The sequence below is a fragment of the Cajanus cajan genome, chromosome 10 (assembly GCF_000230855.2).
Source record: "Cajanus cajan strain Asha chromosome 10, NIPB_CcT2T_4, whole genome shotgun sequence".
In the NCBI taxonomy this organism is placed as follows: Eukaryota; Viridiplantae; Streptophyta; class Magnoliopsida; order Fabales; family Fabaceae; genus Cajanus; species Cajanus cajan.
This window is the reverse complement of record NC_138526.1, coordinates 49521035-49763600: the sequence shown is the minus strand read 5'-3', so window position 1 is coordinate 49763600 and position 242566 is coordinate 49521035. Positions and strand designations below refer to the sequence as shown.

General features: G+C 32.7%; 31 protein-coding genes and 1 long non-coding RNA gene across 61 annotated transcripts in view; 16 read left to right on the top strand and 16 right to left on the bottom strand.

The window, feature by feature from the left end:
* Window positions 1-6164: 6164 nt before the first annotated feature.
* Window positions 6165-6551, top strand: LOC145952532 (uncharacterized). Its single transcript, XM_083064914.1, has one exon. The coding sequence runs from the start codon at window positions 6165-6167 to the stop codon at window positions 6549-6551; it is 387 nt and encodes a 128-aa protein (XP_082921040.1).
* A 9213-nt stretch (window positions 6552-15764) lies between these two features.
* On the top strand, window positions 15765-22577 carry LOC109805651 (putative phospholipid-transporting ATPase 4). The gene is made up of 11 exons (XM_020367821.3): window positions 15765-16043; window positions 16269-18211; window positions 18369-18479; window positions 18766-19042; window positions 19127-19215; window positions 19339-19423; window positions 19512-19721; window positions 20011-20136; window positions 21003-21101; window positions 21289-21480; window positions 21564-22577. The coding sequence occupies exons 2-11, from the start codon at window positions 16395-16397 to the stop codon at window positions 22221-22223; spliced, it is 3666 nt and encodes a 1221-aa protein (XP_020223410.2). The 5' UTR covers window positions 15765-16043; window positions 16269-16394; the 3' UTR covers window positions 22224-22577.
* A 3505-nt stretch (window positions 22578-26082) lies between these two features.
* Window positions 26083-30910, top strand: LOC109805654 (casein kinase 1-like protein 2). Its single transcript, XM_083065941.1, has 15 exons — window positions 26083-26100; window positions 26226-26344; window positions 26430-26470; window positions 26960-27029; window positions 27138-27286; window positions 27371-27466; window positions 27560-27630; window positions 28393-28454; window positions 28550-28613; window positions 28698-28782; window positions 28875-29001; window positions 29127-29209; window positions 29295-29358; window positions 29568-29710; window positions 30358-30910. The coding sequence occupies exons 2-15, from the start codon at window positions 26269-26271 to the stop codon at window positions 30649-30651; spliced, it is 1425 nt and encodes a 474-aa protein (XP_082922067.1). The 5' UTR covers window positions 26083-26100; window positions 26226-26268; the 3' UTR covers window positions 30652-30910.
* Window positions 30911-33888: 2978 nt separating this feature from the next.
* Window positions 33889-34197, bottom strand: LOC109805656 (uncharacterized). Its single transcript, XM_020367827.3, has one exon. It carries the CDS (start codon window positions 34195-34197, stop codon window positions 33889-33891), a length of 309 nt encoding a protein of 102 aa, XP_020223416.2.
* Window positions 34198-38178: 3981 nt separating this feature from the next.
* On the bottom strand, window positions 38179-41170 carry LOC109805655 (eukaryotic initiation factor 4A-10). The gene is made up of 5 exons (XM_020367826.3): window positions 40996-41170; window positions 40434-40503; window positions 40229-40335; window positions 39112-39542; window positions 38179-38971 (listed from the first exon to the last, which is right to left on the bottom strand). Exons 2-5 carry the CDS (start codon window positions 40499-40501, stop codon window positions 38336-38338), a joined length of 1242 nt encoding a protein of 413 aa, XP_020223415.1. The 5' UTR covers window positions 40502-40503; window positions 40996-41170; the 3' UTR covers window positions 38179-38335.
* Window positions 41171-45563: 4393 nt separating this feature from the next.
* Window positions 45564-49670, top strand: LOC109805652 (seed linoleate 9S-lipoxygenase-3). Its single transcript, XM_020367823.3, has 9 exons — window positions 45564-45919; window positions 45996-46282; window positions 46350-46590; window positions 46666-46986; window positions 47087-47172; window positions 47264-47371; window positions 47460-47764; window positions 47842-48105; window positions 48676-49670. The coding sequence occupies exons 1-9, from the start codon at window positions 45703-45705 to the stop codon at window positions 49427-49429; spliced, it is 2583 nt and encodes an 860-aa protein (XP_020223412.1). The 5' UTR covers window positions 45564-45702; the 3' UTR covers window positions 49430-49670.
* A 3650-nt stretch (window positions 49671-53320) lies between these two features.
* On the top strand, window positions 53321-57275 carry LOC109805653 (linoleate 9S-lipoxygenase-like). The gene is made up of 9 exons (XM_020367824.3): window positions 53321-53584; window positions 53840-54123; window positions 54207-54444; window positions 54586-54906; window positions 54983-55068; window positions 55190-55297; window positions 55428-55732; window positions 55825-56088; window positions 56373-57275. The coding sequence occupies exons 1-9, from the start codon at window positions 53383-53385 to the stop codon at window positions 57127-57129; spliced, it is 2565 nt and encodes an 854-aa protein (XP_020223413.1). The 5' UTR covers window positions 53321-53382; the 3' UTR covers window positions 57130-57275.
* A 15036-nt stretch (window positions 57276-72311) lies between these two features.
* LOC109806596 (linoleate 9S-lipoxygenase) lies at window positions 72312-76382 on the top strand. Its single transcript, XM_020369050.3, has 9 exons — window positions 72312-72636; window positions 72892-73175; window positions 73259-73496; window positions 73638-73958; window positions 74035-74120; window positions 74242-74349; window positions 74480-74784; window positions 74877-75140; window positions 75425-76382. The coding sequence occupies exons 1-9, from the start codon at window positions 72327-72329 to the stop codon at window positions 76179-76181; spliced, it is 2673 nt and encodes an 890-aa protein (XP_020224639.2). The 5' UTR covers window positions 72312-72326; the 3' UTR covers window positions 76182-76382.
* A 420-nt stretch (window positions 76383-76802) lies between these two features.
* LOC109806359 (seed linoleate 9S-lipoxygenase-2) lies at window positions 76803-80696 on the bottom strand. 2 transcript variants are annotated; one of them, XM_020368730.3, is made up of 9 exons: window positions 80345-80696; window positions 79961-80247; window positions 79642-79882; window positions 79241-79558; window positions 79032-79117; window positions 78844-78945; window positions 78455-78759; window positions 78101-78364; window positions 76803-77746 (listed from the first exon to the last, which is right to left on the bottom strand). In XM_020368730.3, exons 1-9 carry the CDS (start codon window positions 80574-80576, stop codon window positions 76993-76995), a joined length of 2589 nt encoding a protein of 862 aa, XP_020224319.1. In that variant the 5' UTR covers window positions 80577-80696; the 3' UTR covers window positions 76803-76992. The 2 variants fall into 2 exon arrangements, with proteins under 2 accessions (XP_020224319.1, XP_020224320.1); XM_020368731.3 differs by lacking the exon at window positions 79241-79558.
* Window positions 80697-80769: 73 nt separating this feature from the next.
* LOC145952531 (uncharacterized) lies at window positions 80770-87823 on the top strand. Its single transcript, XM_083064913.1, has one exon. It carries the CDS (start codon window positions 82493-82495, stop codon window positions 87821-87823), a length of 5331 nt encoding a protein of 1776 aa, XP_082921039.1. The 5' UTR covers window positions 80770-82492.
* An 8742-nt stretch (window positions 87824-96565) lies between these two features.
* On the bottom strand, window positions 96566-97698 carry LOC109806393 (mitochondrial import inner membrane translocase subunit TIM23-2). Its single transcript, XM_083065609.1, has one exon. It carries the CDS (start codon window positions 97551-97553, stop codon window positions 96987-96989), a length of 567 nt encoding a protein of 188 aa, XP_082921735.1. The 5' UTR covers window positions 97554-97698; the 3' UTR covers window positions 96566-96986.
* A 2685-nt stretch (window positions 97699-100383) lies between these two features.
* LOC109805647 (U-box domain-containing protein 34) lies at window positions 100384-105780 on the bottom strand. Its single transcript, XM_083065933.1, has 4 exons — window positions 102936-105780; window positions 102467-102847; window positions 101640-102359; window positions 100384-101355 (listed from the first exon to the last, which is right to left on the bottom strand). The coding sequence occupies exons 1-4, from the start codon at window positions 103023-103025 to the stop codon at window positions 101341-101343; spliced, it is 1206 nt and encodes a 401-aa protein (XP_082922059.1). The 5' UTR covers window positions 103026-105780; the 3' UTR covers window positions 100384-101340.
* Window positions 103124-105422, bottom strand: LOC145949227 (U-box domain-containing protein 51-like). Its single transcript, XM_083064912.1, has 6 exons — window positions 105266-105422; window positions 104930-105027; window positions 104612-104733; window positions 103973-104161; window positions 103266-103563; window positions 103124-103168 (listed from the first exon to the last, which is right to left on the bottom strand). Exons 1-6 carry the CDS (start codon window positions 105420-105422, stop codon window positions 103124-103126), a joined length of 909 nt encoding a protein of 302 aa, XP_082921038.1.
* Window positions 105781-109239: 3459 nt separating the features above from the next.
* On the top strand, window positions 109240-110946 carry LOC109806555 (uncharacterized). The gene has a single exon (XM_020368997.3). The coding sequence runs from the start codon at window positions 109421-109423 to the stop codon at window positions 110735-110737; it is 1317 nt and encodes a 438-aa protein (XP_020224586.1). The 5' UTR covers window positions 109240-109420; the 3' UTR covers window positions 110738-110946.
* Window positions 110947-112569: 1623 nt separating this feature from the next.
* LOC109806656 (threonine synthase, chloroplastic) lies at window positions 112570-114473 on the bottom strand. The gene has a single exon (XM_020369129.3). It carries the CDS (start codon window positions 114374-114376, stop codon window positions 112826-112828), a length of 1551 nt encoding a protein of 516 aa, XP_020224718.1. The 5' UTR covers window positions 114377-114473; the 3' UTR covers window positions 112570-112825.
* A 1720-nt stretch (window positions 114474-116193) lies between these two features.
* Window positions 116194-117720, top strand: LOC109806113 (uncharacterized). The gene has a single exon (XM_020368479.3). It carries the CDS (start codon window positions 116471-116473, stop codon window positions 117479-117481), a length of 1011 nt encoding a protein of 336 aa, XP_020224068.1. The 5' UTR covers window positions 116194-116470; the 3' UTR covers window positions 117482-117720.
* A 2452-nt stretch (window positions 117721-120172) lies between these two features.
* On the bottom strand, window positions 120173-124103 carry LOC109806701 (PHD finger protein ALFIN-LIKE 5). The gene is made up of 5 exons (XM_020369175.3): window positions 123892-124103; window positions 123399-123431; window positions 122479-122707; window positions 121918-122053; window positions 120173-120640 (listed from the first exon to the last, which is right to left on the bottom strand). Exons 1-5 carry the CDS (start codon window positions 123974-123976, stop codon window positions 120377-120379), a joined length of 747 nt encoding a protein of 248 aa, XP_020224764.1. The 5' UTR covers window positions 123977-124103; the 3' UTR covers window positions 120173-120376.
* Window positions 124104-125298: 1195 nt separating this feature from the next.
* On the bottom strand, window positions 125299-128184 carry LOC109806500 (nuclear transcription factor Y subunit A-3). Its single transcript, XM_020368921.3, has 6 exons — window positions 127955-128184; window positions 127456-127774; window positions 126889-127031; window positions 126742-126816; window positions 126060-126212; window positions 125299-125816 (listed from the first exon to the last, which is right to left on the bottom strand). Exons 2-6 carry the CDS (start codon window positions 127721-127723, stop codon window positions 125538-125540), a joined length of 918 nt encoding a protein of 305 aa, XP_020224510.1. The 5' UTR covers window positions 127724-127774; window positions 127955-128184; the 3' UTR covers window positions 125299-125537.
* Window positions 128185-130770: 2586 nt separating this feature from the next.
* Window positions 130771-141862, bottom strand: LOC109806366 (polyadenylate-binding protein-interacting protein 3). Of its 3 annotated transcripts, none has more exons than XM_020368739.3 (15): window positions 141582-141862; window positions 139661-139824; window positions 139422-139592; window positions 137214-137350; window positions 136817-137007; window positions 135833-136010; window positions 135482-135715; window positions 133536-133663; window positions 133328-133394; window positions 133179-133212; window positions 132630-132931; window positions 132367-132507; window positions 131800-131895; window positions 131651-131707; window positions 130771-131109 (listed from the first exon to the last, which is right to left on the bottom strand). In XM_020368739.3, exons 2-15 carry the CDS (start codon window positions 139794-139796, stop codon window positions 131080-131082), a joined length of 1902 nt encoding a protein of 633 aa, XP_020224328.1. In that variant the 5' UTR covers window positions 139797-139824; window positions 141582-141862; the 3' UTR covers window positions 130771-131079. The 3 variants fall into 3 exon arrangements, with proteins under 3 accessions (XP_020224328.1, XP_020224330.1, XP_020224329.1); XM_020368741.3 differs by having other exon boundaries at window positions 139422-139583; XM_020368740.3 differs by having other exon boundaries at window positions 139661-139819.
* A 4055-nt stretch (window positions 141863-145917) lies between these two features.
* EP3 (homolog of carrot EP3-3 chitinase) lies at window positions 145918-147343 on the top strand. Its single transcript, XM_020368743.3, has 2 exons — window positions 145918-146586; window positions 146777-147343. The coding sequence occupies exons 1-2, from the start codon at window positions 146175-146177 to the stop codon at window positions 147181-147183; spliced, it is 819 nt and encodes a 272-aa protein (XP_020224332.1). The 5' UTR covers window positions 145918-146174; the 3' UTR covers window positions 147184-147343.
* Window positions 147344-147510: 167 nt separating this feature from the next.
* Window positions 147511-149102, top strand: LOC109806368 (protein THYLAKOID ASSEMBLY 8-like, chloroplastic). Of its 2 annotated transcripts, XM_083065389.1 has the most exons (3): window positions 147511-147994; window positions 148142-148777; window positions 148861-149102. In XM_083065389.1, exons 1-3 carry the CDS (start codon window positions 147935-147937, stop codon window positions 148888-148890), a joined length of 726 nt encoding a protein of 241 aa, XP_082921515.1. In that variant the 5' UTR covers window positions 147511-147934; the 3' UTR covers window positions 148891-149102. The 2 variants fall into 2 exon arrangements, with proteins under 2 accessions (XP_082921515.1, XP_020224334.2); XM_020368745.3 differs by having other exon boundaries at window positions 147512-148777.
* A 772-nt stretch (window positions 149103-149874) lies between these two features.
* On the bottom strand, window positions 149875-153164 carry LOC109805940 (pentatricopeptide repeat-containing protein At2g13600). Of its 2 annotated transcripts, XM_020368240.3 has the most exons (4): window positions 152910-153164; window positions 151684-152656; window positions 150677-151581; window positions 149875-150314 (listed from the first exon to the last, which is right to left on the bottom strand). In XM_020368240.3, the coding sequence occupies exons 1-3, from the start codon at window positions 152922-152924 to the stop codon at window positions 151181-151183; spliced, it is 1389 nt and encodes a 462-aa protein (XP_020223829.1). In that variant the 5' UTR covers window positions 152925-153164; the 3' UTR covers window positions 149875-150314; window positions 150677-151180. The 2 variants fall into 2 exon arrangements, with proteins under 2 accessions (XP_020223829.1, XP_020223828.1); XM_020368239.3 differs by having other exon boundaries at window positions 150677-152656; window positions 152910-153160.
* A 786-nt stretch (window positions 153165-153950) lies between these two features.
* Window positions 153951-160416, bottom strand: LOC109806606 (uncharacterized). The gene is made up of 10 exons (XM_020369064.3): window positions 160005-160416; window positions 159450-159600; window positions 159045-159228; window positions 157982-158052; window positions 157406-157543; window positions 157227-157318; window positions 155967-156238; window positions 155526-155611; window positions 155237-155338; window positions 153951-154371 (listed from the first exon to the last, which is right to left on the bottom strand). The coding sequence occupies exons 1-10, from the start codon at window positions 160097-160099 to the stop codon at window positions 154210-154212; spliced, it is 1353 nt and encodes a 450-aa protein (XP_020224653.1). The 5' UTR covers window positions 160100-160416; the 3' UTR covers window positions 153951-154209.
* A 1696-nt stretch (window positions 160417-162112) lies between these two features.
* PEX13 (peroxin 13) lies at window positions 162113-165492 on the bottom strand. Its single transcript, XM_020368363.2, has 5 exons — window positions 165333-165492; window positions 164556-164792; window positions 164124-164425; window positions 163386-163478; window positions 162113-162743 (listed from the first exon to the last, which is right to left on the bottom strand). Exons 1-5 carry the CDS (start codon window positions 165355-165357, stop codon window positions 162522-162524), a joined length of 879 nt encoding a protein of 292 aa, XP_020223952.1. The 5' UTR covers window positions 165358-165492; the 3' UTR covers window positions 162113-162521.
* Window positions 165493-168512: 3020 nt separating this feature from the next.
* On the bottom strand, window positions 168513-174886 carry LOC109805564 (protein NLP8). 4 transcript variants are annotated; one of them, XM_020367697.3, is made up of 7 exons: window positions 174782-174886; window positions 174627-174692; window positions 172555-173648; window positions 172284-172328; window positions 171367-172110; window positions 170526-170649; window positions 168513-169968 (listed from the first exon to the last, which is right to left on the bottom strand). In XM_020367697.3, exons 3-7 carry the CDS (start codon window positions 173512-173514, stop codon window positions 168917-168919), a joined length of 2925 nt encoding a protein of 974 aa, XP_020223286.1. In that variant the 5' UTR covers window positions 173515-173648; window positions 174627-174692; window positions 174782-174886; the 3' UTR covers window positions 168513-168916. The 4 variants fall into 4 exon arrangements, with proteins under 4 accessions (XP_020223286.1, XP_082921185.1, XP_082921186.1 ...); XM_083065059.1 differs by having other exon boundaries at window positions 174627-174869; XM_083065060.1 differs by lacking the exons at window positions 174627-174692; window positions 174782-174886 and adding an exon at window positions 174357-174573.
* Window positions 174887-192653: 17767 nt separating this feature from the next.
* On the top strand, window positions 192654-202978 carry LOC109805749 (rab GTPase-activating protein 22). 10 transcript variants are annotated; one of them, XM_029272870.2, is made up of 13 exons: window positions 192654-192800; window positions 193049-193198; window positions 193745-193843; window positions 195577-195680; window positions 196026-196810; window positions 196941-197063; window positions 197187-197275; window positions 197354-197554; window positions 198590-199027; window positions 199901-199984; window positions 200747-200962; window positions 201803-201836; window positions 201918-202978. In XM_029272870.2, exons 2-11 carry the CDS (start codon window positions 193064-193066, stop codon window positions 200795-200797), a joined length of 2109 nt encoding a protein of 702 aa, XP_029128703.1. In that variant the 5' UTR covers window positions 192654-192800; window positions 193049-193063; the 3' UTR covers window positions 200798-200962; window positions 201803-201836; window positions 201918-202978. The 10 variants fall into 10 exon arrangements, with proteins under 10 accessions (XP_029128703.1, XP_082921269.1, XP_020223525.1 ...); XM_083065143.1 differs by having other exon boundaries at window positions 201914-202978; XM_020367936.3 differs by lacking the exon at window positions 201803-201836 and having other exon boundaries at window positions 193049-193186; window positions 201914-202978.
* LOC109805750 (putative peroxidase 61) lies at window positions 201912-204430 on the bottom strand. The gene is made up of 4 exons (XM_020367938.3): window positions 204160-204430; window positions 203873-204055; window positions 203626-203785; window positions 201912-202835 (listed from the first exon to the last, which is right to left on the bottom strand). Exons 1-4 carry the CDS (start codon window positions 204397-204399, stop codon window positions 202402-202404), a joined length of 1017 nt encoding a protein of 338 aa, XP_020223527.1. The 5' UTR covers window positions 204400-204430; the 3' UTR covers window positions 201912-202401.
* A 7125-nt stretch (window positions 204431-211555) lies between these two features.
* Window positions 211556-217286, top strand: LOC109806635 (uncharacterized). Its single transcript, XM_020369099.3, has 7 exons — window positions 211556-212077; window positions 213135-213234; window positions 213627-213692; window positions 214971-215085; window positions 215269-215351; window positions 216297-216358; window positions 216640-217286. Exons 1-7 carry the CDS (start codon window positions 211923-211925, stop codon window positions 216746-216748), a joined length of 690 nt encoding a protein of 229 aa, XP_020224688.1. The 5' UTR covers window positions 211556-211922; the 3' UTR covers window positions 216749-217286.
* Window positions 217287-222175: 4889 nt separating this feature from the next.
* On the top strand, window positions 222176-227094 carry LOC109805523 (uncharacterized). Of its 3 annotated transcripts, XM_020367618.3 has the most exons (11): window positions 222176-222588; window positions 222895-223010; window positions 223731-223843; window positions 223925-224130; window positions 224596-224877; window positions 224965-225023; window positions 225165-225201; window positions 225324-225395; window positions 225518-225668; window positions 225905-226048; window positions 226382-227094. In XM_020367618.3, the coding sequence occupies exons 2-11, from the start codon at window positions 222902-222904 to the stop codon at window positions 226775-226777; spliced, it is 1569 nt and encodes a 522-aa protein (XP_020223207.1). In that variant the 5' UTR covers window positions 222176-222588; window positions 222895-222901; the 3' UTR covers window positions 226778-227094. The 3 variants fall into 3 exon arrangements, with proteins under 3 accessions (XP_020223207.1, XP_082921835.1, XP_082921836.1); XM_083065709.1 differs by lacking the exons at window positions 222176-222588; window positions 222895-223010 and adding an exon at window positions 223497-223631; XM_083065710.1 differs by lacking the exons at window positions 222176-222588; window positions 222895-223010 and adding an exon at window positions 223556-223650.
* A 2655-nt stretch (window positions 227095-229749) lies between these two features.
* On the top strand, window positions 229750-233922 carry LOC109806638 (RNA-binding ASCH domain protein). 11 transcript variants are annotated; one of them, XM_029272996.2, is made up of 12 exons: window positions 229750-229995; window positions 230161-230351; window positions 230459-230519; window positions 230760-230808; window positions 231502-231556; window positions 231634-231721; window positions 231986-232104; window positions 232488-232613; window positions 232748-232835; window positions 233123-233277; window positions 233364-233481; window positions 233573-233922. In XM_029272996.2, the coding sequence occupies exons 1-12, from the start codon at window positions 229800-229802 to the stop codon at window positions 233668-233670; spliced, it is 1344 nt and encodes a 447-aa protein (XP_029128829.1). In that variant the 5' UTR covers window positions 229750-229799; the 3' UTR covers window positions 233671-233922. The 11 variants fall into 11 exon arrangements, 10 of the variants coding, with proteins under 10 accessions (XP_029128829.1, XP_082921689.1, XP_082921690.1 ...); XM_083065563.1 differs by having other exon boundaries at window positions 230739-230808; XM_083065564.1 differs by having other exon boundaries at window positions 230161-230357; window positions 230739-230808; window positions 233388-233481.
* Window positions 233923-241829: 7907 nt separating this feature from the next.
* LOC145952810 (uncharacterized) overlaps window positions 241830-242566 on the bottom strand; it is a 1150-nt gene continuing 413 nt past the window's right edge. Inside the window, exon 2 of the long non-coding RNA XR_014430302.1 lies at window positions 241830-242553. This is a non-coding gene — a long non-coding RNA (uncharacterized LOC145952810). The remainder of the gene's footprint in view (window positions 242554-242566) is intronic.
* Window positions 242000-242566, top strand: part of LOC109806674 (protein SHORT-ROOT) — a 1939-nt gene continuing 1372 nt past the window's right edge. Inside the window, exon 1 of the mRNA XM_020369147.3 lies at window positions 242000-242566. This exon is cut by the window's right edge and continues 93 nt beyond it. Coding sequence (XP_020224736.1) covers window positions 242000-242566 — 567 coding nt within the window.

Genomic DNA, 242566 nt, shown 5'->3' with positions numbered 1-242566 from the left:
TTTTTTTTTTTTTGAAAGAATGTGACAAATAAAATAAGTGAAATCATCAATAGAAACACCGATGGAACGTTGTTACCTCAGAAAATAAAACTTGGTCGACTATAAAAGGTGTTTTCACCTTTGGAGATTAAAAGAGTTGAAATTTAAATAGAAATCCCGCTCAATGATGTAAAGAACGAAGAAATTGGGTAAATAATATTATACTACTTGTTTTCTTACTTTAAAATGTAAGATAAATAAATTAATGAAAAATTGTTTATTAAAAAATGTTACAACTAATTAAATTAAAAATTTATTCTTAAATCTTGTTTATTCAAAGAAACATAAGTCATAATTAACTAAAACACGTTATTAAATTAATCATTTAATATACTCATTCTTAAATATATAATATCTTAGTTAATTATTAAACTTTTAAACAACAACAAATTTATAACATCGAAGTTATATATAACACAGTAATATATTACATATAATAAATAGATGTAGATTAATTATGAACAAGTAGTACATGAACAATTAATTGCATATATTATTATTATTATTATTATTATATATTACCTCCAATAATCATTTGTATAAATAAGAAATAAAAGTGTAAAATACATTATTATTTATTTTTTATAAAGAAAGATCGGAAGGAATGATGTTCCACTCATCCAAAGTTGATACTTGTATATATCACAAAACAAATAATATTAGAATTTAATAGTCATGAATATAAAATAATTTTATATTATTATTATACAAGCTAACAATTTATCATAAATAATAATTTATGATTTGTACAGGTAGGGGCATTCGGCCACCTCTCTATCGGCCAACGAATGGCAGAGTCAGGTGGCCGATCGCCAATCGGTCACCTGAATAAGTCCATCACTCGATAGTTAATCTATGCTTAAGGGATAATTACTTAATTAAGGTGTATTACCTAATATGGTAAATACATCATACGGCCCATAAGGTCCAAGGCCCATAAATGTCAGTATAAATAGCTCAGGTCAAAAGGTAACGTCACTGTTCATTAATTACTCTCGATATTGGTGCTTGTCCTGACTTGAGCGTTGGAGTGCCTTTTGCAGGTACCAACCCCTCACTCGCGTTGGATCGGAGTACTCGTTCGACCTTCAGAATACGAGAAGACTTGGTGTACCCTCAAGACAGGTACATTTTGGCGCCCACCGTGGGGCCGAACGAAAGTGGTTGAAAGTTTGCTGAGAAAAACAATGCCGATAACTAGGAGAACGAACACGCAAGATCGTCCTACTGAAGAACATGTGGAGGTTGTGGATGAAACAGATCTCACTGAAACAGTACGACTACTCAAACAAGAAATGGAGCTGATGAAACAACAAAGAGAAAAAGATGCGAGGGAGCTTTCGGCCTTGAGGGCTGAGAATGAAGCGCTGAAGAGTCAGGACACTTCCTGGAAGCCTACTCATATCACCAACACACAAACTCAAGGGTCATATCAATCTCACGCGATCCATACATCAGTCCCTCATGCTTCAGCAGTAGCCCCTGAGAGATTCCCTTCGGCCTTACCTACTGTGGGTTGCCCTGCAGATGTAACCACTGTCGGATCACACCGACATCCGTTTACCCCCTCCATTATGCAACTCCCCTTAATGGATAATTGGAAGGCTTTGCCTATCGACAAGTATGATGGTACCACTGATCCTGATGAACATTTAGATGTTTTTCTGACACAGGTAACTCTGAGCACGACCGATGACGCTGCGTTGTGTCGGATTTTTCCTACGTCCCTCAAAGGCAGAGCTCTCAGCTGGTTCACTCGTCTTCCACCCAATTCAATCGATTCCTTTAACACATTATCATCACAGTTCACTATCCAATTTGCGACGAGTCGCCCTCATAGTCTAACATCTTTATCCTTGGTTAGTCTTAGACAGGACAAAAAAGAGTCTCTTCGGGCGTTTATGGATCGGTTCAACAAGGCTACTTTGGAAATCAGATATCTCAACCCAGCCGTGGCGCTACATCATCTTACAACAGCTTTAAAACCAGGCCCATTCGTCAACAGCATCTGTAAAAAACCTCCTTCGGATATGAACGACTTACGTAAGAGGGCGGATAAGTACATGCAGATGGAGGAGTTGGCAGAATTTAGAAATCAGGCCCGAGCCGAGCAGTCCACTAAATCCGAGAAACCGGTTGAACCATCATACAGGGGGCGAGGCAAAGAGATATCCCTACGAGAGCGGCCTATTCGTGGTCCGAAGTATACTCAGTATACTCCCCTTAATGCTAATCGCGCGGCAGTCCTTGAACAGGCTTTGGCATCTGAAGTATTGACAATCCCGAAGAGGGCTTCCACTCCGCCACGGGCAGATACTAGCAAATCTTATCGGTATCATCGAAATCGTGGACACTCAACAAATGAATGTGCAGCCCTTAAAGGCAAGATTGAAGACTTGATTAAGCAAGGAAAACTGCATAACTTTGTGGATCGGACCGGTTCGTCTCAGAATCGTTCATATCAACCCAGGTATCAGGATCGGCACAGGCAAGACCGTTCTGATAAAACCTCTGATAGAGGTCGGCGTGAGAGAAGCAGGTCACGTGAAAGAAAAGATGATTCGGCACCTTCGCATAGGAGGGTTATCAATACTATTGCTGGTGGCTTTGCAGGTGGGGGCACAACTTCTTCGGCCCAAAAGAGACATCTCTGAGCTATCCGATCGGTCAACGTTGTTCATAGACAGTCGTCTCGGCGATTGCCAGCAATAACCTTCACAGATGCGGACTTCAAAGGTATTGACCCAGAGCAAGACGATCCGATGGTCATCAGTGTAGAAATTCAAAACTGCATTGTCAAGAAAACACTGATTGATCAAGGCAGCTCGGCAGACATCATATATTGGAACACATTCAAACAGTTAGGCATTTCTGAAAAAGAATTGCTTCCCTATGACGATCCGTTGGTTGGTTTTGCAGGAGAGAGGGTCAATACCAAGAGTTACATTAAACTCTTCACACGCTTTTGTTTCGACGAAAAGGAGAGCAGGGAAATCCAGGTAAAATACATTGTGGTGGATGCAAGTACCTCATATAACATCCTCCTCGGTAGACCGTCTTTGAACACATTGGGAGATATCGTTTCAACACCACATTTGGCGATGAAGTTTCCATCCGACCAAGGAAAAGTAATCACAATTCATGCTGATCAGAAGGCGGCGAGAGAATGTTATTATGCTAGTTTGCGAGTTGTGCCATTGGAAGAAAGAAAAACCAAGTCGAACAGAATCCATGCTGTGAATGCTTCGGCAACTGTAAAGGAGGCCGTATGGGATCTGGATCCTAGAATGAGTAATGAAGAAAGGGTGGAGCCGATTGAGTCAAAAGTGCAGTTCCAGATAGGTTCATACCCTGAACAGGTTACGTACATCGGCGCAAAAATTTCCGAAGATGATCGCTCGTCCCTATGTCAGGTTATAAAGGAGAATAAAGATCTATTTGCATGGACACCTTCTGACATGCCGGGTGTAGATCCAAAGATCATGTGTCACAAGTTATCGGTCTGCACCGAAGCAAAACCAATCGCACAGCGTAAAAGGAAAATGGGGACTGAAAGAAAACTCGCAGTTGAAACGGAGGTTGCCAAGTTGCTTGAAGCTGGATTCGTCCGGGAGGTCCATTACACCACTTGGCTGGCAAATGTGGTGATGGTGAAGAAGTCGAATGGAAAGTGGAGAATGTGCACTGATTACACAAGTCTCAACAAGGCATGCCCCAAGGATGCCTATCCACTTCCAAACATAGATCGATTAGTTGATGGAGCCTCAGGACATGAGATGTTGACTTTTCTTGATGCTTACTCGGGATACAACCAAATTCCCATGCATACCCGCGACGAGGAAAAGACAGCCTTTATAACCGATTCGGCCAATTACTGCTATCGGGTAATGCCATTTGGATTGAAGAATGCAGGGGCAACATACCAAAGGTTGATGAACAAAATGTTTCAACATCAAATAGGCAAGAACATGGAGGTATATGTGGACGACATGGTTGTAAAATCCAGAAACGTTGATCGGCATGTAATGGATCTTTCGGAAATTTTCCAACAGTTGCGCAAGTACGACATGAGGCTCAATCCGGAGAAATGCGTGTTTGGGGTGTCTGGAGGAAAATTCCTTGGCTTCATGCTCTCGGCCAGGGGGATTGAAGCAAATCCTGACAAATGTATGGCAATCGTCAACATGATAAGTCCTCAGAACCTTAAACAAGTTCAACAGCTAGCAGGACGGCTTACAGCGTTGTCCCGGTTTCTTCCATGTTTGGCCGAAACAACGAAACCTATGGTAAAGTTGCTGAGAAAAGCAAACAAGTTTGAATGGTCCGTTGAATGTGAGAAGGCTTTTCAGACTTTGAAAGAACGTCTCGGTTCCCCACCTGTCCTTTCTAAACCCGATCCAGCAGAACCAATTGTGGTCTACTTGTGTGTTTCAAATGATACAATAAGCACAGTTTTAATTCAAGAAAAGGAGGGACAACAGCCTATTTACTTCATCAGTCGCATGTTACAAGAAGCCGAAACAAGGTACCAGCTCTTGGAAAAAGCAGCATTAGGACTTGTTCACACCGCTCGGCGCCTCCGACAATATTTTCAGAGTCACCAAATTATTGTTCGGACTGATTGCCCGATATCCAAAGTGTTACGCAAACCCGAGTTGGCAGGAAGGATGATGGCTTGGTCGATTGAGCTATCGGAGTTTGATATTTGTTTCCAACCTAGGGGACCAATCCGGTCCCAATGCTTGGTGGACCTTGTTAATGAATTGCAGCCGAGAGGTCGTTTTGTTAACAATGTATGGACGATACATGTGGATGGTTCCTCAAACAATCAAGGAAGTGGGGCAGGTATAATTCTGGAGGGACTAACAGGATTAATCCTAGAACAATCCTTACGGTTTGCGTTCAAAGCTTCAAATAATCAGGCCGAGTATGAAGCGTTATTGGCTGGCTTAAGGCTTGCACAAGAAATTGGTGTCAACCGACTGGAGTGCTGGACCGATTCAAAAGTTGTAGCCGAACAGGTGAATGATAATTTTCAGGTAAAAGATGCAAACTTGTTGAAATATTATCATTTATTCCAAAAAATGCGCGATACGTTTGAAGAGGTTCAGGTAAAATACACGCCAAGAGGACACAATGCGAGGGCGGACCAGTTGGCTCGGTTGGCAAGCAGCACCAGAAAGCCTGGACAGCTACGAACCACACTTCACTTGGATCTTGAATCGCCAAGTGTGGTAGCCACCGAATGTTTTGCAGCAGAGGGGTCCGTTCGTACATGGATCACTGAGATAATGGATTATCTCGAACATGGCACCCTACCATCTGACCCAACGGCAGCTAAAAAACTCCGAACGCAGGCCGCTAGACATGTCGTGGTTGGAGGAGACTTGTATAGAAGAGGATTCTCGGCTCCGTTGCTGAAATGCGTTGACAAAGAGCAAGCCAATTATATATTGAAAGAGATGCATGAAGGGATATGTGGCTTCCATTCGGGAGGACGGACTTTAGCAACTAAAGTGCTTCGGGCCGGATACTATTGGCCTACTCTCAAGGAAGATTGTGTAAAGTTTGTACAGCATTGTGTATCGTGTCAGCGACATGGTAACCTCATCCACGCTTCGGCCGAAGAACTTCATGGCATCAGTTCACCTTGGCCATTCGCCATGTGGGGTATGGATATTCTTGGACCCTTCCCAATCGTCAAGGGACAGTGTAAATTTTTGCTGGTTGCTGTAGATTATTTCACGAAATGGGTCGAGGCCGGGCCACTTGCCAGTATCACAGCAACCAATGTTCAAAAGTTTTTGTGGAAAAACATCATCACTCGCTTTGGCATTCCATATGCACTTGTTACCGACAATGGTTTACAGTTCACCGATCAAAAACTTAATCGGTTCATTCAGGATCTCGGTATCAAGCACAGGTTTACCTCGGTCGAACACCCGCAAGCCAATGGACAAGCCGAAGCTGCAAACAAAGTCATCCTTGGAGAATTAAAGAAAAGGTTGGGAGATGCTAAAGGAGCTTGGGCATAAGAGTTATTAGAAGTCTTATGGGCTTACCGGTGTACACCTCAGTCCACGACTAAAGAAACACCCTTTCGGCTAACGTATGGCACGGATGCCATGATACCGGTTGAGGTAGGCGAACCATCTTTTCGGAGGCAACATTTTCAGGAAAACACCAATGATATTGCTCTTCGAGCTGAAGTTGATATGGTTGATGAAGTACGTGTCCGCGCCGCAATCATAGCAGAGGCTTGCAAACAGAGGATGGCTCGTAGGTTCAATTCCAACCTAATCAAGAGAAGTTTCAAAGAGGGCGACTTGGTGTGGAGAGTACAAGGACCGGCAAGACGCAATTCCAAGGAAGGCAAGTTGGCTGCCAATTGGGATGGCCCCTTTCGGATCCGACATAATTTGGAAAACGGGGCATACAAACTAGAAGAACTCTCAGGCAAGGTCATTCCCCGAACGTGGAACGCTTCTCATTTGAAGACATACTATAGCTAGTATACATTGTAAAAGACTTGTATGAGCAAAAGGTGTACTCTTTTCCTTGATCGGTCTTTTCTCCCCTTATAAAAAAGTGAAAAGGGGTTTTGGCCGACAAGGTTTTTAACGAGGCACCCAATAATGAAATTACTTCAGTTCTTACAATCTATTGTGTCAATTTATCAATTCTTCACAACTACGACCTCGCAACAGGCTTCCCTCCCGAGTTGTTCAACTCGGCCAAGGATGTGCCTTAAAAAATCTCGCAACAGGCTTCCCTCCCGAGTTGTTCAACTCGGCTAAGGATGTGCCTTAAAAAATCTCGCAACAGGCTTCCCTCCCGAGTTGTTCAACTCGGCCAAGGATGTGCCTTAAAAAATCTCGCAACAGGCTTCCCTCCCGAATTGTTCAACTCGGCTAAGGATGTGCCTTAAAAAATCTCGCAACAGGCTTCCCTCCCGAGTTGTTCAACTCGGCTAAGGATGTGCCTTAAAAAATCTCGGTTCCGTTGTTAAAATATGTTGACAAAGAGCAAACAATTCCGAACGAACCCATCCGGTTTTGCTCAAAAAGCAAGCAATTCCGAACGAACCCGTCCGGTTTTGCTCAAAAAGCAAGCAATTCCGAACGAACCCGTTCGGCATTGCTCGAAAAGCAAGCAAATTCCGAACGAACCCGTTCGGCATTGCTCAAAAAGCAAGCAATTCCGAACGAACCCGTTCGGTTTTGCTCAAAAAGCAAGCAATTCCGAACGAACCCGTTCGGCATTGCTCAAAAAGCAAGCAATTCCGAACGAACCCGTTCGGCATTGCTCAAAAAGCAAGCAATTCCGAACGAACCCGTTCGGCATTGCTCAAAAAGCAAGCAATTCCGAACGACCCCGTTCGGTATTGCTCAAAAAGCAAGCAATTCCAAATGAATCCGTTCGGCATTGCTCAAAAAGCAAGCAATTCTGAATGAATCCGTTCGGCATTGCTCAAAAAGCAAGCAATTCCGAACGAACCCGTTCGGCATTGCTCAAAAAGCAAGCAATTCCGATGGAATCCACCCGCTCTTTAAAGATAAGCAAATAAGTTCACAAGTGTTATCGTAATTTGCGCAAGTTAAGTTTTACTAATGGTACAGCCTATCGGTATCCTAAAAATATCTATCGGCTCGGTAAGATTAAACATCCAGGCAGTTCATTCCAAGATGACACATTTTCAAATCTGAAAATAAACCTTCATTTAAAAAGAAACATAAGTGGAGGCTCTATCGGCCCCCTTGCTACAAAGTTATAGTCCTAATACTACTCATCGGGGTTGCTCATTGGATCATCCTGCGCCGGGGCCTCCGTTTCCCCCTCGGGACGGGGATTGGCAACCTCTTCATCCTCCTCATCAGATGAAGTATGAACATCTGTGGCTTGGGGGGCATCCAACGGCTCCTCGTCATCCGGATTCACCCCTTCGGGCATATCAGCAAACGACATGAGAGACCCTTGATAAAAATCTTGAGTCATGTCGAACTCAAAATCCTCCGGAAATTAGCCGAAGTGTTTGGTCTGCCGAATGGCGTGCTTAAACCCAGCCTCATGTTGAGCAACAATCTTCTCTTTTGCTTGCTCTTTAAGATTGTCATAGGCAGCTTGAGCTTCCTCCATTCGGCGACGCTCCTCGTTAGCTGCTTTCTGGAGGTCCAGACGCAGAGTATCGATCTCTCGCCGAGAAGCATCCAGTTCAGCTGCCAGTTCCCGGTTTTTAGCTAATACTTGTTCATTAGCCGCCAACGCCTCGGCCGCGATCTTCTCGGCCTCCCCCACACTTCGCTTCAAATGCTCCACCTCGCCGACAGGCTCCATGGCAAGATGGTGCGCTAAAGCCAACGAGCGAGATTGTACCTCGCAGAAAAGCCTCCACTTGGTCTTCGTGTCCAGAGTGGCCAAAAACTCCTGCCCGAATGGAGACACCATATCAGGCCGAATCACCATCTCGGCCGGAGTGTCATCACTCAGAAAGGCCCGAGACATCAAAGGTGGCGGCACCACAATCACGGTTTGGTTCGGCGAAGCTATAGGCGTAGATTTGGCCTTTTTAGCCTGCTCTTGACGTTCCTCGACGTTCTTCCTCTTTGTATTCTCCCGAGCCGAATCTTTCCCTTTTTTTTTTTTTTTTTTTTGCGTTCAGGGGGAGGAGGCAATCGGTCATCATTGGCCGGTCGAGGGGAGCCTGCGACGGTAGAAGTCCCCACCCCTCCGGATTGCCGAACTTGCTTCACCCGAGCGGCAAGCAAACTACGAATATCCAGCTCGTTAGCACCACTAGTAACCATGATTCCTGCAAAAAGGATTATGTAAAATATCAATAGGAATTAAGTTTACAGGTTAATTCGGACAAATAACATACCTATCAAGTCATTCCACCAACGAGGGGATTCAACCACGTTGATCAAAGACCTAGTCGGCAAACGCCGGGGTAGACGAAGCAATAACTTAAGATCTGTTCGCTCTTCGTTTGTCAGCATTTTCTTCGGAACGACGTCATAAGGCCGAGGGGTACGCGTCCAGTACAATGGAAATAAAGGCTTTTCGTCCTTATCAAAGAAAAACCGTCTCCCATTCGGCCTGATGGTTACTCGGAAAAATCCGGCCTTGAAATTTTTGTATGAAGAAGTGAAGCTATCCAATAATAAGCGATCACTCACTCGGCTCAGAGAGTGCCACTTCGCTAATATGGTAGGCCAAGACGAATAGAAATACAGAAAAAGAATTGGAGAAAGCTTAATACCGACACATTTACACAAGTGTTTGAAACCTTGTAACTGTGCCCAACTGTTCGGATGCAACTGCGTCGGTGCAACATTCAATATCCTTAATACTCCCATGGTAAACTCATCAAACGGCAGTTTCACTTTAAGATCCCGAAGAAGGCAGTCATACATGTAAAATGACTCCATTCTAGCACCGCTTTGATCAAGGCAAACCAGGTCGGGATTCGGGGACGCATTGTTCCGACATGATCGAACGCCAATTGGGTATGGGTTCTCAGTAGCATCAAAGTTCAGACAGTTGGTGTAGTCCAATAGTCTCGTAATCATATCTGTATCTCGGTATCGGGAGTAGTAGGAAGTAACCTCCCCGTTTACCCATTCGTATCCAGGTATTTCGGAGGGACCGTATCGCTGGCGATTCGATACTCGCTTTGGCTTTTTCTCAATCTCTTCACTCCCACTGGTAGATGCCTCTCCCGAAGCAGAACCACTCCGATTTGGCCTTTCGGCATTCACAGGAGACGACGATGCTTTAGAACTCGAATCACTGGACGAGGACCCCCCGGATGACGACGACCGAGAGCTGCTTGCCGAAGAGGATAAAGAAGTAGTAACCATGGCTACAAAAAACTTACCAATTTGCTCGGAATAACACAATCGTTTGTTGGATCGGCTTAGGAAGTCTTTAGCTATCACAATTCGGCAGAGAGCAACGCGTGTGACTGGCCCTACTACACCACCCATTTATAAGCTCAAAAAGGCGGGAAAATTCGAAGTTTTAAATTATATGTAACCGTTAGATCCTTCAGATCCAACGGTTACAGTGGTGCACCCGTTCACATTCCTCCAACACTTGTCTTTTGTTACCCTCAAAGGAAGCCTCACCTTCCATTAAGGCTGGGGGGCAGTGTACAGGTAGGGGCATTCGGCCACCTCTCTATCGGCCAACGAATGGTAGAGTCAGGTGGCCGATCGCCAATCGGTCACCTGAATAAGTCCATCACTCGATAGTTAATCTATGCTTAAGGGATAATTACTTAATTAAGGTGTATTACCTAATATGGTAAATACATCATACGGCCCATAAGGTCCAAGGCCCATAAATGTCAGTATAAATAGCTCAGGTCAAAAGGTAACGTCACTGTTCATTAATTACTCTCGATATTGGTGCTTGTCCTGACTTGAGCGTTGGAGTGCCTTTTGCAGGTACCAACCCCTCACTCGCGTTGGATCGGAGTACTCGTTCGGCCTTCAGAATACGAGAAAACTTGGTGTACCCTCAAGACAGGTACATGATTGATAATATAAAACTATTTCATACTATTAATGTATCACTTGTTTTCTTATCTAATAGTTTCAAACTTTTTTTAGTATAAGATATAATTAATTACGGAATGAAGTTATGTAAACATGACTTCAGAGACGTATAAAGTGGTATATTTTCTTTTAGAATATATATATATATATATATATATATATATATTTATATATCATAAAGAAATACAAAATTATTTGTATATTCATTTTTAATAATTATATAGATATACATATATATTTTTATTTTAATTAAATAACTATATAGACAGGTGTGAGTATGAGATAGGGAGAGTACAATAGTACTTGCATTTGTCCATAAATTCGATCATTTTTATTGGGAAAATATTTATCTTACTCATCACTTTGTTTTTTGTTTTTTTTGTATTTACATGCAAAATGCGAGTACAGTTATCACCCCTAGCTATGTGTAAAAGTAAAACTGTGTTATTGATGTAGTAATTTATGTTAATGTATTTGACAAAATAAAGATTATAGGGGGTCTTTGTGATGGAATTTGGACTCAAGGAGATCAGAACAAAGAGAATATTTGGTGACAGAAGTATATTGTTGTGCATGTTAATGGTCCAGCAAGCCCACTTGGCCATGCTAAATATTAGCTACAACAATATGATTATGACAACCTTATCCACTACCTATTGCTACATTAGCTACCTATAAACAACAACAAACCATGGAACAGAAAATAAAGTCGATGACATGAAAAACAGCAACTAGTAAATAGGAAAACTAAACTATTTAGTCTATAGGATAAAAGAAAATGTTGCACCATTGTATTCTCATTGGGATAAAAAAAAAAAAGTGCATATTTAAATTAAATTAATATAAAAAACAAAACCTTAACTAATTTAAAATTTTGAAAGGCTAAAATTATCCGCATCGCAATTAAAATGACTAAAATACAATAAATAAGCTGAAATAAAAATTCAGTGAATAGACGATGGATTGCGTCTTTTTCTGAATAAAGGTCAAAAGTTGGTGTCGGAATGTTCAAAGCCACTTCACATGGCAATGTCATGTCATGGAGATAGTGAAGTTCTTGGACCATTTTTTTTCCTTGGAAATTTCGTTGATGAATAAAATTAACGCGCAGCAGAAATATCCAAGAAATAAAGAGGAAAATGTGAAAATACAAATACATGATACATGATTGATGATTCATCGTTCTTCAATCATATATATAATTAGATGAAAATATTTAATGCAGTTGTTGTTCCATGGTGTACTGGCACAGCAAAGATTTTCAATTTGCTAGTAAATTTGGAACAACACTTTGCACAGTACTATATTACTGATTATTTCATTAATAGCATGAGTTACTTTTTAACTTTAGTTATGGTTTAAAAAAAAAAACACTTTAAAGGATAAATTATAGAAGGGTTGACCCAATATGAGGCAGTCTATGTTTAGTTTGTTTGACCTAATATTTAGGTGAGTGATCCTAATGTCTAAGACTGTTTGTAGGCATATTATAGAGTTTTGGTATTTTAGTTTAGTTTATATATGTATGTATAAATATTTGTGATAGTTTATGATTTTTTTTATCCTATGATACTAACTTTATTTTATTTTTAATAAACGATCATTCAAACTTCAAAATCATCTTTCTCTGGTCTTTGACGAGGAGATAGTATTTTTAGGGTTTAACCATATATTTTTTTTCCTAAAATTATAACAGTTTTATTTTAATTTTTATTCAATCTTATTTTTATGTCTATTAAAAATGTATTGTTTTAATTTCTACGAAATTCACGGCTTTTGTAAAATTTAAGGATTGAAAATGAATAAAATTTAAATAAAAGTTAATTTAAAATTTAAAAAATATTAAAAAAATTTGATCATAGGGATAACACAAGTTATTTTCAAGATTCTCCCTAATGTCTTTTTATTCATAGTAATTATTAGAAAGACCAAAAATAAGTTTGAATTTAAAATTTTGTCCACACTACTTTAACTTCTAAATCTCTAATTCTCCATCATTACTTTAAAAAGAAAAAACGTGGTTAAATTAAGATAAACTTAAATTACTTTTACACAATAACTATTAAGATTGATTTAGTAATAAGATATTGGATATATGCACTGTAATCTTTTCAACTGATAAAAAAAATACATTAATGTTTAATTACACCTTTTTTTCTTCTATAATCATATAAATTGAGTAATAAATAAAATAAATTATGAACAACAACAATTGAATAATTTTTATAAAAAAAATATTGCAAAAGGTATAATTTATTTAAATTAAATATATATTTTACACAATTAAAGTATAAAAAATATTCACCAAACCATTCCATGAATTATTATAAAGATCAAATAAACACTTTCAATATAATGACGATTTAAGTTTTAGAATTCTTATCGATTCTAATAATTTTTTTAGGCTGAAATATATTTTTATTCCTCAAATTTAAGGTAAAATTATTTGTTAGTCCATCAAAATTAAAATGATTTTTTTATTTCTATAATTTTAAAAGATTTATTTTAATCTTTATATTAGAATTCCATTAAGAAATTTATCAAATAATGTCACATAAAGTCTGGTTATTGATATTATTGTTAATGAAAATATCACATTAAATTTAAGATAATGCATAATTGTTTCAATTTGTTACTTTCAGATATATTATCAATGACTTAAATAACTAAAATAACAAATTTAAGTTTAAGAAAAAAATAAATTTATTATAAATCTAAGAGGTTAAAAATATATTTAACTTTTTTTATATATAGAAATTATCAATTATGAGATTGTTCCATGATCCGGTAGATGAAAAGTAAATGTCCCTTTTATTTCAAAATTTTGGATCTTATAACTTTTTCGTTCACATATTAAGAAATATTTAATTTATATATATTTAAACTAAATTATTCTTATTTGTTATCTCTCAATTCTAAAGTAATGTTGTATGTAAACTAATCTTAATTGCATATTGCATATAAGGATACAATTGGGAAAACTTACATGAAAACATATTAGAATTCTAAAAAAAAAATTGAAATTAAACTAAAAATTTTAAATGGAAAATATATCGAATGTGTGATTTTTTTAAATAAAAATAGTAGATATGGATTGATGTCTTTATAACTATTAAACAAAAAGTCAATAACATGTTTAAGATACAAAAATTTTATAAAGTAAAGTGTAAAAAAAAAAAACTTTCTTTTTCGATTTTTTCTCCATCAGTTAAGACACTTACCACTCATTTTTATTATTTCTTAATTTTTTTTTCACTCTTAACTTCATTTTTTAAAATCCTAATTCTTCATCTCATCTTCAATGTTGCATATATTAGATACAAAAATGTGAGTATTTTTTAAGGCATCGTTTTGAAAAATATGAACTATTGATCATATGATGAATAATCGATTATAAACAATATTTTTTTTATTATAATTAGAAAGTAATTTTATGAATTATGATTTATAGTTCCTAAAATATACTTATAGAAATTACTTTTTACAACAATATATTTACTCTTTCGAAAAGTATGTTAAAAAAATTTGAGGGAGGTATATTATTACCAAAGAGGGTGTATTTAAAAAAATCAAAAATTAATTCTTTAGTAGAAAATCCTATATAAGAATAAAACTAATTTGAATGGACATTCAATTATTTTCAATAATTATAAATGATGGTAGATATTATTCATAGATATTTATCGTGATTTTTTAAATTAAAATTATGTATTTTTTTATTATCTTTAATATATTAAAAATATATTTTTCTAATTAGAACTTTTATTTCTATTTTTTTCATAAAAATTTTAAAGATATTAATTAATAAGATCTTAAATTAATTTCTTCCTGACTTTTAATTAATAAAAGTTTGTAAATATAAAGTATTTATCAATTTTGATAATGAATGATATTTATTAAAGATTCAATATATTCATTTTTAGTTAGATTTTTTTCTCGATTTCACGTATTTTTCATTCATAAGACTTGAATATATTACTTTAATTAAAAGTTTTGAACTTAATTTTACTCACACAAATAACTTATTAATAAGAAGTGATCACAATATTGATGGAGATATTAATCTCTAATTCAATGGACTGAAAATACCTGTAACAAGAAAAAAAATAATTTTTACTCTACAAATCACGAACACATCAATGTAACAGTTGTTCTATTCACATGGTTCATATAATATTTCAAAATTGACAAAAAAAAATCAATATATGTTCATAAAACATGAATTATACAGAAAAAAGAAAATAAAAAATTTATCCTAATAATTTGTATGATTATTAAAAAATATATATGGTTATTAAAAATAAAATAAAAAAGAGAAAAATGCACATCAAATGGATTTTTTTTATTATTAGTATAGAAGTATATATAATTCACTTCTTCTTTATTTTCCTTTTATGTTATTTTTTCTACTTTTTGCTTTTTTCTTTTAGTAACATTATTTTTGTTCTTTATACCTGTATCCAGCCCAATTTTAAAGTGTATGTATATTCAACATTGTCCATATGGCAATGTGGTCTGACCCACTGGTAGTAGTCTATCACAAGACTATTTCTAAAATAAACATGATCGAGTCTAGTCTTGAAGGGCATGAATGTAGCAAGCAATGTGTAGTAGATGTAGATCCGTACCTACCTTTTATAAAGCCAAACGCTTTTGTCCACGTGGCATGCAGTGGCCCCACTCATACAAACCTAAAAATCCTAGTCTTTGTTTCTGACAACCCCATTATTAGGTGCCTCTGTATCAGGACCCGCCACGTCGGAAAACGGGGTCCACGCTGCATTCTCCTAACTCTTAATCAATGGAAATTTAATTTTAGTATTTGATTTCGCCATTTACCATTTGGGTCCAAAAATGAAAACCATGTTCCAAGTCAAGAAAGAAACCGTGTTTATATTATTATTTTAATCCTAAAAAGGTTACAAAAAAAAAAAAAAAAATCAGAGGGCCCGGATTTTCGTGGGAATTGGTTCGAACTTGAGAGGAGAAAAAGGGAGAGAGTGACACGCACTCTCTAAACTTTGTCTTGTCTTAGTAGTAATGTATTTTATTTTATTATTTACTATTTATTAATGCAATGAGGGTAGTGTGGTAAAATAAAAAGAAAAGAAAAAAAAAAAGAAAAAAATGCAATTACTGTTGTGAGAAGTGAGAACCTTAATGCAAATAATGTTTGTATCTGTTTGTTGGTGTCGTTGTTACAGCCTCTGCCGTCCTCCTGTAGATGGAGGGTGCGTTTTGTTTGTTTTTGTGAGCAATGCAGTTTCTTGGAAATCTTCGTCTCTATCTCCGTTAACGTCAATTCTTTTCCAATTTCCACTTCTCTCTTCCTATCTCCGTTTTAGCTCATCTTCACAAACAAACCTATAATAATCCCTTCCTTCATTCCTTTTAAGCTGTTTCCAATTCTTCTAATCTGCGCCTTTGCATTTGCTTCTCAGACCGGTGACAAGATCTCTCTTCCTCTCTCAACTTTTACATTTTTTTCTTTCAAATTTATCATGTCTGGATAGGCCAATGGTTGCTCTTTGTTTCGATTTCCCGTAATTACGTTTTCACGCATGAATTTAGGTTTCTTGGGGGTATTTTGTTGTTGAATTGGAGATTTCATGATATGCATCCAATGATCATCACGTTTTTTGTGCTTAGTGAACAGTTTTGTTTTGTCAGGTTTTAGAGAAAGAAATTGGGGATAGAGGGGAAGGGTTAATTGTACCCTAGAGGAAGAATTTGCTGTTGTTGAGGGTGGTGGTTATGTGTCAATTATAATCTAGCTTGAGCTGATATCCGGGTAGAATGGCACGGGGGAGGATCAGGGCAAAGCTCCGCAGGAGCCATCTTTACACATTTGGTTGCCTTAAGCCAACCACCACTGAGGAGGTGCCTCATCCACTTCAAGGTCCAGGCTACTCGCGAACAGTTTACTGTAACCAGCCTCTACTCCATGACAAAAAATCTCTGTTTTACTGCAAGAATGATATATCAACCACCAAATACAATGTCATCACGTTTTTGCCTAAGGCATTGTTTGAACAATTTCGGAGGGTTGCTAATATATACTTCCTTTTGGCTGCTTGCCTCTCCGCCTCTCCAATTTCACCTTTCAGCTCTCTCAGCATGATTGCCCCTTTGGCGTTTGTTGTGGGGCTTAGTATGGCAAAGGAGGCATTGGAGGATTCGCGCCGGTTCCTTCAGGATGTTAAGGTTAATCGCAGGAAAGTTAGTTTCCACAAAGGTGATGGCGAATTTGGTCTCAGGTCGTGGCAGAATATTATGGTTGGGGATGTGGTAAAAGTAGAAAAGGACCAGTTTTTTCCCGCTGACTTGCTTCTGTTGGCGTCAAGTTATGAGGATGGGATATGCTATGTGGAGACAATGAATTTAGATGGGGAGACCAACTTGAAGGTGAAGAGATCATTGGAGGCTACCTTGTCTCTGGATAATGATGGAGCTTTTAAGGATTTCTCTGGAACAATATATTGTGAAGATCCAAATCCCAGTCTTTACACTTTTATTGGGAACTTTGAGTACGAACAACAGGTTTATCCTCTTGATCCTAGTCAAATACTCCTCCGAGATTCAAAGCTCAGGAACACGGATCATGTCTATGGAGTGGTCATTTTCACTGGACATGACAGCAAAGTTATGCAGAATTCTACAAAATCCCCTTCAAAAAGAAGCACAATTGAGAAAAAGATGGATTATATCATATACACTCTTTTCACTGTTCTTATATTGATATCTTTTATTAGTTCAATAGGATTTGTTACAAAGACCAAATACGAAACCCCAAAGTGGTGGTATTTACGGCCTGACAATATTGAATACCAGTATGATCCTGGTAAAATTGGATTGGCTGGGATGAGCCATCTGATTACTGCACTCATTCTTTACGGATATTTGATACCCATTTCGCTTTATGTTTCAATTGAGGTTGTGAAGGTATTACAGGCAACCTTCATTAACCAAGACATTCAAATGTATGATGATGAAACTGGGACTCCAGCTGATGCACGAACATCAAATTTGAATGAAGAGTTGGGCCAGGTAGACACTATCCTCTCTGATAAAACTGGCACTTTAACTTGCAACCAGATGGACTTTTTGAAGTGCTCCATTGCTGGTACTGCATATGGTGTTCGCTCCAGTGAAGTTGAAGTTGCTGCAGCGAAGCAGATGGCTTCTGATCTTGAGGAGCAGGACGAGGAGTTCTCTAGTTTCCCCATGTGTAAGGAGAGAAAAGTGTCATGGGAAAACACCACAGTAGATGAAGAAATTGAACTGGGGACTGTTGTTCCTTCCAAAAATGATGAAGATCAAAGGCCTGCCATAAAGGGATTTGGGTTTGAAGATGATCGCCTTATGAATGGTAACTGGTTGAAAGAACCCGACACCAATGTCCTTTTGTTGTTTTTCCGGATATTAGCAGTTTGCCATACTGCCATTCCTGAACTGAATGAGGAGACCGACAGTTGTACATATGAAGCCGAATCACCCGATGAAGGGGCTTTTCTAGTAGCAGCTAGAGAATTTGGTTTTGAATTTTATAGGAGAACTCAATCAAGTGTCATCATTCGTGAAAGATTTTCTGCTTCAGGACAAGTGGTTCAAAGGTGAGGTGCTCTTATCTCTTTCCTATTTTTTTTTCTTTTTTCCGTAAGGGAGGGGGGCCTCTGACATTTTCTTTTGAATTCTTTCAATTGTAATATCATATTTCTTGCCTTTTATTTGTATATTTATATGTTTTTGTGTTTTGGTTGAGCTATACAGAGAATATAAAATTTTGAATCTGCTGGATTTTACTAGCAAAAGAAAGCGCATGTCAGTGATTGTGCGTGACGAGGATGGAAGCATTATTCTTTTCTGCAAAGGAGCCGACAGGTTAGCATATTAACGTGACTTCTATCTAAAATATTGTCAGCTTGGCTGAATTGACGGTGTTAATGATCAAGTAGGACCTTCTATCGATTTCTACAATGGAATAATTAAAATCTTCTTTGTGTTCGTGGAGTTTATACTCTAGTTACTACTAGCATACTATAAAATCACAGCAACTCCCTGCATCATGAGAATGCTTATGAAAATACACATGCATGTTGTTAAAAAAAGGCTTTCAATGTCCCTCTCTAAACTTTGAAGTCCATTATTTTCTTGCTTGGTTTTGCAGTATCATATTTGATCGACTGTCTAAGAATGGAAAAATGTATTTAGAGGCTACAACTAGACATTTGAATGAATATGGAGAAGCAGGTTTGAGAACACTTGCCCTGGCTTACAGAAAGCTTGATGAACAAGAGTACTTTGATTGGAATAACAAGTTTCAGAAGGCCAAGACAGCTGTTGGGCCTGACAGAGATGCAATGCTTGAGCATGTTTCAGATATTATGGAAAGAGAGTTGATTCTTGTTGGAGCTACCGCTGTTGAAGATAAACTACAGAAAGGGGTAGGTTGAATCGTTATTTATGTAGTCACAATATGTTGTTGCTTCTCTCTCTGTCTCCACCACTTAACTTTTTATTCTCCTCAGGTGCCTCAATGCATTGATAAACTTGCTCAAGCTGGTCTAAAGCTCTGGGTATTGACTGGTGATAAGATGGAAACTGCAATCAACATTGGGTCTGGCTATTGCAAATTATTTAACTACATAACACTTTCATTTCTGTTCTAAATTGAAGTTTTAAGTTATTCGAATGTACCTCTGTTATTGAGTTTGCTGAAACTTATGTTTATGTGGTGCAGTTTCGCTTGTAGTTTGCTTCGACAGGGCATGAAGCAAATCTGTATCACAACGAATTCAGATCCAGCAATTAATGATGGGAAAGAGGTATTTTTTTCATTGAGATAGAGTAGATTAATTTACTAATAGACATGACTTTCATCTGATATTAGGCCTAGCTCTTGTAACCCCTCAGGTCATTAAAGGCAGCATCTTGAATCAAATCACCAATGCCACACAAATGATAAAGCTGGAAAAAGATCCACATGCAGCGTTTGCACTAATTATTGATGGGAAAACTCTAACATATGCCTTAGAAGATGATGTCAAGCACCAATTTTTGGGATTAGCTGTTGATTGTGCATCTGTTATTTGCTGTCGTGTGTCTCCAAAGCAAAAAGCATTGGTAGGACATTTTCCCTCTATACTGCATTTCAATAACTGATCACTAATTCACTATAAATGATGCTACTCACAATTATTGGAGTGAAAAACGTAGACAATTACACTCATAGCTCTATGTTAATGTTATATGGGAAAGATTAAGTATGGATCCAAGAGTTCTGTTGTGCATTGTAATTATTTAAAGGCTTCTATCGGTAGAATTTCCTAATTTAATCTCTGTCTCTATATCAATTGTCAAGTGTATGAGCATATATAAAATGTGTACTGCTTTGTTGCTTTATTGGAATCAGGTAACAAGGTTAGTGAAGGAAGGAACTGGGAAGACCACTTTAGCCATAGGTGATGGTGCAAATGATGTTGGCATGATTCAAGAAGCTGACATTGGTGTTGGAATCAGTGGGGTTGAAGGTATGCAGGTCAGTGTATAGCTCTTTTCTGCATAATGATGTAATACATAATTATATCTGCATATGATGTATTCTATAAAATATATTTTTGCTAGTTGCAACACTATATGCTTTATTTTTAAAATACAAATAAATTTTTTGTATACCTTTAAGAAATGACTGGGGCTAGGGATAAGGGGGAACCTGTCATGTTTGTTTGTGTTTAGACATTGTTCTTTCAAGTTGAACTCTGGAGCAGATTTCTTGTCAAGCCATTTTGGTAACTTCATAGTTGTCAGAGCTGACCAAGGGCGAAGCTTCTTGCTTTGCATGGAACTTATCTAGCTTCCTTGTATTTTCTTAAATTCTTTTATTGATAATAGACAGGACCAGATGAGGAACACAGTCTGAATTTACTTGTTTCTGATGATATTGAAAAGCTAAAATTTCTGTGTCCACAACACTGTTTTTCAAACTATCTGCTGTTCGTTCCCTGAGTGTTAAGAATTCATGCTAGTTAATGTTATTAATTTTTTTACGGTGATTATTATTGGTCAAATAAAATGTCTACTAGCTTCTTTGGAGTTTGGAATGAATTTATGGTTTTCTACTATGAATATGGGCTAATGGGCTATATCGAAAATGTCAGCTGATCAATATTTTGATCAACAAATTTGTATGCTTCCCATTCATGTGAAATGTAAAATGACAAACTTGCTGATTCCAGTTCATGTTTACATTATCAATTGTGAAGAATAATTTAGTTAAAATCTACAATTGGCCTAGAACAGTCGTTACTATAATTGTTAAGATCAGGAAAAAAAAAACATGTGTTTTTTTTTTCTGTTTGGAAGCCTGTAACATTTGTGGAACTCAAGCTTGCAAGTTCTTTTCAGGCAGTAATGGCTAGTGACTTTGCTATTGCCCAATTCCGGTTTTTGGAGCGGCTTCTGGTAGTCCATGGACACTGGTGTTACAAGAGAATTGCACAAATGGTAATTCAGTAATTGATATATTCATCTTGAATCTTGATCATTATTCTCATATCTTGAATGCCTTTGATGTCTTGTTCATTGTTTTCCTGTGCATGAATGGAAATGAATGTAATATTTTTTGCATTCTGTTTTTGTTATAAATGGATTCATATATTTTCCTTCTAAAGTGATCTGTTATGCATGCCAGATATGTTATTTCTTCTACAAAAATATAGCGTTTGGCCTCACCATATTCTATTTCGAGGCCTTTGCGGGCTTCTCTGGACAATCGGTTTATGATGACTGGTACATGATATTATTCAATGTTGTTCTTACATCATTGCCTGTCATTTCTCTTGGGGTTTTTGAACAAGATGTTCCGTCAGAAGTTTGCTTACAGGTTTCTTCTCTTGAAATGCCTTCAATAATATTTTCATCCGTGTTTGGATAATCTAACCTTTGATGTGCCCTTGCTCGTTGCAGTTTCCTGCATTGTATCAGCAGGGACCCAAAAATTTGTTTTTTGACTGGTATAGAATCTTGGGATGGATGGGGAATGGTCTTTATTCCTCCCTCATCATCTTCTTCCTCGTCGTCATCATCTTCTATGACCAAGCCTTCCGTGCGAATGGCCAGATTGCAGACATGGCTGCTGTCGGTACCACGATGTTCACTTGCATCGTCTGGGCAGTCAATTGCCAAATTGCACTGACAATGAGCCACTTCACATGGATTCAGCACCTCTTTGTGTGGGGCAGCATAACCGCTTGGTATCTCTTTCTCATGTTATACGGCGTTCTTCCACCACGATATTCCAAGACTGCGTACCAAATATTGGTTGAGGTTCTTGCTCCTGCTCCTATTTATTGGACAACAACCCTATTAATAACAATCACATGTGTTCTTCCTTATCTTGCCCATATATCCTTCCAAAGATGTTTTAATCCCATGGATCATCACATTATCCAAGAAATCAAGTACTACAAGAAGGACATTGAAGATCAACACATGTGGACGAGGGAGCGTTCTAAAGCAAGGCAGGAAACGAAGATTGGATTCACGGCAAGAGTAGAAGCAAAGATCAGGCACTTTAAAGGTAAGCTGCAGAAGAAGCAGTCTCTGGGGGTTTTGTCCCCATCATGACCATTACCATATAATTTATATTAGTTTTCAACCCTTTTAGGTTTTGCATTTTTTCAAAATTTTTTTGGCTCTAGCCTCGTTTAAATTCTTTTCATGCTTATGTTGCTTGCTTGTGGGATGAATTAAAGCCCCTTTCGTTGAGAAAAAAAAAAAGAAAAAAGCATGGGAGCCGTATGTAACATATTTAAGTAGAAGAGCTCACCAAGTAGAAAATTCTGAATGATCAAAGTGTAATTCTTACGTAATAGATGGTATAATTCAAGTGATGTTTAAGAAATGAAAGCAGCCTAGTGGTGTGAACAGTGTTACCTTTTTTTGTCTATGCATATGTGGTTTGCAAGGTGTTCTTGATTAGTTTTTTCTTCTTCTTTTTTTAGTTTTTATTTGTTTTGAAGTAAAATAAATTAATTATTGTATATTTCTTAATGAAAAACATATGTTTCATGGCAATCACTTTCAATTCAATGATTCAAAATTAATTTTATCCTACTCTATGCATGAGAGGTGAAAAGGGATGGAAAAAAGTTACTCAACTCAAACCCTTTTTGAAGTTGAGTTAAAAGAAAAGAACCACGGGAAAGAGTATTTTCTCAGATAGAGCTCTTGGCATTTTAAGGGTTTATTTTATATTCTGAATTTATTTTTCTTATGATAACATATTTTAATGTAAAATCTATAACTAAGATTGATTTTGGAAAATACTTAAATTATGTTTAATGGTCCAAAATCATTGAACATCTTAGAACTATTATTAATCTATTTGAAAGTATGATTCATTTTTATCAATGTGTGAAAAAAATATATTTTAAAGATATGAAAAGTGATTTTAGGGTATGTTTAGGAGTAATATTTTGGAAGAAAAAGAGGAGGGGACAATTTTTTATTTTTAAATTAAAAAAATGTAATGTTTATAAAAGTAAACATAAGATTAGGATATTGAGTTTATGTTAAAATATTATTCCATTTCGTTTATTTAAAAATAAAAAAAATAGTAGAAATGTAAAAAATATCCTTTTTTATTTCTCTTTCCAAACTTAACTCTTAAATACGCCTTTAAAATAACATATACACACAACACACCTTTAAAACTAATAATTTTATAGAAATAGGAGATATATTTCTATAAAAAAATTAATAACTTTAAAATAACTAGTATGAGTAAAGACATTCTATATCTTTATTAAAATAAAAGATAAAAGTGATAATTAATTTTGATAGAATAAGTAGATACTTAAAAGGAGAAAAAATATATAATATCTTTGAATATCTATTATACATATCATAAAAGGAAATATTATAAAAAGAATATCAAAATTTATAATCGTATTTTATCTTTATTTTTTTAGTAAATCATTATATATTTCAGATATTAAAAAAATTATCAATAGAAGAAAATGAAAGTGAAAGTGAAAGACCTGATCCCCAGCGTGGACGTGGACATGGAAACATGGGAGGAAACAAGAAAAGACAACGAAATGCTTATAAAATTCTTTGCCACTTTGTTTCCAATGGCAAAACAAAATTCTCGGAGATTTTTCTTTTTAGTATCTGTCATCTGTCAGAACTATTTTGGATATATATAGCATCAAGCTACAGATTAAACATCTTCCACTTACACACAAAAAGGAAATGAAAAAATATCTCCCACTAAAAACATCCCTATCTCCCTCTCCTTTTGCTTCATACAAAATTTTCAACTTGTCTTCTATGATTTCCTAGTATGCATTGCGATAAATTTAAAATGATATCAATTAACATTAATAAACTATTTAAAACATTTTCATTTATGAATTCAGATAGCGTATATTATAATAAAATTATTTATAGTATTATTTATCTTGAAATATTATAATAAATCATGTTCTCATTTATTTTTTGACTAATAGTTTGCTTTTTTTTTACACAAATTATTTCATTCCTTAAAATATTAAATTAATTCCACCAAATAAAAATAAAAAAATTATATAAAAATAAATATATATTTTCAAAGTTTTAATCATATTTAAAAAATATTCAATCATTATAAATTTTACCCTAAATTAGAAAGGTTACTTTCTATATAATTTCAATTTTTTAATATTTTATTTACCATTAAATTAATATAAATCATATTCTCATTTTTTTTATATCAATTTCATATTCTCTTTGACCATTGACTAATTAAAACATTAGATACCAAAATAAATGTTATCTCATATTTATTTTGAAAAATCTTTTTCTTTCTCTTTTGTGTTTTGAGAAATCTTTTTACACTATTATTTATAGTTATTCAAACACTTATTTAGTCAAAAGAAGAATAAATATAAAAAAAAAACAAAACAATACAAAAATAATTTCTCATGTGTTGAAGGAAAAGTTATATCATATAGTCAACTTGGTTTCAAATATATATACTTAGACTATTATTATCTCTTTCGAATATTGACATTTCATTTAAATTTCAACAAAAATTATTTTTTAAAGGTCAATCTTTAAAGTATATTGGTGTGTGCTTTCAAAAATCAATTTTTTTGTCATGATCAACTACATGTTACAATTTCAAAAGTTACATATAATAATGAATTGCCAATTTTAGAAACTAATGATAAAAATGAAGATTCAAATATGTGTTTTAGTGTTGTGTACAAATAGGTTTTCAATAATTTGTAACATTAATTAGTATATATATAATACTATTTTTTAACTTATTTTTAATATTATTATACTTTATATCTAATTTTTCAAATAATTTTTAATTATGTAATCAGCCAAATATTAAATCACTCAAGTTACCAAAATAAAATAGTGGTTCTTATAAATAAGTTTCTTATTTTGCTTTAAGTGGAATTTACTATGTCATATCATTCTTAAGCTTTTACAAGTTTAGCTCAAATAATGAGATCTTATAAGCAATTCACATTTTTTATAATTTTTTTTATTTACAATTCACTCTTTAATAACTTAAAAAATTAACATAATTATCATAATTAAATATTAATTTAATTAAACATAATAATATATTTTTATTTGAGAAAACAATTTGTGTTTTGAGAAATGTTATTTATTTAAAAATTGTATGTTTTGCAATTTTTTGTGTCGCCACACTCTAATGAAAGTTGTTAATAAATATTATTGTTTATTAGCAAGATACACCATAAATATTTTGCATTAGAAATATTTTAACATTATTTTAATTTTAATTACATGTATGCAATTTAATAGTTATCATCTAAACCAATAAAATGTAACATAGTAGATAATTTTACCACTTAATCACGTGGTTAGGAGTTTAATCTTGAATCAATGTATGTGAAAAAAAAATTTATTATAAAAGTTTTTACCCTTTAAACAATCTTAATACTTCAGAAGATTAGTCTTTAAAAGATTATCTTAAATAAAATAAGACAAAGATATATTACTTTATTATTAAATTTTACCAAGTCGCATATATTCAATACACAGATAATATCAATGTAATTAAAGTTTAAAATCACGTTTCCTTGTATACTTAATCCCTATTAATATATTAATCATATGTGTTTACCTCAAGGTGGACGGATAATCTAGGATGACTTTTTTATAATTATTTATGATATATCATGTTAATGTGAAAAATTTATAATTTTTATTAATAATTAAAATAAATTATATTTATATCCTTTAAAATGATTATTACTAATACAAAAAAATAACTTCATATTAGAAAAATTTTGAACAAAATTTATATGTTTTATAAAGACCTAAATTAATAATTCCAAATTTTGAAAGAAACAAAAACTAATTTTTTATTTAAATTTATCCGTATTATATATATAGCAACGTGGTTGAATGTAGTTAGTTGCTGCTTACTGCGGGGTCCTGAAAAGTGAAAGAAAATCCGTTTGGATGAAAGCGCGAGGTGAGGAAAGGCGTCTCTCCTATTTTCCAATTTTGCCCCTACCTTTTCCTCATTTCTCATTTATGTCCCGCTCCTTTCCCCCTTCCATTTCTCTGCTACTGCCAACTCCAATTTTCACTTTCTAGGGTTTAATTCCCAACCCTAGGGTTTTCCTCTCTTCCCATTCCCATGGAACCTCGGGTTGGGAACAAGTTCCGTCTCGGCCGCAAGATTGGTGGCGGATCCTTCGGCGAGATCTATCTCGGTTCCCTCTGCCTCTCTTTCTTCCTCACTTTTTCACATACTTATTTACTTTCAATTTCTGTTTTCCTAATTCAATTATTCTTCAGGCACCAATGTCCAGACCAATGAAGAGGTTGCAATCAAGCTTGTGAGTACTACCACTTGCTCTAATTTGAAAATTGTTGATTTTATAAACGCTGTTCTAGTTCTTTAAGGTTTGATTTGTTGTTTATCGTCTCTCGTTGTGAAATTATAAATGATTGGGTATGTACTGCGAAGTCTCGTGTAGTCGTGTTGTTCAATTTTAACGACTGTGCAAAATTGAAGTGGTGAAGGCGTGCTTAGTGGAATATGTGATAGACAGTGTAGTAGTGCAGCACATTTATTTTGTTTTAATTTTTGTAGAGGAATTAATGTGGCCAGATGTGCCAAAAGGTGTGCCTAAGGCTGTTTCGTGACTTGTGCCTCACTTCCTCAACTCCGGGGGGTGTTTGGCCATGTATCTACTACAGCTTATCCTCTGTCATTAATGGCATTGATGATAGTTGACTTTTTGAAGAACTATGTTGACTATTGAGGATTAGGGATATGTTTAATGAAATGTTTGTTTACTGTTTCCTTTTGCATTTTGATTCAGGAAAGTGTCAAAACCAAGCATCCTCAGTTGTTGTATGAATCAAAGTTGTATAAAATACTGCAAGGAGGAAGTAATGTTCTTTCTTACTGAATTTTTATCTTTCCGATCTCTTTGCTTACTGTATAGAATCTGTATTACTCAGGCTAAATGTTTTTGGTTGGCTATTTTTATCTGGCAGCTGGAATTCCAAATGTGAGATGGTTTGGTGTTGAAGGAGATTACAATGTCCTTGTAATGGATTTACTGGGCCCTAGTCTTGAGGATTTATTCAATTTCTGTACTCGGAAATTGTCCCTCAAAACTGTTCTCATGCTTGCTGATCAGATGGTGGGATGTCCTGTTATGTAGATACTCTTCTAATTTACATTTTTTGATTTTGTTTTAAATGGGGTAATCTTGAAATGTTTGCAGATAAGTCGAGTTGAATCTATTCATTCCAAATCGTTTTTACATAGGGACATCAAGCCAGATAACTTCCTAATGGGTTTGGGGAGGCGTGCAAATCAAGTATTAGTTCAAATTTTTTTTTTTTTTTTTTTTTTTTCTACTCCTTTCTTTCATCTCTTGGATGCATCCTTTTAAAAATGACCTATTTCATAGGTTTATGCCATTGACTTTGGTCTTGCTAAGAAATACCGAGACACCTCTACCCATCGGCATATTCCTTACAGGTATTTTGTTTCTTTTTTCTGATTTTATATACAATGGTTGAAGAGTCGAAACAAGTTTTAACTGTTAAGAATCAGGATAGTAATCAACTGAATATGGAGATCCAATATCCAAAAATGTTATACTAGTGGGAGTTTCCTAATAAAGGAGTTGTATCTTTTTATCGGGAAACACAAGAAGTGCGTGGTGGGGGAAGTACATGGTGTGGACGTGTGGTGCCTCTAGTTTGGTACTTTATGCAACATTGAAGTTCTTATTCTAATTGCTGCAAGATATGAAACCAATTTATCTTTACCGGACCAGACCTTTGAGTTGTAGAATATTAATAATTATTAATAAATATATTAACTACCAAGTTTGGATGTGTGATATGAAATTGTTGGAAAATTATAATGTACCTGCTGTTAAAATTTCTATATGATTAACTGAACAAGAAAAGGTACTATAGTGCAAGTTATATTAAAATTAATAGGTTCAAGTGAAGTGCTGGTGGTGTAGAGTTTACACAGACAATCAATCCAGTTTAAATTCTTTCATTTCCAATTGTTGGTTCTATTTTCTATTATTTTTTTTATTTGTGCGAATATGTTTCAACAACTGTTGTTACTTATAAATTATCCTTTTGTAGTTTCTCTGATGATTTTGTATTTTTTATATTATTATTTATACAAATGACTTTACAATATTTCCAAGTTATTATTTTAAAATAATATCTTTAAATTGTGGGGTTTCTCTGAATTTCACTTGCTTGTAATCCGTTTCAGAGAGAATAAGAATTTGACTGGAACCGCTAGATATGCTAGTATGAATACTCATCTTGGAATTGGTATGCGCTCAATGTGTCTCTTCATGAAATTCCTTGCCATTGTATTTATTGTTAATAGATTCTAAGTTCGGGATTAACCTTTTATTCTTTGTTAGAGCAAAGCAGAAGGGACGACTTAGAATCACTTGGATATGTTCTTATGTATTTTTTGAGAGGAAGGTAGTTATCCTTGCTCCTGTGTTGTGTTTCTTTTTCTTGATCACCTACTTTTTTATTTTAATTTTTTACTTAGTATTTCTACAGTCTCCCATGGCAGGGATTGAAAGCAGGTACTAAGAAGCAGAAGTATGAGAAAATCAGTGAGAAGAAAGTTTCTACTTCTATTGAGGTGAGTAAAACTGTGTTTAAAGTAGTATCTTGGTACATATTATCTATTTTCTCCCCTTGATTATGATAAAATGTGGTTTGCTTCTTTGTTAGTCTCTTTGTCGTGGCTATCCCTCAGAGTTTGCTTCATTCTTCCATTACTGTCGGTCACTGAGGTTTGATGATAAACCAGATTATGCTTATTTGAAAAGGCTTTTCCGTGACCTCTTTATTCGTGAAGGTTTGGGCCTTTTTTTTGCTGGTGATTATTTCACTTTAGAATACTCTGTAGCCTTTGATAACTAGATGGTAATGTTTTAATCTGTCAATTATGTGTGTTTGGCTGGTGTTCTCTTCTTGTTCCAGGATTCCAGTTTGATTATGTCTTTGATTGGACCATTTTGAAATATCAGCAGTCTCAAATTTCCACACCTCCTGCTCGTGCTATCGTAAGTTATGGTGTGCCATACAGTGGTATTAGCTTAATGTTTGTTTGTTGATATTAGATTATCTTACTTAAAGTGACATTTTCAGGGTCCTGCTGCTGGACCAAGTTCTGGAGTGCCACCAGCTGTTGTAAATGCTGATAGACAGATAGGTATAATTTTCTTTCCTTTTTTACTTTTAAGTCCCTAATCTATTATTTTATTAGTAATATGTGGTTTCTTACTTTCTTAGCTCAAAAGTCTTGGTTATTCTATGTAGGTACTTCTATTTTTCCTTTTATTTTGCATACCTCGGCTTTTCTACAATTTTATGGTATGGTACTTTTGCGTTTTCTGCTTTTAATGTGGGAAATTTGTGTAGGTGGGGAAAGTAGTAGGCATACTGGTTGGTCTTCATCTGATCCTGCTCGAAGGAGAAACTCTGGACCTATTACAAATGATGGATCCTTGTCAAGACAAAAAGCCCCAGTTCCAAGTGACTCAAATGGATCTAAAGATGTTATGGTGAGTACATTTATTTATGGGATGGCTTATGACTGTGAGCGGATCATATTTCTTCCTCATTATTTTCTGTTTAAAAATAATAAAATTTTTAGTAGGCATCGCATAAGTATGCTTTGTGTTTAGACAAGTTATGTATATTTTTTTGAACTCCTCTTCTTCAGACCTGCTGCATTTAAGAGTTTTTGTTCTGTGAATATACTCTTGTGGTTGTGGTTCTTGTTTTCTGGCAAAAAAATAAATAAATATAGAGTTTGTTTGGATATTTTATTTTTATTTTTATAACAAACACTCATAAAAGAAGAAAATAAGAAGGTAAAATAAATTAAACATCTCTAGTAAGTTAAAATTAACTTTTATGCACTTCAATTTTTTTATAAAATTTCTTTCGTCTAACTTCTCCTAAAGTTGAAGTGTATGAGTTGATTTTAATTTATGAGAGAAGTTTATTTTATTTTATAAGTGCTTATAAAAAGAATTATCCAAATAGGATCGTAGTCCATGCATTGTGGGTTTCTGATATTCTAAAAGTGATTACATACATTATCAGGTTTGTTAGTTCGTGATTTTTGTCACGTTTGAAATTGGTTGCTGGTTACAGTTACACCGATCATGACGTTATGTTTGTATTGCGTATGATATGTATGCAGTTGTCTAGTTCTAATTTCTTCCGGTCAAGTGGATCTACTAGGCGTGGTGCTGTATCGAGCAGTCGTGATGCAGTTGTTGGCAATGAGACTGAGCCCTCTCATTCTCTCACTATGGATGCTAGTCCCGGAGCACTGCGTAAAACTGCTGCTCAAAGAACTTCACCCATCATGTCATTTGAGCACAACCATAACCGAACATCCTCTGGCAGAAATACATCAAACATGAAGAATTTTGAGTCAACTATCCGAGGTATTGAGAGCCTGAATTTCAATGACGAGAGGTTACAGTATTAGCTGCTGCCTTTCCCGACCAACTATTTTAGTAAATTTTTAAATTGTTTTTATAAACTACCGAGTGGAGTGTTGGATGAAAGCTGCAACAAATTGGGAATTGTCACTAAAGTATACAAGAATGATATGTTCAAGTGGTTTCCTCACAAAATCTGGCATTGAAAAGCCTTTGTTAATACAGTTGACCGTGTACTCACGTTGATTCTATCTTTTTCTCATTTTATATCATCTAGTAAAATATCATGCTTTCCTGGCTCTTTCATTTTTTTTTTTTTTTGGATAAATCATGTTTGTTGACATTTAAGTGAGAAATTCCATTAGCTTCCAACTGGTAAAACGACCAGTGCTACAATACTAGAAATTTCAGGGGGTGTTTCTTTAATCCACGTATTGCTGGAGTTTTTCACGTGTAACATAGGAGCTACTGACTCGGAAAGAATGGCTAAGGGTGATGCAATCTCTAACAATTTACTAGGGGAATTCGAAAGCAAGATGTGATCCGTCGTTCAACATCTATACTATTAATAAAAACGATATATATATATATATATATTTTGAATGTGATTTTGATGAAACTTTTATTTTTCCAACTTTTTAAACAAATGGGTCTACTTTCGTTGAGAAAATGTCGTTTATTACTAATTCTAGTTGTATAAAAACTTTAAATGTTTTATTTATTACGTATTCCAATTATATAAATAATTTGAATGTTTTTAAAAGTTAGAGATATTAAAAACATATTATATATTTAATGACTTTTACTTTTAAACTGTGTTCTATACTAACTATTACTTTAAAAGAAATCGCTCAAGAATTCAAGAAATATTCAAAGGAATGATAAAAAGTTTTCGCTCATAACGACTTTGAAGAGGAGGGGCAAGGCCCCAATTACACCAATCCACTCAGAGCTATTAAACAAACTAATTAGAAATTACAAAGCATTCATGAACTGGTCGATCTTTTATAACAACTGAATGTAACATACTTTTTAGTTTTGGTTGTAGAAGAGTTACCATGAAACAAAATAAACTTATAGATAAATTCTGATAAAAATGAACCAATTGGAGTTGATTCTTTACTTAATTGTATATTGTCTTCATTAGCGCCTCTCTCTCTCTCTCTCTTTTTTCTTTTTTTTAATCTCTTCTTGATAAATTTGCTGCTCCAACTGTATTTAAATATGACATTTAAATCAATTTTAGGGAGAGTAGTCATGTCAGAGTACCTCATTTTCTTTTCACATAAGATTTTAGTTTATCGGATAAGATTGTTATAAACGGCACTGAAGTATATGTAAGAGATTAGGAGGTGACATGTTAGGTTGTTCTCTTATGTCTATCATGTGCTTAGTCAAGAATAACATATTGAGGATCGATAATAAGTGAATGATTCACACTATGTTAAGTTTCATAATACATAATAAGGTTGGAAGAAAGGCCAACTTCAATAAAAATCATCATCATACATAAACTTTTTTTTTTATTTTTTTTATTTCTCTCTTTTCCATCACATCATCTATCACTTTTATTATTTTCACTAGTTTTTTTGTTTTTCTATCTCCTATTTCCACCATAAATTATCTCAAAATAAAATGTGTGAATATGACTATTCCACTTAAATAGTTTTATAGATCGTGACATATAGTTACATGTTAAAATAGTTTTACATTGATTTTAGAATCTCTTTAGATAAATTTCTACATAAACATTTTGAAAATAAAATAAAATAATTTTTTATAAACTAAAATTAGCTTACACATAAGTTAAAAATATATTTTTTTTAAAATTAATATAAAAGAATTTTTACAAATTAACTTACTTATAAATTAATTTTAACTTATTTAAAATATTTTATTTGTTTCTCCTATAAATTCTTCCACAGAAACTGTTGATAGGATGATATACACGATCAAACGCGGATTATGTCCGGATCACAAACAACATTCTAAACTCTTAACATATGTTTCAAATCTCTTGTATCTTATGCATATTTTTTTTAAGTCTCTAAAGCATCTTTCAAGTCTTTTAACAAATATTTTATATACATCAATATAATAAAGAATCTCTCAATAATTTTAAATGAAATGTGGGTCAAATCGGACAGCGGGAATCCATAACAAGAGTAAAGGAGGCATAAAATATTTGTGATAAAACATCTGTAATTATTTTTAAATTAATCTGTCTTAACACACATATATATAGCCTTAAATTTGAATATATTAATATTATAATAATTATAAATTAAATATACCCTAAAAAGATGTTAGCTTTGAAAAGCGTTTTTGTTGCCGAATTTCACGGAACTATGAACAATGTCTTTACATTCTCTCTCTAATAATACAAACGAAAGCAGGGTAGAGTAGAGGGTGTACAACTGTGACCAAACACAATTTCTGGGACATCACACTCTTATCTTTCATTTTTTACTATTATTATTTTTTGCCTCATTATTTTTTTTGTAATTCATTGGAAACATTACATTATCTTTTAAGGTGTAGCACCTTATGATCAACCATAAGCTATTTTATATGTATCTTGCGCTTTCAATGCGCGAAATTCACTTACTATTCAGAATATATATAAAGCTGATTTAATTTGGTTAAAAAACATAATAGGTTTCTCCATCAAGAAATAAGATGTGAAAACGTGATGTTTATTGAGAGACTTGACACTTGATGACTCCAAGTTTCATTTATGATATTTTGGTAACACAAAGCCATTGAGGTTTGCAGCATTTCGCAATGCACTTTATCTGAACAATCAATCATTCTATTTCTGCGACAAAGGAGAAACTTCCTCTTTCGCCATCATTTCTTTCTTACCCTCTTTCGGTTTGTTTCAATCTAGCAATGATATATATAGATATAATAAGATTATTTTTTATTTATATATAATTTCATTTCTAGATGATATGAGGTCTTCATAATATATATATATTAAAAGATGCTGAATTCTTCCAAAAGTAATCCAATTCATAATCAATATAACTAGCTGAAATATATTCTTCAAGCCGTATATAATTAAAAAAAAAATCAAATTCTAGTTCAAACCCAATAAATAATATTCATCTTAAATTTGAACTAATAATTAAGAAATATTGAGCAGTAGTAACCAAACTGGAGATGGAGTTTCATACAGCAAGGATAGGGGATTTAATTTAAAGATTTACTCAGAAACCTTAGTAAATCACATTTCATTACAGATAATAAAAAAGAGAGAGAGAGAAAAGATGATTCACCAGTCACCACCATCCATAGACAGCTTGAGTGCAAGTGTTCTTGATCCAGCTGAAACTCTTCCTAAGAGAGCCTTTCATTTTGCCCTCAGCAGCATATATTTTGTAGCCAGCAACTCTCTTTTTTCTCTGCAACTCAGGGTCACTGAAACTCCAACTCTTTGTTGTGTTTTTCCCTTTCTTCACTTTGACATGGTTGTGATGTGCATAAGCATAAGCATAAGAAGCATTATTAACACTGTAAGACCTGAGATCTTGCATGGTTGTTGGGGCCACGTTGCCTTCATCTCTGCATGACTTGGATCTCAACTCCATCATGCCAACCAAGAAAAAGAGTATGTGTCTTGAGGCTACCAAGATGGGAATAACTTCAAAGGAAAAGCTTCATGCCTTTGCTTTTTCTACTTCTATCTTAAGAATTATTTATTTATTTCTCGGTAAACCAGGTATCTCAGCCAAAAATTAATGACATTTTCTTTAAAAAATTAACCTCTTTATTTAATGTTTTTTCCATTTATGTAGATTCAAAAGTGAAAATTTTAATTATATATTTAATACTTCTTTCATCTCCAAATAATTGTAATTTTAAATTCTTAGACACAAATAATTAATAATAAATATATTATTTTTTTATATAACTTTACTAAAATAATATTCTTACTTTCTAAATAAATATACCAGTTTTAATTATAGTAGTTTAATAATTTATGAAAGGATAAATTTAGAATAAAAAAATTATTATTATTTCTTTTTAAGAAATGACAACATTAAAACACTTTTTTAAATGCTAAAATGGAAGTTAATTTAAGAAAATGTGTAAATAAAACATATTTTATATGAAAATCATGTTACCCTTTTTTTATTGATTGTTATTGCTTCTCTTTACTAACTTTAATTTAGACTAAATTATAATGTTGGTCTTTTAAATTACAGGTCACGTTGATTTAATTTAAAAAATAGTGATATCAAATTATTTTTTTATATAAAAAAATTATTTTGATGCTGAAATAATTCTTCAATTAATTTAGATAATAAGATCTTCTGAGTTGGAAGTAGGTGAAGATGATGATATGTTGTTTTCTTTAATGAAAGTCAGTAGGGTAGCGACTGATCCAACTTTTTTGGCAAAGCAGAATTGCACGAGACTTTTGGGTTGACTAGTTTTCACTCGTGCAAGTGTTAAAATTTATTGTAAATTGAAACAAGGGTAACATTAAAACCATTTAAGATAATTAGATTCTGTGTAAATAAATCTGTCATAATTTTTTTTTAAATTATATACTTATCAATTAAAGACTAATGGTGTGTTTAGAAACCAGTTAAATTCAATTCAACTGGAGTTTAAAAAAAAAAAAAAAATAGTTACACTTACAAATATTTATTTTTTCTACATTAAAATATGTATTTTTTTCATTGTGATTTATCCAAACACACACAACAATCTCTTTAATACGTTATTAAAAGAAAACTCTATAAAATATTCCGACATTACATGGAGATGGTTCTATATTTGTGCATTTGTTATTTAAATAATAGAAAAGTTTATAAATATATTGTAATTGTAATTCTTACTAATAAAAAATATTAAAAATAAAACGACAAAAAAGTACTAAACGAAGGCAAAGAGCTTTTTTCACCCTACCTTAGGACTCGATATATAAAAAGAAATAAGGTTGGAGGAATGATCTTATGTCAAAAATTTCACAAAATTCTACGACCAACAATCTTTGTTCATAAAAAGACAAAACACTCTGATTTTCAATTGACCATTGTGGTCCACCTTTTCAATTATACCTACATTGGTTTTTGCAAGTCAGAAGGTAAAAACCTTCACTTTTTCCCCCTCAAAATACTCACACAAAAAAATGGCTAAAACATTTTCGGTGGGAAATTATAGTTGAATTTAAGCATAGAAAAATGACTCGGAATGAAATTATTATATAAACCAAAGGAAATTATTATAGAGGTCGCACAATGTTGTCCTCTTTTATTCATAGAAGCAAGCATCTGGAAAGTTGCGCTCATAATTTTCTACAAACTTTGCTTTCAAGTTTTGGCCGAAAGTGCATGCTTTAATTCATTGTTATTAGCATGATAAATAAGTGTTAGTAGCATTAAAATAGTAATTTAATTTTATGCAATATTAGTATAATTTTTTATTAACTAATTAAAAATCATAGTAATAAGTTTGATATAGTTGACAAATAATCTTATCTTTTAAATATGTAATTTCTATATATATATAAAAAAATACGATTTGATATCTATGAAAAAATATTTGTCGCAAAAAGTCAACAAAACTCAAAACCTTAAAAGAAAATCTTTTAACTTTTGTAAGAAATACCTTAATTTATTTAAAAAAAACAATAAAAAGAAGAAACTTATTATATATAACGATTTGTAACTTGATAAAAAAGAAATAAATGGCCGATAAATACATTATTTACTTTAAAAATAATCTTCTTCAATTTAATTGAAACCGTCCCACTAAGAGAAAAGAAGTACTTGATTAGGAAGTTAGAATGTGTCTTTCTCAACCATACTTTAATGATGGAGCATTGAAAACGATTTTTACACTCTAGTAATAGTCTTCAAATAATGCATCCAAATGTAGGAAGAGCTTAATTTTAAGGGTGGGAACTCCAACTTAATTACGTTCATAACACTAGGAATGTGCTTCTCTCTTTCCACCCAAAATTTTGTTGTACCAGCAACATATGATGATACGTACGGGTAACATATTTTACAAGAGATTTGGGCACAGAGAATCTTAAACAAGCAAGTGAGCATAACTCTTGTGTTTAAAATATTTCGAAAAAATAAATTTACAAAAAAATTATTGGTCCAAGAAGCAATGAATCCCTCAAACAAACTTTCGGATTTAAATCTTATATATGAAAAAATATAGTTGGAGAGATATCATTAAAGGTGTAATAGTGAATTTTCGTCTCTCTTAGATCTGTTGAGAATTACTTTTTAAAACCTAAGACTTGTTTGATTTTCTTCTCATTTTTTTTTAATTATTTTCTAAGACAATTTGATACCATTCAATAATCAATTTCGTATATAAAATACATTAATTTTGAAATTTATTTTCATAACAAGTGCCTAGAAATAAAAAATAATTGAATATCGTTTTCCCATTTTTTTTTTGTTTTCAAGTGTTTTGTTCAAATAATAATTGATTAGTGAAAATTATGATTCACAAAAGTACATATTAATCTTTGATTATCAATTTTAGGATACAGTCCATAATTGTTAGCTTTTTCAAATATTTTATCCTAATAATACTTGATTAATGAAAATTATACTCCTCAAGTGCCTAGAAATAAAAAATAGTTGAAAAACGTTTTCTTGTCCTTTTTTGTTTTCAAGTGTTTTGTTCAAATAATACTTGATTAGTGAAAATTATGTTTCACAAGTACATATTAATCTTTGATTATCAATTTTAAGATACGGTCTTAATTGTTAACTTTTTCAAATGTTTTATCCAAATAATACTTGATTAATGAAAATTATACTCCTCAAATACATATTACTTTTTGATTATCAACTTTAAGACATAATCCTTAATTGTTAATTTTAAAATCGGGATATATCCATGGAAAAAAAATGTTTTTTTCAAATGTCCAAAAGATAAATCCTTAAAAAACAGAAATATACTCGGGATGAAATCCCAGTCTTCAATTATTGAAATCTTTAGCTTGTCCGCTGAAAATGCTCTTGGTTCCCTCTAAATTGTGGCCCATTAGAGCGGAATGTGTTATTATCTGTCTTGTGTAACTTCAAGATAAGGGAAAGATGAAATTAAAAGTGATTAATTTGACAATTTTTTATTGTTGTTGAACTGGATATATAAATGCAATACAAGCTGCATCGTCCATCAAGGCCTTAGCAATTAAGTCAGGAGCCACGGAGTACGTAATGAAATTAAAAGTGATTAAGTCTACAACCACACGATTTTAGTTTTTTTTATTATACCACATTCATCTATATCAGAAAAAGACACTCGATCGTTTAACCGTAAGATTTTGGATGAAAATGATATAAAAAAAAATAAAAAAAATAAGGCCCCTAGCGTTATAAAGAGGACAAAAGTTTCTTCGGGAAAAACCGATTTGGAGCCTTTATAAAATCTTAAACAAATGAAATAATTGGATTAAATATAATATATTACCATTAATAGAATTTCTTGATTCATCTGACAGGTAGATCAAACACATGTGGTTAAGGCTAGTTGAAATATGGCATACGATACGACACAATTAAAAAAGAAAAGGCTTGAGCAACCTACTATTTAAGCAAATAAACAAATATTATAGAATCAACCATTATAAATAAAGTCTTTGAACTCTAATGAGTAAAAATTGTAAAAGCAAAAAAGGAGAGCAGAAAATAATAATTGTCAAAAAAGTAATGGCCCTGATGACGTAATAGAGTAAAAATTAACCCATCAGAGCAGATCAGCAACATTTGATGGCAACTCCTCTACTGTCACATTGTAGAACTTCTGAATATCAGACAGCATTCTTGAGTCGTCCAATGTCACAAAGTTTATGGCAACACCCTTTCTACCAAAACGCCCACTTCGGCCTATGCGGTGAAGATAATTCTCAGGTTGGGTAGGAAGATCATAGTTTATAACCAAAGACACTTGCTGCACATCTATACCACGTGCCAAGAGATCAGTGGTAATCAGAACTCGAGAAGAGCCAGAGCGAAATTCACGCATGATGATGTCACGAGTGTTTTGATCCATGTCTCCATGAGTGGCTGAGACAGTGTGGTCATTGCTTCGCATCTTGTCAGTGAGCCAGTCCACCTTGCGCCTTGTGTTCACAAAGATGACACTCTGGGTGATAGCCAGAGTCTCATAAAGGTCACACAGTGTCTCTAGTTTCCAATCTTCCTTATCAACATTCACGTAAAACTGCTTGATACCCTCAAGGGTCAACTCATCACGCTTCACCAAGATTCTCACTGGCTTATTCATAAACTTCCTTGTAATCTCCAAGGCTTCAGGTGGCATTGTAGCAGAGAACACTCCAACCTGAATTTTACCTGGCAGTAGCTGGAAGATGTCATAGATCTGCATTTCAAGCACAAAAACTGTAAACCATTAGCTCACATCTAATCACACAAGATGGCTAGTGAAAGAACAAGTAGATGATGGTCTAGAAAAAAAAAACAATTAAAAAATTTAAACAAACATTTAGGAAGACAACGAACCTGATCCTTGAAGCCACGTGAAAGCATTTCATCAGCCTCATCCAAAACAAACATCCTTATGTGATCTGGGCGAAGAGACTGTCTACGTAGCATATCAAACACACGCCCAGGAGTGCCAACAACAGTATGTACACCAGCTTGGAGAATGCGCTGATCCTCACGAACACTGGTCCCACCAACACAAGCATGAACCTTGACACCAAGGTAATCACCTAGAGCTCGCATGACCTTCTCAATCTGCTGTGCAAGCTCCCTTGTTGGTGCCAAAACCAAAGCCTGACACTGAACCAAATCATAATCAAGCTGCTGCAAAATTCCAGAACAGAAAGTTGCTGTCTTCCCAGTTCCTGACTGAGCCTGCTGAATCACGTCCAGACCTTTGCAGAAAGGAACAATTCCCCTCTGCTGTATTGCAGAAGGCCTCTCAAAACCTTTAGAACAAGAATAAAACATCACACATCATCTTACGGCACAATTAACTTCATATAGCATTTGTTTTATTCTTCTAAAAAGACAATGCTGGTGCTTCTCATCAAAGATGTTCAGTTTCAAACACAATAAAAAAGTTAGAAACCATATTGGCTGATAACCCACAGATCCACTTTGTAATGTTCTAGAAAATTTTTTTAAATGGAAATCAATGTAAATTATTTATTAAAAAAAATCTGTTCATTCAGTTATCCCAGATTAAATTATATATATATATATTTTGCTGGAACTATCATTAAAATTGTATGAATGTCCTGATATGCTGATTGCACTAAAACATAACAAAATAATATAACTCCAACAGGGTAAATGTTGCAGAAAATAATGTCTAAATGCATTAATCAAGGCAGTGACTCCACATCTTTAAAAGTTTCTTAGTGAGTAATTGATACTGCTAACATGAGTATTAACAAGAATGCTAATAACACATTCTTTTAAACATACACCTTACTGTTGGGTTATTCTCTAGAAGATCAATTTAGTTTCCTTGAAAGCAAATGACTTTCAAGAGTGTTGATTCTTCAGATAATGAATCCATAATGAATTGTGTCTAAAAGAGTATTTTGCTAGCATTCCTCAAGTATCAAATAAGCAATACAAGAAACAAAGGAAAAATCATTTGCCATACCATAAGCGTATATGCCTCTCAGAAGATTTTCTTGTAAACCCATTGCATCAAAACTATCATAGACTTCATCATATGAAGTAAAAAATTCTTGTCCATCAGCAGAAAGCCTGATATCAATTTCCAAGACATTAAAATTACAGAAAACTAAAAGAATAAAGAATTCAAACATCGCAAGCAATGAAAAATATAAGGTCCAAGAGGTTACAATTCATTCATCTTAGAATCATATTGCCGAGCATCAAACTGTGATCCTTCTGGAGCTAAACCCGCCATAACTGCAGAGCAAAAACTTCATTAGACAGAGACACACACTTCAAAAACCCTACCAACCTAAAACACTGGTAACCAAGGAAATCCCCAAACATCATCGTGACAATCGGGCTCTTCTAAGTATGATGAGTTGTTTTCCTTTCCCCTTGATGTAAGATAAGAACAGCAAGCTTAAGAACAATCCATAAGCACCAATAACTCCCAAAAAAAAACATTAAGCCGAACAAATTTGGAACAATACGCTAATCCGCGACAAATGAAAAAATAAAAAGGAACACGAGACATATGAAACAACAGAGCGACAATTCATTAGAACTGAGTCGAGAAACTGCAAAATCGAAGAGTAACGAAACAAGTAGAGATGGTTGAAAGTAAAACATGGAATAAAAAACTATGCGAAGAAAGTAATAAGATCGATCTGAGATTGGAATGCATAAGAATGTTGATTTGAAAAGAAAGAATAAATAAACAAGAGAAAAAGAAAAAAAAAGCGATACCTGATGATGTTAGTAATAGTGAAAGAGAGAGAGAGAGAGAGAGCAAAATAGAGAAGCAAAAGAGGAATTAGGGTTTCCGAAACTGCTAGGATCTGCGGCGTGGAGTTGAGGGAGGCGAAAGAGAATAGTATGATGTATGAGTGTGTTTAGGTTATGTTAATGTTATCGTACCATAGACATAGTATAGTATTGTAGGATTCTCCTACTGGGCCCCAAAACAACCTAATATGCAATGTATTACATTACATTAAATAAAATATATTATTTTCATAATCTCTCCTATAATCCTAACTTTTTTCTTTATCATTTAGGTTATGTTCTTTCCTAAGATCTAAGATATATATCTATATAGGATTTTATCCTCTGCAGTCTGCAGTTTATTGGTATAACTGTCCCACTCTTGTCCGTTAATATTTTTTTTTATTACAACATAAATTATAATTTATAATTTAATTTATTAAATTTAATGGTGATATTCTAAACTGCTGCGTGTGGAGTTTTTCTTCAAACCGTAGAGAGTCTGGTTGCATCACATATTTCTATTTATATTATATATGAAGGCTATTCATTTTTTTTTTTACAGTTATATTTTTTTATTATATATTATTTTTTTTATTGTCATTTCTCTTACAAATAAAATAAAATATATATAAAAAAAATTAATTATCAATTATATTAATAATAATTATTTACTTATTTTATAATTACTTTTATTCTTTATTTATTTAATATTATTTTACTCTTTTCTAATTATATATTATCTCATTTCATTTGATTTATATATTGTCACTTCTATTATTTTTGTTTTTTGTTATTTTTAAGTAAATTTAATAAAAGTATGAAATAACTCTTTTTAATTGTTTTTTTAGTTATATAATTTCAAAAAATCTTATTTTAATTTTTATATTCAAATTTTGTTTAGAAATTTGTTAAACACATTTAAATAAAACCTACCTATTAATGTCCTTGTTAATAAAATATATATTAAACTTGATTAATGGTACATAAATATCTCATTCTATCACTTTTAAATATAGTATCAATGACTTGATATAAGATTTTTTAAAATTATATGGACTAAAAATAGTAATTTTAAATTTGAGACACTAAAAAAATTATCTTAAATTTTAGGGATTAAAAACATATTTAAGCCTTGTTTTTATTTTACACATAAAAAAATGATAGATAAGAAATGACAAAGATGACAATGAAGTGAAATAAGTACAAGTTTCAATATCACCATCCATGTCTCCTATGCTCATCCTCGTTCTCGTCCTCCTATTGGATAGGTATAAAATTTGTGTTTCATACTCCTTCTTGTTGGATATCGAGTATATTCATACATGATTGATGTCTAATCATGCTTTAATTAATTAAGTTTAGTAGAAATTTGAACATAAAATATAAATTAAAAAATTAAATTAATTAAGTTTAATTTGACATAAATATAAAATAAATTAAGAATTGCATAAATCTCAACTAAAATTTTTAAAAAAGTAAATTAATTTTCTAAAAATTTAAAATGCATATGGGTACGGGTACGGATATGGAGCAAGTATATACTCATCCTATCGTGCTTTAATAAATTAAGCATTACTTGTATCTATTTTCATGTTCAATCAAATCAAATATTTTTCATTAAAGTTAAGACGAGTTCAAGCATATTATTCGCACTTATCATTCATAGATGACACTCCCAAAATTACTAAGCAAAAAGCTAATGAAATGCTCGAGATTTTCAAACCAAGCACCACGTCAAATCTTAGTAGTGTTTAATTTGACTCATGATCTTACTTGTCGGGTAGAAGATCACCAGAGACTCATAAGAGGAATTTTACCTTTTAACACAAAATATCTCCTTAAGTAAGGCTATCTACCAAAATATATGATTTTAATGATTATAGGAGATGTGAAACCTATATGATCAGAAACATAAGCTCAAACCAAAGTTTAGATTAATAATTATAAATAATGCTCATTTTGTGATTTTATTTAATTTTTTTTTGTAAAAGTTGTCTTAGTGAGCCACATTGTAACCAAAAAAAAATTTCTATCTTGACACAAATTCTCTGAATATTGGCCTTTGGAAGTTAGTCGTTCCTAATAGAAGCATTGTAAAATTTCAACCAGGTTAGTATTAGTTAAATATTTTGGCGTCTAACAAGAATTTTTTTTTTAAATAACTCACGTCCAAAAAATACTAAATATAAAAAATAATAAAATTTAAAATAGAAAAAGAGAACATTAAAAAAAATCAACACAGATAAATCAATTATATACAAATATCACAAAAGAAAAAAAAGTTAATCATATCTTCTTCTTCTACTTCAGATCCCTCTCGCCATACTTTTGTCATACTCTTCTTCTCAATAATTGTTGAGAAGCTAACAAACCTATATTCACTGCTGTTATGATCTCTAAACCTAAGGATTTTGGCAAGAAAAAAAAATGAGATCAATGAGTTCAAATTTATATGTATATAAATTATCATAACACTAATTGAATACAAGGGGAGGAAAAAAAATTCCAAGAAAAAAAATAGAAGCATAGAGAGATGAGTTGAGTTATTGAGAACGAGAATAGAACAGTGAAGAAATTGAAGGAGAGAGAAAACGATAAAAAAGTGTTGGAGAAATAGCATTTGGCGCCGTCGGAAATCTCATTATAAGCCTCTTTCTTTTTCTCAACTGAAAGCCACGTTAAGACTTATTACCACTCTTTAATCTTTATTTCCTTTTTATTAATCCTACTTTTTTATTTAGCTATTGGTTACTTTTTTTTTTTTCCCTTCTCTTTTTATGCAAGCCAAGCCCATTTAAACGACTATAACAAAAATCACTTTGCTTTAGATGATAAAAACAAAAACTCTTTTATTTTTCAAATGAATTAGATCCTTTAGACATACGCATATTAATCTTTAACGCAACTAATATACGTAAGAACTAATTATAAAAATAATCAATACCACTATAGTAAAATAAAATAGTTATATTATTTTATAATTAAATATTCATGTCTTAATCCGTGTTACAAAAATTTAAAATTGTGCAATAAAATAAAAAATTACGTGAATGTGGTATTATCTTAATTCTTCGAGTAAAAATTATTTTAGATTTACTTTTTGTTTGATTATTATGAAAATCTTATTAAATATTAAACTTTAAATGAGAGTGATAATCATTTTGGATCTCTTTCCTATTTGATTGTTACAAAAATTTTAATTAAATATTAAACAATTTCTTAAATGATAGTTTAAATATGATAATTATTTTGGATCTTATAATTAAAATTAAATAGCATTAAATAAATAAGAATTATAATATCTTATAATTTCTTTAAACCATTAATTTTTTTTATCTATTTTTGGCTGGAGCGCATCCTAATTCCGAACGTACATCGAACTATCTTCCTTTTTCTATGCACATAAAAGCCTAAGTTAAACAAAATATATATATAAAAAAAAAAGTTTCAATGCATTAAAATAAGTAACTACTATATTGTTACGATAACAAAAAAAATTAAAGAATAGTAAAACGTTGAATAAAGAGCCCAATTGTCTCTGGAAGCTACTGATGCGATTCAACAGGCTCGTGAGGTGTTGGAGACATTTAGCTCCGAAAATAAGGTGTTGAAAATATTCAAGTAAAAAACCATGTTATAATAAAGGTTTGTGTAACTACATTTTCATCTTGTTTAATTTTTTTTTATTTTATTATTTTTATTTTATTTTTTATAGTTTAACTGTATAATATTGAAAATAATTAACCTTATTGTTTCTAGATGAAATGTGATTGATTTCATCAATTTATAAATTGATTAGATCATGCAACGGTAAGCATATTAATTGTATATTGTGAAAGTCTGAAAGCATTCACTTTTAGTCATAAATAAAAGAAAGCCTGGAATTCAGTTATTTTGTGATAAAAGAATCGGTATATGTTGTCAGCATGCATGCAGTGTGTTGCATGGAGTCCATTAGACACCTCACACTCACTTTATTTATTTTATTCAGGATAATATAATCATATGTTCCCCACGCACCACGCAGATGAATATTTATATACACTGCAACAATGTAGTACGAGAAAATTAATGTCATCTATGATGCATAACATAATGTTTTTGAAGCGTGACCAGTACTCCACCGCCTTACTTTCAGGAATCTTAGACGAAAATGCCAGAAATTTTGTCTGTATAATCACAAATTATCTCTTCATTTTTAATTTAATTTGTTGTATACATGTGCTTGAGATAGGATAAGGCTTTTTTATATGAGATGGTCATTATCTATACTTCTGAATTTAAGAGAAGTATATAAGAATTTGCTACGTCGCCGCATAATAATGCATAATCTATATATCGTGTGTTCGTGTTGACATCTGTTCAGTGCTTTGGCCAAATGCCTCTAAATCAAAGCATATACGTGTCATCACAAAACATGTCTACCATGTTGAAAGTGGTAGATATATACTTTTTACGTATAAGGTAAACAAAATAATCACATATAACATTTGTCTCATTGGTTGTATAAAGTGAAATGCACATTGTTATTGATTTTTTAACTGTTTGCATGCAAGTATAACATTTTGCACATTAGTATCTTCTTTCTTCTTGGGTTGAGTTTTGGCCCTTATAAATACGGGCACCTTGTGGTAGGGATCCTCACAAGTCACAAGAGTCCGAAAAAGAAAAAGATCAGTAGGAAAGATGTTTGGGAGCGTGACGGGTTTGATCCGTAGGGGGCACAAGATAAAAGGGACAGTGGTGTTGATGCGTAAGAATGTGTTGGATGTGAACAGCGTAACAAGTGTTGGTGGAATCATTAGTCAAGGTCTCGGCTTCGCTGGTTCAACGCTCGATAATCTCACTGCCTTCTTGGGCCGTTCTGTCTCACTCCAGCTCATAAGTGCTACCAAATCAGATGGTAATTCATTTATAATTTTGTTTATGTGAAAGTTGAAATCTCATAATTGTTTTTCACTTTTCTTTTCTTCGAGTAGCAAACGGAAAAGGGAAACTCGGAAAGGCTACCTTTCTGGAAGGTATCATTACTTCATTGCCAACTTTGGGAGCAGGCCAATCTGCATTCAACATTCATTTTGAATGGGGTGATGAAGATGGAATTCCTGGCGCATTTTTTATCAAGAATTTCATGCAAACTGAGTTCTTCCTTGTCAGTTTGACTCTTGAAGACATTCCAAACCATGGAACCATCCACTTTGTTTGCAACTCCTGGATTTACAATGCTCAACACTTCAAAAATGACCGCATTTTCTTTGCCAACAAGGTTCACTAGACTTAAATATTACTTTTAAATCTTCAATGCCGTCAATAACAAGTTAAATATATTGCAGACATTTCTTCCAAGTGATACACCAGCTCCATTAGTCAAGTATAGGGAAGAAGAGCTGCAAAATTTAAGAGGAGATGGAAACGGGGAACGCAGAAAGTGGGAAAGGATCTATGATTATGATGTATACAATGATTTGGGCAATCCAGATAAAGGTGAAAAACATGCACGTCCTATTCTTGGAGGGAATGACACCTTTCCTTATCCTCGTAGGGGGAGAACCGGTAGAAGACCAACAAGGAAAGGTTAGCAAGGCTTCTGTTTCTATTTCTATTGCTAGTTTTTCAATTGTGAGTTTGAAAATTTTTGCTTTTAAACAGATCCCAACAGTGAGAGTAGAAGCGATGATGTTTATATTCCAAGGGATGAGGCTTTTGGACACTTGAAGTCTTCAGACTTTCTTACTTACGGACTCAAATACGTATCTCAAAATGTTCTTCCAGCTTTGCAATCTGTTTTTGATTTGAATTTCACACCGGGTGAGTTTGACAGCTTTGATGAAGTTCATGGACTCTATTCGGGGGGAATCAAGCTGCCAACAGATGTACTTAGCCAGATTAGTCCACTACCCGTGCTCAAGGAAATCTTCCGAACTGATGGTGAACAAGCTCTCAAGTTTCCTCCTCCTAAAGTAATTCAAGGTATCTCATATTAAGGAACTGCCCCACAACAATATTGGACTGCTAATGGATCTATGAATTAATCACATTTGACAATGGCTATTTCTTATTACTTTGCCAGTGAGTAGGTCTGCATGGATGACTGATGAAGAATTTGCAAGAGAAATGCTTGCTGGTGTAAATCCAAACTTGATTCGCTGTCTCCAGGTAAGTCTAATTAATGTTTTATAGTTATAAAAAATACAACAATCTAAAATGTTGGATTTTCTTTGCATGTTAAATAAATTTGTTATTGCAGGAGTTCCCTCCACGAAGCAAGCTAGATAGCAATGTCTACGGTGATCATACTAGTCAAATAACCAAAGAACACCTTGAGCCTAACTTAGAAGGGCTCACTGTAGATGAGGTATATAATATGATCAAACCGTGCTTCGTTTTATTTTAGATTTTGTTTCAATGAATTATTAACAAGCAAATTATATTTGGTTGGAAAGGCAATTCAAAACAAGAGATTGTTCATACTAGATCATCATGACTCAATCATGCCATATTTAAGGCGATTAAATGCAACCGACGCAAAGGGTTATGCTACCAGAACCATCCTGTTCTTGAAAAACGACCGATCTTTAAGGCCACTTGCCATAGAATTGAGTTTGCCACATCCTCAGGGAGATCAATCTGGTCCTATTAGTGAAGTTTTTCTGCCTGCAGATGAAGGTGTTGAAAGTTCTATTTGGCTACTAGCAAAGGCTTATGTGGTTGTGAATGACTCGTGCTACCATCAACTTGTCAGCCATTGGTATAAATCTTCTCAATGAAACAATATAAAAACAAATCAATTTAAAGTGACCACTAACATCGTTTCATGGATAACAGGTTAAATACTCATGCAGTTGTGGAGCCATTCATCATAGCAACAAACAGGCATCTCAGTGTTGTTCACCCTATTTATAAACTCCTGCACCCTCACTATCGTGACACCATGAACATAAATTCCCTTGCTCGGGAAATTCTAGTCAACGAAGGTGGCATTATAGAGCAAACATTTTTGTGGGGAAGGTACTCTATGGAAATGTCTTCTGTCATTTACAAGAATTGGGTTTTCCCAGATCAAGCATTGCCTGCTGACCTTATAAAAAGGTAAATTCATACAATCATTGTTATCTAAGTTTAATTTATAGATAAGAAAAGGAATTCAATGATCATGCATGTAAAGTACTTTTACATGGTTAGACATCAAAGTTATAAGTATCACCTTTTACTCATTTATATAACGGTTGTCAGACAATATGATCTTTTACTTATTTATATAATGGTTGTCAGACAACATGAATTTTTTATTTATTTTTATAATGGTTGTCAGACTGCAGCATGACTTTTTAGAGCATTTGCAATGAGCTTACTTATAAACAACTCCATGTGTCACATCACTGCCAAATCAGTTCTGACCCACTTTATAGGTTGCTTAAATTTTAGCAGAGTTACTTCTACAAGCAACTTTGCTAAAATTTAAGCAACCCATAAAGTGGGTCAGAACTGATTTGGCAGTGATGTGATATAGGAGATTGCGTATAAGCAACCCTCATTGGAGATGTTCTTAGTTATTTATATAATGGTATTTGTAATTGGATTGGTGTATCACCTATTTTCTGTAACAAAAATTGAAGGCACTATTGATGTTATACATTTAATTTGTTGAATGTGATATAGAGGAATGGCAACTGAGGATCCAGCATGTCCTCATGGCATTCGCCTAGTGATAGAGGACTACCCATATGCTGTTGATGGACTTGAGATATGGGATGCTATCAAGACATGGGTCCATGACTATGTTTTCTTGTACTATAAATCTGATGACACACTAAGGGAAGATTCTGAACTCCAAGCCTGGTGGAAAGAACTAGTAGAGGTAGGTCATGGTGACAAGAAAAATGAGCCATGGTGGCCTAAGATGCAAACTCGTGAGGAGCTAGTTGAAACATGCACTACTGTGATATGGACTGCTTCGGCACTTCATGCAGCTGTTAATTTTGGACAGTATCCTTATGGAGGCTTAATCTTGAACCGTCCAACTCTTAGTAGGCGATTCATGCCTGAGAAAGGTTCTCCTGAGTATGAGGAGCTAAGGAAGAGTCCACAGAAGGCTTACTTGAAGACTATTACACCAAAGTTTCAGACCCTTACTGACATTTCTGTTATAGAAATCTTGTCAAGGCATGCTTCTGATGAGGTCTACCTTGGCCAGAGGGACCATCCAAATTGGACATCTGATACAAGGGCATTACAGGCTTTTCAGAAGTTTGGAAACAAGCTCGCTGAGATTGAGAAAAAACTCTCACAGAGAAACAATGATGAGAAACTGAGGAACCGTCAAGGACCGGTTCAGATGCCTTATACCCTTCTTTTCCCTTCTAGTGAGGAAGGTTTAACTTTCAGGGGAATTCCCAACAGCATCTCTATCTGAAGAGGTTGTGGTTTCTTAAGTATATAGTATAGTGGCTTTGAATAAAAAATACAAGGGAAGGAATCTGGATTCCTTCATCTACTTGCATGTGGTAATCTAGTGTGTTTGAATGCTTTCATGTTTGGCTTTCAATAAAATTAAGCAGTTGTTTTGAAACAATTAGAGCAGTTACTGCTTTTTGCTGTAAAGTTAGTCATGTAATTTGGAATTGAAATAAATAATGGGTTTGCAGTTAAAATAATTTGTTTAAGAATGTTTTCTTGGAATAGTGAATTTCTGAAATATACATCATTGAAAATAACGTATACAAAGTTAATATTGTTCTCCTAACATAATTGACTATATATTATAGACAATTTAATTAAGAGAAAGTAATCATGAAAATCTAGTATCTCTATTGTTTTGTCATATGGAGCGACTGAACTAATTGTGTCTCACATTAATACGTCTCCTAGCGAAATGATGATTTTATTTGTAAAAAAAAATTACTTATTTATTTTCATTTTTTTAATAATAAATATGTCGCTTTATTTTCAAAATATTTTTTATTTTTAAATATTTGTGTAGGAAAAGGAAAAAAAATCATTATTTCGGCATAAATATTTGAAAAAGAGAATAAAGTGTTAGTTTTTTTTTTGGTAAATAATAAAGTGTTAGTTTTGTAATAAGAAAGTGAAAATAGAATATCAAAACAAAAGTAAAGGGATATAACCGTAGGATATGTAGCACCCAGCAATTATTTTCCCATGGCAGGCTTTATAGTTGCAACTTGCAATAAAGGAAAATGAATCTAAAGTATTTTCCTTCGTCCTTCGGGTGTGTTTGGGATAGTTGAATAAATTAAAATATTTTAATAATTAATTATATGCAAATTGATTATCAATTTAGATTATTTTGCAAGCAACATTTGATCATCATGAGTACATTTTAATATTATGCAATTTGGTGTTAAGGGACGAAATTTATAGCACAACTAAAAGAGCAACCATTAACATCACCAAGGACGGATTTGCATTAAAGAATGTGGAGGCAGTTGTCGCTCTAACTTTTCACTTCCCTTTATAATATATATATATATATAAATAATATAAGTCTACTTATAGATATTTTATTCAATAATTTATGTTTTTTTATACATAAAATAAGTTTATAAATTTTTAAAAATTTAAAAATTATTTAATATTTTATTTTATTAATTCACATCAATATATAAAATATTTTTATAATTATACGTCCATTTCCAACCATCCACCTTTTAATATTTTTTTAACTGCAATTTTCTAGATTTTAATTTAAGACAATAATTTTTGTTCTATATCAAATTTAATTATTTAACTGATGAAATTAAAGTTTTTAATGCATATATCAAGTCTATAAACTTAAAAAAAATGAAAATCATTTGATACTTCTTTTCATTAATTTAAATTGATAGATAATCATAAAATTATTTTATACGTTGATTTGAATTAATGAAATGAAATATGAAATAATTTTTATTATTATTTTTAAACTTTGTATTCTTGATCGATTTTTAATTTATTGGTTGAATTGTAAAGTTTGATATAAAAATGTATTACTGATTCGAACAAATTTAAGTCGACTTACTTTAAAATAAATGAATTTTTTTACATATATAATATGCAATTATTATAAAGAAGATATCTTCTCTTAATTATTTTTTTGATTTTCACTTTTATTGAAGATAACGATACTCTTCAATATATACTTTTCTATAACTGCATTTTTTATTTTTTCTTTTATTTTACTTTATTTTATTTTTACTCTCTCTAAAGCATATCATATTTGTCCTATTGATTTTTTCAAAAGTATAGGAAATGGAAGAAATGGACACAAAAGGAAATGGAGATGATCCAAATCCCAGTTATACCCTCGAATAACTATAAAAAATAATATGTAACTCCCTTAAAATAAAAATATAATCACCTATTAATTTTATTTGTCATACCCATTATCAGGGGCCGTCTTCAATCCGTTTTGAATTATCGCTTCTTTTTCTTTTTTCATTCGTTATTTTTTTTTAATTAACAATTTCGAATTCGTTTTTTTGTTTTTTGTTTTTTAACTTTAGAAAAGTAAATCTAGAGCAACATAGTTGAAACTTTTCTTCTTAAGCATGGTATCGTATGTATTCGTTCAAGTCAATATACAAAAGAACATGAGTCCGAAGAAGAAGTAAACCTCGTATTATTTTTAGACCAATAATCGAACCGCAACGTGCCATTTAATACATTGTCTTCTCCACCACACGACCAGGGGTCCACAATTAATGCCCCACTAACTTTTCAACTTCTTTTCCTCTTGTATGCATATATCATTTCTATTGTCTTTGTCCTTAAAAAAAATATTACCTTTATTTATTTATTTATTTAAATAAAAAACTTCTATTATTATAAAAAACATTATCCTGTAACTCTTGTTCAAGAATATTATATAGTCTAAGAATATTGTATTTTATGATAATTATATTAATTATAATTATATTGGTTTAAATGTTTGTTTAATAACTTATATATAAAGAAATAATTTTAATAGTATTGAAAATGAAGATTTAGTCAATAATAAACTAACCGAAAGTTTATAATTTATAAATCAAAAGTTGAAAATTTTAAAATTCATAAGTTAGTTGATTGAATTAATTATTTTTGGTAAAATTTCTTAGCTAATAAATATAATATGATATAAAATAATTTTTACAATAAGAGTGAGATAATGATTAAAAAGGTAAAATAATTTATAAATTAAAAAATAAAAAGAAAATTTAATTAAATTAATGTGAATAAAAATGAGAAAGAGAATAAGCTAAGAGTTTATAAGGTATAAGCTACTTCAATTAACTTATAAAAATAAACTATAAATTTTTAAAATACTTTTTCAAACACACTTTACAATATTATCTAATATTTTTAAAATATGAAAACTTATATAAAACAATTATGATGTATATTTTATACTTATAAAAAATATTATAAGGAGAATGTACGTCAAAAGAGTAATTTCCTAACGACAAACTTAAAACGTGTGTTATTATTATATTATTAAACTCCGAAAAGCGTGCTCCTCGTCCCCCCATTTTTCTATTATTTTATACCTACATCACTTTCCATCAATAATAACATCATGTTATTATATAAGTATTAATCTAAATATAAACTTTAATTAAAGATTGAAGTTTGATTTTTCATTTATACCACTTTATTTTTATAAGTATTTACGAAGTATAAATGAGGTATACTTTTTTATTAAATAAAATATGAGAAAAATATTGTTTTTTAATTTTCGAAAAAATAAAATAAATCGATTCGAATGCACAATTACTTTACCTATGCCTTTACCAGAATGTCAGTTTTTTTTTTAAATTTATTAGTCATTAATTTTTTTTAATTATGGACAGTTTATTTTTATGATAGTTAATTAAATGATAAAATTTTTAAAAAGTGAATACCAAAAAATGATATTCCTTTTATTATTAGTATACTTAAATAACAAGTAATATTTATTAATATTAACAAATGAATGCATTAAATAACTTTTTAAGCAACCATAATGAATGAGACAAAAAAAAATCTATCAATTCATTTAAATCTATTAAAAATTTAATTCAATTAAAAAAAATCCATTCACTATTTTTTTTATAAATAAATATCTAATTTACCAGCAAAATATTAAATAATAACTGCTAATTACAAAATATAATAAAAAAATGTGTTACTTCGATGTTTGTTCAAAACTTGAAATGTGTAAGAAAACTGAGCACGACTTTCCTGACGCATAAAGGCAAATATTAACCATTATTTGTTGAGTTGAGATAAACAAATCTACAAATACATGTGTTGTTGTGTAGCTATAAATAGGGAGCATCAGCATCCCTTGCTTGTGTTCCTCACAACATCGCAAAATCTAAGTTTGAGAAAAGAAAAGAAGAAGAAGGAAAGATGTTCGGTCTGGGGCGCAGGAGTCAGAAGATAAAGGGAAATTTGGTGATTATGCGAAAGAATGTGTTGGATATAAACAGCATCACCAATGCCAAAAAAATCATCGGCATTGGTATCAACATCATTGGTTCTGCAGTTGACACCCTTACTTTTCTAGGCTCCAAAATCTCCATCCAGCTCATTAGTGCTACTCGGTCTGATGGTTTGTTTCTTCACTTCACTTTTATTCCAATCAAATTAACCATAAATAACTTGATATCCATAATCACATATTTTTAGTTCATTGTTCTAGTAAAAAATGTAATAAGAGTAATAAGAATTGAACTTAAGATCATGTATTTATTACTAACACTTATAGTAAGCGAAGTTGTAAGTTTAGTATGAATACATCATAAATTATAATCATATTGATGATTATACTAAACAAGTAAATTAAATATTGTATGGAGTTTGGTAGGCACCGGGAAAGGAAAAATTGGAAAGGCTGCGAATCTAAGAGGACAGCTATCATTACCAACGTTGGGAGCTTGCGAAGAAGCATACGATGTTAATTTTGAATGGGACAGTGAGTTCGGAATTCCCGGTGCTTTTTATATTAAGAACTACATGCAAGTCGAGTTCTACCTCAAGTCTCTTACTCTCGAAGACATTCCAAACCACGGAACCATTCACTTCATATGCAACTCCTGGGTTTACAATTCTAAATGCTACGACACTGATCGCATCTTCTTTGCCAACAATGTAAGCTATTATTATTGTTGAACTTCATTTTTACTACATGATGACATGGATGAACATATGATCAAGTATATAATGCCATGCAGACATATGTTCCAATTGAGACACCACGTCCACTTGTGAAGTACAGAGAACAAGAATTGAAGTATCTAAGAGGGAATGGAAGTGGAGAGAGGAAGGAATGGGATAGGATCTATGACTATGATGTCTACAATGACTTAGGAAATCCAGATAAAGGTGAAAAATATGCTCGCCCCGTTCTTGGAGGTTCCACCTTACCTTACCCTCGTAGAGGAAGAACCGGAAGAGGAAAAACTAAGAAAGGTACTATCAACTTCACTAACATTCTAAACTTGTTTTCGTGTTAGTAATTCTCATGTGATATGGTCAAAATGAGGTATACAAGTCTTTATTTTATAAACAGATTCTGTAAGGTTTATATGCTAATATATATTTTCTTAACAGATCCTAACAGTGAGAAAACAAGCAGTTTTGTTTACATTCCAAGAGATGAAGCATTTGGCCACTTGAAATCATCAGATTTTCTCATTTACGGAATAAAATCTCTGGCCCAAGATGTCTTGCCCGTTTTGACTGACGCATTCGATGGAAACATTTTGAGCCTTGAGTTTGATAACTTTGCTGAAGTGCGAAAACTTTATGAAGGTGGAGTTACCCTACCAACAAACTTCCTTAGCAAGATCGCTCCTATACCAGTGATCAAGGAAATTTTTCGCACTGATGGCGAACAGTTCCTCAAGTATCCACCACCTAAAGTGATGCAAGGTATGCTTCATTTCATATCTTCAATATGTAGGAAAGTCACGTGGATGGATTTATGAACTGTTCTTATTTGGTACAGTGGATAAATCTGCATGGATGACTGATGAAGAATTTGCAAGAGAAACGATTGCTGGTGTAAATCCTAATGTCATTAAGATTCTTGAGGTTAGCTTAATTTAGAAGTCGATTTGATTGGGAAGAAAGTTACATGCAACGAAAAGCTTGGATGCACTTTGCTTGTCAAATTTGAGATTGCTAACCTCATTTTGTGGTAAATTTATTCCAGGAGTTCCCACTACGAAGCAAGCTAGATGCTCAAGCCTATGGTGATCATACCTGTATAATAACAAAAGAACATTTGGAGCCTAACTTGGGTGGGCTCACTGTTGAACAGGTGATGATATGAGTATTTAATTTCTCGTTAAGATTATTGCACTAGAGTGTTTGACTATTTTGTTTTTTTTTATCTTTAATTTGATTCCAATGAATAACAATCAATTAATTAATTAGACTTGGTTGAACAGGCTATCCAGAACAAGAAATTGTTCATATTGGATCACCATGACTACCTCATTCCATATTTGAGGAGAATAAATGCAACTGCCACAAAGGCTTATGCTACTAGAACCATATTTTTCTTGAAAAGTGATGGAACTTTGACCCCGTTGGCCATTGAGTTGAGCAAGCCACATCTTCAAGGTGAACAATATGGTCCTGATAGCACTGTCTATGTACCTTCCAGCGAAGGGGTCGAAGCTTATATCTGGTTACTGGCAAAGGCTTATGTTGTTGTGAATGACACCTGCTACCATCAACTCGTTAGCCATTGGTATGATATTGTAAATTGACAATGATATCCATGCAACTAAATTGATTAATATATTTATGAATAAATGTTTAACATATTAACCTGGATGGCAGGCTAAACACTCATGCGGTTGTTGAGCCATTCATCATAGCAACAAATAGGCATCTGAGCGTGGTTCACCCTATTTATAAGCTTCTGTTTCCTCACTATCGTGACACCATGAATATTAATTCACTTGCCCGCAAAGCCCTAATCAATGCAGATGGTATTATAGAGAGTACATTCTTGTGGGGTAGGTATGCTTTTGAATTGTCCGCTGTGATTTACAAGGACTGGGTTTTCACTGATCAAGCACTACCTGCTGATCTTGTCAAGAGGTAGATAATGTTTTAAAGTTTATTAACAAATTAGTAATATATGCTGCTCTTAAAATAAATAATTTAAACTTATTTATAGCATGATTGGATACAGTCTAGAAGGAGTTATGAGAACTTATCATATCAAAATAAAGAACTTTTTTTTCTTTTCTTTTTTCAGTAGAGCAATTCTTAAAAGTCCTTCTAAGTTTGTTTCCAAACATGCTCTTAGTCATCAACAACTATGTGGAAGGCTTGATATAACTCTGATGCTAATCAATGTTATTTGGCATTTTGTGATTCAGAGGAGTTGCTGTTAAGGATTCATCTGCCCCCCATGGTGTCAAGCTTTTGATTGAGGACTATCCTTATGCTTCTGATGGGCTAGAGATATGGGCTGCCATCAAGTCTTGGGTGGAAGAATATGTCTCATTCTACTACAAGTCAGATGAGGCACTTCAACAAGACCCTGAACTCCAAGCTTGGTGGAAAGAACTTGTAGAGGTTGGTCATGGTGATTTGAAAGACAAGCCATGGTGGCAAAAGATGCAAACTCGTGAAGAGTTGGTTGAAGCTTCTACTACCCTCATATGGATTGCTTCAGCCCTTCATGCAGCTGTTAACTTTGGACAGTATCCATATGGAGGTTACATCCTCAACAGGCCAACTCTTAGCAGGAGATTCATGCCTGAGAAAGGGTCTGCTGAGTATCAAGCCTTGGCTAAGAACCCTGAGAAGGAGTTTTTGATGACTATCACTGGCAAGAAAGAGACCCTTATTGACCTCACAGTTATAGAAATCTTGTCAAGGCATACATCTGATGAGTTCTACCTTGGGGACAGAGAGGGTGGTGACTACTGGACTTCTGACGCTGGGCCTTTGGAGGCCTTCAAGAGGTTTGGAAAGAAGCTCGCAGAGATTGAACAAAAGCTTGCACAGAAGAACAGTGATGTGACACTGAGAAACCGCACTGGGCCAGCTAAAATGCCTTACACTTTGCTATTTCCTTCTAGTGAGGAGGGATTGACTTTCAGAGGAATTCCCAACAGTATCTCTATTTAGAGAGACTATGGTTGCTCAACTAGTGTCCCTATTTTTAAATAAATGTGAAATGGAGGGAATCTCATTCCTTCTTCCACTTATGTATGGTTTAAGTTATGTATTTGAATGGGTTGAATGTTTTCGTGCTTGGTATTAATATAAAGAAAGTTGCGTTTGTATAATGGAAAAGAAAATACTAAAGGCAATCATGCATGTTTGAACAATGCTGGCATTGTGAAGTGCAAACTAGAAGAAATTACCATCTTATTTAAAGCACACATACGTGAGAGCTTTCAACTAATAATGATGTCTTTCCAATTCTTTTACATCCAAATGACTATAAGGTTTGCTTTTATATATATATGCTTTGCTCATTATTCAAGATTTCAGTCTGATCCACAACTTATGGGAGTCTATCATTAGAAAAGGAAAGTTTATCAGTAAAGTCCTTGACTCCTTGATGCCATACTAGGGGAAGATCAAGTTTCGTCATCCTTGCACTTGCTTTTATGCCTGGAAACAAAATGTTAAACGAGTTTTGGTATTTGATGGCAATGGCATATTGTAGTGCAAACGAAGCATCGCATTTATTCTAATACTACTGTATTTCTAAACATGATAAGAGCTAAACGCAAACTAACAAAGCTTAGTATCAACGAGTGCTCTTATTATTCATTTATTTCATAACAAATTTTGTTTATATGTGATAAAATTAAAAAATTAAAAACAAAAAATTATAATAATATTATAAAAACATTAAAATAAAAAAAATAAATAGTACAACTGAAAAACTAATTTATACTATAAATTCAAAAAAAATTATCAAAGAAAAACTAAAACATATTAACAAAATATTAATATTAAACTTTTTAATTATAATAAATGTTACATTAAGGTATAAATTAAAAAACATAAAAGTAATATAGAGATATAATTTTTTTTTATACAGATAAATTATTAAAAATATTAAATAAAAATAAAAATAAAATAAGTAAGTACAATAAAAAAAAATGACTGTTCCGGTACCCCTACAATTATAGTGGGTACTGTAGAATTTCTCTCATTTCTATTGTCTTTCTTTGTCTTTAAAAAAAATATTACTTTCATTTATTTATTCTTTTTAAAAAAACTTCTAATATTATAAAAAAAATTATCATGCAACTCTTGTTCAAGAATATTATAGTCTAAGAATATTGTATTTTATGAAAATTATATTAATTATAATTATATTAGTTAAATGTTTGTTTAATAACTTATATATATAGAGAAAGAATTTTAATAATATTGAAAATGAATAGTTAGTCAATAATAAACTAACCGAAAGTTTATAAGTTATAAATCTGTTCCGGCCAAGGGGTGCGCTAGGGTTTCGTCCTATGGCGAACCTCAAAGCCAGAGCATTCAAAAGTGTAATCTGTCTCTTCGACTCTAGGGTTTTGGGTTTTATGATATCGTTCATGGGCCTCTTGGGCCCCCAGAATGAAGGGATTTCTCTAACCGTTTCTTATCATGATGGCGCGGGGTAAAAGGGAAACGAATCTGGTCGGATTCCGACCGACTGGGTCCATACCGAGGACCCAGTCGGGTTAATGCCGAGTAGAAGGCCAAGTCGGATTTTGACTTGGACGGTACACTTGCCTTCCAGCCTTGAGCCTATAAGGCGAAAAGGCTTGTAGCCTGGTAACCTAGTCAGGTATTAGCCGAGCAGAAGGTCAGGTCGGATTTTTACCTGGACGGTACACTTGCCCTCCAGCCTTGAGCGTGTAAGGCGAGAAGGCTTATGGTAGAAAGAGAGTCAGCTAAGCCATTACCGACCTATCCCTCGTCAACTATTTGATATGACTTCCAGTTGTTTCTATTTTGCTGCGAGTTGAATGGTTGTGTGCTGAAAAACAGATTATGACGATGGTGCAAACGTCAAGTGAAAATTTCTCTAAGCTAAAAATTGGAGTTGCAAAAGAATCGGCCAAATTCCGATTACTATAAAAAGTGAATATTTTCTCTATGTTGAAAATGGTTTTGCAAATGAGTCGGCCAAATTCCAATTACTGAAAAAGTTTACATTTTCTAAGTTAAAATTGATTTCGCGAGACCAACAGCCAAACACGACTACAGAATAGGTAAAATCAATTTTTGCACGAGGCGGTCGCCTACCCGAAGGTTTCATACGCGGTTCTTAAAAAATTAGTGAAAAAACTCTTTTAGTCACGAACTCGTGATATTGTAAGTAAGGAGTCAGGCAAACGCCGACTCACTCCCCATGTATCCACACAATTCCGAATTAGCATGACAACGAAAGATTCACTCCGTTGGCAATTATTTATAATATAAAAGTTGTCGGCCAGATACCAAAGAGATAACCACGGTTCGCCAAAATAAATAAATAATTTCAGTGGGACGAAATTGTAAGTCGGATGTTATTCTGGGAACAAAATGCTCGGCTAAAATCCGAATAAGGAAAATGGGATAGATAATTCTAAATTGAAAAGCTTACTTGAGCCAAATAATCTGTCCAATTCCAGTTTAATGAGAAGGAACAAACAAATCTAAGTCGGACACCACCCTTGAATGACGTTATTGTCAAGATTTCGATCATTACTTCAACGTGGAATATTGAGCAATAAAATAATGATCTTTAACCGTGTAATCGGAAAATTGCCGACTCAACATATTGAAGAAATTTTCTAGAGTTTGGAAAGATTTATCCTTATAATCGGCCAATTGCCGATTATAAGTATTGAGAGGAAAAAATTCTACGTTATTAATGAAAGTCAACAAAGGGTTCTCCCCAAATGTCAGTCCGGATATTGGACAATCTTTCTAAGTTTGGATGAAATTTATTCATATGATCGCCCCAATGACGACTAGCAATAACGTGGCAAATATCATTTGTTTGGAAAAACTTAACCATAAGATCGGCAAAGTGCCGACTTGCAATAATATGGGGAGTATGTGATTCAATAGAAACTCTACCCTATGGTCGGCTAGATGCCGACACGAATGTAGATTTGAAGAGTGAACCCTGTTCTAAGCTATCGTCCAAATCCTGAATTAAATAATGATCTTAGGCTTCTAACAGAAGAGTCATCCTTAACCCGACATGTAGGTCTTGGATCACCAAAATTCTTGCGAGAAAGATGAATAACATTTTGTCAGGTCAAATTGAGCCGTATTTATATGAATGGATCGGCCTGATTTCCGATTTGTTTGTCTAAAATCGTCAAAATTCCGATTATGAATGATGGGTAACGTGTATCAAGTTAAGAATCAACTTGAATCATAAACTTTGGTCTTATTCTCGCCCGGCTGGAGTTTTGCCGACAATCACGAGTTTAGTTCTTCGAGATATTTATACTCGCCCAGCCGGACTATTGCCGACAATCACGAGTTCTTCGAGTTATTTATACTCGCCTAGCCAGACTTTTGCCGACAATCACGAGTTTGGTCTTCGAGTTATTTATACTCGCCCAGCCGGACTATTGCCGACAATCACGAGTTCTTCGAGTTATTTATACTCGCCCAGCCAGACTTTTGCCGACAATCACGAGTTTGGTCTTCGAGTTATTTATACTCGCCCAGCCGGACTATTGCCGACAATCACGAATTCTTCGAGTTATTTATACTCGCCCAGCCGGACTTTTGCCGACAATCACGAGTTTCATCAATCGAGTTATTTATACTCGCCCAGCCGGACTATTGCCGACAATCACGAGTTTTATCAATCGAGTTATTTATACTCGCCCAGCCGGACTATTGCCGACAATCACGAGTTCTTCGAGTTATTTATACTCGCCCAACCGGACTTTTGCCGACAATCACGAGTTTCATCAATCGAGTTATTTATACTCGCCCAGCCGGACTATTGCCGACAATCACGAGTTCTTCGAGTTATTTATACTCGCCCAGCCAGACTATTGCTGACAATCACGAGTTCTTCGAGTTATTTATACTCGCCCAATCAGAATTTAACCGACTAATCACGAGTTTGCCTACAAGTCAGAATCAATTTGAAAATAATGATTTTTATTATTTGATGGTACCTCATTAAAAACCTTTTTAGCATAAAACCCTCGCAGCAGACTCCCATGCTTCCTCCACGAATTAACATCTCGGCACGAAAGTCCATTAGATGCTGACTAATATCCTGTTTCCCGTCAAACGGTTCCACCTGCTGATACGAAGCTGTTCTTTGACAAACCAGATCTCAGATTGACGATCCGAACGGTCGGAATGAAGAACCTCACTTCCTGAACCTATAGTCCAAAAATCAGCCCGATCCAACGGTGAACGACTTCACACCGATTAAAACACAGTACCAGTCCTGTTTTGCGCTGGAAAACTTTCACCTACTGATATGAAGCTGTTTTCTCCCAAACCAGGCCGCCGGTTAATAATTCGAACGGTCAGAATGAAGAACCACACTTTTGGAACCTACAGTCCAAAAATCAGCTCGATCCAACGGTGCAAGACCTCACACCGACGAAAACACAGAGCCCACTCTGTTTTTGTGCGGGAAACTTTCCTTCTCTCTCTTTGGGTCACGCTCCTCTCTCAAGCCATTGATCGACGTCATCATCTCCTCCATGGTAGGGTGTTGTGGGTCGTGGTTGGATGTGCCGCCTCTCGTCATAGTAGAGTGTAGGTTTTTTCTTGTGACTTGGGGCGTAGGAAGAGTTTTACCGTAGCCCCACGGTGGGCGCCAAAATGTTCCGGCCAAGGAGTTGTTAAGTCTCAATTTTACCTCTTTTTGGATGAGACTTATTGAACAAATTCCACTCATCCTTTGAACCATTGCAATGTAATTGTTCTCTTTTTGGTTCATTTTGTGTGCAGATATAACTAACCCAAATTTAGCTAACAATACCTTAATACACCTCATTTTTTGTGCAGGTATTGAGCTAAGGACTTGAGGATTGAAGATCCATGGAATTGGAAACTAAAAGGAGCTAAGGAGCAGAGAAGAGGTTATGCGCCGGGCTCAAGGTGATCCGCGCCGGGCGATAAAAACAGAGCATCTCACCTCTGGAAGCTATTGAGCCGGGCGCAATATGAATTGCGCCGGGCGTGTCCTGAAGATAGAGGGCATTTGGAAGGCCATGCGCTGGGCCCGAAGACTTATGCGCCGGGCGCATGAACCCTAATCTGTCTCCCCAAGCTCGTATTTGAAGCCATTTTCGGGGGAGAAACCTCCATTCTCACATTGGGCGCCTCCAGGAGCTGCGGAAGGGATTCCCAGGACTTGGGATCGTCCGTGTGCGGATCTTTCCTACGGTTCTTCATCCTCCTTTCATCTCTATTTTGTATTTGCCCTCTTTGTTGAGTGGTTTCACCCATTTTGTGGGGTTAGATGTAACCAACGTACTCTATTATAATCTTTACGATTTTAATGATATATATACATGTTGTTTTATTCTTCGTTGTGTTTGTTTCTATTCTTAATGCTTGCTTTGGATTGATCACCCTTTGCATGATTTAAGGTTCCATGGGTATTGGAAAATAACCTTTGAAACTAGTTCTGAAACATATGCCTAGTGGTGATTGTATCTAGGGATAGAGCTTGACCCATTAGTAGTCTTAAACCCTAGCCCGTAATGCAGGTGTAGATATTGGGTACTCAAGGGATTGATATTCAATATCCGCACCTAGACTCTTTCTCTAAGGGATTAGGTTTGAGTAAACTCATGGGTTGACTAAGCAATGAATTCAACAAGAGATTAAGGATACATTAGTGTTACGTTTGGTGAAATCTGACCCCCACAACCTCACAATACCACAATACCATTCCTTACCTTTTCCACTCACAAAACAATATTTATTTACAGCTTTCATTCCAATAGTCACAACTTTGCATTCACTGCACAAACTATGAAATTGGAATTATTCTTTAGTCACGAATAATCAATAAATGCTTATATTACCTTCTAATCCATGTGGATACGATATTTTTACTACTTGAACGGCCGGTATACTTGCCGTGTTTGAGACCGTTGATAGAATTAAACGAATTTATAAATATTAACAAAAGTGTTTCAACGGAAATCTCAACAGGGGTGCGCTAGGGTTTCGTCCTATGGCGAACCTCAAAGCCAGAGCATTCAAAAGTGTAATCTGTCTCTTCGACTCTAGGGTTTTGGGTTTTATGATATCGGTCATGGGCCTCTTGGGCCCCCAGAATGAAGGGATTTCTCTAACCGTTTCTTATCATGATGGCGCGGGGTAAAAGGGAAACGAATCTGGTCGGATTCCCACCGACTGGGTCCATACCAAGGACCCAGTCGGGTTAATGCCGAGTAGAAGGCCAAGTCGGATTTTGACCTGGACGGTACAAAATCAAAAATTAAAAAATTAAGAATTCATAAGTTAGTAGATTGAATTAATTTTTTTTCGTAAAATTTGTTAATTAATAAATGTAATATGATATTGTTCCGGCCAAGGGGTGCGCTAGGGTTTCGTCCTATGGCGAACCTCAAAGCCAGAGCATTCAAAAGTGTAATCTGTCTCTTCGACTCTAGGGTTTTGGGTTTTATGATATCGTTCATGGGCCTCTTGGGCCCCCAGAATGAAGGGATTTCTCTAACCGTTTCTTATCATGATGGCGCAGGGTAAAAGGGAAACGAATCTGGTCGGATTCCGACCGACTGGGTCCATATCGAGGACCCAGTCGGGTTAATGCCGAGTAGAAGGCCAAGTCAGATTTTGACCTGGACGGTACACTTGCCTTCCAGCCTTGAGCCTATAAGGCGAAAAGGCTTGTAGCCTGGTAACCTAGTCAGGTATTAGCCGAGCAGAAGGTCAAGTCGGATTTTTACCTGGACGGTACACTTGCCCTCCAGCCTTGAGCGTGTAAGGCGAGAAGGCTTATGGTAGAAAGGGAGTCAGCTAAGCCATTACCGACCTATCCCTTGTCAACTATTTGATATGACTTCTAATTGTTGCTATTTTGCTGCGAGTTGAATGATTGTGTGCTGAAAAATAGATTATGACGATGGTGCAAACGTCAAGTGAAAATTTCTCTAAGCTAAAAATTGGAGTTGCAAAAGAATCGGCCAAATTCCGATTACTATAAAAAGTGAATATTTTCTCTATGTTGAAAATGGTTTTGCAAATGAGTCGGCCAAATTCCGATTACTGAAAAAGTTTACATTTTCTAAGTTAAAATTGATTTCGCGAGACCAACGGCCAAACACGACTACAGAATAGGTAAAATCGATTTTTGCACGAGGCGGTCGCCTACCCGAAGGTTTCATACGCGGTTCTTAAAAAATTAGTGAAAAAACTCTTTTAGTCACAAACTCATGATATTGTAAGTAAGGAGTCAGGCAAACGCCGACTCACTCCCCATGTATCCACACAATTCCGAATTAGCATGACAACGAAAGATTCACTCCGTTGGCAATTATTTATAGTATAAAAGTTGTCGGCCAGATACCAAAGAGATAACCACGGTTCGCCAAAATAAATAAATAATTTCAGTGGGACGAAATTGTAAGTTGGATGTTATTCTGGGAACAAAATGCTCGGCTAAAATCCGAATAAGGAAAATGAGATAGATAATTCTAAATTGAAAAGCTTACTTGAGCCAAATAATCTGTCCAATTCCAGTTTAATGAGAAGGAACAAACAAATCTAAGTCGGACACCACCCTTGAATGACGTTATTGTCAAGATTTCGATCATTACTTCAACGTGGAATATTGAGCAATAAAATAATGATCTTTAACCGTGTAATCGGAAAATTGCCGACTCAACATATTGAAGAAATTTTCTAGAGTTTGGAAAGATTTATCCTTATAATCGGCCAATTGCCGATTATAAGTATTGAGAGGAAAAAATTCTACGTTATTAATGAAAGTCAACAAAGGGTTCTCCCCAAATGCCAGTCCGGATATTGGACAATCTTTCTAAGTTTGGATGAAATTTATTCATATGATCGCCCCAATGACGACTAGCAATAACGTGGCAAATATCATTTGTTTGGAAAAACTTAACCATAAGATCGGCAAAGTGCCGACTTGCAATAATATGGGGAGTATGTGATTCAATAGAAACTCAACCCTATGGTCGGCTAGATGCCGACACGAATGTAGATTTGAAGAGTGAACCCTGTTCTAAGCTATCGTCCAAATCCTGAATTAAATAATGATCTTAGGCTTCTAACAGAAGAGTCATCCTTAACCCGACATGTAGGTCTTGGATCACCAAAATTCTTGCGAGAAAGATGAATAACATTTTGTCAGGTCAAATTGAGCCGTATTTATATGAATGGATCGGCCTGATTTCCGATTTGTTTGTCTAAAATCGTCAAAATTCCGATTATGAATGATGGGTAACGTGTATCAAGTTAAGAATCAACTTGAATCATAAAACTTTGGTCTTATTCTCGCCCGGCCGGAGTTTTGCCGACAATCACAAGTTTAGTTCTTCGAGTTATTTATACTCGCCCAGCCGGACTTTTGCCGACAATCACGAGTTCTTCGAGTTATTTATACTCGCCTAGCCAGACTTTTGCCGACAATCACGAGTTTGGTCTTCGAGTTATTTATACTCGCCCAGCCGGACTATTGCCGACAATCACGAGTTTTATCAATCGAGTTATTTATACTCGCCCAGCCGGACTATTGCCGACAATCACGAGTTCTTCGAGTTATTTATACTCGCCCAACCGGACTTTTGCCGACAATCACGAGTTTCATCAATCGAGTTATTTATACTCGCCCAGCCGGACTATTGCCGACAATCACGAGTTTTATCAATCGAGTTATTTATACTCGCCCAGCCGGACTATTGCCGACAATCACGAGTTCTTCGAGTCATTTATACTCGCCCAGCCGGACTTTTGCCGACAATCACGAGTTTCATCAATCGAGTTATTTATACTCGCCCAGCCGGACTATTGCCGACAATCACGAGTTCTTCGAGTTATTTATACTCGCCCAATCAGAATTTAACCGACTAATCACGAGTTTGCCTACAAGTCAGAATCAATTTGAAAATAATGATTTTTATTATTTGATGGTACCTCATTAAAAACCTTTTTAGCATAAAACCCTCGCAGCAGACTCCCATGCTTCCTCCAAGAATTAACATCTGGGCACGAAAGTCCATTAGATGCTGACTAATATCCTGTTTCCCGTCAAACGGTTCCACCTGCTGATATGAAGCTGTTCTTTGACAAACCAGATCTCAGATTGACGATCCGAACGGTCGGAATGAAGAACCTCACTTCCTGAACCTATAGTCCAAAAATCAGCCCGATCCAACGGTGAACGACTTCACATCGATTAAAACACAGTACCAGTCCTGTTTTGCGCTGGAAAACTTTCACCTACTGATATGAAGCTGTTTTCTCCCAAACCAGGCCTCCGGTTAATAATCCGAACGGTCAGAATGAAGAACCTCACTTCCTGAACCTATAATCCAAAAATCAGCCCGATCCAACGGTGAACGACTTCACACCGATTAAAACACAGTACCAGTCCTGTTTTGCGCTGGAAAACTTTCACCTACTGATATGAAGCTGTTTTCTCCCAAACCAGGCCTCCGGTTAATAATTCGAACGGTCAGAATGAAGAACCACACTTTTGGAACCTACAGTCCAAAAATCAGCTCGATCCAACGGTGCAAGACCTCACACCGACGAAAACACAGAGCCCACTCTGTTTTTGTGCGGGAAACTTTCCTTCTCTCTCTTTGGGTCACGCTCCTCTCTCAAGCCATTGATCGACGTCATCATCTCCTCCATGGTAGGGTGTTGTGGGTCGTGGTTGGATGTGCCGCCTCTCGCCATAGTAGAGTGTAGGTTTTTTCTTGTGACTTGGGGCGTAGGAAGAGTTTTACCGTAGCTCCACGGTGGGCGCCAAAATGTTCCGGCCAAGGGGTGCGCTAGGGTTTCGTCCTATGGCGAACCTCAAAGCCAGAGCATTCAAAAGTGTAATCTGTCTCTTCGACTCTAGGGTTTTGGGTTTTATGATATCGGTCATGGGCCTCTTGGGCCCCCAGAATGAAGGGATTTCTCTAACCGTTTCTTATCATGATGGCGCGGGGTAAAAGGGAAACGAATCTGGTCGGATTTCGACCGACTGGGTCCATATCGAGGACCCAGTCGGGTTAATGCCGAGTAGAAGGCCAAGTCGGATTTTGACCTGGACGGTACACTTGCCTTCCAGCCTTGAGCCTATAAGGCGAAAAGGCTTGTAGCCTGGTAACCTAGTCAGGTATTAGCCGAGCAGAAGGTCAAGTCGGATTTTTACCTGGACGGTACAGATATAAAATAGTTTTTATAATGAGAGTGAGACAATATAAATTTAAAATAATTTCTAAATTAAAAAAAATTGAATTAAATTAATGTGAATAAAAAAATGAGAAAGATAATAAGTTAAAAGTTTATAAAATATAAGCTACTTCAATTAACTTATAAAAACAAACTATAAATTTTTAAAAATAAACTTTATGCAAAATTTCATAACAAATAATTACATTTTAATCAAGCTAACTTATAAATCACTAAAAAAAAACTTATAAACTTTTAAAATATTTTTTCGAACGCACTTTAAAATATTAACTAATATTTTTAAAATATGAAAATTTATATAAAACAATTATGATGTATACTTTATACTTATAAAAATATTATATTATATTTTGAATACTTTAAATTTATGATAGTACTGTACCTACAATAGTGGGATCATGAAATAAAAAAGTAAAAAACGCTACTTTCAAAATAGTTTAAACTTTAAAGTTGTGTATTTGTCAATCTATATAAAATCTTACATCCGTTAATTTATAGGGTTATAAATTTAATGAATTAGGATTCATTTGACACGGTTTGTCAAAAATAATAAATTATTTTTAATTTAATCAATCAAATTATTAAATTATGTAATATTATATTTATTATTATATATATTGAATTTCATATAATTTATACTTTTTTAATTATGTTTTTTGGCAAGGATATTTTTGTATATTTTAAAAATCACATTATATTTGAAATAAAGTGATGTATTAAATTATTAAATAATTTAAGAATTTATGAAATTTTACATATTTGATAGTATCAATTACAATAATTAAATTGATTAAATTTATATATATTTTACGAAATGTTATTGTACAAAACATGTTTTAATATTTTATTGAAAAGATACAACTACAAAACTTGTTTTTCCAATTTTTTTTTTAAATCAACTTGAGCTTTTAAAATATATATGAAAGAAAATCTTATAAAAACTCAATGTTTAGGTTGGAATCTAAAATTTGAAAAGTAATAAGTTTATGTTTTATAAAACTTAAATTTTATTTTTACCCACGATCTAGCTTATATCCATGTGATCTACTAAAGTTATTCTAATAATGAAATTGATGATTTAGAGTGTGTTTGATTTACTCAATTCCCGAATTCTAAAGTCATGTTCAATGTAACTTTACTCTCTTGTAGTTTTGACGTTGAACGGAACTAAACGAGAATACAAACATGCTATTAATGGTAGATGTATTAATTATACGATAATTTAAGCCTCAATTTTTTTTATTAAGATTGTTGTGATTTTTGTTGATAAAAAATAGTTTATCACTCCATTAAATTACTCTGTAACCTTTTGTCATCGTGCTGTAATATTGAAATGGACATAATTTTTTTTAATTATAATATTCATATGAAGTATTTATTATGAAAATAATAACTAATTTTTGTTAGAGATTATAAGTGCACACAAAATAAATATTTTCTTTTCAATATAGTTTATTTCATATTCAAAATTAGAATTTGAATCCTAAACATTTTGATTAAACATAAAATGTTACCACTTATACTAATTAATGTTAATTTTGACATGCATAATTATTAATCATTTTAAGTAGTTATAGTTGGAGGAAAATCTTTCATCACCACATGCATATCACTCCAATATTAATTAAACATCATAATTTATATATAAACCAATGAAAACGTTGTGTAACTCATAGTTTGGACATTGCTAATATAACATGACACTAACAAGTAACGACAATTGTACATAAATGCATGCAAGTATGAACCCCATTATCGATTCAGCTTCTTTGGACGTGAGTCCAACTTATGAATGGAATCAAAGCATGGGTATGATCATTGATGAGAATGTGCGTCAAAAGAGTAATTTCCTAACGACAAACTTAAAACGTGTGTGAATTGTGAATGGAAATGAGACCCATTTTCATTTCTCGACTCAAAAGGATAAGGAGTAAGGAGTAAGGAGCATGACGTTGTATAAATTATTATGATATTATTAGAGTCATGGTTCGTGACTTTCGTGTCTATTCTACTACAAACTACAAACCATATTCTTATTATTATATTATTAAACTCCAAAGCGTGCTCCTCGTTCCCCCATTTTTCTATTATTTTATACCTACATCACTTTCCATCAATAATAATATCATCTTATATTATATATATATATATATATATATATATATATATAAATTCTTATAATTCTTGTCCATCCCAGAAATATTACATTCTTATAAAAATTAATCACCTATATATTATCAGTGTAATTTTTTTTATATTGACAACTAATTATATCTTTTAATTGTATCATGTCATTATTAAAAGTAAATGTGTCATCACAATTAAAAAATATAATTAGTTGCCAGTGTAAAAAAACTTTCCACTAACAGTGTATAGATGATTTGCTCTTCTTATAATTCATAATCTATACTTAACTTAGTGTGTGTTTGGATTTGCGTTTGAAAAATTGATTTACCAAAATCAATTTCGTGGGCGCAGAAGTCATTTTTTTCAGCTTCAGCCAAAATCAATTTTCACCCTTAAAATTATGTGATGAAAAAAAACCCAAACATTTATTTAACAGGAAAAATCACATTTTTACACAAAAATATGTGCGTCTAGATCTCCAATCGCGTATCCAAACATGCTATTAAGCATTCAATATCATAATAGTTTCTATGGTTTATAATTTCCGTAACCGGATAAAATAATATTTTTAATAAAACGATGAGATTCAACATTCAAATCCACTACGAATATATTATTAAATATTTAGCATTTTTTCTGTATTTAGGGTTAACTTTTTTTTTTTTTTTTACCGAATTACAATAAGTCAATAATGAATTAAGGCTCCAACTTCTTGCATAGATAAACGTACTTTAGATTTTTGTAAAATTAGTTCTAAAATAATTTATTACAACTGATGTTAAAAAAATAGTTTGTATTTAAAATAATAGTAAACAATAAGCACGTGATATGCATTTTCTTTTTATCTTCTGTTTGTCGAAACCAGCCAATTCACACGCAATTATTAATATGAAAAAGAACAATAATCAACATATGTTTAATATCTTTTTGTTTGTACGCAGAGATAAGTTTGTTTTACTAAAAAAGAAACTTGTTAGTACAATCATATGAGTAATTTGATATTTATATTGCTTAATTAAAAATTGAGGTTTGATGTTTATTTAGATAGAAAGTTATGTATTATACCACTTTATTTTTATAAGTATTGACCCGATATGAATTTTAATTAAATATTGAAGTTTGATTTTTCATTTATACCACTTTATTTCTATAAGTATTGACAGAGTATAAATGAGGTTTATTTTTTATTAAATAAAATATGAGAAAAATATTGCTTTTTAATTTTTGAAAAAATAAAAAAAATCAATTCGAAGGCACAATTACTTTACTCTATGCCTTTACGTGAATGTCAGTTTTTTTAGTTAATTAGTCATCATTATTATTTAATTATGGACAGTTTTTTATATGATAGGTAATTAAATGATAAAATTAAAAATTAAAAGTGAACACAAAAATGATATTTCTTTTATTATTAGTATACTTAAATAACAACAAGCAATATTTATTAATATTAACAAATGAATGGATCAAATAATTTTTAAGCAATAAATAAGATAAAAATAATCTATCAATCTATTTAAATTTTTTAAAAATTTACATAAAAATTTAATTCAATTAAAAAAATCTATTTATTAATTTTTTTTCATAAATGAATATCTAATTTACCTGCAAAAGTAATGATGGAACATAAACATAGCAATATTTTAATTTTATTGGAAATGATGGAATTAATGGAATGAAATCGGTTTCATTTTGTTAATGCATCATATATGTTAGGAAAGCTTGTATTGAAAAATAATAATTTCTCACGTTTAACTGAATTTTCTGGATTTTATTATTTTAAAAGTGTAAGGTATATTTTAGAGAATAAAATATTAAATAAGTAACTTCTAATTAAAAAATTATAATAAAAAGATGTGTTAGCTTCGATATTTGTTTAGTGAATAAAATATTAAATAAAAACTTGTAATTACAAAATATAATAAAAAGTGTTTTACTTCGATGTTTGTTCAAAACTTGAAATGTGTAAGAAAACTGAGCACGACTTTCCTGACGCATAAAGGCAAATATTAACCATTATTTGTTGAGATAAAAAAGTCTACAATATTAAAATAAAAGAAAAAATAAAAATTTATAAAATTCAAATATATTTTATTAGTCAAAAATAAAATCATAAAAACTTAACCCAAAATTGATAATATCTATACCAAAATAAAAAATTGTGTGTGTAAATATATAATAAAAAACACTCTTAATACAAATATATCACGTGAGTCAAATACAATAACATAAGTCGTACATACTAAAGATGTTGGTTAAGAGAACACAATAATAAAAGAAATCATTATTAAAAATATAAATATGATTTGTTAAACTACTAAAATATTCAATAAAATATACTTACACGTATTAAACCGAAACAACTCACACTAACTGATATTATTCTTAATTATTATGTTAAGTCAGAGACTCATCGAAGACGTAAGAGGAATTTGGCGTTGGCGATAATTACATGAAGAATGAAACAAAAAAAGAAATGAATAATGGAAATGCAGGCCGAGTAAAGTGAATACTATATTTGATGTGATATTCACGTTATTTTATGAAATTTGTTTGAGAAAATATTTTACGAGAGTTATTATATAAATATATTTTATAATGATAAAATATTATTTATTTTTATGATTTTATTTTTATTATTTATAAAGTCTCTTTAATATTAAAGTATGTATGTGTTTTATAAATTATTATTATTTTTATTTTATTTTATCGAGTGAGACTTGTTTAATAGATATATTTGGTTTCATGAAAAATAACATATAAAAAAAAGAAGAAAGGATATCCGTTGGATTTTTAAATACATGTGTTGTTGTGGAGCTATAAATAGGGAGCATCCCTTGCTTGTGTTCCTCACAACTCAGAACTCGATCACAAAATCTAAGTTTGAGAAAAGAAAAGAAGTAGGAGAGATGTTCGGTCTGGGGCACAGGAGTCAGAAGATAAAGGGAAATTTGGTGATTATGCGAAAGAATGTGTTGGATATAAACAGCCTCACCAGTGCCACAGGAATCATCGGCACTGGTATCAACATCATTGGTTCTGCAGTTGACACCCTTACTATTGTAGCCTCCAAAATCTCCATCCAGCTCATTAGTGCTACTCAGTCTGATGGTTTGTTTCTTCACTTCACTTTTATTCCAATCAAATTAACCATAAATAACTTGATATCTATAATCACATATTTTTAGTTCATTGTTCTAGTAAAAAATGTAATAAGAGTAATAAGAATTGAACTTAAGATCATGTATTTATTACTAACACTTATAGTAAGCGAAATTGTAAGTTTAGTATGAATACATCATAAATTATAATCATATTGATGATTATACTAAACAAGTAAATTGAATATTGTGTGGAATTTGGTAGGCACCGGGAAAGGAAAAATTGGAAAGGCTGCGAATCTAAGAGGACAGCTATCATTACCAACGTTGGGAGCTGGCGAAGAAGCATACGATGTTAATTTTGAATGGGACAGTGAGTTCGGAATTCCCGGTGCTTTTTATATTAAGAACTACATGCAAGTCGAGTTCTACCTCAAGTCTCTTACTCTCGAAGACATTCCAAACCACGGAACCATTCACTTCATATGCAACTCCTGGGTTTACAATTCTAAATGCTACGACACTGATCGCATCTTCTTTGCCAACAATGTAAGCTATTATTATTGTTGAACTTCATTTTTACGACATGATGACATGGATGAATATATGATCAAGTATATAATGCAATGCAGACATATGTTCCAAGTGAGACACCAGGTCCACTTGTGAAGTACAGAGAAGAAGAATTGAAGTATCTAAGAGGGGATGGAAGTGGAGAGAGGAAGGAATGGGATAGGATCTATGACTATGATGTCTACAATGACTTAGGAAATCCAGATAAAGGAGAAAAATATGCTCGCCCCGTTCTTGGAGGTTCCACCTTACCTTACCCTCGTAGAGGAAGAACCGGAAGAGGAAAAACTAAGAAAGGTACTATCAACTTCACTAACATTCTAAACTTGTTTTCGTGTTAGAAATTCGCATGTGATATGGTTAAAATGAGGTATACAAGTCTTAATTTTATAAACAGATTCTGTAAGGTTTATATGCTAATATATATTTTCTTTACAGATCCTAACAGTGAGAAAACAAGCGATTTTGTTTACATTCCAAGAGATGAAGCATTTGGCCACTTGAAATCATCAGATTTTCTCACTTACGGAATAAAATCTGTGGCCCAAGATGTCTTGCCCGTTTTGACCGACGCATTCGATGGAAACATTTTGAGCCTTGAGTTTGATAACTTTGCTGAAGTGCGAAAACTTTATGAAGGTGGAGTTACCCTACCAACAAACTTCCTTAGCAAGATCGCTCCTATACCAGTGATCAAGGAAATTTTTCGCACGGATGGCGAACAGTTCCTCAAGTATCCACCACCTAAAGTGATGCAAGGTATGCTTCATTTCATATCTTCAATATGTAGGAAAGTCACGTGGATGGATTTATGAACTGTTCTTATTTGGTACAGTGGATAAATCTGCATGGATGACTGATGAAGAATTTGCAAGAGAAACGATTGCTGGTGTAAATCCTAATGTCATTAAGATTCTTGAGGTTAGCTTAATTTAGAAGTCGATTTGATTGGGAAGAAAGTTACATGCAACGAAAAGCTTGGATGCACTTTGCTTGTCAAATTTGAGATTGCTAACCTCATTTTGTGGTAAATTTATTCCAGGAGTTCCCACTACGAAGCAAGCTAGATGCTCAAGCCTATGGTGATCATACCTGTATAATAACAAAAGAACATTTGGAGCCTAACTTGGGTGGGCTCACTGTTGAACAGGTGATGATATGAGTATTTAATTTCTCGTTAAGATTATTGCACTAGAGTGTTTGACTATTTTGTTTTTTTTTATCTTTAATTTGATTCCAATGAATAACAATCAATTAATTAATTAGACTTGGTTGAACAGGCTATCCAGAACAAGAAATTGTTCATATTGGATCACCATGACTACCTCATTCCATATTTGAGGAGAATAAATGCAACCGCCACAAAGGCTTATGCTACTAGAACCATATTTTTCTTGAAAAGTGATGGAACTTTGACCCCATTGGCCATCGAGTTGAGCAAGCCACATCCTCAAGGTGAACAATATGGTCCTGTTAGCACTATCTATGTACCTTCCAGCGAAGGGGTCGAAGCTTATATTTGGTTACTGGCAAAGGCTTATGTTGTTGTGAATGACTCCTGCTACCATCAACTCGTTAGCCATTGGTATGATATTGTAAATTGAAAATGATATCCATGCAACTAAATTGATTAATATATTTATGAATAAATGTTTAACATATTAACCTGGATGGCAGGCTAAACACTCATGCGGTTGTTGAGCCATTCATCATAGCAACAAATAGGCATCTGAGCGTGGTTCACCCTATTTATAAGCTTCTGTTTCCTCACTATCGTGACACCATGAATATTAATTCACTTGCCCGCAAAGCCCTAGTCAATGCAGATGGTATTATAGAGAGCACATTCTTGTGGGGTCGGTATGCTTTGGAAATGTCCGCTGTGATTTACAAGGACTGGGTTTTCACTGATCAAGCACTACCTGCTGATCTTGTCAAGAGGTGGATAATCTTTTAAAGCTTATTAACAAATTAGTAATATATGTTGCTCTTAAAATAAATAATTTAAACTTATTTAGAGCATGATTGGATACAGTCTAGAAGGAGTTATGAGAACTTATCATATCAAAATAAAGAACTTTGTTTTTCTTTTCTTTTTCAGTAGAGCAATTCTTAAAAGTCCTTCTAAGTTTGTTTCCAAACATGCTCTTAGTCATCAACAACTATGTGGAAGGCTTGATATAACTCTGATGCTAATCAATGTTATTTGGCATTTTGTGATTCAGAGGAGTTGCTGTTAAGGATTCATCTGCCCCCCATGGTGTCAAGCTTTTGATTGAGGACTATCCTTATGCTTCTGATGGGCTAGAGATATGGGCTGCCATCAAGTCTTGGGTGGAAGAATATGTCTCATTCTACTACAAGTCAGATGAGGCACTTCAACAAGACCATGAACTCCAAGCTTGGTGGAAAGAACTTGTAGAGGTTGGTCATGGTGATTTGAAAGACAAGCCATGGTGGCAAAAGATGCAAACTCGTGAAGAGTTGGTTGAAGCTTCTACTACCCTCATATGGATTGCTTCAGCCCTTCATGCAGCTGTTAACTTTGGACAGTATCCATATGGAGGTTACATCCTCAACAGGCCAACTCTTAGCAGGAGATTCATGCCTGAGAAAGGGTCTGCTGAGTATCAAGCCTTGGCTAAGAACCCTGAGAAGGAGTTTTTGATGACTATCACTGGCAAGAAAGAGACCCTCATTGACCTCACAGTTATAGAAATCTTGTCAAGGCATACATCTGATGAGTTCTACCTTGGGGACAGAGAGGGTGGTGACTACTGGACTTCTGACGCTGGGCCTTTGGAGGCCTTCAAGAGGTTTGGAAAGAAGCTCGCAGAGATTGAACAAAAGCTTGCACAGAAGAACAGTGATGTAACACTGAGAAACCGCACTGGGCCAGCTAAAATGCCTTACACTCTGCTATTTCCTTCTAGTGAGGAGGGATTGACTTTCAGAGGAATTCCCAACAGTATCTCTATTTAGAGAGACTATGGTTGCTCAACTAGTGTCCCTATTTTTAAATAAATGTGAAATGGAGGGAATCTCATTCCTTCTTCCACTTATGTATGGTTTAAGTTATGTATTTGAATGGGTTGAATGTTTTCGTGCTTGGTATTAATAAAGAAAGTTGCGTTTGTATAATGGAAAAGAAAATACTGAAGGCAATCATGCATGTTTGAACAATGCTGGCATTGTGAAGTGCAAACTAGAAGAAATTACCATCTTATTTAAAGCACACATACGTGAGAGCTTTCAACTAATAATGATGTCTTTCCAATTCTTTTACATCCAAATGACTATAAGGTTTGCTTTTAGATATATGCTTTGCTCATTATTCAATATTTCAGTCTGATCTACAACTTATGGGAGTGTATCATTAGAAAAGGAAAGTTTATCAGTAAAGTCCTTGACTCCTTGATGCCATACTAGGGGAAGATCAAGTTTCGTCATCCTTGCACTTGCTTTTATGCCTGGAAACAAAATGTTAAACGAGTTTTGGTATTTGATGGCAATGGCATATTGTAGTGCAAACGAAGCTTCGCATTTATTCTAATTCTACTGTATTTCTAAACATGATAAGAGCTAAACGCAAACTAACAAAGCTCAGTATCAACGAGTGCTCTTATTATTCATTTATTTGCAAACCACAACCAAGTTGAGGGCTCAATTACAGCATTTAAACACACGATTATTACATCATTCGATAAGATGCAAGATTTGGATCTATGGCCTTGCATATTATTTATTGGAAGGTTCGTATAATGTATTATAGTAAACCATATATAACACTCCCTTAGATAGAGATGCTATTAGGAATTCCCCTAAAAGTCAACCCTTCATTACTGGTAGGATGAAGCAAAGTGTATGGCATTTGAACCGGCCCAACTCGATTGCTCAGACTTGAATCATTGTTCTTGCTTGAAAGTTTTTCCTCAATTTCTTTCAGCTTGTTGCCAAACTTTTGAAAGGCTTGTAATGCTTTTGAATCAGAGGTCCAATGTGGATTTTCCCTTTGGCCAAGGTAGACCTCATCAGAAGCATGCCTTGACAAGATCTCTATGACTGAAAGGTCAATGAGAGTCTGATACTTTGATGTAATTGTTCTCAAATAAGCCTTCTGATGGCTCTTCACCATTTCTTCATATTCTGCAGTGCCTTGCTCAGGAAGCAACCTTCTACTAGTAGTTGGGCGGTTCAGAATGAAACCTCCATAAGGGTATTGACCAAAATTAACAGCTGCATGGAGGGCTGAAGCAGTCCATATGATAATGGTGCAAACTTCAACAAGCTCTTCAAGTTTCTGCAACTTTGGCCACCATGGCTTGTCTTTCAAATCACCATGACCTTTCTCCACAGCTTCTTTCCACCAATGTTGGAGTTCGGAGTCACTTTTGACATCATCATCTTTTGCATAGTACAATGAGACATATTCTTGGACCCATGTCTTAATTGCATCCCATATCTGTAGTCCATCAACAGCATAAGGGTAGTCCTCTATCAGAAGACGAAGTCCATGAGGGGCAGATGGATCCTTAATTGCCATTCCTCTGAATAAAACAAATAAAGGCATGTTAATTGTTTACGTCAACATATATTTTTATTTTTTGGTACCATCTTATAGGTACAAATTTGTTAATTGTTTACGTCAACATATATTTTTATTTTTTGGTACCATCTTATAGGTACAAAGTATTAATTGCTGAAATAATCTCAGAGAACATAACTGATTATCTTTAGTAGAGTATTTCCTTACTTAAGGACAACTTCATTAGAATTGATGACTTGTTGATTAATTACATATAAGTTTACATATATTTTAAGCATTGTTTTCTTTTAATATTGTCCATCTAAGTCACATTTTTTTTTAGCGGTTTTTATTATAAAGATTTACATTTACTTACCTCTTGATAAGATCTTCAGGTAGTGCTTGATCAGTGAAAACCCAGTTATTATAAACCGCTGAAGACATCTCCACAGAATACTTTGAGGGCAAAAAAGATTTCTCTATTATGCCGTCAGCATTAACTAGAAGTTGCCTAGCAAGTGCATTGATGTTCATGGTGTCACGATAGTGAGGAGTTAGAAGCTTATAAATTGGGTGAAGCGCACTAAGGTGTCGGTGTGTTGCTATGATGAATGGCTCCATCACCGCATGAGTATTTAACCTATGAACAAAATTAAAAATAATACACTTCATATATAGATAGATAGAATTTGTTTATGTTGATCATCAATTGCAATGAAAAAAATTATACCAATGGCTCATGAGTTGATGATAGCAAGAGTCATTTACGACCACATAAGCTTTGGCTAGAAGCCAAATTGTACTTTCAACACCTTCTTTTGCAGGTAAGATGACTTGGCTGACTGCACCTGACTTATCCCCATCAGGATGTGGCAAACTTAATTCAATGACCACTGGTTTTAGAGTTCCATTTTCTTTCAAAAAGAGGATAGTCCTTGTGGCATAAGCCTTGGCATAAGTTTGATTTATCTGCCTCACATATGGCATGAAAATATCATGGTAATCTAATACAAATAACCTCTTCCTAGCAAGTGCCTGTTTCACAAATTAAGTTAATCAGAACACAAAAACTTTTACTTTAAGTGGAAAATTATCGAACAAGTCTTAAAATATATTTACCTCATCCACAGTGCATCCATCTAGATCAAGGACATTTGCTGTTATCTTACTGGTTTGATCACCATAGATTTCAGGATCCAGATTGCTTTTTGGAGGAAACTCCTACCATCCATTAAAGAAGAATATCACCAAAGATACGTCACTCTCTTAGTTTTTCAATCTGTTTAGCAATAAATATTTGAACTTACTTGAAGCCCACGAATTACGCCAGGATTTACACCAGCAATCATCTCTCTTGCAAATTCTTCATCAGTCATCCACGCAGACTTACTCACTACCCAAATTCATAATAAAGAAATAATCATTATTAAATGGAACCATTTCATCAAAAACACATGATAAGATATTACACGATTAAAGTTGTATGTCCAAGTGGTTCATTATTCATTTATGAGACCTTGAATGACATGAGGTGTTGGAAACTTGAGGACTTGTTCACCATCTGTACGAAAGAGTTCTTTGATAACTGGTAAGGGGCTAATTGTGCTAATTACATCTGTAGGAAGCTTAATTCCACCTTCACAGAGGTCACGCACATCTTGGAAGCTATCGAACTCATGTGGTGTGAAGTTTAAATCGAACAAAGATTCGAACGCCGGTAACACATATCGGGATAACGATTTTATTCCATATATAAGAAAGTCCGAGGACTTCAAATGACCAAAGTTTTCATCTCTTGGAACATAAACTTCGCCTGGTTTCTCACAATTCGGATCTGTTTAAATTGATCATTAGGAAACAACAAAAACTAAGCTTACATAGTTGGGTTTTTTTCACACCCCTATATAGAAAACAAACCTTTAATTGTTGGATATCGACCAGTTCTTCCCCTACGAGGGTAGGGATGGGTGGTAGAGCCTCCAAGAATGGGGCGAGCAAGGTCTTCATCCCGATCTGGATTCCCCAAATCATTGTAGACATCATAGTCATAGATCCTATCATGTTCCTTGCGTTCTCCTGTTCCATCTCCTCTTAGGTTCTTCAACTCTTCTTCTCTGTACTCGGCAAGTGGTGCTGGTGTCTTACTTGGAAGATAAGTCTACGTTATTACATAACATCAAATGAGTTAGAAATGCTGAATCTTATAAACTAGCATATATACTTGCCAAGTACCTACATGGTTGGCGAAGAAAATGCGCGGGCTTTTGTAAAGTTTAGAGTTATAAACCCAGGAGTTGCAAACAAAACGGATGGTTCCATGGTTTGGAACGTCTTCGAGGGTCAAACTCTTGAGGAAGAACTCAACTTGCATGTAGTTCTTTATGTAAAATGCACCTGGGATTCCCATGCTATCGTCCCATTCAAAATGAATATTGAATGCAGACTCTCCTGCTCCCAAAGTTGGTAACGAGATGATAATCCCTTCCAAGAACGTGTCCTTTCCAACTATTCCTTTTCCATTTGCTACAAACACATGACATATATATATCCAAAGTTAAAAGGGTACGTAAAGTATATGAATATGATGAAGAAAGAATGTTAACGAAGAAAAGATGGAAACCATGAGGCTTGGTAGCACTAATGAGCTGGAGAGAGACACTTCGGCCTAGGAAAGCAGTGAGGTTGTCAAGTGTTGAACCGACAACCTTGAAGCCGGAGCTTTGGATTCCGCCGACATTTGCTTTTGTAAGTTCAGCGGCGGTGTTGAAGTCCAACACATTCTTTCTCATCAACACCACTGTCCCTTTTATCTTATGCCCCTTCTCAAACAGACCCCTCACACTCCCAAACATCTTTCAAATCCCAACACTACTATTTCAGTTCACACAAGAAATATGGAACAACTTCATTGTCACCAAACCAACCTATCTTCGCTATTTATACCTATATTCTTTATCACGTGCTTTTTAACTTTGTTCTTTTGTTTTTATAAAAACTTATCCCTATATTATATATAACTTCACCCATAAAACTCAGCTATATTTATTTAGGATGGTCGGTATTATTATCTCATCAAAGTTAAAACTTTCATAATAAATGATACTTTTATTTGTTTCTTCATATTCAAAGTGAAATCTAATTTGATTTTGATTTTTAGTTGAACAACAAGTAACAAACTTCTTATCTTAACGATCATTTTCATAATTACTTATATAAATTTCTCATGATTTGTAATTAAATAATAATATTAAGGAAACTTAATTATTAATTTAATCCTATACATGCATGTAATTACAAGACTGTTTTGAATTTATATGTACCAAGTTTGTCTTTTATGAAAAAATTTAATGTATCGTCATTACTATGTTATTGTTAAAATCACATAGTTTTTGCGATGCAAAATGGCCACAAATTTTATAGCAATTGTTAGGCTTTCAAATATTTCTTCCATAATAAAAAAAAATTCTGGTAGTTTAATAATTGTTAATTTCTTTATTATGAAAGTTTTGCATCGTTGAAAATATTTTTTTAACTATTTAAACAACTAAAATTGATGGAGTTAAAAGACTGCTAAGGATAAGTACCAAAAATATATTAAATTTGTTCGTTTTCATGTAAAACACTAAAACTTACCTTATATTATGCAATTAAAAGGATGCGTGTTAAGCAATATATAAATTTACACCCTAAAGTATATGTAATACTGGTAATTTATAAGATATTATATCTGAGGTTATGAATATGATGATGAGCACGAGCACCGGGTCCTGAAAATGCAAGGTGTCCATCCAGAAAGGACACGAGGCAAATAATAATGTGATGCAAGTGTCATTAGGATTGCATGCAAATGATGACACATCACATATTAGTGTTTGCTTCGGCACAGAAACATGGAAAAGATCAAATCAAAGAATACAAGAAGGAGGAAAAAATAGAGAGACAAAGAAAATAGAAAGAGATGATCTAGTGTGTTTGAATTTGATGACTTTTAATTTGGATACTTTTTTTTTTTTTAATTCTAGAATTCAATAACTCAACTCAACCCATGAGTAATAAGCTTTTACTTTTGTAACATGGCGAATTTAAAGAATCAACTTGTATATGATATTTTATAATTACTACTTGTTTGTTAATGTATTTTTATTATTTATAATGTTTTTAAAAATTTTAAAGTAATAGTTAATTTTTTTGACCCAATTGACCTATTCTGTTTCATTATTGATTGAGTTGTTATTCATACGATTTAAAAAGAAATAAATATTGTTTTGGTCTCTTATTTTAGTCAATAATTGATTTAATTTGGCCTGTATTATTAAAAAAAACTGTACAGGTAGGGACGTTTGGTCATTCCTACATCGGCCACCAAATGGAAGAATTAGGTAGCCGAACGCCAATCGGCCACCTGAATCAGCCCATCATCACTTAACACTTAATCTAGGCTTAGGGGATAATTACTTGATTAAACCCTAAACCCTAATACGATAAATACGCTATAGGGCCCATAAGGCTCAAGGCCCATAAATGTCAGTATAAATAGCTCAGGTCAAAAGGTAACGTCACTGTTCATTAATTATCCTAGATATCTGTGCTTGTCCTGACTTGAGCGTTGGAGTGCCTTTTGCAGGTACCAACCCCTCTATTCACATCGGATTGGAGCACTCGTTCGGCCTTCAGACTACGAGAAGATCATTGGTGTACCCCCTTTGTAGGTACATTTGGCGCCCACCGTGGGGCCGAACGAAGGCAATTGGAAGTTTAACTAAGTGTAATGGCGATAACTAGGAGAACAAACACTCAAGACCATCAAAATGAGGAACATGTGGAGGTTGTTGATGAAACAGATCTTTCCGAAACGGTTCGATTGTTGAAACAGGAAATGGAGTTGATGAAACAGCAGCGAGAGAGAGATGCAAGAGAGCTTTCGGCCTTAAGAGCCGAACACGAGGTGTTAAAAAGTCAAGACACTTCCTGGAAACCTACTCATGTCACCAACACACAAACTCAGGGATCGTATCAATCCCATGCAGTCCACACCTCAGCTCCACATGCCTCGGCAGTGGCACCTGGAAAACCCCCCTCGGCTTTACCCACCGTCGGTCGCCCTGCAGACTTGACAACTGTTGGATCGCACCGACACCCCTTCACTCCTACCATCATGCAACTTCCGTTGATGGATAACTGGAAATCCTTGTCTATTGATAAATATGATGGTACCACTGATCCTGACGAACATCTTGATGTTTTCTTGACACAGGTGACATTGAGTACAACTGACGACGCTGCCTTATGTCGGATTTTCCCCACGTCACTTAAAGGAAGGGCATTGAGCTGGTTTACTCGGCTCCCTCCCAATTCCATCGATTCCTTCAGCACTTTGTCATCTCAGTTCACCATTCAATTCGCAACGAGTCGCCCTCATAGTCTGACATCCCTATCTCTAGTCGGCCTTCGCCAAGACAAGAAGGAATCTCTTAGGACCTTTATGGATTGGTTCAACAAAGCAACTTTGGAGATTAGAGACCTTAACCCAGCCGTCGCACTGCATCATCTCACAACAGCCTTAAAACCGGGGCCGTTTGTCAATAGTATTTGTAAAAAGCCACCTTCGGACATGAATGATCTAAGAAGACGGGCTGACAAATACATGCAGATGGAAGAGTTGGCAGAGTATCGTAATCAGGCCCGAGCTGAATCGTCGAGCAAGATAGAAAAGCAGGCAGAACAATCATACAGGGGGCGAGGCAAGGAGATATCTCTTCGGGATCGGCCTAATCGGGGTCCGAAGTACACTCAATACACTCCACTCAATACCAGCCGTGCTGCGGTGCTTGAACAAGCTATAGTTTCAGAAGTGTTGACAATTCCAAAAAGAGCATCCACTCCGCCACGAGCGGATACTAGTAAATCTTGTCGGTATCATCGCAATCGTGGACATTCCACTGACGAATGTGCTGCCCTTAAAGACAAAATAGAAGATTTGATTAAGCAAGGCAAATTGCATAACTGTGTGGATCGGTCAGGGTCGTCTCAAACTCGCTCATATCAACCTAGATATCAGGACCGGCGCAGGCAGGACCGTTCTAATAGAGCCTCACGAGAAAGAAGCAGGTCACGTGAAAGAAGCAGGTCGCGTGAAAGAAAAGATACTTCGGCACCATCACATAGGAGGGTGATTAATACCATTGCAGGAGGGTTTGCTGGTGGAGGCTCAACTTCTTCGGCTCAAAAGAGGCATCTTAGAGCAGTTCGGTCGGTCAACACTGTTCATAGACAGTCTTCTCGGAAGTTACCAACAATAACCTTCACTGATGCTGATTTCAAAGGCATTGATCCCGAGCAAGACGACCCGATGGTTATTAGTGTGGAAATTCATAATTGCCTTGTCAAGAAAACATTGATCGATCAAGGCAGTTCGGCTGATATATTATATTGGAATACATTTAAACAGTTGGGTATTTCTGAAAAAGAAATGCTCCCTTATGATGATCCATTGGTCGGTTTTGCAGGAGAAAGAGTAAGTACCAGGGGTTATATTAAACTCTTCACGCGCTTTGGTTTTGATGAGCAGGAAAGCAGAGAAATTCAAGTGAAGTATATTGTGGTTGATGCTAGTACTTCGTACAATATTCTCCTCGACAGGCCATCCTTGAATGCATTAGGAGCTATCGTTTCAACACCACACCTAGCGATGAAGTTTCCATCTGATAAAGGGAAAATCATCACAATTCACGTCGATCAGAAGGCAGCTAGGGAGTGTTACTACGCTAGTTTGCGACTCGCGCCATTGGAAGAAAAAAGGTCGAAGTCAAAAAGGGTTCATGTTGTTAACGCCTCAGCACTAGGGGAGGAGCCGGTTTGGGATCTTGATCCAAGAATGAACAACGAAGAGCGGGTAGAACCGGTTGAATTAAAAGTGCAATTTCAGATCGGTGTGCATCCTGGTCAGGTTACATACATCGGCGCCGACATGTCTGAAGAAGATCGTTCCGCCCTGTGCGAGGTTATATTGAAAAATAAAGATCTTTTTGCGTGGACACCTTCTGACATGCCTGGTGTGGACCCTAAGGTTATGTGTCATAAGTTGTCAGTTTGCACTGAAACAAGGGAAATTGCACAACGTAAAAGAAAAATGGGGATGGAAAGGAAGCTTGCAGTTGAAACGGAGATAGCCAAGTTGCTTGAGGCTAGGTTCATTCGGGAGGTTCATTATACCACTTGGTTAGCCAATATAGTGATGGTGAAAAAACCGAATGGAAAATGGAGAATGTGTACTGATTATACTAACCTCAATAAAGCATGTCCGAAAGATGCATACCCACTCCCGAATATAGATCGGTTAGTTGATGGTGCCTCCGGCCATGGAATTTTAACTTTTCTTGACGCTTATTCGGGATATAACCAAATCCCCATGCATTCTCGAGATGAGGAGAAGACGGCTTTCATAACCGACTCGACCAATTATTGTTATCAGGTAATGCCTTTTGGGTTGAAAAATGCGGGGGCAACGTATCAAAGATTGATGAACAAAGTTTTTCAACACCAAATAGGCAAGAACATGGAAGTGTACGTGGATGACATGGTCGTAAAATCCAGAAGCATCGATCGGCATGTAATGGACCTTTCGGAAGTATTCCAACAGGTGCGCAAGTATGACATGCGGCTTAATCCGAAGAAGTGTGTATTTGGAGTGTCCGGAGGCAAATTCCTAGGCTTCATGCTTTCGGCGAGAGGTATCGAAGCTAATCCTGACAAGTGCATGGCAATCGTCAACATGACAAGCCCTCAGAACCTTAAACAAGTTCAACAACTAGCAGGTCGGCTTACAGCGTTGTCACGATTTCTCCCGTGTCTGGCCGAAATAACGAAACCCATGATGGGATTGTTGAGAAAAGCGAAAAAATTTGAATGGTCTGATGAATGTGAAAAGGCCTTTCGGACCCTAAAGGAACGTCTCAGTTCGCCACCTATACTTTCTAAACCTGATCTAACGCTACCAATTGTGGTCTATTTATGTGTATCAAATGATACAATAAGTACAGCTCTAATTCAAGAACGGGAGGGACAGCAACCTATTTACTTCATCAGTCGAATGCTACAGGAGGCTGAGACAAGATACCAGCTTTTGGAAAAAGTGGCACTGGGGCTAGTCCATACCGCTCGGCGCCTTCGGCAATATTTCCAAAGTCACCAAATCGTCGTTCGAACTGATTGCCCGATAGCTAAAGTGTTGCGTAAACTAGAATTGGCAGGAAGAATGATGGCTTGGTCTATCGAATTATCAGAGTTTGATATTGGTTTTCAGCCTAGAGGGCCGATCAGGTCCCAGTGCTTGGTGGATTTTATCAATGAGTTGCAGCCGAAAGGTTGTTTTGTGAATAGTTTGTGGACGATACACGTGGATGGTTCCTCAAACAGCCAAGGTAGTGGAGCTGGCATAATTTTGGAAGGACCAACAGGATTGATTCTAGAACAATCATTACGGTTTTCGTTTAAAGCTTCAAATAACCAGGCCGAGTATGAAGCGCTGTTGGCAGGATTAAGGCTCGCACGAGAGATCGGAGTCAGCCGATTGGAGTGCTGGACCGATTCAAAAATTGTAGCCGAGCAGGTGAATGATAATTTTCAAGTAAAAGATGCGAACTTGTTAAAATATTATCATTTGTTTCAAAAAATGCGTGATATGTTTGAAGAAGTTCATGTAAAGCACACCCCGAGAGAAAACAATGAGAGGGCAGATCAGTTGGCTCGGTTGGCAAGCAGTACCAGAAAACCCGGACAATTGAGAACCACGCTTCACTTGGAACTTGAAGCGCCGAGTGTGGTAGCTGCCGAATGTTTGACAGTGCAGGAGTCTGCTCGAACATGGATCACTGAGATAGTGGAGCATCTTGAATATGGCAAACTACCATCAGATCCAACGGCTGCTAAAAAGCTCCGAACGCAGGCTGCTAGATATACAATAATTGGAGGAGAGCTGTATAGAAGAGGATTCTCGGTTCCGTTGTTAAAATGTGTTGATAAAGAGCAAGCCAATTATATATTGAGAGAGATTCATGAAGGGATATGCGGTTTTCATTCGGGAGGACGAACTCTGGCCACTAAGGTGCTTCGCGCAGGATACTATTGGCCTACTCTCAGGGACGATTGTGTAACGTTCGTAAAACACTGTATATCATGCCAACGGCATGGTAACCTTATTCATGCTTCAGCTGAAGAACTTCATGGTATTAATTCACCTTGGCCGTTCGCAATGTGGGGTATGGATATTCTTGGACCTTTCCCAATTGCCAAGGGTCAATGCAAATTTTTGCTAGTTGCTGTCGACTATTTCACGAAATGGGTCGAGGCCGAGCCACTTGCTAGCATCACAGCTGCTAATGTTCAAAAGTTTTTGTGGAAAAACATCATTACTCGCTTCGGCATTCCATATGCAATTGTAACCGATAATGGTTTGCAATTCACCGATCAAAAACTTAATCGGTTCATTCAGGATCTCGGCATCAAGCACAGATTCACATCGGTAGAACACCCGCAAGCTAATGGGCAGGCCGAAGCAGCAAATAAAGTAATTCTTGGTGAACTAAAGAAAAGATTGGGAGATGCCAAGGGAGCTTGGGCAGAGGAGCTGTTAGAGGTTTTATGGGCTTATCGGTGCACGCCTCAGTCCACGACTAAAGAAACACCCTTTCGGCTAACATATGGCACTGATGCAATGATACCTGCTGAGGTAGGAGAACCATCTTTTCGGCGACAATATTTTGATGAAAATTCCAATGATGTATCTCTCCGAGCTGAAGTTGACATGGTTGATGAAGTCCATATCAGAACAGAGATTATAGCGGAAGCTTGCAAGCAGAAGATGGCTCGTAGGTTTAATTCCAACCTCATTAAAAGAAGTTTCCAGGAAGGCGACTTGGTGTGGAGAGTGCAAGGATCGGCAAGACGCAATACGAAAGAAGGCAAGTTGGCTGCTAACTGGGATGGTCCATTTCGGGTACGACATAATTTGGAAAACGGCGCATACAAGTTGGAAGAACTCTCGGGCAAGGTCATTCCCAGAACGTGGAACGCTTCTCTTTTGAAGATATATTATAGCTAGTATATGCTGTAAAAAGGACCTTGTGTAAACCGATGGTGTACTCTTTTCCTTGATCGGTCTTTTCTCCCCTTGTAAAAAAGTGAAAAGGGGTTTTGGCCGACAAGGTTTTTAACGAGGCACCCATTAATGAAATTGCTTCAGTTCTTCCATTATATTTGACAATTCTTAACTGTTCAAATCTCGCAACAGGCTTCCCTCCCGAGTTGTTCAACTCGGCTAAGGATGTGCCTTAAAGAAACTCGCAACAGGCTTCCCTCCCGAGTTGTTCAACTCGGCTAAGGATGTGCCTTAAAAAATCTCGCAACAGGCTTCCCTCCCGAGTTGTTCAACTCGGCTAAGGATGTGCCTTAAAGAAACTCGCAACAGGCTTCCCTCCCGAGTTGTTCAACTCGGCTAAGGATGTGCCTTAAAGAAACTCGCAACAGGCTTCCCTCCCGAGTTGTTCAACTCGGCTAAGGATGTGCCTTAAAAAATCTCGCAACAGGCTTCCCTCCCGAGTTGTTCAACTCGGCTAAGGATGTGCCTTAAAAAATTTCGCAACAGGCTTCCCTCCCGAGTTGTTCAACTCGGCTAAGGATGTGCCTTAAAAAATCTCGCAACAGGCTTCCCTCCCGAGTTGTTCAACTCGGCTAAGGATATGCCTTAAAAAATTTCGCAACAGGCTTCCCTCCCGAGTTGTTCAACTCGGCTAAGGATGTACCTTAAAGAAACTCGCAACAGGCTTCCCTCCCGAGTTGTTCAACTCGGCTAAGGATGTGCCTTAAAAAATCTCGTAAGCAAGCAATTCCGAATGAACCCGTTCGGTTTTGCTCAAAAAGCAAGCAATTCCGAATGAACCCGTTCGGTATTGCTCAAAAAGCAAACAATTCCGAATGAACCCGTTCGGTTTTGCTCAAAAAGCAAGCAATCCCGAATGAATCCGTTCGGCATTGCTCAAAAAGCAAGCAATTCCGAATGAACCCGTTCGGTTTTGCTCAAAAAGCAAGCAATTCCGAACGAACTCGTTCGGTTTTGCTCAAAAAGCAAACAATTCCGAATGAACCCGTTCGGTATTGCTCAAAAAGCAAGCAATTCCGAATGAATCCGTTCGGCATTGCTCAAAAAGCAAGCAATTCCGAACGAACTCGTTCGGCATTGCTCAAAAAGCAGGCAATTCCGAATGAACTCGTTCGGTTTTGCTCAAAAAGCAAGCAATTCCGAATGAACCCGTTCGGTATTGCTCAAAAAGCAAGCAATTCCGAATGAACCCGTTAGGCATTGCTCAAAAAGCAAGCAATTCCGAACGAACCCGTTCGGTTTTGCTCAAAAAGCAAGCAATTCCGAATGAACCCGTTCGGAATTGCTCAAAAAGCAAGCAATTCCGAATGAACCCGTTCGGAATTGCTCAAAAAGCAAGCAATTCCGAATGAACCCGTTCGGCATTGCTCAAAAAGCAAGCAATTCCGATGGAATCCACCCGGTCTTTAAAGATAAGCAAATAAATTCACAAGTGTTCTCTTAATTTTACTCAAGTTAAGTTTTACAATTGCTTCGGTTCAATCAGTCGGTAACAAAATATTTATCGGCTCAGAAAATTTAATGTCCATACAGATCAGTAACAATTCAATATGACAAGTTTTAAAAGTAAAAATATTACTTCATTCAAAGAGTGGAGGCTCTATCGGCCCCCTTGCTACAACAATTAAAATCCTAACATTACTCATCAGTGTTGCTTACTGGATCATTCGGGGCAGGGGCCTCCGTTTCCCCCTCGGGGTGAGGATTGGTAATTTCTTCATCTTCATCACCAGATGAAGTGTGAACATCCGTGGCTTGGGGGGCATCATTCGGCTCCTCGTCGTCAGGATTCGCCCCTTCGGGCATATCAGCAAATGACACGAGAGATCCTTGATAAAAATCTTGAGTCATGTCGAACTCAAAATCCTCAGGAAATTGGCCGAAGTGCTTGGCCTGCCGAACGGCGTGTTTGAAACCAGCTTCATGTTGAGCAACAATTTTTTCTTTTGCTTGCTCTTTCAGATTGTTATACGCAGCTTGAGCTTCCTCCACTCGGCGACGCTCTTCGTTAGCTGCTTTTTGGAGGTCTAGACGGAGAGTATCATTGTCTCGTCGAGCAACATCCAGCGCAGCTGCTAGCTCTCGATTTTTAGCTAATATTTGTTCATTAGCTGCCATTGCCTCGGCTGCAATCTTCTCGGCTTCCTCCACACTTTGCTTCAAGTGTGCCACCTCGCCGACAGGCTCCATGGCTAGATGGTGGGCTAGGGCTAATGAACGAGTTTGTACCTCGCAAAAAAGCCTCCATTTGGCCTTTGTGTCCAAAGTAGCAAAAAATTCCTGCCCGAATGGAGACACCATGTCAGGCCGAATCACTGTCTCGGCCGGAGCATCATCACTTAAAAAGGCCCGAGACATCAGCGGTGGCGGCACCACAATCACGGTTCGGTTTGGCGAAGCTATAGCCGTTGATTTGGCCTTTTTAGCTTGGTCTTGACGTTCCTCGGAGTTCTTTCTCTTTGAATGCTCCCGACCGGAATCTTTCCCTTTCTTTTCTTTCTTCTTCTTGCGTTCCGGATGAGGAGGTAGTCGGTCATCATTGGATGGTCGAGGGGAATGTGCAACGGTAGAAGTTCCCACCCCTCCGGATTGCCGAACTTGCTTCACCCGGGCAGCAAGCAGATTACGAATGTTTAGCTCGTCAGCACCACTGGTAACCATGATTCCTGCAAAAAGGATTATGTAAAACATCAATAGGAATTAAGTTTACAGTTGAAATAGGATGGATAACATACCTATCAAGTCATTCCACCAACGAGGGGATTCAACCACGTTGATTAAAGACCTGATCGGCAAACGCCGAGGAAGACGAAGTAGTAACTTGAGGTCTGTTCGCTCTTCGGCAGTCAGCATTTTCTTCGGTACGACGTCATACGGCCGAGGGGTGCGCGTCCAGTACAATGGAAATAAAGGCCTTTCGTCCTTATCAAAAAAGAACCGCCTCCCATTCGGCCGGATAGTTACTCGGAAAAATCCTGCCTTGAAATTTTTATACGAAGAAGTGAAGCTATCGAATAATAGTCGGTCACTCACTCGGCTTAAGGAGTGCCACTTCGCTAATACGGTAGGCCGAGACGAATAGAAATACAGGAAAAGGAGAAGAGAAAGCTTAATATCAAGACACTTACACAAGTGTTTGAAACCTTGCAACTGTGCCCAACTGTTCGGGTGCAATTGTGTGGGTGCAACGTTTAAAATTTTTAGTACTCCCATGGTAAACTCATCAAACGGCAATTTCACTTTAAGATCCCGAAGAAGGCAGTCATATATATAAAATGACTCCATTTTAGCACCACTTTGATCAAGGCAGACCGTGTCGGGATTTGGAGACGCATCGTTTCGGCATGACCGAACCCCAATTGGGTAGGGATTCTCGGTGGCATTGAAGTTCAGACAGTTAGTGTAATCCAATAGTCTTGTGATCATGTCGGTGTCTCGGTACCGAGAATAATAGGAAGTTACTTCCCCGTTTACCCACTCGTATCCAGGTAGTTCGGATGGTCCATATCGTTGACGATTCGATGTCCGCTTTGGTTTTTTCTCAACCTCTTCATTCCCACTGGTAGACGCCTCTCCCGAAGTAGAATCACCCTGATCTGGCCTTTCGGCACTCACAGGAGACGAAGATGCTGTGGGATGACTCGAATCACTGGACGAGGACCCCCCGGATGATGACGACCGAGAGCTGTTGGCCGAAGAGGTTACAGAAATAATAACCATGACAACAAAAAACTTACCAGTTTTCTGAAAGACCACAATCGTTCGTTGGATCGGCTGAGGAGATCTTTAGCTATCACAATTCGGATGAGAGCAATGCGTGTGAATGGCCCTACCACCACCTATTTATACACTAAAAAAGAAGCGGGAAAATTCGAAGTTTCAAATTACATATAACCGTTCGATCCTTCAGATCTAACGGTTACAGTGGTGTACATAACCGTTCGATCCTCCAGATCCAACGGTTACAATGGGGCACCCGTTCACATTCCCCTAACAATCGTCTCTTTGTTACCCTTAAGGGAAGCCTCACCTTCCCCTAAGGCTGGGGGGCAGTGTACAGGTAGGGACGTTTGGTCATTCCTACATCGGCCACCAAATGGAAGAATCAGGTAGCCGAACGCCAATCGGCCACCTGAATCAGCCCATCATCACTTAACACTTAATCTAGGCTTAGGGGATAATTACTTGATTAAACCCTAAACCCTAATACGATAAATACGCTATAGGGCCCATAAGGCTCAAGGCCCATAAATGTCAGTATAAATAGCTCAGGTCAAAAGGTAACGTCACTGTTCATTAATTATCCTAGATATCTGTGCTTGTCCTGACTTGAGCGTTGGAGTGCCTTTTGCAGGTACCAACCCCTCTATTCACATCGGATTGGAGCACTCGTTCGGCCTTCAGACTACGAGAAGATCATTGGTGTACCCCCTTTGTAGGTACAAAAACTAATTTCATCCTGTAAATAAACTTCTATATATTAAATAAGACAGTATTTTTAGATATATTTTTTCTATAGAAGATCTTCAGAAATTTATTTAAATAATTTATTTTAATTTTTATATATCATATTTATTTACAAATTAAATTTTAATATTTTAAAATAAATTATAAATAACTAAAATAATATTATATCATAATATAAATTATTTATCATAAATTTTAAAATATAATCTATATTTAAAAATATTAATTTACACAAATTTTAAATATAATTTATATAATTAATGTCTAAATTTGAGTTATATACAATTGATATTTATTTGTATATATAATTTATTATAAATGATGTAATATTTTATTTTTTATCAAACTGAAACTAGCAACGTTAATTTGTTATGCACGTGACATAATAAAAAATAACAATTTCATGTGTACAATACTTTAAAAACAGTTAGTTTTAATTGAATAAAAATAATAACATTGTATATTTTTAAAAATTAAATTAAATTAGACTTTTTAATAATAAATAGACTAAATTGAAGTAATTAACAAAATAAGGAGATCAAAATAATTTAATTTTAAAAATTGTAAACCCAGCCAACTTAATCCAAATCAAAGTAATTTGATTTGATTGGATAATAGATTTAGCAAAATCTCCGTTAACTCCACCTCCAGTACATTCCTAAAAGTAATATAATACGATTTATTATATTTTATTAGATTAATGTAAAATGTATAATATGTTTATTTAATTATTTAATTTTGAAGAATTTCTCGTAATGACCCAACTTCTTGATTCTTGAAATTGTATGATTAATAAATTAATTTTGATAAAATTAATAAATTGTTAAAATGATTTTATATACATGATCAAATTAATCTCATTTATTAAATTTATATTAAACTAATATTTTAACATATATAATACAAAGGACAAACACTCATTTCATACAAGAAAATTATAATAAATAATTTTTAATATATAAATTATATTATAATTAAAATTTAGAATAAAAACATTTTTAACATGTAAATTATAATAAATAGTTTATGTTGAGATAAAAAAAAATATTTTTATTTAATGAAGAATTTTCTTAAAAAGATATTAAAATTAAATAAAATATTGACCACCTTAAGCTAAATTTCTGACTCCGGCCTTGATCACCATTACAACTGTTTTAACTTTGCATCATCAAAAAAGACAGTATAAAGTATAAACAATCTTTGTTTTGAACCAACTGCTTTTGAAAAGCAATCCCGTCTTTAGATAACGTCCCGAAATTCTAACACTAGCAGATGTCTAAAACGGGCTCAACCTATAGTGTATAATAAGTATAAGTCAAGACAGTTATTGCTTTAATTGGGTTCATCCTTTAGTATATAAATAAGTGTAAAACAAGATTATTGTTGCTTTAATTCTGATTTAAATATTTAAAATGTGAATTTGGCATTAAAAACCCGACTGAACCAAAAAAGGTCAAGAGTTTCTTTCTAAATGCACTTTACAGAAGACAAATATTGCAAGAGCAAATTGAAATTGGTCTTCAACCTGATAGGCCCTTGTGCAAAAAAAGTACAAAATAAAATTAGAGATCTTGCGAACAAAAAAAAAACAGTTGACATTTACATGACCATAATTTCTCTCTATCACCATTCTTCATTTTCTGTTTTCTTCCTTTAAATCAATACAAACAAGTTAATAATTATAGATCGTAAGAAATTCACTTTAGTTCCAATACAAACTCGTTAATAATTATAGATCGTGACAAATTCACTTTAGTTCCATGGGCAAAAAATATCAATTAATCTCGTTTGAAATAAAATTATGTCATCGATATTACATTAGTGGTTAAGTTGCTGTTAATTTTATTCTATTTCTCTGAATTTCATACCGGAGCTAACGAATTTGCTAGTAATTAAGGCATCCTTTTTTATAGTGCAACCTGATTAAAATATTCTGAATGCATCTACAGACTACATGAACAAAACCAGATCCCAATCAAGATAATTTACCAATATCATTCATCAAATTATGAGCACGACAGTAGTATAACACTATTGGCAAAAGGTAAGCTATAATACTAGACCCAAACAATCACCAAAGCCTTTTCCCACTAGGTAGGATTAGCTACAGCTATTAAACTGTAATAATCAACCAAAGAGCTTAATTTATAAACAAAAATGAGCATGACCGTATAAACCCGTCTGAGAAGTACAAAGGGTAGGTATACGGACCGGTCCGGTCCGTTTAAGGCCCAATCCGTAAAGCCCACATTTTATACGGGCCGGATAAGTCCGGTCCGTAAAATAAATGGACTTATTTTTTAAGTCTGTATCCGACCCGCCAAAATCCACATATAACGGACCAGTCTACGAGCCTAAATAATGATTAAAAAAATAAGTTTTTAAAAAATAAAAATACATAAAATTAGAAAAAGAAAATATTTTTTATTTATAAGCTAAATTTTATCATACTAAAATTTATCAATAGTTAAAATAGTTTAAAATACTAAATATTAAAATATTAAAATAAAAATAATTACAAATACTTAAATAATAGTACCAAACTTTCAATAATAAAAACATCAAAATATCATAAAAGTAATTCAAATGATAAATACATACCAACTAAACATAATTTTAATGTCATAATAATTTAAAAAATTACACAACTTAATATTAAAATCATAATATTTAAAAATATTAATTAGTGAAGTCCACCGACTAGCCTGCGAGCCCGCGGATTAAATCCGCGAAGTCCGCGAACTTCACAGGCCAGGCTCAAAAATTAGACAGTCATACGGAATTGAAAAAAATGAGCCCATTATCCGCGAAATCCGCGAACTTACAGACCGGTCCGCGGACCCGGACTAAAAAATTAGACATAGTCATACAAATTTAAAAAAAACGGGCCCGTTATCCGCGAAATCCACGAACTTACAGACCGGTCCGCGGACCCAGGTCCGTCTACCCACCCCCTAAATCCAATCCCATAGGAGACAGACAGGTATCCTCCAAGGTAACAGCAAGTTACTAAATAAAGTAGAAAAATAACTTCAGTATGAAAAGTACAAAGTTAAGAAATCCATGCGACAAACAACAACACAGGCTTTACTATATTTTTGTGAGTTCAAATTTTTATGGTCATGTTAAAAGTTGTGTGTACAATTGTGGCAATAGGGTTCGAATTTCAAAATCTAGCAGGATACACAGGCCAAACTGGAGTTGCATAGAGCCATAGATAAGACAAGAGAACATAAGAGGGAGTAAAAAAAAAAGTCCATCCGTGCTAATAGACAATACATAACAACATATATGCAGATATCCATCCCTTCTATTGAAAACCAACCAAAGCAATCATTTACTCGGAAAATTTTCTTCAGTCAATTCTATCCCTAAATAACACCTAGCAACAACAAGCAAGAAGCCATAACGGGTAATTGTACACAGAAAAGCTGAATGAATACTTCTATAGCTTTGGTTTGAGCAATAGAATATACAAAAATAGCATCAATAAAGAGGTAAAATATTGGGGTAGTTAATAGAGTAGTAGCTTGTTTATGTGCTCATAGTCATTGCATCATAATTCACATGTGTCGGCCACATTACCAATTAGAAGTTTACACATGACAAGATTAGAATCCATGATAGTTATGAAGGAAAGCTAAACTACAAGGATGAAAATAGCATCTGTAAGTGGTGATTAAATTCAAGAAGAACATCGCATCAACTGCCAAAACACTAATTCTGTATGTAAACACTCTTTTCTTGGGAAAACTGTTCCACGATGAAGACAGTTCATTTGATTCACACATTAAAGATCTAACAATCAACAGCCTTATAAGTAACATGTAATCAAACTAGAGCACAACAGCATATGTTTTATCATCTCATAAAGAGAAATGTCTTCTTTCAACTAAATAATAAAATACCCGAACAAATGACACACCAGTCATTAACAATAAACTATTAGCTACCATAAAATCATTTAAATAAAGATTGAACACAAAACTCTCTAGTTTCCCAATATGTACGAAGATATAAGGACACAGAAACATGACTGCACGATGCAAAGCCCACGCATAACAATTAACAAATGCATACCCAAACTAAACTTGCAAAACAAAAAATCTCCAATGATATTCCACCATAAATCACCTAATGATAAATAAACTATTACACTGACCCTTGGCATACCACCGGAATAACCAGTGCATTAGTCTAATATCGGAGAACATAGTATAGTCTACAACGCAAATTCCTTGAATTCATTAATTCTAACTTCCAAGAACACAAATATAAAACTGGAAAGTTGACTAACCACTCCACTTCTATCAAACCATGTACCACAACATCTTCTGTGACCTCTTTTACACAATCTTCCAGTTCTATGCAGTGACAGAGGAACAAAATTTCATATACTAAATACTGTATATCCAGCATTAAAGCCGTCCCAATTATTCATGCAAGATGATTCGACAAATTACATTAGAAAGGTTAGCCATAATCAAGCTGAAAAAATATGCGTAATAATAAAAACCAATTGTTTGCAACAGCATCACTGCCACATACTGGTATAACAATGCTTATACCCCAACAATCGCTCAAAATTGATAGTAACACAAAATAAAAAAAATATTAAGAGCTCACACAAAGTGCGTCCTCATATCGGTACGTAGCGTTTCAGCGCCTGTTTCGCCGTAACAGCAACTCCAACCACGACGCCGCCGACGGCACCCGCCACCGCCGCCGATCGCACCCCTCTCGCGGCGCGGTACAGCGCGCCGGTGCCGAGTCCGGCGGCGACGCTGTTCCAGACGTCGTCGGTGTCCCGCGCCGCCACGATCCCGCTCTCGATGCCGGCGTAGAGAAGGCCGATGACGCCGAGGCGGTTTCCCCAGGCGCGGCCAGCGTGGCCGGAGGAGTTGAGGACGCGGTTGATGCGTAGCTTGGTGGTGTCGCCGGACTCGAAGGATTTGACGCCGTCAACAAGGCCGGAGGCGGCTCCGGCAACGGCGCCGGCGAGGTAGCCGCAGCCGGTGTAGAAGGTGAGGTTCTCGCCCCAGGATCGGCGCTTGCGGCGAGCCTCCTCGACGAAGAGGTATTCGGGGGAGGTTGGGAGGTGGTAGAGGTTGCGAATGGGGACTTCGAGGTCTTTGTAAGGGTTGTAGAGGCGCGTGGGGGTCTTGGGGTCGGATCCTGAATCTTGATCGGGGGTCTGGTACGCCATTGCAGAGGCTTCCAGACGCTTCAGTTAGGGTTAGGGTTTCACAGAATTTTGAACACCACGCTGTGTGCTGTGTGCTGTGTGCTGTGTGCTGTGTGGAGGAGAGTTATGTTCTCGTTTGGACTATGGCGGCACGTTAGGGACCCGGTCTGATTCGGCTATATTTTTTATTTTCGGTCCAACCGGAAACGAGAAACTTCTTGCTCTTTTCTTTTGTCCCATGAAAAATACAAAGAATAAGAAACTTGATATTTAAATTAAGGAGTTGTTTGGATCAACATGTTATTTGATCTAATAAAAATATAATGGATTGATTTGGATTATATTTATTTATTTATTTTTAAATTCAATCAATTTAATTTTATCATAAACAACTTAGATTGAATTACGTCAATTAGATTAATATAATTAAAATTATTTATTTTTTTATTATAAAAATTTAAATATAATATTGTCAATGAATAAAATAATAATATAAATTAAATAAAAATAAATATTATCACACTAATTTATTATATATATATATATATATAATTGGGTTGAGATGGATCACAGGTTAGGGTTGTTGGATCATAGGTTAAAAATACAAAATTCATTACTCATTTCATACAATATCAAATTTTAATAAAATTGGATTAGGTCGAACTCAAAAATTAAGAAAATTCGATTGAGTATATGTTTGTTGAGTTGGATCTTATATGGATAAATCTGTTATTTGATATGATGAAAATATAACGGGTTGGATTTGAATTGAGTTTATGTATTCTTTTTTTTTTTAAATTCAATCAATTCAATTTGATCATGAATAAATCAGAGAGAATTGAGTCAATCAAATTAATATAATTGAATTTATTTATTTTTTATAAAAGTTTAAATATTTCACAATTAATATAAAATATTTGATATTTTATTATAAATACAATATTGTCCATTGATAAAACAATAATACAAATTAGATTTTAAAATAATTTTTTTAATTTACTACATTATTATTGACTTAAACAACTAACATTAAAATAGAATAAAATTAAAAATAAATATATTTTATTGTTATAATGTTATCACACTAACTTATTATTATTATTATCTATAATCAGGTCGGGTTAGATGATAGGTTAAAAATACAAAATTTATTATCCATCCCATACAATACCAAATTTTGATAAGATTGGATTAGGTTGTACCTAAATACTAAAAAAATTTGATTTAAACTTATTGAGTTAGTTTGTAATAGTTTGAGTTTACAGGTTATTCGTACCTACTTACATCTTTATTTGATATGCATGATATTTTTACGAATTTTAAATTGAAAATCTTGATTTTGTATGTTTAGTAGTTATTTAAAAAAATTCTTCAGATATATACTTTTTAATAATCATTTTTATCCCACAAAAATATTTTTATGAGATTGAAAATCTAACTTTTTCGTATTAAATAAAAAAAAATTATGTAAGTTTATGGGTTGAAAATCCACAATATCCTTTTTTTATAATCTAAGTTTTCATTTCATACTTTATAAAAAAAATATATATTTTTGGTCTTCCAAAAACTAGTTTTATTTGGTTTTAGTCGCTCAAAAAAAATCTCTAAATTTATATAATATCTATTTTAATCAATTTTTAAATAATGTTAACTTGTGTTGTTAAAATAGACAATTTCAACATCTAAATTACCATAAGTTTTATTGACATGATTTTTTTTTAATTTAAAATTTTAATTATTTTAGGATTAAGTTAAGTTTTATGATAAAAACTAATTTTGCATTTAAATATTTTTACTATCTACTCAAATGTAAGTATGGAGGTTTCGATAATTTCTTTTTTACTTGAACAAAGAGTCTCCAATCAAATTGTAATAAAATTTTCTCATGAACTCAAAATAAGATTTTTTTTTCCATTGTGTCCATAAACGTTCATTTTCATGCTTTCATCGACAATCCTCCAAATTTCAAATTCCTAATTTTCAATGATATTGTTTCACTTGAATCTCAATGTGCTAATACTCTAAACAATGTTCATTTTTCTCCCTCTATGAACTTTAAAGTAATACCTTTTAGAAACAAGTGGTACTTGACTTTCTCAAGTGAGGATGAAAGCAGAATAAAAAAAATAATAAATAAAATTGAGCACTTCTAGAACTTTCATGTTTTGGTCCGAGAATGAATAATGAAAAGTTTTAATTGTAAAATTAGATTTTATGATAAATCTTAACTTAATCATAAAATAATTAATATTTTAAATTAAAAAAGTTATGTCAATAAATAATGATTTGTGTGTTGAGGTGACTTATTTCAATAATAAAAATTAACAATGTCTATAAAAAATAAAAATAGATATTATATAAATTTAAAGGATTAAATTAAGATTTTTTTTTACGAATTAAAATCAAATAAAGTCAAATTTTAGAAGATAAAAAACATATTTAACCCAAAAATTTATATCACAATGACAAAAAGGAAATCCCTAAATAAGGCGTGTCATTTTTTTCATTTAACATTAAAATTTAATATTTTTAATTAATTAATTTTTCATGAGAAATGATAATGTCTTTTTAAACAAGAAATGATAATATCCTAATTTTAATTATGTGGTAAATTTGATGTAAATTTCATTGTTATATTAATTTCATGCATATTACATTAAAAGCATTCTTTTTACTAGTGTGAGCTTGTTTGCCTTATCAATACTTTTTTAATTAACCATTGGTCATTCTACATGAATTAATTTTTCTTTTTACTCCATGTATTTAACAATTTTACATTTTAATGCCTATCTAAGTAATAACAATTTTACATATTAAAGCGTAAAATACTACTCGTATAGATATTAAAATTAAACATGGAATTTTTAGGTATAAACTCTAATTTTTTTTAACACACGTGTATAAAGACTAAATAATTAAATAAATCCATGATTCTTCCCACAATTTTACACTAATCAATGATAGTTAGTTTTACTAAATATTATAACTTAATTAACTTGTCTGTTAATTTTTTTTGAACACAGCTATTCGAATTAAAAATTTTAAAGTTAGCACTTTTTTTTTTTTAAATAGTTCCTTGAAAAAGCATGTCTAGTGGCTCATTTTATTTATTTATTTTAAATCAAATAAGTCAGTGAACTAACTAATATATTAAAATATTTAAAAAATAATACAAATAGATTTCTTACTACTATAAATACTACCGATACAAAAGTGATTGAGAGGAAAAATTTTATTAAAAATGTATAATCATATTTAAAAAAAATTAGTTATCAACGAAATCGATAATAAATTAATATTAATTCATATTTATAGAAACATATAATGACAGTTTGATAAACTGATAACACTATATATTGAAGTATATGAACAAAGTGAACAAAGTGAACAAAGATAAGAGTGTTTATAGGTGATAACAGAATGGTTCTTTTTGTCTCTTTCTTTGATTAATTAGAATCCCCATATAATTAAAAAAAGATTAACAACATGAAAATGGGTCCTCTTTAGATCATTAGTATAAGAAACAAGACATTAATTAATTAGAGAAACTCATGCCTTATGAGAAAAACGTTTCTTTTAAATGGCAATTAAACTTTGCAGAGACAATAAACTTGAGCCACATACAAATGACCAGCAGCCTTGATAAACATCCTTCACATTCACCTTTCCAACATGTTTCCCAATTGATGGTGAGAGGTCATGTTTCCAGAAAACACGTACGATGTTCCACATGTTGTGTGCAGACTTGGCCAGTTGATACCTTCTTATATGGATCTACTTTGAATTTTCCATATCCATATTAAGATTGTTATTCATTTCCTTCCTGATTATACATGATAGAAAATTACAATTTGAGAGGAACTTCATGGAAAGTTTTTTGGCATAATGCATTAATTAAATGGATAAAACTTAGATACTAGAAGAATTAATTTTGATATTATTTTTTAACTAGAACTAAAATTTTATCTTGATAATTCGTGTTGACATATAATTAATTTATTACGTATATTACCAAAATGAACTGATTCTGATCGGAAAAACACCACTAATGACACTTATGATAGTGAATGAAAGTTATATCATAATTAAATTTACTAAGTTACTAACCTGTTTGGCGGATACAATATCAATGTCAATGGCTACTTCTCCTAGATTTCGGAGTCGAATCAACTCTGGCAAAATGACAGAAGCAAGGTTTGGTCTATCTCGTTTTTTCATCTCACAACACTTCAAAGCCAACCTAGCATATGATAAAGTCTCTTCAAGGGGCCAATCAGTCACATTTGGATCAAGCACCTCTTTGAATTCACCTTTGTTTATGGCATCCTGAACCAGGTGAGCCACACCCATAGGAGGCTTTCCAGTGATAATTTGTAGCAACATTACACCTAATGAATATATGTCTGATTTTACACCCAATAGTCCTGTTTGTTGATATTCTGGGTCAATGTAGCAAAATGTACCAGCTGCAGTTGTCTTGTAGTATTCAGTGGTTTTGTTGGCTACACTTGGAGGAACTAGCCTCGCCAAACCCACATCAGTGATCTTGCTTCCATAGTTTCGGTCCAACAAAATGTTTGCTGGCTTCAGATCACGGTGCACAATCGGCTCAGGCTTTGTTTGGTGAAGGAAAAGAAGGCCAGTGGCAATTTCTGATGCTATTTTGAATCGAACTTTCCATGGAATTGTTGGAGTGTTATCTTTCTGGAAGAGTCGGTCTTCTAAGCTTCCATTTTCCACATATTCATATACAAGGCATCCGAATTCTGGACAAGCACCTAGAAGTTTAACCATATTCGGATGTCTTATTGTGCTCAAAACAGTAACCTGACATGTTGTCAAATAAAGAAATGTCAATTGAAAATTTTGTTAAACTATAATATTCATGCATTTATGATGCTCCATGTTTTCATGCAAAAGAAAAATGTGTTTACCTCTTGATGAAATTGCTTCTCCCCTTGAGTTATGTCTGGTCTGAGGGCCTTAATAGCAACATCAATGTCATCAAGCACTCCTTTAAAAACAGGTCCATATCCCCCTTCACCAATTTGGAGGTCATTGTCAAAGTAATTAGTTGCAACTTCAATTTCTTTAATATTGTATCTTTTAAATAGAGGTTTGTCGGGTGCACTTGCATTTAATGTTATGTTCCTTTCTTCTTCCTCGTGTATGGCTCTTGTTTCGGTTTGCTTTCCTTTCTGGCTCTTGATTTCTGCCATGCGTTTTGACATTTCAGTTGACTCCAAAGTCTCTTCAGCAAGCCTAGCCTTTTCTATGTCCCATTCTTCTTGCCTAAAATTTTCCAGCTTTATTGCCTAAATGATAAAAACCAGTCTTTTAATTTATCATCTTCGGTGTACTATGCTGAAAGCCATTGAGGTAGAATTTATAACACTACATTACCTTCTGTTTTGTTGTTGCAGCTACCTTGCAGGTTGAACTACACTTCTTTATCTCTCCCTTCTGTTCTAGTTTTAGTTTCTTTATTTCCATCTCCAAGCTTTTCTGTAAGATAACCAAGCTTAATCATCCACTTGTGAAAGGAAATATGTAAGAAAATCTCAAAGCCTTTGCAACATTTAAAATTGAAACTAAGGCAAATCCAAATAGCCAAATTCCTTGTCTATGTTTTGATTCTGAAATGCATATGCAAAATTATAGTGTTGCAAGAAGTAAAATTATGAAAAAAGAGTGGTCATGTGATATAAAATTATGTAATGCAGTATTACTTACTGTGGACTTTTTAGAAGAATTGCTCCTACAAATTAAATTGTCCGAGTTTTGGACTACATCTTGGTTTTCATGTAATGTCTCGGTCAATTGATCACCATGTAGCCTTGGAGTGTCACCGGTTAGGGAACTTCGATCGGATGAATTTTGTGAGGAGTAGCTTTCATCTGATAGTTTTGGAGAAGTAGTCTCTCCATTGGTTATATGTGGTGTCACCTGTGTAGGATCCTTGTTTTGACCAAAAAATACCCCATCATTGCTTGAGCCTTGCCAAAATCCATACTTTAATGATTTTGATTTTCTGTATAAATAAAAGTGTAAAAAATACAAGAACATCTAGTAAGCACCAAAACCTGCGCAGCTAAGCAAGAAATTTATAGAAATGGAAAACCTATTATTCTCTCCCCCATCCCTATTCTCTCCTATGTCTCTGATAACATTAATCAATTGACTTGTTAAGAATAGTTTGTCTAAGAGTTTAACTGTCAATAATTAATTAATTTTCAGTAAAAAAATCTGTAAACTTATTTTTAAAATGTGAAGAACTGAAGACACAAAGAGTTGTTAATCATACTTTTACATGTAAATTCATTAATGTGAACATGTATACCACATATTTAGGAAGATTCATAACTATCATGCACAAGTCCATAATAACAATTATGTGGTTCATCAACATCAAGTTATCAGTGTAAAACTTGTGCACACACCTGTTTAAAACTTCGGGCTCATATCTTCCCTTTATGTCTTTCAAAGATTTTGATGGTGCGATACTAATATTTTTAGATTGACATGCTGGTCGAATATTCTGCACTTTTCTTTTTGATATAACATGAATCGCGCAAGTCTCTGGCACGTACTTGATTAAGCTTGTTGGCACATCTACATCTTTAAATTTCCTGTACTCGGCATTAGCAAGACGATTTCATGAAAGAGACATAAAAACTCCTTTCCTCAAAGCTTATAAAAATATATAATAAACCAATTTTTCAGAAGCACTAAAAATGTGTTGAGTTGTTTCTTGCCATTTCCAGATGAATCAATGTCATATAAGCTATTTTTTTTGTTAACTATGGCAAGGGAAAATACCTTGTAATTGTTAATGATAAATGGCTTCAATTTATATAAATTTCCAAAATATGGTAATAACATTTTGTATACAGAGCATACAGTGTCCGGGATATATATTCTAGACGTTTACTAAAGAGAATTCAACTTTTTATTGCTAAATCTTTTGTGTAGCCCCTTATGATTTCTAGTTAAATTTTCGATCACTTTAGCACTGTTGAGAAGAATATATATGTGCTCCAAATTGCATGTGGTAGTATGTGAGAGAGAAAGAGAAGAACCTTATAAAAGCATTCCAACGAGACGCGCCAACAACAATATTGTTGATAGAGTTGTGAATGATGTACTCAGTAAGCACTTTTGCAACATCAACACCATGCAGGACTAACTCCTTAGCTACGATCTGAAATATCCCACGTCTATAATCATAAACTTGTACATATGATATTTACATCCATTTAATTTAATTAAAAGTAAGCATTGGAGAGTTTAAACATGAGAACTTCAGTAGAGAAACTAAATTAATTTTAGCACATAGGTGACTTCAAAATGTGCTTTATTTATAGGTAAAACAATTATAAGCACGAACATGACCATACCCCTTTTCGAGCACAAAATCCTCGAAAGGGAAGAAAAAATTGTTGCAATTCGTCTTCAGTTGGTGGACGACTTTGTTTAGGGAGAGCCTCAAAATTATCTGTATAAACCAAATAAAAAAAAATAAAAAAGTGAGTCATACATCCTGATGAATTCGAGGAGGGCATATATAATAGGATACAATACTTGTACAACATTTTATGCAATTTTTAAAAAAAGTTTAAAATATATTAAATGACGTGATAAAGAGATAATCATAAAAAAATAATACTATATTATATGAATATGATTGTTCTGCACAATATAATAATGGAGGTGAAGAGAAAAAGGGTAGCTACTGGGAAACAAGTTGTTGGTTGTGACGTGAATGAGGGTGCAAGAGGAGTTTTTCTTCAAGAGATGTTCCACAGCCCATTTGACAGCATGTTGGCTGTTCTTGTCGCCATCAATGGCGATGATGGTCAACTCTTCTTCTTCCACCACCTTTGAATCCATAGTTGGGAGATGATGGTGTGTGACAATAACTAATATGGTTTGGTTATTATCTCATTAATTCTCGTCTACGAGGTTTAGAACCTTTTTACTATTTTTGGCGGGAATACACCTGAAGAATGTTGTACATTAACTTGTTCCAAACAAAACAATAGTTGGTTACTTCTCTAAAATATACCTGAGTTGGATGCAACCGTAAACCCAACTTTAGCATATTCAATCTGCAATCATATAACCCATGATTGGAATTGGACCGGTGATGCTTGCTTGAAATTAATGAGAGAACAACACAAGGTTAATTGACAAGACAAACATGATTAAGAGACCTAGTAGAACCTAACTATGCTAATATCAACAAAATAAATAAATAAACAAAATATTTTATAAAAAACATAAGGTTAATCATCTATATATACTGTGAGTGTAAATTTTTTTACACTGGTAACCAATCATATCTTTTAAATTATTTTATTTTATTTTTAGTTCATTAAATAAGCAAATGACATGACACTATTAAAAAATATGATTGATTGTTAATGTAAAAAAACTTTACACTAATAGTGTATATATGATTAATTTTAAACATAAATATGTGTTGAAATAGAAATAAGTCTCACATCAATAAAATAAAGAAAAAATAATAACTTATAAAACATACTCGTACTTTAATGATAGAGAGATCTTTATAGATTTTGACAAAAATAAAACTTTAACTCTCAAAAAAGAATACGTTGGTATAATGACAAAAGACATACTTTTTAAATTCTTTCATATGTTTTATAAATAAATAGATTATAATAGCTATGACGTCATTTTTTTTATTGAATTTCAAAAAATTATGACACGTATACTTCGCATGAAATAGACCAATAGTGTGTAGTATATATATACTAATATTTCTTGTAAAACTGTAATGAAAATTTTTGTCTCAATGATATTATTGTCATTAGCATTTTCGGTATTATATATATCTTATGAAAAGTGTTACTAAGATTAATATTGATTGACATAAGTAGTAATTTATATTTTTTTAATTAAATTATCTAATATTTAAATTACGATTTTAAGTATAAAATAGACTATGTATCTTATGAATATTTCGTAACTAAAAACTCGCCTTTTTTTTTGAAGACTCTAATGGTAATAACATATTCATGAGAAACTACCACGTGATGTTGATGCAAACATCTAAATATACCTCTCTCTTTTTTTCTTCTTCTAAAAACTCTGATGACAATATAGTATTTCTTGGAAAAGCACCATATGATTCTCATTCCGTGTTTAAACTAGGCTAATATAATTGATAATTTTACAAAATACAAATTAATTAAAGATTTAGAGCGTGTGTACATCAGAAGAACAATTTTGTAACCACCATGTGAGTAAACATTAGCGCATCACATGATGAGAATCCAATTCATTATAGTCTCATTCTCATAAATAAAAAAAATCTAGATAATTAACAGTATTTATGAATGAAAACAGAAAATTTGAGTATGATAGGGTAAATATCATATATGATAAATTTTTTGAATTTTATAATAATTATCTTAAAATTTATACTAATTTTAACTTTATTTATATAAAAATATATATTTTATAATTAATGTTGATAATGAAAATAATTAAATAATTATGCAATATTAATATACAAATTTTTACTAATTTGCATATTTTTTTATCCGTAAGAAATTTACATATAGAGATGCTTATACATTTTATTAGAATTTTAATTATTATTTTTTAATCAATGATTTATTAATTTTATCCTCTAAATTATACTGAACAGCGAAATGGCAACTGTTAAATCTATATTCAAAGTCAATTTTTAATTTTGTATTTGAAGGATTCCTTCTTCTAAGAGGTTTCCTTTTTCTTGGAAAAGAAGAATGAAATTTAACCTGTCTAGTTTTCACGCCTCCCGACTCTCGGCTATATATGTAGTCTTCACTTAAATATTTTATTTTATTTTTTAATAAACAAATATAACTTATTTCTACCACATGACTCTTAGATAAAATGATATTTTTATTCACAACCTTATATTCAAATCAAATATTGAATATTAATTTTTCGTTAAAGAGTACGTACAAGTTAGTATTGAACCACTTATGTCAACAATTTTTTATTATTTTTTTAATAACTAATAAGTATATTGTTTTCATCGACTTAATCTATTTTAATGGTAAGATGATATTTTTAATCACGATTTCATCTTTCAGCCAAAAATAGTACATCTTTAATTAAGAAATATAAATTTCCAATTATTTATTTGTACTAACAATTTTACTTAAATAATTTTGAACATTGATGTTCAATACAAGAAAAATAAATTTGGTAATTTTACCTCTCCACGAACTACAACTAATGCCTAAAATTTCATTATTCTATTATTACATTATTTTTTGGATGTTAAAATGAGAGAAATATACTTTCCACTAAACTATTTTCCCTTTATCTCAAACAATATATATATATATATATATATATATATATATATATATATATATAATATTAAAAATGTACAAGAAACATTTTCCTTTGAATAAATTTTCAAGGTGTAATTTTATATACTGATAATATAACATATATTGTCAATCAAATTAAAAAAATTGTTATAAATATATCTTTTACATAATAATCATAAAAATAATAATATGATATATACAATAATTTATATTAAATAACAGCATAAATTTTTTTAGATTGATATATTATAATTAAAATTCATTTTTTTTTTAATAAAAAGAGGAAGATTCGAAAGAATGTTGCTTGTATTTAGGGTCATAGCCCATAGGGAGGGCCAACCGGATAAATTAAAAGAGAAAGTTAAATGATATGTCTAAATACAGAAAACATGCCCTACAGATTGCAATAAAACGTCACAAAGTGAATGCTTGCGGCGAAAGAATTGAAAACAGGCATCAATTTTATTAGACGCTGGTTTCTTTCATCAGCACCAACAACAAAATCACAAGCTGTCCATATGTTGCCATTGCCATAAAACAAAGATTATATATTACACTTGTGTTTTTTTTTTACGTTTTTCCAACGTTATTAACATTTCTCATTAATTAGTCCTATTCAGGTTTTTCGTTAATTGTCATTGTCTTTCCATGTTAAAGCAATTACGTCACTCGAAATTAATTTCCTTAGATCCAACGAGTTGAGACTCTAACGCGGAAAGCACGGCCACCTAGTGTCTGCTACAATCTATACCATACTTTTTAAATGTAACCTCAATTACTCTTGCAAATTACAATTATATATAAATTATTAATTACTTTAGTCACTTAAATTATGAAAAATTAATTTTAGTTTCTATACTTAATAACTCATTCATTTCTGTCGTTAACATTAAGATATGACTGTTAATATTGTTGTGATGCGCATAAGTGAAATTATTTATTTATTTTCGTTAAAAAAACTGTATTTTTTTATATTTAAATTATTCCTTTTTTATTTATACCACGACTAGCTCAACTTATTTTAATATCTTCATGCAAGTCATGTTTACAAGTAAGAGCAGGAAGTGCAATATTAATATCAAAGTCCAGGGCGTGATGCAAAAAAATAAAATTAAAAAAATAAAACATATGCGGAAAATTCGCAATGACATTATCATGAACTTGATGGATAGGTAACGTGAGTACGTGATATGGCATGAATTGAGTTAGTCCAATGATTAGTCCTTTGTAATAGTTTGCAAGTATGAAATGAAAATAATGTTTTTGGTCTTAATTTGACGATTTCAAGTGCACATGCATAGCATAGATTTACAACATTTTTCTATTCGCCTGTCATTCCCGCAACACAGCCAACAACACTGAATTGCCAACAGGTTCTTAGTTATAAACAGAAGAAATTGCATTTTGTATTTTAATTTCTTCATAAAATTATAAAAAGAATGTAAAATTAGTATAAAATAAAATAAAAAATATATATATATTATATGACGTCTATATAAGGAAGCAAGCAAAGAGAAGAGCACAGAAAGGTGAATGAACCAAAGCAATCGTGTTGGAGAATTAAAAACACCGTTTTCGTCCACACCAACTTGGAAAACACGTTACGTCTCAAACCAAATGGAGGAGGAAGAAGATGCGTCGCCACCCTTCTGGACGGAAAACGGGGGCGGGCGCCGCCGCCTCCGCCGTTCCTACTCCCTGTTCCTCAGCTCCGGGGCACTTCTGATATGCATTCTGGTGATCGCACTTGCATTCACGTTGGTCATCATTCCCACGTTGCACTCTTTCGCCACAAACATTTTGAAACCCAATTCGGTGAAGAAGAGTTGGGACTCTCTCAACTTGCTTCTTATCCTCTTCGCCATTCTCTGCGGCTTCCTCGGCAAGAACACCGGCGAAGGCTTCTCCGACACGCCACACGAGTACGACAAACCAAACCCCCCAACACCGCCACAATGGTACGAGGATTCTGATCTCACGCCGTATAAGTCGTATAACAGGCTCAGGAGCTTCAACTCCTACCCGGATCTCCGCCAAGACTCGCCGTGGCTTGCCGCCGATGAACGGTGGCGGTTTTACGACGACACGCACATCAACGGTTATAAGGTCGGAGAAGAAGAGAGTGACACGAACGTACAGGTGGTGAAGAAGGAAGTTCCGCCGCCAACGCCAGCTCCGGCGGAGAGGAGGAGCGAGCAAAAGAAGAATAAGAGAACAAGTGCAACTAAAGAGTTGTTGACATCTTTGAAGGGAAAGAAGAAGAAACAAAGACAAGGAAGCGTTGAAAATGTTAAGAGCATTTCTTCGTTACATCCTCAAACTTCCTCAGTTATTCATAATATGTTTCCTTCAAAGAAAAGCGAGAACAAGAAACTAAACTCTGCTTTGTCGCCGCATGTTTCATTATCCAAAACCGAACCGGTTCATGGGGGTGTGACTACTATCGTTGCATCAAACAAGAGAGAGGATTTCTATGGCATGGAAGAAAATCTGGTCGATACTGGTAACGAGTCGCCTTTGATCCCAATACCTCCGCCACCGCCACCACCGCCGTTCACGATGCCGGCGTGGAAGTTTCGGGTGCAGGGTGACTTTGTTAGAATAGATAGCATTAGTAGTTCGAGTAGTGGTTCGCCGGATGTAGAAGATCAAGTTGTGGAGTCACCAAGAAGTGAAGATGGTGAAGAATCTGGAATCTTGTTGGTTTATCCTAACCCTGATGTTGATACCAATGCTGATACTTTTATTGAAAGGTTCAGATCCGGTTTAAGAATGGAGGAGAAGCAGGGGATTGGTACGTCCAATCTACGCCCTTCTACAAAACCGAAAGCTGGACCAAGTGGAGTTTAAGGTGCGAAGTTGGTGAATGTTTTGTCTTCATTCTTTGATTAGTTTGTTTTTGTTTTCTTTCGAGAGTTGTTCTGAAGTGAATTCTTTTGTTCTCACGTATGCATTCGAGTCCAAATTCATACAGACGAATAGGAGGATTAGTTATTTTATAAAATGATTTTTGTATATTTTTTTAATGTATATACACACTTGAAATGTTCAGTTTTGGATGTTGCGGCTTTATAACTGTTGGATTCTGTATGTTATATGGTTAGCACATTCTGTATATTACAATTCTTCCTTTGAACCTAGAGAAACTCTGCCCAGACCATCCGTGAAACGGTGAAACCATACATAGAGCTAAGCTAGACTTTCCTGTTTAAGGTAGGTCCGTTTGTAGACTCCAGCAAGATCAGTATATTACAAGGGAAGTGTTTTACTCAATCTTATACGAAAAATTCTATGTAATTTCCTCTTGAAAAAAAAATATTATAGAATGCATGGTGGCCTTCTGTATTAGTTACTAGATTGTAATGGATTATATTGTGTTGTAAAATATTGCTGGGAACACACATGAATTTTCTTTCCAAAGGAAACTATATTAACTGCTGTAAAATAAATTTACAACCGTAGGAATATTCTAAAAAAAAAAACTTTCGTTACTATACTGTTTGGTTGCCAGATTAATCTATAATCTTTAGTTTACTTGTGAAACCTTTTGTGTACAAATAACCCCAACAACAGAAAGGGCGAGGACTGGATGAAGTATCTTCCAAGACTAATAGATTACTTGCCCGGAATTTCAAGTATGATTATGGTGCACAGAATTAGAAAGTCTAAATTATATCAATGGGCTAATTAAAAGGAAGCGAGCAATACACTAATTCACCAACTTGTCAAGTTGTACTAAGCTACGTAATTCCAATTCGCTATTACCTTGAATATCTTAAAAAAGATCTTCACCTCAACTTCACGACAAACACTGAATTCAACTAACAATTCAGCAGTCACGGTGCCAATCTTTGATTGCGATGCGATATCAATAGGACGTAAAAACAGTGAACTAGACTCGCACACAAACGAAGGAAGAGGAGATGTATTCAAGTATTCAACACACTATATTTCATTCAACTCAATCAGTCCATCACACGATACAGTGGATGGCCTTTTATAGGCAAATATCCTACAATAAAATAGTATTATACTTGATGTCTTAGAAAAATTCATTTGTGAAGAAAGTAGAAGATGAAGTGTCCAAATTGACTACTACTCAATGTGTGGCTTCAACCAATCAGTACATATTGCTGCAGTGCTGCCTTCACATAATTCAATATAATATGACTACTTTAGCAATGAAGCGAGTACTTAGTCCAACAATGTGGCTCCTTTGCTGTCATTCTCTTTCTCTTGATTTAATTATTTCTCACAGAAAGCAGAGAGTTGCTTGGTAACACCCACACTTATAGGTTAATGCCATCGTCATAACATGAAAGAGATTTGTTTTAATCATATTTGTTCCGGCCAAGGGGTGGACTAGGGTTTTTTCCTAGGTCAAGCCTCAAAGCCAGAGCATTCAAAAGTGTGATCGGTCTCTTCAACTCTAGGGTTTTGGGTTTTATGATATCGTTCATGGGCCTCTTGGGCCCATGAATGAAGGGATTTTTCTAACCGTTTCTTATCATGATGGCGCGGGGTTAAAGGGAAACAAATCTGGTCGGATTCCGACCGACTGGGTCCATACCGAGGACCCAGTCGGGTTAATGCCGAGTAGAAGGCCAAGTCGGATTTTGACCTGGACGGTACAATATTATTTTGGAAATGTTTTCTACTCTTCGGATTGGGGGTGGCTGGAATTCAGTAACAAGCCAACAATATGCATTCCTCATTGTATCCAATTCAATTTTCTATGGGAGCTGACAAATGCTCAACAAAGAAAACCTACAACAAAATCTAAGCATGCCCCAATATAGAGCAGCATACATAATGCAGCAAGCAGATTATTACAACACTCAAACCTAGCTAATAGAAAAGACAAAATACAGTAGCAGCAGCAGCAGTAAATATAATGATGATCAGCTCAGGAGGGGGAACAAAACTTGCAATGCTAACCTAATGAGCCTTACTCTGCAAATACGTCTTCAAAACATCCATAACCGATCCAAAGTCGGCCTTGACCTGCATGGGTGGGTTGGCGTAGCGGCAAGCCATGTCCTTGATATCCCTGGAATGGTAATCAATCTTGGACTGAGTAAACTTCAATCCATGGGCAGTGCTGACGACCACAGTCCTATCCGTAGCCTTGATAACCCCACTGTTCCTAAGCTTAAACAAGGCAGTCAAAGCAACCCCAGTGTGGGGGCAGATAAACATCCCAGTGGAATCCGCCTGAGCCATAGCATCCATCAACTCCTCCTCGGTAGCCTCCTCCACAATCCCATCGCAACTCTTCAAAGCATGAACCGCCCTGTCGATGGAAACGGGGTCCCCAATTTGAATAGCAGAGGCAAAGGTGGTGGTGGGCTTGACGGGCTTAAACTCCTTCCAGCCAGACTTGAAATACAAATACAAAGGATCAGCATTTGCGGCCTGAGCACAGACAAGCCTGGGAATTTTATCGACAAGGCCAAGCTCCTTGCACATTTGAAAGCCTTTGTAGAATGCATAAATGTTGCCGAGGTTGCCACCAGGGACAATGACCCAATCAGGAACCTGCCAATCAAACTGCTGAAGAATCTCAATGGCAGCGGTTTTCTGCCCCTCGAGTCTCAAACTGTTGAGAGAATTGGCCAAGTAGATAGGTAACTCAGCGGTGACCTCTCTGATCAACTGCATACAACCATCGAAGTCGGTGTCAATGCTCAAGACAAAAGCACCATTGGCGATGGGCTGAACGAGTTGAGCCAAGGAGATGCGGTTGGAGGGGAGGAAAACAATGGAAGGGATGCCGGCGGAGGCGCAGTAGGCGGACAAGGCGGCGGAGGTGTCGCCGGTGGAGGCGCAACCGACGCCGACGAGGGGGCGGTTCATTTTGCGGAGGCGGTTGACCTGGCTGACGAGGACGGTCATGCCGAGGTCCTTGAAGCTGCCGGTGTGGCTGATGCCGCAGTGTTTGACCCAGAGGTCGTTCATGGCGAGGAAGTGTTTGCCGAAGCGTTCGGCCCAGAAGAGGTTGGAGTTGCCTTCGAAGGCGGAGATGATGTCGTCGTGGTGGATCTCGGGGAGGACCCACTCCTTCTTGCTCCAGACGCCGGAGCCGTAGGGCCAGGTGGTTTTGCCCACGCGGGAGTCGAAGAGGGAGCGCCAGTACTGACCGTCGAAGCGCTTCAGGGCCTCCATGTCGTGCTGCACGTCCAGGAGCCCGCCCGACTGGGACCGGTACACGATCTCGTCCAGCGAGTAACACTCCGGGGAGGAGGGGTCGCCGTTGAAGGGCACGTACTTGGCCGAGAACAGGCCGTGCTCGTGGGGGGCGTTCACGCGACGGGCCTCGTCGCGGATGTTCTCGTCGGCGGGGCGGCGCTGGGGCTTGGCGGCGGAGGCTGAAGCGGAAGGGGATTGGGCGCGGATGATGAAGCGGCGGTGGGGTTGGGGTTTGGGTTTGTTGGGGTTTGGGGTTTTGAGGCAGAATGGGAGAGGCTGAAACAGAGTTGAGGAAGCCATGGAGTGCTGCTTCAAATTCAATGCCTAAGCGACTCAACCAATGCCAACCCAACTCCTTTTATTACTTGCGAGCCGCCGCGACTCACTTCGGAATTCGGATCTATGTTTTCTGCTAATTCTTATTTATATTTTTTACAGGGATATATAATTTTTTTTTTTAATTATAAAATAAATGACTATAAGATTGCATAATTACACTAAATTTAATACGCATGATCGTTGTGTTTATTTCAAAATATTCAATAATTTAATCAATAAAATTTAATATCTAAAAAGTCATATTGAATAAAGTAATTTTACTAAAAGTTATTTCTAAAAAAATTGATTAAAATATGAAATGTTACTGTAATGTATTATATTAATAGTATATGCATGTATTGTCTATACTAAATTACTAATAAATTAATTTATATATGGGAAAAAATATTAACAGAAATATCTTAACTTTTAACAATTTTTTTTAAAAAATAACAATTTATATATGCATGCATTGTAAACAATTTTTTTTGTCTAATTAATAGTTAGGCAAAGCAAGTTGTGTTATAAAGATTAAACATTTTACTCCACAATCCATCTTGCTTTTTATAGAACAAGACGACAAATAATTTGGGTTGGGCCATATGCACTTTTTACATCTATAACCTTTTCCCGGACGATTTACGATAATTATTGAAAGAGATATTATTAACGATGAATTGAGAAAAAGAAATATTATGAAAATTTTATACAAGTTTTGTTGTACATGTAGCACTGCTCTTAGCATTTTATGCATATCCTCATTTATATATTTTTTTTAAGATGAATTATTATTCACTACTCCTACCTTGTCATTCACCTACTCCCAAGTCTCACCAATATTATTAGATGGTTTTGTTATAAAAGCGTTAATTTTCTTTTTCGTAATTAATATCAGTGATTAACGTGGAAGAACATGATTAGGTTTGTGAATAATTATAGTAGAACGTACGAACAGCAGCAGATTCCAACTGGCACTGCAGGCAGCGATGGATAAGGGTTACCACTTACCACGTCACCTCCCTCTTTTTCTTCCTAACAAATAAAATCACATGTTTAACTAACTGACACGTGTCAGTTCACCAATCCTTCTCAACGTTTGGCTAATTATTTTATTTTTTAGGATTAATATATAAAATTAAAAAAAATTAATTAGAGTATATTGAAATTTTAAATTGTAATTTAATAAAAAATATTGTATATAATTATAATTATATTAAAAATACTATTTCATCAATTAATAATATTTTATACATATAGTAAATAAGATATATATTAACAATGTAAATAATTTTCAGACTATCATCCATATTTTTTTTTTTGGCAGAGACTACCATTCAATTATTGTTTACAGTAAAAATATTAAATTTTATAATAATTATTTTAAAATTTATGATTTCTAATTGATTAATAATGTATTTTTTTATACTAACACATAAAATTAAACGAAACATGAGACAATTTGTTCTTATCATTTCATTTAATTCGATTACTTTTTATTGATTTCACATTTCATAACAATATAAATTAGCCTTTTTTAAAACATAAATTCTTTATTTTACTTATTTTTGTTCTTTATATTTTTAAAAGATAATATGTTCTCAATCTGTTAATAAACACTAAAATTACATATTCTTAAGAAAAACTTGGCATTTTCACTATCTAAAAATTATTCAAACTATAATTTGTTTTAAAACAAAAATTTTGTAAGGAAATGTTATGAATAAGAAAAAACCTAAATACAGCCCAAACAACCTGCGATTCCGGTTCCCCCTCACCTTTATGCCCTTCTCTTTCTATAACAACACCAACCTCTCACAACCAACTTCGTCTTCTTTCTCTTTCGCAATGTTCTTAACTCTCTTTTCCGTCAATGGTGCAAACATAAATTGTACAGTTCCACTCCCTTCCCCTTCTCCTCCCTTTTGTAAATTCATCCCTTAATTCTCCCTTTCTTTCAATTTCTTCATTTCCCACTTCGTATTTGTACAGTTAGGGTTGCAGACAATGAGAAACACAGGAATTTGAGGGGGATAAAAATCAGATTTTGATTAGTGGGGTTCGGAGAAAGTGGCGAAAATGAACATGGGTGCTACCGAGGAAGAAGAATCGGCTGCAGAACTTGTCCCCCCTGCGGAAATCGATTGGCAGAAGCTGGACAAGTCCAAGTTTTTCTGCCTCGGCGCAGCCCTATTCTCTGTGGTTTCCGCAACCCTATACCCCGTTGTTGTGTTGAAAACGCGGCAACAAGTTACGCCTTCTCAGCTTTCTTCCATAAAAAACGCGTTTTGGTTGATCAGAATGGAGGGTTTTAGGGCACTGTATAGAGGGTTTGGCACTTCTCTGATGGGCACAATCCCTGCTAGGGCTTTGTACATGGCTGCCCTTGAGATCACCAAGAGCAATGTAGGCACTGCCACTATTAGGTTAGGGTTTGCTGAACACACTGCTGCCACGATTGCCAATGCTGCTGCAGGGTTGAGTGCAGCCATGGCAGCTCAACTTGTGTGGACCCCAGTTGATGTTGTTAGTCAGAGGTTGATGGTTCAAAGTGGTGTTTCTAGTTCATCAACTCAATATGTTAATGGAATTGATGCCTTTAGGAAAATTGTCAAGAGTGATGGGGCTAGAGGGTTGTACAGGGGATTTGGGTTATCAATTTTGACCTATGCACCTTCAAATGCTGTTTGGTGGGCTTCATATTCTGTGGCACAGAGAATGGTGTGGGGTGGGGTACGGTGGTACTTGTGCAAGAAAAACGGTGGTGGTGAGAGTGAATATTTGAGGCCGAATTCTAAGCTAGTGATGGGGGTTCAGGGAGTGAGTGCAGCAATGGCTGGTGGCATGTCTGCTTTGATAACCATGCCATTTGACACCATTAAGACAAGGCTTCAAGTGTTGGATCATGGACGCCGTGGACCAACGGTGGTGCAGACAGTGAGGAATTTGGTTAGGGAGGGTGGTTGGATGGCATGTTATAGAGGGTTGGGACCTAGATGGGCTTCAATGTCTGTCTCAGCAACCACTATGATCACTACTTATGAGTTCGTTAAACGACTTTCCACCAAAAATCAAGAGGTTTTCACTTAATAACAACAAAGAGAAAATACATAGAAGGAGAAGGGTTTTTCTCCTCTCTTTTTCTTTTGTCAAAGTCCTCTGCTTATTTTCTTTTCAACTTGTCCCTTTTTTTCTTTTCTTTTTCTGCCTTCTTTAGCCAGGTTGACTGCTTGATCAGTGTGAAGTTATTGGAAGTCATTTCTTATGTGTATATTCTGAATAAAAATTATTCTAACATAGTTACATTAACACGAGCTGATGTGGTTTCACATCCTGCAACAATTTCAGACAAGATAAATATGAAACCTTGAGATCCTTTGGATTTCAATACTATTATAAAGATTGTGGTAGGTAGCTATCTAATTAAAGTCTTGTCTACTATACAAACTACGGAGGTGTTTCCAACAAGAGCGCTGTGAATTGGTATTGCAGCCACTGATCACAAATTAGGAATCTTGTATTTTCCAATGAATAGAAAAAGGCTCATATTTTAAACTCAATAGATTAAACTTGAAATCTACATTGAAAATTAAAATTCTCTAGTCTTCATCCAACAGTTCTAATTTACTAGATACTCTATGCGAATACGTTAAATCCACGAGGGAGGGAGTCAATTACGTGGGTTTGGTTTGTCGTGGGTAACCACACTCTGCATGTTTCAAGATTTATAAATTTATTATTCACAATGTGAATGTAAGAATGTGATATTCCATATTTGTCATTCACTTTGAAAAGGATATATTTTCATGCAAATATAAACGTTATTTTCAAAACTATAACTCTTATTTTTACTCTTACTCTTTTTATTATTAGAATTTTAAATATATTCTTAAAAACATTAAAAATTAATTAAACATATTTTTAGAATAATTTAAAAGTGATATTTTTAATTATTAGTAGGGTTGAAATATTTTGAGTTTTTATATATTTTGTTTAAATACAATATAAAATAAAAAAATATAAATAGTAAAGTTACAATATGTAAATCAAGTGAGATAATGTATAATTATAAAAAAGTAAAATAATCTTAAATAAATTTTATTATAAAATAAAATAGTAATTATTTATAACAATAAATAATGGAGATATTTTTTCCCTCAACTACTTTTGATCTCCATTTTTAATAGAACTATTTTGTTCTTCAAATGAAAACTTCTGCTAAGTAATACATTACATTTCTACCACAAATAAAAACTTCCATTAAGTAATTATACATTACATAATTGTTCTCAAAATCATTAATTTTTTTGATAGAAAGTGAATAGTAACACAAAATGTCTTGACTCTACTAATTATCAATAAAATTGATGATAATTAATTTTTTGTATACATATAATTTTTTTCTTCTATTTTATCCTTAAAAGATATGATAAGTGAGAAAAAATTATTATATAATAAAAATGTATAAATCTCTAAAACAAGTGAAAATTAAAGGGCAATAAACCATTATGTTGGGTGGAATCAAAGTTCCATCTATATATCTATTTATTTATAATATAAAAATTGAGTCACAAAGTGTGACATTGCCACATCAAATTTCTAAAAATTTTAAATTTTGTCACGTTAGCTATTTTGCTTATGTGGCATACTCTTCACAATACATATTTTGCTACACAATTTGTTGTCTTTTTTTACGACTAAGGCTACCGATGTTTTTCAATGGAAATTTTGAAACAAATCATATTCATTGGTTACTAAAATCTCATTAAAACCTTTCTATATCATTCTTGCAATCATATCTCTCTCCTCCACCTTCCCAATGATAGTTTTGCATTTTGTGTAACAACATTAACCCCTATAATCATAAGTTACAGACTTTCTCTATTGATTATATGAGTGAGTTACTTTTAAGAGGATACACCCTCCTTAAGTTCTCGACTTGACCACATTGTATTTGTAAGTTATCTATGTGATATTATCGCATCAAATTTATAAAAATTATAGATTTTGTCACATTAATTTTTTTGCTTATGTGACATACTTTTCTCAATACATATTTTGTTACACAATTTGATAATGTCTTTTTTATGACCTAGGTTACCAATGTTTTTTATGAAAATTTTGAAATAAATTATATTCATTGGTTACTAAAATCTCATTAGAACCTTTCTATATCATTCTTTCAATCATATCTCTCTTCTACCTTCTCAAGGATAATTTTACATTTTGTATTCTAACATTGACCCTATAATCATAAGTTGCACACTTTCTCTTATGAATAAGTTATCTTTTAAGTTCTCAATTTGACCACAATGCGTCCATAAGTTTTTCAAAATTGTGAATAATAATAAAAAAAATTTCTCCATAACTAAGATAATCTTCGTCAAAGCGAATAACTTCCTGGAATCAACTATCAAGCTTCAAAATGGTACTCTGTTTCTAATAAAAATTCTCGTTTGATGTGATGAAAAAGTCTAAACTTCTAGACTTTGCTTCCCCTCACTCTAAAGCGAGTATAAAAATTAAGATGCTAAAATGTCATCCCATTCATTTGGTGCAAATCTCGTAGTACTTCCATTTCTATATAATTAAGGTGACAAGAGATTATAGTCTCAACCCACTAGGTTAACAAAATCACGTCAATACCAACACTACAAAGATTAACTTCTCCATCTTTTTTCATTTAGACGTGAAAATGTATTCATATGTGGATTGTTAACATAGCTTCAAACACGCTCTTATATGGAGCTTATGCTGTCGCGGTTCCATAGTTAGGGCAAGGATTGAAAAAAATTAACTTTCCCAACTCAATAATGCTCCCATGAAAGCATCAAATGACGAGCAGGCTACACGACCAACACAGCATAATCCCACATAAAAGACAAGAAATCTACTCGTGTCAAACAGAAAGACTATCCATCAACTACATCTAGAAAGAAAAACATTAACCAGATCGAACAAAGTGTTCCCATGATGGAAACTTGCTTAGCGAGCTCTCTTGTTACTGCATGATGGACACTTGTAGTGCTTGATATGCTCTGCCCTAGCAGGGGTGATCTTCACGCATTTTCCATGGAACCACTTCTCACAGATGTCACAGCAAATCCAGAATTCATCAGTACCATAATTCTCACCACATGCCCCACACAAGGTTTCTCCATGTTCATCATCATCTTGCTCTTCTAGTCCTTCCTCCTCATCTTTTGCTTGTAATGCCTTTGACTGTCTACCCTGGGTTTCAGAAGCCCGCTACTCCACCAACCAACAATTTCACAAGAACATAAATTATCTAAAGAGTAAAAGGGAACCACAAACAAGATAACACTACCCACACAAGTCAGATATTCTCAACCTCCTAAAAATATTTGCAAGTGCATATGCAACTATGCATAACATAGTGACCCTTCCGTTAACAGCCACACTTCATTCATGCATTAACAGGAATGAGATGCTGCTACCAACATTCTATACATTGAATTCAAAAATAACAAAAAAGACATGATATATAATTACAACATATTAGGATCCTTTATTCTCTTTTTATTCACCATCCCTTGTAGGGTGGTGCTAGCAGTTGTAAATCCTAATATAATCAGAGTGCATCAACCATTCAATACTCATTTGCATGCCATAATTCTTCAGAACAAATTCCCCTTACAATTACAAAGCTTCCAAGAATTAACCAGTGCAACTAATATATTTATCCTATTTCATTTTTTATGTGAATGTGAGGTCGAAACTAATAATACATCATATGCAAGGCTACGGATATAAAGTTCTTTTCTTATCAACAAAAATGTAATTGTAGCACCTCTGTCTTTTAGAACACATGTTATGATGGAAAGGACAAATTGTAACAAGATTGTGCGAGTTTAATAGAGATTGTTTCACTCTAGCTACTTTCTTGGGAGACAGTCCATAATGAGGAAGATCACTTTTATTTGATCTAAATAATTGTTTCATTTTGGTCTTGCTCAAAGCAACCAATTAAACTAGTTGCTATTTTTCTTCTTATTCTTTTATTTCTTTTCCAATTCAGTGTCAGCCAGTTTAAATCATTACAGTTAATACTAAGTTTTTGCACCTTGTCCTGGGTAAGACAGACAACTGAAAAAATTAAGCTGCAGCTACAGTCCTTTTTTCTAGCCTTCATATAACCTTTCATCTTGATGCATGCACCATGCCAACCCACTTCTCTATTTTATTTTTATTTAGAGCAAAGGGGATAATAAAGAAATTAAAAACTGCAAAGAGAAAAACAAAGAAAACACAATCCATAGCTTTCTATATTTTAGGTTAAGGGTTGTATCTACTAAACTCTAAGATTTCTGATAATACTTTTCAAGATGTTAATAAATCTATCTCCTGTAGATGGTTATAAAGATTTAATGCACATGTAATTTTATCTGAAAACAGGCTACACATGAAAAACATCCTAATGTTTTTCACAACAGTTCAGAGAGATAAGTAATTGTGAACAACTATTTATTTGTCATGTAGAGATGTGAGGAGAAAATATCTTTTACCGCTTTAGAGTAAGACTTAGATTTGCTGCCACTGTTGTTTGAAACTGAAGACTTCTCTTTAACTTGTTTCTTTGCTGCACCACTAACAACTTCAAATATTGTTGGTAGTTCATTGATCATACCGAATAGTCTTTTCCTGTATTACAAATGCCAAATCGTCTCGATTAGGAAAAAACATATACAACATTATGAAGTATCAACAAGAAATACAGACTACTAAATGATGACTGGAGAATATTGATTGTGGCTGCTAAATAAAAAATTACACGTTATTCTATGTTTCACCATCTTTGCACCTCTCCATGGCGGACAACTGCTTCAGTAATGATTGATCACTTTTTAGAAAACAAAATTACAAATCAACTAAGATAAAACAGTGATGTAACAAAATAATTATTGAAAGGAAGAAATTACTTGTACTAAACAAGAAGAAAACTCATACTTAACTGAGGAAAAAAAATAAGAATTAAACCTACACAAAGTCACAAACTTGACTGAACCAATGTGATAAATTAGACAAGTATGACATGAAATATAAGAGTTATGCTCTGTAAAATATACCTGTCAGTTTTATCAAATCCAAATCTGGCTCCAAAATAAAAGGCAAGGGCAAGTAACCATGTGTCACTATGAACAGCAACTAAAGATAACCAGTCTTTTTCCTGCATGCCATCCCTAGCAAAGTTAATGCCCAGGACAGGCTCAGGAAGCTCTGGAGGAACTTCTTCAACAGGTAAATTTACTTCCCAGTGCTCATTAGGTAATCCATATAAGCACAAATTCTCCTTCTCTGAAAGAATAAAATAACTGAAATGTTAAACTTATACAAAATAAAATAACTACAAAAGAAAGCAAGTTAATATGTGCATAGCATTGCGATTAAACAGGAGAACCAGTATAGGATGTATGCAAGTCTTACAACATATATAAAGAATAATAAGAAGCAATTCCATGACTAAAAATAGGAAAGAGAAGGTAAAACTGTATTGAATTGTATTATTAACTCATGGATTATAAGTGTGATACGTGAGACAATAAAATGAAAATGATTCCTATTCTAGTGAATTCCCATTGCATGCAATCTGTTGAGAAGGAAGAGAAACAAGTTTGTTGGAGTAAGAAAGACATGCGGGGTACGTGCAAGGGACGTGCAGGTATGTGCGGAGGATTTGAGTTGTTTAACACTAGTAATCTACCACAGATGATTGAGGACAGTAAACTGTCATTGTCAATTGAAATACAAAAAGAGATCACTGGGAACCTAGTTCTTTTTTTTTTTTTTTTTTAAAAAGATAAAGATAAAATCATAACAAATTACAATAAATTGACCAAGTTGACATCCTTACTACAATGAGAATCAAACATTAAAACAAGTAAAACAGCTATGCTGACATATTGACCTAATTGCAGTAATTACTCAAGGGGCAGTAACTGCAAACCACTAAAAGAAATAATACAAACTTAAAATCAAGGTAACTTACCAGGATCACATTGGCTGTAGAAATCTTCAACATCTGCAACAACATGAACAAACCCAAAAAAAAAAATTTAAATACAAAAAAAAAAACTTTAAAACCTTCACATGCAGAAATTTAAAAATAAATAGAAAAAAAGGATCAAAATTTATCATGCAAGTTGAAATTCTTGCAGGTGCAGAAAATAAAAGAAATGACTTTAAAAATTGAATAAAACTAAGGGGATATGCAGACACACAAAAGTAATTGCTGGCAGGTTAATGTCTCATTCATGAACGAAAATGACAAGAAGTATAAGAAAGAAACCGCTACAGTAGATCAATGAAGAATCAATCCATTGCCATGATTTGTGATTTATGATTATTTTTTTAATTTGTTAACTCATTATGAAAATAAGAAAGAAAAAAGGAACATGCATATGCAAAGAAGAGTATTTGTTAATGAATTAATTTGATTTGGTAGTGCATGGCATGCAAATGGAATTGGAAAATGTTAGTACCGCTGGTAAGGGCCTTGATGATGCCCGCTCTTCGGCCCTTGAAATCCTCAAATATGTCTTCTACAGAGCGAGTTCGCGCTTCCATTCTCAGAGACACTGAAAACGGTGTCGTTTAGCCTCTCCCTACACACACTACACAAATTTTGAGAGAGAACGAATTGCAGAGAGAGATATTATGTTATGTGCTGCGTTTGTTTCAGTTTAATGGACGACTCTATTTTATTTCTTTTGCATTTTGCATGATATATTTGCTTCGATCCTATGTGCTCGCTTCCACTACAATCAACTTAGGACCTGCATGCTTCAACGGACATCAATTATCAATTATTATTTTAATTTTAATTTCTTTTTTCGTCCTACACAAATACATGCAATTATGCAATTGTGGGACCTAGCCAGTACCCCAACTTGCAATCATGCCTTGTTTCCTATTATTATTACTTAATTATATACTAAAATCTCAAAATGTTCCTTTTTTTCCTTTCATAATAAAAAAAATTATATTATATGATTCATATAATGTACTTATTAAAAAAATTAACAAAACTTGTTATACAAGATAACTCGTCACTAAATGACTGTGTAATACACATATTATTTATTTTATTTTTATTTACTTGTCAGAATTGTTTTTTTTCTTTTTTTATCATTATACCACTGGTCATAAATATACTAATCTATGAAAAAAAAATCACGGTTTTAGTGAAATGTTTTATCTCTAACTTTTTTCACTCTACAATATTTCAAACTTAAAATTTTATTTAAGGAAACATATTAATTATCTATATTGTCTTTAATAAATAATAAATAAGTCGATTAAATAAATGTTTTTGCCTGATATAATAACAGGTGTTTATAACATTTTATAAGAGGATGAGAACAAAAATTTAAATTTCTCAAATTAATAGTTGGTATGCTATTGTTTATCATCTTCCGAGCAAACAGTTTAACACCTTCATATGACAACGGCAATAATTCATGAAATTTATATTCTGGTTACTTATATATAATAATATCTATAAAAAAATTTCTTTTTCTATTTTAAAAAAAATAATTATACTCCTATATTTATATTTAATTATTTTTTACTAATATATCTAAAGATAAAATAGGAAAAAAAGACATACAATAACTATTTTTTATTTAATTTTTTTTCAGAGGCACAGTACCTTTGTTAATCGCTAGTTTCAATGAAATCAATATCCAATATGAAGTTTTAACAATATCGTAAAAGCCTAACAAAAAATTGGAGGGATATATAATCAAATATTATATAAGAGGTGAAATGCCGTAGTTCTGAGGAAAGAAGAATGATTGGTTCATAGAAAATATCGGAACCTCCAAAGCAGGATGTCAACGGTGAACAGAATTGTTTTCAACAAAGCATCGGTATATGAGGTGGTGACATTAGAAACCAAACATTAGAAATCATATATACGCATTTCAACAAAACATGTTGCAGATATGGCATTAACTTGGAAAAAACATTGTTTATGACGAGTCAGTTTCAAACAACTTTAGGGTATACAATAGGTCCATGAAGGAAAATCAAAAGAAACAAGAATAACAACGACATATTAAATATGAGCCAAGGATGACTACCCAGTGGAACAACACAAGAAAAATTGTGTGTCCAACAAGTCACATCACATGTAGACAGATAGATGGTGCTGAGTGGTGCCACCATCCTTATCTGCTGTATAATTCTTCATATCCCTTGCAGCATATGTGACATGATCAGCACCATTCATGTAGTTTTGTTCCATTTGATGCATTTTAGATTCTGCACTCAAATTCATGCGAGTGAGGCAGTGATTTGCTGAAGTAAGCTTTGATTGTTGGAGCTTTTTAGTGTTGAGAAAACGACCACCAGCGCCTCTAGCTCTCTTTATTGCATGTAGATGGCGCGACTCATGAAGATAAGGCTGCACAACAATATCGTTAGAGTAGTTTAACAGAATTTGTTCTTATAAAAGAAAACATATTAGAGAAAACTTAGATACAAGATCATAGATATTGCTGGTTTTGTTTTACAATTAGAATTGAAGTTTCTCAGCAATACATATTGACATTATTATTAAGATAAAACTCTAATTCTTAATAGAGAATAGCATCAACAACACCTATATTACTGCATGTAAGTTTTATTCAAACATAAATACACTAACTTTTCGATCCTTGAGGGGTTTGCTATGCGCTTCAAGTTTTGCTCGATACTGTCTTCGCCTCAGAATAGCATGGTACTGCTTTGAATTCACATATATGGGTTCTTCTGTAACATCCAGTGGCAGAGGAATTCGAACAGGAGCAGGTTCCACTGGCTGGACATGAGGAATCTCATCAGATTATTTTGGAATTCGTCTTGATGCCAAATCTTGTAACTAGCTACAAGTTTCATGGTTTTATTGTGCAGGGTAATTAATTAATTTAGAGAACTATAACAGTTTAGGAACATAGCTCATGAGAGAGGATGAAGAGAAAATTGTAAGAGTTGTAAATTTGGTACTGTTAGAATGAGAAAAGTTGATTACATCAACACATTTACATGACTTATACCGGGAAAAGGAAAGTAACTAATTACCAACTAATTGCTAACTAACTATATGTCTAACAAAAACATCATATAAGAAATCCAAATAATTGATGCTTGATTAGTACAATACAACCCTACTATAGATAGAATGGCTGCTTTCTTTTTCAATCAACTGTGGAAAAAGACAAGAAGAATATACTTGTAAACATTGCCTGACTTCTTATTTTAAGGTGAATCTCAATATTCCTGAGCAGAGAAAAGATTACTTAAATAAACAGTAATGAAAATATATGAATAATCTCTAGAGTACTAATTACCTTTGACTTTGGACCATATGCAGCAGCCATTTGGCCAGTATAGCATGAGTCAGCATAGTGAAATGCAAGATGAGCCTGAAACCCAAATTTAATAAAACATATGCATATATCTTCCATCCACAAGAACATGAGGATATATCTACTTACAAGTGATTGGCTATGATTCAGTTGTGGAGGAGGGAAGGTGAAATCCTGACTCCCCATAAATGACCTGATGGCACATCCCATACTCTTTTCTCCAGTACTACCAAGTGTTGAACCAATTGAACTATGATAGACAGAAATTTGACCTAGTATCCAAACCAAAGCAAATACTCATCAATTTTTTTTTATCCGTAGGAACCAAACTTGGTACCAAGAGATTTATAACACTCATACACCCTGTTCAACCAATTGAGCTAAACTCTCATATTAAATACTTATCAATATGGTTTAGTAAGTAACATGCTGAGCATTTGACATTGATTCAACTATCTAAGACAAATTCCAACTCTTGGAATAAAAACTTCTATTGTAATTTTTATCCAATAAACAATGCTAAGTGAGGAGATAGTGCAACACGGGATCACAATCATAGACCTGAAATACTCCATTTCCTTTCTATTACCAGTAAGAAACATATACACCATTTAACAGAGAGAAATGACAAAACACCAGCTGATAAGCACAGGCATTCAGAAATATACAAAAAAGACAGGGTTTCGATCCAAATACCGGATTGTGCTGAACCAACTTCCGGATAAGATTGATCAGTGGATTGAGTTGAAGATGAATCCTGTTCTTGGAATTGAAAACTCGGTGTCTTGCTCTTGTGGTGTTGTGGTGGCATAAGCATAACATCCACTTTGAAGCTCAAACTTGTGGACATAGAAGATTGTTTGACTTCAGATTCAGAAGCCCCCCATGCTGGGCATCCAGGAACAAAGGGGGATGTTGAATGAGAAGAAAATAGAGCAGAGTCTTTCTCGCATAAGCAATTCATTGTTTTCCACACTAGCTCAAAGCTTAACACTTAGAACAACAATCCACTTACCTTCAAAAAAGGAAATTTGATAAATAGATATGAGAATTGAGAATTGGCTAAAAAAAATAATGCAAGAACCAAACACTATCTATCAAGATGAGTTCCATCATCTTAAGCTCCAATTACAAGGGAAGAAAAAAAGAAAGTAAAGATAAATGAAAAAACAAGGAAGGTAGAAAGAAGAGAGACCTTGAAAATTGGATAGGATGAGAAGGTGTGCATGTTTTCTTCTTGTGCCTTGAAACTATGTAATGTAAGCTTAGAAGAGACTTTCACTCACTCACACACTTGAATGACTCCATCACAATCATTGTTTCGGTCTTTTTGGTCTCTTGGCTTTAGTGCCAAGTCTTGACCCTTAAAGTGACGTCTACTTGCTGCTCTCAAAAACAATGCATTAACACACCAACTACTACACTCATCTGCCACCCTCCCGACTTATGTTAAAGACAAAATCATTTTTAAAAGTAAGAATCTATTTTTTAAAATATCTTTGATTTAAAAATAGTTTATCTTTATGCATTCCATTTTATCGTTTTGTTGTCCCTGTTGTTGTTCTTGCTTTGCAGGTTTTTAAAAAAATGAAAAATAGTAAAGGAGCGTCGCATCGCACTCTCTCATCTTAGTAAGATTTTCTTTTTTATTATTTAATCTTGAATGCCTCCAAATTTTTAGCCTAAGTCACGCTGCCAGACCCGTTTGTGTACTTCTTCTCATTTGTCTTTTTATTTTTTTATTTTTATAAATAATATTAATAAATTTTAATTTATATATTCTCCCCTCAGGAATGGAAATAGGCCAAACAACTTATTGAAAATGTCATATTTAAACTTTAAAAATAAAATTTTAATTATAAAGACAAACTCTAGACCTTTTGAGAAAATCTAGTAAGCTTACCGACGTATTTAAAATATAAAATAACATTATATATTAATTTACATATTAATATTTATATTTAATATATATATATATATGTACATATAATTAATAATAATATGTTTGATACTTAGGCTTATTAGTCTATCTATACCTACATGTCTATTGACTTATTTACAGTATGATACCAAACATAGCACATCTTCATGAGTCAAGTCAAACTTTTAAATAAACTAAAAAAAGAAAAGAAAAGAAAAAGCTTGTATTAAGTAAACAAACCGGACTCCGGTTTACTAACTTTTTAACAGGTTAGGATTAGATCAATCAACATCTGGCGTTGTCTAATATGTTTCTACCTCTAACTCTCATCACAAACCATATATAAATTACAAATGGTTTAGATAGTATCCTAAGTCCTATGATTAATAATGTAAAAAAGAACTTTAAATATATAAAGTAGGTATTATTATAATAGTTATAAGTTATAGATGAATAGGATAAAATTCATCATCAATAAATATTTTAATATATAAATTACATTATAAATAAAAATTTATAATATATAAATGTATTCAAATATATAGATTATATTTTAAATTTATAATAAATTATGAAAAGAAAAAGATGTGAGGGTAATGTATGAAATACACAAGCAAACAAAAGAAGATAAAAGAAATATTAATAAAGTTCAATATAATAAACACAATGTATCGTATCACAGGGTTATTTTCAACTATTAATATTTTTTAAAATAATAAAATTAAGCTTAAAACTGAAATTAAAAATAAATTGAAAGACATGAAGTTGAGAAGAATTTCTAAAGAATACTCTAGTTGAAAAATAGTCTCTAAAAAAATACTCATTTAAAATAACTATGCTATCCAACAGAATATTAGACAAACACCTTAGTAATTACAATACAAAATTAAATTATAATTAGCATACAAATTGGGATTATCAAGAAGGATAAAATTTTGGAAACTTCGCGAAAGACATCAAAAAGAAAGAAATAGCAACGGCATCATAAGAGTTGACACCTAATCGTCTTGTCCAATGTCGATAGATAATACTATTAATACATGAGTTTTGCGTAATTGTGAAGTAGAACATTTATTTTTTTTCATACTCAAGTTTTACCGCATTATCCTTATGCTTGTCATTTCATGGTTAAAAAAAACATAATAAAATTTGAGTTTATCTCTCTTTTTTTTTTAATCATAAGAGATTGTGTATATTGATGTTATGATAAAATTTGAGCGTGAAAAACATTGTATAGAGTTACATTTTTATTATTATTTTTTTTTACATTATCTCGTCACATCGAAGAAAAACACCTAAGTTTTAAAACTTTTCGACTTCATGTGGAAAAACTTTTATACTATATACATGCACTTAATAAAGAAAATGACAATTTTTTCACCTCACTATCTTTTGTGGCTCTAAAAGCGAGTTGAATATTCTACGTTGGTGCTAATGAGACATGCTGAAGGTGGTACGTGGAGAGCATGAAATAACGATTGAGTTTTAGTGTGGAGACGGAAAGCATGTCAGAACTAAGATATGCTAGGCTAAACAGAGCAAATTTCTTTCAAATAGAAGTTTTACGTTGTCCATCAATTGAAATTAATAATATACAATTTGAAATCATATTCCTAGGCGTTAAAAAGAAAAAGTATCCTACGCTACTTTCTAAATATCAATTTCCCAATTTGATCTTGCGACATGACCCTTGAAATTAAGCTTTACTTTCCTGAATAATAGGGCTGGAACAACTATTCACAAATGACAATTTGTCAAAAACAAAGGGTAATAAACTTTTCTTTTGAATTATTGAATATTGACACGGTTCTCTTCCTTTCTCCCTTTGAAAACAAAAAATCCTAATGAAGTTTGCAATCAGTATACAATTGACAATAAATTATAATTGAGTGACTGTCCTCCAGCGTTGATCGTTTACCCGTCATTATCAAAATTGTATGGTAAGAGCCTAAAGCAAACCAATCTTAACCAGGATTTGTGAAATGATAAAATCATTAAAAGGATATATGAAATTTACCAGTAATTAAACTAATACGGCATTAACCCAACGGTTGCAGAAATGTCTCGAGTGTCAGACGACTGGGCAGTAATAAATAATAAAAAGTAAATTTTGAATGGCATTAAAGAGGGGGGGAAAAAAAGAGGGATGAGAAAGGTCAATCTGAGTTAATCTATTACACGACCAATGCCTGAGAAACCCCAAAAGATGTATGGGTTAACACAAGGTCATAAAATCATATCCCAGAATATGTGAACTTGCCATTAATATGCAATATAAGACAAGAGATTTTCCCATGAGCTGCAGACATCCTCGTTTAAAACTTATCAGGACAACCACTTAGTTTATTATTTTAGAGCAAGGATTTGACTTGCCAACAAGAATGCCAATAGCCAAGTTGTTAATAATCCCGTCCCTTGAATGGCATTTCCTGTAAAATATCGATTTGTGAAGATAGGTTCCCAGAACATTAATAAGCACAAAAAGTTCCACGAAAATGTATATATCGGATTACAGCTAAGATGATTCAAATTCAGTTTGATATGGGTAAGGGAAGACACGTCATGTTCCATTAACACGTGCCAAGGAAGAATGTCCAACATGCATCAGGGTGGAGCATTAAACATGTAATAAGTTATTGAGATAGCTGATTTTATCATTGAATAATGATTAATGTACATACAAAAAAGTGGGTGTTCGTGTATGGATGATCAGGTGGAAATGAGAGAAAATAAAATATATGACAAATTATGTTATGAGAATTGAAGATATAGAAAGCAAAAAGGGGTGGAAATGGGATGAAAGAGAGAGTGGAAGTTTTTTCTTTATCATTTATCTTCCCACATGCTCAAGACGTGATGTTTTCTAATGACAGTAAATGAAAAGGGATCGAGAATAAAGATAAATAGTAAAATAAAATATAAGCAATTTCAATTAAATACCAATTAATAAAAAAAGTATTGAGTTCTTACAGGCAGATAACTCGGCATGTATAAAGCTTGCCTAGGATGACCAAGAAGCTGTCCATACTGCAATTAGATATTAAGAATTACCCTAAAGCACCAATATTTACATAACAGTCACAGTGAGATATTACATTCTACAGGTGATATTATTATACCTGCGGTCCATTCGGATGAAAATATGCTTGAGATTGCATTTGTGCTACCTGAGGATTATATATGATAGGTTGTGGACCAGCAAAAGTTGGTCCCATCTGCAAGCCATTAGCAAAATAATCAAGTTTGTTAACAGAACTAAGGCAAAAAGGAGATTGTTAAGCCGAACCCAATAGATCTGCAAAGCCTCTTATGCAAACTACATAAATATTAACCCCCCCCCCCCCCCCCCCAAAAAAAATAATAATAATAAATAAATAATTCAGCAAAAGGGGACATTTATGTTTATAGACATCAAGTAACTAGCAGAAAGTTTTTTTTTAAAAAAAAAATTAAACACCATAAGGTTGGATAACCAAAATGTTAGTCATAAATTGTACCAACATACAACATGGATATAATATTATAATATAATGGTACTGCTGTGGAAAACCAGGGTCACTTTGGCACAAAATCTAAATGATTTAGTCTAATGATGCTAGTCAAATTTTGCAGTAAACGTTATAGAAGTAACTCCACCCCAAAACTATGCACTTCTATATCTTCAATAAATGCTCTGAATGACTTACTCCAATACCCATGGGCATGCCTGGCATACTTGGTACAGTAGTTACGTTAGTTGGGAAGTAGAAGGAACTATCAGACACTGGAGTGGGGGGCCGTGTAGGCGACGGAACAAAACTCTTCGCATTAGGGTTAAGCTTGAATTCCTTATAACATTAAATGGAAAACAGTGAAGAGGAAACTCAGATATATGTCAATATTATAAAAGACCAGAATCAGCTAGTGAAAAATATTCCTTTTTCAAAAATTAAATCTTGAACTTTCACACCTTTGCATTGGGGTTGAGAGTCGATTTTTCAGAAGACAGTGAGCCAACTGATGAACTTGGAGATAAACCAGGACCAGAAGATGCTGCCATGCCTCCAACCAAGTCTGACCCAGATGGTGTCCCACGTGAATTTACAGATTTTGTTTCCCCATTAGCCTTGTTAGATGCAGAAGCCTCAATCAGATCTCCATGCAATCCCATCTTCTCATGAGTTTTTGATGAAGGGGCATAGGAGCTGGCAGCATGAGATAATACCCCTTTATCAGAGCCATCCTTCTTCAAGTAGAGTGGTCCCTGTGAATCTGCACCAGAATTTGCTAAGATTAGAGGAATACATATACGATGAAAGAAGCAGCCACCAATATTAAAATGTAGGTGATAGCTGCCATTCAGGAGTACTGAAAGTACCAACAGAAAGCTTTAGCACTTTCTTAATAATAAACAGAATAAGCATTTATATGAGAACGGTTTAGTTTCATTTGGCATCATTTCAGGCACAACACTTTAGATCGGCTTAAATTGTGGAAGCTAATAAAATATCTCACAGACCCTCATATTTTGACAGTTGAACATCCTCAGCTTGCTGCATCAATTAAGGAAAATAAGAATGAGATTTGGGAATGTTAGAACTAGTACCAATCGCATGGGATATTTACGTAGACACAAACTTAATTAGCAAAGCAGAAACTTCAACTCACAATCAGATTTTCTTCCTTGGTATTACCATTGTCCCCATGTTGATTACTATTTGGGGTCTCCTGAATCCTGTAATGTTGTTCGATATGAAAAATCATAATAAAGATGAAATTTATACTTTTAAGTTCGTAAATGACATATTGTGGAAAACAATAAAAAATTATTACATAGGAAACAAGTATATACAGAACATAAAAGGGCAACAAACACCTGCTTCCCCCATCCAATGATGAGTAACTTTTGGCAGGCAGTTCAGATGCTAACTGCATCACATGATCATAAGAACCAGAGCGGATTAAATCCACCCCAATAGTTGATTGAGATGATTGTGTGTGATCCTGCACACATAATTAAAAGGAGGTACTATGGTGAATATAGAGAGTAAAATAATTACTTCGTAAGAGAGGGAGAGGAAAGGGCAAAATCTTTAAAATTAACACTGATATCAACATTTTCCCGACAAGACTTGGAATTGTTGGATGCTCAAATTGTACCAATTTCAAAAGCATAAACTAGAGATTGCCATAACACTTTCAAATAGAATTTAGAGATGAACACATAACTCAAAATATAGTCACATGCCTGATTTTTTAATATTTTCTAAAGAAAATTTTACTAATCTTGTATCCACTATCATTAATCAGCCACTGTCATTAATCAGAAAATTTAAATGATTTCTCTCACCAAATTAATTTATTTCACCCACATTTAAATTTTCACAACAAAAAAAAATTGGCATATAATAATGTAATTTTACTTTGATATTCACTAGTATTTTGACACAGCAATATTTAATATATATTACCATGACATCCTCTCATTAATTAAAATAAAAGCAAAAAAATATTGTATCAAACCATTTGTGTTGATATAAAATTTCTTCACACTGATAATGCATACCAATTAAATTAATTAAAGAAGCATCCAGAGTTGAAATACCAATATACATGCATGAATGCATGATACACTTTTACAGCGTTAGCTATCCAGCAATATCATTAAACTCCAGAAAAGTTAGCAAGTTTTTAGCTCCAGCAAGACTAATAACAGTCAGTCTGACTACTAATAATTTAAAACACAGGACCAAAAAATAGAAGCAGAGTAGGAGACAACCAACTATTGTCTCCAATACGTGTTTGGTTCAGCTTATTTTGAAGAAATGATCATTTATTTTAGCCAACATTTTGAGAGAGCTTCTGAAAAAACAACTGTTACTTAACTTCCATTTCAGTGCATGCAAATTTAAATAAAACAATAAATAAATACCTAAAAATCCTAATTTGATGCTTTATCTAGGGTTCAAATGGGAGTAATATTGAGAGTTTAACACCCATACAACATAATGCCTTCTATGGCATTAATGGCTGCAATGTTTTGGGAGTTTAGGGGCATACAAAAGCTACTACATTGTAACAGAGACTGCTGAAATGACACTAGTACAAGAAACTATTTCAAATCAGATGTGAGGAAGTTATCATAGATCATGAAAGGGTTTTTATAATTGTTATTTTTTAAGACACAAATCAGATGGATTTTGATTGGTACTGATTATATTTATATTCTTTTGTTTCTGAGATCTAAGATGAAATGCTAGTTATATTTATATTTATTCATTTTTTGTAAATAAACAATACAATGATTTTATTGAAATAGTTAAACCAAACACATTTTCAATATTTTCATTTTCTGAAAATAGAAAATAAGAAGTTAAACCAAACGTATTTCAAAATTTGAAAATTAAAATTATTTTTAGAATATGTAATCAAAAAATGAAATTAGAAAACAGTTTCTAAGACCCTAAGCAATTATTTTTCCAGAAAAAGTCTCTTCATAACCAAAGATTTTCCAAATGCATGAAAATCTAAAAGAAACTATTTAGTTAAAATAAGGTACACACACAATAATGTAGTTCTTAGAATTTGGGTTTAAAACCTAATTCAACTTTACAAAACTAGCTTATTAGATGAGAACTATCAACGTCTAAATGCCATATCTCTAATCATTTGTTGGTCATATCCCTAATCCATGAGATCTCAACAGTAGTATTTAATGATAAAAAAAAAAAAGGACAAGCTAGTACCCTCCAAATGTGACAAATGATAAAGAATTACTAAATGCCACAATTTTAATAATTAAACAATGGATTGAGGTGATACCATGGAGGAGGAATTTAGCAATGTTTGAGCCCCATCATTTCCTTTTCCACTACTTATTTCATCAGACCTCTTATCAATCGAGCCAAATACACCACCAAAAGTTTCAGAATTGTGTGAATCAAACAGTATGTCTTCATCAAATCCACTGTCATCAACATGTTTACCCCTATAGACTGCAGAGAATCTAGTTTCTTCATCAATGTCAAAGTCTTCATGTAAGTGAAGGCCTCTTTCCTGTTGATAAAGATTGCAGTTTAAAGAATTCAAATAGACAATTAAACCAAAAACAACAGAAACTCACAAGCAGCAAAATAAAAATGAGAACAAGAAAAGCATTCAAGCCACTCTAACCTCTGCAAGATGAAGATCTTGGGTTTCCTCACCCTCAATTTCTCTTGCTATTCTTAGAGCTTGTTTTTCCAATTCTCTTGTTTGAGGCCCCTTTTCAAGCTTTGTTGTATAGAGTTCCTCATTGAATGTGCTTTTAACACCAAACAATGTCTCGTTTGTTTCAAACTGGTCCCATCCCCTTAAAAAATACAAAAAAATGAGGCCAACGTAAATAAATATGGAGATTCTGTGAAAAAATTGAAATTAGGAAAAGAAAAGAAAAAGATGAAAAAAATGCATATAAAATAATCGTAGTATTGTAGTGAATTCCATATACTCACTCAAACCTCCCTTAATAATTAAAGATATACAACAAAAATCCTATTTCCTTTTGCTACATCAAGAACATATTTATTGCCAAACTGTGCCAATGACCTTTTGATAATTCCTTGGGCAACATTACTTAGTTTCCATAAATGATTATGGACTGAAAGCCCAAAAATATACTGGAGGCAACACAAGAAAACAAACAGAATATCTATAAATCGTCAGACAAAACTTTCGTAAAATAAGATCCCAAATAAAGGTGAATGATCCTTAAAAAAAAATGGTTCCAAAAAGTCTTCAAGAACAGGAAACACATAATCATACATTCATACCTATATTTCTTGGTTTACGTTTCAAGATACTCAAAATCAAGTCTTAATCATAAAAACACAGGAGAATTTTTGTCAATTAAAAAAATGGAGAAAGATTGTAGACTAAAAAATCCCAATTTTATAAAGAGAATAAAAAGATTGTTGTCAACTCTGAAATCTACCACTTACAAGTTACAACTGAACTCTTATTTTAAAGAAAATTCCTATTGTAGACTAAAACCACAGTTTAGTCCTATAGTTTCTCTGCCTTTTAAACAGAGAATAAAGGCAACTAACTGTGCATATGGGCATCAAAATGTTAAACAAAGTAATATTGTTCACAATTTATTTTATAAAGGAAAAGAACCTATTCCACCGGCCATCAAATGTGTTTTCCAGTCCGGGGCATTGTGGATCATCTTCATCAGGTACCCAGGGTTTTAATTCTCTCTCTAGCTCAACGTGACGAGATTGAGATATCAATGAATCAACCATGATTTCCTGATGCATATCGTGGTGAGATTCATTAGGTAAGCCATCCCTGGAAATAGCAACATCCTGCCATGATTTACACACCAAAAATTTCATCAGCAAACAAGTTGTCAATGTGTTAAAAGTACTTCCCCTATCCTACAATTCTGCAAAACTATTGTTGATTATACAGCATCCCAACATAAACTCGTAAGATTGCAAATATATAGCATAAGTACGAATTTCAAAGTAGGTTGCACTTGCACATTGCAAATAGTTGAAAAGTAGCAAACCTGTGCTGTAACTTGGACAAGATCTTTGGCAGGTATAATTAAAACCTGTGAAGGGGGCTTGCTAACAAACTCTGCACCAGATTTCTGTCCTCGTAAAGAACCATCCTTTATTAAGCGAGCCATTCTCAAAATGATTCCTATAATAAGATGATATAAGAAGCAGAGTCAGTCAAATACAAGGAAGTCAAACTGAAAAGAACACAGAAACATAAATTCTGGAATCGTAAAACAAAGCATAAGATTCTACAAAATTTATAAAATTCATATATAGGTGCATATAAATTCATGTATATATGCATATAAGCTAGCATAAATAAGAGAGAAAAATACATTATAACGCACAAAAAAAACTTAAGCTTAATTTCTTAATCATAGATTCATAAGAATAAGAAACTTAGAAACTGAGTTTGGGATTGACATCTTCAATCAGCCAAACACCGGAACAGGGATACTGTCAAATGCGAACCAGTGAATCAGAAAAATAACTCACAGCAACAGTAGCACTGAACCAGAACAAATGAACAATAGATAGCAGAAGCGAGAACACAAAGAAAGAGAACCAGTGAACCACAAACAGAGCCGCAGAGACAGAGGAACAAACAGAGAGATAGAGTCAGAGATGACCTCAGACGTGGTGGAGAAGAGCTCCAGACACGGCAAAGGAGAGCACCGGTTGCAGTGTTTCGGCAGCAGTTTTGGGTTAGGGTTTGAGAAATGTTGTAGAAGACACATCGAAGTCAGGAAAGGCATTTTTCTTGAATCTTAGTGTTGGGCTAGAGTATAGAGTAGCTTGGTTTTGGCCATTGGGGCTTGGATTTTGCAGCCTTAGGTTTTCAGAAGCCCAAAACAAAAACAAAAAAAAAATGAAAATTAAACTTGACCCAAAACTTGAAGGCTGACGCAAAAAAAGAAAAGAGGGAAAAAGACTGGCCCAGCAAAAAAATTGTTTATTCCACCGTTTCTGCAGTCGTACACAGTTAGTTTAAGTGTTCAACAATTCTGGTCATGAGCAATTCTAACCATGGACAAACACTCCCAGGGACGGGAAAAGCTACATGATTCTACAAGACATGCAATTCTAACTACCATGGTCAAATACTCTAACCTAAGGTAGTTAAAATCAAGATTATACCTAAGATCAAGAGGGAGGTGAAAACTCGTAACTCAGGGATCATAACTTGGATCAAAAGATCCTAGGTTCCTACCTAAAATACTTATATATAAAACATTAAACATGTATAAACATAACATAGATACCGAAAATAACCAATAAATTACAACATTAAACAAACTTAAATTAAAAATTCATAATCATAATAAATCATAATTTCATAATATTCAATTAATAGAATTAAAATTCATAATAATATGTCATGTTTTATTTAGTTTTTTTTACTATCATTTAGTTCACTACATATTATGTTATGTTTTACATAATGTATTATATTTTTATTACTATTGTTCTTATTTGTTTTTTTAATGCATTACATGGTGTACTTATTTATAGAGAGAGAGAGAGAGAGAGAGAGAGAAGCTAAACTTAACCCAAAATAGGGGCCTAATAACAGACTAAAACAAAAAAATAATAATAATATACACTTAAAATGTTGGGCCCATTAGCCCAATTCTCCCAACCCTAATCCTTTCTTAACTTTATCCCAAAGTGCCATCATGCAGAACACAGCTCACTACTGTCTCCCATCTTAAAAGATTTGACTGCAAATGTGAAGAGTAGAATGTAGCTTCACAACGACATAGAACCACACTGCTGCAGAGGCTCCTGTCGGTGACACAGGTTGTGGTGACAGCATAGCTTCAACATTATTAAGCTGCTGCAATGGCAAAGGGGTCGCAAATACGAAAGGAGATAGGCGCGCAGCAAATGGGAGTGTTCCTCAAATGGAAGGATTTTTTTTGGCCTTTTCAAGATCACAAGGGATCGACAATCATACTTTGCCAGAAAAATCGTGATTCTACTAAAATCCTGCCTCCCGGAACTTCTATCGTGATTTTAACAGCATTACTCTAACCTATAAAAAATTAATTACGAAAATAGGAAGCAGGAAATAACAAATTATTCATAAAAGAAATAAATGTCCTAAATAACAGGCTTATCCATTTTGCTTCAGTTAGCAGTGCAATAATACAAAAAAAAAGTCTTCAATATCACCAAAATCAATAAAAAGAAAATAACAGAACATAACATACCAAAATCTTTGTCTGCATTTGTTGCATGAAATATTCCAGAATATATGGATCCATTTTTCACCTGCACTTCCACCTGGTGCCCAATAAGACATGTTGTTACATATACTATTCGGTCACGGGAAGGACTCTCAAAACTACCACCTTTACTGCCAGTCACTGCACCTGTAACAACTAACAAAATATCCTACTGTGAATGCTGCGACAATTAAAATAAGAATACATGCAAGTCAGAAGTTTACCTGTATTTGCCAATCTGCTGGCATTTAATTTCCCATAAAGGATCTTATTCTCTGATTTAGTTGCCCCTTCTCTTTCAGATTTTCGGCGGCCATATCCATTGGAGGATTTAGGCTGCCCAGCTTGTTGCAAATTCATCCTCACTTACAGCCCCTTCCCCTCTAATCTAGAAAAAAAAAAAAAAATAGTAAATCAAAGACATACATTCTATGAAAGATAGCAAAAGAAAGAAAAAGTACATATTCATAAGACAATAATCCCCAAAGACATAAGATTCCAAGACAGAAAGTTATGAAATAAAGCTGATTTTCCAAAAGAACATAATAGAAGAGGCACTGCCGCAATGCCAATGGTAACTCCTAAATGGTATTTATTGAAGCTTAAATGACACGTGTTAAGAAAAAGACAAACAATATGACTCAGTCAAAAACTTGAGGATTAGGGGGGGAAGTATGCCTTCCCATACACATGACTGTGAGGGGAATGCCCCAAACACGACTGTGACGGCCATTTCCAAGTGGTATTCAAAAAAAGGCCTATATTATACAAATTATAAAAATCAAACTAATTACTCAGATAACAACAAATAAGTCTGGCTCAATGAGAAACTCATGTCTGGGGGGAAATTACCCAGTTACCCCTCCTGAGTCCCGTAAACTCCCATTCCAACCACAGGTGAAGTCCTGATATTACCTACCCTCACTCCCTTGAGGCAACGACCCTTTCTAACGCCCGTTTGAAACCACTTTTTTGCCAAAGAAAATAGATGGCACAACAGAATTAGGGGTGCTTTTATTCATGCATGGTTGCTTGGTAACACTGAAAGGGAGAGGCAAGAAATAAAAAATAAAAATAAATAAATAAATAAAAAGTGGTGGGCCCCATATGTTCTTTTCGCGCTGAGTACTGCACAAAAATATCCCAACACTTAATCGATTAAATTTTACAACTTAAATTGATTACATTTATTATTTAACAAATCGAAGCATATAATCGCATATTCATGCTCCATGGATGGCAAATTTAATCAATTGACATTCCTGAACAATCGATTGAAATTTCTAAACAATCAATTGAACCTTTCTAATCTATTGTAAATTGAAAATAATCGATTAAAAGAGGTGTCAACACCCATTGCAAGTGAGTTATTCCTTAAGGGCAAAAATGAAATTTATTTATTCTTATAATTCCTTTATTCTCTTAATCTCTTTCCATTCAAACAAACATTTTCACAACATTATTTCTCTTCTCTCTCCCTTCCATTTCTCTGGAACCAAACAACTCAATATTCTACTCTGGTCCTCACCTATTTCTTTCTACTTGTTTTTTCCTTCCTACCAAAGGGACCCTAAAACAGAATCCCATATAACCTCAAAGCAGAATCGCATATCTCTAACTTAAGAGTAACAAACTATTTATTATAATATACATGGCAAGGCTCTTTGAAAAACAAAGTTGAGCAGATGAATTACAAAAAATGAGAAACACAAAAAGCACCGTGTAGGAAAAACTATCACACATTGACAATGATCCTAGGAGGAGTTGCAGATTGGGGACGTTCTTTCCTGTGTTTTTGGTCCCCCGACGCATACATACGTGGCATCAACTCCGTACATTGCCGACGTATTTAAAGTTTGAAGCTGTTGATGGTTTAAAGCAAATAACATATAACGTAAATTCCATTATTTGAAACCCTAGAAGGAAAGGAAATATTGGAAAGTGAAGTGGCTTGTTTTTACAGTATTTAGAGTTCCAAAAGCAGAAAGAAATAGTCCGTGGTGGTCGTCCTTTGGGGTTGTCCTAAGGTGAAAACCCTAATTGGCGAGCAGTTTGAACAGCCTCAAAAGCATACATAGAAATAAATAGCTAACAGAATTGAATTGGAAAGAGAAAGCGCAGGTGAAGAGGAAGTAACGCAGCTACCTGTAAGAGGTTGATGAGAAGCTAATTGGCGGATACCAGCAGAGGTTGAGGAGAGGAGAGGAGAGGAGCTGAAGAGGGAAGGTTGCGTCGGTTAGGTATTGATTGTGATGGTTTGGAGGCTGCGGCGGTGGGAGGATGAAGTCGCCGGAGAAGACGACGGAGAAGGAAGCGGTGGAGGAGTATGGTTCTCTCGGTGTGATCGAGAGAGAGAGAGAGAGAGAGAGAGAAGAGAGAGAGAGAGTGGTTTTCTGATATTTAGAAGAAACAAAGAGCAACGAAGGAAGCAGAAACAAAACAAAAACCAATTAATTAATAAATTATCTGCTGCGCTTCGGAATATCCTGCTCCTGCGCTTTCTTCTTTCATTTTTTTTCTACTACTACCCATAATTCGAATCTATGAGTCCAACAATTTAACTTTAACTTCAACTTACCAAAATATTATAAAAAATAGTAAAAGTTAATATTTTACGTATATTAAATATTTATTATATATAAATACAATTTATAATAATTTATACATGTATATATATATTATATATTTTAATACAAAAAGTATATTAATTTAAAATTATATAAATAAATATTTTTAATAAATATAATTATATTTTATATTTATAATAAATAATTTATATAGAGATATGTGAATGTTTTTAAATATTGATAATTTATTTTTAAAATATTAAAATCTAATTTAAAAATAAATATTAATGTAAAAGAAATATATTGTATCTCCGTATATTTTTTATTTAAAAGTAAAAATAAAATAAAATATTATATTTCAACTTCTTTATAAAAAAGGTGACGATATGGGTACTAAAAGTGAGGTTAAATTCTTTATTCATGTAAATGAATTTATTAGTGAAATAACTTACTGGTGCACCACCAAGTAACTTACTTTTATGTTAATATAAAATATATAATTAATAATATATTGATTTATACAATTTAACTAATGGTTCATTAGTTTTATCAATGATCTATTAATTTAGTGTCGTGATTGAAATGATCATTGGTTTGATTCTAATAACACTGCTAAAAACTCTTTTGTGAGAAAAAAAATACTTAAAAACACATTCATTAAACGAGAGATTCTTAAAAATATTTTTGTGCGAAACAATTGTTAGTATTTAATATATAAAAGTGCATTTCTAAAAACTTGTTAATATTAAACTTAATTTTATCATTTTATAGTGATAAAAAAAATTATGAATATTTAAATCTTTTAGATTATGAAAATGTTATAGTTTAAAATGATCGAATTTTATATGCTTGAATACATATTTAAATTTATAGATTATCATATAGTATGAAAATATTTATTAAATACTAATTTATTATATACAAAATTAATAAATTTACCTAATGTGTTATTAGTCCAAATGAAAAAAAAATGTCATTGAGATGACCCACTAATAATAATTAGTCGAATTTTATTAAGAACTAGTTATTAATAAAGTTTGTTGATATTTTATATCAATAATGTGGTAACTAAAAAAATCAGTATATATTAATAAAAGCAAAAATTATTAAACTATAAATAAACTAAACGAATCAACTATTGTCTGTATTTAGTGATAGGTGGGTGAAAGAGGCCCAATTTGCGAACTCACTGATTATGATGAGGATTATTGGCTTGCAAAACCACCTTGATGGCTACACATTTCAAAAACCATATAGAATTGCAAAATACAAGAGTTTAGTAACAAGTTTAGAACTCCTTTTGAGATTTTCTTTACCAAAAAATTCACTATTTTTCATAGAAAAACTCTAAAAACATTTTTAACTTTATCCAAATAGAATCTCAGTCATGATGGGATCATTGAAAACTAAAACAACATACATACAAATATCAAGCATATGGATGAACTTGTAAATACAAAAATACAAAAACAAAGACATGACCCTAAACCTTTGAAATACTACAATGTGATGCTTACCCAGTTTTCCCTCATCATCCAAGAATTCCCGTTGTTAACTATAATCTGCAACGCAACTCTAGTTTTTGTTTGCAACGCAATTTAATTGGGCTTTAGTTTATCAACCAAAGGATCGGTCCAATAACCTAAACCCATCTTGCGAATTTGTGGGCTGGCCCATCAACGCTGTTTACAAAGCAAGTAATTTTCAAGCGGACGAGGGGAAATTTTAATAAATCTCGTAAACACTCTTTCACATGCTTTTCATAAATTCTCTATTTATTCGGTATTTTACTACTTAGTTGTCATCTTCAGCTACAAGAATGGAAATCCAACTATCATTATTTATGGGATTAGGATCTTCATCTTCTTTTTTGTATTTTTTTTTCCTTCGTACACACAAATGGAATAACTCAATCAATATAATTTAAAAAATTTATTCAATTTGATGCAAAATTTGCGATGTCTAGATACTCATAATATGATGTTTTTCATTAAATCCATCTGATGGTCACAAGGAGAGAAAAGGAATTTTTTTCGCCTAATGCCAATAAGAAGCACGAAAAGATGTGTTCTCGAATCAAAATTTACAATTATACCCCCAACATAATTTTAGAGCACGAATACATTAAAACAAATACTAAATAACATGCACTTACATAATATTGTACTAAAGGGACTAAAATACTTTGTACTTCTAATATTAAAATTTAGGAATAATTATTTAAAGAAAATATAAAAAGATTTACATTCAAGAGATATAATGGTTATATAATGGTTAATTAAAAAACAAAGACTAAGAAGGTGGTTAACAAAATATATCTCTTTTATAATATGTATAAATAATTTTGCTATCAAAAATGGGTGAAAAACATATATACAATGACAATATTAGAAGCTACTAGAAAATGATGTCTAAACTCTTAAATGTTTTGAACTAGGCGTCATCCCAATTTTGGAAGAAAAAATTAGAAAGGATAATATATTTTAATTAAAAATAAAATACGTCAACATTTTAAATTAAAGAACACATTTGGAAACACTTTGAAAATGAGAATGACAAAATTGAATTTTGTATTTTAATATTGCATTATTTTGTGTTTTTATGTATTTTAAATCTTATTATTAATTTTAATCTGCATCGTTTTTATGTATATTAATTTTAAAGTATTTTTTATTTAATTAAAATTTATTATTTAATATTTGACATATAAATATATATTAAATTGAAATTAAGGTGAATAATAAATATAAAATAATTAGATATATTGTGGAGTTCATTTGAAATACTTTAATGGATTTCTTGATTAAAGAAAAAGGTTAATTAAGTTTCTTAAAATAATGATGATAATATATCATTATAAAAATATTATTGAAAATATAATATAATTTTTGAATTAGAGTTTGACTGACTTAAAATATTTTCGGTAGGTTTAGTTATAAGCAATCTTATTGAAAATGCTCTTAAAAGATCGTGTATTCTGATTTGAGAAAGTTAAAAGACATGTAACCCAAAATAAGCTTTGAAACGGTCATCAGAATGATGTCACTGTGAATGAGAAAGGAGTATTTTCTAACTTTAAAATACTGATTTTTTTTTTATTTCTTTTTATAAAAAAAAGTGTCTTTTTCAACGATACATGCCAGAATAGTCCGATGCCTTCATAAGTTCTCTGGTAATTTACTGCTCGATCGTATGATATTTTTTTTTAGATTGTTTTTTAATAATTATATATTAACTAGTATTTTAACATTACATGATAAATGTTTATTTTATGAGTAAATTTATAATAAATAAATATTTTTAAAAAATAATTAAAATTTATTATAAATAAATATTTTCTAACATATAAGTTATATTTTATATTTATAAAAAAATATTTATATTTGATATAAAAATATTTTAAATTATTTATCATTTAAAACTATATTAAAATTTAATTTAAATATTAAACAATAAATTGAAAGAGACAAGAGACTGAGAAAAAATCCTGAAAGTGTTGAAGAAATTTTTTTAAAAATAATATTGTTAATAAAATATCCTAAAAAAATTCTTTAATTATAGTTGATATACAGAGAGGATAATTATTATTTTTGTTTTATACCATAATATTACATTGATATTTATTATTATTTATTTTAAAATACGTACCTTACTTTTAGTTTATATATTTATTTACTTTTACAATATGATTATATATTATACTAATAAATTGAGTTGACATTATGTTTATATATAATTCGATCCAAAATCGAATAAATAATCATGAAAACCCTTAACGTTAAGAAAGGGAGCGTGCGGGCTTAAAATACAGTATCTGCCAAGTTTGACTAACTTGTATATTTCACACATGGACACAAAATCTCTCATCATTCATTATGTACACAACCGCTGTCATTTAATCAAGACCAATCCATTGACATTTGATTATATTGATATGTATGGTCGTGGCACTACAATTTCATTATTTGACAAATCAAAGTCCACCCCACCAAACCGTCTAGAAAGGATTCAAATTTCATGTTGAAAAGTTCAAACTTAAATTTCAACCATAGATATTTCTTCACACAAGCGATGCAAAGTGCAATATAAATATACACATCCCCTAACTCTCAATTGCTCATCAATCAAATAGATAGCTATAGAACTTTATTTGACTTCCATTTTTTCAAAAATGGGATACAAATTACTATGCGTTCTTGTAGCAGTGACCTTTGTTATGATAACAAAGGTGCCAAAAAATGTGAGTGCTCAAAATTGTGGGTGTGCTGAAGGGTTATGTTGCAGTCAATATGGGTATTGTGGCACCGGTGACGCATATTGTGGCACAGGATGCCAACAGGGTCCTTGTTATAACCCTCCAAGTTCCTCTAACAATGTTAATGTGGCTGACATTGTCACACCACAATTCTTCAATGGCATAATTGATCAGGCTGACTCTGGTTGTGCTGGCAAGAACTTTTACTCACGAGATGCTTTCATTAATGCTCTCAGTTCCTATGACCAGTTTGGTAGAATTGGTTCTGAGGATGACTCCAAACGCGAGATTGCAGCTGCTTTTGCCCATTTCACTCATGAAACTGGACGTAAGCATTACCATAACCTTTCTTCTCATATAAACTTTAGTTCATTCTTGATTGAATTAAGATTTGCACAAAGAAAGTGAAAAACAATTTTATATTGTTGAGAGTGTGATATTTATGTTTTTTTTTTTTGTCTGTACTTTTTTTCTGGTCATGTTTCTAACACAAATAGAGTTTGTAACATGGGGTGCAGATTTTTGTTACATTGAAGAGATTGATGGTGCATCAAAGGACTATTGTGATGAAGACAATACACAATATCCATGTGTTCCTAACAAAGGCTACTATGGGCGTGGTCCGATCCAACTATCTTGGAACTTCAACTATGGACCAGCAGGACAAAGCAATGGATTTGATGGATTGAACTCTCCTGAAACAGTGGCGAATGATCCTGTGGTGTCTTTCAAGACAGCATTATGGTACTGGATGCAACATGTGCGCCCTGTCATTAACCAAGGTTTTGGTGCAACCATAAGAGCCATTAATGGTCAACTTGAATGTGATGGTGCCAACCCCACCACGGTTCAGGCTCGTGTTAATTACTACACTGAGTATTGTAGACAATTGGGTGTTGCTACTGGTGATAATCTTACTTGCTGAGTTTGCTAGCCACGCTACACATATATTTGATTATGCGGCATAGTATAGTATGAATAGTTGATGTCAATATATCATCTTGCACAAGTCATTTTTTTTGTATTCCACTATTAACACCATACTTGTGGTCAATAAAGAATTGGAGGCTTGTTGCCTTGCTTAATTTGATTGTTGTGATTATTATTCTTATGAAATACTTTTGTGTTCAATTCAATTTTGATTACTATCTGTTAATTTTTAAATATTTTTATTTATATATAGAAAGAGAATATTTCGTAATAATCGAAATAATAATAATAATAATAAAAAAGGCAGTAATAGAATTAAGCAGATAATCCAAGAAAAATAGAGAGGGCCACACCGAGGGAATAGGCTCCGACGAAGGTCCCAACGAAGTGCGGAGGAGGCCGAGCGAGGGCGCCGATTCCGACGATCCCGGCGACGCCCAGGGGAAGCCGCAGCAGAAGCGCTTTGGTGGCAGCGGAGAGAACAGCCTCAGTGTATAGTTGGTTAGCCCACTGCTTAAATAGGGCAAGTGAAAGGCCCTTAATCTTATCGGGATTAGGGTTTGAAGAGAGGGAGCGTAGAGCGGCGTCCACTTGGCTTCGATCGGGCGCCGTGGGGACCCACCTCCTGATCAGAGGGTGCGTCGTGCTCACGTGGATGTGATCGGAAGCGCTTTTCAGTTGGTATGGCAACACTCCTTCGAAAGCGTGCTGCGTGAGGGAGAGGCAGTGGGAGAAGGCCGAGTCGCATGCTGAGTCGAAATCGCCCGAGTCTGATAGACTCTTCTCCACTCTCTTCGACGCTGATAGTGATAACCCCATCTCTATTCTCTACTCTACAACTAGAATCATCTCATTCTAATTTTCTCTCTCTCCTTTATCTTTATATAAACGAATATTCCTTTTACATTATGATACTAAGAGTAACTCATTCCGCGCCGCTATGGGGTTTCCAGAACTCCAATTTCAGCCACGCTAAACGACGAGTCGTATTATGCGGCCTGCGTTCCACCTACAAAGCGCCACGACGCACAAGGGTACTCTCCAAAGAGACCATCCATGTCATACACGCCCTTAAGCTCGCGAGATCCCCAGATCACGTTCTCGACGCCAAACTCTCGCGCCTTCTCAAAGCTGACATCTTGAACCTGTTGGAGGAGTTCCAGAGGCAAAACCAGCTCCATTTGTCTCTCAGGGTTTTCCGCGTCGTTTGCCAGGAGCATCAACTGGGCCATGATACGCTGCTGCAGCTCTACGCCGACATCATACTGCTGCTCGGGAGAAACAATGAAACTCGAATGGCGGAGGAGGTGTTCTGTCAAGTGGTGGAGAAGGGGTTCAAACCGGACACGAGAATCTGCACCGAGATGATTGGGGTGTATTTGCAAGTTGGCATGACGGAGAAAGCCATGGAGATGTATGAATCCATGAAGGAATGGGGTTGTTCCCCTGATAAGTTTACATTCACCGTGTTAATCACAAATCTGCAAAAAACAGGACAACAAGACCTCGTGGAAAAACTCAAACAGGATTCTCTTCACTACCTCGAATCCCCCGATAAGTTCCTTCGACAACTCCAACAAAAAAAACCAGTAAGAATAAGATTATACTTCCTTTTTCATTCGCGTCAATTATGTTTGTTTTATTCTGTAACTGATTTTGTGTGTTTGTTCAGGCAAAAAAGAGACATGTTGATCTTGTATGAAATTTTCCAGCGTTTAGGACTGCTGCTTGTGCTAGTGCCACCATGTATCTGATATTGATTAGAATATGGGACAAAAGTGTACTGGTGCTGCCTCTTGTCTTGGCTTCTCGTCATGTTGCTAAACATTTGTTATTGTTATTCTTAACATATGTATTAGATAAATATGAACAATGCTGTTGAAATGATAATACCTATTGCATTGCATTATCAGACATGGCACATCTTACATCACATTGCCACAACCTGCTTGCAATTTCATATTCAAAGCTTACAAAAAAACACTTCCTCGTTTATTCCAATCGATTTTGTGGGTTTTCTTTTTCTATTTTCATATAAACCATTCCAATTATCTAAAGGCTAAAAACTTAATTTGATCTCTCGTAATAATTAAAAATTTCAATTTGGTCCTATTTTATATTTTGTTTTAATTTAGTCCCCAATAATTTAAAAACATATCAATGTGGGACTTTTGTCCAAATTTCACAAACAGCGTTAAATATGGACGACGTGGATGCCACGTAGATGTATAGGTGGCAAGGCTTCCTCCTCCTTCTTTAATGCACCTGGAACGTCCGGTTCTGAAATCAGAATGGCTCATTCTAGTTGCACTCGTCGTGCGTTAATTTTGCATCTAGAACAGCCCGTTCCAGATGCACAATTAACACACAACGAGTGCAAGCAGAACGACTCGTTCTAATTTCAGAACGGGTCGTTCCAGATATAAAATTAACACATGACATTCGTATGAGACCCTTGCCACGTGGAAAATTATCACATTTTTATTTTTTTTTCACGTGAAAAATGCTCAAACGGCGTTAACAAAATTTAGGCAAAAGTTCGATATTGCAATAATTTAAATTATTAAAGACTAAATTAAAACAAAAAATTAAAATAAGACTAAATTAAAATTTTAAAATATTATAAGGGACTAAATTAAGTTTTTAGTCTTATCTAAATAACATAGTTGAATTTGGAACACATAAATTCAACCAAGAAATGAGAAGCAATTATATCGCTTGCTGACATTACTAGAATATGTATTATACAAAAATTAATACAACAATAAAACTATATAAAAAAAAATCTCTTTCTCTATCTCTCTCCTGTTTATTTTTATCTCTCCTTTACAAGATATTGCGGCGCAAAATACATGTAAAAATTGGTTAAAAAAATTGTTCATCTCACCCTAAGGGGAAAAAAGTCGGATGGGAAGGAAAAAATCAGAAAACAGAGTGACTAAATAATGAAAATCGCAATTGCTTGCTCAGCTAACTAAATGGCTCGGAGGTCGTTGAACATGCTTTGCCACATAAATGCGCGGAAAGTACCGAGTCGATCTCCTGCTGGGTCCAGTTCTTAGTTGCAAGGTGTTGAAGTAATATAACCAACTGTTGGAAATCAAGCAACTGGAGCTTGTCTGACCACTGATAAAACAATGACAGATATCAGAAAATATTCATTCTCTACTATATAATCAATATCATTGCTAAAACAGATAATGTATAATTAATCTAAAGCGACTACACTGAAAATATAAAAGTGACAAAAAAACATTAAAAAAATCTAATAAACCATACTTAAATTGGACAGAGACAAGGAAAAACATAACTAGATTATATGTTTTGAAGTGGTGACAGAAATCAGATAATAGATTCAAGTGTAACTAGGATGCTGAAACTTTGCATTCTTCACAAGGAAAATTAATGCATATCAAAAGTGGGGTCTTTTAAGTTCATGCGACTATAGAGATACTTGAAGAAAAACATCAGGCCGAAGAAAAAGTTACCGTCAATCCTCCTGACCAATTCCTTCAATTTAAAAACAAGCGTTTGAGTTCCTGGTTGAGCAAATGTATAATGATCTTGCATAACATCAAGCAACTTTGACAAGCACCAATAGGAGTCAGCTACTACATTAGAGATTTCATCTGAAGATAAATCAAACATTAACCATTATCTATGCCTCCTTGTATCTCTATTCTCTTCATACACACTATAACTTTAATGCACTGTTTCACTGTCCTAGTACATCTATTTTCTCAGCTTGAAGCAAGATTCAAAAAGGAGAACCATAAAACATACTGAAAAGCGTAATCAACCTCCATGTACAGCAGTCACTGCATCATAAATTGGAATATGCACTCCAAGAGAAGTAGACGTATGCTACAATATTGTTATCCCCTACTACATAAGATGACGCTTCTATTGATTCCCAAGTAATATTTTCTAACTCTTTTAAAGATTTCATTTGATTGTTGATGAATTATATCATCAACTGCAAATATATGAAACTACTTATCTACCTCTACCCAACTCCATCCTGCAGATTTTCTTATTCTCCTTTGTCGCATAAGCCTTCTCATTTCAGCTACTTCATTCCATAAACCTTTTCTTGCATAGATATGTGCTAGTGTTAAATATGGTGCTGCGTTACATGGATCCTTCTTAATAAGTTGATCAGCAGCCTCCTTCCCAAGTTCTACATCTCCATAAATCTTGCAAGAATTCAAGAAAGAACTCCAAATTACATAATTTGGATCATAAGGCATTTCTTCCATCAAATCCCGCGCCTTACTTAAATTTCCGTTTCTAGCATAAAGATCAATCAAGCAAGCATATTGATCTATATTTGGAGACAAGCCATAATTTGTTGTCATTTTGTTGAAGTATTCCACCCCTTTGTCAAGAAATCCTGCATGATTACAAGCTGTTAAGACAGCAGTAAAGCTGATATGATCAGGAATTAACTCTTGCTTTATCAATAGACAATCAAAAAGTTCCAAAGCCTCTGAACCTCTCCCACATTGGGCGTAACCCATAATCATGGATGTCCACAACACATTATTCTTCTTAGTTGTTTGATCTAACACACATTGAGCCTCATCAATATCGCCACCCTTTGAATACATATCAATCAAAGCACTGGCCACAAACACATTCCTTTCTGAACCCATTTTAATAACAAGAGAATGCACTTGTCTTCCTTGAAGGAGCAATGCAAGGCTGCTGCAAGCATTTAAAATGGTACATAAAGTATGATCAGTAGGACTCAAATTTTTTCCCCTCATTTCAAGAAATAGCTTCAATGCATCTTCACTGTACAGATTTTTAGAATAACCAGAGATCATAGAATTGTATATAACAGTATCCTTCTCACTAGTTTCATCAAATAATAATATAGAGTCATCAATGTGTCCCCAATTTGCATAACAATCAATTAATGAGCTGACTACAAAATTGTTAGTATGATATCCCCGCTTGACAACATGAGCATGAAGAGTTGAAGAATGTTTATGGGCCCCACTTTGCCCCACGCAGGCACTAATGACACTAGCAAAGGTAAGACAATTGGGCTTAATTTGGGTGCTTAACATCTCTTTGAACAACAAGAAGGCATCTCTTCCTTGTCCATTTATTGAGAATCCAGTAATAAGTGAAGTCCATGACACATGATCATGTATTTTCATGCCACTAAATACCTTCCTTGCATCCACAATAGCAAAACATTTGGCATAGAAATCAACAAGTGCACTACTAAGGAACAAATTACCATCATATCCAGATCGAATCATGTAAGCATGGATTTGTATACCTACACGCCAATTCAGAGTTTTTGCACAAGAACTAAGTGCAGTGCAAAGGACATATTTTATTGGCTTCGCTATTGAGCCATTCATTCCGCTTAATGACTCTAGCGCTCCATAGGTACTGGCACATTTAAAATGTGTTCTACGGTAATCGTTTTTACATATTTTGCTAAAAATAATCTGCATCAAACCATAAACTTGAGATTATTGGCTTGCAAAATTACCTTGATGGCCACACATTTGAACAACTATATCTCAAAAATAGAATCGCAAAGCACAAGAGTCAGTCATGAATTGGACCATTGACTACTAAGGCAACATACACACAGATATGAGGCATATGGATAGAACAAAGGCAACAGCATAAGTGAATCCAAAACTTAAAAGCATTGCATTCCAAATTTTTAGCTTCGAAGCACTATGTGAAGCTTACCCAGTTTGCCCTCATCGTGAAACTCCAAAGGCGGCGGCTGTGGCCGGAAAATACGACGGAGGGGGGAAGCGGTGGAGGAGTACGGTTCTCTCGGTGTGATCGAGAGAGAGAGAGAGAGTGGTTTTTTGATATTTTGAAGAAACAGAGCAACGAAGGAAGCAGAAATAAAACACCCAAAACAAAAACCAATTAATTAATAAATTATCTGCTGCGCTTCGGAATACCCTGCTCCTGCGCTTTCTTCTTTCATTTTTTTATTCTTTACCCCTCTGGTGTCTTTTAAATTTATGTGCTAATTAAGAGTGTAATGAGTTCCGCTTCATGAATTATTCAAGCTTAACTTATTAAATGTTCGTCAAAATATTTTTGTTCAAGCTTTACAAGTTTGATAATAGATCGTTTATTTAAATTGATGAAAACAATTAATTGTTTTTATTTATTTATATATTATATTGAAAATATATAGAATTTTATTATAGTACTAAAATTAATTTTAAAATACCTTTTTATACTACTCAAAAAATTTATTTTTTGGATCATAAAAATAGAATTGTCTAAAATGTTTGAATTTTATGTACCACAAGTTGGGCACATATTTTAATTTGTAGATTATTGTATAGGATTAAAATAATTAAAATATTTATTAAATATAAAATTAATAAAGTTAACTAACATAGCTTAGTCCAAATGAGAAGAAGTTAAATACCTTGAACAAGGTTTTGTGTTTGAGTATTGAGTCTTGTTTTGTAGATGAAAGAAAAGTGACTTGGAAGATAGTTTTCACATATAATCAATTTCATCTCTAACAAAAATTAGTTATAATTATTTCACGATAATTACATAATGATTTTAATTGTTCTCACCTATGTTTTTTTTTTTCCTTCCTTTTTTCCCCATCAAAGCTCACAAGAAACACTTCCTCTTTTATCTTTGTATTCAAATCGGATTTTGGGTTTTCTTTTCTAATTTGATATAAAACCATTCCAATCATCCAAATCATAAACACAATTGAATTTGAAACCAATGAATCCAACCAAGAAATTGAAAGTAAATAACATCACTTTCTGACACTACTAGAATATATGTAAAATTAATACAACAAAAACAACTACTAAAAAAAAAGCCTCTCTCTCTCTCCTGTTTATTTTGATCTCTCCTTTACAAGATATTACAGCGCAAAATACAAGTAAAAATTGGTCAAAAAAATTTGTTCATCTCACACTAAGGGGAAAAAGTCCAAAGGGAAGTGAGGGAAAAACCAGAAAATAGTGACTAAATACAGAAAATCGCAATTGCTTGCTCATTTAGCTAAATGGCTGGGGGAGTTGTTGAACAAGCTGTGCCACATAAATGCACGAGAAAGTACCATCTCTAGCTCCTGGTGACTCCAGTTCTTAGTTGGAAGGTGTTGAAGGAACATTACCAACTCTTGGAAATCAAGCTTCTGGAGCTTGTCTGACCACTGATAAAAAGATAACAGAGTTTAGATACTATATAATCAATATTATTGCTAAACAGATTATATATATTTATTCTAAAGCGACTACACTGAAATTATAAAAGGTGACAAAAATAGAATGAATAAACAACCTAATAAACCATACTTAAATTCGACAGTTTGAAGTGCCATCAGAAATCAGAGAATAGATTCAAGTATAACTAGGATGCTAGAACTTTTGCATTAACCCTAAAGTAAAATTAATGCACACCACAGGGTAAGATGCTGCACAGAAACTTGCTGAAAGTTTCTGTAAATTTGGCATCCTAAATGGAATTAATTACCAATGTATTATTGAAAATGAATGGACAATAGGATTTTAGCACCGATACAACCTGCCTAAATGGAGAAATAAGAATCCAGCATAGAGCTTCTAAATAAGTATCTTAGTTATATAAGATGTCCACCGTAATCATTAATCAACAATCACAAAATTATGCAAGATTATACGGTATTCCAGAGCCATCGATAGCATGTCAGATTGTGGCACCAGGTTGCTAGTAAAGCATAAAAGCTTCGGTACAAGTGAAGATAACATAATATGATCACAACTGAGTTTCTTGGTGACTGTTAGAATGCAAAATCTTTATCTACTCTCCAAAAAGGCACTTTTAAGTTTCTAACAGCATAAAGTGGTCCAAAAGACGAGTCTTTTCTGGCTATAAAATTGAAAATCATAATTATCATTAACCACTGAAATGTACCAGAGGGGGAAAAAGAAGAATGGACAAATGGACCAAGAAATACTACACCTTGGAATCTTGGCTACAGGAGGAAATTTAATTCAAATAATTTATATTGGTTAAAAGGCCAAAGTAAGTTGGCTCACCGTTAGAAGAAAACTGGCAAATATATATACAAGGAAGTCTGGTAAGGCATCTCCTTCGGCTAGATACGTGTCCCAAAGACGCGTGACAAGATGGAAGGGTATCTAATTACATAAATCAGAAATCAGAAATCAGTCAACAAAAAATAAAATTATACCAAATTTTTTGTAGTCCATAATTTTCTCCAGTCAAATTTACAATTGAGCCTTGATTTTCGGTCCATCATATAAATTATACATGCAGTTCTTGGGAAGACTATTGCACTTAAAGGGAAAAAAATTCAGAGCAAACCTCACGGATTAGAAGACAGTTGAACCAGCGGAAAGCAAATTGAAGAAATTCCAGTCCTTGCTCCTCCATATGGCTTGAAACAGGTTCTGGTGAAACTCAATTTCAGTATCAGATTCATTTGGAGATATACAAATAATAATATACTACCTACATTTCAAAGTTGTTTTCGGGACCAAAATTTTCATTTCATTTGACACTTCAAGAAACCAATTAGTCATTAATCTTTTCATTTTTGTTTTTCAATTTTACCCTTATCTCCACCAAATGAAATAAGAGAGAGTTGTGACGGAGAGTAGGAGGATAATTTAGTCAAACGTAGTTATATTTTTCGATACTGAGGTTTGGTAAAATCAATACATATCCAAATACATAGTCAAAAGTGGGGTCTTTATGCAAATATAGAGATACTTGAAGAAAAACAACAGGCCTGAGAAAAATTACCGTCTATCCTTGTCACCAATTCCTTGAACTTAAAAACAAGCCTTTGAATTCCTGGTTGAGCAAAGGTATAATGATCTTGCATACCATCAAGCAACTTTGACAAGCACCAATAACAGTCAGCTTCTACATTAGAGATTTTATCTGAAGATAAATCAGACATCGACCAATTATCTATGCTCCCTTCTAAGTATTCTGACAGGAAAACAACTAAAAATGGCGTAACAAGATCATTTATCCCCTGAACATATCCACTTGCAGGATGTCGAATGGCCCTAAAAGAAGATCAAGAAATCAAATATAAGTAAAATAACTATTGATAATAACATGCAATTAGTAAGCAAAAACTAGTTCAATCTAATCGATAACTGCATGATGCACTTAAAATGGGAATGCTAGATAACAAAAGTTCCACTGTGGCTATATAATTTTTTTTCCTATTTTCTTTTCTCATGTTATTGCCCTAAACTGCTGTTAAGAAGAAACAAATTATACAAGATTATAGAAATCAGTCTCAGTATCTTCTGAATGTACAATAAATATAAATGAGGTAATTCACATCATCTTTCTGTTTTCTAATGCAGAAACCATTTCTAGAAGAGAATCTCCTCCCAGTCACCATCAAGATTATTATTTCATAAGATAAACGGAAACAAATCTGGGATCAGTCTGAAAATGAATGAATTTAATCCATCATGTAATACCACCGGTTTATTGGACTTGGCTTAACTATGAAGGATAATAATACTAAATGATACATAGCATGTGCTAATCTACAGCTATAGTGATAACTTCATCAGCTAACTATTGTAGGCCAGATTGAGCAGTGTATCCAAAAAACAAGTAGAAATCCTGCCTTCTAAGTTACTGTTTGGCCCAACTTCTTTTAGCCTTTAGGCCAAACGGAATTTTAGGAAAAGAAGCTTTTAAAAAGCTAGTTTTAGGAGCTTTTGACTTCTACTTCTTCTTTTTCTACTTTGTTTCAAATCCCAAGGTCCAAGAACACACCACCCAATAAATTTTAACTTAAAAAAATTATAGAATTAACAAACAATTTTAACTTCCAATTTAAAGCTCTTGTTTTTAACTTTAACTTTAAAGCAGCTTTTAAGCTCTTAAAAAGCCAAGTCAAAAAGTACCGATGTAGTGAAACTTTCTTAGCCAAGCTAAGAGCCTTATTTCGCCTCATAAAAAACAAGAACCTCAGAACACTAGGCTAAAATAAAATCAGACCCAAAAAACAAGATGCCAGTAATATCTAACCATGTGTAAAGAATACGCTCCAGTGATTTCTGAACTTGCTGTTGTTGAAAGAATGACACATCAGGTACAGTTCTTGGACAATCAACAGCAATCTAACAATCATAAAATGCAAATAGTAAAAATGAAGAACCTTGTTTTCTCTAATAATCAAGTTGTGCATATCTTATAATTGAGAATACCTGGCGAAGCATATTGATCTCATCATCTGAGCGTTCTGAATCAGGAATATCATAATACTGAGAAACACAGTCAAGATACTCAAGGCGCTTCCTACTCAAAACCCCCTCCCTTCTATCCGAGTTAGGTGGTGCGTAACCCTGTTGTCAGTTCATTATTAAATTTTCAAGAAGAAAAGAAAGTATCCATAGAAAATGTGTGGTTAACTTATTTACTTAAAAATAGATTATCTATAGGGTAAATGCTTCTCTTTTTTCTTATAAAACCATCTTCTGTGTAATGTGTGGTCTTATTCAAAAAATAAAAAAATTAAAAATTAAAAAAAAAATATATATATATATATATATATATGTAAGCAGCATCAAGATCCCTATATAAGAATGTTCTGCATCCCACCCTCAATGAAATTTTTCTAAAAATTCAGATATCACCAAAATAAAACAAGAAAATACATATCATAATAAATTATTATCTGAAATCTAAATTTGATTGTTTCCGTGCTTATTAATACTTTTGACTGACATCTGTCATGCAAGTATGTGCTTGAGCAAGAGAAATGGCTGAAGATCAGAGCTTACCAAGAGAAGTCTCCACACTGTAGGACGCATATAATCTGGAACACCACTCCAGGATAATTCTCGCAATTTCTCTACAGGTTAGATATCGAAAAATATAAGGTCTACATTATCAGTTCACTGCAGAAAAATGGAACACTAAATGGATATTATTGATGCATATGTACTGCTTTGGAAGCAAAATGTCTGTGGCAATTCCCCCTTGAAACTTCTTCTCTATAGGCATAAAGTTATTAAAAGCAAGCAAGGTTTGCACTAACCAATGATATGCTCCATTTAGAAGACCCCCTAACTGTTTATCTCCTGATTTTTGTGTTATTTATAGATTAGATTGTGTTCAGAAAATGCTTCCCATTTGTCATTGCACTTCCCAGCTGTGTCCTATCTTGGAATACTCTAGTGTGGTGCGTGAAGGATGGGTCTGCCCCGAGGATATTCAGTCTTTCTTGTGCATTAATTGTAGACACCCTGGTACTAATAGAGATGCTAAAAGGCTTTGGTGATGTTCTAAGTTTGTGGTAGTTTGATGTATATGGTTGGAAAGAAATGCAGAATTTTCACTGGTCTAGTTCTACCTATGGATTTTCACTGTCTTTAAGGGGATGTCTTTGGCAGATTATAAGAGATTGGCATGCTGTCCTGCACGCATCACGCTCTTAATTTATGTTCTTTTTCTCTTTTGCTGTAATTTTTAGCTGTAAAGGATATCTTATCCTCATCCCTTTGAATTTCTCCGCTCTTCCTCAATAATTATTTTTTATTATATGCTTGACATGAACAGCATTTTTGGCCATCAATCAAGGCATCAATGATATCATTTTGAAAAGGGGATGACAGAAAACATCATGTATGATAGCAATGCTCCATTTGCCTTGTAAATTATTTTGGGCCTTACCATCGAAAAATTCTTTAAGAAAAGGCAACTATGTCATGAGTAAGTTTATCTGAGCATACAGCTCAGAGCAAAATATGACACTTCCATAACCAGAGTGGCCATAAAGGAGCAATGAGAAAGAAGTCAATAAGTAACATAAAAAACAAAATAGAAACGAAAAAGTTAAAATACCTAATACAACCATCGTCCCAGAAAGCACCTTAGTGAACTTCATAACTCTAGCAGAATCTGTAGCTCTAGCACCCATGGAAGATTTCCGGACTTCTTCAGATGCACTCTCTACATTGGACGCTGATACTTTTAACTTATTCTCATTGGGAGTATGAAATTGTTTACTTGTACTGTGAACTTCCTCCTGTGTTAAGAATAGAGGTTTCACTTTATGAAGTGCTACCAATATATCTTACATGTTCTCCAACCAGAATTAGAGTTTCACCTTGTTAATAAATATAAATGCATATTATTAAAGTGAAAATTCGATTCTAATTGGAGAATAGCACTAATAATACTTGAAGTACCGTATCTAAGTTTTGTCTATTAGATTATGTAACTTAGAAACATGAATACTAAAATCACCTCTACGGTCTCAGTTGTGCGATTACTCGTGCCGGTATCACCGAATGAGGAGTTCCTTATATAAGTTGGTGAGGCTAAGTTTGAGTTATCTGGAGGTTCAACCCTCTGGCTCAATAATATTTTACCAGGCATGCTACGACCCTTGAGTAACCTTGACAAAGGAAAAATAGAAATTCCCATCAAACGTATAAGGCACATGCTTCCATGATCCCAGCATTTCACGGCAATAATCCAGAACACTACGAAAAGAAGCTACCCAATTTGATTGAACGGATCACAATCACATCAACATTGGCTTATTGCCTTCTATCAGACACACATAAACCATTCCTAATTCTAACCATGTCATAGAATTTCACCAATCAAAAATTCGTGATCCTAATGTCAAAAAAAATCCAATTTTTTTAATGGGTTCTCAATGTCCGACGGATGAAAACATCAACCAGTGAAGATCAGCGAATCAGGCAGCGAAATTCTCGAGATCATAAGCTTTTCAGAAAATTACGAGGAAAAATTAAAAGCAACTAAGTTGGGAGAAGAAAGGAGGATAGATACCCTTGAACATTTCTGAGGGTCTGGTTGAATCGGGAATCTAGAATTCCAGTTGTAGTGTCTTTGTTGTGTTCACGGTTGATGTTGTCGTTCTTCATGGTGGATCTCTAGGAATCAATCGGTGTTCTGTTTTGCTTGTTAGTTATCACTGACACTTCTTTTCTTTCAGAGCTACTGAGTGACTACAGCAACATCATCATGATTCATCAATGCTCCCCAAAATTCTCTTTTTCTACTAATCAATAATCATGCTTTATTTTTCGTTTTTCCATTTTACGCCTTTGTTATTCCATGTACACATTTTTTTTTTGTAATCACTTTGTAATTCTGTATTCCTTCCATTTTTTTTCAATAGTTGTTTTATCAGATTTTATTTTATTTTTTTTATTATCATTTTTTTAAAATTAATTTATTATTTTTATTTTTATTTTTATCTTTCATAATTAATGCATGTTTACTGAACAAAGTATCTATTTATTTTTTAATGTACTTATTTTTTCTCTAATCACTTAAAGGGTATAACAGAAAAATATGTAATAAATACTTTGAAAAACTAAAATATCAATCATTGTCTTAATTCTTGAACATATAACCTTAAAGACAATAAAAAAAAACGGAAAGAGTAGGGTTTGTATGAGAAATATACACACAACCTAAATAGGGCAATTTTGATATTTTAATTTAATATTAAATGATAAAAATATAATTATGTTGATTTTCATTAAGGTTAGAATTTATATCCCTTTGTAATAATAATAAAAAATTATACTTTTTCTCTTCCTATAAATATCATTCTCATACTTTAATATCTATTAATTTTTAAAATAAATATATTTCAAGAACATCACAGATTTATTTGACACAAGGTAGATAAATAGAGACAAATAAATACGATATATGATATTATATATAAAAAATAAAAATATTAATGATATATATATATTGATATCAATATTAATATTATATTATTATAAATATTTCATTAGTACTTATAATTTTTATTTATCTTTTTTTTATTTATTAAATTACATCATCTATCATATTTATTTATATCCATTTATTTCTCTATATATCAAATAAAGATTTAATTCTTCTAAAGTTATGAGTATGTTTTAAAAGATAAATTATATTTATAATTATTGATTAGAAAATCAACGATTAAAAATTATGATAAAATTGAATTTATACATAATAAAATTTTAAAAAAATACAATTTATTATTAATTTTTTAATCAATAATTATTATTGTATTTTATTTTGTAAAGTGCAACTTTCTAACCTCTAAAACATGTCAAATAAATTTGTGATGTTCAAAAATTATTTTTGCTTTAAAAAATAGTAGATATTAATATATAGACTTCAATGACTATGCATAATTTTGTCAAGAAAGAGAGGGACATTCTTTTACCCTTTTGTTTCTGTTAAGTTCTCTAATTTTTCAAACAAGTGAAAGAGATGAAAGAAATAAATAATATATATATATATATATTGAATATTTAAATTAATTTTAATATAATACTTTTTCTCCTATAATAACAGACTTACTATCTTTTTAAAAAATATATCATAATTATGTTGAAAAAAATAAGCGAGGAAAATAAAAAGAAAAGGAATAGAGAACACATTTCTCCCTTTTCATTCTAATTGGAAAGGAGGAAATATTTCTTGAGTCTTACAAAAACAACGCTCCTGACTCCTATTTACATGAAATAAATGGTGAAAAATTAGTATTTCTATTCTGTCTCTTATTTTCTACCCAAAAACCTGATTAATTTGTAGATATGACAATTGTTCCTAACCTGCAAGAACAAATTATTTGTTTTTTCTATGTTGTGAGTGGAGAATATACTTAATGGCATTTTTTTAATTATTTCTTTTATAAGAAAATATTTATTTTATATAGATGTTATCAATATATACATTAAATCATGTTATATTATTCTGATAATTATGTATACCAAATATTAAATAATCCAAACATTCATAGACCGGACCAATTTTCATGAAATAATTTAATTACAACAATTAAAAATAATGGATGAAATCCAACAAAATTTTAAAGGATCAAATTACGCATTATCTATAACTAATATTGTGATAAAAACTCCAACTAAACTAAAAATTTAACGCAGACTTTATGTAGTCATACGGACGTTTGGCAGATCCATGGATAAAGCAAACCTGAAGAATGTTCACACTGTTACATGACCCCCGAAAATCATAACGCAGGTATGCAATATTACGTTGGATACAAATAAATACATGCAAGTAGCATATAGCAGCGTGCAGTAGACTCAAAGTAAAAGCTTACAAGGTATAATGCAGGGATGGTATCTTATTTAAGATCCCCTTCCAGTAAAATCAAGAACCAACGCAAGCAAAGAGAAAACAGCCAACTCAACTTGAAACCCATGATATACATTACGACTTTTGCAACTTCAGTGTCGTCTTGTAGAATGCTGCTGTTTCTTCTTTTCAACATATTTGGACGAACTCTTTAAGCAAAATAACTTCACCATATCATTGAGTGGGGTCATTTCCCCAAACGTTGTCCCAAGAACCACTTGGAGCAGCCTTTGGTGCCTCAATGTAGTTTATATTTCCAGAAGAATTGTGTGGTCCAGGCAGTGGCTGTCCATTCGGACCTAGCGGACCAACCTTCCTCTGCTTAGTTCTAATCCCAAGCAACCGCAACACAAATCTAGCTAGTTCTCCATACAATAAACCAGAGCGATCAAACAGCTGCAATAGAGATCATGTAATCGACTAAAATTAAACTATATACGAAACATGATAAAATGCAAGTGGTTATATTATAGACTGGGTTCCCAGATTTGGCACTGTGCAGAGGAAACAGAAAAAATAAGATAGCTACACCCGCTATATTAGAATAAATATCAAACAAGGTACAAAGTGCATTCCGGAGAACAATTACATTGTATAGTTACTTCTATAAATAGTGAGTCTAGAAAAGCTGGTAGGAACTTGCTATTGGTTTTGCCAGAATATGCTATCATTCACCAAGCATGACCAAACTACACATAAAATTTTGTATAAAAGACAGTGGATCGTTTCTATATACCCTTTCCCATAATTTGACACCAAAAAGTTATATTTCCTGTTAATATCCAAAGTTAAACAAAATCACTGACCACTTTTTAGACAACTTTCTAATAAATAAATAAAATCCATACAAGTGATCGTCACCAAAACTATAAAAATAAAAAATAAAAATAAAAAAATCACAGCAATTCAAAAACACAGAACATGTATGATTTCTTGTTTCAGTTAAATTTCAATCTTACAACAGCCATAGAAACTGGGTATATAATTAGCAAATAGAAAAAATTATATAAAATGGAAAGAGAATGACAAATACAAAACCTGGAGAAGGGCAGACATGAACATATGGAAAGCCTGTGTGTTCTGGTCTATGAGTATTGCTATTCGACCAAAAAAGTTAACCACACCTTGCATCTGGCAACAGAGAGAAACAAGTTCAACAAATGCAAAGAACAATTTTGAACAACATATAACATGAAATCATATTCATATTAAAATAGCCCAAAATAAAAATATAAGAGTAAGCAGAGTGCCCAAAAAAGTACTTAAATATAACATCCATTTTCCTATGCTACTTTAATAACCAAGAACTTTAAATACAAGAAGTTTCATTATAGACCAATAGTTCCCAACAACAAAGATTAATAGCATGTTTGAAATAGCTTATTTTTCATAAGCTCTAGCAAAAGTTGTTAAAAATAATTGATCATTTCTTCAAAATTAACTGAATTAAACACACACAGGCATTATCCCTGTTATCATAATGTATTGTCTCCCACGTAGCTCATAGGCACTCCCAGGTCGTAACTAATACCATGAATGAAACATGAGATTCATATTCTTTTTGCACAATAGGATGCAATGACAAAATTAACAGGTTTTATCTAGAACCAACCATCACAATATGAAATAAGTTGCCAATGGTGAAGAAATTAAATATGACTTGACAAACAATCTATTCTAGTGAAATCAAATTGAAAGAAACAATGTCCATTGATACGTTCGCAAATCATCCTAACGGAAGGAAAACTAACTTCACCAAAGTAACATATGACTCACCACACGTAGGGCAGAAACCCAAAATCCAGGATGGGAGGGAGGGCCACCATATGGATTATTGGGGTCTTGATCTCCGTAAGGGCCACCACCCATGCCATAACCACCCATTGGACCGCCAAAGCCACTGTTATACATTCCACCTCCATACATCCCAGACGAGCCATACATGCCACCATATCCTCCCCTGTACATACTGTTTCCATACAGTCCCCCACCATACATTCCTCCTCCAAGTCCACCATAAGAAGATCCATACATTCCAGATCCATACCCGGAATTATAATTCAATGCAGAACCATATCCTGCATATATAATAATTAAAAACAACAACATTCATTAAAAATAGACTAACAAATAAATAGCTAAACAGAGAGGAAGAGCTACAACATGACACAATCTGCATAGCCGCTATTTCAGAGAAGAAGAAATCACCTCCATAGCCGCTATTTCCATAATTCTGCTCCCATGGCCTTGTGGGAACAGGCCTCCCAAGAGAATTTCTATTAACAGTTGTTGCATTCCTATCAGAGCTAGCAACGATTTCTCCGGGTTTTGCAGTCCCTGAAGCCTCAACTACATCACTCGTGTTGCCGGCTGACGGCGGTTTGAAAGGCGCGGGGCCAGACGAGGAACCTGCTTGTTCCCAGGGTTTAGGTGGAGGACCATTTCCTGCAACAAAAATTTATGTACACAACTAAAATATCAAGAAATTTTCAAAACAATTTGTAAAGATTCTAACGTCATACTTCGTTCCTAGGACGGTTGGAAGGCCACGATTTATCAATATCAAGTATGAAATAAACAAGAGACTACCCTTCACACCGAACAGAAGAAGCTTTTGTAAAGTGTGAGCATAGGTGAGTTAGGCTGTTTGTTTCCACACAATTAGAAAAACAAAAAGCAAAACTAAATAGTTCAAAACACAAATTAGAATATAATTCAAACACGACTCCACTGCGAGGCCAAGATAAACGAAACTCGTTTTCAGAATGTTCAGATTAAGCTTACTTCAATTCATACATAGAAAAAGGGGGCAAAAAACAAATATATGATGTTGAAGAGAATCAGATATAGATCCAGTGAAGGAAGATGGAAATCGATTGTTAATTATGTGGAGTGGGAGGGATTCTAGGGTTTTGACGAATTAAACAGCATGGCATGGCGGTGAAGAAGATAAAGTGTGTGAGGCGAATGAAAAAGAGAAGGAACCTGGGGGTTGTGTTTTAGGTTCCATGGGAATTGCAGAGAGACAGCATATACTAAGATTCTGAAATCACTTTGTGTTTGCCCCGATTACAGATTGGAAGGAGAAGGGGGTGGCTTTTGGCACCACCATCACCTTCTATACAATCATGTGGGCCCACTGCCTTCAGCCATGTAAACCACTTCTCATCCAAATCCCAATCAAATCATTTTTCATTAATTAAATAAATTCACTTTTTTTATCTGAATTTTCTGATAAATTTTTTTTAAAAAAAATTAAGAGATATAATTGTCATTAATCAAACATTAATTTAATTAAATTGATAACCTCAAGCGTGTGATTCAGTAGTAAGGGCCACGTTTAAGCAAGGTTAGGGGTTCGAATTTGTCTGTGTATGCAATCGCGTTAAATTTTGGGATCAACTATCCCACTCTTTGAGGTGCCTCCAACCTAGCAAGAAGTTTAGTCACTCCCTGGTGGATACTCCAGGGACGAAATAAAAAAATTTAATTAAATTGGTGTAACTAGAATTGAATCTAATTGTACCAAAATTCGTAATTTTAAATTTTTTAATTGGTTGTTGATTTTGTGTTCACACGGTTAACAAACTTTTTATTATTTTTAAATTCACATAATTATAATTGGAATTAACTCTAATTTGCAAAGTCCGTAGATTTTACAAAAAGTAAATATATGAATCCATAGGTTGAGGATATAAGAGAATTTTTTTCTTCTCTAACTTTATGACGAGTTTTAAAATATGAGTGAATTTAGTATCTTGTTAATAAATAAGTATTAAATTTAATATATATTTTATTTAAAGTATATTGTACTTATATTACTTTAATATGTTTTTGATTTTTTAATGTATGAATATATTTTAGATTAAATGTACTAATTTAATATGTTAATATTTTAATATTTTAGCTTTAAATATATAAATTTTTGTGTGCTAAGACTTTCATAATTTTTTATTTTAATTATTTTATTTTTATATTTTTATATAACTAGTATTTTAGTGTATATAATGTATAGACATGTTTATTATATATAATTTATAACATAATTAAATTTTATAATAAATTTTATATGTAAATAAATACTATGCTTATATATATATATATATATATTTAAAATTAGTATATATAAATATTTTAAAATATAAAAATATTTTTAGATTATAATAAATATTTTGTATTGTAATAAAAAAATATTTTTAGTGACTAGTTATTTATTTTAAAATATTAATATTTAATTTATAAATAATTATGATAAATAAAAACTGAATTAGATAAAAAAAAATTAAAAAATTGAAGAAAAATCCTTTAAAGTGCTCTCAAGATAAAATATTTAATGTATAAGGATTAATATTCTTATATGTATTTATCCCTAATATTCTTGGCATAAAAAAGGAAAAAAAATTCTAATTTTTTATTGAGCTCATAAGCTTACTCATTTGATCACAAGTTTCATGGGACAAATACAGATCATGAGAAAAAAGACCATTTATTTCACAAGTCAAACTTATTTGATAGTTAAAAATGCAGGTTTCATGAATCAAATCTTAAACGGGCTAGTTAGCTTGTATACTCGTCCTTACTTTAAATGGCAAAAAATGGTAATGTGTGACTGCTTTAAAAATTTATAAAATATATTTGGATGAAAAATTTAAATGAAATAATTCATTTTTTAAAGAATTTTAAATGTCTTAGAGTGAAATATCGTAGAGAAATTTACAAAGAATTTGAAATCTAAACATTTGTAAAAAAAATTAAAATAATTAAGTTTTGAAATTCTTTAAAAAAGTAAGAATTTAAAATTTTTCATATTTTTTCTTTTCTCCTTTTTTTCTTTTTGTTTTTTCCCCGACCTCTCTCACTTCTATTTCAAAGTCAACATAAAAAATATTAACAACTTTTAATTATTTAATATTTAAAAATATTTTTAAAATTATTAAATATTATCTAATATAAATTTTTAAAACTATTAAATATTTAAAAATTGAAATTTTTTATTTTTATAAAATTTAATCTTAAAATTTCAATATATATATATGAGGAGGGTTATATATATATATATATATATATATATATATATATATATATAATCAATTTTATTCAATTCAAAATTCAAATTACCATACTCAAAAGAATTTAAAATTTAAGAAATTTGAATAAACATATCCTAACAACATATTTTAAAATAATTAAAAAAAAAGTAATTCAAATTTTAAAAATTTTAAATTTCTTGAATTTCAAAAAATTTCATCTAAAATCAAGTACTTAGTTATATATTTTGGTTTGAAAACTTAATTATTATTTTTTAAGATAATTCAAGAACCTATCGATTAATTTAACTTTTTTTTATATTTTTCAGAAAAGGAATGTTTGTTTTAATATATAATATTGTAATTTTATGAGTTATGTTTTTTTTAATTGTAATATCTCAAAGTCAAGAACCAATCTGCATTCTATTTTTCAACATGCTAGACTTTACAGTCACTATCGTACTAGATTTTACAATCAGTATATCAAAATATAGAAAGATTTATTCATTTTATTGTGTCTAGGAAGATTTATTTCTAAATATAATATTATACTTTTAGATTACATTCTAAAAAGGAATATGTCTATAGATATTATTCTCGTGAAACAGGGAGTTCAAAATAAAAACAAAAGAATTAAAAGTTCTTTTATTAAGACCATCATGTGCCTATAATTTCGGCCGATTATTATCTGACATAATTGAATTTGAAATGTTGCACAGAACCTCGTCAAGATTATTGGAACTCAAGCAAAATTGTAATTTGTCTCTGATTGAAGATTTATCATAAATCTACTTTTAAAATTAGAGTATTGTGATATCAATACTTCGTGACATAGGTAGCTTTAACTTAAATAGTTTTGATATTTAAATTAATTAAACAAAAAAATAAAGTTAGTAAATACTTATCAAACATTAAAATTACTAAAAGAATTGTTTTGAAATAAAAACTTGAAGTATAAATCACTTTTCTCTGAATTTATTTTAAGTAAATGAATGTAAGAAATTAAAATCTTCTCAAGTAAATCTCCATACTCGAACCTTTTAAACGTGGGTTACTGTTGGCGTGGCGAGCGTGTTTGAAGACCAATAATATTGTGTTGACTGCGCGTGTCTGCAGCACCACACCTTTGCGACGAAACTTCTTTACCATATTCATCTTTTTATTTGAAATGGAAAAAAAGATGCAATCACCCAAAAGAATCAACCAATCCATCTAGAGTCTAGACACTATCTACGTATATTATATCTATACAATTACAACATCTCAGAACTATTTATCGAAGTCCTGACTACTACTACTACCACTAAAAATTTCTATGCTGCTGCTACGTGTTCAATATATACAGAATTATGTATTTAACATGCAAATACCCCCCTTATGAACCGCATTTTTGTTTCTTCCAAAAAGCTCATGATAATTAGGCAATACACTTGGCACAAGTCGATTCAAGCTCCTCCAGCTGCAGACCTTGAGAAGATTGTGAAAATTAACATGTTGTCAAAGCATGACTTGAATTTTCACATCGAAGTCACCCGCCAGATGCTATAAGCTGCCTCCCAAGTAGCCATTGCTACTGCCAGAACTGCCTAAAACGCAAGGCATATCACGAACAAGAAACCTCACGCTACGTGTGCCAATATCATCCAATATTTCTATACACTCTTGCAAATCAGCGTCATTCACCAACATCACCCATTCCTCTTCATCATCTAGATATTTGAGCTGGAATGACCCATTTTGTAGTTTGAATCTTGTTGCAACTTCTTCATATAGCCTGAAACAACCTGCAGATGGATCAAACTTGAAACGAATTGTGTCTTCTCCGTAGGTGGCTTTGACAATTAGTATTGACCCGCTATCAACAATGGTTGATTTGACTTTGGACTGGTTCTGGTTCTGGAAACTCTCAGAACCTGATGAATTGCTATGCATCATTGAACCAGAGCCATTAGATGAGTCTGTCAAGCTTGAGGAAGTAGGGTGGTTAGGTTCAACAACCCCATCATCCCCATCCACACCGATGTCCATCTCATCACCAATCAAGTAACGTGAACTCGGGCCAACGATATTGTGTTTAAATTTTTCTACTCTCAAACCACCCTTGTTTGGAATCCTTTCATCCCGTTCTTTTGCAAGAAAAGAACCCAAACAAGCTTGTTCAGCACAATCTTGCACCTTGGTGCAAAGGCTTGCTGTCTGGCCCGAACCATCATCCATTGCCATTGATTTTGAATCTTCACTACAATCAACTGCGTTCTTCAATTTTCCCTCCAACTTAATTGAAAAATTCTCATCTTCACTACAAGGTGCAGTTGGTACTGAGACTGCCTCTAGTGTATCAGGCGCACAGTCTTTTATAGTATTTTTCTCAGGAAACATAAGACTCTTGTGTGCATCAATTTCCTGGATGATTGACCCTCCTGCTACAAATGCCCCCACAGAGGGATCAAACTTCAACCCTCCTTCCACTCCCTGGACAGAGTTGAGCACAGTCTGTATCTTCTTCAATGATCGATTCACTTTATTAATCTTGCGTGATGGCCACCTTGAAATTCCATGTTGCCTGCATATCCTTTTCAGAGTTGTTGGGCAAACTGGTCAAAGAAGAAATATTTGTCAAGAACATACTTGTTTCAATTAACAAGAATTTCCTTTTAGAAATATTGAACATCTTTTTTGGACAACCAAATGGCATTCTTTATTTAAGATATAACAGATGTAATGTAATACTCTATCAAGTTAAATTGTTACAAACGATGATGTTATTGAATTACACTTGGCTTTGAAGTTAGGATACCGCAAGTCGCACTTTGTAAACACCTCTCTTGTATATTTCAATATATTAATTAACAATTGAGTATTGCTTAAAATTCAAAGTCGTAACATGCAATCGGCACCATTTAAACAGTTCCACCATAAGATAATGAGTGAAATGCATTCATTGTTTTCCATACAAAGTAGTAACTACAGAAGAAAAATGAAATTCATAATAGCTTTCAGAAGGTATACAGCTCAAATGATGGTTAAGATTAACCGATAACCCCAACAAGTGCAAATCTAATAAAAACTAACACCAGTCATCTTAACCCAAAATAAATAGGCCAGATCAATGAATACACAGAAATTAGTATAGATAATGTGGGAATCTAACCACCAATGTGTTTTGCAGCATCCTTCAGACTACCAGAAAAGTATTGCTGGAGAACACTCAGACTAACATTCTTCTCTAGCGTACTTCTATTTTTCTGGACCTGCCTTTTTGATCCATTTCTTTCCTACACGACAAAAAGATGTTTCACCGGAAATATTAAAAACGATTACACTACCAATAAATTACAATGTTGATGCATAAACTATATAAAGTTTTTGAACCATTAGCATACACATTTATAACATAAATAAATCAAGTGTGATGGACATTCAGTATTTTTGTTCCCTGTTCTACTCCATGACTCAATCACTTGTAGCAAATGTTTCCTAGGATAGAGAAGCAATTTCACATTTAATTCCACCATTATCACTATAATAATAAATTATCATCAGCCAATACTTGTAGATACAGAATCATCAATTCCAACAGAAATTTTATATCGGAGCATCCCTTGTGAAATTTATTTTAAACAGAATAAATAACCATCACAGCACTACATTCCTTGTCCACGTAAAAATAGAAGATAAAGAAATCTCATAGTGGTTAGCACTATTAAAAAAAATCAAGAATCAGGACTTACATGATCCAATGCTTACAATGCAGTTCCATGTTAAGAATGTCATTATTGTTGTGTGATTAAGAAAGTCTTCTTGGTTAAGTAAAGAATTACCAGAAATATATGAATTTTAAGAACTTTAAGAATGCTTATTATATTCATTAGCTAGCCATACATTTCAGGAGGAAAGCTATTCACAAAGTTACACATTAACAAGAACGTGCTATCACAAATTTTGCAAGATAATAAAATTCATTTATTAGGGTCAAAGAATGGCCTGTGTACCTGGCTAGGAGAAGGCTCAATTTCATTGTTTCCAAGGTTAGTTGCCTTCAATGACATCTTCTGGGAAGAATCACGGTCACCATTTATTAATGGTATTTGAGAGTTTCTACTTGACAAAGGAAAAAAACTAGGTACATTTTTCTTTCCAAATCCCACTTGTGAGCTTCCTATTCCTGATAATTCGACATCTGAAACTGTCCTCAAACTCCTACAAATCCTCTGCATGGTACCTGAGAGGTTGTCTAATAAAAGTTGTTGCTCTGAACTCCCTCTCATATTGGCAGGCAGAAAGAATTCCAATATGTAATCATCATCATTAGTATAAGTACTCCTTAGCCTAATTGCAACTGCAGCATTCAAATTATACTTGCGTGCATGATGGACAAGTGGATATTCACTAATATCATACGTCTTCACATCCGGATAGAAGAAAGGATGGTTTGATTGAAGAGCTTTCCCAGCTACACCTTTTCCTTCCTCAAGATGATGTTCCATGCATGCACGGACAAATCCTGTCATTGCTCTGTCAGTTATATAGCAAGCTGATTCTTCAATGCACAGTATGCCTTTTTCACTGGAAGTTGAATGACCCTCTTTAATTTGTATCCTTGTAGCTTCACCTCTGGAGCCCTCAGTGTAACAGGGAATCCATGTCAGTGCCAGCGGTAATCTATGAGCATGACAGACAGAACGTAACACATCAACTATCTCAGTCAAAGTAGCTTTTTTGTTGTTTGAAAGACACTGCAGAAGAGCAAATAATATTGTAAGTGCAAAACTCCATATAAAACAACATCTCAATCACCCTATCCCCAAATTAATATTTGAAGATAGTTCAGCTCAACTTGCTTTTTTCTTGCCTCACAATTAAGATGGGGAAATATCAATAGGCAAAGTAAAAGTCTACGCAAATATACCTCGGGAAGAAGTCGAAGAGGCTTAGTAGTCCTTAAATTTACAAGCTGCAGAAAGTCATGATAAATACATTTATCATTACTACCTTCAATTGTAATATAATGTGAAAAATTAAAGAAAGGTTACATTTTGTAAGAAATTGAAGAGCAATAAATTGAGGGTAAGGAAAATTCTGAACTTTAGGGCCAAGTCAAGTGATGATGCAACATTAGATGCAGTGAGACAGACAAAAAGTGCAGAAAGGGAAATAACAGAAGAAAAAGCAAAAGATACCTGAAGTGCACGACAAACAATTTCCAATTCTTTGTCAAAATCTGCCTTTTCCTTTGTAGTGACAAGTTCCAGTACAGCACAGCACGGCAGTTCAGAGTGCATATCAAATATGGGAAATGCAATTGATCCACGAACCTTGTGATTAATTGCATGTTCAAACCTTAAGTACTCACTCATACTGTAATAACCAACATCTGAAGTCCACTCAGGAACTTTGGAGGTAAACACACGACCAGGAAGTCCTAGGAAACAACCAGATTTTCCTTCTGCAGAAAATGTAAATGTCCTGGACACTTCACGATACCCTGCGAGCATTTGATCTAGCAAATAAGGTTGCTCACTTGTGCTTAAGATGAATTGATCACCATGCTTTATGGGTACCCAAACTTGAGCCAATATTCCCCCACCAGCTGATTCCTTAAAGAAGGACAAAGCCCTCAGCATTCTCTCATCAAGTGACAAACCAGGTGGCCTGGACATAATATAATTTCCGGTATCAAAGGCATTACTATGTTGAGAAGAGCCATTAGTTTTTAGCTTAGAATTCAAGTTATTTCCATCATTTGAGTTGCTGAAGAAACCAAGTAGGGTATCCATTTGCTGACACCCAACTTTCTCCCCATACATGGGCGAGCTTTCCATATCATTGTTATTTTTGCCAACTCGTGACATATAGCATTGCCCACTGTTCTGTTGGACTAGATTGAATCCATCAGGCAACGGATATGGTAACGAGGCAAATGATGGAAGCTCATTAGCCAAAATCTGATCAGTTATGGATGGGCTATCGCACAAGCCAGCATAAGTATCAAAGTTCATGAGCTCAGAAAAGCTATTGGGCATATCCTCTGATATTGAATTTCTCATTCCACCATCTAACGATGTTGACCCCTCCAACTGTGCTCTAGAAGATTGCCAATCCCCAATGCCTCCTCCCTTGGGGGAAAAAGGGTATTCCATACTTAGGTTGGGTATGGAATTATTGAAATTTAACCAATGTTAAAGTTCCTCTGTGTAGAAATTTGCTCGAGACATTGCATCCATGTTCATAGGCATTCTTGAAGTCTGTAAGTTTGTATGCTCAAATTAACTACCTATATCATCAAACAAATTAACATCAGCAAAAAGAAAACCCAAAAATAAAATTTCCAACATCAATAATTAGCAAACCTACACTATCACAAGAGCAAATTCTTGAAAATTGCTGAGATTTAAGCACTGTACAGGCACAGGCACATGCTAAAGATCAAACAAAAAGTATTTTTTTTAAGAGAAGAGAATTAATAATTTCCACTCCTCGGGCAAAAAACATGCTGCATCAGCAAAACGTTGATCACGTTAAACTTGCTCTAGCCTATATGGGGGTGTTTTCCAGTAAAACAAAATAAAATGCCCAACATAAATCGGCATATTTCGAATTTACTAATTACACCAAGAACTGACGTTGAGCTGATTTACAGTCCTTCAGAAGGCACAAATTAAATATTTATCTAACTAACATCCATCTTATCCATCCTTCTCATTGTCAACCGTCTTCACCACTAGAAAAATCCACCATCAAACTTTAAACCTTGTCTTTGAAACTAGAGGTTCCCAAAGAAAATTCAATCAAAAAGCCAGGTTGAAAAGAGATGAATTGAAAAGACATCTCAAACACATACAGTAAACGAGTCTTGGTTTAAAAACTCAGAGCGACCATTCAACACCAAAAAAAAAAAAACAGACACGCATAGTGTAAAAATCAAGTCATTAAAAAACTAACAAAGTTAACTGAATAACATGGAAATTAGGGTTCCCAAAACCTGAATGTTGGTGGGGAGTAGAGAGAAACGGTGTAAGATACAAGGGGGAGAGAGAATTTGTGAAGCTCATCAAAAATTGGCAAATAGTGAAATAGATTAGTGAGGGGGTTGCAATCCTCGTTTTGGTATGCGAAATGAAATGAACAAAAAGCAAATGAGGAGACAATAAATTTTGCAAAGAAATTGGGGATTGCTAACATGTGAACTATGAAGTGAACCCTATAAGATAGAAATAGCTTAGGTAGGACAAGCAGCGAATGAATCACCGACCTTAAAATCCTCGAGCATGACGAAATCTTTGTCCATAGAATTCAACAAAACAGGAGCAGCTCAGCTCTGAAGTGAACGCAGTGATAGTTTAAAAATAATAAAATTAAAATTAAGAAGAAGAAAAAATCCGAACAGAAATTTGGTGACGGAAGTACCAGAGAAAAGAAGAGAAGAGAAGGGTTGCTAAAAATAGAAAGACGGTTTTGGTAGCCGTTTACACCCTTGTACGGCGTTTTTAACTATGCCATCATATCTTACACCGTTTCGATCGGAGATTTTCATTTTCATTCCTATAAAATATAAATGAGTTAAGGCTTAAATATATATTTAGTGTACTTAAATTTAGGATAAATTTATTTTAATTTTTTAAATTTAAAATTATTATTTTTAGTCTCTATAATTTAAAAAAAAATTAATTTTTATATTCAAATTTTGTTAAAAAATTTATCAAATATTATTATATAAAATTTATCTATTAATATTTCTATCATTAAAAATATCACATTAAATCCGTTTAATATTGTATAACTGTCTTAATTAATCACTTTCAAATATTTTATTGGTGATTTAAGGGGACTAAAACAAAATTTTTAAAAATTACAAAAATTAAATATAAAAATTTTATATTTTAAAAACTAAAAATAAATTTATCTTAAATTTGAGAGACTAAAAACATATTTAAGTAATAAATTAAATATTTTTATTCCAGTGGAACTTTGTCTCAAGGATCTCGCTTTTTTTTTTTTTATCCACGATATTCAGAATCGTTAGTGGGACACTGATTTTTTTTTTCATTAGTATCATCAAACTATATTTTGTGTCCATTTGGAAAGAATTATCTATGTGCATGGATGTATTAACATTTAGGAGATTATTTCGATTTAATTAATTTTCTAAAATTCAAGTTTTTGCAAATGGGTTCAATATTTAAAATAAAAGTTTGAGTTTAAGATATATGCAACTGTGTTAAATGTTTAAAAATAAAGTTGCACATAGTGAACCTACTTAATTGAACAGAATTGTCTCTTATAAAGAATGTTTATGAAACTTTTTGTTCATTAAAATTCCGTAGCTTTTGCTTATTAAATTTGGAACTATAATATTATTTTGTTAAATTCAATGTCTTGTGGTTTGGATTGATTTGGTTAATTTATTTTTAATAAATTAATGTTTGAAATATCTTTATAGGCATATGAGATGTTAAAAATGGATGTATTACTGTATATACCTATTATAAAAATGATATCATGATATGTAATATTTTAGTTTTTATTTTTTAATAGATTACTATATACTTTAAATGTTTAAAAAATTAATTTTTCATATTTTCTCTGAATATTCATTCATAATCATTTAATATGTTATTTATGTAAGATATATAAAGTGTATCGGTCATATATATATATATATAAAATAATTGCTTGTTATGCGAACTTTTCATTTGTCTTATTCAATCATGTTTAGTTTCATTTTAATATTATTGACTTTTTGGAGAGAGTTTATTTAATATTTTTATTATATTTGTCATATTAAAGGAAAGATTTATTTTCTCACAAACAATAATCAATTATTAAAATTAAATATATATTTTATCTTTAAAATTTAAATATTATTTTTATACATTATTTTTTATTTATTTCAATATTTTTTAACTTTTTTTTAATGCATCATTTTATATTTATTTCAACATTTTTTAAATCTCTTATCTCTCTGAATATATATTTTTCATATTTATTACAAATTTTTTATAAAATTAACTATAATTAAAAAAAATTATATTATAATATAAATTATTTATCATAAATTTAAAATATAGTTTATATTCAATTATGTAAATTATTTATTATAAATTTAGTTATATAAAATAAATAATTTATCCTGTACATTGGAAAGAATAAAAGGGTAATAATAAGTAAATGAAAATTTATTAGCTAAGATAAAAATAAAGTTGCATTTTCTATCAATTGTTCATTTTATTAAATTATATTTTGCTAAGATAAATATTTTTAGGGTTATCATTTCAGTACTATATTATTGTACATATTTATATATTTGTGTTGTTATATTATTTTAGTCATTTGTGCAAATTCTACACATATATGTTATTATACATATATTTAAATATTAATTATATATTAATCATAAGTAGTTAAATATTTATTTTCACCGCAAATAACTGAATTGTAAAATATGATAAATTGGTGGATCATTACATAATTCAAATAAATAAAAAATCTGTTTTTTATTCTCCATTTGTTCAATTGATACTTTATTTTATTTCTTTTTTTTTTAACTGATTTAGCGATTCGCAGTAAATATAAAAAAAATAGATTTAGCATTTTAAAATAACTTAGTAGCTTTGTTAAAACAATGGATCAAAGCCAATTAGCTTGATATAAAAAGTTTAAATCAAACAAAATTTTACATGTATAGAGAGAGCGAGAGGAAGGGGAAGAGAATAAGAATAACCAAATAGTTTTAGAGTCCATCACATTACAAACTCGTTGTAAATAGATCTGATTAAGGTATTAACAAACAAAAATACTTTTATTGTTCTCAAATTTTTGTTTAAGGTATTAACAACATCATAATATTGTTAATAAAAAAACGTTATCATTAATCATTACTAGTATAATATGGTTATAATTTTTTTACATAAAAAATATTTTTTTAGTAATAAAAAATTAATATTATACCATATGTTATAAAAATGAATTATAAAAGGGTCAACTATTTAATCCACAAAATTATTTTTTATTTTTTGAAAAATATTAGTTTCATAATGACTTGTGATTAAGGATAGCAAATAAACTCGTACTTGTGAGTAATATTCGAACTTATCTCAACTTTGACAGAGAATACTTGATTTGGCTAAATACGAGTACAGGTAAAACCCGAAATATTAAATCGGGGACAGAGACGAGATGCATGTTTAATACTCGTTCCTCATTTGATTGTTTTAAAAAAAATTAATATTTAATTATGTGTAATTTTATTATGATGTGAAACATTTGTGATTATTTAATTATTAAGAAGTCTTTTGATTAAAATATTAGATAAACAAATAACTCAATTATAATTGTAATATAATGGAAAGATAAGCTAAAAATTATTGTGTATTTTTTTGCAAAAAAAAAACTTTGATAGGTACGGGAGTACAAGTACGTATACCCGATACTCGACGAAGATCGGGATGAGATGAAAATTACATACCTAACAGAGATAGTGATGGGTTTGAATCGCGAAGACGGGGATGTGTATCGTAAAACCATACCCAATTTGCCTCGTTGTCATGCCTACTCATAATAAACAAAATGGTTAGCCCATGGTTTTTTTTTAAATATAATTATTACTCTCTTTTTTGTTTGTTAAAATATTTATAATTTTACTTATTTTATTTTTTAGTTCTTGTAGTTTAAAAATAAATATTTTTAGTCTTTATATTTATATTTTTCATGTATTTTTAAATCATATAGTTTAAGATAGTTTCTTTACTTTTTATATTTATAATTTTTTAATCTTTTTAGTTTTTTTTTTTAACGTTGATAATTTTATATAGATGTGACAAAAGTAATTAAATTTCGTGTGTTTGATATCAAATTTATTTTGTTAGAACTATTCTAAATTACAATCTTTCATAACCATTTTGTAAATTTGAACCCTTACTCACAATATCGATTATTTAGACACGCTTTTTTATCCTTATAAAATTGAATGTCTTTGCCACATCAACACAAAATATAATGTTAAAAAAATTGACAATAGATACTAAAAGAGTCACAAAACTATAAATATAAACTAAAAAATTTCATGTTAAATTACAGAAACTAAAAAATTGAAGAATATAAGTATAGGGTTTTTAAAAGTTTATTTTAAACAATAAAGACTAAAAGTAAAGTAAGTAGATTTATAAAAATTAAAAAAATATTATAACTTTTTTTAGTAAAATTTTATTTTTATTTACTTGTTAGTTTCAAATTTCAAAACAACATTAATTAATGTATTGTCAATTATATCATTATATTTCACTTGATTTTTAATTGATTTACACATGACAACTAATATGTAATTATTATGAAATAAAAATAAAGAAAAATATAATAAGAAACATTAAAATCACTTTATGCGAAATAGAAACGTTTATCATGTTTTTTATTTGTGTCAAACAACCTTAATTAAAGCAATAATTATTAAAAAGAAAAAACACAAAGTTAGTATTTCTTAACAACATAAATGATATTTTCTATTACACATATACGAGGAAATCTATTTGCTCCAGGATTAAGTTTATTTTAACTTATTATATTTAATAACACATGTTTTACATTAAATTTTAATTATTTAATCGTTAAATTTAAAACTTTTAATATATAAATAAAGTCTATAAATTTTTAAATAATTTAAAAATTATTTAATATTTTATTTTATTAATTCAAGTTAATATGTAAATAAATTTATAATTATCCATCTATTTGAATAAATGAAATTAAATATCAAATAATTTTCAATTTTTTAAAAAATTTATAAATTTAATTAAATTAAATTAAATATAGAACACAAGTTATTAAATGAAATACATTTTAATAAATTTAATTATGGAATAAACAAATCTACCTATATATATATATATAAATTTAAACCGAGAAAAATACATGCATGTACCATAAATTTTCAAATTTTGTTTTCATGAATTCCCGATTTGTGGCGTCTTTAATTTTGTTTTAGCAAAGATGGCATAAGTAGCGTAACGCGTAAAACTTTGACAAAGAGAAGCTTTGAAGTTTGAATGATGGCAGTGGGACTTGGAAATTGGAATATTGGGATTACCTTCCCTTTTTCTTTGGGATTTCATATCATCTTCTTTATTACCATACCAATTTCTACGCCACTCCTAACTAAGTTCTCAAAATTCTGCAAATTACGTATTTCATTTGAGTTGAGAAATTGATCTCTAACTTTATAAAGAAAACTTTATGATAATTTAATACATTTAAATTGTTAAATTTGTAATAATTTATTATAATTTTTATATTTTAAAGTAAGAGAATCTGAATCTAGAGTTCACGATGCCATGGACTATTTTTTTTTTTAGAAAACAAAAACAATACTATATTTTCTTTCAACAAAATCATATAATAAGAAATGGCTCTTTTAATTTTTTATATATTAAAATAATGAAACTATTCCGGTTAGATGTACACGTCTTGATTTGAAAAACTCAACTTATTCAATGCCTCACATTAATTAACACAATTTATGTAACTTCCTAAGAATACTGTTTCGTCTCTTTTACGATATTATGCACACTACGATTTCTTGTATGTATATCACAAGGTCTGCTGTACCTTATCTAAATTATAAATAAGGGAAGAGACACTTGTATGAAAAGATGATTGTGAGAGAAAAAAATATTGAAATTTCATACTTCTGAGTAAATAATCATAATAGTATAAGTAATTAATATGAATCCATTTATTTTAAGAATAAGTTTATATAGATTTATTTTATTTAATAATTTATATTATATATTAAATTTTAATTATTTAATTAATGAATTAAAATTTTTAATATATAAGTTAAATTTATAAAAATTTTAAAACTATGTGATATCATGTTTTATTAATTTAAATTCACATATAATTATAAAAATATTTTATACATTGATTTAAATTAATGAAGCGAAATATTAAATAATTTTTAATTTTTTTAAACTTTATAAAAAATTTATACATTAAAAAAACTTAATTCAACAATTAAATTGGTTAAAATTTGATATACAATATGACTTATTAAGTGAATTAAGTTTAATTAAACTTAATAAGTGACTCCCTCTCTATTTTTATATTAATATATAAAAGTTATATCTATATTAATATATAAATGAAATACTCATTTTAACAGTCACGTTAATTTTTACATTTGATAGATCATTATATATTTTATTATTAACAAAATTTTAAAATTATTATTTTTAACAAATCTATTACTTAAACTCAAGACACTGAGAATTGGGATCAACCGTAACACCAATTGAATTAGTATATTTTTATTATGTAATTATTTTATTTTTAAAATAAATACAAAAAATATTTTGATCCCAATAGAGTGAGAGAGAGAGATTTTAAAAGTTGTGGAAAGAAATGGTTTAGAAAAAAAAAGTTATGAAAATAAAATTATAAGATGTATAATGTGAATTGAGAAAAAAGGTGAATCAAAAATAGAAACTAAATTGAAGCTCCTTAAAGAGCTATCTATGCTCCTTTATATATAACAAGAGAATAAATGTAATTGGTGTCTCTCTTATTAAAGGAAAAAAAAAGATAGTTATTTAAAAGTGTGTCTCTCTCATTTAATAAAAATTAAAACAAAAAAAAATTATAGAGTGCGGTAGTTATTTTAAAAAGTGTGAGTGATTTATAATTTATAAAAGAGTAATTTATGGATAAAATTAAAATTAAAATATATGTAAAAAAAGATTTATCATTTTTATAATAGTCATAAATTCATAATAGTTGTAAAGGTTTCCTCAACAGTTGCCTTTTATATATAGTAAAGAAACATTGATATTTACATTATTATTTGAGGGAATGGTGTTATTTAATATCTATATTTTTGGATAATCTTACTGTTATAACTATATATATATATATATATATAATTTTACTTTATAATTATCTATATTTTTAATAATCACTTATTATGATATAATTTTTTAATTATTTTTTTAAAATAATTTATATAATTATAAAATACCTTTTATACGCTAGTAAATGTAATATAGATAATTTATGAAACATAATTTATGAAACGTAACTTATTTAAGTGAATAAAAGTGTCGCCTTATCTGAATTATAAATATAATTTATGAAATCTAACTTATTTAGTTGAATAAGATTTGTGACTGCCGTAAATTTTTTCCCACTAAGTTCAGTTTTCAACAAAAAAAATTATATATATTATATTTAATTACTTTTTTTCTTCATAGGTTCACTAATTTTATATTTTAGTTTCTACAATCAAAATTTTTTCATATACATTACATTTATGATTTTAGTTTACGTCTTTCATAAAGATTAAAAGGTTAAATTTATAAAAATATAAAATATATATATATATATATATATATAATAATTATAATTGAGACTAACAGATAAAATTGATGAAATTAAACGATAGTAAAATTAGAACTTGTAACATTATACTTAGAGATTTTTTTTTCCTAATTGAGTGATATGTGTGTATGTTTTCTTTTTTGCTTAAGTTAAGAATCATGGTGACTAAAATCTTTGCTTCTTCTTCTCTTAGTTTTGAAAAGGCCTTAGTTTTGGGTGCTTCAGGGTTGGTTCCAGTTTCTTCTCCCTATAGTTAAGAAATTATGGGTTGGTCCGGAGCTTGGGAGTAGGGATAAGAATAGGTCAAGTTAAACTTTGAATATATAGATTGAGTTTATTTTACAAAATTAAAATATAAGTTTGGCCTATAATCTATTATAGACTTTTTTATAAATTTAATTTTTCTAAGTCTGGACTAACATATTAACTTATTTAAAAGTCTATTTATATTAATAATGTTAACTAAGTCAATAAACATAATTTTTAAAAATTCAATAAATTTATTTTTAAAATGTAATTTAGTTGACATTATTGAAATTTAAATTTTAAAAGAAATATTAGAAAAAACTTTAATCATTTTTTGTTAAAAGGTCAATTCATGCATAACTATGTATATTGTTGTACACTCACACATAGGTCATAAGTTTATAAATCAAAAATTAATTGAATAGAAAAAAAATTTAAATATTAATCATTTATTCATAGTTTTAAAAACCGGACCGGTCATCAAACCGGTTAAGGTATTGGGTCAGTGGGTCAAAGGTTGAATCGGTGGGTCACTGGTTGAACCGTATGACTCGATTTTTATTTATTTATATTAAAAAATATTCATATTAAATATATTTATACTTATAAATTTTAATAAATTCATATCTTATTTTAAATTTAAAATTTTCTATCTTATTTAAAATTATTTTTATTTTTATTTTGTAAAAAAATACATAAAAAAATTACATGTTAAACGGTATATTAATACAAATTAAAAATATAAATAATATGTACATATATAATATGCTTGCAATTAATATCACAAAATAATATATGTAATATTTACATAGATATTGAATTATTAAATATATAATTTAAAATTAATAATATACTTAAAAGTTATTTAAGTTGTATATATTGCAAACAAATATATTAGAACAAGTAGTCATTGTTGTATTTAATAAGACTCCTTGCTTTTTCATTAAAAGATTCAATTTTCATTATTATTTTTGTGATTTATGGTCCCTTAAAAAAAATTTATAAAAAAAAATGGTTGAACCAGTTTGACCCACCGGTTCACCGGTTGAACCGGAAAATTGACCGGTTCAATCCGGTTTGAAGCGGGTCGACTGCATAACCGATCCAACTTCAGATTCGGACCGGCTGGACCACCGGTTCCCGGTCCGACCGGCCGGGTCGGTTCGGGTTTTAAAACACTACATTTATTTTTGTTTTATAATTTTATTTATTTATTTATTTATTTATTTTTAATAATATATGTATATTAATTTTTTATTATATTATATAAATAAATAGACTAACCTATCAGGTTTAGTAGTATTTTTTATAAAGCATAAACCCAATCTTTTTATATAAATAGGTTTTTCTAAAAGTCTAAACTTGATTTTTTTTATTAAACATGTTAGGCTAGATCAAACTTTAAAAATGTTAGGTAATAAGTGTTTGTTTAAGACCTAATTCTCATCCTTACTTAGAAGGTTCAGAGCTCGGACATTCTTCATCAATCTTCTTCTTCTTTCTTTTCTTCAATTTTGGTTGCTTAGAATCGAGGTAAGGAAACTATGACTTGATCTTGGTAGATGATTGTGTGGATTTTTATGTTGCATGGGTAATACGAATGTTCGTTGATGCATAATTATTTAAATGTTAAACTAATTTGTTAGGAGACTTGTTGTTCTTAGTTTATTGGAGATTTTGAGGTATTTAAGATTTTTGAGGGAAAACCTTGATATTATATCCAAATTTTTATTATGAGTTGTTTTGCCATTGAAAATTGAAGTATTATGATCCTTTAGATGATTTTTTATGATTTATATTTGAGTTTGGAGCTTTAGATGGAATAAAGAGGTATAAAAACATTAAAATTGCAAAAAAAAAATATAGATAGTCTTTATCATGAAATGGAGTCGTTTTGAAACGACTAATCGGAATTGAAAATGAGAAATAAGAGTGTCTTTGAATAAAAATGATTGAGTCATTTTGAAATGACCAAACAAAAATGGAGATGATAATTAAGAATGTTTCTATAAGTATTGTGATTTTACAAGTTTTTTTTTTTTACGATATCATTGATGTATTGTATCTTATCCATATTTTATTTATATTAGTGAGAAAAAAGACAATGATACTAGTGTCTACATGAAAAAAAAAAGACAAAATAATAAATTTATCATAATAATTTATATGATTATTAGAGATTATATATAATTATTAAAGATAACATAGAAAAAAATAAAAGTGAATATTAAATAATGAATAATCTTTATTATTAGTGTAGATTAATCTTATATTTATCGTGAAATAATTAAATCATTCATAATAAAACAATATGTTATCCTCATTTTTAACTGTTGTTTTGTAACTTTAAAACATAATATATTTATTTGGTAGTCTAATGTGAACATTGTTTTACTGTGTTGATACAATTTTTTAAAAAATTATGAAGTTTTGCATTGTCTTAAAATTCTTTTAAAAAATTTATTAACAATCAAAATATTTTATTAACAATTTTTCAACACTTCATAATATTATTGCATTATATATAATAAATATAATTTTTTTAAATCACTTTGCCTGTTTTTATAGAAAAAAAAGATATAAATATACTTTTATATGTTTGACTTGGACTATATTTTCTTATATATCTTAACTAAAAATTTGAAATTTACCTTTATATTCTTTTACATAAGTAATATCAATTAATATTGAAATAACATACAAAAATAAAATCAATTAATATTGAAATTTACATATATGCAAAATTACCACTAAACTAATTAGAAAAGATAGAAGAGAAATAGCTAAAAAAAAATGCATTGATCTCAATATTATTCATCATGTCTTTCATGTGTCATTGTTTTGTCTCGAACTACATATTTCATGAAGTTTGAATGTTGTTGATATTGGTAATTAAACAACTTAAACTATGTTTTAATTTTGTTAATTGTGATATATAAAAGTTTAAAAAAAATTACATAAGTTAACTATTTTTATTAGTTGTAATCATTAAACTAAATTTTATGTTTCATAATTATTAAATAATTTGTAACTAGATTTTGTTGTGAATTGTTAGAAGAGTGACTTAAATGTGTTTTTAGTTTCTAAGCATAATAGTAATGACTCGACGAATCCCTATATCTATTACATAGATCGATGACAAACGGAAGCTAAAACATGCATGAATTATCCAAACAGGTTATCATGTAGAAATTTTTGACTATAAATGTATAAAGTAGGTGTGAGGAATATACAACTTGCAAAACATCCTGTACATAAATTATATACATCATAATCTCAAAATGTCCACATATAAACCTTATAAGTTGATAGTCAAGTCTACATAAAAGATAATCCCACCTAGAGAGATCGCACAAAATAATTAAGTCACCTTTAGTGCGATCCATAAAACATCATTCTAAGTCTAGTATCTACTCTTGTCTTACTCGTATATCAAATATGCTCACAACAGTTTTAGCCACATAAAATAAAGGTAAGTTTACAAAAGAAACGACATGCAATAAAAACAATAGAAGTATATATCGACAATAACACAACTCACCACTTAATAACTTATTCAGTATTTATCAACTTAAAATAATCAACGTCTCACCATAGACATGCATATTAATAGTTGATACATCATCACACATATCAATTAAAGAAATTTCTTACAACAAATATGAGCAGTTTAAGTGACTTGATCATACTGAATCATATCGTTAGACTTATCTTAACCAAATCAAGTATAATACAATATTAGACCTCAAAGAGAGCAAGGTATAAACAACTTAGTTTGATTTCTCATGTTTTGACACTTAAATTATGAAGTGTGATACTATTTCAAGATAAAAAACAGTTTGGGTATGAGCCTACCACGACATTAACTTACAACACTAAGTCACCTATAAGATTAATCCATTAATTACTCTCCAAATATCACAACCCTCAAATACTAAGTTAGGGATTAAGTTTCAGACTTCGTACTTTACTTGGTTAGTCATTTAACTAAGATATGATTTGATTACCTCCATACAAATCCACGTAGACCCTCAAGAGAAAACCAACTTCAAAATATCAAAATTAACCTATAGCATTTATGTATCTTACTTAAGACATGTATATCAACCACATGTCCACAATTTAACAACTACACAACATACAACATACAACTTACATTTTAACATCATCAATTCATCTATCAACTTGCAACATGAATATTTATTACGCGTGTGTATATATATATATATATATATATATATATATATATATGCATATATATCAACATACAAACAACATAATAATTAGTATTCAATTATAATTCATCACAGAACAACATCTTTAGCAACATGCACTTTGTGCTACTTAAATGGCGTTTAACGTCATTGAGACAAAAAATTCTCTATCTTGCTCACACTTAGCGTCACACCATTCGTTGCTAACGTGATTGAGGCAGAGTGCCCCACTCTCTCACGTCTGGCATGGCAAAATATCCATGTTCGACCCCAATCAGATAGAGGCCCCTTGCTTGACTCACACCTGACGCCACACCCATCAATGCTTCATGTGAATTTGGGTGGAGATGAGTCTCTCTTCTCACATCCGATGCCTTTCAGATCACGTTCGGTGCTAGTCTAATTCGAGGCTATTCCCTTTTCTCTTACCTAACGTCACTAATCCTACATCCAACATAGAGAAAGGGAGAAACCTCTAGTTAAGCTACTCCAAGTGCAACGAAGATATGTCTAACGTGAAATCAGTTTGACACTTATGTAAAACTAATTTCTTTGCCCAATACACCCGAAAATAAGCAATCTAGCAACATGTATAATAATGTCTAACATCTAGGCATCATACATCGTATGGAAACCACTACATCCACAATGTATATCACTAATTCAATGATTCACCTTAAGCCAAATACCACAACTTTTGGAACCCTCGAATCCACAACTCAACCAACACAAAGCCAACATCATAACACGAAATTAAGGATTTAGAAGGGTACCAATCAACATGCATGTGACACAAATACAATGCAAGCTTCCTTTACCCCTTGAAGAACCAAAATTATCCAGGGAGAAAAGGGAATGAAAAGCTCTGCACGACTTTAAGCCTATTTCTCAACACAATTATTGAAAACTTTTCACAACTACTAAGGAAAAGGGAAAAAAGGAAAGCTCTTATCCCCTAAAACAAAAAATACGGGATCATAAAAGGAAACTCACTATAAGTCCCTTAAGCTCAACTAACACAAGTGTTACAATAATAATTGTGTGATTTTAATCTTTAAGTTTTAATTAAACAGTTTTAATTTATCACATTTGTGCATTTTTTGTCCTTTAATTTTTAATCGAACAATTTTAGTTTCTCAAGTATTATAATTGTGTGATTTTAATCTTTTAAATATTACAATTATACAAATTTTTACTTATTTAAACTAAATATATTAGTAATTTTAGTAACTCTCTCTCTCTCTCTCTCTATATATATATATATATATATATATATATATATATATATCATTTAATACATGAATAAAATTACAATATATATAACTTAATATAAATAAAAAATTATATATTATAATATTTAAAAAATTAAAATTATTTAATTAAAATTTAATAGATCAAAATTACATAATTACAATACACAAAAATTGAAAATTATGCAATTAAAACTTTTAAAATCATAATCACACGTAATTCTAAAAGTATTAAAAAAACACAGTTAAACCTAAAATTACTCCTGTACTACTTCAATCTCGAATGAATAATTTAATTATTTTCCATTGAATGAATGACACTCGGTGCATTCTATTTAATTTTTTTTTTACATCATTTAAATATGTAACGACCCGACTGATCACTACACACAGCACAACACACCAGAACACCACACAGAAAAGAACAAGTATATACATATAGTTTCTAGAATATATATATATATATATATATATACAAGGTCCAAATTTGGCTAGAGTTAGAGTGCACAAAATACAACCAACAATGCTACACTAAGTAGCTAAATACAACAACAAAAACAAACGCCATCTGCCAGCTGCAAACTCTCCTCAGCACACCAACCTAACCCTGCTCTGCTCCCATACATAGTATGATCATCGCAGTCCAAACCACATGGAAACAACAAAGGGTAAGCTAGTGAAAAGAAACAACATACATATATAAATATATGAATAGTAAATAGCTACAGTTATCAGCACATCAATCAGCTTAACAACGTCAACTTAATATATATATAACAACACACATCTCACATCAAACAGTAATAACAGCAATAAACAGCAGTACACAGCGGTAAACAACAGTAAACACACAATGCGATAAACAGCAGTAAACACACAATGCGTCGTCACGCATATAAGTTAGTATTGGTCGCTTGTAAGCGGTATAGCTAAACCTAGCCCCTATACCGTGGTCGCTTTGTACACGTGTGTCTCGACCTTGCCCACACACGGGACCACTAAGAACTTAGAGGAGAACAAAAGGTTACCACTCCAAGGGTTAGCTTCCCAGGGAGGGTTTTCAACAAATTGGGCTCGAAGAGCACCACAGCCGCTGCATCCACACAATGGGATGAGGTAAATTTCGAAAACAACTCCTATAGTCTTAGTGATCAACAGCTCAGCCTTACGGCCTACAACAACTCCTAACAGCACGAAGCACAGCACTGCATAGCAGCAATAACAACACCGCATAGCAACAATAACAGCACCACATAGTGGCAAATAACAGCACTGACTTAGCAGCTATAACAACACCGACTTAGCGGCTATAACAGCACCAACTTAGCGGCTATAACAACACCGACATAGCGGCTATAACAACACCACATTAGTGGCTATAACAACACCGACATAGCGGCTATAACAGCATACAACTCAGCACAGCACAACAATATCAACATCCAGTACAACTAAACAACTTACAGCACAACAATATACATCAAATACAGCTTAACATCATAATGCAGCATGAACATCTCACAGCACATCAAAATCATCACTTAGCTCAACAACATTCATCATTAACAACTTAAATTAGCATAAACAACATTCAGCACAGCTCATCTTAACAGCAATAACAACTCAAACAACATACAACATATTCAACACATAATACAGCTCATCCATCTTGTTTACAACTCATCTATCTTGCCAAATTACCCACCCAAACAACACCAATCAACCTAAGCACCTAAGACAACTTTCAACTTAACCAAATCACTAACTGTGCAATGGCATCCTTCACATAAAATAGCGTATCAGGAGTTATACTACTCCTACCATGCTCATCCTTATCTCATATGAAAGATAAGAAAATTTCCTACAACTCTCATGAAGACACCAAGTCTTAATTCCTTCATCTGCCTTGTTAAAATGATAAAAACCACAACAGTTATAAGCAATGCTAGCAGTTTGACCCCTCTTCACTAAAATAGTCATATCTGGAGTTTTAGAACTCCTTTTTGGGTGATTCTAGCGCCATTGGAAAGCTAACATCCAAGGCTACAACTTTAATGAAGTCTATAAAGTAAAAATATGAAAGAAAAATGCACGCCCGGGTCATTAAAATCACGCCCGACGCAAATCTCAACCAGAGACCTACAGAGGCCTATTGCGCCCGGCGAAATAATGTTGCGCCCGGCGCAGTTTCAGTAACAAAAACATAAAATTCACGTCTGATAGTGCGCCTGACGTGGTTCTCCCCACGCCCGGCGTGATTCACCCTGGGATTTCCCATTTCAAATCACGTCCGGCGCGAAGAACTGCGTCCGACGCAAATTTCAAACAGTAACCCTCACCACTTCGAAAAATTCACCCAAAACCTGCAAAAAATCAACATCCCAAACACATGCAAACCCAGCAAAGTGTCACATTTTCAACCAACAACTCAAAAATCATGCCTTTTTACACATGCAACATCAAACAAGGAAAAATCCCCGAATTTTCATCAAAACCCCGGAAACCCTGAAAACCCGTTTTCATCAAAATTGCCCATCAATCATCAGAAAATCAGCCACTCAATGAGTTTATGAACTCATTTCCAACAAAATCAGCCAAAGAACTAGCTTCCCTTACCTCGGTGTGAGAATCTGAGCTCCGGGAAGAAGAAACAGAGAATAAGATTGAAGAAGAGCTTGAACAATGAAGGAGGAGAAGAGAAAAGGGTTTCCGGCTCCAGCTAGCTCCTCCCGGCTTGTGGTTGAGAAAAAGAACCTCAAGGAATTACCTCTTCAGCTAGAGAGAAAAGAGACCAAGGGCAAAATAGAATGAAAGTGAGAAAGATTTGGGGGAGAGAAGGAAAACAAAAGTGGGGTTCTCACAACCTCCCCAACAACAGGAATTTTCGTCCCCGAAAATAGACTTACTTGGGAATAGAAACGGATACCGCTCCCTGCACTGCTGCTCCACCTCCCAAGTAGCCTCACCCGTAGCTGCATCCCACAACACCTTCACCAGAGCAATGGTCTTGCCCCTCAGCTCCTTCAGCTTATGATCAACCACAACTACTGGCAACTTCTCAAATGTCAGATTCTCCTTCACCCGCACATTGTCCAGCTCCACCACATGACTAGGGCATGAACATACTCCCTCAGCTGGGATACATGAAACACATCGTATAGGTTTGAAAGAGACGGTGGCAAGGCCAACCGATAAGCAACCAGACCCACACGCTGTATGATCTGATAGGGACCAACAAACCTCGGTGTCAACTTCTTGCCTTCAGCGCTCTACCCATACCAGAAGTCGGGGTCACCTTCAGAAACACATGTTCCCCTTCAGCAAACTCCAAAGGCTTTCGCCTTTCATCAACATACGATTTCTGCCTACTATGAGCTGTCTTCATCCTTTCCTGAATCAGCTTCACCTTCTTAGTAGTTTGTAGGATCAACTCCGGTCCCACAACCACTCACTCACCATCTTGATACCAGCACAGAGGAGTCCTACATCTTCTGCCATACAAGGCTTCAAACGACGCCATCCCAATACTAGCATGAAAGCTATTATTGTACGTGAACTCAACCAGCGGTAGGATCTCCTCCCAACTTCCCAAGTGGTCTAACACACAAGTCCTCAGCAAATCCTCCAAGGACCACTTGATGTTGACAGGTAAGAAATGTGCACACTTGGTCAACCTATCAACAATCACCCAGATAGCATCACTATTTCTAGCCGACCTAGGCAACCCCACAACGAAATCCATAATGATACTATCCCACTTCCATTCCAGAATCTTCATCTGCTGCATCAACCCACTCGGCTTCTGATGTTCCACCTTTTCCTTCTAACAGGTCAGACAGGCCGCCACATATTCAGCTATCTCCCTCTTCATACCTGACCACCAGAAAGTCTTCTTGAGGTCTTGGTACATCTTAGTCATACTAGGATGTATGCTAAGTCTGTTCTTGTGGCCTTCCTCCAACACAACTCTCTTCAGCTCAGCATCCTGAGGTAGGCAAATTCTGCTCTTGAACCTCAAGATTCCATCTTCACCCAGCTCAAAACCAATAGTCTTCTAAGTACCCAGCAACCCAAGAAGTTTCACTAACTCAACATCTTGCAACTGCTTCTGTCCAACCTGCCTCAAGAACTCACTAGTTATGGTAATCATCCCACAATTAATGTGATCCTGAGTTAACTCCACACAGAGATTCAGATCTCTGAACTCCTCAACCAGCTTCAGCTCTTTCACCATCATACTAGACATGTGGATGGATTTCTTACTCAGCACATCCGCCACAACATTGGCTTTCCCAGGATGATACATCAACTGGAAGTCATAATTCTTCAGAAACTCCATCCACCGCCTCTACCTCATGTTCAGTTCCTTCTGATCAAACAAGTATTTCAGACTCTTGTGATCAATGAAGACGCTGAACCGAGCACCATACAGATAATGTCTCCATATCTTCAAGGCAAACACAACTGTTGCTAACTCCAAGTCATGAGTGAGATAATTCCTCTCATGGTTCTTCAGTTGCCTTGAAGCATATGCCACCACCTTCCTGTTCTGCATCAGCACACACTCCAGACCCTGGTGAGAAGCATCACAATACACATCAAAAGGACCTAATTATCATTAATTTCTTGAACAAAAGTACACCAAATAAACTTAAAATAACTGTTTATTTTATGGAATTTGCAAACAAAACCTTACCAAGTCTTGGCAAGAGAATTGTACAATATTTTCAACTGAGTAATGTATTATTTTTACACGGCTAAATTTACCAACAACTATCAATTGAGTAATGTATTATTTTTCATTTGAGTAAGAATTAAAATGATAATAATAAAATTTAAATTTAAAATAAAACTAATTATTTTAAAGCTGTAATTTTAATTTTTTAATTTAATAAAAAATAACTCTTTCTCATCATATTAGTTTTTACAAAAATAAATATCTTTAATCACGATTTCATTTCCAATAAAAAATAAAGATGGAATCATTATCGTTGATTAAAGAATAAAAGTGTTGTTGAATGATTTGAATCAAGAGATTTTTGTGAAATATGTGATTAATGACCGAGCACGGAGTAGTTGATTTATTTTATTTATTTAATAATTATTTTAAAACTCTTAGCCATAGTTTTAGTATTAATAAATAATAAATAAGAAATAATTAATTGTTTGAAGGTAAATATTTACTATTTAGCATTGGCAGTGACCTTGAACCTGAAAATATTTGACGGGAAAATAAAAAGAAAACGGTGTTTTGAGTGTTATTGGAGCGAACACGACGATGCAGGCACGGAGGAGGTCCTCCCCAACCTGAACTTCATTCAACACAAACCTATCGAATCCATTCGCATTTCGGTACGTACGATCCATCGATATCATTCCTTAGCTTCTCCATTTCCATTTTCTTCTCGCATTCTCTCTTTTCCGACAATCCCTTCCCTCTCCGCAATAGAATCAATATTCTCTTTATTGTTTGCCTATCGAATTATAAAATTTCAAATGGTAATAATCAAACGTTGATCGAAGGTTCTCTTTCCGCGTCAAATTTAGGGGTTTATTCTGCGTGTAGTTCGTTATTGACATTGCTTTCGTTGTGGTTGAAGGTAGAGGTGCGTGTCATGTATTGCGGCAAGGAAGAGAAGCAATGGAGTTGGGGAAAAGCTGGGGCTGTCAATTTGCGAAAACTCAGTTCCATCGTGCGGGACATTGGGGATCCCTGTCTTTCTCAATCGCATGTAAAGGTTGTTCTAACTGTAAGACTACAACTCTACTAGGTTTTGTTAATTGCTTTGCTTATGCTTAGGTTTAATCCTTCATTTCTGCATCGTTACATCCTCATCCTGATACCATAGAGTACGTTTTCTGCGCTGTGTTTCCCTCTAAAGACTGATGGTAGAGATAGACAACAACAATTTGTTAGGTTTCTCCCTCAGCAGTTTTTCTATTGTAAAGAAGATTGGGCTGATGATATCTTTCGTGTGAAATGGGCTGTGGATAATCTGTCAAAGGCATCTTCTGTAATCGGATGCTTGTTCATCGATTGATGATGCTCAAGAACTATAGGGTGGATTGCACTTTCCGAGGCTTCTTCTATAGTGGAATATGTATTGAGATTTGTGAATCTTCACACTCTTTGCAATATAGACTAAATATATGTTGGTGGAGATTGCTCTGTTTTTTCATTTGAATAGTGGGGTATCTAAGGAGATCTTGTTGCTTATTATAGATACAAAATCTTGTTATAAGGTGAGTAGGTTACTTTTTTTTATTTTATGGTTTTGTTGTTTTTCATGGAACAGGTAAAGAGAATGCTAAAGCCAGACAAATGGAAAGGCATGTGTGATAGTGAAGGAAAGGTGTTTGGTTTCAGGAAGGCACTGAAATTGATTGTGTTAGGGGTATGTTTTTATTTATGCTGTCATTCTCTTTCTCCTTTTTCTTTGGCTACACCATCATCTTCATTGTCATTAGTTCATCACCATAATCATCTTCATTTAGGATGCTGCATACTCATGAATTTGGAACACCTAGTCATATTTTATGGGACAAAAATGATTGTGGTTGGTAGTAATGGATTTGAACAAACCTGCCTAACTTTGTGTAATATCTACATACTTTTACTGTCTGTAAGGTTGTTGATGCTTTAGATTGAGGTGTTTTTTTGTTAGCAGTTGTCCATGACTTGTTTTTCTTGAATTTCAATTCCAAAGGCAGAAATTGATTTGCAAATTACCAGTTTGGCAGAAGAGATTCGCTTCTATTATGGTGCATAAGTAATAGAGATTAGAGAGTGGGGATAATTTTTTTGCATGGCGTATGAGGTAGAGTGTTTTTCAATAATATTTTTATTGAAGCCATATCCTAGGGAGTCAGGCCTGAACTTAAGGGAGGATTTATTTATTACTTTTATTGAAATCATGGATGTTGTCCACAGCTCAAGGGAGTTTTTTTTCCTTCTCCTTTTCAATTTAATGATATCACAAGGTTATGTGATACTTGTTCATTTATTAGGTGCGAAAGTCACTTTGGTAATTTATAGTCATGAGAAAATTAAACTACAGGTATTATATAAGATGTTTTGTTTAGTGTTTTGTAAATGTGATAAATAAAAGGCATTTTATTAGGTTTTAACTGCTACCTGCAAAGTGCAAACAAGCTGGATGGGTTGAACCTAGTCTACATCTACTGTGCCGTAGAATGTATTCAATGCTTTCTTCCCATTGTCAACAAAAAAGAATAAAATAGTTCAATCAATATAATTTTGTTTTTACCAAGCATTATAGGCAAGGCTTATGTTCCCATTAATACTGTATTTATGTACAGAGCAAATTTGATATTCATATAACTGGAACACCTTCATTCATCAAAGACTTGAGTCTATTTCAATTTTTGGATCCTATTGAGCCATTATGCAGCTCTCAGATGATCTGATTGTGATGCCAGAACCCTGGCTGTTTTCATTTTTATGCCGAAGGCCTAATAACATGCGTTCTGATTATCATATTCATGAAACATAATTTAGAATGACTTATTTATTTTTCTCATTTCTATATAATATATCCCAGGGACTTAACTCCACAATTTCATTAAAATAAAATAAAAATCTTTAAGTCATGACCTAGTGGCACAGCATCAATAAAAAATATTAGCAAAAAAACATTACCACTAAATCATATGCCATGCCCATGAGTGAGTTGTACTCATTATTTCTTTTACACCATATTGGGGAATTAATCTCTGATTTATACCAAATTGGTAATTTGCACGTCAATTTGCATCTATTCGATAAAAAAGTTTTATTTTCTTCTGTTGTTTTATTCCCTCATAAAAAGAAAAAAAAATTTCTTCTGTTGTTTTATCAATCACATGATTCACATCAGAAGAAGCTTCAAGGTTTTCTTCTAGCCCTAGGTTAACCAATCTGGTTTATGGTCACTACTTTACTTTCATTCTGCGTTCTGAATATATTTGTTATAGATTACTTGATGGTTAACTTAAATTTGTAAGTTTAATTTCCTTTTCCATCTATATGATTGTATAAATATTTACTGTAGAAGCATCTATATGCAGGTTTTAAGTATTTTTTTTTTAATCTTTTCCGATTTACACTTTTTAACCCCTTGTTTGTTAGGGTGTAGATCCATCAATAAGACCTGAAGTTTGGGAGTTTTTACTAGGTTGTTATACACTGAGCAGCACTGCCGAGTATCGAAGAAGGTTGAGAGCAGCTAGGAGGTGTGGGTCCATCCACTTTCTTTGTTTTTTGTCTCTTTCGTGTTTTCTGGATCTTATATGTGCCCATTTTGCTGATGATGAATATTGAATCTATGATCTTTAGCCATGAAAGTCACGACCTGGAACTTTCTTAAATTCAATATTTCTATGATGGATAACTATTGGTGTAATTGTATCAACAATCAGTGTTATTGTAAAATGCATTTGGCATTCAATGGCCGTATGATTTGTTTCAGCTAGTGTAGCACCTTTCTTACATTCTTGAATATATAATATTATAATTATTGGTGTCAAAAAATATTATAATTATCACTTATTGACATCCATGAGGAACTTTCCTTGCAGGGAGCATTATAGCGACCTGATTAAGCAATGCCAAACAATGCATTCAAGTGTAGGAACTGGTTCGTTGGCATATGTTGTTGGATCCAAAGTAATGGATATGAGGACTCCGTCCAAAGATGATCGGACATTGCAAGATAAAATAGAGGGATCAGCTTATAATGATAATAATATTGAAGTAGGAAAATGTTATGATAGGAGCATTATTTGTACAGAGGGAGCTGATGCAACCCATTGGGAAAGCTCCAATAATGTGCTTGACCTAGTTAGTTTGAGAGCAAGCACTGAGAATGCAGCATATGATTCTTCTGGTCATCGAAACTCCAGTTCCTCAAAGTTCTGGAGAGAAGAAGAGGAATTCCATAGTGTGACTGACTGTAGTTTTGATTTTCCTCCTTCTCCTGTCTCCAATCTATTTGAAAAGAGTGGTAAAGATAAAAAGTCAGGCAGAGAGTATGAGGATAAACTTAGTGCTCTAGACAAATCAAGATTTGAAGACGACAATATGCATAGCTTTCGAATTAGTAACAATGTAGAGTTAGTTATTAAATCAAATAGCCAACCTCTTGGTACCCTACATCCCATGGACTCTGAAATTGGAATTGCTTCACCTGACAAGGAAGAACCAGAACATCTGTCCAAGAATCAAGTTTATGAAGCACAGATGGTAAATCAACTAAAAATATCAGATGTACCACAGCCAGCAATGATAAAATCCTCAATTTCTCAAGGTTGGCCTGTCAGTGAAGAGAGAGTATCAGAATGGCTTTGGACCTTGCATAGGATAGGTACCTAAGTTGTATAGTGTGTCTCCCTCTTCCCCCTTAGTTTAACAAAGAGAGATTATCTTTCCTTTTTGATGACAGTGTATATTTTATTCTGATATTCTTTCTAGCTGATGAGATTATTCCTTTTCAGTTGTTGATGTTGTGAGAACTGATAGTCATCTTGAATTCTATGAGGACACAAGGAATTTGGCTAGAATGTCAGATATTCTTGCTGTCTATGCATGGGTTGATCCTGCAACGGGGTATTGCCAAGGTTATGTTTTTTCCTGGGAATTTCTTGACTTCTTGCTCATGATTGTGTTCTATTATGAGTCTTTCCTATTACACTGACCCTCAATTGCCAAAACTTACCTTTTCACTGAATATTGGATCTTAGGTATGAGTGATTTGCTGTCTCCCTTTGTTGTAATCTTTGAGGATAATGCAGATGCATTTTGGTGTTTTGAGATGCTTTTAAGGAGAATGGTATTCACAAATTTGGCTAAATTTCAACAATGTAACTTTGTTTATGTTGACTAACTTGTTTTCTTTTAAATATCTCAGAGGGAAAATTTTCAAATGGAAGGCCCGACTAGAGTGATGAAGCAGTTGCAAGCATTATGGGATATTCTTGAACTATTAGAAAAAGAAATGTTTGCCCACCTGTCAAAAATTGGTGCTGAAAGCCTTCATTTTGCATTTCGCATGTTGCTAGTTCTCTTTCGACGAGAGTTGTCTTTTAATGAGTCACTTTCAATGTGGGAGGTTCGAGCTCTATTCTTCCAACCCCCTCCCCCATAAAAACCCATTGTTAATCTTTTCAATAGTTAATTGTTGAGGAACTACTTTCTTGATGTCTGTTTCTGCTTGGTTGCTACTGCTTCAAAAGCAAGGATATCTAGTTTTGTTGTTCAATAAGTCAATTGGAAGGTGAATAATCACCTTACATAACTTGTGATTGTTATTTTGATTAAGATTTTGGTTTCTTCGAAAACATTTATGATTTTTTAAGCGTCAATAAGTATGATGGGTCAGTTTTTTGTATATATATATATATATATATATATATATATAGGGAAAGGACTAAATTATACTGCTTTAAGTTACATAAAATATTACATCATTCAATACTTTTTTTATTGAATAAACTTATCTCAATCTAATGAATCTAATGTTGCATTAGAAGTTCTTATTTTATAAATCATTTATAAAAATTCATATTATTCTAAAATTATTTAATACCCTATTCGTATGTATCAAAATTGATGTACACTTTTAAAATATATGAAAATACAAATTCCTTGATTACATAACTACATTCCTTCAATTTTGAGATAATTTGAAAAAAAAAACAATTAAGATACTATATAATTACAATTCAACATTGGGTCAATAAAAATCACATTGATTATTGTAGTTATTGATAGTGTAAGTTGATCCCTCACTTATATATACAGGGAGGGTATTGAATAAGAATTCTTGTTATTGTGAGAAATGAGAACTATAAATTTAGATAATTAGATCATATTTGAATGGTCAAAATTAAAAGATAAATGCAATGACTTTTTTTTTAAGTGATCGTGTGATCAATAATTATCTTTTAAGCTTGTCTATTCATGTATGATCCAAATTAATAGTTCTCATTTATCACAATAACCGAGAGTTTGAAACGTCCTTTGTGTGTGTCAATACATGTAATTTAAAATAGACAATATCTTGTTCCATTTTGTAATGAGTCCTTTTGATACATTATTGTTCTCGTTCATCAATACGGGATCACAATATTCTTGTGTGATGCAGATGATGTGGGCAGCTGACTTTGATGAATCCTTGGTTTATGATTTAGAAGAGGATTGTCTGGAAGCATTGGAGTTACATCTTCCTAGAGACTCAACCAATGATATGAGAGAAGCAATTGTAAATACTGATGATGGTAGTGTGAAGAATGGTTCACAATCAAATCATAATGAAAAAGAGAACACAAAAGCCAGCTCAAAGTCAAATCATGACAGAGCTGATCACTCTGTATTTGACATCAATTCGAAGTCTCTCTCATCCCATACCTTTTGTGGCTTGGCAAGGAATATCTGGCCAAGAAATGGTCAAGTTCAAAAGAGTAGTATTTCCTCATCAAGGAAAGGAAATAATGAGTTGGCCATATTCTGTGTCGCTGCAATTCTAGTTTCAAACCGTCAAAAGATCATTCAAGAAACACACTCCTTTGATGATATGATAAAGGCAGGTGCATTGATCTTTTGTTTATTTTTTATTCAGCATTTAATTGTTGTTATGAAAGTCATGATTAATATATATATATATATATATATATAGAGAGAGAGAGAGAGAGAGAGAGAGAGAGGGATCCGTTTACTCCACGAGTAAGTCTACCTAGACTTACTTCGTTCAATAACTCATGTTCTACATCAAATTTTAATGATTCAACCATTGAATTTAACATTTTTAATACGTAGATCAATAAATTTTAAAAAAATTTGCAGATTTGATCTATGCATTAAGAATTTTAAATTCAATGGTTGGATCGTTAAAATTTAATGTAGAACATGAGTTATTGAATGGAGTAAGTCTAGGTAGACTTACTCCTGGAGTAAACGGATCTCTCCTCATATATATATATTATGTTTATAATGTCTAATGTTGGGAGCCTTTGTTTGGGTTATGTTTTGATTTGAAAATGTGAAGTTGATAGTGCATACCCTTATTTTCTTTTACAGGGACTGAAACAATAACATTAGGGACTAAAATGAAATATATTTTTTTTATAGTAATCAAAACAGGGAAAAATTTCAAGAGGGGTCAAACAAAAACAACTTTATATTGTAGGGATCAAAAAGTTATTTAAGTCTTTCTCTTTATTTTCATTTTTTATCATTTTGCGGTGTTTTGTTTATCTTCTTTTATTGTGCCCAATTTTAAGCCCCTGTATAGTGATTTTCCTGAATCATTTACTTGAAACAATTTCTATACCTTCTAAATGAGATCTGTTTTCAACTTAGTTTTTCCTCCTTCAGGTAGTTCATCCAATTCATATATACCAAATTGAGGGATTATTGTGCATTTTCTAACTTTCTATACCAAATTTACACATCATAGATGTTCAATGACAAGATGTTAAAGATCAATGTGAAAAGGTGCATAACAGCAGCAATCAAACTCCGGAAGAAATATTTTAACAAGGTAAACCCTAAATTAGTTATTTTCCTCTATGTTTCTCATAAAAGAAAGCATTACTGCATTTGCAAACTTTATGCCATTTTTTATTTTGGTGAATGCTTAATTCTTGTTTCAATGAGTTGGACATTCCACATTGACTAGTAATATGATTAAAATAGTGTATTTAAATGGAAATAATCCTTATATCATGAACTATCTTTTAGGGTTGAGTTAGGCCAAGGCCTAAATTTTAAGATGGCATCAAAGCCTTTCTTTTGCAGTTGCTATTGGGCCTATTGGGTCACTTGTTATCAAACTACCCTCAAGTGTCTAGTCTTACAAACTTTTTGCTCAAAATGCCTAATCCTTGGCATGGGGTTGCATCTTGGAGATTCCATAGTGATATGGTCAAAATATGTATATAAGTAGGGATGACCCTTCATGAGTTAGCTTTTGAGCTTAAGTTAGACTCAACTCCAAATTCTAAGATAATCTTTTAACTATAAAAGAATTGTGGAAATACAAGAGGCATTTGTTAGTCTATTTCATCTCATTTTGATGCACTGTGATTCTTGCTTTATTTAATACACAGATAGATTAAGCAATACTTAAAAAATGTATTTATTATGATGTTTCTATATTCATGCATGATAAAATTTAGGGTTGCTTTCTTCTGTTCTTTATAACTTACTGGAAACACCATTTTGAGTGATTTTCCCCCCAAATATGCAACTTTTATATGTAATTCTAATATTTTGGTGAAATTGAAATATCATCTCTTGACAGGTATTCAAGAAAATGAACTATGTTTCAAAGAAAGGGGATTTGAGACACTGAGTATTGCTTATATGGCTCTGCATTTCCAAATTGGAGTTTGGTGTTAAATTTTTTTAGTCATTACTCATCCACTTTGGATGTGAGACTTGCAGCTTAAAGTGGTTTTCTTTTGGAGGTTCATCCAGCTGCTGTATGTCCATTGTCTTCATTACTCTTTTTTATGAGGTAATATCAATTTGTTCTGCTTTACATTTTATTAGTTCACTTAACTTTTCATGGTTTCTATATGGATTCCTAGATGGTCTTTACCAAGGCATATTTGTAGTATGTTGCACTCAAAATTCAGTCCTCTTTCAGTTCTTGGAAATTTGATGCAACGATTATTAATGACCATAAACAGTGCTTTTTTTCGGGTAGCAATGGAAGCTTTGGGTATAACTATAAGGAATGAATAAAGAAGTTAATTGGCACATTTGTTATTGAAGACAAGAAATACGTGGAGAACCAAATATAGGAGCATGGTCCTATTCTATTTTTGTGTGACTGTATGCATATGTTGGTGCTTTTCTTTCTTTGGAACTCATCCCTCAGAAACTAAACTAAATGCGGAAGGTGCTGTTTTTGCTTTTGTAGTTTCTGCCAGATGAATAAATTTGTGCAAAACTACATCCCTGTTAAGGGATTCTAGGGCTTAATTTACTTATTTATACCTTGTAAGGTATTGGTCTATTTTTCTGTCTCATTGAATTACGGTATTTTTTTTCCCACACACTTGTGTGCTTCAGTTTGTAAATAAAATTTCACTTTGCAATTTGTTAACACCGTGCAATATATCGATTGACAATTCATTAGCTTCATTTGATTAGCAGTGTTGTTGATATATCAGGAGCGATTTCAAATAATTGATTACTGGAATCTTCTCTAGAAATTTGATTTTAGACTGTTCTTTTTTAAATTGCTACAATTGATTATAAAATCGACCAAATGGGATTCCATGCAACATATATTCTTTTTAATTTTCCTGTTTGCTTTTCTTGTCTAAAAGTAAGGTGTCTATTCTGTCAGGAATGTATTTGATTGCCTGAAGATCATTTTAAAGGTTGTTTCCCTTTTAGTATTTGATTTTCTTTCCATTGCTTATATTGTATTGATGTATTCTCTCCTTTCCTCTTGAAGCCAGTGAAAAAGATTGACAAGGGAATTTTTCATCACACTGGTTGGTCCCAGTTTAGATCAATTTGCAGTCTCGGATACATGGCACAAGTTATGCAATCAATTTCTTTCTTTGAACTTTTGATTCAGCTCATTTATGGAGAAAATCGTACAAAAATTATTACTACCCCGGAGGATTAGGTTTCGGAAAAAGCACATGCATACAAGTAGAAATACAGGGTGGATATATCGTAGGGAATTGTTGAAAGATATGGAAACATGTAGTCAATTTTTGTGGGGGTTTTAATTGACAGAACTCAGAGGAAGGACATATGTTTTATACACACTACAACAAGAAGATTTTTTAGTGACTTGAATGATTGGAACTCAGAAGTTACAAAAGGACAAAGAGGGTATTATTCATGTATTATTCTTTACCTTCGGAACACAAAACAAATCTGTTTAAACTGGGCATATTTGAATCCACTCTAAACATTTGATTTGGCCTCCCACTAATTTGGGTTGCCCTTGTTTGTGTATCGGCAATTTCGGCGTATCTCTCCTTGGTTTCCTGTTAAAACCTTGAAATTCCCCATCTTGTACATTGATGCAGCAAAAGATCTCCGAAAATCTTCAAATCCAGCGGAGAACTCCTCGGTGATCTGTTTAGTGTCATCACCATATAGTAATTGTTGATCAATTCCCAGGACAGCTTGGTGAGATAGGATCCTTCTGTAGTATGATTCTGTGAAGTTGTAACTTGATCCAGATTCTGGGTTTAGGTATACCAGAGGGTCTGGTTGTCCCTTCTTTCTTGGCGGACAAGCTTTTCTCAATGTATCTAGTAAAGTAGCATCCATGCTTGGGTCGGGTTTACCGGGACCACCGTAGTTGTACAGCCGATCAACAATATAACTACAATGTGCTCGTCCCATTGTGTGTGCTCCTAAAACACATTCATTTTGACCAACAAGCTTAGAAGCATTATCTATCTATCTATATATTAAGTAGACTTAAACTAATGTTTTATGTGAGTGGTTGATGGAGACTTGAACTTTATAATAAAATTATTTATTGTATCTAATTAAATTCAATGAATAATTAAATTGTTTGATATTTATTATATAGTTTTGATAATTAGGACTTAATAATTTTTTTAAAAATCAAAGACATTAGATAAAGTTTTTTTTTGAGGGGTGACATTAGATAAAGTTAGATATATAAATATTGCAATAATTATGCTCAATTTTATTTATTTTTAAATCAGTTATTTTAAAATATATTTCATAAATAATAATTAAAACTAATGATTTTAAATGTGGTCAAATTTTAAAAAAATCTTAATAATAAAATTAAGTGTATAATCTACAATAAAAAATAAATAATAAATTGAAAAATAAAAAATATCAAAGTTTATATTGATTAAATAAATTTCATAACATGTGCCTTATATTAACATAGAAACAATGCTTGATCATACATTTATTTATTTATTTATTTTTTAAAGATAGGAAAGATTACAAAGATGATCGCAATAAGGATTGAACTTAGGTTTTCATGCTTCTAACTACTTCAGGTTCTCTCCATTCAATTACTGGACTAATCCTAGTGGTCAACAACATTTATGATTATACGCTATACACTATAATAATATTTAAATAAAAGATGTGGTATTAATGCATTCTAGTTAGTAGGCGTGAGGTGATAGTATCTACTATCTAGTGAATTTGCATTACCTAGTAGTGTTGTTGCATCTAATTCATTCAAGCCCCTGGATTGGAAATATTGAAGAATTTGTTGTAGCGAGACGGATGGTGAGGGCACGTCTACCGATGCAGCATTCGATTCCATCCCATCCTTTCTTCCTGTGAATACTGGGTAAGATGGTCCACCTGCCTGCACTTAACATCCTCAAAATGCATCCTTACTCTTTATTTTTACATCTTATTATTATTATCATGGGTTTCAAGAATGAGAGAGTACCAAATGAACAGTATCCCTTGTGGCCAGGTGAAGTATATCCGCACACGAGACTACTCCTGGGCATCGTGATTCAAGAACACTTTTTATCTTATCAATGGCTGCAAATCCTCCAAGTCCTCGGTTTTGTGGCGCTTTTTTCTCCGTATTTTCTCCTTCGTCAAGCAGAATTGACGCATCACATCCCTGGCCCACAAAAACAACAAGATCATGCATGATGCATCCTACGTCAAAATTATATATTCATATTCATGCAATGCATGCAATATATATAGTACAACATAACATACAGTGACAAAACAATCTGAATAAACCAAGCGAAGGAGCTTGGCCGTAAGGCTCCTGTCATTCTCCCAAAACACCTTTACTTGGTGGCGAACATACTCCTCAGCGTCGTCGCATGTATTCGTCACCTTATAGTAATGCCATTTCAGTGGAGGTTTCACCGCTGCATCTGCCACCCCACAACACATAATGCTCACCACAACAAAACCCACTAGTACCAAAACCAAACACATATTTCTCCCCATTTTTTAATTACTTAAGCTTGTTACTGCCAATAACGTATTCCCCTCGCTGCTTATATAGCTCACACTCGAATATAATAATATCCTTCATAGAATAGTGGGCTTCCAATTCGATTTTCAAATCTATTCTAATCCAAGAGTTACGGCACCGTGTGACGGAAGAGTGAGACATGGAGCAGTTCACATGCGCCATCGATTTTTCAACATCCTTCTAAAGCTGTGACGGACGTGGGTAGTAAGGAACGTGCTTTCCATGTGATCGCCACTTGGATTTCGGGTTTATTACTCTAACCACCAAAAAATATGCTTCTTTTTCTTGATCCAATATTTCCTACAAATCGAGAAAAGCTCTCAGTTTTTCTATGTGAACTATCCACTGTCACTCTCATTGATTAATCTGTGGTACGGCATGTGCCATCTCGGTCTCATTGCAGGCAACAATTCATGGATCCGCTTCATTCTTATCTTTTCTATCGTTGAATCCACCAGCACATGCACTCAATACTATTCCCACTGATCACTAAAACAATTCAATCCTTTTATCGGCTCAAATTTGAGTCTTGAGTATACAACTACGTACACTCATCATTTAAATTAAGAATTTGTTCTTCGGTTATATCTGATTCAAACACAATAATTATGATCAATGGAAGTTGATAGAATGGACTTAAAGAGATTAAAAAAATAAAAATTAAGCCAATAAAAATTTTATAAGATGGAGTTAAAATATATATTATATTATATTTATCTTTTAACGATATTTTATTTTAATTTCTCAAAATAAAATGATAACAACATTAATAAGATTCACTTTGTTGAAATTTGTTTATATATTTCAATCCAAAAAATTTAAACATTTTTTACTTATATATAAGTCTAAAAAAATATTAGGTTATAAATTTGCATCTCTCTAATCATTGATAATATCAATAAAAAAAATCAATTCGAGTTTTATTTTCATAGTAACTTTTTAATTGTAGAATATTAGGAATAGTGATAGAATAACTATTATTTTGCTTCCTATCATGATTTATACCTAATAATTCATCTTAGATTTTTTTTTTATTCGTAAAAATTACAATAATGATAATAAAATTTGAATTTAAGATTATAAATCAAAGTATATCCTAACGAATGTTATTGAACTTATCAAGTTATTTGTTATCGGATTATTGTCGAATCATCCACAAATATCTAATCTTACAAATTTTACACTCTAGATATCTAGTCTTAGACGTGAAAAATATATATTAAAGAGATTGCACATTGTACCTAATAAGATGATTATATTAGTATATATAAATAGAGAATAATGCTCATATTTTAAATTGATTTTGTAGAGTTGTGTCAGGTTCAAATCCAGGTTTTAAGACATTGGAACTAAACTCTGGCCATTAATCATTCAGATACGGGTACTATCCCCAAAGGAAAAAAAATCCAGGATTTCTAATTAAATGGGATCAAAGAGGTGGTAAACGTAGCTTAATTATTTAATGATATCATTTATTCAATCTGTAAACGTATACTTTAACTTTGCGATGTTTGCCTTAACGCAACTTAATTTGAAAGCATTTGACTGTTTAATATGGAAAACGCTTCCAGTTGGATCACAGAGTGTAGCACTCTTTCTTTCTTGTTCTCTTAATTGGCTTGTAGATTGTGCAAGTATTAATATAAGCATGACGGGGAAAATCACGTTCATCACTTGTGAATTAGGCCTATATTAATCCTCGTATAAGCAAAGTTAAAGCTGATTTTTGCCGGCAGGGAAAGAAAAGGTGTTATGATTTTCACATTAATTCGGGGACCTAGAAATTAGAAAACGAGCTTAAATTGCATTTAACAGGCGAAAGCAAGCTTCATTAAAGATGCTTTAATATATGTGAAACTTGATTAAAGCAATCTATGACATTTCCATTGCATAAATTAAAGTTGAGGTGAGCATGCACGGAATTTTCTTTTTCTTGTGAATGTGCTCTAAGCATGGTGTTATGACGATGATGAGTAGTATTAAAGCGTGGTCACCAACTTGCCATTGACAATGCAAGAGTTGAAGTAACAAATATGCTCAAGTGGATATCAAGTTAATTAGTTATAAGCTAATTATTAACCATTCATCTTTACATTTTTTTTTTCCATTCAGTTTATTTTATGTTATGTTATTTTTGTTTGATCAAATGTATAAGAGGATTCAGAAGATATAAAATAAAGACATTGGGCGCATGTTATTTTGTCATTATTATTTGTTTGGCATATCTACGTTTTTTTGGTGGTGAAAATTTGTATGAAAAATCGAAAGAGAATTCGAGAATCTTTTAATGGGTAACTTCTCTCAAAATCATACCAAATAAGATTTTAATCTGTGGAACTAAAAAATTCAACGTTGCAGTGATATATTATTTTTAATGAAACAGCAACAAAATTTTTAACTTAGAATGATTTTGTGTTTAAAGATAATATATAAAATATTAGATATATTAAGCACAAAATATTTAGCAAATGCAATTCGAGTAAATATTATGAAACAAATAAATACGAAAGACTTATATTAACATATATGACTTTAAAAAAATAATGATTTTAATTTTTACATTTTTTCCAATAAAACAACAATGAATATAAATAAATACATATATTTCAATTCTCACAAACGTTAATTTTACTCACAAATTATATAAAATAATATTATATTTTAATTTTATCATGATACAATTTTTTTTCTTGAGATTTATAAACTTAAATAGATTTAACTTATAATATTTTGATATTTTAAACAAATAATTTTATTTATTTTTAATTATAATATGTATTATATAATATGTAATAAAAGAAATAAGAGTCATAGACAATAGAGGGAGTTCTCGCCAGAAGAAATGTGAGGATGAAGTATAATAATGTATTAGAAAAATGTTATAAAAAAAATAAAGGGTTATAGATAAAAGAAGGGGATATTTAAAAGAATTATCGGCAAGAAAAAGTGTTGTAGATAGTATTAGAAAAGGTCATACATAGAAGAAATTTTAGAGTTTTTCAATAACATTGAGCTATTGAATCGGCGTGAGTGATATTTTAGTGTGTTTTTATAATTACAAAGAGACAAATGGTCAAAATTTTCTTATTTATAGATATTTTAACGAACGGTCTTAATACATCAATTTGACAAAATGGTAAAATGAATGTGGATCTTTCAGACATTTACATGTGAGATGGATAAATACCCATTTATATTAGACGAATAAGAGATGAAAAATAAGCTCGAAAGATTTAGTGGGTATGGGTCAATCCATCCCACCCCACAATTATATATATATAGATATAATTATTTAAAGATAACTTATTTATTTATATATATTAATTAGTATAATAATATTGTTATTATTTTAGATCTAAGATATAAGTTGATGTTATTAGAATGTTTTTTTTTCTTCTAAATTTTGTGCTAGTTCATTTTTAATTAAAATTAATAATATCAAAATATTATGCTACTCATTATTTGAAGAGTATCAGATTAAAGTTAAGAGAATAGTAAAATTTTCAACTTCACGAAAACTTTTATTTAATAAAAAATTGTTATATTTTTTATTATTTGTTTTAATTATTAATTAAAATTATTCAATCATTCATTTTCTTGTCATGTGATTTCTATTAGTATTATTGGACCAAAACAATATATAAACTTGGAAGACGAGCATTTGCAAAACTATGGAAAAGTTAATTTTGATGATAAGATCAAATGTTTACATATTTATTTTTTGAATTTTATAGTATATAATTTAATCTATGATTTTAATTTAACTAATTTCTGTTTTTTTTCACATATTTTGAAAAATATTGTCAACATATGATCATCATGTTGGAAATTTATAATTATAACTTTTGTTATGTTGATTTTTTTTTAAGTTTATTTACAATAATTAAATGATTTGTAATTTTTATTTATATGAATTGCTATGTTATATTTTTGTAATGTCAAAGACCTAATAAATTAATACTTGGATGAAATGTTATCTCTTTATTACTTTATACATAAGTAAAATGTGAATTGCAGATGCAGATGTAAGTACATAGGTTTAAGATTTAAAGTATTGATATAAGTATTATTTTTTAACGTGAGTATGAAAGCGGATGCTATAAAGATCATACTCAGCCCTTACCATGGTGAGGGATGTGTACAATGACTATGTAATAACTACAAGATTTTTCATGTATTTTGAAATATTAAATTTACTAAATTTACTAATATGATTTTTTTTAGAAGTATAAAAAATACGCTCTTAAAAATTACTTTATGAAAATATGTTTTTTTTTTTCATTATGGAATTGAGGATTTGTGAAATCCCAAAATTAGATAATATTAAAGAATTAAACAATGGTTTTAAAAAAATTAATAAGAGTATACTATTAATAAAGGAAAATAAGTATACCCAAATGGATATTTGGTGGGGGTTACACGGGTTTTTATCTGGGCCAGGGCCGACCCGTATGTTTTTGTTTGGAAATGGTTGACTTTATTTTTGTCAGATACATAAACAGGTGTTTCTATTTTCTGGGCCTGAAATCACCGCTAATAATGATGGACACTGTCACTAATATTATGGGTCTGCATTAATTGATAACACATTTTTTAATGCACAGTGAGATAAACAACATAGAAGAATATAAGTCATCATATATTAAAAAACACAATAATGTATATGGTTTTAGTTTCTGAATTTAATTAAAATAATTTTAGATAACCATCAATAATATATATAATATTATTGTGTATAATAGTAAGATTATTAAGATTGTAATAATTAATTTAAAAATTACATTAAAATTATAATTAGAAGCATAGGTAGATGGGAGCACAGAGAATGGAAATCTTTCAGGTTTCGTGGTGTGGTGTGCAACCATAATGGAGATTTCCTGATCGATTTATTGGGAGGTATGGGCACTATCAACATCAACTATGGAAATTTTTGAAGAGGATACTTACTTTGTTTTTTCCTAAAATACTTGAGGTTAATGTTTAAAGTTAAGAGAATTTAAATGAGATTTGATATTTTAGTCTTTCTATTTATAGATCAATAATTTTGGTTTCTTAATTTTATAAATTTCATAATTTTAAGCTACTAATTAAATATTCATCAGTTAAAATTTAAATTATAACATTGATCATAATTTTACATTAAATATATGTTATAACAATTGATATTTAATAATATTTAAGATAATTTTTTTTATTTATTATTTTTATTTAATAAAAGTGGTGAAATGAAAACTGAAAGTATATTTTAATTTAAATATTAATTATTATATCATCTATATAGTGTTAAACCACAATGAACATTATAATTTAAAAATTAATAAATAAATATTTAATAAAATAATTAAAATTACAGATTTTATAAAATAAAAAAATTAAAATTAAAAATTAAAAAATAAAGGACTAAAATGTTAGATTTGATATTATAAAGGATTTAAAAGTATAATTTATTTATTTATTTAATAATTTTATGACAATTATTTTTATTAAATTATGAAAAGTACTGTTTACCAAACCAATGAAAAACTTTATTATATATTTTTTAATAATTGCTGAGAAAACAAATTCTCTTCGTTCTTTTGAATTTCTAATAAATATATTATAAAGTGAATTTTGTATGATAAATTTAATAATAATTAAGTTCTGTTCGACGGTTTATTAATGACATTTAAATAGTGAATTGAAATAATCTTTTTATATTATAAGATTAAAAAAGTTACATATAAATTTGAGAAAGAAAATAGAAATATATTTTATATTTAAAACATTAAAAATGAATTTAAGTTAAATATTATTTATTTTAAATTTTATTATATTTTTACAAATATTATTAAAAACTAAAATACATGAAAATTGATAAAAAAAATATTAGACAATATTTTATAAAGCCAACAATTAAAGCCAATACTTGCAAAATTTATTACTAAAATAACCAAACTCTCGTACTGTGAACTTAAATGAAGATTTATTCGAAAAAAAGTGCTATGATGTCCAAATTTTAATTCAAAATAAATTTAACAATAATAAATATTACATATACTAATAATGTATTTTTTTTATATTGTTATCAAATAAAAATTGTTATAAACAATGGTGGATAGACACGCTTTATGTTTTTATATTATTTAAATAAAATTGAAATATAAAAAATAAGAGAATGAGTTCATCTTAATATATTTATTATCGTTAAATTAATTGGTTTTATATTTAATTTTAAAATTTTAAGATTTTAGGTTCAAATTTTGAATTTGTAAAAATAATTAATAGTTAATTTTTAATAAATTTTTTATTATTTAAATTTAAGAGTAAAATAGACTAAAAAAATATCTACATGAAAATATTATATATAGGTATAAATAAAAGAGAGTTGTAATTATTAAGGATTGTGAAAATTTTAAAATGGTATTCCTTTTATTTATTACTTGTAATTTTTTTTGTGTCTCATTTTAAAAATGTTTTAACAATAGAAAATAGTAGAGTAAAAGTTATTTAAGAATTAAAATTAGAACTAAAATGTGTACAATTTTTTTTATTACCTTTATTAGTAGTTATTGAATATATATTATATATCATAGATAAAAAAATTATTATCAACATATTTTGATCAATAATTAATAAAATTATGATTAAAATTTATTTAAAATCACATAATTTTGTAAATTATACTTTATATTTAATGTAACGTGTCTTACTCTTATTTTTTTTTAATGTTCGATAAATTTTAACTATTAATAAATAATGTTTTAAAATAATGCACTACTCCATCTATTATATAATAACTGTAATTTAAAATCTGTATAACAAATTAATTATAATAGTAATAAATGTATTATTTTTTTAATATAATAATTTTACTAAAATAATTTTACCTTCTTAATAAATACATTATTTTCAAGTGTGAACATCACTTATTTATTATAGGAGAAAAAATTAGTTTAATTATTAATTGATAGTGTGAGTGCGGGAATAAATGCATGTTAAACTCATTTAAATGATTATGAGAAAGATTTTGTGACATGATAGAAAGAAGAGGCGGAAAAAAAAAAAAAAGTGGAGAAAGGAAAATCTGAGGGCAAAAGCGTCATTTGATGCGTAGCATAAGAACTAAGAAGTTCGTCCCGTACAAATTCCATGTATAGTGGCCCAGTGGGTAAGGAGTTGCAGAAAATCTTAATTCTTTAAAAGGCAACTTTTTTTTTTCTTTTTTTTTTGTTTTCCAAAAAAAATTTAATAGTCTCTGCAGTTTCAATTCCCACTTCAATCAAAACCCCTCTCTCATCTCTCTCTTCCATTACACCTTCCTTCACTCTTACGACTATCGCTTTCACATCCTTCTCTCTCTTTTCGATTTTGATTTTGGGTTTTTTTTTTTGTTTTTTTTCCCCTTTTCAATTATGTTCACGGTGTTGGGGTAATTGGCGGGAAGCAACCGTGAATTCCGATACCCCTTTGGTGTAAAGTTCGAAACTTGAGGCGTTTCGCGAAAAAGGGGTCATCGATGGCGAACCCTTCTGGGAACCATCAAGAGCACACGCACGTTTCGTCTTCTGCTCCCGAAACTTCCGGTGCTGCTCTCGCCATGAAGCACAACCCTGGCATATCCCTCGATTGGACCGCTGAAGAACAAGCCATTCTCGAAGATGGACTCTCCAAGTGAGTTTTTTCTTGCTTTGGTTTGTGTTTGATTTGAGTGTTTTTTTGTGGAGTTTGGGGGTGTTTTTCGTCTCAGGTTGGGTCTTCTTCAGATGCAGTTGCCAAATCTTATCTTTGTGGTTTATGTGATTGGAAGTGGGTTTTGATGGCTGAGTTTTATGTTTTCTAGGCTAGCTCAAGTTCAATAACAATTTCAACTCATTTTCCTTTTTTGAAGCTAGTTTAGTGAGCTAGTAACTAGCCTTAGTAATAATTGGATTTCAATTAAGTATTTTAACCTCAATTATGTTCCACTTTGTAACTTCAATTGATAAAACTTTCCTTTTTAATGTTTATTCAAATTAAAAAAATATACTAAATAGAACTTTAATTTTATTGTAATTAGTACTATTTATATTATTATGGATTATAGTAAAAAATATGTATATTGAGCCGGCTAGCTAACGAGTTTAATGTGAACTGAAAAGCTCAAGCTTGTTTTTAATGAGCCAAAGTGCAAGTGGTCTCATCTCATGAATTATGTGGACTCACTTCCAACCTAGATTATATCAATTGGACACATGGATAACACTTTTAAGCTAAATTATCAGTCTGATTTGCAGTGTGTCCTAAATTCCAAAATCAGTTTGGAATTTGGCCATTTGGGTGTTCAGATCCTTATTCAAATCAAAACGTGTTGTTATTGTCTTTTTTTGTGGTCATCTTGTACATGCCTGCTTACTTCTGTTTACACAAAGGTGTACCAGAAACTAGGGAGTTCCAAAACTGAATTATATGTATGAGTTATTGGTTGGTCCTTGTCTTGTTCTGGTTGCAATGGCAGTTTGAATTCAATGCAGCAATGACAACTGATCTTTTTAAATAAATATCATTATCAGTAGTGGTATTTAATTAATTGCTTAAATATCAAGCTTGATTTGCTTTCTGTACCTAGATTGCGTGGTAAATTCATTTTTGTTGTCATACTGTTTGACATCCGTCTTTTGATTAGCAATGTGTATTTATAAAGTCTTGGTAGTCATTAAATTGACCAAGATTCCAAAATTCTCTTTTTTAGGTATGCCGCGGAATCCAACATAGTACGCTATGCAAAGATAGCCCTACTGTTACAGCAAAAAACAGTTCGTGATGTAGCACTGCGAGTCAGGTGGATGAATGTAAGTTACATACTTTTTATTTGCTGTCTTAAGTTCTTTATGTCATTCTGTAAGCCAATTGTACTCTCTCCCTTTTGGATTTGTTATAACCTGTTCTTCAGCTTAGATTAAAGATTCTTAATAAGGTTTATTGTACTACCTGAGATACTTGACGAAGTTCTTTAAGACTAATAATGTATTGCTTCATGGAAGAAAAGGGTAATTGATGACTGGTTCCTCCATTAGAATGGTATAAAACACTTTTTTAAGAATTCCTTAAAGACTAATCACTCCCCATCTTTAATAAAACAAAAAAGAAACAGAGAAGCTTACTGTTATTTTTGGGATTGCTTTCAACTTATTATCTGTGATCTCTTATTATAATGACATTTTAAAAAAAATTTTTTTTGCAGAAGAAAGAGAATAGCAAGAGAAGGAAGGATGAACATAATTTGACTCGAAAAAGTAAAGATAAAAAGGTACTGCTCCCATTTATTGGATACTCTTATAAATATTGTATTAATTTTGTGATTGTTTTGTTTTCCACTCTTATGCATGCCTTTGGAGATGGTTTTAAAATGTCTTTCTCTAAGCTGTGGATGTTGGTTGTCTAAATCTTTCTATGCGGGTGTATATATGTTGAATACTCCATTTGTCTTGCTTGCTCATGCTGGGACCCTGACCTCTGGAGTCTGGACATTTGTTTCCATAGATTGCTTATATGACTGTAGAGAATCCCTTTCATTTGTGTCCATATGATACATCAAACAAATGATCTCTTCTCCTGAGGGCTGAGACCATCTAGCCTTTGATTTACTTCTTACTTTATAATTTTATTATCTTTCTAAAAGCAAATGATGACATCTGCTTTTGAAATTCATATGCAATTATATACACATCATTACATATCATTGGTTATTGCTGGGTTAGCTCCTGGCTATATTATTTTTCCACCATACACTACAAAATATCACTTACTAAAAATTATGATTTGGTATTCAATGGTCTGTCTTTATTTTATTTATTTATTTATTATTATTATTTGTGTGGTGAGACTATTATCAGGATTTTGAAATTTGCAAAAGCTTCTAAACTTATCTAGAAGTTCATTTTTGCCAAAATGCTAAAGAGAGAAGCTTTGTTGCTTGTCATCACAACAAAATAACATATGCTACATCTTTTCACAAACTTTTAGCTTCTATAAATTGATGCTGGATGCACTTAAGCGTCCCTTGGACATTAAAATATTATCCCCTATTTTCCAACTCTGAATGTCCACAAGCATTTCAGCATTAGGTTATTCTGGAATTTCCTTCTGTTACTGGACTTCTAGAAGATTCATTTTCAAGGATAAAATGTTAGTCTGAATGTTTCATGTGGATTTGGTGTTTTGTTTACAGTGTATTCCTTTTAGACATGTAATGATTTTTCTGAAAATTGCATGATGATGGTTATTATTGTTGTTTTAGTTTTGGAATAGACAGAGTATTGTGTATGTTACATTTTCTAACCAGGAGGAAGCTAGCATGGTGTTTTGTTCCCTCATTTCTTTTGACTTTTTAAATAGGGGGTGGTTTAGCATTTTTGGCTGTAAGAAACACTAGGAAAATGAAACAAAAGGAAGGTAGCAAAAAGGAAGAAAGCTAATGGAGTTTTAGCACATTTTTGAAATACTGGAAATTCTAGGTTCTTTCGTTATGTTTCCATTCATGTTCAATGTGACTTTAGATGCTTAGCAAGTCTTTTCTTGTTTACAGGAAAGGGTTTCAGATCCTGCAGTAAAGTCATCTAACTTTGCTGCTCGGTCTAATGTCTCCCCATATGCTCCACCAATGATTACGATGGACAATGATGACGGTATCTCTTATACAGGTTTAGTAACTTCAGTTCCATCCTTAGTAAATTGTTTATACCTTGGGATGCCGTGGTTTTCAAATATGACAATGCAGGCTTCTTTATCTCAATGTCTCATAGGCACTTTTTTCACCTTTGAAACATTGCATTTATTTTTTTAATGTTCAAGCTTCTGCTTTTAAATTTAAATTTTTCTTGCAGCAATTGGAGGCCCCACCGGTGAGCTATTAGAGCAAAATGCACAGGCCTTGAACCAAATCTCCACAAATCTTTCTGCTTTCCAGGTGAATTGATAACAATTTTAAACTTCTTATACAATTAACTGTGTGGCTCTCAGTGTTAGGCAATTTATTTTTTTCCTAGTTTTCTTTTGTCCTATTTTCTCCCTACATCCTTCTGTTATAATGAGTTCATTTTGGTTTATTAACAATATGTATGCTTATTATTGACACGACTAAATTAAGTAATATTTAAGTTGAGACCACTGTCCTTCAGTTCAGTTTTATGTTTTCTTATCTTTGTGTAGAGTTCTCAGATGTAGGATGTTGTTAGATGCTTTAGAAGTCACATTTGAGGTTTTGGGTTTGACTAGTGATGCGTGAAACCAGTGCTCAGGTTATAATACTAGGACTGTCCAGAGTGGGGTTTCTTCAATTATAACTTATCTGAAAGCAACATAGCAAATGAAAAGTAGATGTAAACAAGTATATGCTCGAGTTATTTTTCTAATTTATAATTATCAATTAATATTTTCTTGTAGTGTTTATGTCCACATGAATCAATAACCAAGCAATATTTATAGACCCAGAACTAAATTAAAATACCAATGCAAAATCAAGTGTCATTTCCATATATTGGCAGAGTGAGATTAACATTTCTATGCTCATTTTAGGACCGTTTACATAAATGCAGGTAACTGTACTCTGAGCATGTTTGTGTTTATATGTACTTACTGAAAATTTTCCTTTATGCTTTTGTTGTTTCATATCTTGTGCTAATTTAATCAACAACTTGACATCACGTATCCTAGGAGGTAGTGGAACACTGAAATTGTGGATCTGATTACAACTGGGATAGTTCACAATGTCTGCTTGGTTTTCTGAGAGTGGTGTTTTAGTCTTTTTTTGTTTTGTCCATAAGCAGTGTTATAGTTTATCAGTATCATTTCCATTCTTAGGCCATTTTTTGTGGCTGTGAAGCTGACCTGTTATTTTTTTTTTTGTTTCCAGGTACAGGAGAATATCAATCTTTTCTGCCAAACTAGAGACAACATCCTTAAAATTATGAATGAGTGAGTTCTTCTGTCTGCTGTTCTTTTCTATATTTACTCTATTTGTAAGGAAGTAATATATTAGTTTGATTTATTTATTTCTCTTTTTATATTGCGGTGTATGAATGCGCTAGTCCTTTCCTATTTGAGTATAAAGGAGTTGGAATCCTAAATTGGCGTTTTTTAATAAAAGGAAATAAAGATTTATATATGTCTCTGATTTTTATTTGTTGTTTTAATCCCAATTTGATCTGATATTAAAGGCTTTATTCTTTATTTTTTCCTCTTTATTTTCTTGGCAGCTTGAATGACTCGCCAGAGGTGATGAAGCAAATGCCACCACTTCCTGTGAAGGTGAATGATGAGCTAGCCAATTCCATACTTCCAAGAACTCTCCCACCTCAATCATGATAATCATTCATACTTAGCCAGGCTTTCCTCTTGCATCTTTCTGCCTGCACTTGGACTCATCATATTCCACCTCTGATCAGGACAATAACTGCCAAATGCCAATCAAGTTGACCCGAGATTTACTTTTGGAAAAAAAAAAGAAGAAGAAAGAACGAATAATTGTTGATAATCATCAAGTTGAATTAGTTTCAATAATTTCATTTTATTTTATTTTTCTAATGTTGGTTTTCCTGCTCATGTTCTCTTATTGGCCTAACTTAGTTGTACTATAGGAATTATTTAGTATTCTTGGTATTAATTCAGTTAAATTTAGGCAATTAGATCAATAAGTTGTGGTATCATTTTATTCATCGTTTGTTATTTTCCTTGGTACATTTTATTATGGATATTTCGTTAGTCTTGTTAGTCAGGATCTTATGAGTATTGGTTAAGATATTAACAAGTAGAAAGTTTTTAAAGGTTTGTATTACAAGTTATATTGGGAGTGCTATTGTATAATTAAATGTTAAATATTCTTACTGAGGTAGCTTTTCACTTATCCGATACTTGTTTTCATTGATGGATAATTTGACTTGTTTATAGGATTTAACTCATTTAAGCTTTTGCTTATAATAATAAAAAAGGTAGTATGTGCACATGGCTGGAAGTTGAATACTGCAGTCAAATGTGTGTTGTCAGTATTGTGTGGTAATCTGAGAATGTTGGTGGTGGTGAGTGAAACATGATACTTTTTGTACCCCCATTATGGTGCCAATATGCTCGTGGTTGTGGTGAATCCTTTATTCTTTCACCCCAGTCTTGTCTAATTATATGCTTTTAGTTCTAGCAAGCGGATCAGTCTCATATTTAAAGTTTTGTATATTTGCTTGTTTATTGGCTCTTCTAGCCCAATTGCTTTTGTGCTTGATGTTGACAATTTCTAATCTTACACTTGATTTTTAGTTGCATTTTTGGTCTTGTTATAAGAGCATCTTTAATGCTTATATCTTAAGAGAGTATCTCATTGCACTTTAACTAGTCTTATATTCTTTATGTTTTCACAATAATTTACACTCTGTTCTGAGGTAAGTAACTCACTATTTTTTTATTTTATTTTTTTGCTTCAATGATTAAATTTTAATGAACTTTTAAGATATTCACATTTTTATTTTTCAATCTTTCAATTTGAGAGTAGGAAATTGTACCTAATATAGAACTAAGTTAGGCGTCTTGTAGACTTGTTCCAACACCGGAAGCAACTTGAGGTAAAGTAGCCCTAACCCAATTAGACGATACAAGTGTTCAAATAATTCCATTTTGCCTTTTGCTTTAGGTAAGATTAAAGATAAAAGTAATCGAAAGTCGGCATGTATAAAAAACTCATAAAAACTGAAGTGCACTTCCGAAAATTTGTCTTAGTTAACCATAGGCCTACACGTGGAATTGACCAAGTGGTATGGTTTGGTTCAAGTTCAACAGACCAAAGATTTGAATTTGATCCTTCAAGTTGGGACATGTTTATATTAAATGTTGCGTACCCTGTGGAGCGGTTTCATGAGAATGAGATTGTAGTTTTTTAGAAACAATAACAGAATGTGCTTCTAAATGCAATGTAGTTAGCGGTTCTACGTATTTTTCAGCTAAAATTATATTATATGTAAAAGGAGTTTTCCAATAATTTTGTTATGTTAATTCAGAATTTTATTTATGTGGATTTTAACTTTATAATTCACTAATAACCGAGTTTTCAATTGTACAATTAATATATATTGAATTATTTTTCAAAGTTATTATTCTTTTGGTATGTTATTTTATCTTTTTCCAAAATACTTGTTTGATTTTATTCCTTTCTTTCTTTTCACCTAGTTTCTATTTGGATAAAAAGCTCAGTCAACATTTCACATAAGTTAGAAATTAACTTATACAAAAATTAAACCAATTTTTGAAAAAGTTAAACAACAGTTTATTTATTTATTTTATTTTTATTTATAAAACTTAAAAATATAAGTTGATTTCAACTTATGAGAATATTTAATTATTTTATCTTCTTATTTTCTTTTATATATATATATATATATATATATATTTCCCCTCTCTGTATCTTTTTTCTTTTCTCTCAAAATATATAAACTTCAAAAGAGGTGAAAAATTATTTTTCTAAAATTTATTTAGGACTGTATTTTGCTTCAACAATAAATTATTGGTAATAAATTCATTCATTTGTATAATAATAAGTTCATATTGAAATGATTAAATAGGTAATTTAATAATATTTTTTTATTTATATTAAAATAAATATTCCTCACATAAAAATATCACTTTAATTTTTCATTAAATATATAAATCAAATGGATAAGCTTATTTTTAATATTTTTGGCCATATTTTTACAAAAAATATTCTCAATTTAAATTCTAAAATAATTAAAATACATGCACATGTGATGAATGTTTAAAAAATGTCACAACATTTATAATTGATATTTTTAATATAATACAATATTTTAATCTTATTTTCAAAAATTCTAATGGAGAAACATTTAAATAGTATCACTTATGGAAATCTTGTTTACAAAAGAAAATCTTGCACTCTTTTTCTTCAATTTTTTTCTCAAACCAGACAAAAGAAAATACCACTAATTTTTTTTCCACTCAACTAAACATATCATAATAAGTGTGACATTATAGGGAATAAAAGTTATCCTACTAGCACGTTTCTTAGTGTTTAAGCATGGTACTCGAAATGCATCAACATGGAGATGTGGATATAAAGCAGAAGCCGCTGGAAATCACTTTGATAGATTCTTTGTTTAAAAAATAACTTTTATATATAGTTGCACAAGCCATCGTTCCCGTTGATAGAGTTGAAATTAAAATATAAAAGAAAGAAAAAACAGGACAAGGGTCCAAAGTCCAAAGCAAACGCAGCCTCCACAATTCCAATTTGCATGCTGATAAATAAATAAACAAAAGATGATTTGAGGTTGTCCATTTTGGATGCTAGAGTAGATACGGTCGAGTTACCAATCAAATGTACAGGCCACGTCAGCACGTGCCATACTTCTTTTTTAATTGTTATTTGCTGATAGGTCCAATTCAGTGAGCCTTAGAGATGCTCTTACAGCATTTTTAATAAGGGGCATATAAGCAATTCTTGTGTTACATCACAGTTATATTAGCTTTGGCTCACTTTATGGGTTGCTTAAATTTTAGTAAAGTGGGCCAGAACTGATATGACAGTAATGTAACACAGAGGTTGCTTATATGCAACTCCTATTGCAGATGCTCTAAGTAAAAACAATTTTGCTAAAATTTAAGCAACTCATAAAGTGGGCTAGAATTAATGTGACAGTGATGTAACATAAGAGATTACTTATAAGCAACCCCTGTTACATATATTCTTATAAACAAGGTGTTGCAGTGTTTTCTTTTCTCACCCAAATGGCCAAATCCATTCCTTTCATCGTGGGACCTTTCTCATTACTTTTCTTCCCACATCCCCATACACAAAGCTCCATAGTTTCCTATATTACATACCCTTTTTATTTTTCCCTCACATATTCTCTATATTATTAAAAAAATGTTTTTTTAATATAAATAAATTTTAACTACTTTCACTTCATTCAATAATCTCTCTAAAACATCTTTCTTTTAATGATACACTTCTTTTAACAAGATTTCAAATCTTATTTATCATGTTACAGATATTAACTCTTTTAACTTTACTTAATTTCCATAATATTTTCTTTTTAATGAGTAGTGGTAAACATATACTCCATTCTGGGATGAGTAAAAGAGAGATATAGAAAAAAAAAAGAGAAAAATAGAAAAAAAAAATGACAAATTTGATAAGTAATATAATAAAACATAAAGAGAGACAGAGAGAAAAAATGAGAATAAACACAAAATGTAATTGTGTATGTTTATGATTTTTTTTAATATATAATAATAATGACAACTCAATCATAAGTGTGACCTTAATAATAACTCATGATTAATAATTTGTTAATAAATAAAAACTTTTATTGGAACTGGTTAAGGACAAGGCATAAAGATTTTAGGTATAATTTTACTTCTTGGTTCATGAATCCAGCAGCTTGCCTCATCTAGGTAAATGTATTCAAGTGGTAAACGAGTCTATTAGAGAAATCTGATTCTGCAATTTTTATTTCAATATTGTGGGCTGGATGTGATGATCTAGCTTAGGTTCCTATTTCAGTTCACATGTGGTATTTTGTAATGGGTTGGAGTACCCCTTGTACTTCATTTATTTTCAATTATTTGAATTATAAAAAAAAAACATAATATTTAATATTTACAACACAACTCAAGTAGTTTTTAATCAAAGAATTTATTTGCTAATTTTTATTCCCTCAAAGTGTTGTTAGTTAACAAATTATATTACATTAAATTTTGTTGTCTAGCATGGATCATACTGTATATATATGTATATACTATGATCTTAAATTTCATTTACTAGCATGGATAATTTTAGAGTAAAGCAAATATATACAAAATTGATATACAATAATTTGTAAACTATTATTTTATTTTATTTTTCATTTTTTTATTATTAATAAATATAATAAACAATGTGACAGAGGGATAAAAAAATGATATCATCAGATTTTGTTGTACAAATATTTTTATTATAAAATAACATAAGAAGCGTGTGTGCAATGACAATAATTGCCCCATACTACAGTGTGAAGACACTACAGCAGATGTGTTGGGGATACAAACAAGTTCCATATTGATAAAATATGACAAAAAAATAACAATTTATATAATACAAACATACTTCAATGATTGAGAGGCCTTTTGGGTGATGATCAAAAGTAAAACCGCGAGGACTAAGACCTAAAGCGGACAATATCTCATCATTATGAAGTATGTTTATGTAATAACCCTATAAAATAACCCTCATAAAATATCCCCTCTCAGACAAATACCAATAACCCCATCAAGGTGGTACCTTGACTAGAAAGTCATTCGTTCGTGGCTTTGTCATCTTTTGACTTTACATGCAAAAGAAAAAAGAGAGATAAATGAAGGTTTGGGTTCGACATTTCAACTTTGGACAAACTATAGTACTTTTGAAATACATATCACACATTTTGAATTGTTTGGAGTTGTTGTCTCTCAGGTCAAACGTGGATTAGGTCGAAAATTTTGACTCTAAAACTCACACCCCTTTTAATAAGTATAGTCTGTGACACGGTTTTTTTAACCCTTCTAAATTCACATAGTGCTATTTTACTTTATTCATTTCATTTTGAAGCTTATTTATAATTAAGGAAATTACTTTTATCGCCAATGAAAGAACCACGATGGTTCATTATTCTTTATTCACTAATTGATGACTAGGAGTGGACGTAGATATTTTAGCACGCGAAAAAGTTGACGTGTGGTGTGAACTCATAAAGGGGTAAATGATTCAATTAATCTGTGGCTAAATCAACAAACAAACCCATATCCATGCTTTTTTATTCTGTTTTTTGGTGTCTTGAGAATTAGTTAAAGAGACCAAAATCTGAGTGTTTCGGTTGAGCTTGGATTTGGCTTCTTGCACTTTAAGAATGACATTTGACTAATTTGAATATTCTAGGTGTTTTCATGCGTATATAAACACTTTTCTGCACCCTTGTGAGGGTTGCAAATGTGGTGATTCAGCTGAAGCCGTTTTGGTTAGAGAGAATTGAGAAGGAAGATTATATGGCACTTTTCATAAGCAATATGCCGTTCTGAGAATAAAAGGATTATTTTGGGTATCCTTTGGTTCATTGAAAAGCTTTTTCCAGTGAAACTTCTTGCAGGGTCTTGGGAAGAATTTTCATCATCTTTAATTCATTTCAGTTTATCGAGTAAGTTATTTAGAAAGGTCTACACGCACTTCCACAGTGAAAATGTTCTTTCCTTGTACTCAACTCATTCTATGTGAAATACAAACTTTAAAAAGTTCTAAGCAATTACACCACGAAAAAATCCTTCAAGTGGCACATGATTAAGATTGCTTCATCTATGTTTGTAACATGCATATACATGTTAATTAGATTATGCAAGTTTCCATGATTAAGATATGCACGAGCAAACTCAAACCAACACTGTTATACATAGAGTTGAATTGGTAGGGAGAATATATGAATATTTTGGTTGTTTTACCATAACAGGTTGAAGATGGTCATAGCCAACGGTACCAACGGCTTATTATCTATTTTAGTGATTATAGTTTTGATTATCCCAGAAGTTGCAGCACAAGCACTTTCAACGGGTGATTCTGTGGCAGGTAAGATTTGGTTTCCTCATAGACTCTACATTAACAACCTCAATATATTTTTTACAATTTCCATGCATTTCTATTGGTATAAGGGTATTAATTCAAGTATATATTGATCTGAGGAGATTGCATAATTAAAGTGGGATATATGAACTCGTAACTATTAGTCATATGATTGAAAAATCAGTTCCATGTCAAATGTCATGAAATGCCCAAATGGGTAAGCAAGCATTAAATTAACGTACACGTCTAATAGACCTAAAATGGATAGCATCAAACAATCGTAAATGGAGGAGGAAAAATCGAATGAAAATTAGGCCATATGTGATATGATATTCATTAATGTTTAATACCACTTATTAATTATCTTGTCCTTCACGCATTAAAGAACAATTAATAGCAGGTCCATCAAATAAAGATAAAGAATTAAAGATTAAAGAAGGTTAGTAATTTTAAATAGTCTATTATTATGGCATAAACGTAAAGAAAGTATTGGAGGATCAACTTTTAGGATTTCCGGGTCAAATCGTAACAAGTGGTGGGTGGATTACAATTTTGTATTTGATGATCCAAAGTGAACAAGAATGGTTTATCTTGCACAACATGATTTTCAATTTCGTATAAACCCTAGTTAAGTGACTGATTGATGGTATAGATTTCCCTTGTTTTATTTTATTTCTATGGCTGTGGCATTGAAAATGAGAAGTATTATGTCTATGCTTGATGCAGATAATGTGTCAGAAGCCATTAGACAACCGGATAATACTATTAGAGTGGATCCTCTAGACAATTTCGAAAAATACAGAGGAGGATTTAACATCACCAACAAGCATTATTGGAGTGTAAATCTCTCTCCCTTTTCGTTTATGAATGTAGTTTCTAATATCAAAGATGATGTTAACATGTCTTTAACATTTATGTAGTCGGTGATCTTCACTGGAGTATATGGATATGCAATTGGGATGTTCTGCCTTTTGTGTGGAATTGTATATGGAAGTCTTTTGATAATAACCATCGTTTATGGCAAAAATGACAGAGGAAGAAGGATGAAGAAGGTCTTTCCTTGTAATTACAAGAGTTTTGATCTTACACTGATTCCTTTGGCTATATTGCTCACCACTTTTGCTATGTAAGTATTCATCCTTATCTCTAGCCTATATAAAAATGATATTTCTGAATAGGATCATCTTTTATTTCTTTTCCTTCCAAACCTTGTTTAGAATATAAACCAGTCTATAACAATTGTTGAAAGACTTATTTTAAGGTTTTAGATTGTGGTTACCATAGTGCGATTGTTAATGATGTAGAAAATTGTGGACAAATGCGACTGCTGCAATTGTAATTAAGACTCCAAAAACCTTGACATTGACCAATTTTTGAAACTTTGGGCAATAATTAAAATAGTCTTCCAAATGGAAATAGAATTGTCTTTTGCTTAAATTTATTACACACTAGGTAGTGGCTATCTAAAACCACAACTTGAACTGTGGATATAAATACAAAAAAAGGCATGAGCTGGGTAATATTAGTACCATAAATTCCTGGCATTTCCTCAAGTGATGTATGCATGTATGCATGGCTCTTGATTTTGTAGAGCTACAAGTGGACTAGTTTTTGCTGGGAGTGCAAGGTTCCATTCTGAAGCGAAAACTTCAGTTAATATCATAATCCAGACAGCGAATGAGGCATCAGAAACGATACACAACACAACAGGAGCGTTAAAGGGCATGGAAAGTAACTTTATGGAAGCCAATGTCAGTTCTGAGGGTTCTGTAATTCTTGACTCAACAACTGAGAGACTTGATGATGCATCTGCAAACATAGAAAAGCAAGCTAGGAAAAATAGGCGCCTTATTGACAAGGGCTTGAAACTAGTGTAAGACTCCCCCTATCTCTCCTATTCCTGATGCAATGCAAAATGAATAACGCATTTGTGGCAATAAGGAATTCTTTTTAATTGCAGGTTTGTAATTACCACCGTGATCATAAGCTTGAACTTGGTTGCTGTAATAGCTTTGACAGGTATTTTTTTGGTGTTCTATATGCTTAACATCAATGACTTCTATCTTTAGATTCATGAGAATTTCAAATCTGTACATCCTGTTTTGATTTTCTACACATGATGCATGATTCTCATAGAATTTTGAAATCTTCTTTGAACAGTTTCTGGAGTACTGAGGTTACCGCGGGCACTATACATGTAAACAAACTAAATTGATTAGCTTGAAGCTATAGAAGCAACCAGCAGTATATATTTGTCTATGTATATGATATATGGCAACTCTAACATTATTTTATTGTTTTACTCTTCTTTTTCCACAGGCTTCTTGTATTGTGCTGGTTGATGACAGTGATATGCTGGATATTCTTTGGAGTCTATTTCTTCTTAGAAAAGTAAATCCAAGCCCTTTCTGAAATCTGAACTAAATAGTTTGATCAGTTTACATTTTTCTCCAACGATAAATATGTTAGGTAGAAGTTTGAGTTTAATTGTGAAGAGTTCCTTTTTATTGTAGATTTTCTAGTGATGCATGCACAGCTCTTAACAACTTTCAAGAAAATCCCTATAACAACAGCCTAAGCTCAATCCTCCCCTGTGATGAATTGCTCTCGGCAAAATCAGTTCTATCTGATGTTAGTGCTGGGATTTACGATCTTGTTAATAAGGTAAGTTTTGCATATTCTCAAACATCAGCTTCCCCCCTCTTCTACATTATGACTCTACACCAATCAATAGAGATAGAAGCATAAACATAATAAAATGTTATAATTTATTATTATTATGGCATGACATTCCAATTTCTATTCCAATCACTGTATTATACAATATTGGTGTTCAATGGCCCATGTAGCCAGCTGATACAGGACTCAAGAGTAATGTGTTGGTTTTGGTCATTGTCCAGGTGAATGCAAACATATCAACCCTGCAGGCAACATCTGATGTTAATCTTGTTCATGTTTGCAACCCCTTCTCAGCTCCACCCAACTACTTATACCAGCCAGAGAATTGCCCTGCTAACACCATCCGAATAGGAGATATTCCAAAGGTATGCCACATCTTGATGAATTCCATTTCTGACGTAAATTACAAGACCAAGATATACTAAGGGTCTTTTAAATAAACTTTTCCAAAAACACTTTTTAAAATAGAAAAATGAAATAAACTCTTTTATAAGCTAAAATTAGCTTATACATAAGTTAAAAAATATATTTTGGATAAGTTAATATGATAATTGTTTTAAAAATTAACTTATGTATAAGTTAATTTTATCTCTTAAAGAAACTTATTTCATTTTTTTTTCTTTTAGAAGTGTTTATGAAAAAGTTTATCTAACCAGTGGTTAAGTTACTAACACTATCATTTCCCTGATGTTGTGAAGGTATTGAAGCCTTTCACGTGTTCAGATGCCATTGATGGAACATGTGACAATGGATATCTACCCGGCAGGGAATACGTGAGAGTTGAGGCTTACACAAGTTCAATTCAGGACCTGTTGAACGTGTATCCCAGTATGGAACACTTGTTAGAATGCCAAGTGGTGAAAGATGCATTCTCTCAAGTACTTCTCAACCACTGCAAGCCTTTGAAGAAATATGCTAGGATGGTATGGATAGGAATGCTGTTTCTTGCAGTGATTATGTTGTTGTTGGTTGTGCTATGGACAATGAAAGCACATCACGAACAACGTTATCATCTTTCAGATGGTTCTGTGGACCCACATTTTGCTCCAAACAAAGCCTTGGAAGCAAGACCAGCTAAAGAGATTGAGATTTGACTGCAACAAATTGGTCAATAGTCAAATATTGTTAGTCCACAAGAACTTAGGAACCGGATATTGGAAGGCAAATGCGCAAGCTGCTTCCAATGATCCCTCATAGGACGTGCAACATTTGTAGTTTGTACATAGGAACATAGTCAATACATACGCAAGTCATAGGATTGACCAAGGGTGTCTAGAATTTGCCTTTGGTGATATAATTTTCACACAACAGTTGATTTTGAGAAAATCACTTTGGGGACCAACCCCTAACAAAGACCATACAGATGTACCAAAATCATCATACAACAAATGAATCAATATTTCATCTACAATTACAAGTTGTCGTTGTTGTTGTTATTTATTTATTTATTATTTTATATGTATATAATTTTTAGTTCCTGTAAATATAATAATGTTTATTTTGATTCCTTAAAATATAATTTTTCTTTTTTTAATATTTTATTTAGTGAAATGTGGTCGTGTCCTTTTTAAAAAAATATTTTTCCGTTTCTTATTGATAAAAATAAAAAAATACCATATGACACATTTTTATAAAATGAAGATTATTGTAAAAAAAAATTCATCGAATTTGTTAATAATTAATTTACATTAAAAAAATTTATTAATTATTTTTAGTTACTTTTTTTAATCATTTTTTTTATTTACAAGAGATCTAAGTTAAATCTTACTTAAATTTTGCACTTGTTAATTTATTTATAAAAATAAAATAAAAAGTTTTAAGAGAAAATTTTACATTCTTTTATCATGCAATGGGTCAACTCAAATTAGGAACTTAAGCTAGTTAAGTTGAGTTGGATTTGAATAAATCTTAATTCAATCAAGATTCAACTATTGGATTGGGTCAAATTGTTACATTCTTTTAAAACTCGACTTAACTCGATCATGGATTGATTAGATTTGATTAAGATAATATAATTAAATTTATTTTTAAATAAAAATTTAAATATATTATAATAGATATAAATCATTTAATATCTTATTATAAATGCGATGAAATAAATAATGATACAAACTAAATTTTAAAATATTTTTTTATTTGTTATAAACAACTAATATTAATATAAAATAAAATTTAAAATAAATATATTATATTATTATACTTTTATCAACTTAAAAACACAATATTCATTATTGAAAAAAAATATATGGAACATTATTCTGAATAACTCATCATATTAACATATTATTATTATTATTATTTGATCAAATTAATTTGAGTCATGAATAAAAAAAATGCAAAATTTATTATCGGCTAATGCAATGTCAGATTTTAATCAAATTGAATTGGATCTCACCGGAAAAAAAAATCATTTGAACTAATTGAGATCGTTCAGAAAGATTGGAATATGTGAATTCCCCGTGTACACTTGCACTCGTAAGTCGTAACTTGAACCATATTATCAGTATGGGCCAAACAAAATCAGGGCCAGCAAGTAATTTCTGACATATGGGCCGCGAATTTAATGGTGGCCGAAAGTAAGGCCGGTGATAAACACACCTCCACTCTCATATAAACACACCCCCTTTTTAAAAAAATATATATATATAATGTCTAAATTACCGTTTAAAAAAAATGAAATTCTTAAATTTACACCTCCCTTCCCCCACCCTCCTTCCCCGCACCCCACATTTCACACCCCTCTTCTTCCCAAAGCCTCTTTCCGCTCAATGTTATTAAGCAATATACTTTTACAGTCATTCTAAATAGAAAAAAAGGACTAGTCCCACCATAATCAGCATAAGAAAGGTTCTTTTACAGTCATAGCATTTCGAAAAGTACTTTTACAGTCATTAACATTCCGGAAAGTACTTTTCGGAATAGAAATTATTGTTCATATAATTCCGGAAAGAACTTTCCGTAATAGTAACTTTAATATTATGGAAAATACTTTCCGGAATTATATAACAAAATATTTCCGGAAAATACTTTCCGGAATAAGAATTTAATATTATGGAAAGTATTTTCCGGAACATTTTTATATAATTCCGGAAAGAACTTTTCGTAACAGTAAGAAGAAGAAGAAGAGGAGTGCCAGAAAGAGAAAGAAGAGGGGTGCGTAATGTCAGCAAGTGATTTTGTATGAGAAAGACTCTTACTTGTTCTATGAAAAGAAAGATTAGTACAAAAATAACTTTTAAAATCGGGGTTTTAAAATCAGTCATAAGGTAGCCATTTTAAAAGTGACGTGGTGGCCTGTACTGCAACAGAACGGCCCCAGAACGGCCCTTGCTGCAAGCAGAACGGCCTGTACTGCTTGCAGAACGGGCCGTACTGATTGAAGAACTTGACGTACTGCTTGCAGAACGGGCCGTACTGAAAACAGTACGGCCCGTTTTGCTGCAGAACGGCCAGCACTGAAAACAGAACGGGCCGTATTGAAAGAAGTACGGGCCGTTCTGCTTGCAGTACGGCCCGTTCTGCTTGCGGGGAAGGGGGTGCGAGGAAGGGGGTGTGAGGAAGGAGGGGTGTAAATTTAGGAATTTTTTTTTTAAGGGTAATTTAAACATTTTATATATATTTTTTTTAAAAGGGGGTGTGCTTATAAGAGAGTGGAGGTGTGTTTATCATGAGCCCGAAAGTGATTGCCTCAAAGCCAACAGGCAATACATACAAGATACAAGACAATGCTGTCAATGCATAAATAAAGGCAAAGACAAAAGAGGCTCTTGTGTAAATGTAATGCAAGACACTTTTAACCTAATGACGGATATCGATATACATAACTATCTTGATCGATTTTATTGAATATATACAAATAAAATGTATCCTCTTTATTTGTGTTAAATTCTTATGATAAAAGTTAAAAATTATTAATATTAATAAAAATAATAAATGGCAATTAAAAACTTTAAGAAATGTGAAAAAATATATTCTCAGAATTCTTGATAGAGAACATATAATAGAAATAAAAACTAATATTTTATAAAAAAACTATAAAGTGCTTTATAAAAAGCACCACATCTTTTTTAGTTCCATATAATCACAACAGGACGAAGTCATAGAACTGAACGGAAAATGGAAAACAAAGGTAGTGATGACGATGATAATGGTAACGTGTGTCCGTGTCCGGTGAAGCTGAGTGATTGTTTAGAGGAACTTGTAAGGTTCACTCTCAACTCTCACTCTCACCATCTCAACCTTTCTTCCCAATTCTGCTCCACCCTTCTCCAAGACGACCCATCATCTTCACACTCACAATCACAATCAAAAGGTTTGTAATTTTCAAATTCTCTTCCAAAAAACCACTTCTCGTGTGTGTGTTTCTAGGTTTAAAAGCTTGTTCTTTATCTGGGTATCTTCAAACCAGCCAACAAACTCATAAAGTCAAATGATCAAAATTCATTACAATTTTTTTATATATATAAATATTTTGCAGATTCTTTGGAAGGAGTGCCACCGTATCCCTTGTACAAGCGCCTTGCTTCTTCTCTGTTGAGGTGTATGGATTCTGAAACGTTTTGTGGGACAGGCTGCAATTTAGCCATGGTTGATGAATTTGAAGATTCTTCCATGCAGCACAAACGTAATGAGTGGCACAAATTGATTGTGGAGAAGGGGCTTGAAATGGTGAATGTAAATAATGCTGTCTTAACTACTCCATTTGTTTGCTCTGCTGCTCTTTATCCAATGCTTAAGTTGGTTTCAGTGTAGTGTGTAAACTTTTGTTTCAACAGATTTTGAAGAGTGTTTCCTTTGAACTTCATGTCCAAGAGCCTTTCTTTTCACAGCTAAATGGTACTTTTTGCTCTGTACTTTATTTGAATATGATAATGTTCAATGTAATCACCTCTGGAAAATATGCTCTTTTGCATAAACCGCGTTGATGGGTAGAAAAATCATCTCTTGCCACTGAAAGACATAATGAAAAAAAACTGCATGCAAGTACCATGAATAATGTCTTTGAACATGATGTAACCATTCCTATTCTAATTCATTTCTACTAAGCCTTAAAAGGTATGATTTTATTGCCTGCAGATGGCCTAAAAACAATTGAAGGGAGGTGTGCCGATGGGAAATACAAAAGGTTTCATTATATTTTTTTAATTCAAAGTATATTAGATATGTATGACAGTTTTGACCATTATAAGAGTGTCACACTAACTTGCATTAACATTTTCCATTCACATTGAGTCAGTTTTGACCACCAAATTAAATGTTAAGTGTGGTCTCTTTTTTTTTTGAGTATTCTAGATGCAAAAGACATTAAAATAACATTCAGTAGTCAATTGGTGGCAAACTCAACCAACTGAACAAACGACTGGCTTATTTATTAAAAACTTTGAGACTTTTCATGTCAGGAAGAAAATTCTAAAGGATTTGTAGCCCAACTAGTATGGGCTCACGTGCTTAAGATTTGGTTGTGATGATTGTGAATGGTTTGATTCTCCTCCATTTGGCCGCCTATACCCCTCCCCTGCCTAGTTGCTTGTTCTTCCTATATGTCCTTCCAATATTATTAAAAAAAAAAGAATAAAATTCTAGGGAGTGAAATTATGTGGATATTTTCATATTTTAAATTCTATTAAAATAAGCTACGTAACAAAATCCATAAATGCATTCCATACAATATCATACCATAATCACTTGAGCCATATTATATGGATCTTATCTTCTCTTTATATTTTGCTACTGATCTACTATGAGCTATGTGCTGGCCATTTTCATTGTCATTCATTTTGTGTTTTGCTTTGTCACTTTCCCCTAATTTGGTTTCCAGGATTAAAGCAGGAAATCTGATACTCTTTAACAAGTCTGTCGTGTTTGAAGTAAAGGTAATGCTTTGTGTTGTTAATAATTAGTGCTTCAGTCTGTAAAGGATTTGCTCTGCTCTCTTAACTTCAACATGTAGGGAATAAGGTGGTATCCTACGTTCTTTGCCATGTTGGAGGCAGAAAGCCTTGGAAAAGTTCTTCCAGGAGTTGAAAGTTGTGAAGAAGGTACTTAATGTCCTGATTGTAGACAAAGAAATAGAATCAGCTTGTAAAGCTAGACAAATAAGTAACCATTCAGAGATTTATGGAATTTCCGAATGAACAACCTAAATGAACTAAATAACTACTGCAGGAGGTTATTTGTTCTTGATGTATTTATACGTCCAAAAAAAAAAAATTAAGTTGAAAGAATCACCATTCATTCTATGTCTAAATCAATTGCAGATTGTATACCAATTCTTCCAGAGTAACACTCGCTTAGCATTACAGGTGTAAAAGTCTACCGGAGGTTTTACACTGAGGAGAAGGAGCTGGCAAATGGTGTTCTTGCAATTATTGTTTCAAAATTCTCTCCTCAACCATATGATTCTTTGGCTAACTTATTTTGTGTGGGTTCATTTTCCTGTGGTACCATAGCGACTAATCTGTTGTTGGATTTGAAAATCATCTACATTTCCTTTAAAAGGCTGCTTCCATCTTGTCTTAATGATTAATTATTAGTGTGATGTTTTCTTTGATTTGCTAATTTTTATTACTTCCGGATGATCACAGTATTTGTTTTATATGATAGAAAAACAATGGTTAACTTGGTAAATTGTAATTATACATTGATGTATTACATAAGAGGGACAGAAACAGCTAATGACAGTTACTATGTTCATCTTTCACCTGACTGCGGGTGAACTAACACTTGAGTGTTCTCGTATTGATATTCTTTTTAAAAAAGTTTCTGACTCTTGAGTTGTTCTGCTTTTTTTTTTTTTTTTTCTAGGGATTAAGTTATGAGGGTGTTCAAAGCCTTCTTGGTCTGATGCACACCACAGGGACAAATCCTAACGCACTTCCTCCACCAATATCAACTCTATTAGCATCATTTAATTTGCCATGCAATTCAACTGTAAGAACCTTAGGAGCAATCTGCTCCACATTGACAATGAATGCTAAGATTTTGTAGGACTTTTCACTGTTTTTGCCATAATAATATTTTGGGGCCTCCATAGGACTTTATTAACACTAATGATCATTATTCAGGATATTGGCTTGACTCATGGAGCTCGTGCATTGGCCAAGCATGCTTGTAGGAGTAGCAGTGGTTATTGGGGTTCTCTGAATGGAAACGGTAAGAATTCGTTTTTTAACCAACTATTTTTCTAGCCCCCTTTATATAGTGGATGATGTGCCTTCTTCCAAGAGTACAAAATCCACGTTTTGGGCTTGTTCTTTGGTTGATCTAAAACCTGAAAAATATATTGACTTTGGGCTCTAACAGAATCTGTCTGAAGAAGCTTTCTGCGTTAGGTTCACTATGTTTGCTGAAATGTTTAGTGAGTTATTAATAGTGTGTTGCTTTCAATAAGATAGTTGATCATGTTTTCACTCATCCCGTCTTTTTAATGTTCTTTCTAGATACTAATAAAAATAGGCTTGCAATGGATGTCATAAACCGCTTAATAGCACATTGTTGTTGGCTGAATGTGCACACTGTCCCACCACATGGAGTTGTCTTTGAAATAAGGGTTGCTGATGGATATGGTGCACGCTGGACAGAAGATGGAAGTAAGGTGTGTGACAATATGTTCAAATTTATCTGCTTCCATTACAGGTTTATGCATCGTACATATTATCCTATTTGTCTCATAATTTGAAGTATGACAGTATGTTCAAATTTAAGCGTTTGATGCAACTTCTGTTAGACTCGTCCACTATTCAATGGCTGGGAATAAGGTTTCAACGTGGAGAAAAGTTTTGTACTTTTAAATTTGCAGGTTTCATTGTTAACCAAACTTGGCAACAGATAGCACTTGTATTTAAGATAAATTCTCAACCTACTTCTTTTCCATGTATTTTTATTTTCAGTTTATCGGATTTTTAGAGCCCTACATGCAAGATGGCCACTCAAAGGGATGGAAGCACTAGTTCTGCTAGCCAGACAACAACTACACCTCTGTAATTGAAAGTCACAACTTTTCCTTTTATCTTGTGTTGGAATCGTGTTTATGGTACAGTATTTGATTTTTAACTATACTTCTCAGCACTGGACTTTAGCTGACAATCTATTCTAATACCTCAGAGTAATCTACTCAATTATACATGGTAACCTAGATGATGGAGTCTGTATAATAATGTTAGTACTTATTTTCAGAAAGAAACTTCCATTTAACTCAAGTTAATTATTAAAAGGTGCTGACAAGCCCCATTATGACTCCTTTTTATTGGGTCTGTAGCTCCTTTTTTATCTTTATGCATCTGACTTTTAGTAGTTTGGGTCATTGACATTGCCATATTGGGGCTTGATGGTCGGTTTTTATAACTCTTGTGTGAGTTGTGTCTTTTATTCTTTTTCTTGTCGGTGTTTACATCAGCACATCTTGTGATACGTTTATTTACACAACAATAAAAATCAAGCCTCATTTTATTAGGTGTAGGAGGTTAAATAGATCAATTTTCATTAAGGTCCATCACAAACCAAAAATTTACAGTAAAACGCGTATAGATGTCTTCCTCCTTCAATAACACATTTATAAACCCCCTCCACCTTAAAAATAAAAGGAGTAACTCCAATGGAGTTACTTATGTTCGTACTTAAAGTTAAGCAAGTTTAAAACATCATTGGAACAAATGAGTTCTTATAGGTGTTTGGTAGAAAGAATATTTTATTCTTATTTAAATATTTACCGTTAGTTACTATGAAATTTTTTTTATTAACTTTGTACTCAAATACCGTGGGTGTAAAGGTGGTCAAATTATTCGCTTATTCATAAATTAGCATTTTTAGTAAATTTTTTGGGAGATAATTTTATTTTTTAATCTTTATCAAACAGGAGAAACTTTTTATATATTTGCCACTTTCCTATGAGTGATAAATCATTCTTTGTATTACACGTCAACATTCTACCATGGAAATCTTTGCTGCATTTACCCTTAAGTTTGTGCAGAAAAGCTCATCCAAACATTTAATTCTGAAAAAATTTGAACAGATGAGATTTTTCAATATTATAACAATATGGAGCTTTGTATCCGAGAAACAAACTATAAAACTTGATTCCAGGGTTACCATGTGTGGTTTATTATTTTTTATCTTAAACGGATTCTAACAAAACTCACATTTTTTGAAGAAAAAAAAAATTACATTGGTGACATTACAAAATATAAAGTCCGATTACTTTCTAATTGAACCTGTTTCACTGATGAAGGTTGCCGCCATATTCTTTAGTGGCATATGAATTGTAATTATAAAGGATTAATGCTAGTTGTGGTGGCAATTACTAAATCATAGGACCATGGCCAGTGTTTGAGCCATTGCCACAACAGCTGTAACCTATATCACTCACTGCTATGTTGTTCCAAACCTATCACCATCATTACCTTTAACTAACTCTGCTATGGCTCACATATCCCATTGTCCTGCCACTCCAGTGCATCACAGTTACACATTTTTGTTTCCTGTTTATGGTTGTCATACCCACAACACAACTCTGCATTGGGTTGCACGGTTGTTGTAGGACAAGTTAAGAGGTAACAAAGTTGTAATTGTCCATCTTTGTTTGCATGCATTTATGTATATTTGCGTGACTAATAACCAGGTTTGTGTGAGATTGGTTAAACTGTCTCTAGTACCACACATAGAGACATCTGAATAAGGCAAATGAAAGTCGATGTCTTCTATTCTAGAAATGCTACACTTTAGTATATGTTTAAATGGCGATTCTTGGAAAATAATAAAAAAAAGAAACAAAGTATAACAAAAGTATGTGCCTTGATATCCAACGTTTTAGTGAAATTAGAAAACCTTGGACGTAAGGTAATTTTTGTGTAGGAAGAGTCCAGAGGAAACTAAAATTATATTTGGAGACACATCCGTTCTTGGATATATCAATCTGAGGGGGAAGTTAGTGGAGGCATGTAACATCAGCTTCCTCAAAGTGCTACCAAGTTATGCCGATCTTTGAACAAGTCATGTGACTCCAATTTTCCATCACCTGCTTTAATTATTGCTTGCATATGAAGTTAATAGATTTTGATAAGATATCAAGACTAATTATAACCAATAAGATATTGGTATGAGTGAAATCGAAGTTGATTCTTTAAGTAAGATTTAAGTTTAAATTTAGTAGATGAAAAAAATAGTTCGGAAGAACTCATTAAAGATGATTCAATCAAATTTTTTTTTTGACTAAAATTAGTCATTGACAAATTCGATAGATACTTAATAGTTCCATTCAACTTTTTCCATCTATGTCTGCAATTATTACTTACATAAGAAACTAATAGACTTTAATAAAATATCAAGACTAGTTATAATCAATAAGTTATTAGTTCGAGTAAAAATGATATTGATCTCTTAAGTAATATATTGGTTTGAATTTTGTAGATGAAAGAAATGGAATTAAAAGAGATTCCATTAAGAATAGATAATTAAGTTCTCTGACAAAAGTTACACATTATTAAAGTTATTAGATAGTACTTGATAACTTCAATCCTCTCTCCCTAAAAAAGGTAATATTATATGTAAAACAATTTATATACATTACTTTTGTATTTATTTCTCTCCATCACTTTATTTATTATAAAAAGATATTTATTAATAATGGATTGTTGCATGAGATTTTAAAAGAATGTGCAGTTAGTTAATCGCAGTTGATCAGTTGTTGTTGAAATACATTGTGAAATGATTTCATGCTGCTGCTGCAATTTTCTTTGTAATTTTTTTTTTCTGCCAAACGCCCATCTTAATTTGTTTATTTGTTTGTTCTGTCCATTACATAGAGTTAAAGAACACACATTTACTAATAACAAAATTAGCTGATTTAATTTTCAACTGGAATGAGAAAAACAAATTTCGTGAAATTAAGTTTAATTATTAGTCGCCTAAAAGTCTTATTAAATAGTGAGTGACGAAATTATATCATCAATATTACGTATAATAAACTCTTGGAATTTAAAAAGAGATAAGTTGAAAAATCATGTCAAAAAGTGTGATCCTTTGATGACATAACTTTATATCTTGTGGAAAGTGATGAATAAGGCGACACACATGTAGTGGACAAGGAAAGTTGCAAAATCATGGACCACCATTAATAGGATCGCCCATAAACCTTTTCAACAAAGAAAAATTATTATTAAGAAACAGATGAGGCTATGGCAAAGACATTTTCTCCAATGATTAGATGGTATGTTGGTAACAAGAGCTTTTCTCAACCTTGTCTTCTTGCCTAATCATTGGTGGGGAATAACTTCTATTTGATACCGTATCATTTTTATCTATTAATTAGCGCAACTTAATGTAAACACGCATGTAGATCCATATTTATAATGAGGAAAGGACATCGCTTTATATAGAATCTACAAATTAAAATTGTGAATAAACCAACAATTTCATTTCAAAATGTTACCCTCTCTCCTAAGTCATCCCTAAAATAATGAAATTATGTAAATATCATCCAAAATATCAAATACCCATTATTTTAGTCCGTAAGCTGATGTATTTCGAGAAAGTTTAGGGACCCATTTGATTTATTTAATTTTATTAATATTAAGAGACTATTTAATATAATTTTTAATATTTTTAGGATTATTTAAGTTTTTTGTTTGTTTGTTTTTATACTACTTAACACATCAAGGAGTGGGGATAGTGAAAATATTGATGGTTTGCTCTAAAGTGTGTTTGATTAATTGAACACTTATTTTTGAAAGAAAAAAAAATAACTTTTTTGTTGGAAAGTTGTTAAAAATGAGTGATCATTTTTTTTTTCCTGGAACAATCGTTAACAAATAATATCATTGTATGTCTACTAAAGTTTACGGTGTTTGCTTTAGAAGAGTATCTAAGTTTAGTACATAGAAAAACAACTTGTGTCATTCTCTCTATCTTCTGGGCTTTTGAGATCATATTAGGCAGCAATAACTAATTTGGTGTTCTATAGTATAATTAATAAGATCAAAAGATGACAACATGCATGAATCAGAAGCTTTTCAAGAATGACAATATACCTGAATTGGAAGCATTTTGTAGAGTAATTTTTTTTTATGCATATATATACAATAATTTATATATGTTGATATTGATCTGAACTTTACAAGGTGACATATACCCTCAATATGCCTATCCAAGCAGGAGGGAAGTCATCATCATGCATCTCTGTCGTTATCATTATCATCTTATATAGCATCGTTTTGTTAATTAGTAAGCAATTGGCAATATATATAACAACATGGATTAATGCTTAAGGAGAAAAGAAAAGAAACCTAATAGTGACACCTAAAAGAAGGGAAAAATTGTTGAGGAGTTTTACACTAATTAGGGACCACTCTCACAATTGATAGTAAATAAATTATATAAATGAGTTTAATATCAATATAACTTAAAACCTTAAGATATTAAGTAAGTGATCTTTTTTATTTATATATTACTTAATATACTTAACTCTGATCGATATAAAACTTCATTTCATACTTAAATTCTAACACTTTTTAATCGTCCATACACAAAAAAAAAAACTTCATAAAGAAACAGAGAAGATTACATAAATTTATTTAATATATAGTATGATATTCTCTCATGTATATATTTCACGACTCAATAAATATACATTATTTCAAATTTATTTAATGTGATTTAGTCTTTTATGTTTATACTCACATTTCTCTCTCATTTTAGATGGTAACTTCTTTTAGAAATTGTCTAGATATTCTCATCTTTATAATACCTTTCATCCTAATATTAGAAGAGAAACACAAATCCTTAAAATAAAAATAATATTTTGGCTTAATTGCACTTTTGGTCCTCCTAATTTAGTGTAAGAGTAATTTTGGTCCTCATAATTTGAATTGGTTAATTTTGGTCCATAAATTTAAATAATGGGCAATTTTAGTCCCACAAACAATTTATTATCCAAAATTTAACAGTCGTTAATGATATGAATTTTATGCTAAATAAACATTAATTATATATCATTTAATTTCTTATGTGTCAAATTATTTAATATTCAAATTTTAAAAATTTTAAATTCACATAAAATTGAAAAAAAATGAAAAGGGTATTGATATCAATCGCAGTGAGAATTTTTCACTAAAATAGAATTTTTTTAAAAAAAGTTTACCAAAAAAGTACCTGTACCAATTTATTTACCCAAATAGCACATTTCACTGTTCATGTTCAGAATTTGATTCTCGGGAACCGAATTCTGAGCTGTTAATTTTATTTTTTTTGCGTTTTGGATCTGAGCATGGTGTAAAACTAGATCCAGAACGGCCCGTTCTCCTTGCAGCCCTTGCAGAACGGCTTGTTCTCATTTTAGAACGGGTCGTTCCGGATGCAAAAATACACACATGACGAATGGATCAAAACGGGCCATTTTGTTTGGACATTCCAGTTTCAAAATTAACAGACTACGTGTGCAAGAAGAACGGCCCGTTCTGCTTGGAGATCGGGCCGTTCCAGTTGCAACATTAACACACAACCTGAACTACAAACAGAAAAGAAGTTAAATAATATATAATTAATGTTTATTTAGCATAAAATCTATATCATTAACGTCTGTTAAATTTTGGATGGTAAATTATTTATAGGACTAAAATTGTCCATTATTTGAATTTATGAACCAAAATTAAGCAATTCAATATTATGAGGACCAAAATTTCTCCTACACTAAATTAGGAGGATCAAAAGTGTAATTAAGTCTAATATTTTTAATTCTAAACATCCTATTAAAGAAAATATAATACTCTTTTAAATAATTATACAATATCTTAAAGATTTGAAATTAAAAATTTAAAGTTATTATTTCAATAATACATAAATAATTTAAGATGAGTTTAATAGATATGAACGGGTGATGTAAAAGGTTTTATACGATAATAAATAAAAATAAACTTTGGTGTGGATTTTGAAATAATTAACAAACTTACAACATAATCTTTTGTAATTAAATCGTTATGTAAAAGGAACTATTCTGTGAATTTTATTTTTCATTTAAGATTAATAGCGAAGTCAACAAAGCTTAAAATATCTAACAACATCAAGTACGATTATAATATGTTATATAGTATTTATCTATATCCTTTATCAGCATGCATTTGTTTGCATTCACTAAAGAAATATATTGTTTGTTATTTTTCTTTTAGAATGATCTGATTGCCTTATTGAGTGATGGAGGATTCCTAACCCACATATTTTATGTGTGGGAATTTATGTTTTATCCCTTCCAAACCAGCTTGTGGGATTAAACTAGACAAGGAATTGATGGGTTCCTTTCATCTTTTGTCTGCCAAACTCAAATTGTTGCTCAGTTTATTTTTCATAAGATTTTTATTATGTTTATAAGTTTTTAAAATTTAAATATCAGTTAAATTTCATAATTATGTATAGATAAATTTAATAATATAAGTTTCATTTTGAATTGACAAAAAAATATTTAAAATTATATTACAAAATTAAAAATATCATTATTTTAAAAAGATAAAATTAATCTAAATATAAAATATAAATTATTAAAATAAATATGTTAATTATTAAAAGACTGAAATGAATCTAAAAATAAAATAAAAGGACTAAAAATATAAGGATTTAATAGTTATATACTGTTTGCATGAAAAATTTTATAATGCCGACTAATCGAAAATCTCTATTAAGATTATTTTTTAAGTAATTATAATAAAAAGTCAACAAACTTAGAATTAATAAATAATAAATTGTGATTAAATGATAATATAAAACTATTTTACATTATTAATATATAGTTTTTTTTTCATAATTTACCCTTAAAAATATATATATCAAGCTAGGGTTAAATTTTTTAAGAATACTTTTTAAATTTAGAATAATTAAAATAAGAAAAAAAATGAAATCGTTTTGTAAAAAAAAAAACTCCTTACGTTGTCGTGAAAATAATTTAAATGTTTTAAATTATGGTATTAACTATGTATTTTCCTGAAAATAAATAATATAAAAAAATTATAACTCATAATAAACATAAGAGTACTACATCTCTAAGTTTTCATTCTTATATATGAATTTTTAATCATAAAACAAATGCAGACCGATTTCTTTGTAGTATAGTAATTTATTTTTCTTTATTAATATAATTTTGACATTATCTACGCAACTCTACTATACAAAACTATAGAAGTCTGTAGTGATCGTTTATGTCACTTCACCCATCAAACATAAATTAATGGAGTTAACATAATTAATTATAAGTACACTAAATAAATTTTATAATTAGTTCATACGATGATTCATTTGTTCAATAAAGTTTCTTCGTTGTTTAGTTTTTGCTCAAATAAAATAGTATAAGCTAATGTTTTAAAAATCAGACAAATTAATAGTTGAAATGTTTTCGAGCAGATATAATTTATACAAACTTTAACAATTTAATTATGATCTAAAGAATTGTACTTAATTATTTTTCTTATTTTATGTATATGACATTATTTTTTTTAATAAATATAAAGCAATAAAAAAAAAGAAAACAAGTGTATTTATAAGTAAATAGAATGGCTTAAACATGATTAATTATAAAGTAGTTGTTTATTCATTTTGGTTTACCAAAAATTTTCTTGTCTATTTATGTCTCTATCAGTTTATTTTATTTTATTTTAATTCCTTCCTAACTCACTCACCTCATTCTTTCATTCTCTATAAATCATAAGCTTTTGATATATATCCTAATCCCTTATTGAAGATGTTCATTAATTAAACTATATTTAGTCTCAATTATTTAAGCAACATATATCAATCTCGTTTTTCAACTTTTATCAGTTACATCACACTTTAATAAAAAGTCTTAATGCGAGACTAAAAAAATAAAAATTAAAGCTGAAGTAAAATGTCAAATGTAATAATGACATTAACTCAAAGAAAATATTATCCTATATAAAATAATAATAATAACAGCTCCCCACATACTTGTCTGTCTATTATCGAAATGAATTTCCAGGTAATTAATAGGGTAAATAAACAAGACACATAAAATTATCCAACCCAACAACAACCACATAGTCCCTGTACTTGAACATATATATATATATATATATATATATATACTAACTAAACATGTTATTATCAGTACACATACAGACGCAAAACCATTAAAATACTACAATCCATGACAAGTTGCGACAACGACCCTGTATATAATTTCATTCCAAATCACAGTTTTGTGTTCGCCATTTCAGCACAAAGAGATTGGAATAACTAACACCATTTTTCACTTCAAAGGCAAAAAATTAGTCAAATCGTTCCTTTTCCACAACCATAGAAAAGAAAAGAAAAAAAAAATCAACATGGACACAACTCCTTACACTCCAAACAACCTTTCACCACACTTAACCACCTTCCACTCCAATAATAACCAAAACCATGATACCATTGACGAGGTTGCAGCGTTAGATAACATGCACCGGAGCAACCACAGCCACACCTCCACCAGCCGTTCCTCCGACGCAAGCGAAACCACCGAAGACGCCAACAAATGGGCCTCGAGACTTCTCAGAGAGTGCGCAAAAGCCATATCAGAACGCGACTCCACCAAAACGCACCATCTCCTATGGATGCTCAACGAACTAGCTTCTCCTTATGGCGATTGCGACCAAAAACTGGCTTCATACTTCTTGCAAGCATTGTTCTGCAAAGCCACCGAGTCCGGCGAGAGATGCTACAAAACGCTCTCCTCCGTGGCGGAGAAGAACCACTCCTTCGACTCCATGCGGAAGCTGATTCTGAAATTCCAAGAGGTTAGCCCTTGGACCACGTTCGGCCACGTGGCGTCCAACGGCGCCATCCTCGAGGCCTTGGAAGGCGAGCCCAAGCTCCACATCATCGACATCAGCAACACTCTCTGCACGCAGTGG

Coding starts and splice junctions, on each gene's coding strand:
- LOC145952532 (XM_083064914.1), top strand. CDS start 6,165: ATGATACCGGTTGAGGTAGGCGAACCATCTTTTCGGAGGCAACATTTT.
- LOC109805651 (XM_020367821.3), top strand. CDS start 16,395: ATGGCACGGGGGAGGATCAGGGCAAAGCTCCGCAGGAGCCATCTTTAC. Junction 19,043..19,126: donor AAGATAAACTACAGAAAGGG/GTAGGTTGAATC, acceptor TATTCTCCTCAG/GTGCCTCAATGCATTGATAA. Junction 19,216..19,338: donor GAAACTGCAATCAACATTGG/GTCTGGCTATTG, acceptor TATGTGGTGCAG/TTTCGCTTGTAGTTTGCTTC.
- LOC109805654 (XM_083065941.1), top strand. CDS start 26,269: ATGGAACCTCGGGTTGGGAACAAGTTCCGTCTCGGCCGCAAGATTGGT. Junction 27,631..28,392: donor CATCGGCATATTCCTTACAG/GTATTTTGTTTC, acceptor AATCCGTTTCAG/AGAGAATAAGAATTTGACTG. Junction 29,210..29,294: donor CACCTCCTGCTCGTGCTATC/GTAAGTTATGGT, acceptor TGACATTTTCAG/GGTCCTGCTGCTGGACCAAG.
- LOC109805656 (XM_020367827.3), bottom strand. CDS start 34,197: ATGGAGTTGAGATCCAAGTCATGCAGAGATGAAGGCAACGTGGCCCCA.
- LOC109805655 (XM_020367826.3), bottom strand. CDS start 40,501: ATGGCGGGTTTAGCTCCAGAAGGATCACAGTTTGATGCTCGGCAATAT. Junction 39,543..40,228: donor GAGAGGCATATACGCTTATG/GTATGGCAAATG, acceptor CTTGTTCTAAAG/GTTTTGAGAGGCCTTCTGCA. Junction 38,972..39,111: donor CACGTGGCTTCAAGGATCAG/GTTCGTTGTCTT, acceptor CTTGAAATGCAG/ATCTATGACATCTTCCAGCT.
- LOC109805652 (XM_020367823.3), top strand. CDS start 45,703: ATGTTTGGGAGCGTGACGGGTTTGATCCGTAGGGGGCACAAGATAAAA. Junction 46,987..47,086: donor TCCTCCTAAAGTAATTCAAG/GTATCTCATATT, acceptor TTACTTTGCCAG/TGAGTAGGTCTGCATGGATG. Junction 47,372..47,459: donor AAGGGCTCACTGTAGATGAG/GTATATAATATG, acceptor TTGGTTGGAAAG/GCAATTCAAAACAAGAGATT.
- LOC109805653 (XM_020367824.3), top strand. CDS start 53,383: ATGTTCGGTCTGGGGCGCAGGAGTCAGAAGATAAAGGGAAATTTGGTG. Junction 54,907..54,982: donor ACCACCTAAAGTGATGCAAG/GTATGCTTCATT, acceptor TATTTGGTACAG/TGGATAAATCTGCATGGATG. Junction 56,089..56,372: donor CCTGCTGATCTTGTCAAGAG/GTAGATAATGTT, acceptor TTTGTGATTCAG/AGGAGTTGCTGTTAAGGATT.
- LOC109806596 (XM_020369050.3), top strand. CDS start 72,327: ATGTGTTGTTGTGGAGCTATAAATAGGGAGCATCCCTTGCTTGTGTTC. Junction 73,959..74,034: donor ACCACCTAAAGTGATGCAAG/GTATGCTTCATT, acceptor TATTTGGTACAG/TGGATAAATCTGCATGGATG. Junction 74,785..74,876: donor CATCAACTCGTTAGCCATTG/GTATGATATTGT, acceptor CCTGGATGGCAG/GCTAAACACTCATGCGGTTG.
- LOC109806359 (XM_020368730.3), bottom strand. CDS start 80,576: ATGTTTGGGAGTGTGAGGGGTCTGTTTGAGAAGGGGCATAAGATAAAA. Junction 80,248..80,344: donor TAGTGCTACCAAGCCTCATG/GTTTCCATCTTT, acceptor ATGTGTTTGTAG/CAAATGGAAAAGGAATAGTT. Junction 78,365..78,454: donor CATCAACTCATGAGCCATTG/GTATAATTTTTT, acceptor TTTTGTTCATAG/GTTAAATACTCATGCGGTGA.
- LOC145952531 (XM_083064913.1), top strand. CDS start 82,493: ATGGCGATAACTAGGAGAACAAACACTCAAGACCATCAAAATGAGGAA.
- LOC109806393 (XM_083065609.1), bottom strand. CDS start 97,553: ATGGCGTACCAGACCCCCGATCAAGATTCAGGATCCGACCCCAAGACC.
- LOC109805647 (XM_083065933.1), bottom strand. CDS start 103,025: ATGGAAATAAAGAAACTAAAACTAGAACAGAAGGGAGAGATAAAGAAG. Junction 102,848..102,935: donor CTGCAACAACAAAACAGAAG/GTAATGTAGTGT, acceptor TTTATCATTTAG/GCAATAAAGCTGGAAAATTT. Junction 102,360..102,466: donor AGAAGCAATTTCATCAAGAG/GTAAACACATTT, acceptor ACAACATGTCAG/GTTACTGTTTTGAGCACAAT.
- LOC145949227 (XM_083064912.1), bottom strand. CDS start 105,422: ATGGATTCAAAGGTGGTGGAAGAAGAAGAGTTGACCATCATCGCCATT. Junction 105,028..105,265: donor AACCAACAACTTGTTTCCCA/GTAGCTACCCTT, acceptor TGGTTTATACAG/ATAATTTTGAGGCTCTCCCT. Junction 104,734..104,929: donor GATTTTGTGCTCGAAAAGGG/GTATGGTCATGT, acceptor GGGATATTTCAG/ATCGTAGCTAAGGAGTTAGT.
- LOC109806555 (XM_020368997.3), top strand. CDS start 109,421: ATGAACCAAAGCAATCGTGTTGGAGAATTAAAAACACCGTTTTCGTCC.
- LOC109806656 (XM_020369129.3), bottom strand. CDS start 114,376: ATGGCTTCCTCAACTCTGTTTCAGCCTCTCCCATTCTGCCTCAAAACC.
- LOC109806113 (XM_020368479.3), top strand. CDS start 116,471: ATGAACATGGGTGCTACCGAGGAAGAAGAATCGGCTGCAGAACTTGTC.
- LOC109806701 (XM_020369175.3), bottom strand. CDS start 123,976: ATGGAAGCGCGAACTCGCTCTGTAGAAGACATATTTGAGGATTTCAAG. Junction 123,432..123,891: donor CATCAAGGCCCTTACCAGCG/GTACTAACATTT, acceptor ATGTTGTTGCAG/ATGTTGAAGATTTCTACAGC. Junction 122,054..122,478: donor GGATTTGATAAAACTGACAG/GTATATTTTACA, acceptor TTTGTAATACAG/GAAAAGACTATTCGGTATGA.
- LOC109806500 (XM_020368921.3), bottom strand. CDS start 127,723: ATGAATTGCTTATGCGAGAAAGACTCTGCTCTATTTTCTTCTCATTCA. Junction 127,032..127,455: donor AGTTGGTTCAGCACAATCCG/GTATTTGGATCG, acceptor TTTGGATACTAG/GTCAAATTTCTGTCTATCAT. Junction 125,817..126,059: donor AACCCCTCAAGGATCGAAAA/GTTAGTGTATTT, acceptor ATTGTTGTGCAG/CCTTATCTTCATGAGTCGCG.
- LOC109806366 (XM_020368739.3), bottom strand. CDS start 139,796: ATGAATTTGCAACAAGCTGGGCAGCCTAAATCCTCCAATGGATATGGC. Junction 136,011..136,816: donor TTTGATGGCCGGTGGAATAG/GTTCTTTTCCTT, acceptor GTATTTTTTAAG/GGGATGGGACCAGTTTGAAA. Junction 131,110..131,650: donor ACATGCCGAGTTATCTGCCT/GTAAGAACTCAA, acceptor GATATTTTACAG/GAAATGCCATTCAAGGGACG.
- EP3 (XM_020368743.3), top strand. CDS start 146,175: ATGGGATACAAATTACTATGCGTTCTTGTAGCAGTGACCTTTGTTATG. Junction 146,587..146,776: donor TTTCACTCATGAAACTGGAC/GTAAGCATTACC, acceptor CATGGGGTGCAG/ATTTTTGTTACATTGAAGAG.
- LOC109806368 (XM_020368745.3), top strand. CDS start 147,935: ATGCTGAGTCGAAATCGCCCGAGTCTGATAGACTCTTCTCCACTCTCT. Junction 148,778..148,860: donor AACTCCAACAAAAAAAACCA/GTAAGAATAAGA, acceptor GTGTTTGTTCAG/GCAAAAAAGAGACATGTTGA.
- LOC109806606 (XM_020369064.3), bottom strand. CDS start 160,099: ATGAAGAACGACAACATCAACCGTGAACACAACAAAGACACTACAACT. Junction 158,053..159,044: donor TGGGACGATGGTTGTATTAG/GTATTTTAACTT, acceptor TCTAACCTGTAG/AGAAATTGCGAGAATTATCC. Junction 157,319..157,405: donor AGATCAATATGCTTCGCCAG/GTATTCTCAATT, acceptor TATGATTGTTAG/ATTGCTGTTGATTGTCCAAG.
- PEX13 (XM_020368363.2), bottom strand. CDS start 165,357: ATGGAACCTAAAACACAACCCCCAG. Junction 163,479..164,123: donor GGGTTTCTGCCCTACGTGTG/GTGAGTCATATG, acceptor CTCTGTTGCCAG/ATGCAAGGTGTGGTTAACTT. Junction 162,744..163,385: donor TCATGTCTGCCCTTCTCCAG/GTTTTGTATTTG, acceptor TCTCTATTGCAG/CTGTTTGATCGCTCTGGTTT.
- LOC109805564 (XM_020367697.3), bottom strand. CDS start 173,514: ATGGAATACCCTTTTTCCCCCAAGGGAGGAGGCATTGGGGATTGGCAA. Junction 172,111..172,283: donor CTCTTCGACTTCTTCCCGAG/GTATATTTGCGT, acceptor GCTCTTCTGCAG/TGTCTTTCAAACAACAAAAA. Junction 169,969..170,525: donor TGCTGCAAAACACATTGGTG/GTTAGATTCCCA, acceptor TTCTTTGACCAG/TTTGCCCAACAACTCTGAAA.
- LOC109805749 (XM_020367932.3), top strand. CDS start 193,064: ATGTATTGCGGCAAGGAAGAGAAGCAATGGAGTTGGGGAAAAGCTGGG. Junction 193,844..195,576: donor TGAAATTGATTGTGTTAGGG/GTATGTTTTTAT, acceptor CTTGTTTGTTAG/GGTGTAGATCCATCAATAAG. Junction 195,681..196,025: donor AGGTTGAGAGCAGCTAGGAG/GTGTGGGTCCAT, acceptor CTTTCCTTGCAG/GGAGCATTATAGCGACCTGA.
- LOC109805750 (XM_020367938.3), bottom strand. CDS start 204,399: ATGGGGAGAAATATGTGTTTGGTTTTGGTACTAGTGGGTTTTGTTGTG. Junction 204,056..204,159: donor ATTCAGATTGTTTTGTCACT/GTATGTTATGTT, acceptor TTTGTGGGCCAG/GGATGTGATGCGTCAATTCT. Junction 202,836..203,625: donor AGATGCAACAACACTACTAG/GTAATGCAAATT, acceptor AATGTGTTTTAG/GAGCACACACAATGGGACGA.
- LOC109806635 (XM_020369099.3), top strand. CDS start 211,923: ATGGCGAACCCTTCTGGGAACCATCAAGAGCACACGCACGTTTCGTCT. Junction 215,086..215,268: donor TGACGGTATCTCTTATACAG/GTTTAGTAACTT, acceptor TTTTTCTTGCAG/CAATTGGAGGCCCCACCGGT. Junction 216,359..216,639: donor ATCCTTAAAATTATGAATGA/GTGAGTTCTTCT, acceptor TTTTCTTGGCAG/CTTGAATGACTCGCCAGAGG.
- LOC109805523 (XM_020367618.3), top strand. CDS start 222,902: ATGGTCATAGCCAACGGTACCAACGGCTTATTATCTATTTTAGTGATT. Junction 223,011..223,730: donor AACGGGTGATTCTGTGGCAG/GTAAGATTTGGT, acceptor TGCTTGATGCAG/ATAATGTGTCAGAAGCCATT. Junction 225,024..225,164: donor TGCTGTAATAGCTTTGACAG/GTATTTTTTTGG, acceptor TTCTTTGAACAG/TTTCTGGAGTACTGAGGTTA.
- LOC109806638 (XM_083065562.1), top strand. CDS start 229,800: ATGGAAAACAAAGGTAGTGATGACGATGATAATGGTAACGTGTGTCCG. Junction 231,557..231,633: donor CTGTCGTGTTTGAAGTAAAG/GTAATGCTTTGT, acceptor TTCAACATGTAG/GGAATAAGGTGGTATCCTAC. Junction 233,278..233,363: donor GGACAGAAGATGGAAGTAAG/GTGTGTGACAAT, acceptor CATAATTTGAAG/TATGACAGTATGTTCAAATT.